The sequence below is a fragment of the Callithrix jacchus genome, chromosome 12 (assembly GCF_049354715.1).
Source record: "Callithrix jacchus isolate 240 chromosome 12, calJac240_pri, whole genome shotgun sequence".
Classification (NCBI taxonomy): domain Eukaryota; kingdom Metazoa; phylum Chordata; class Mammalia; order Primates; family Cebidae; genus Callithrix; species Callithrix jacchus.
Genome location: NC_133513.1, coordinates 4896675 through 5160992, shown reverse-complemented (window position 1 = coordinate 5160992; position 264318 = coordinate 4896675). Strand labels below are relative to the sequence as shown.

At 54.1% G+C, this 264318-nt stretch overlaps 16 protein-coding genes, 1 non-coding gene and 4 pseudogenes across 93 annotated transcripts; 8 read left to right on the top strand and 13 right to left on the bottom strand.

Annotated features, from left to right (window-relative positions):
- The first annotated feature begins 8292 nt into the window (after positions 1-8292).
- Positions 8293-49603, top strand: PKMYT1 (protein kinase, membrane associated tyrosine/threonine 1). 9 transcript variants are annotated; one of them, XM_078344389.1, is made up of 12 exons: positions 9190-9259; positions 9785-9951; positions 32722-32894; positions 36470-36603; positions 37879-38124; positions 45381-45748; positions 46587-47080; positions 47738-47844; positions 47976-48148; positions 48230-48387; positions 49165-49242; positions 49330-49603. In XM_078344389.1, the coding sequence occupies exons 5-12, from the start codon at positions 38115-38117 to the stop codon at positions 49439-49441; spliced, it is 1500 nt and encodes a 499-aa protein (XP_078200515.1). In that variant the 5' UTR covers positions 9190-9259; positions 9785-9951; positions 32722-32894; positions 36470-36603; positions 37879-38114; the 3' UTR covers positions 49442-49603. The 9 variants fall into 9 exon arrangements, with proteins under 9 accessions (XP_054098484.1, XP_078200513.1, XP_078200515.1 ...); XM_054242509.2 differs by lacking the exons at positions 9190-9259; positions 37879-38124 and adding an exon at positions 8293-8594; XM_054242506.2 differs by lacking the exon at positions 37879-38124.
- Positions 12349-27306, bottom strand: GREP1 (glycine rich extracellular protein 1). 24 transcript variants are annotated; one of them, XM_078344383.1, is made up of 31 exons: positions 27234-27306; positions 26950-26982; positions 26078-26107; positions 25295-25327; positions 24947-24976; positions 24831-24863; positions 24717-24752; positions 24270-24323; positions 22911-22946; positions 22387-22545; positions 22072-22104; positions 20949-20978; positions 20838-20870; positions 20232-20273; positions 19971-20006; positions 19063-19098; positions 18889-18921; positions 18515-18655; positions 18183-18212; positions 17785-17817; positions 17365-17445; positions 17231-17263; positions 17086-17121; positions 16624-16755; positions 15736-15777; positions 15571-15603; positions 15352-15414; positions 15239-15268; positions 15092-15151; positions 14278-14361; positions 12349-13794 (listed from the first exon to the last, which is right to left on the bottom strand). In XM_078344383.1, exons 1-31 carry the CDS (start codon positions 27298-27300, stop codon positions 13643-13645), a joined length of 1704 nt encoding a protein of 567 aa, XP_078200509.1. In that variant the 5' UTR covers positions 27301-27306; the 3' UTR covers positions 12349-13642. The 24 variants fall into 24 exon arrangements, with proteins under 24 accessions (XP_078200509.1, XP_078200510.1, XP_078200511.1 ...); XM_078344384.1 differs by lacking the exon at positions 24947-24976; XM_078344385.1 differs by lacking the exon at positions 26078-26107.
- Positions 32740-32902, bottom strand: LOC118146617 (U1 spliceosomal RNA). The gene has a single exon (XR_004732464.1). It is a non-coding gene; the product is annotated as a U1 spliceosomal RNA (small nuclear RNA).
- On the bottom strand, positions 49589-53061 carry PAQR4 (progestin and adipoQ receptor family member 4). Its single transcript, XM_002755818.6, has 3 exons — positions 52592-53061; positions 51030-51251; positions 49589-50892 (listed from the first exon to the last, which is right to left on the bottom strand). The coding sequence occupies exons 1-3, from the start codon at positions 52755-52757 to the stop codon at positions 50459-50461; spliced, it is 822 nt and encodes a 273-aa protein (XP_002755864.1). The 5' UTR covers positions 52758-53061; the 3' UTR covers positions 49589-50458.
- Positions 53062-54049: 988 nt separating this feature from the next.
- On the bottom strand, positions 54050-58164 carry KREMEN2 (kringle containing transmembrane protein 2). The gene is made up of 9 exons (XM_002755813.6): positions 57796-58164; positions 57379-57553; positions 56175-56266; positions 55955-56079; positions 55636-55789; positions 55179-55511; positions 54976-55101; positions 54817-54895; positions 54050-54632 (listed from the first exon to the last, which is right to left on the bottom strand). The coding sequence occupies exons 1-9, from the start codon at positions 57887-57889 to the stop codon at positions 54422-54424; spliced, it is 1389 nt and encodes a 462-aa protein (XP_002755859.3). The 5' UTR covers positions 57890-58164; the 3' UTR covers positions 54050-54421.
- A 16505-nt stretch (positions 58165-74669) lies between these two features.
- On the bottom strand, positions 74670-126356 carry FLYWCH1 (FLYWCH-type zinc finger 1). 6 transcript variants are annotated; one of them, XM_078344363.1, is made up of 11 exons: positions 126205-126356; positions 123907-124020; positions 103610-103742; positions 102492-102920; positions 101618-102091; positions 98894-99358; positions 98497-98760; positions 96604-96867; positions 95627-95899; positions 94037-94122; positions 74670-75684 (listed from the first exon to the last, which is right to left on the bottom strand). In XM_078344363.1, exons 4-10 carry the CDS (start codon positions 102820-102822, stop codon positions 94058-94060), a joined length of 2136 nt encoding a protein of 711 aa, XP_078200489.1. In that variant the 5' UTR covers positions 102823-102920; positions 103610-103742; positions 123907-124020; positions 126205-126356; the 3' UTR covers positions 74670-75684; positions 94037-94057. The 6 variants fall into 6 exon arrangements, with proteins under 6 accessions (XP_078200489.1, XP_078200488.1, XP_035122535.1 ...); XM_078344362.1 differs by having other exon boundaries at positions 94062-94122; XM_078344360.1 differs by lacking the exon at positions 74670-75684 and adding an exon at positions 76495-78460 and having other exon boundaries at positions 94062-94122.
- Positions 96773-98535, bottom strand: LOC118146171 (uncharacterized; annotated as a pseudogene).
- On the top strand, positions 111971-113932 carry LOC100398999 (zinc finger protein 57 homolog). Its single transcript, XM_078344413.1, is given in 3 exon segments — positions 111971-112281; positions 112352-112489; positions 112492-113932. Coding segments are annotated over 3 exon segments (1377 nt in total). The 5' UTR covers positions 111971-112247; the 3' UTR covers positions 113697-113932.
- Positions 117296-118888, top strand: LOC144578553 (zinc finger protein 57 homolog). The gene is given in 3 exon segments (XM_078344410.1): positions 117296-117461; positions 117532-117669; positions 117672-118888. Coding segments are annotated over 3 exon segments (1377 nt in total). The 5' UTR covers positions 117296-117427; the 3' UTR covers positions 118877-118888.
- Positions 123915-157592, bottom strand: FLYWCH2 (FLYWCH family member 2). Of its 12 annotated transcripts, none has more exons than XM_078344447.1 (6): positions 157497-157592; positions 143461-143583; positions 137343-137443; positions 136192-136617; positions 133743-133869; positions 133562-133668 (listed from the first exon to the last, which is right to left on the bottom strand). In XM_078344447.1, the coding sequence occupies exons 4-5, from the start codon at positions 136517-136519 to the stop codon at positions 133769-133771; spliced, it is 429 nt and encodes a 142-aa protein (XP_078200573.1). In that variant the 5' UTR covers positions 136520-136617; positions 137343-137443; positions 143461-143583; positions 157497-157592; the 3' UTR covers positions 133562-133668; positions 133743-133768. The 12 variants fall into 12 exon arrangements, with proteins under 12 accessions (XP_078200571.1, XP_035122568.1, XP_078200573.1 ...); XM_078344446.1 differs by having other exon boundaries at positions 133562-133636; XM_078344448.1 differs by having other exon boundaries at positions 133562-133636; positions 143461-143578.
- Positions 130966-142929, top strand: LOC100398282 (alpha/beta hydrolase domain-containing protein 17B pseudogene; annotated as a pseudogene). Its single transcript, XR_013524530.1, has one exon. The product of XR_013524530.1 is annotated as an alpha/beta hydrolase domain-containing protein 17B pseudogene (transcript).
- Positions 157593-164409: 6817 nt separating the features above from the next.
- LOC103796515 (biorientation of chromosomes in cell division protein 1 pseudogene) lies at positions 164410-165768 on the bottom strand (annotated as a pseudogene).
- LOC103796504 (uncharacterized) lies at positions 164410-190081 on the bottom strand. Its single transcript, XM_078346843.1, has 10 exons — positions 189882-190081; positions 189475-189761; positions 188291-189428; positions 186574-186693; positions 184229-184400; positions 181480-184147; positions 180462-180543; positions 179241-179325; positions 178268-178344; positions 164410-172204 (listed from the first exon to the last, which is right to left on the bottom strand). The coding sequence occupies exons 1-3, from the start codon at positions 190079-190081 to the stop codon at positions 188311-188313; spliced, it is 1605 nt and encodes a 534-aa protein (XP_078202969.1). The 3' UTR covers positions 164410-172204; positions 178268-178344; positions 179241-179325; positions 180462-180543; positions 181480-184147; positions 184229-184400; positions 186574-186693; positions 188291-188310.
- Positions 188948-207832, top strand: SRRM2 (serine/arginine repetitive matrix 2). 14 transcript variants are annotated; one of them, XR_004731642.3, is made up of 15 exons: positions 188948-189157; positions 192815-193093; positions 193963-194070; positions 194253-194417; positions 194931-195008; positions 195442-195501; positions 195591-195623; positions 195857-195907; positions 196074-196166; positions 196810-197002; positions 198054-204754; positions 205478-205765; positions 206104-206940; positions 207041-207154; positions 207293-207832. XR_004731642.3 is itself a non-coding variant. In XM_078344302.1 (15 exons), the coding sequence occupies exons 2-15, from the start codon at positions 192852-192854 to the stop codon at positions 207300-207302; spliced, it is 8250 nt and encodes a 2749-aa protein (XP_078200428.1). In that variant the 5' UTR covers positions 188948-189157; positions 192815-192851; the 3' UTR covers positions 207303-207832. The 14 variants fall into 14 exon arrangements, 6 of the variants coding, with proteins under 6 accessions (XP_078200428.1, XP_035122528.2, XP_035122526.2 ...); XR_013524513.1 differs by having other exon boundaries at positions 195439-195501; positions 206338-206940; positions 207044-207154; XR_004731643.3 differs by having other exon boundaries at positions 195439-195501; positions 206338-206940.
- Positions 207833-208211: 379 nt separating this feature from the next.
- Positions 208212-213202, bottom strand: ELOB (elongin B). Its single transcript, XM_035266673.3, has 4 exons — positions 213104-213202; positions 212860-212994; positions 211404-211509; positions 208212-208373 (listed from the first exon to the last, which is right to left on the bottom strand). The coding sequence occupies exons 1-4, from the start codon at positions 213185-213187 to the stop codon at positions 208261-208263; spliced, it is 438 nt and encodes a 145-aa protein (XP_035122564.1). The 5' UTR covers positions 213188-213202; the 3' UTR covers positions 208212-208260.
- Positions 213203-213258: 56 nt separating this feature from the next.
- Positions 213259-236919, top strand: PRSS41 (serine protease 41). 10 transcript variants are annotated; one of them, XM_078344422.1, is made up of 7 exons: positions 213259-222452; positions 225679-225872; positions 228972-228998; positions 229278-229443; positions 229700-229980; positions 236014-236171; positions 236543-236919. In XM_078344422.1, exons 4-7 carry the CDS (start codon positions 229298-229300, stop codon positions 236759-236761), a joined length of 804 nt encoding a protein of 267 aa, XP_078200548.1. In that variant the 5' UTR covers positions 213259-222452; positions 225679-225872; positions 228972-228998; positions 229278-229297; the 3' UTR covers positions 236762-236919. The 10 variants fall into 10 exon arrangements, 9 of the variants coding, with proteins under 9 accessions (XP_078200548.1, XP_035122548.1, XP_009007241.1 ...); XM_035266657.3 differs by having other exon boundaries at positions 236516-236919; XM_009008993.5 differs by having other exon boundaries at positions 225679-228882.
- On the bottom strand, positions 220395-229445 carry PRSS33 (serine protease 33). 6 transcript variants are annotated; one of them, XM_017978656.5, is made up of 8 exons: positions 223579-223608; positions 223105-223201; positions 222934-222997; positions 222526-222558; positions 222237-222399; positions 221814-222085; positions 221441-221610; positions 220395-221236 (listed from the first exon to the last, which is right to left on the bottom strand). In XM_017978656.5, the coding sequence occupies exons 3-8, from the start codon at positions 222977-222979 to the stop codon at positions 221078-221080; spliced, it is 843 nt and encodes a 280-aa protein (XP_017834145.3). In that variant the 5' UTR covers positions 222980-222997; positions 223105-223201; positions 223579-223608; the 3' UTR covers positions 220395-221077. The 6 variants fall into 6 exon arrangements, with proteins under 6 accessions (XP_017834145.3, XP_017834143.3, XP_035122556.2 ...); XM_017978654.5 differs by lacking the exon at positions 223105-223201 and having other exon boundaries at positions 222934-223036; positions 223536-223608; XM_035266665.3 differs by lacking the exon at positions 223105-223201 and having other exon boundaries at positions 223536-223608.
- Positions 236920-237028: 109 nt separating the features above from the next.
- LOC108594018 (large ribosomal subunit protein eL34 pseudogene) lies at positions 237029-239081 on the top strand (annotated as a pseudogene).
- Positions 239082-243284: 4203 nt separating this feature from the next.
- On the bottom strand, positions 243285-247997 carry PRSS21 (serine protease 21). 2 transcript variants are annotated; one of them, XM_035266660.3, is made up of 5 exons: positions 247815-247997; positions 247342-247507; positions 245956-246248; positions 243859-244013; positions 243285-243650 (listed from the first exon to the last, which is right to left on the bottom strand). In XM_035266660.3, exons 1-5 carry the CDS (start codon positions 247963-247965, stop codon positions 243375-243377), a joined length of 1041 nt encoding a protein of 346 aa, XP_035122551.2. In that variant the 5' UTR covers positions 247966-247997; the 3' UTR covers positions 243285-243374. The 2 variants fall into 2 exon arrangements, with proteins under 2 accessions (XP_035122551.2, XP_035122552.2); XM_035266661.3 differs by having other exon boundaries at positions 243285-243614.
- Positions 247998-254283: 6286 nt separating this feature from the next.
- Positions 254284-256182, top strand: ZG16B (pancreatic adenocarcinoma up-regulated factor). The gene is made up of 4 exons (XM_035266671.3): positions 254284-254315; positions 254401-254479; positions 254645-254744; positions 255723-256182. Exons 2-4 carry the CDS (start codon positions 254410-254412, stop codon positions 256063-256065), a joined length of 513 nt encoding a protein of 170 aa, XP_035122562.3. The 5' UTR covers positions 254284-254315; positions 254401-254409; the 3' UTR covers positions 256066-256182.
- A 5464-nt stretch (positions 256183-261646) lies between these two features.
- On the bottom strand, positions 261647-263559 carry LOC100395004 (pancreatic adenocarcinoma up-regulated factor). The gene is made up of 4 exons (XM_009008982.5): positions 263528-263559; positions 263364-263442; positions 263099-263198; positions 261647-262119 (listed from the first exon to the last, which is right to left on the bottom strand). The coding sequence occupies exons 2-4, from the start codon at positions 263431-263433 to the stop codon at positions 261804-261806; spliced, it is 486 nt and encodes a 161-aa protein (XP_009007230.4). The 5' UTR covers positions 263434-263442; positions 263528-263559; the 3' UTR covers positions 261647-261803.
- Between the last annotated feature and the right edge of the window lie 759 nt (positions 263560-264318).

The window sequence follows — 264318 nt, the reverse complement described above, 5'->3', positions numbered from 1 at the left end:
GAACCAAGGGCAAAGGAAGGGAAGATGGAGGACCAGCTAAAGAAGAAGAAAGGGAATGGGGGTCAAAAAAGTAACAGGCTCACGACAGAAATGCATGCAGGGGGCTTTGGCCTGCCTTCCTGAGCCTTATCCTCCCACAGCCCCTCCCCGGCCGACTCTGCTGTCCCCCCTGCCCAGTTTCATGATGCAAACATGCCCCAGCTCCCCAAGTATCGCCCACCCCCGCCTACCCGGGACTCTCTGGAATCTGATCCATCCTCCGTCTCAGCCCACTGGCCCTGCTAGCTCCCCGGGGAAGGGCCCCGCCCGCACTGTTCCCCGGACGACAGGTGCCTGGCGCCCAGCTCAGGTGGCATCACCCTGGCAACGGCCTAGAAAACTACCCCCACCTTCAGCCTCAGCTCAGGTGTGCTCTTGCCGCCCCTACTGTAAAAACCAGGGTTGAGCTGAGCTGCCCAAGGTCTCTAGAGTCCAGAGTATACTCGGCCTGTTGTGGAGGTTACGGGGGGGGGGGGGGGGGGGGGGGACGACTCCGGAAGGGGGATGGAGTTGGGAGGGGCTGGGGCTGGAACCCAGGGTCCAGCGCAGCCCAGGACCCAGTTGTGGGTGGGTGAGTGGCCAGGTAGGCCTCCCGGGCCAAGACACCCCAGAGTTGGGCATGGGCATTAAACCCAGGGACTCAGGTGTCCCCAAGACCGACCTTCCAGTTTGCAGGAAAGCACTCCAGAGAAACCCCCTCCGAGCCTGTGATTCCACTCATTGGGATAGCCTGGGAGTCCCACTGACCAAACTCAAATCCTGACCGCTACCTGAGACAGACATGGAGGTTCGAGGTCCTTAACCTCCTTTGGTCAAAGGCCCACTTGAGAAACCTCATGGGACTCACAGAATATGTGCCCACAGACACATGCCTCTCATTCTGAGGAGGGGTTCATGGACTCCCTGAAGCCTCTGCCTGGGTGTTAAGAACCTCTGAGGACTGTTGTCTGAAAAAGGGGTGTGATGGCCAGCCTCAGTGGCTCAACCTGTAATCCCAGCTCTTTGGGAGGCTGAGGCAGGCAGATCACCACGTCAGGAGTTAGAGACCATCCAGGCCAACATGGGTGAAAAATGTATCTAAAAATAGAAAAATTAGCTGGGCATGGTGTTGCATACCTGTAGTCCCAGCTACTGGGGAGGCTGAGGCAGGAGAATCATTTGAACCTGGAAGGTACAGGTTGCAGTGAGCCGAGACTGCACCACTGCACTCTATCCTGAAAACAGATCAAGACTCCATCTCAAAAAAACAAACTGGGTGTGGTGGGCACCTGTAATCCCAAGTACTCAGAAGGCTGAGGCGGGAGAATCGCTTGAACCCAGGAGGTGGAGGTTGCATGACCCAAGATGACACCACTGCACTCCAGCCTGGGCAACCTTGGGAGACTCCATATCAAGAGAAAAAAGAAAGAAAGAAAAAAAGTGATGTAAGGAAGATTCTCTCCATTCATACAGCTTCCGGGGGTACAGAGGGTCCTCAGAATGGACCCTCAGCTGGAACAGCCTCTCACCTGCCTGGTGCTGGGATGGCTGGGGTATGCTGGCACCCACTGGCTGGTAGGGGCAGGGCTGGGGGTGCCCACCAGACACCATGCACATCTGGTGGCTGCATCACTTCACGGCACTGCCTTGGGGAAGCCAGTGGCCAGACACACCCTGCTCAGTGTCCCTCATCTATTCAGTGGGACTTTGTTTATAAAGGGCTCTAACCTCAAGGAGTGATCAGGGGTTCAAACCCAGGGTATGAGCATCACTTTTTTTTTGAGACGGAGTTTCGCTTGTTACCCAGGCTGGAGTGCAATGGTGTGATCCCGGCTCACCGCAAACTCCGCCTCCTGGGTTCAGGCGATTCTCCTGCCTCAGCCTCCTGAGTAGCTGGAATTACAGGCACGCACCACCATGCCCAGCTAAGTTTTGTATTTTTAGTAGAGACGGGGTTTCACCATGTTGACCAGGATGGTCTCGATCTCTTGACCTCGTGATCCACCCGCCTCGGCCTCCCAAAGTGCTGGGATTACAGGCTTGAGCCACCGCGCCCAGCCCTTTTCTCTTTTTTTTTAAGACGGAGTCTCACTCTGTCGCCAGGCTGGAGTGCAGTGGCTCAATCTTGGCTCACTGCAACCTCCACCTCCCAGGTTCAAGGGATTCTCCTGCCTCAGCCTCCCCAGTAGCTGAGACTACAGGTGCGTACCACCACGCCCAGCTAATTTTGTATTTTTACTAGAGAGGGGGTTTCACCATGTTAGCCCGAATAGTCTCGATCTCTTGACCTTGTGATCCACCGGCCTTGGCCTCCCAAAGTGCTGGGATTACAGGTGTGAGCCACCATGCCCGGTGGGGGAGCTCACTGACCTGCTGGGCTTGCCTCTGTTTGCCTTTATTCTCTGCTCTTCCCTAAACCCATCCTGTGAAATCCGAGCCCCAGGGGCTGGGCGAGCTGGACAACCCCTCTGCAAGATTCCCTGAGTCCATCGATGGCCATTTTCCAGCCCAAAGTGGCTGCCACCACACTCCAGCCTAGGCGAGACTCTGTCTTTTAAAAGAGCATCACTTCTGGGAAAGGGTTTTAGCATCTTTAGGGTCCAGGCACAGAGGCTCACGCCTGTAATCCCAGCACTTACTTGGGAGGCCAAGGTAGGAGGATTGCTTAAGGCCAGGAGTTTGAGACCATCCCGGGCAACATTTTCTACAAAAAAATTAAAATACAAAATGTTTTTTTCATTTAAATTTTTTATTTTCACAAAATACAAAATTTGATTTTTTATTTTTACAAAATACATTTTCTACAAAAAAATAAAAATACAAAAATTAGTCAAATGAGGTGTTTCCTGTCTGTAGTCCCCGCTACTCAGGAGGCTGAGGTGGGAGGATCTCTTGAGCCCAGGAGTTGGAGGCTGCACTAAGCTATGATTACGCCACCGCCCTCCAACCTAGCTGAGACCCTGTCTCTAAAAAAAGGAAAATGATACTTACAAGAGAGGTTTATACTTTCCTTCAGATTTGCAAAGGGGCCTTGACCCAAAACAGTTAAGATCTTTCTGGAGAATACGGAGACTGAGGCCAGCGCCAATCTGCGGGTCTGGAAGGTAAACAGAAGCCCGGATTCTTCTTTACAATGCCCCAGGCCTCTCCAGTGAGAGGGGCACCTCCTCCTGTACACGGGGCTGACCTGGTGGCCCCCCCAGAGTCTGCAGGATTGGGGGTGATGACAGGGGCTGGAAAATGGCCATCGATGGATTCAGGGAATCTTGCAGAGGGGTTGTCAGCCTCACCCAGCCCCTGGGGCTCGGATTTCACAGGACGGGGGTGGGGAGAGCAGAGAAGAAAGGCAGACAGAGGCCAGCCAGTTCGTGGGCTCCCTCGAAGCTTTCCGGGGCCTCGAGGAATCCAGCCGTACAGGTTTGGGCAGCTGTCAGGAGGCAGCCGGTGAGCCTGACCCTCGGGAAGGCCCCCACCTACAAGCCCCAACCCAGGGACTATTCTATTCCCCTGGCCCAAACAAGTCCTTCTTTGCCTTGGGCCTAAGGTGATCGGCTTATCCCACTTTTTCGAGGGACATTCTCAGTTTGAATATTGAGTCCTGCATCCGAGGGACAGCGGAACGGCTGGTCCACTTGCAGTAGGGCCCTGCCTTGGCGGCCCACCGGTTCCACAGGCAGCTCTAAACCCCTATGTCATAGCCTGGTGGGGGGCTGCACACATCCGGTGGGTGTGGTGCCCGAAAAGGGCATAAGAGAACCCCGGGTTTTGTTGTTTTGTTTGTTTCTTTGAGATGGAGTTTCACTCTTGTTGCCCAGGCTGGAGTGCAACAGCAATCTCAGCTCACTGAAACCTCCATCTCCCAGGTTCAAGTGATTCTGCCTCAGCATCCCAAGTAGTTGAGATTACCGGCACCCACCACCACGCCTGGTTTCTTTTTTTGAGATGAGAGTCTCACTCTGTCGCCTAGGCTGCAGTGCAGTGGTGCGATCTCGGTTCACTGCAACCTCTGCGCCCAGATTCAAGCAATTCTCCTGCCTCATCCTTCGAGTAGCTGAGATTACAGGCACCTACCACCTTTCCCAGCTAATTTTTGTACTATCAGTAGAGATGGGGTTTTACCATCTTGGCCAGGCTGGTCTTGAACTCCTAACCTAGTGATCCACCCTCCTCAGCTTCCCATAGTGCTGGGATTACTGGTGTGCGCCACCTCGCCCAGTGACCCCAGGGTTTTTTTTGTTGTTGTTGTTGTTTTTGAGACGGAGTTTCGCTCTTGTTACCCAGGCTGGAGTGCAATGGCGCAATCTCAGCTCACCGCAACCTCTGCCTCCTGGGTTCAGGCAGTTCTCCTGCCTCAGCATCCCGAGTAGCTGGGATTACAGGCACGCGCCACCATGCCCAGCTAATTTTTTGTATTTTTAGTAGAGATGGGGTTTCACCACGTTGACCAGGATTATCTCGATCTCTTGACCTCGTGATCCACCCGCCTCGGCCTCCCAAAGTGCTGGGATTACAGGCTTGAGCCACCGCACCCAGCCTGACCCCAGGTTTTTATGACCCCAATTCCTCTTTGGCCCAACAGCTCCACACTCGAGCAAAGAGGAAAGAAATCCCATACTCCAGGAACTGGTCAGCTGTGGGAGGTGGCCGCTCAGCGGATGGGCACACCCCCACCCAGGTGACCAACCCACTGGACTTGCCTTCACAGTGGCCCCGGGCGGCTTCAGCCTCCTCCCACCGTAAGTCTCCCACTCCAGATCTCGAAGATAACACAAAGTATTTCCCCAAGCCCGGGGTTGGGTAGGGGGGTGGGCAGAGTAAAAGTACAGATGTGGAAACATCTCGGAGCCTAGGAGAGGCTGGAAGAGCGTGGTCGAGGAGCTGCCTATGTCAGGAGGATTCCCAGGACAAGTGGGCAGCAATTTGCCTGTTGTCCTCAGCCCTCACTAGGCCTAGGCTGGGAGGCCCCACACCCTCTCCTAGGCACACCCGTGCACCTGGATTCAGTTGGATCTTGGGAATGGAAGGGTTAAGGTTAGGGCCTATTCGGGGACTTTGGGCCGGAATGACATTGATATGGATAAGTGAGGGCCCCTAGGTGTAGTTACCACCTCAAAGGCACTTTAACGTGTCCAGCGAAATCCCCTCCCCCATCTGCCATGTCTGGGGAAGGAGGTGGGAGAGGGGAACCTTCCCCACTGTACTACCCTGGGAGGAAAGGAAGCTGGCTCTCCACCAGCCCCTTCCTGGAGCGACAAAATGGACCTCGTTTTTGTTCCATCTAGGAGGGTAGAGGGGAAGGAAGGCTCAGGTGGGCAGAAGAAACCAGAGTTCAGCTTAAATGGGGTGGAAGTGGGTTAACTTGTACCTCTTAGAGGGGAAGTGTGGCCCCTCTAAGGGAGGGAACCAAGTTACCAGGAGCCCCATGCACCAGGAAGAGTTCGGGGGTTGGTGTGGGGGCTGCTCGCTAAGAACTCCAAGGGCAGAGTCACCCATTGCACCCGGAGGAGCTGAGACCCTGATCTTACAGGTAGAGAAGCCAGTCCCCTGGCTCCCAAACCAAAAGGTGCAGCCAGATCGCGGTGGTGCGGCAGTCACCTTCAGGGGCTTGCTGCGCGCCTTCACAGACAGGAAGGAACTCAGGGAGCTCAGCCAACCTGGCCAAGTGCACAGCGGGAAGCAGGAGATGCCTGACTTCAGAGCCAGTCCCCTGGGTGGGCTAGGAGGGCCTCCTGAGCCTCTTTCCCGACAGGCACTGGGGCAGGGCCTCTCCTTCTTCTGGGCCTCCCAAGCACTGCTCCGTTCCTCCTTTTCCCAAATTCTTTGAGTCTCAGTACAGGGAAACCTCCACAGAGAACTGCATCTGGATCTGATTGCTGGGGAGACTCCCCTCCACCTGCTGGCTCACTCTCACAGCCACGTCCCTGACCTGGAAAGTGCCCTTTGCTCCCCACTTGCAGGCGACAGCGGGCTGGACTCCTGGGACCTTGTGGGACTCCCACCCCAGGGCTCCCTGAGCAAGTCACAGCTGCCCAAACCTCAGGTGCCTCCTGGCCGTAAAGCAGAGAGGAGACAGTTCTGCTTCAACCCTGAGACCTCCCGGGGGATTGAGGTAGGCACTGACTCAAGGCAAGCACATTGTGTCAGAGCACATGGGAGGTTTCACTTGTGAACCTGGGCAGACTCCATTGACTGGGTAACAATTAACTTTATTATCAGCTGTAACTGTCAATTTCAACCAGCAGCAGTTACTGCTCCCACCCTGTAAGGGTGGGGGCCCCTGGGGCTGCGCTGTCTTTAAGAGTAGACTCTGTCCCTGTACTTCCTGTTTCTTAGCTGAGAGGAGGTCTGAACTATATAAAGTTCGGGGAGTGGCAAGCCAAAGGGAATGGGCATCGGCCGTAAGTCAGAGAAGGGGAAGGAGAGTCACTCTGTTTTCTTCAGGTGCCAGTAAGAACTTTATTAAGGTACTAGTGCCATCAGCTCCTGCCCAAGGGCACCCAGGGCTCCAAGTCACTGAGACAGGACCTAAGACACATTCTGTTCTGGGAAGGCAGCTGGGAAGGCAGGCCAGCCCCAAAGAAGAGAGGACACTGCCTGTCCGGATTGGATGGGGGCACGCAAAATACCTCCACCACCTAAGCCCTGGACTCTGGGAATGTGACCTTACTTGATAAAAGGGCCTTTGCACATGTAATTAATTGAAGATATCAAAATGAGATTATCCTAGATTTCAGGTGAGACCTACATTCAATGACAATCTGACCTCTTAAAAGATAAAAACAGGGAGATTGGAAACAGACCTGGGGAGAAGGCCATGTGAAGAGGGAGGCAAGAACTGGAGTGATGTGGCCACAAGCCACAGAAGGCCTGGAGCCACCAGGCAGTGAGAGAGGCAGGAGGGACCGTCCCCTAGCACCGGTACAGGGAACATGGTCCTGCCCACACCTTGATTTCTGACTTCTGGCCTCCAGAACTGTAAAGAGTAAGTTTCTGTTGTTCGAAGCCACTCAGCGTGTACACATTTGTTACTGCAGTCACAAGGAACTAGTACACTGCCTTTCTCGGTGGTGGGGCCCGGGCTCTCCGAGGTCCCCCAGGGTCAAGGTTGGCTTCCTGATACCGGTCCTGGGCTGCTGGAGAAGAGCCCACTGAGACAGAACTTCCGCCTGATTACCTGAGCTCAGGCCACGTAGGGAACAAAGAGAACTTTATTGAGTCGCAGAGGCTGCACAGAAACTGGCGGGAGGGGTGCGGGCAAAGCCAGAGAGAACAGGAGCCTCTTCTCAGGGCCCAGCGCGGGAAGGAGGGGTAGGGAAGCTCTCCTGTCCCGTGGGGATGACTTCACAGCGCTTGCATGTGACCTTCGGGTCCAGTATCGATCCACACCATAGCTTCCCTGCTGTGCACGGGCAGCCCAACCCCTGGATCTGTTTCAGCTGAAAGTTAGACTTCTTAAGTCTTTTGAGTCAGGATCAGAATTTTCAACAGCCATAAACTGAGGATGATCTTAGCCGTGGCATCCAGATCCTTTATAAGGGAAATGAAACATCTGGATATAGTTAAAGCACTTTGAGCTTTTGTTTTCATCTCCTTGGACATGGGCCGTGGGCCCCGCCCGCTGCCCTGATCACAAGCCAGGTTATCAGCCCAGGGGATAGGTTACATAGTAACCTAGCAAGAGGACAGGGCACCAGGGGGAAAATGGAAGAAAAACCCGAAGCTTTAGACGAGTCTATTTTCAGACTCGCCCCTTTCTCTACCACACCTGGGCTGCTTCCGATTCCCCTTTCTCTTTTTTTTTTTTTTTTTTTTTTTTTGAGACAGAGTTTCGCTCTTGTTACCCAGGCTGGAGTGCAATGGCCCCATCTCGGCTCACTGCAACCTCCGCCTCCTGGGTTAGGCAATTCTCCTGCCTCAGCCTCCTGAGTAGCTGGGATTACAGGCAGGTGCCACCATGCCCAGCTAATTTTTTGTATTTTTAGTAGAGACGGGGTTTCACCATGTTGACCAGTATGGTCCCGATCTGTTGACCTCATGATCCACCCGCCTCGGCCTCCCAAAGTGCTGGGATTACAGGCTTGAGCCACCGCACCCGGCCCGATTCCCCTTTCTCTCCTCCCCAAACCTGGCTCTGACCCCCCTCCTCTGAATCCATGCCCAGGGAAGGCGGCTAGGGACACTGGCCCTGTGTCCAGGCAGGGGGCTGCTCACTCACCCGCCGCGGGAGGGCCGCGTCAGCAGGGAGGCGACAGGAAGAAATGCGGCGGTGGGGGCGGGGGAAAAGCGGGCAGTGGCCACGGGTCGCGGGTAGCCGGGGGTGCCAGCAGGCTGAAGGGCGAGGGCCGCGCTGGCAGCGGCGGCAGCGGCTGCGGGGGCGGCTCGGAGACCAGGGGCGAGCGGCCGCGCGCGCCCACGGGCTCGGGGGCGGCGGCGACGGCGGCCTCGGGCAGCGGGGGCAGCGGCAGGTGCGCGGGTGGCGGCACGGGCGCGGGCAGGCGCGGCAGATCCTGCAGAGCGAGCGCGGCTGCGGGCGGCGCGGGCGCGCAGGCCTCGGGCGGCAGCTCAGGCAGCGCCAGGTGCGTTCCGGGACCCCACGGCGCCAGCGGCTCGGGCCGCAGCGGGAGCGCGGGCAGCGGCGGCAGTTCGGCCAGGGCGAGCGCAGAGGGCGGCGGCGGCCCGGGGCTCAGGCCCAGCGGCAGGCCGGGCAGCGGCGGGTGCGGCAGGGACGGCGGGGGCAGCGGGGTCGGCGGCAGTGATGAGCGGGCCCGGCCCAGTCGCGAGTGGGCGCGGGCGCGGGCGAGCCGCGGGTGCGAGCTGGAGCGGGGCAGCCGCGCCGCCAGCTTAGTTGCGGCCGCCACCCCAGGGCTCCGGAGCGCGCAGCCAGCGGCTGCCTCGAACCTGCCGAGGTGACCCCGCGCCGCGCTCCGACCGGCCCGGCCAATCGCAGGCGTCCGCCGCCGTGCTCCAGCCAATCAGAGACTAGTGCGCTCGCGGCCTACGGGTCCCTCCCGGCAGCTGGCACGGGCTACTCTTGACAGCCAATCAGAGATAAGAGCGCTCTCCGCCAAGTTCTTCTTCCCGCCCTCTCCTGGTCTCAGCCAATCGCTGTGCCCCAGGTGCCACCTCTGCTCCCTGCCCTCGAATAGCCTGGAGACCAGGCACTGCACACGCGCAGTGGGCGCCCCCACCTGGCCTGAGGATCCGTGGATTCGTTGCGACCCCGAGGCGCTCCTCCCTACCAGTTTGTTTTTTTGTTTTTCTGGTGACTTTTTTAGGGACTGAGTCTCGCTCTGGCGCCCAGGCTACAGTGCAGTATCGCGAGCATAGCTCAGTGAAGCCTCGACCTCTCGGGCTCAAGCAGTTCTCCGGCCTCAGCCTCCCCAAGTGGCTGGGACTACTGGCGTGCGCCAGTAGCCACTTCTGGCTAATTATTATACTTTATTTATTTGTTTATTTGTTTTTGAGTCGGAGTTTCCCCTCTATGCCCTAGGCTGGAGTGCAGTGGTGCGATCTCAGTTCGCTGCAACCTCCGCCTCCCGGGTTCCAGCGATCCTCCTGCCTCATCCTCCTAAGAAGCTGTGATTACAGGCGCCCGCCACCACACCCGGCTAATTTTTGTCTTTTTAGTAGAAATGAGGTTTCATCATGTTGGCTAGGCTAGTCTCAAACTCCTGACCTCAGATGATCCTCCCACCTCGGCCTCCCAAAGCCCTGGGATTACCGGCGTGAGCCGTCGCGCCCGACCTAATTGTTAAATTTTTTGTAGAGGTGGAGCCTCACCATGGTCCCCAAGCTGCTCTCGAACTCCTGGGCTCAAGTGATCTGCCAGCCTCCGACTTCCAAAGTGCTGGGATTCCAGGCATGAGCCACCGCGCCCGCCCACCCCCACCAATTTGGAGTGTGAGATTGTCCTGTTTACCCATAGTAATTCAGGTATGATGATCCTGTGTGGGTGGGTCAGGGTACACAGATTTCCATTCAGTTGTCTTATGAGAAACATAAAACAATATCAGAATTCAAAAGCAAAGTTTGGTGATAACATACTTAGCATTTTTTGTGTTCTTGAGAATGTAAATGACAGATGGGTAAGAATCTGGTAGCTCAGAACAAAAAGGATAAAATGGTCAATCTATTCAAAGTTGGGATATAGAAGCTTTTTTTTGAGTCAGGATCTTGCTCTGTCGCCCACTGCAGCCTCAACCTCCTGGGCTCAAGTGATCCCCTCATCTCAGCCTCCCAAAGAACTGAGACTACAGGTGTGCGCCACCATGCCAGGCTAATTCTTTTATCTGTAGAGAGGGGAGTCTCACTATGGTGTGTAGGCTGGTCTCGGGCTCCTGGGCTCAAGCGATCCTTCTGCCTCAGCCTCCCAAAGTGCTGGGATTACAGGAATGAGTCACTGCACCCAGTGGAAATCTTTATAAGAACAACTAAAACAATATTATAACATTTCTTGGTGTTAAGGGCTATCCTCCACTGCCCTCACTGACAATTGGTCAGTGGCCACTGTGCAGATGTTGGCTCCTAATCCCATTCTCCAGTAAAGAGAAAAACCTTGGAATGTGGTTTACTCCATGCTGTGGTGCAGACGAAGACAAGACCATTTGAATAGTATGTACTATGTATGTATGTATTTTTGAGATGGGGTCTCGATCTCTCGCCCAGGCTGGAATGCAATGGCGGGATCTTGGCTCACTGCAATTTCCGCTTCCCAGGTTCAAGCGATTCTCCTGCCTCAGCCTCCTTAGTAGCTGGGATTAAAGGCATTCACCACCACGCCTGGCTAATTTTTGTATTTTTAGTAGAGATGGGGTTTCACCATGTTGGTCAGGCTGGTCTTGAACTCCTGACCTCATGATCTGCCCGCCTCCACCTCCCAAAGTGCTGGGATTACAGACGTGAGCCACTGTGCCAGGCCTTATTTTTCATTTTTATTTATTTATTTATGAGACGAAGTCTCCCTCTCGCCCAGGCTGGAGTGCAATGGCAAGGTAGGTCACTGCAACCGCCCTGTCACAGGTTCAAGCACTTCTCTTGCCTCAGCCTCTTGAGTAGCTGAAACTACAGGCATATTCCACCATGCCTGGTTAATTTTTGTATTTTTAGTAGAGACAGGGTTTCACTATGTTGGCCAGGCTGGTCTCGAATTCCTAACCTCAGATGATCCGCATGCCTCGGCCTCCCAAAGTGCTGGGATTACAGGCATGAGCCACTGAGCCTGGCTGAATTTTTTTTTTTTTAAAGCCTGACCATGTTGGTCAGGCTGGTCTTGAACTCCCAACCTCAGGTGATCCGCCCGCCTTGGCCTGCAGAGTGCTTGAATTACAGGCGTGAGCCACTGTGCCCAGCCAAGACACTGAATATTTTTAAAGAATCAGTAATTCTGTGAAGAAGCAAAATCCTGCGATTTTGCTTTTTCCAGTAGAGCACATCAGATGAAGTAGGCAAGAGAAATCGGGCTGGAATTTTAGTGATATTTACAGAATCTCCTGAATGTTAGTCAACCCCAAACCCTGTGCATACTGAGGTAAGGTTTTGGTCTACACCCAAATTCCGTGATCATAAATCAGGCTAAAAAAAAAAGGAAGAGGTGGTGCCAGATAGGAATGCCAGATCCCATGAAGGAACTAGCTTGCAAGAAAAGGCTTGGATTTGGAAGGGCTCAGCTCAGAGGGGAAAGGTTCAGCCAGGTGCGGTGGCTCACCCCTGTAATCCCAGCACTTTGGGAGGTCCAGGTGGGAGGATCGCTAGAGCTAGTGTTTGAGACCAGCCTGGGCAACAGTGAGACCTCCTCTCTACTAAAAATTTTAAAAATTAGCTAGGCCTGTTGGCGTGTGTGTATGGTACCAGCAACTCAGGGGTCTGAGGCAGGAGGATCACTTAAGCCTGGAAGATTGGGACTGCAGTGAGCTATGCTCAAGAGACTCTGCCTCAAAAAAAAGCGTCATCTGATATACTAAATGTTTGATTTATTTATTTCCAAGAGCCCTCTAAGTGCTTAGGAACATGTGGATTTTGGATTTGTACCTGGCTCCATTAAGAGAATCAAGTTGGTTACGCTTCTAATTGTTGTTTGAAATATCTAAAGGCATTTTGTTAATTGGGCATTTAAGGCATGCTACATACTTAGGGGAAAGTTGAGCTGTGAAATTCATATTTGTTTTTATTTACTTATTTATTTCTCTTTTTTTTTTTTGAGATGGAGTCTTGCTCTTGCTGCCCAGGCTGGAGTGCAATGGTGAGATCTCAGCTCACCACAACCTCCGCCTCCCAGGTTCAAGTGATTCTCCTGCCTCAGCCTCCCAAGTAGCTGGGATTACAGGAGCCTGCCACCACGCCCAGCTAATTTTTTGTTTTTTTAGTAGAGACGGGTTTCACTATGTGGGTCAGGCTAGTCTCAAACTCCTGACCTCAGGCGATCCACCCACCTCGGCCTCCCAAAGTGCTGGGATTACAGGCCCGGCCACTTATTTATTTCTTTTTTTTTTTGAGACGGAGTTTCACTCTTGTTACCCAGGCTGGAGTGCAATGGCACAATCTCGGCTCACCGCAACCTCCGCCTCCTGGGTTCAGGCAATTCTCCTGCCTCAGCCTCCTGAGTAGCTGGGATTACAGGCACGCGCCACCATGCCCAGCTAATTTTTTGTATCTTTAGTAGAGACGGGGTTTCACCATGTTGACCAGGATGGTCTCGATCTCTTGACCTCGTGATCCACCCGCCTCGGCCTCCCAAAGTGCTGGGATTACAGGCTTGAGCCACCGCGCCCGGCCTATTTATTTCTTTATAGAGATGGGGTCTCACTGTATTGGCCAGGCTAGTCTCAACATCGTGAGCTCAAGCAATCCTGCCTCAGCCTCCCAAAATACTGGGATTACACGTGTGACCTACCATGCCTGGCCAAGCTGTGAAATGTATCATCTGATCATTCTTCAAAGAATGTGAAAGTGAGTTTTACATCCAGACTATTAGTCAGTACAGTTTCTGGAAGGCCCACTGTAAAGGCTAAGGAAAATGAGGTTTTTATCTAGTAACTTTAATAGATCGACGACGAATTAAAACACAGATAATGAAGTGTTCGTTTCCATGCTTCAGTTCCCCAGCTTGGATTTGGTTCCCCCACTTCGTGGTGACCGAGTGATGCCTTCCCTGAGGGCAGGCGTTGAGCGAGTCTGTTTTCTTCTCATGGTTTCTCCCACTGGGAACATGGTCCCTGGCACATGGCCTCATTGATGTTTGTCGAACAAATGAATGAGGTGCTGGGTAGTGGCTGCAGGCCCATGCCAATCCCACCCTGGTCAGCAAGCCCTTTGCATGGCAAGCAGAAGCGAGCAGGAAAGCAGGTTTGCGGTTCTAGGGAGGAGATCCAGGCCAGGCAGTACTGGAGGCCAAGCCTGAGGGTCTGTCTTCCTTGGCGGGCAGGCTAGGGTATGAGGCAGAGGCCCTCGGGACCAGCAGAGGCCCTGCAGTGCTCAGCATTTCCCCAGAGGGCAGCGGCCTGGGAAGAGGTAGAGCTGGGACTAGGGAGGAGCAGGGCCCTGGTGAGGCCTTGCCTCCTCCTCCCCTCCCAAGGACCTGAGCCTCGGGGGCAGTCACTCAGCAGTCACCTACAGGTGGCAGAAGCTGCTATTCCTCCCGAGGGCTGGGCGCCACCCCCCATGGGGTTGGAGGGGTGACCATGGGAGGCCTTTGGTCAGGCGGCTGGGCCACTGCAACTCCCTCACCTCCATAGCCGTTCCCCATCTGGCCGTTGCTGCCTCTCTTCACCTCAGGGCCCCCTACGGCACAGACAGACAGACCAGGGGCATTTGGGTCACCAGAGCGCTTCCATCCACCCCAGCTTCAACCTAGGCTCTGGGAGACCCCCACACCCTGAAGGGCCCAGGGCTCAGCTCTGGCCTCAGCTTCCCAGAGGACCCTGGGGAGAGGGATGGAGTGTGGGGAACTGGGTCCCCAATGGCCCTCATTCCCAGCTTTATCACCTCCACTTTTCAGTCCAGGGTCCAGGCTGGCACTCAGAGTCCCAGGCTCTGCGGCCTCTCCTCCAGCCCCATTCCTTCCTGCTCTTCCCATCCTGTGCTCTCCTGGCCTCCTCCCACTCATTCCATCCCCTCCACCAAGAGGGCTATACCCTCCATCTCTTTGGGGCTGTGGGTGAACCAGGGCCCAGGGCCTCGTTGCCTGAAACCATCTCTGATGGCCCCAGCACACTCAACCAGGCACTCCGTTACCTGGCTACTTCCCGGCCTCAGCATACTCACCTCCAGCCTGATATGCAGGCTTCAAGCCAGTCCCCCAGGCCTGGAGGGTGGGCCAGGAAGAGCCCCACAGCAGCCCAGCCTGTCCTGTAGGAGGAGAGCTGGCATGGACACCCTTGCCCACCGGAGCTAGGTCCCCTGGCCCCTGTTGGCCTTGGCTCTGCTCCCTGAAGGCCCATTTCTTTTTTCTTTTTCTTTTCTTTTTTTTATTTTTTGAGACAGAGTTTCGCTCTTGTTACCCAGGCTGGAGTGCAATGGTGTGATCTCGGCTTACCGCAACCTCTGCCTCCTGGGTTCAGGCAATTCTCCTGCCTCAGCCTCCTGAGTAGCTGGGATTACAGGCACGCGCCACTGTGCCCAGCTAATTTTTTGTATTTTTAGTAGAGACGGGGTTTCACCATGTTGACCAGGGTGGTTTCGATCTCTTGACCTCGTGATCCACCTGTCTCGGCCTCCCAAAGTGCTAGGATTATAGCCATGAGCCACTGCACCCGGCTCTTTTTTCTTTTTCTTTTTCTTTTTTGAGACAAAGTCTCACTCTGTCACCAGGCTGGAGTGCAGTGGCTCCATCTTGGCTCACTGAAACCTCTGCCTCCCGGGTTCAAGTGATTCTCCTGCCTCAGCCTCCTGAGTAGCTGTGACTACAGGTGCCAGCCACCACACCCAGCTAATGTTTGTATTTTTAGTAGAGACAGGGTTTCACCGTGTTGGCCAGGAGGATCTTGATCTCTTGACCTTGTGATCCATCCACCTCAGCCTCCCAAGGTGTTGGGATTACAGGCGTGAGCCACCAAGCCTTGCCTTGCTCATTTCTTACCATTTCCTTCAGGGGCTGGAGCCGAGGCTTTGGGGTTCACCAGAGCTTCCACCCCATCCCCTGTAAGAGACTCCAGTCATTCCCACCTAGCCCCTGGGCTGTTGGCTCCCCGACCCCACTGCACTTTGTCCCCTGCGTCTGACTCACCATTCCTAAAGCCATTGGCCCCAGGGAACCCTGGAGGAGGAAAGAGGGTGTCAGAGGCCGGGCTATGTCCTCTGAGCCCAACGCTCCCACCTCCACCCCCGATCCCCAGGCACCTGGCTGTGGGCGGGCTTCCGGGAAGACCCTGGCTCCCAGGACACCATTCCCATAACCGAAACCTACAGGACAGAGATTGGAGAGGAGCTAGGGACAGGCTAGTGCATCAGGAGGGCCAGGTGACCTGCTCATAGACAGGGGGATGCAGACAGACAGATTGACTCAGGCATGTGGGAGATGCCAGCTTCCACCCAACATAGGGGCCCAGGAGGACTCACCAATTTTCTGTGGCTCGAGGCCACCACTGAAACCTGGGGGAGAGAAAACTGTGACTCAGAGATGGGGGTCAGAGAGAGCCACAGCCTTGGCCTCCCCGCTTCCTGGGATGGCAGAAGGAAGAGGAGGGGAAGGGAGGGGAGGAACTCCAGGAAGGGACTCCTCACCCAGTTTTGTTCCTGGTCCATAGCCATTTGGGGGCTGGTGCCCTGTGAGAAGAATGGAGGTCAGTGTGGAGGACACAGACTTCCCCTGATTCCTTGGGGGCCAAAGATGGACTGTAGAGACTCTGAAGGGGAAGCAGGGACTTTTCCTGTCCACACGGAATGGAACCAGAAGAAACTTAGAGAGCAGCAAGAGGCCAGGCACAGTGGCTCATGCCTGTAACCCCAGCACTTTGGGAGGCTGAGGTGGGCTGATCACTTGAAGTCAGGAGTTCAAGACTAGCCTGGCCAACATGACGAAACCCCATCTCTACAAAAATTACAAAAATGAGCCAGGTATGGTGGTGCATGCCTGTAAGGCCAACTACTTGGGAGGCTGATTTTGCAGTGAGCCAAAATTGCACCACTGCACTCCAGCCTGGGAGACAGAGCAAGACCGTCTCAAAAAAAAAAAAAGCGGCAACTCGGGGAGGGACTTCCTGGCCTCAGGTTGCCTGAGTAGCTGAGGCAGCCTAGGGAACAAGGTTGATGAAGGCGTGCCCCTGATCTGGTGTGGGGGACAGAGGATAGACCTAGTTGAGAGTTTGTGCCTCTGGGATGTGGGGCTGGGGGCAGAAAGACTTACACCTGCTTTCTGAGATTTCAGTCCCCACAGGATGGAGAAAAGTCGGGGCAGGAGTGAGCCAGCTCAGGACTTGGGAGGCCGCAGCTGCCATGGGGCAGGGATGGAAAGGGCTTCCATGCTGGGGACCACATGGGGTCCCAGAGCCAGAGTTCAGGCTTCTCCTCAGCGTATCGCTGTGTGACAAGTCACTGCCCTCTCTGAGCCTCAGCGTCAGAGGACAGGACAGAGCCAGACATGGCAGCCAGGCACTCCCACTCCACACTGACCTTGGAACTTGCCATTCTGCACTGCGGGAGGGGGCTGGGATTTCAGGCCCCAGACACCCTCTCTGTCCAAAGGGATCCCTGGAGTGGGAAGCCTGGGGAGGAACAGTGGAGCGACCCTCAAATTGCAGGGACCTAAGATGGGGAGGAAGGGAGGGGTGGGTGTGTGCTCCAGGCCGGTCTTCACTGATGCTGCCTAGGAGGACTTGGCCTGGCCAGCCCACCAGCCTGTGTGGCTTCTAGGGCAGACCCGGCACCTAAGGGGAACATTAGCCAGGCTGGAGAAAGCCCAGCTCCCTCCGGCCATACCCTGCTGGGGAGACCTGGGGACCCAGGCAGGGGATGGAGGGACATAGGGACCTGGCAGGGATGCAGCTCCTGCTGTTTGTCCTCGAGCCCCTCCATCTTCCAGCAGCCTCCCTCTCCCTCCCTCCTGGGCCCCCACCCCAGTCCCAGTGGCCTCACCTGGCTGGGCCCGCAGCCCATTTCCATGGCTATATCCTGGAGAGGGAAAGCAAAGATGGTAGCACTGGGGGTGGGGGCTGGAGGGCTGAGAGGCAGGAGGAGGTGCTGGGCAGAGCAGTGGGGGGGGGTGTGCTCCCCAACTTGCCTGGCTTACGAGCCTTCAAGCTGTCTGGCAGGCCTGGGGAGAGGCAGAAAGAGGCCAGTTCAGACCCCTGTCTACCCCATGGTGGTAGTGAACCCCTTGCTCCTCTGCTCAGCTCCCTGGCCCTCACTTCTCACCTGACAGGAGCCCCAGCTGGGTCCCTGGTGTGTATCCTGGGGTGGAGAGCAGGGCATAAGGTTGGGCTTGGAGTTGGGGACCTCGGAGGAAGCAGGAAGACGGGCAGAGAGAAACTCGGCTTTGGAGGTTTCAGATCCCTTCCCAGGCCAGAGACCCACGGAAAATGATGGACAGGCTGACCCAACCCTGCCCCTTCCCTCCCTGATACCCAGCTCTGCCCCTTGGAGCCCATCCCCCTTCCCCTCTGCCCCAGATCCCACCCACCTCCCTCGCCTGGCTGGACTCCTTCCCACAGGAAGTCTCCAGCTCCAGCCTGTTCTTGCACCCTAGGGAGACAGGGTGCGGCTTGGGGGGAAAAGGGTGGAGGGGGTAGGCTGTGTCTGCGTGCAGGGAGAGTGAAGAGGGTGGAAGGGGCTTACCTGGCTTCTGAGGTTTCATGCCCTCTCCAATGCCTGGAGAGATGGGAGCAGGTGAGGTACCCATGTCGCACCCCTCACAGGGGGCCTCTTCCAGATTCAGCATCTGCCCCCTCACCTGGTGCCCATGCCAACCTCCCCTACCTGGTCTGTGGCCAGTGGAAACTGTAGGGCTTGTGGAGCGGCATGGGGAGAGGCTGGGGTGCAGAAGGGGGCTGGCGCCTGGCCCCCCCATTCCTCCCAATTTAGGAAGTGGAGCTCTGGGCATCTCTGCCCACCTTGTGCCATCTCTACTCCAGACTCTACCCCCTCTAAGGCTGCAGGAGCCCCCAAGAGAACCCTCAGAGGCCCCCAACTCTCTCCTCCTCTCTGTAACCCCAGCAACCCCAGCCCCCCAGTACCTGTTCTGTAGCCATTCTGGGCTGAGGGGCCTGTGGGGAGGGAGGGGTGAGCAGGGGTTTGGGATTCTAGCCGAGGTTGGGGCGAAGGGCCTGTGGCTCCCCCTTCAGAGCCAAGTCAGAAAGCAGGAGTCCTGGAGCCGCCCTTCCTCCCTCAATTTGGTGCCCACCTGCCCTGGAGGCCTAGAAGGGAGGCAGGGACAGCCGCGTCCATATCCCTTCACTGGCTGGATTCCCAGCTTTCTCCTGAGTCCCGATGGAGCTGAGATGGGGTGTGAATGAGGGAGGGAGCTCAGGGTTTGGGGGAGGCAGAGGGACAGGTCGGGTGGGCTCACCTGGCTTCTGCGGCTTCATGACCCCCACAGAGCCTGGTGGAGAGACAGGGAGCAGGTGAGGAAACCAGGGTCTCTGCCCTGAGCCTCCTGGAAGCCCAGCCCTGCCCCTACCTTGTCCATAGCCATTTGGAGCTGCCAGGCCTGTGGGGCAGAAAGGAGAGCGTGGTAAGGCTGAGCCCGAGGGGGACTGGGAGGCAGGGGCCAGGAAGGGGCCCTTGGTCTCTCCCCCACCTCCTCTCCCTGCAGTCCTTGGTGCTCCTACAGACCTCACTCGTGAAGCAGGGGTCACCCCTCCCCTGGGAGTCCCATGCAGACCCAGCTCGAACACCAGGGGCTAGGGGAGGTGGGGCCACAGACGCCGGCAGTCCCCTCACCTGGCATCAGAGGCTTCATGCCCATTCCTAGACCTGGGAGAGACAGAGAGGCTGATGTCAACTCCAACCAGAGCTGCCGACCTCCAGACCCCGGCCCTTTGTCCCCATGGCCCCGGCTTCTCTCCTCCCACCCTACCTCCTAACTGCTCGGGCGCCAGGGCCAGCTGCCCTCACCTGGCTGGACTCCAAGTCCATTTTTGTGGCCATAACCTGAGGGGGAGGGACAGGGTGGGTGTGAGATGGCAGCATGCAGAGGGGGCATCAGGAGGAAGCAGCTCGGCTATGAGAAGCCCTAGAGACAGGGCAGAGGGGCAAGAGCCCTCCCACACCTGTCTTCTGAGGCTTCACTCCCCTCCCCAGGCCTACAGAGAGAAACGGAGGCGGAACCACACCGGGCTAGCCAGTGGCACCCATTTCCCCAGGATTCAGACCCACACTCTGTCCCCCGCCGGTCCCCTGGCCACTCTCTGCATTCCCCATTCCCTCCAAGAAGCCTGGGTTAGGCTGGGTGCAGTGGCTCACGCTTGTAATCCCAGCACTTTGGGAGGCTGAGATGGGTGGATCATCTGAGGTCAGGAGTTCAAGACCAGCCTGGCCAACATGGTGAAACCCCATCTCTACTAAAAATACAAAAATTAGCTAGACGTGGTGGCGGGTGCCTGTAATCCCAGCTACTCAGGAGGCTGAGGCAGGAGAATCACTTGACCCCAGCAGATGGAGGTTGCAGTGAGCTGAGATTGCACCACTGCACTCCAGCCTCGGTGACAGAGCAAGACTCTGTTTAAAAAAAAAAAAAAAAAAGGCTGGGCTCCTGCCCTAGGTGTCGTCACCTGGCTGGGTTCTGGCCCCAGGGAAGGCCCCTGCTCCCAGCACCTTCCCATATCCTGGAGAAGGAGAGGTAGCATGAGCCCAGTGCTTATGGCTTCAGGGGTGCGTGCATAGAGAGGCAGACTAGGGCGGGGCTCACCTGGCTTCAGAGGCTTTACAACCCCTGCCAAGGCCTGGAGGAGATACGGGGCCAGTGAGAGACTCAGGGGCCCCACCCACAGTTTCCCTGAGTCCTTCCTTACTCCTGCTCTTACCTGCTCCAAATCCAAATCCGTTCTGGGCTGTCAGGACTGTGGGGAGAGGAGGGTGGGGTGGGGATTTGGGGTTTGGTTGAGGTGGAGGTGAGGGAATCCTGGAGGCTTCCTCCCAGCTGGCCTATTATTCAGCAGCTCAGCCCTCCCCCCCACCCCCCCACCCCCCCCACCCCCCACTCCACCCCCCCCCCCCGTGAGACTGGGGAGGAAGGCAGGAAGAGGATGCCCCAGGGGCAGACCCCCAGACCCCACCTCTCTCACCTGGCTGAGCACCCAGCCCATTCCTATTCCCGTTCCTGAATCCTGGGGGACAGATGGAGGTGAGGATGAGAGGGGGAAGAGGGCTCTGAGAGTTGGGGAGACAGAAGCTCAGGGGAGATTCAGGCTCACCTGGCCCCTGTACCTTCACACCCCTTCTAAACCCTTCAGGAAAATGGGGAGCAGATGAGATACCCAGGAGCCCCCAACTCACATCTACCCCAGAATCCCAGCATTGAGACCCTAGCTCCTCCCATCCTCTCAGGACCTGCTCTGTGGCCATTCTGAGCTGGGGGGGCTTGTCGGGGAGGGAGGGCTGAGCTAAGCTGGGGGCACAGTGCCTACAGTTCCCCTCCAGGGCCAAGCCAGAAGCCAGTGATCCTAGAGATGCCCCACCACCCCTCTCCATCATTCACCAATCCCACCCCTGGGAGGAAAAGGCCACCCAGATGTGGACCCTGGAACCCCAAACTCTATCCCCTTCACCTGGCTGGGCTCCCAGCCCAATCCCATACTAGAATCCTGGGGGAATAGATCAAGGAAGGTATGAATGAGGGGAGGGAGCTCAGGGTTTGGGGAGGCAGAGGGACAGGCAGGGGCAAGGCTCACCTGGTTTCTGTGCTTTCACACCCCCCACATAACCTAGTGGAGAGACACAGAGCACATGAGGAACCGGGGGCCCCAGCTCTAGGCCTCCCCAAACGGCAGCCCCGCTCCTACCTGGTCCATAGCCGTTTTGAGTGGCGGGGCCTGTGGAAGGAGAGAAAGGGTTAGGGCCCTCAGGAGCCCTGGATGCCATCTCCAGCCACCTGGGGCAGGGGTGTCACCACCTCTGACTTCAACCAGCCAGAAAGGTGGGTTCCTTGGCTCAAGCTCCGGCTCCTGCCACCCTGGGTCTTGAGCTCTTGCTGGAGTCTGTACCTTCTTTGTTCAGAACTCTTTTTATTTAATTTTTTTTATTTTTTATGACTCTTCCCCCCCTCTTTTTTTTTCTGAGACAGGGTTTCACTCTTGTCACTCAGGCTGGAGTGCAATGGCGTCATCTCGGCTCGTGGCAACGTCTGCCTCCCAGGTTCAAGCAGTTCTCCTGTCTCAGCCTCCCGAGTAGCTGCGATTACAGGCATGACGCCCAGCTAATTGTTTTGTATTTTTAGTAGAGACGGGGTTTCCCCGTGTTGGTCAGGCTGGTCTCGAATTCCTGATCTCAGGTGATCCACCCAATTTGGCCTCCCAAAGTGCTGGGACCACAGGCATGAGCTACCATGCCCGGCCATTCAGAATTCTTTTTGGTCCAGTTTCTCAGAGGATTGGGCCGTTCTCTCCTCCCTGGCCTCCACTGCCTCCTGCCCAGAATGCCCAGGGCCCGGCTCTGGGGCAGCCTCAGCCCACATTTGATGTCCCAGTGTGGCCCTGGTTTGGGGAGGGCCTGTCCCCAGCACCTGGTTGGTTCAGAACAGGCATGGTCCACGGATTAGTTTGTTTTTTGAAGAGGGTCTCCCTCTGTCACCGGGGCTGGAGTACAGCGGCAAGATCTCCACTCACTACTACCGCGACCTCCTGGGCTGGAGTGGTCCTCACCTCTCAGCCTCCAGAGTAGCTGAGATGATGGACATGTACAATCACACCTGGCTAATTTTTGTATTTTTTTTATAAGTGGATATGAGCCCAAGAGTTCAAGACCAGTTTGGGAATGTTGCCCGTGGTGGGCTCAAGTGATCCACCTGCCTCCGCCTCCCAAACTGTTGGGATGACAGGCATCAGCCACTGCTCCAGGCCTGGATTGGTTTGTTGAATGAGGTTTGTTGTGTGAGACCAAGCTGGGGGGCTAGAGGGTGGCGCTCACCTGCTGTCTGAGGCTGTAGTTGTCCTCCCGGGCCTGGGAAGAGAAGAGGAAGGACTTCCTGCGAGTCCACCCAGCGCTCTGAACCAGGACCCGGCCCCCACCCCCATCAGTAACCCCCAACCCCTAAGACCTCCATGCTTCCAGAACTCCAGGGCCCCACCTGCCTGGGTTTCAGCTCCCAGGAAGGCCCCGGCTCCCAACTCATTCCCATTCCCACATCCCAGGGAGACACAGAATGTGGAGATCCAGGGCTCTGGGGAAGCAGCAGCAGATGCACAGGAAATGGGCAGGGAGACGGGACAGGGTGGGGCTCACCTGGCTTCTGGGGTTTTCCACCCCCTCCAAAGCCTGGGGGGACGATGGGAGCATGAGGGATCCTTTCCTCTGGGCCTGCGCCCAGAATCTCAGCCCCAGGCTCCCTGCTTCCGTCCCCACCCTCTTTACCTGGTCCAAAGCCATTTTGAGCGGCAGGACCTGTTTGAGGGGCAGACACAGCAGTGTAGAGGCGCTGCAGTGGGAGTGAGCTGGGGCCTGGAGCCCTGCCCTCTCCCCTTCTGTCTCGCGGCCTCTGCCCTCCTGGTCTGTCTCGTGTGAACTCCCTCCCAGGACTGACCGCAGTCGTGGTTGGATTTGGCTCTTGGCCTGGGATTCCAGACTGTGGCCACACTTGACCAGCTGGAGTGTCCTCCCTGCCCAGCTGAGGCCTGGCTCAGGGTGGGTGGGTGCTCAGGGGAGACTGGGTGAATGAATGAACCCCCAAGAGCCCATCAGGGACCTAGAGTGTGGCCCCGGGCCCCTGACCTCTCCCTCCCAGCCACCCCAACCCCTTTGGCCCCCACCTGGCTGGATTCCTGGGCTGTTTCCATTGCTGTATCCTGGGAGGAAAAGCAGTGTGTGAGGGGTGGATCTGGGGAGGACGTGAGGGTGGGACAAGGCCAGAGATGCAGGGACCACAACCAAGATAGAGGAGGGGAGAGCAGGGGCTCACGGACCCCACCCATTTCCTGTCCTACCCCGCAAGAAATCAACTTTCTGCCCTGTGGATTTCTAACATCCCCTATCTCTTCCCTGTGTCTCCTTCTAGAATCCTGGCTTAGTCCAGGTGCCCTCACCTGGCTGGGCTCCAGCTCCCAGGAAGTCCCCAGCTCCCTTCCCATCCCCATCACCAGATCCTGGGAGACCTAGTGGAAGGAGGAAGTGGAGACTGGGCCGGATGTGTGTGCACGGGGGAGTGGAGGACAGGGACACAGGACAAGGCAGGCACACTTGGCTTCGGAGGCTTCACCGCCCCCCATGCCAGGAAAAGATAGACCAGGAAAGGGAGGCTGCAGCTCCCTCCAGCCCCCAGACCCAAGCCCAGGCCCTTAGCTCCACCCCACCCTCCCTGGCCTGGTTTTGGGCCTGTGGGGTGAGGGAGTCAGAGGCTGGAGCTAGGCCATGTGGGGTGCAGTTCCGTGGTCTAAACACCACCCCAGCACCACTGTGTCCAACACCCTGACAGTTCTCGAAGGGCATGTGCCCTGAGGGCAGCTCAAAGGCCTCCCCAGAAGTCCCCAGTCACAGGCCTGGCATCGGCAGGCCACAAAGGGACCAGTGTCTGGGGAGGGTAATAGACTGAGAGGGAGATAGAGAGGGACGGGACACAGCGAGTGTGGCAGGGAGGCAGCACAGGGGACGGGGTCCTCCCTTCACCCGCTTCTGAGGTTTCCTCTCCCCCAGGCCTGGGGAGAGCTAGAAAGAGGCCAACATTGACCCGAAGAACTCCTCCCCTAAGAATGAGGGCTAGGACCCCGAGCCCTCCTGCCTGTCCCTCCCTGTGGCCCCTACCCAGCCACCCTCGGGTATGAAAGATGGGGAGACAGAACCTGGTGGGGGTCCTGCCCCTGGAAGAGTGCCAGCACCCAAACCACTTCTGCTCTCTAATCCTGGGAGACAGAGGCGAGGGCCATGAGTTGTATGGTGGGCAGGCTTGGGGGACACAGAGGCGCCCGTATAGTACTGGGCAGGGTAGGGCAGGGCTCTACCTCACCTGGCTTCAGAGGTTTCACGCCCACTCCCGGGCCTGGGAAGGGACAGAGTGGCTGAGCCCTCCCCACCCTTCAGAACCCAGCTCTCCCAGCCTCTGGTTCCCTGACTCTGCTATACCCACTCCTCCCTCCCAGAAGCCCAGATTCTGCCCCACCTGTCTGTGTCCTCACCTAGCTGGGCTCCAGCCCCTGGGAAGGCCCCTGCTCCCAGCCCGTTTCCATATCCTGGGGAGACAGAGCCAGAGGGACATGAGGAGGGGAGACAGGGGCGTCAAGCAGAGACGGAGACAGACAGTGGGAAGTGGACATTAGGACAGGTATGGGGCGGGCTCGCCTCTGGCTTCTAGGGTTTCACAGCCCCTCCAAAGCCTGGGAAGAGAGATGGGCAGATGAAGGAGCCAGTGTACCCCTTCACCAACCAGACATCAGAACTCCTTGTGGTCCCCTTCCTGCCCACCTCCCATGAGGGTCCACCTGTTCTGCCTTCTCTGAGGCCTGGGGGAGCCTGGAGAGGACCTCGAAAATGCTGATCTGGCTGCATCCCTTCCTCCACAGCATCAGGCAAGATTAGGTACCTCCATGCCCCTCCCATGTCCGTACCGCTTGCCCCCACCTCACCTGGCTGGGTTGCAGCACCTGGGAAGGTCCTGAACCCTGGAGCGAGAAGGCAGGAGGGAGTCAGGAAGAGTGAGGGCGGGGGGAAGGGTGCAGGCAGGGCTGGGCGAGGCTCACCTAGGTTCTGGGGTTTCATGCCCCCTTCAATGCCTGGAAAAGAGATGAGGATCAGATGAGGGGCTCAGGAATCCCCATGCCAGGGAAACCCATAGAATCCTGGCTTCCACCTCTACCTGCTCCATAGCCGATCTGAGTGGAAGGGCCTGTGAGAGACAGAGACGTGAGCTGAGGAGGTTTGGGGTCCCAGCTGTGGTGGGGGTACAAGACCCTTGGACACCCCCATGGACTAAGCCAGACAGCAGAAAATCTGAGCGGCTCCCTGTGCCCCCCTCCCCATCACTCTCCAATCCTGCCTTTTCCCTCTGTGGCTTGGGAAGGAGACAAGGAGGGGACCCTATGGCTATCACCTGGCTGGATTCCCAGGCCATGCCTGATCCTGAATCCTGGAGAGACAGATGGGGTGAGGTGAGGGGTGTGAGAGAAGGATGAGGAGGCAGAGCTGGGGCTGGGGCAGGGCTTACCTGGCTTCTGTGGTTTCACACCCCCTTCATAGCCTGCAGAGACAGGGAGCAGGTGAGGGACACCCCTCTCCCAGGATCTCCCCAGAACCCCTCACCTGCCCAGAGCCTTTCCAAGCAGCTTGCCTGTGGGAACTCAGTCCCTTCCCATGAGGGTGGAGGGCTGCAGAGCACAGGTGGGTGCTTTCAGCCTGTCTTCCCTCTTTCCCTCTCTCTTTCCTTTCTCCTTCCTTCTCTCCTTTCCTTCCCTCCCTACTCCCTTTCTTCCTGCCTACCTTCCCCTCTCCCCAGCCAGGATGCCTGGGGGACACTCTGGGGCTCAGCTTTGTCCCCACCTATTTCTTTTTCTTTTTTTTTTTTTTGAGACCGAGTCTTGCTCTGATGCCCAGGCTGGAGTGCAATGGCATGATCTTGGCTCATTGCAAACTCCGCCTCCTGGGCTCAAGCGGTTCTCCTGCCTCAGTCTCCCAAGTAGCTGGGACTACAGGCACGTGCCACCATGCCCGGCTAATTTTTGTACTTTTAGTAGAGACAGGGTTTCACCATGTTGGCCAGGCTGGTCTCGAACTCCTGACCTTGTGATCCACCCGCCTCAACGTCTGAAAGTGCTGGGATTACAAGTGTGAGCCACCTCACCTGGCCTGTCCCCCTGTATTTCTGAGATGACTGCTTCCCCCTTTACCTCTTCACCTCCCAACCCAGCTTTCCCTGCTCCTGCCCTCCCTCCACAAACCCCACTCCCGAGCCCTGCCCTCAGACTCCTCCCTTCCCTATGCCAGGCCTCACCTGCTCCCAGACCACTGTGGGGACCATAGGCTGTCGGAGAAGTGAGACGTTGAGCCCAGGGGACTTGAGCAGCTGGGAGCCAGTGTACTACCCTCCCCGAGCACCCCCTGCAAACTTTACCTGATCGGTAGCCATTTGGGCTCTCTAAGCCTGTGGGGTCCAGGAAGAAGTGGGAGAAAGGGGCCCAAATCTGGATGCCACCCACCTCTCTGGGCCTCAGTTTCCCTACTGTCACAGGAGGGTAGAAAGCAGAGCAGTCTGGGGCCAGGGTAGTGGAGGCTGGAGGGCCCCTGGGCCTGGAGGAAGCTATCTGAGCCAGGGCCCTGGGGGGCTGTGGGACAGAGCCCACTCCAGCCTCTTCCTCACCTCTCCCATCCATTCTCTGTACTGGGCTCCCCTCGCTGGAAATCTCCTCTTCTCACCCCCGAGCCCCCCATCATCTTTCTCTCCTGAAGCTCAGATGCATCAGGGCTCAGGGGGAGCCTCTCCTCCTACCCTTAGGACCCCCCACGTCTCTGGAGTAAAGACCCTTCCATGACACTCGGCCTCCTGCCTGGGCTCTCCTTGTTCCCTCCCTCCTGTCTGCCCCTTTGGGCTGCTGCCTTCCCCTCCTGTCACACCTGCGACCCTTCTGAGCCGGCGCAGGCCCCTCCTCAGGGCTGCATGTTCTGCCTGGTGGACTCTTTCCAGAGTGCAGGGTGTCTGTGCCCCCCAACCCTTGAGTGGACACTTGATAAGACTCCCTGCCCGGAAGACAGCAGGGCCCTCAGCTCTCCTGGGCCTGCCATCACGAGTCCCGGAGAGCTCCCACATTCCCAGGGCAGGAGAGATGGGGCCTCTTCCCTAACGCCAGTGCCAGAGGGGCCACCTACCTTTCCGCAGGCCAGGAGGCAGCAGGGGCAGCCCTGGGCAAGTAAGAAGGTGCTGACTCAAGGCTGGGGACCCAGAGGCTGAGATGGGGCAGGGCCCAGGCATCTATCCTCCAGCTCCCCAAAAACCCTCAATGTCTGAATTCTCTGCCCAGACCAGGCCAGGCTTCCCACACCCCAGCCCTCCTTGTCTCCAGGACCCCAGCATCTGGCCAGGGCCTCACCAGCAACCCCAGCCCCGGGCGCAGATGCCTGCCCTTCAACCCCCAGCCTTGAGCTGCCCTCACCGCCTTGCAAGCTCTCGGGAGTCAGGCAGAGAAGGAAAAGAGCAGCGGGGAAGACCCAGGCGCCCATGACTCTGGACAGAGTTCGAAGGCCCACACCCTTTGGGCTTTCAAACACCGCTGGTTGGGTGGGACCCTTGCCCAGGCGCCCCAGCTTTGAGAGGCAGAGGCTCTGCCTGCAGACCCTGGGGGGTCAGCCCCGCACCTCCCCCTGTGGCAGAAGTCTAGCTCTAGCCCCTCATCCATCATGGGCATTGACAGCGGGACAGGCCCCCTGCCTGGCCCCTGAGACTTCTCCACCCCTGTCAGTGACTTAGGCCCTGGCGCCAGGCCCAGAGGGCTCAGATGTCCACCCAGTAATGGGCAGGCACCCTAGGCCCAGCCCAAACACAGCTGGGGAGAGGGCGGGAGCCAGGGCCAGCCAGAAAAGCTGGGGCTGCAGAGTGTTGCAGACAGCAGGGGTGGAGGTGACAGCCTCTCAGACCCTGTCTGACAGGCGGGTGGCGTCCCCAACAAAAGCCAGGCGTCATCCCGTCTAATCCTGAGACCGCACAGACCTCTCCTGCAGGGCCCTTTGTCCTCATGGAGGCTCAGACTGCCAGAGTGGGCCAGAACCCCCAACTCCAGAGCCCCCCCATTCCAGGAGCGATAGGGACACACAGGGACGGGCCAGCTGTCCCCAGCCTCTCTGAGAGTCCTTGGAGGCCCTCCAGCTCCTTCTCATCTCCTGCCTCAGCAGCGACTCTGACTTTGGGTCACAGACTAGCAGACTAGCAGAGCCACCACTCAGGGTGGCAGGGCAGGACTGCAGGAGAGGCTAAGGAGGGACGTGGGGGGCTGGGAGCAGCTCTCCATGCCTGGGGCTGGGTGGATGGACTTGGAGCCGGGGCCCTGTGCTGGGGGCCTGGCAGGAAGGCGCCGGGTGTGGGGGTCTGGGCAACAGGCACCACCCCACCAGGAGCCTGCAAACCCCGCCAGCCTGGCTGGGGATGGCAGTGAGTCAGCCCCCGGCCCCTGCACCCTCATCCAGAAGGCCCCACACCCTGTCTGTCTGCTCGCCTGTCCCCTGCTCCGCCAGCCTCTCCTCGAGCCTCTGGCTAAGGAGTCCAGTCTGCCAAGCCAAGCAGCCCAGCTAGGCTGGGGGTCTGGAGAGGGGCTGCAATGAGGAAGGGGTGGCAGGGGCTTCTCCCAGAGAGGCTGTGGAGCCCACATGTCTGCGGCCAGGTCCAGCCTGCCAGTAGACTGCAGGATTACCACCAGGTACCCTCACTCACAGGCCAGCCCAGCACTGATGTCCCTGTGTCCCTCCCTCCTACATCGCAGGCTGCACCCCACTGCCGCTCTTTCTCCCCACACATGAGCCCCCCGGGGCTCACACCCACAGGCACACTGAGATGCCCATGGAGTCCACCTCCCCACCACAGACCCACCTTTGCATGAGGTCTGTCTGCTCGTGGCAGGCCCCCTCAGCCCAGCACCTCAGAACAGTGCCCTGAACACCTCCCTCCTGCCCTGCCTGGCAACCATGAGTTGGGGTCCCAGAGGCTGGACCTTCAGAGGCTGCTGATGGGTTCAGGGATGCTCCGACCCCATCCATCCCATGAGAGCCCAGGGCAGCAAGGACGGTCCATTCAGACTCCCTGGGAGGGCTTTCCTGCCAGGCCACCTGCTCTGCCCATGGCACAGGCACAAGTCCCCTGTGTATTCCTGGCGGGCAGCCGAGTGCCCCGTGGCTAGCAGCTAGGTTCTGGATTCAGACAGGGTGCAAACGCCCACTCCATCTGTCTCGGGGCCTTCCTGAGCGTGTCCACTCTCCCCCGAAAGGACAATACGAGCACCTTGAGGTTGGGGCTACTGGGAGGAGCTGCCACTTATCTTCACTTACAGATGGGGAAACAGAGGCAGAGGGGAGGGCACTGGGCTGATTGTGCAATTCCTGAGTGGTGGGGCTAAGATCTGAACCCCAGCAGTCTGGCAGTCCCCACGTCTGCTGTCCCTGCTCTCCAGCACCTTACATGCGGGCAGTAGGCCCAGTTATGCCAGACAGCACGAGGTGTCTGCTTCAGACCCGGGACAGCTGAGAGCTCCTACACAGACACATGACTCGCCCCGCAGGGCACTGGGATAGAATGGCCCAGGAAGGACCCTGTGGGAGGTAAAGGATGGGCGCCTGCTTGGCCACTGCCAGAGGAAACACCAGTGCCCGCCACCACTGCCAGGCTGCCTGGTGCTGGCATGGCTTTGGAAAATGCCAACCAGCCCAGGGCGTCAGGCCAGCCTGACAGCCGCTCAGGACCAGGCCAGGCCCAGTCAGTGTCCCAGCCCCTGCAATGTCACCACCCCTACTGCCAGCACAGCCAGTCCCCTCTGCTTACCCGCAGACTCACCCAGGCAGGGTCTGCCTGACAGTGCAGACCATGTGCAGGCCAGGAGAGCCCCTGCTGGAGCCCTGACCTGGGCTACCCCTTGCTTCCAGGCACCCTGGCCTGAGGGGTACACAACACAGCCCCTGAACAGAGGAGCAGCTATGGAGGGCCAGGGCTGGGGTCTGAGGGAAGGGCGACGGCAGGCATGTTGGAAGCGAGGGACGCAGGCCCAGGAAGTGCATGGCCTAAAATGACGAGATTGCCTGCCAGCTGCTTGACACCAGCAGCACCTGTGAGGGCAGGAATGTGGGGAGGACAGTTGGAGCAGTGGTCAGGTGCCTGCCGGGCGGACACCTTCTGCACTCCGCTGTGAGCTGGGAGTCCTGCCGGCCACTCTGCTCGGGCAGTTCTCCAGTCCAAATGCAAATATCAGAGCCTCTGGTACACCTTCCTACGCATCCTAAGGCAACTCGCCAGCAAAGCTGACGTCTACGAGCTCCTCCCACCCATCCACCAGTTTATTAAAATCTTACGCAGTTCTTCTAGTGTAGTGTCAGGAAAAAGAAAAAAAAAAAGCGTTAAGCAAATGTGGCCTGTAATTCCAGTACTTTGGGAGGCCGAGGCAGGAGGATTGTTTGAACCCAGGAGTTTGAGATCAGCCTGGGCAACATAATGAGACCTCCCCTGTCTCTACAAAAGATAAAAAATTACCAGGGTCGGGTGGTGCACCCCGTGGTTCCAGCTACTTGGGAGGCTGAGGTGGGAGGATCACTTGAGCTTGGGAGGTTGAGGCTGCAGTGAGCCGTGGTCATACTATTGCCTGAGTGACAGAGTGAGACTCTGTCTCAAAAATAATCAAAAAAACTAGCCGGGCCCAGTGGCTCACACCTGTAATTCCAGCATTTTTGGAGACCCAGGCAGGTGGATCGCGAGATCAAGAAATTGAGACCATCCTGGCCAATATGGTGAAACCCTGTCTCTACAAAAATACAAAAGTTAGCTGCGCGTCATGGCACACGCCTGTAGTTCCAGCTACTCGGGAGGCTGAGGCAGGAGAATCGCTTGAACCTGGGAGGCAGAGGTTGTGGTGAGCCAAGATCGCACCACAGCATTCCAGCCTGGCAGCAGAGCAACAGTGTGTCTCAAAAAAAAAAAAAAAAAGGCCGACACGGTGGCTCACGCCTCTAATCCCAGTACTTTGGGAGGCCGAGGCGGGCAGATCATGAGGTCAGGAGATCGAGACTATCCTGGCCAATATGGTGAAACCCCGTCTCTACAAAAATTAGCTGGGTGTGGTGGCGCCTGCCTGTAATCTCACCTTCTCTGGAGGCTGAAGCAGGAGAATCGCTTAAACCCAGGAGGCGGAGGTTGCAGTGAGCCGAGAGTGCACCACTGCATTCCAGCCTGTCGACAGAGTGACACACCGTCTCGAAACAAAACAAAAAAACAACCCTTATTCAATTATGAAATTTAGCGTGCAAAGGTAAGCGCACGTGAGATGTGAAGGCGCGGTGTAGCAATTGTACTTAGGAAACAATCCCCTATGCAAGCAGACCCGGGTCAGGAAACAGAGCACGGCCAGTTCTGCAGAAGCACCGGTCCCGGGCCCCTCCCTCCCATTAGGATAGCCACGTTTGCACATGTGGTGCTCATTCCCTCGCCTTTACTTTTTTTTTTTTTTTTTCTTGAGACAGAATTTCGCTGTTGTCGCCCCTGTCTTGTCCTTTTGTGGCCGCTATGGGATGAGTGCGTCTTCCTGGGAGACTCTGGGCGGGGTCGCAGGTGCTGTGGCGGCGATGAGACACACGGGGGCGCGCGCGGGCCGCGCCTGGACGCGTTTGCAGCGGCTGCAGGACGGTGGGGCCGGCTCCGGAACTGCAGGCCTGGGCGGCGCTGGGAAAATTCCTCCCGAAAGGAGACGGGCCAAGCACTTTGGTCCGGAACCCTGTGGGCCCGTTCCTCTGTCCCTGTGACACAGGGTAGTTAGAGGAGTCCTGGCCTCTCTCCTCCTGGGGCCTATTTTTGGTCCAGACTGCAGCGTTGAAAACTGCAACGGATTGTACAATGAGGGGGTCTGTTTTATTATTATTATTGAGACTGAGTCTCTGTCACCCAGGCTGGAGTGCAGTGGCACCATCTCAGCTCACTACAACCTCCACCTCCTGGGCTCAAGCGATCCTCCCACCTCAGCCTCCTGAGCAGGTGGAAGCACAGGTGCACACCACCATGCCCAGCTAAATTTTTTTTTATAGAGATGGGGTTTCGCCATGTTGCCCAGGCTGGTCTCAAACTTCTGTACTAAGTGACCTGCCCGCCTCAGCCTCCCAAAGTGCTTGGGATTACAGGTGTGAGCCACCTTGCCCAGTCTGTTATAATTAAACAATGAGTAAGCCCCTAACTGCATTTTCTCATTAGTGCTCATAATCCCTGAGGAAGGAGGAACTACTATTTGTGTGTGTATGTGTGTGGTGTGTGTGTGTGGGTGGGTGTGTGTTGAGACAGAGTCTTGCTCTGTCGCTCAGGCTGTAGTGCAGTGGCACGATCTCAGCTCACGACATCCTCCCACCACCCAGGTTCAAGTGATTGCCCTTCCTCAGCCTCCTGAGTAGCTGGGACTACAGGCACATGCCACCATGCCCAGCTAATTTTTTTTGTGTGTGTGTTTTAGTAGAGATAGGATTTCACCATGTTGGCCAGGAGATGGTCTTCATTTCCTGACTTTGTGATCCACCCGCCTCGGCCTCCCAAAGTGTTGGGATTACAGGGGATCCACCGCGCCTGGCCTATTTTATATTTTTTACAGGGTCTTACTCTGTTGCCCAAGCTGGAGCATAGTAGTTCAAACATGGCTCACTGCAGCCTTTAACTCTTGGGATCAAGTGATCCTCCTGCTCCAGCCTCCTGAGCAGCTGGGACTTAAGGTGTGTGCCACCACATCCCACTGATTTATTTATTTCTTCTTTATCATTTTCTCTGTTTATTTTCTTTCTTTCCCTCTCTGTCTCCCTTCCCTTCCCTTCTGTTCCCTTCTCTTCCTTCCTTTCTTTTCTCTTTTCTTTCTTGAGACAGGGCCTTGCTATGCTGCCTAGACTAGATAACTTATTATTTATTTATTTATTTTTTAGATTTTAACCACGAAAAGTCAGGGGAAAGTGCGAACACAGTCCCCCACTACCACGAATTATGCAGTCGAGTTTCCTGTGTTTGGGGAAATCGCAGGGGTCAGCACATCCGGAGTGCAATGGATAAGCCTCCCCTGGGAAAACCACCTTTGTGATCATGGTATCTCCCCTGCCAGGTAAGTCTTATTTATTTATTTTAAATTTATTTATTTTTTTGAGATGGAGTCTCGCTCTGTCGCCCAAGGCTGGAGTGCAATGGCGTGATCTTGGCTCACTGCAATCTCTGCCTCCCGGGTGCAAGCGATTCTCCTGCCTCAGCCTCCCAAGTAGCTGGGAATACAGGTGCACTCCACCACGTCCAGTTAATTTTAGTATTTTTAGTAGAGATGGGGTTTCACCATGTTGGGCACTCTTGACCTTGTGATCCGCCCACCTTAGCCTCCCAAAGTTCTGGGATTACAGGCATGAGCCACTGCGCCCGGTCGATAACTATTATTTTTTTCTCCATTTTACACATGCAGAAACTGGGGCCCAGGATCGAAGCCCTAGTTTCCCTCACACCACAGCCCACGCCTTAGCTGCTTCCTGTACTTACTTCCATTTACATATATTTATATTCCAGCCCTTCCTCACACACAGTGAAATATACATCTGAAGCATGTGTTTCTATGCTTTTTAAAAAATTATCATTGTGAATCAGACTTTCAAAAATGGGTGCCTAGATGGGGACCTGTCCTGGGGATGGGGCTGGCAGAGGTAGCCCTAGGCAGCTGGGGAGGGGCCAGTGTGTGCCCCAGGCCTCCTGGCGGCCACTCTGGAGTCATCAACAAGGATCCTGAGTCACTGGGGCACGGCTGCCAGAGATGCGAATGCCAAGGCAGGGTGCAGCCTGGTGGGCCGCGGCCCCTATGTGGGATCCCAGCCTCCCCGCCCCCACACTGCTGCTGTATGCACGGAACATTGCAGAGGGTGCAGGCACTGAATGCGTGGGGAGCTTTGCAGTCCATGACCTTTCAGACTTGTGGGGTGCACGGAGGGACTGGTTCTGAAGATCAGGGCTAGGAGAAGCTGGAAGTCAACAAGTAAACTCACAAATATAAGCTAAAATATCAGACAAGAGATCAGTGCAATAGCAAAAATAAGGCAGGAGGAGAGGTGTGGGTGAGATGGCCGGCCTCTGGGAGAGGGTTGCCCAGAAGTGTGACTCCTCCCACCCTGTTAAAGGGATAAAGAGTCCTTAAGTGAGGGGAGGAACAATCCCCTAGCCAGGCGTGCCCCAAGAGGGCCCCCTGCTAATGACTTTAGGGGATCATCCTAGCGTCCTCAGCTCCGTTTTTTAAAGGCTTACTGCATTCCCAAGGTCGTTCAGCCAGGTGGGAGCTAAAGGGATTTAAGCTGAGAGCCAAGTCTCAAACTCAGAGAAGGGAAGGGCTACCTGGGAAGTGGCTGGGGCTCGAAGGTCGAGGCTGCAGAGAGCTATGATCCCTCGGCCAGTCGAGGTGGCTCACGCCTGTAATCCCAGTCGTCCGGGAGGCCGAGGCGGTGGGATCGTGTGGGTAAACCCCCATATAGGCACCCAGGTATGAGAGCTAAGCAGAACTCTGGCACAGTTAGGGCTCGAGGAGGAATATCTCACTTTATATCGTTACTACTCAGCTATTTCCTTTTATATAATCCTTTATACAATCATATATTAGTTTATAGAATTAGGGCTTGAAGAATCCCTTTATATAAGCCTCTCTATATAATCATATAATAGTTGATAGTATGAGTGCCTAAAGAATATTTCCCTACATATATACCTATCATTATATATTAGCTTATAATCGGAGGAATGCCTAGAGTGGACACAGTGCAGAGCATGATTTAAGGGAAAACAGTTATACCAGGAGAAGAACCCATGGCCCAGGCAGCAGCATTCAGTATTGTAAAGATACCCGCTGTATGGCAGGCCTGGGCGAGAGCCACTCCTCCTGACAAAGGAGTTGTAGGACCTTGCTCCAGTTCTTGGTGAAGGCCGCCCTCAGACCGGCAATCCACCTTAGTGACTGTGAACTTTATCAGCTCTTGCTGCTGTGCTGCTAGAAAAGCATCTTCCCACAGAACCCACTGGAAGCTGCCAGCAGGTGGCGGTAACCCTGACAGCTCTGTCACTGCTGTGTGACCTAAAGCATCCTCCTATAAATCTTCTTAGAAGTAGTTTGCCCATAGATAGAAATATTGCACACTGCAACTTCTTCACTGAGCATGGCCCACCTTCAAGCCTCGGTGACCTAATGGGGGTGGACCCCTTACTGCGCACGGCCCTTGCCTTCATGGGAACGGGCCCCTTGCTGCGCACTGTCCACCTCCTGGCCTAGGTGACCTAATGGGGTGGACCCCATGCTTTCTTGCTCACGACCCTATCACTGTCCTTAAAGATGACTTCACTCACTGCCCTGCCCCCTAACCTATACACAATAAATACTCATGCTTCTGGACATTCGAGGCCTCGCCTGACTCCGCTCATAGGTGGCGTGGCCCCCCGAGCCCAGCTGCGTTTTCCTTGTACTTCTGTGTCCTGTCTTTTTATTTCTCCGATTTCCTGTCTTTTTATTTCTCGATTCTGCGCCTCAGCACAGCATAAGGCACACCCCAGGACCCTGTGGGACCCTCAGCCCTACAGATCGCTTGAGGTCAGAAGTTCGAGACTAGCCTGGCCAACATGGTGAAACTGTCTCTACGGAAAAATACAATAATTAGTCGGGAGTGGTGGCGCGCGCCTGAGGTCCTGAGGTCGCAGCTACTCAGGAAACTGAGGTGGGAGGATCGCTTGAGCCTAGGAGGCGGAGGCTACAGTGAGCCGAGATCGCGCCACTGCACTCCAGCCTGGACGACAGAATGAGACCCTGTCTCAAAATAAGTAAAACGCATGGGCCGAGCGGCGGTTCGCGCCTGCAATCCCACACACTTGGCAGGCTGGGGTGGGAGGACCGCTAGAGCCTGCGGCTGCACCACTGCATTCCAGCCTTGGTGACTGTGAGACCCTGTCTCAAAAAAAAAAAAAAAAAAGCGGCTGAGAGTTGTTGGCAGGGAAGCCGCAGACAGGCGAGGTTAGGCCAAGTAGAGTCCTGCCTATCTGGAATGCTTCCTGGAAGAGGAGGCTTTTTCTGGCTCCCGAAGCCGCGCGCTAGGGGCTGGGGGAGGGGGGCGTGCGTCTAGCCTCCCACGAGACCCTGGTTCAGCACACGGCCGGCGTCAGGAGAGGACCAGCGAGGCCAGGACACTCGACCCCGCCGGGACCCAGGCGGCCTCAGGGACTTCCTGGTTCTGCCCAGAGTGGCCGCCCTCTGGGGCTACGCCTGCTACGAGCACAGGGATCGCCGTCCCTTTTATGTACGCAAACACTACGCCAGCCCAGCGTGGGTGCTGCGTGTCCGCGGTGGGGCCCGGAGGGCAGTGGGCGTCCCCGGGACTCGGCGGGAGGCACTCCAGGGCGGGTGAGGCCCGGCGCAGCCCCTCACTTCCGGGCCGCCGCCCACTCCCCGGACAGGCGCAGAGGACCCTTCGCACCTGCGCAGTGAGCGGCCGGAGGGGACGACTCGGCGGCGCGCACGCACCACGAGGGGCGGAGCCCCGGAGCCTGGACGCCCGTGACGGGCTGCGCTGGGGAAGGGGCGGAGACGAGGCGTTCCTGGGCGGGGCCTCGAGTCCGGTTTGGAATTTTTGGCGCGAGCAGTTCCGCGCGCGTTCACGGGCCGTTCCCCCTCAGGGGAGTCCTCCGCCCGGGCGTCCGGAACTGTCGACGGCAAACCCCGGCCCGCTGGGCCACCCGAGAATTCCCGCGGCCTCCGCCGACCCGGAATCTGGGCTCTCGCGGACCCGCGCCCCGCCCAGCCGCCCCAGGTGAGCCCAGAGCCCGCCCTGAGGGATCTCGGCGCCGCTCCCCTCCCTCTCCGGTCGGCCTCGTCCAGTCGGCTTCACCCCTGCCCTTCAGGCCTCCCCGGCGTCCCGTCCCCACGGACCCCTGCCTCCGGTTCTCCCCGACTCCTGGCCCCTTGCCCCTAAACCCTGCCCAGTGGCGGCCCCGCTCTACGCGTCCCTCCCGGAGACCCCGCCTGCTGTCCATCAACCCCGCGCAACCGCCCTCCCGTGACAGCCCCTCCCCTCCATGACAGCCCCTCCCCTCCGTGACACCCCCTCTTCCCCTAGGACAGCCCCTCTTCCTCTGTGACAGCCCCTCTTCCCCTGTGACAGCCCCTCTTCCCCTAGGACACCCCCTCTTCCCCTAGGACACCCCCTCTTCCCCTAGGACAGCCCCTCTTCCCCTAGGACAGCCCCTCTTCCCCTGTGACAGCCCCTCTTCCCCTAGGACAGCCCCTCTTCCTCTGTGACAGCCCCTCTTCCCCTGTGACAGCCCCTCTTCCCCTAGGACACCCCCTCTTCCCCTAGGACAGCCCCTCTTCCCCTAGGACAGCCCCTCTTCCCCTAGGACAGCCCCTCTTCCCCTAGGACACCCCCTCTTCCCCTGTGACAGCCCCTCTTCCCCTAGGACAGCCCCTCTTCCTCTGTGACAGCCCCTCTTCCCCTGTGACAGCCCCTCTTCCCCTGTGACAGCCCCTCTTCCCCTAGGACAGCCCCTCTTCCCCTAGGACACCCCCTCTTCCCCTAGGACAGCTCCTCTTCCCCTAGGACAGCCCCTCTTCCCCTAGGACAGCCCCTCTTCCCCTGTGACAGCCCCTCTTCCCCTAGGACAGCCCCTCTTCCCCTAGGACAGCCCCTCTTCCCCTAGGACAGCCCCTCTTCCCCTAGGACAGCCCCTCTTCCTCTGTGACAGCCCCTCTTCCTCTGTGACAGCCCCTCTTCCCCTGTGACAGCCCCTCTTCCCCTAGGACACCCCCTCTTACCCTAGGACAGCCCCTCTTCCCCTAGGACAGTTCCCCTTCCCCTGGGACGGCCCCTCTTCCCCTAGGACGGCCCCTCTTCCCCTAAGACAGCCCCTCTTCCCCCCTGTGACAGCCCCTCTTCCCCTAGGACAGCCCTTCTTCCCCTGTGACACCCCCTCTTCCCCTAGGACAGCTCCTCTTCCCCTGCCACAGCCTGTTTTCCTGTGATAGCCCCTGCCCCTGTGACAGCGCCTCTTCCCTGGTGACAGCCCCTCTTCCGTGCTCTGTTCGCCAGGGTTTCCCTCCACCCACATAGGTGAACTCAGCCCTGCCTGGGAGGAACTCACAGTCTATTGGAGAGGTGGCCAGCAGATGTTTCAGGCCCAGTGAGAGGGTCCAATCGCCCAGGTCTCTGGAAGCTGTGGAGGTCACCCCCGCCTGGCCTTAGGGCAGGGACACCCTGGACTCACGTGGGAGCCCCTGCTCCTACTTCCCCCATCCCACCACTGAGGCTCTTGGGCCGGGCCAGTCATGCTAGAACGTAAGTTGTGGGGCCCATGGGAGAATTGGGTTAAGAGGCTCCAGTCCCTGAATGTGCCAGGGTTGGGCCTGGAGGCTGTGCCTGTGACCCGTGACCTCGAAGATTTCAACACTGGCTCCTCACTTTGAGAAACCCTGGGATGGGTCTCTGAGGTAATTAGAGTCTGAGGAAGAGTCCACAGATGGAGGGCAGCCTCCCAGCCAGGCCCAGGTAGCCTCGCTCCCCTTACCACTCCACTCCTTCAGGGACAGGAGGCTGCTCCTTTTAGATTTTTACTTATTCATTATATATTATTTTGTGACAAAGTCTCGCTCTGTCCCCCAGGCTGGAGTGGAGTGGCGCCATCTTGGCTCACTGAAACCTCTACCTCCCAGGTTCAAGCCATTCTCCTGCCTCAGCCTCCCGAGTAGCTGGGATTACAGGCGCATACCACCACACCTGGCTAAGTTTTGTATTTTTAGTAGAGATGGGGTTTCACCATGGTGGCCATCCTGGTCTCAAACTTTTTTTTTTTTTGAGACAGAGTCTTGCTCTGTTGTCCAGGCTGGAGTGCAATGGTGCCGTCTCAGTTCACTACAACTTCCACCTCCCGGGTTCAAGTGATTCTCATGCCTCAGCCTGCCAAGTACTTGGGATTACAGACGCCCACCACCACGCCTGGCTAATTTTTGTATTTTTAGTAAAGACGGGGTTTCACCTTGTTGGCCAGGCTGGTCTCAAACTCCTGACCTGTGATCCACCTGCCTTGGCCTCCCAAAGTGCTAGGATTACAGGTGTGAGCCACTGAGCCTGGCCTGCTTTCGAGTCTTTGTTAAATCTGACATTTGGAGGCTGGATGTGGTGGCTCACACCTGTAATCCCAGCATTTTGGGAGGCTGGGGTGGGCAGATTACTCAAGCCCAGGAGTTTGAGACCAGCCTGGGCAACATGTTGAACCTGTGTCTCTATATTAGGTATGATGGTGCAAGCCTGTAGTCCCGGCTACTCAGGAGGCAAAAGTCGGAGGATCCCTTGAGCTTGGGAGGCAGAGGTTGCAGTGAGCTGAGGTCGTGCCACTGCACTGCAGTCTCAGTAATACAGTGTGACCTTGTCTCAAGAAAAAAATCTGACATTTGAGCAGTTTTTGTTGCCTGTTTTGTTTCTTCATGTGTACGGGTCATACTTTCTTGTGTCTTTGTGTATCTTGTAGTTTTTTGGTGAAAACTGGACATTTTTGGCATGAACTGCATGCTGGTTCCGCACCTTCCTCCAGGGCCTATGATTGCTGTTTATTTGTTGGTGGCTGGCTGGACTACTGTATTGCAGTCCTTTGCCCCTGCACATGAAACCTCTCATGTCACTCCCCTGAGGGTGCAACCTTGGGCATGTGCATAGCCACCCTGGGGCAAGTGTGATTTTAGGAGGGCTCACTCTAGTTTTGCCCCCAATCACACCCAGCTATTAGGCTGCACCAGTGACCAGTTTATTGCTCTATTGTTTTTTATAATAGGTTGGGGCATGAGCCTTACCTACATGGTGAAACCCCATTTCTACTAAAAATATAAACATTAGCCAGGTGTGTTGTCACACGCTTGTAATCCGAACTACTTGGGAGGCTGAGGAAAGAGAATTGCTTGAACCTAGGAGGCAGAGGCCGCAGTGAACTGAGATCATACCAATGCACTCCAGCCTGGGAGACAGAGTGAGACCTTGCCTCAAAAACAAACAATGCCTTGGGCCATAAATTGTTCCATAGGTTGATCCAATTAATTTTTTTTTTTTTTTTTTTTGAGACAGAGTCTCACTCTGTTGCCCAGGCTGGAGTGTAGTGGCCCAATCTCAGTTCACTGCAACCTCTGCCTCCGAGGTTGGAGCAATTCTCCTGCCTCAGCCTCCTGAGTAGCTGGGATTACAGGCATGCACCACCATGCCTGGCTTATTTTTGTATTTTTAGCAGAGGTGGGATTTCACCGTGTTGGCCAGGCTGGTCTTGAACTCCTGACCTCAGGTGAAACACTCACCTCAGCCTCCCAAAGTATGGGGTTGCAGGCATTAGCCACTGTGCCAGGCCAAATCCAATTAGTTCTGAGCTCCTTTAACAGAGTAGCTTTTGAGGTCAGTTTGAGGTTTGCTCTGACTGCAGGCAGGCTCTCCCTGGCTAGCTCTTTCCCCACTTCTGTAGTGGTCTAGCACATGAAGCCTCTCATGTCAGTCCCCTGAGGGTGCAGTCTTGGGCATGTCGCTGACCTGTGGTTTAGCTGGTTGCCCTAATGCAGGTACCAGTCTCTTAACGGCTCATCACCAAAACCTCCACTGATTTTGACAGCCCCTTTAAACCGGAACTCCCGAACACTGTTTCAAATCAAGCCAATTTTCAGGGAGATGGTGGGTGGGAGAGCTCTGTTTATGACTTGTGTCTACCCCAGGCTGAATCTCTGAGTCCTGCTGTAGAACTGGGGGCAGTATAGCAGTGCACCGGGTGCCACTGCTGTAGAACTGGGGGCGGTATAGCCCGTGCACCAGGTGCCGCTGCTGTAGAACTGGGGGCGGTATAGCAGTGCACCGGGTGCCGCTGCTGTAGAACTGGGGGCGGTATAGCAGTGCACCGGGTGCCGCTGCTGTAGAACTGGGGGCGGTATAGCAGTGCACCGGGTGCCGCTGCTGTAGAACTGGGGGCGGTATAGCAGTGCACCGGGTGCCACTGCTGTAGAACTGGGGGCGGTATAGCCCGTGCACCAGGTGCCGCTGCTGTAGAACTGGGGGCGGTATAGCAGTGCACCGGGTGCCGCTGCTGTAGAACTGGGGGCGGTATAGCAGTGCACCGGGTGCCGCTGCTGTAGAACTGGGGGCGGTATAGCCCGTGCACCAGGTGCCGCTGCTGTAGAACTGGGGGCGGTATAGCCCGTGCACCAGGTGCCGCTGCTGTAGAACTGGGGGCGGTATAGCAGTGCACCGGGTGCCGCTGCTGTAGAACTGGGGGCGGTATAGCCCGTGCACCAGGTGCCGCTGCTGTAGAACTGGGGGCGGTATAGCAGTGCACCAGGTGCCGCTGCTGTAGAACTGGGGGCGGTATAGCAGTGCACCGGGTGCCGCTGCTGTAGAACTGGGGGCGGTATAGCAGTGCACCGGGTGCCGCTGCTGTAGAACTGGGGGCGGTATAGCCCGTGCACCAGGTGCCGCTGCTGTAGAACTGGGGGCGGTATAGCAGTGCACCGGGTGCCGCTGCTGTAGAACTGGGGGCGGTATAGCCCGTGCACCGGGTGCCGCTGCTGTAGAACTGGGGGCGGTATAGCAGTGCACCGGGTGCCGCTGCTGTAGAACTGGGGGCGGTATAGCCCGTGCACCGGGTGCCGCTGCTGTAGAACTGGGGGCGGTATAGCCCGTGCACCGGGTGCCGCTGCTGTAGAACTGGGGGCGGTATAGCAGTGCACCGGGTGCCGCCTCTGTAGAACTGGGGGCGGTATAGCAGTGCACCGGGTGCCGCTGCTGTAGAACTGGGGGCGGTATAGCAGTGCACCGGGTGCCGCTGCTGTAGAACTGGGGGCGGTATAGCCCGTGCACCGGGTGCCGCTGCTGTAGAACTGGGGGCGGTATAGCCCGTGCACCGGGTGCCGCTGCTGTAGAACTGGGGGCGGTATAGCCCGTGCACCGGGTGCCGCTGCTGTAGAACTGGGGGCGGTATAGCAGTGCACCGGGTGCCGCTGCTGTAGAACTGGGGGCGGTATAGCAGTGCACCGGGTGCCACTCCTGTAGAACTGGGGGCGGTATAGCAGTGCACCGGGTGCCGCTGCTGTAGAACTGGGGGCGGTATAGCCCGTGCACCGGGTGCCGCTGCTGTAGAACTGGGGGCAGTATAGCAGTGCACCGGGTGCCGCTGCTGTAGAACTGGGGGCGGTATAGCCCGTGCACCAGGTGCCGCTGCTGTAGAACTGGGGGCGGTATAGCAGTGCACCAGGTGCCGCTGCTGTAGAACTGGGGGCGGTATAGCAGTGCACCGGGTGCCGCTGCTGTAGAACTGGGGGCGGTATAGCAGTGCACCGGGTGCCGCTGCTGTAGAACTGGGGGCGGTATAGCCCGTGCACCGGGTGCCGCTGCTGTAGAACTGGGGGCGGTATAGCAGTGCACCGGGTGCCGCTGCTGTAGAACTGGGGGCGGTATAGCAGTGCACCGGGTGCCGCTGCTGTAGAACTGGGGGCAGTATAGCAGTGCACCGGGTGCCACTCCTGTAGAACTGGGGGCGGTATAGCCCGTGCACCGGGTGCCGCTGCTGTAGAACTGGGGGCGGTATAGCAGTGCACCGGGTGCCGCTGCTGTAGAACTGGGGGCGGTATAGCCCGTGCACCAGGTGCCGCTGCTGTAGAACTGGGGGCGGTATAGCCCGTGCACCAGGTGCCGCTGCTGTAGAACTGGGGGCGGTATAGCAGTGCACCAGGTGCCGCTGCTGTAGAACTGGGGGCGGTATAGCAGTGCACCGGGTGCCGCTGCTGTAGAACTGGGGGCGGTATAGCAGTGCACCGGGTGCCGCTGCTGTAGAACTGGGGGCGGTATAGCAGTGCACCGGGTGCCGCTGCTGTAGAACTGGGGGCGGTATAGCAGTGCACCAGGTGCCGCTGCTGTAGAACTGGGGGCGGTATAGCAGTGCACCGGGTGCCGCCTCTGTAGAACTGGGGGCGGTATAGCAGTGCACCGGGTGCCGCCTCTGTAGAACTGGGGGCGGTATAGCAGTGCACCAGGTGCCGCTGCTGTAGAACTGGGGGCGGTATAGCAGTGCACCGGGTGCCGCCTCTGTAGAACTGGGGGCGGTATAGCAGTGCACCGGGTGCCGCCTCTGTAGAACTGGGGGCGGTATAGCAGTGCACCGGGTGCCGCTGCTGTAGAACTGGGGGCGGTATAGCCCGTGCACCGGGTGCCGCTGCTGTAGAACTGGGGGCGGTATAGCAGTGCACCGGGTGCCGCCTCTGTAGAACTGGGGGCGGTATAGCAGTGCACCGGGTGCCGCCTCTGTAGAACTGGGGGCGGTATAGCAGTGCACCGGGTGCCGCTGCTGTAGAACTGGGGGCGGTATAGCCCGTGCACCGGGTGCCGCTGCTGTAGAACTGGGGGCGGTATAGCAGTGCACCGGGTGCCGCTGCTGTAGAACTGGGGGCGGTATAGCAGTGCACCGGGTGCCGCTGCTGTAGAACTGGGGGCGGTATAGCAGTGCACCGGGTGCCGCTGCTGTAGAACTGGGGGCGGTATAGCAGTGCACCGGGTGCCGCTGCTGTAGAACTGGGGGCGGTATAGCCCGTGCACTGGGTGCCGCTGCTGTAGAACTGGGGGCGGTATAGCCCGTGCACTGGGTGCCGCTGCTGTAGAACTGGGGGCGGTATAGCCCGTGCACTGGGTGCCGCTGCTGTAGAACTGGGGGCGGTATAGCCCGTGCACTGGGTGCCGCTGCTGTAGAACTGGGGGCGGTATAGCAGTGCACCGGGTGCCGCTGCTGTAGAACTGGGGGCGGTATAGCCCGTGCACCGGGTGCCGCTGCTGTAGAACTGGGGGCGGTATAGCAGTGCACCGGGTGCCGCTGCTGTAGAACTGGGGGCGGTATAGCCCGTGCACCAGGTGCCGCTGCTGTAGAACTGGGGGCGGTATAGCAGTGCACCGGGTGCCGCTGCTGTAGAACTGGGGGCGGTATAGCCCGTGCACCAGGTGCCGCTGCTGTAGAACTGGGGGCGGTATAGCAGTGCACCGGGTGCCGCCTCTGTAGAACTGGGGGCGGTATAGCAGTGCACCGGGTGCCGCCTCTGTAGAACTGGGGGCGGTATAGCCCGTGCACTGGGTGCCGCTGCTGCTGCTTTAGGAGCAGGTTGCTGGGTCCAGAAGGAGCCTCTGGCTTCACTGTTTCCCTTTTCCAGTGTGGAACTTCCTTCCTACAAATGAGCCGGGGCTCCTTGTTCCCAGCCTGTGGGGCCTGAGGCACAGTCTCTTCTCTGTGCACGGGAGCAGGTGGAAGAAGGGAGCCCTGGCCTGTCTGTCACACTCAGCTGGAATTTAGCTTCTGCCATGTGGAGCTAGGAGGGTTGAGAAGTGCTGAGAACCTGGTTCTCTTGGCTCTTGACTGGAAGCTGGGGGAGAGGGAGCCCTTGTTGGCCACACCTGCCCCCAGTGCTAGGCTAGGGGAGTGGGGTGCTGGGGGTAGGAGGGCAGGAGTGTCATGGCTCAGGTGCCAACAGGCTTGCTGTTATTCCGAAGCTTTGGCAGGTTTTCTAGTGTAAACCTTTGTTTGCATGTGCCCTGGGCACCAGGCCCAGAGGCTTTCAGTGCCTGTGCTTAAATAACTGTCACCAGTTGTGCCTGTTTCACTGGGGGAGGTGTCCGTGGGCTTTGCCCACTGCCGTTCCAGAACTGGGGGAGGTGTCCATGGGCTCTGCCCACTGCCGTTCAGGAACTGGGGGAGGTGTCCGTGGGCTTTGCCCACTGCCGTTCCGGAACTGGGGGAGGTGTCCGTGGGCTTTGCCCACTGCCGTTCCGGAACTGGGGGAGGTGTCCGTGGGCTTTGCCCACTGCCGTTCCGGAACTGGGGGAGGTGTCCGTGGGCTTTGCCCACTGCCGTTCTGGAACTGGACACCACTAAATGTGCTATGAAAAGAAAGAAACTTGAGGGATTCTGTTTTGTTTTTTTCCTTTGGAATTGGAGATAAGGGATGGTGGGCCCCTGTGGTCTTGGAAGAGGCTGTGTGGTTAGGGTCAGCGGGCCGTGATGAGGACAGGGAGGCAGGCGGGCAGGCCGTGATGAGGACAGGGAGGCAGGCGGGCGGGCCGTGATGAGGACAGGGAGGCAGGCGGCCGGGCCGTGATGAGGACAGGGAGGCAGGCGGGCGGGCCGTGATGAGGACAGGGAGGCAGGCGGGCGGGCTGTGATGAGGACAGGGAGGCAGGCAGGCGGGCCGTGATGAGGACAGGGAGGCAGGCAGGCGGGCCGTGATGAGGACAGGGAGGCAGGCGGAGCCTCTGACTGCAGAACCTCTACTGACTGCAAGGCCCTCAAGAACATGGGCCCCGTGCGTTTCTTCTTATGTTTCTATCATCTCTAAAATATAACAGCCTGGCGGGCAGGTGAGTATGAATCTGTCCTCTGCCTTTTCCTGGTAGGTGCTTGTTGCTCCCATGGCTGTTTAAAGCAGAATACAGGGGTGGTATAGATGTGGCTCTCTTCTGTGGCCTCTTTGGCGCCACAGGGTCATGTGGTGTCGGAGTTGACACACTGCCCTGTCCTCAGTCTCTGTCTCTGCCCGTAGGGCCTCCTGTGCTGGCCATGCCCGTGCCCACGGAGGGCACCCCGCCGCCCCTGAGTGGCACTCCTGTCCCAGTCCCAGCTTACTTCCGCCACGCAGAACCTGGCTTCTCCCGCAAGAGGCCCAGGGGGCTCAGCCGGAGCCTCCCACCTCCACCCCCTGCCAAGGGCAGCATCCCCATCAGCCGCCTCTTCCCTCCTCGGACCCCACGCTGGCACCAGCTGCGTCCCCGGCGGGTGTCATTCCGAGGCGAAGCCTCAGAGACCCTGCAGAGCCCTGGGTATGACCCAAGCCGGCCAGAGTCCTTCTTCCAGCAGAGCTTTCAGAGGCTCAGCCGCCTGGGCCATGGCTCCTACGGAGAGGTTTTCAAGGTGAGCGAGGGGACGGCTTCCAGGCCCATCTACGGTGACCTCCTTTGTGTCCCTGCCACTCCCCTGGTGGGACAGGGTCCTGGTCAGCCTGTTCCCCTTCTGTTCCCTACAGCCTCCCCCCCCACCCCGTGCTTACAGGCCCCCTCTACATTTGACTTGGCTGCTCCCATCACCTGCAATGCAGGCCCCTCCAGGGGCTGCTCTGTGCACACTGGCCCCTTGTCCAGAGTCTGGCACACCCTTTGGCAGCCCCGTGCCATCTCCTCTGGCCCTGGCACCAGCCGTGCAAGGTCCTTGGCGAGTCTGCCCAGTCCCTGGAGCCAACCCTGAGTGCAGCCCATACCCTGCCCTCCCCAGGCTGGCAGGCTCCGAGCTACCCTGTGCCTGCCACCTTGTTTTTCTTAAACACAGTTTCCAGTCATTTATGTATTTTTTTTAAAGAGTACTTTTCTCTTGTATGAGTTCTATGTGAAGACAATTTTGTTAAAAAGTACAAACAACATTGCCCCCAGGTCAGCTTTCTCACAGGGGAACCCACTATTCATACAACAGCCTGTGCTGCCTGTGTTGCTCTGCAGCTGCTTTTTCCACCTCACGGAGGTCCCGTCGCCGGCTCAGGTCGGCCTGGCTCCTCCATCGCTGGGCCTCCATGGACCCAGCCCCGGGGGTGGAGGTTTGTCCAGTTTTGCTGTTGCCCTGGGCAGGGGTCTGAGACTTGGCAGCTACACCACTGTCCTGTGTGTGAGCCCTTAATGAAGTCTGCTAGGTTGTCCCCCAACATGGTTGCGCCACTTGTGGCTCTCCCCCACCCTGCCTGTGGGTGCCACCTCATTTCCAGGTGCGCTCCAAGGAGGATGGTCAGCTCTATGCAGTAAAGCGTTCCATGTCACCATTCCGGGGTCCCAAGGACCGGGCCCGCAAGCTGGCCGAGGTGGGCGGCCATGAGAAGGTGGGGCAGCACCCACGCTGCGTGCGGCTGGAGCAGGCCTGGGAGGAGGGAGGCATCCTGTACCTGCAGACGGAGCTGTGTGGGCCCAGCCTGCAGCAGCACTGTGAGGCCTGGGGCGCCAGCCTGCCCGAGGCCCAGGTCTGGGGCTACCTGCGGGACACGCTGCTTGCTCTGGCCCACCTGCATGGCCAGGGCCTGGTGCACCTTGATGTGAAGCCTGCCAACATCTTCCTGGGGCCTCGGGGCCGCTGCAAGCTGGGTGACTTCGGACTGCTAGTGGAGCTGGGTACAGCAGGAGCTGGCGAGGTTCAGGAGGGAGATCCCCGCTACATGGCCCCCGAGCTGCTGCAGGGCTCCTATGGGACAGCAGCGGACGTGTTCAGGTGAGGACCAGAGGATGCCAGGTGTTTGGCAGGCTGTGGGAAGCCCTTCCTGGGACAGAAGCTTTATTTCCCAGGATGGAAGCTCCATCCTAGTCCAGGACACCCAGCCTCAGAGCTTATAGCTGAGACATCGTCCCTACCCTGTGGAAAGGCTCTGTCTGGTTAGGCTGCCTGTGATCCTCGAGCCCTCCAGAGCCACTTTGTGTAACCTGCCTCCTCCTCACAGCTCCACATGAGAAACAATTGTCACTCCATTCACAGCCAGGTGAAGGGCCTGCCGGAGCCCATTGCTAGCAGGTGGCACAGCTGGAACTGGCTCCAGGTGCTGGGTTCCAGGGTTCACACTGGTAACCACGGCCCTGATCATCAGGATAGTAATACCTGTCACCATGGCACCTGTCCAGCAGGGCACTGGGAGGACCCACCACTGGCACGTAGGCTCCCTGAGCACGGGGCCTATATTTTATGATGTCCCCATCCTGCCCGGGGTTCATGATCAGCCCTGGTGGGGCTCCCTTCCCTCTGCTTCTGCCCTTCCCTGACTGATCAAGAAAGACAGCAGCCCTCTCCCACCCACCTCCAAGAGGCAGCCCAGGACTGTGTCTTGTGTTCCAAGGCCAACCCTGCTCTCTTCTGTCCCCATCCTGTCCCTGCCAGTCTGGGCCTCACCATCTTGGAAGTAGCATGCAACATGGAGCTGCCTCATGGTGGGGAGGGCTGGCAGCAGCTGCGCCAGGGCTACCTGCCCCCCGAGTTCACTGCCGGTGAGTGGGTGAGGGCGGGAGGGGGTGCTGCCATGGGCTCCTGGGGAGACAGCAGCTGGGCATGGAGACACTGCTGGGCTCGGTGCAGTTGCCGTTCCAGGACCCCTGATGTGGCCCTTCTTCATGGGCAGGTCTGTCTTCTGAGCTGCGTTCTGTCCTTGTCATGATGCTGGAGCCGGACCCCAAGCTTCGGGCCACAGCTGAGGCCCTGCTGGCGCTGCCTGTGTTGAGGCAGCAGAGGGCCTGGGGTGCACTGTGGTATATGACAGCGGAGGCCCTGAGCCGAGGGTGGGCCCTGTGGCAGGTAAGCTCCTGACAGTGGTGGCTGCCTGCCTAGCTCCCCAGCCCTGGGGCCTGCCCACATTCTGAGCTCCTTTCCCCACAGGCCCTGCTTGCCCTGCTGTGTTGGCTCTGGCATGGGCTGGCTCACCCTGCTAGCTGGCTGCAGTCCCCGGGCCCGCCGGCCACCCCACCTGGCTCACCACCCTGTAGCCTGCTCCTGGACAGCAGCCTCTCCAGCAACTGGGACGACGACAGCCTAGGGTGAGTGTGAGTGCAGGGTATGGGGCGCTGGGGGAAGCTGGGGGGACATCACTGGGGCTCCATGGAAATTCATGGTGAATGGGGACCATTCCCACAAACCTTGCCCCCATCATACCGTGGGGAAGAGAACCAAGGCTGGTAGGGTACTGCCCAGCCAGACTGAATGCAGCTTGGTGTGTACTGGCTGCTCAGGGCAGGGCTTCACACTTAAGGCACCTCCACACCAGGGAGTGACCAGCTGCACAGCCCTGACCCCAGTGGAGACTGCCAGTGCCCAGGGACAAGAAATTGTCCCTTCTCTGGGAAGAAAAAGCCTCTGGAGTCTGGAGAGTCCTGCCCTGGGAGGAAGTCCTCAGTCCCTGGGGGCTGCTGGCCACCTGCGAGGCTGTAATTAGGAGATGCTCAAAGGAAAAGCACATGCTCCGGGCACACAGTTCTCGAGGACTCTGCTGTTAGGCCCTTCCTTATAAAAACGTCACCTCCTCCCTTGGGGGCACTTTATAGTAGACAAGTTCCAGAAAGGCTTACATTTACTAAATGTTTACTAAATCCGCCTCTGTCAAGTCTGTGTCTTCTGAAAAGGACAGAGGGGCCTTTGAGTGCAGCCAGAGGAAGGTCTTTGAAGGCTCTCCAAGTGCTGCTTTCAGAGTGCACTAAGTTTTTATTGTATCTGACCATGGCTCCCTGCCTGTTGGTCAAGTGGGAGCCTAGAGCCTGCATAGGGACAGAGCTGGCCCAGCCCCAGACACCTTGCTTGTCTCACCCGCCCTCCTGCAGGCCCTCACTCTCCCCTGAGGCTGTCCTGGCCCGGGCTTCGGGGAGCACTTCCACCCCCCGGAGCAGGTGCATGCCCAGGTAAGCAGGCCCAGGGGTTGGGGTGGGCAGGGCAGGGCTGGCTTTTGGACCTGGATCCTGAGTGTCACTCCTCTCCCCTCCTCCCAGGGATGCCCTGGACCTAAGTGACATTGACTCAGAGCCTCCTCGGGGGTCCTTCCCCTCCTTTGAGCCTCGGAATCTCCTCAGCCTGTTTGAGGACACCCTAGACCCAACCTGAGCCCCAGGCTCCGCCTCTGCACTTGTAATGTTTTACCCAGTGTCCCTCCCATCGCTTTTGAAAGCTGGGGCCCCTCGGGAACTCCCACGGTCTTTTCTGCCTGGCCATGTCTAATAAAAGGTACTTGAACCTTGGGAGCATCCAAGCTCGCTCGTGTGGCAACATGGCCCTTCTTGTCCCTTTATTGATGTCATCCAGCATCTTAGGCCCCTGAGGCTGAACCCTGCTGCAGAGCCCAGTTTTCCTGGCCTTGGGCTAGCAGCTGGAGCCCATGCTCTGTGGCAAAGAGCTTTCCTGAGCAGGCGCATCCCCGGTGGGCAGCTGGAGCTGTTGGAGCATGGTACTCAAAGTGGAGGGCAGGCACGGCCCAGGGGTCCCAGGATCCGAGGCCACTGAATTCCATGTGCCAGTTGCCTGGAAGAAGCAGCGGCAGCCCTTGTGCCTGTGGCCAGCTGGTATAAGAAGGGTCCATGTCCCCTTGGCCTTGGTCCTTTTGCCCAGAATGCCTTCCACCATGTCTCAGCAGAGGAATCCAGGGCAGGCAAGCTCGTGGCTGCTGGGAAAGCATGTATGCAGGGCAGAAAGATGGAGGTCAAAAAGCCTGGGCCCAAGGGCCTGGCCAGAGGCCTGGTGGGAATAGCAAGACGGGGTGAGGGCTCTGGGTTGGCAGCCTGGAAAGCTGGCAGAACTTGAACTCTCAGAGTAAGACACGGCTCCAGAGTCCCTCTGGTCCAAACCCACAGGTCACAGGGCAAACAGGTCCCAAGGGGGAAAGGTTTCCTTCCAGCTGATGCAGTAGAACAAGAGCTTGGAGGGAGAAGGCAGGGAGGTAAGTTGGAGCGCCCTGGCGTGGCTGGAAGAGGTCAGTCCACAGGGAAGAATGGGTGAGCAGGGCTCCTGGCTAGATGTCTCCTGAGCTGAAAGCATCCAGGGAGCCAGCCCCTTGCAGACCAGGAGGGAGGAACACCTGGTGTTGCTAACTCTGGGAGGCTGCTGTGGGCAGGCTGTCTTGGCAGCTCAGTCCTGGGGACAGGCGTGGTGGGCAGCCCAGAGCAGGTCGGGCACGACACCAGCGTGCAGCTGTAGGATGGAGCCCACGCTCAGCAGGTGCATGATCTGGTGAGAGTTGCCCCAGTAGTCAAAGCGGCCGGGTCCCCAACGCTCGGGCAGGCGGGCCACGTTCACCAGCCCCCCAAGCAGCGCCAGTGCGTCCATGCGTAGGTAGCAGGGCAGGGAGCCTGGAGCCCCTGAGCCCAGCCCCACTCCCCGGGCCCCAAACACCAACAGCCGGGCCGCAGCCTGCCACCCAAATGCCCGGAGCCGAGCACTGGTGGAGGGGGCAGTGAGGGCACGCCAGCCAGCCACACCTGACAGCAAGGTGTAGCCCACCAGGGCAGCTGGGCGCAGCCAGGGCCTGCAGGCCAGGGTGCAGTGGATGATGGGCAGGGCCCCTGCACAGCGGAGAGAGCAGAAGAGGGCACGTCAGTCTGAGGGTCCACCTGCCCTTCCCTACCCAGGGCTTGTATGAGTGTCCCATGCCTCCCCGCACCAGTGGCCCCAGATGCCATCCCTTGGGGCCCTGACTCACCAAGTGTGTTGACAAGGCAGACCCCACACATGTCCAGAGCGAGGAGCCGGGCATACACAGCGCTGCCCCCTTGATGGCACATAAAGAGGTGATAGAGCACGGAGCCTGCAGGAGGTGCCAGGCAGGCCACGCAGTGTGTGCCCCCTAGCCAGCCATCCTTGCCCAGCTGACCCCAGGGCATAGTCATCGGCACCAGCACCAGGAAACCCAGCAGGGCCAGCCCTAGGGAGGGAGACAGTCATCTACCAGACAGCTTCAGTCACGTCCTCAAGGGGACCCCAATCTAGACACCACAAGACAGAGCAAGGCAGGTCCAGGTAATGGTGTCATCCAGCTGGCAGCCTGGCTTTGGCCAGAGGCAGGCCCTGGGCGAAAGGCTTTTGGCACTGGTTACTTAGGCTCAGGATGGTCTGGGAAGTGGAGACCATGATCTCCACTTTGCAGGTGAGGAAACAGACTTGGAGGGGCTGAATGACCGGCCCCAAATGAGCCCAGTGGGTAAGCAGTGGCAGAGGACAGGCCTGGGCCATCCCACTCTCACATTGCTTTCCCCCAGCAAGGCCACAGGCCCCTGGCCTAGGTCAGCTGAAGCCTAAGGTGGCGAGACTTCAAGCTGAGTTGTGAACAGGACACATGGGCAGTGATGCCAGCCCATAGGCCACTGGGCTTGCTTTTTCCAACCCAAATCCTCCCCTCTCCGTAAGTGTCCATGCAAATGGAGGCATTGGGCCTTTTTATCTTCCATAAAGGGGTGAGGCCTGGCAGGGGAAGGCAAGTCCAGAATGAAGGGAAGGGGAGTCCGAGGGGCTTGTGTCATCTCCCCAGACCCCTCCCCTGGAGTTTCATTCCTCCCTGCCTAGGCCTTTCTGGGAAGTCCCCACCCCTTCCCACCAGCCTCTAGCATTGGCCTCCCAAGGGCCAAACTGAGCTCCGCAAACTGCCCACCCTCGTGGGATCTGGCCTGGCAGAAACTCGGAGAAGGCACCGAGGCTGGGCCGGGCCGCTCAGGGCCCCTCGCCCAGCTGGGGCAGCTCAAGGACGGGCACGGCTGTGTCAGCAGAGCTCCGCGGGGTGCAGAGGAGGGGCCGGGCGCCTGTAGGGGGAGGAAGGAGCCGCCACCAGGTGGAGCCCCAAGACTGAGCTGCCTGGGGCGGGGGCGTCAGGACGGCTGAGTTGGGAGGGGCGCGGCGGCTCCTCCATGGTCCTCCTAATGGCAGTCAACACCATCTCCCGCCTGGGTGCTGGCGGGAGAGGCTGCCCTGGGCGCTGGGATTACAGAGGCCAAACACCAAGCCACCAAGCTCCCTATCCCTGGGACTCAGAGGGATTAAGCAGGCTCAGCACCCCCACTCTGCTTCCCTCTCCTGACCCGGCCCCCCCACCCGCCGGGAAAGCTGAAGCTGGCAGCGCGGGCCGTCCGGGACAATGGCAGCTTTGTCACCAAGGCTTCTGGCTGTGCCAGCCCAGGTCTTGGGCGCTGGGACGCTCCTCGGCCTCAGCCCCCGGCCCAGCACGCGTAGGGCGGCCGGAGGTGTGGGAAGTGCGTTACGGGCGGGGCTCACCGTGCGTGTAGATGTTGCCCAGTTCGTTGTGCAGGTAGAAGAGGCTGCGCAGGCAGCCCGAGCCGCTGCTGGCGGGCCGGTATCCGGTCAGCACGAACTTATTGAACTGCAGGTGCGGCGGCGAGCTGGCCCAGTCCAGCAGGCGCGGCCCAGCCAGGAATGCCATGGTCCGCACCGCGCAGGCGGCCCGCGCTCCTCTTGTCCTCGAGCCTCCTCCTCAGTGAGGTCGCAGCACGGGGAGACCCATCACGGCCCGGCGCCCACTTGCCGCCCTGCGATCGACTGGCGCACGCGCTGGCTCGGGGGTCCCAGCCCGCGCCCCTCCTGCGCTGCGCACGCGCGAGTTCAACGCCCCCGCGCCGGGGCGGAGGCTGGGGACGCGCCGGACGACTGGGCGCACTGCGGTCCGCTCCGCCAAGACAAGCGCGCTGTAGGGACAGCTCACGGCGGCGGCAGCCGGTCGTCTCTCCGCAGCCGGGAGGACGGGTGCGGCCGGACACGGGAGGGGACGCCAGGCTCCGCCCCAGCTCCTAGTCCCCGCCGGCTGGCCCGCGTTTCGCGCGCTGGGCTCCTGACGTCGGCGCAGCGAGAGCCAATGGGCACGGCCGGCGGGGAGGCTCCGCCCCGAGGCCGCCCAGGCCTCGCCTGCCAGCACCGTGTGCGCGATCCCAGCCTTATTTGCATGGGGTAGCTGGGGGCTTGCGACCCGACCTTCTGGGTCCTGCGGACTCCGCTAGAGTGACCCGGGCACCTCGCGTCCCTCAGCACTGTGCACCTGGGCTTTCCTCGTGACTCCCAGGTCTCCGCACCTTTGGGCACCCCCCCCCCGAGGGCACGGTCCCGCCACCCAGCCCCACCCTGCAGACCGGGCTCTGTCCAAGGTGCTGCCGGACCGGTCCGCCCTAGATCCTGTGAGCCCCCACTCCAGAGTGATCTTTCCGCCGGCTAGACGCCTCCTGAGTGCAGCTGGGCACTCCGGGGTGCCCAGACCTCTGAAATTGTGCCTCACGAGCCGGCAGCCGCCGGGCGAGGCCCTGCCCTTCGCGCCAGGCTTCTTGGAGCGTGGGCTCAGCACAACTTGCTCCCTGTTATCACCCACAAAGGCGCACTCTTGCGGTGTCCCGACCAGGACAGACAGGAAACAGTGAAGATAGAAAGTTGGCGGCCAGGGGACCAAAGTCGGCCTCTGTCCCGCCCACCTTGAGCAGGTACCGGAAAGGCACCCCTTCTTCACCATAATGTTGTCCACTATCCTCCTCCCTTTCAATCCCTGCCTTCTACAGGATCCCACCCACCCACCCATATGTCTGCGTTCTGGGTCCTTCTCTGCATTCCAGGCAGCTCCGCCGAAGTCTGCGTGCAACGCCCTTCATTTGCATGGACACAGACAATCCTCGGCGCCTGTACGCTCATTAACACGCTCCTCTTCCCACCACGGAAGAACTTTGGAGATCCGTACCAAAATAGACCCTTTATTCAAAGTTTGTGGGGGTCTTTTTGACCGTTTTGTTGACCTGTGACCTCTCACTAAGGACGGCAGTCCAGGACCACCCCAAGAGGGGTTCAAATATCTCTAAAACCAGAGACCACCCGCACATAAAGGTCCATGGAGAAGGGCTGGATTCCTCTTGCCCTTTGGCCTGGAGCAAGAGGAAGGTCAGGCCAAGTCCCGGATAATAGCAGGATGTTTCCTGTCCGAATTCTGGTCTCCCCAAGGCAACCAGAGGTCGAACTGCCCCTAAACAGTCACAAGGCCGAGGTAGGGCATGCACAGCATCTCAGTTGTCTGTCTCGCTGATGGCGGGTCCAGCGGACCCTGGGGGCCTGGAGTCAGAGAGCAGAGATGAGGGAACGCAGGGAGCTCTGGCTGGAGGCACTCAGAGGCCGGTAGCCTGCGGCAGGACCCTCAGCCTGGGGGTCCCCCGGGGGGCAGGGCAGGGCCACCCCTCGGGGCCGTCGGTACCACACGGCCCAGCTTCTTCTGGGGCCCCGGGAAGGCCCCAGCGCCGGGGGCCCTTTTCCTGGAGCCGGCAGACAGCTCCTAGAGAGGGAGCAGACGTCAGCCGAGCCAGTCCAATCCCTGCGATCCTGCGCGCTATTCTGTGTATGGACCCAAAGGTGCGCTCCCTTAAGAACCCAGGAGTTCCTTCCTGGCTCTTTTCCCCTCTGGCGCCCCAGCTCCCCACCACCCGTCCACCCTCAAGCCCTGCCCCAGCGCCTCGCACCGTCGGCGCAGCGGACGCAGCAGCCCTAGGAGCAGCAGCAGCAACACCGAGACAGCCGTCACCGTCGAGAAGACCCGGGCTGCGGGCACACAGCTGCGGTGAGGATGGGCGCGAGGGGGCGGCTCCCTGACTCCCTCCCGTCCCGCGAGCCCGCCTCACCCCCCATCGCGGCCTGCGAAGCCCCAGGCCTGGGGCTGCAGCTCACGTTGGCCCCGTTGAGGGGCGCTGCGGGGGTCTGGGCCGAGCCCTCGGGGGGCCCGGGGCCCTCGGCGGCGTCCAGCAGCCCTGCGGAGAGGGGCGTGAGGCCGGGTAGGGAGATGGGGGTGGGAACAGCGGGCAGGGCGCGCCGGGCCGGGGCTCACCGCGGTAGGTGAGGGCGAAGCCCTGCGCGTGGCCGCGCGCATCGCTGCGGAAGGTGAGCAGAAGGGCGGCGGGGCCCAGGCGAAGTGGTCCAGGCGGCGGCGGGCGGGCGCCGTCGAAGGCGCGGAGCAGGCTGCCCGAAGCCGCGTCGCGCAGCTCTAGCCGGTCGCGCGAGTCCGCCAGCTCGAAGAGACGGAAGGTGAGTTCCACCGCGGCGCCTGGCGGGCCCAGGGCCCAGCTGCAGTTCCGGTCCGGCCCGTACTCGTCCGGGAAGTCCGGGGAGTAGATGACGCCCTGAGGCGCCGTCCAGTTCCCCTGGCAGGAGCCCACAGACACTGCGGGCGAGGCCGGCAGTCAGGACCCTGAGGCCCGCTGGGCGCTTCCTGCATCGCGCAGACCCGACGAGACACCGCGGCTCCCCGGGCTTGGCCGGGTCCCTGGTCCCCACTCACTCCTCACCTTCATAGACGCCCAGCCGCCCATCACCGCCGCACAGCTGTCCGGGGTGGCCGAAGCAGATCTGGTCACAGTCGGTGGCGGGGGCCAGGCGTCCCCGGGCCAGGTCGCTTTCAGAGCCACAGAAGCAGGCGTAACCAGCCTCCACGCCCGCCAGCTGGGAGCACAGACTGGGTGACCCCAGGGCAGGGGCTGGGGTAGGGGTGGGAATCGGACTGGAGGTTCAGAAATAGGTGTCTGGGTTTGGCAATGGAGTGCTGGGAGTTGAGTGGGATCCTTAGGTCCAGGTCAGGGGTCACTGGTCTGGGCCCGTGAGCAGTACCTGGTAGCCCTTCATGCGGCAGAAGCGAAGGCACACCTGGACCGTGAGCTTCGTGGAGGTGCCGCTGGGGCCGCTGAGGGCTGGGGGCGCCCCGGAGTCCATGAAGCAGCCCAGGTAGCCAGGCACTGAGGGGGCAGAGAGTCAGACTTCCGTGCCTCCAAAATTGACCCTCCTCCCAGACACGGCAGCGTTCCCACCTCTGTGCAGCCGTGCCACTCACTGTGACATGTGGGGATGTCGCAGTAGCGCCAGTAGATTCCCTCCTCTGTCTCGGCAACGTAGCACCACGGCTGCACATCGCCGTCTGGGTTACTGGGGGTGGGAGGGAGGTGGTCGGGGTCCTGCCACCCCAAGAACAGCAAACCCAGTCTGCTCAAAGCGGCCGTCACGGCTCCCTGCCTGTGAGCAGTGTGCTCCCCGCGTCCACCCACAAATTCCAGTTTTGTCTCCACAGAGCTCTGCCCGATGAAGGCACTGGATGGGGACTTCTGAGTGGACAGCGAGAAGTCACTAAGAGGGCCATGAGAGCTGTTTTTAGGCTTCAGCTGTTACCAGACTTGACTCCATACATGAGGACTTTGAGCTTTCAGGCCATCTGTAGTCTTCACCCCCACCCGGCATGACTCTCAGCCACTTCCATCCCTGCAACCCCACTTGTGTGTGGGTTTTTTTTTTTTTTTTTTGACAGAGTTTCCCTCTTGTTGCCCAAGCTGGAGTGCAGTGGTATGATCTCGGCTCACCAATCTCCACTGTCATGGGTCAAGCGATTCTCCTGCCTCAGCCTCCCGAGTAGCTGGGATTGCAGGAGCTTGTCACCATGGCCGGCTAATGTTTGTATTTTTAGTAGAAACGGGGTTTCACCATGGTAGCCAGGCTGGCCTGGAACTCCTGACCTCAGATGATCCGCCCATCGCATCTCGGCCTCCCAAAGTGCTGGGATTACAGGTGTGAGCCACCATGCCCGGCCCCAATCTCACTTTAAAGCAGACATGATGAGCTTCCCAGATTTGAGGCTCTCCTCCTGCTGGGTCCGTCCAGCCTCAGGCCGCAGCTGTGGCTCTGATCCCCAATGCTCCAACGCCCCTCAAATAAGTTGTGTGACAAGAGCTGGTCCCCTCACTCCAGGGCCCTCCTCTGACCAGGCCCACCCATACGGGTCCTTTGAGTACCCAGGTCCGTTTCTCTCCTGGCCCTGAACCGAGGCTCTGCAGAAATTGTGCACCTGAGGAGGACCCCTTTTGCACCAGGATTCCGCGCGTCCCGCCCCGTTCCGCCCGTCGTTCTGGCTCCGCCCTCGGGTTCTCTGAGCGGCCGGGCTGCCAGTCCACCGCCGACCTCCACCCCGCGCTCACTGAGGCCCCGCCTCAGGCGGTCCCCACTACGGTGCGCCCAGCCTCGCCCCCAGCGCAGGCCCGGCCCCTCACCGGCAGAAGTTGTGTGCGCCCAGCCCCCAGCGGCCCTGGGGGTCGCTGGCGCTGCTGTAGCTGTGCTGCTGCGTCTGATCCCAGAAGAGGCACGGGCGGCCCGCCCCACGCGGGCCAGTGCGGTTCTGGTGGCCGCGGTAGTCAGCCCCATTCACCTGGAAGCACTCCGACAGGCCTGCATGGCAAAGGCGGGGCCTGGGAAGGTCCGGACCCACGCTGGGCATCCTTGCGCCCTTGCGCCACCTCCGCCTGGGTCCCAGCCAGCACCCCCTCACACCCGCTCCCGCTGGCGCCCTCCGGCTGCTCAGCTGCTCCAGCCACCTGCTCTGTCCTCCTCCCCAGCCTGGGGGGCCTGGCCCTGGGGACCGAGGCCGAGGGGGGTGGTGAACAAGGCTCGGCAACCGTGCCCCGACGTACCTGGACTGTGCAGGCTCCCAGCCGAGGCCCCACGCGGCTGTAGCAGTGGGAGGAAGAGTAGAAGGAGGAAGCCCTTTGCGGCCTGTGTCCCCATCGCACCCAACCAAGATAGGTCACCCTGGCCCGGACACGGCCCGGGCTGCCCCCGGGGTCGCTCCGGGGTGTCCCAGGCGACTTGGGGGGCGTTGTCCTCTGACCCTCTGCCCTCGTCCGACTCTGAGCCACGCTCTCCGTCTGGGGTGGGTTCAGGGAGGTCTTTGCCTCCCAGGGCCTGTGCCCCTGGAGGTGTCTCTCTGCCCCTGTCCCTACCCGGGTCTCTGCGGGGGGATCTGGCCGGGGGCGTTCTCAATTTCTGTCTCTGCGAGCTCTGGGCGGTGCCTCGGCCTCCACACCCGCCCCCTCCCACTGCGCCTCGCTCTCGGCGTCTCCCTCGCCCAGGTCTCCAATGCGCTGGTTCCTGCCCCCCTCGCATCCTCCGTGGGTCCCTCCCCCCCGGGTCTCTCCCTTGCCCCAAGGGAGGCCGGGAAGCCCCGCCCAGGACTGGAGCGGAGGCAGCAGGTCCAGACACCTCCCACGCCCGCCCCGCGGACCCCAGGCGTCCCGCGCCTCCCCGCCCTCTCCCCCTCAGGTCGGTGCCGGTTCTAGCGAGAGGGTGTGGAGGGGGACAGGCCGGGCAAGCGGACGGAAGACCCTTAAAGTGGGAGATACTGTAGGGGCCGCACGCGCCCCGGGACACCCTGAATCTCCGAGTTACAAGCGCCCTCCTTCCAGTGCACGCACGCGCTCGCACTGCCGCCCATTCATTGACAGGCGCTCACTCGCACTTTCTCCGGATCCAGATCCACACGCCCCTCCCGCCCTGGTCCAGACGCCGCCCGCCTGAAGGAGGGAGCGCCATTCCCTGCCCCCACGCCCACGAGACAAGCGGGAGTCGTGGAAGCTCAGTCCGGGACAGGCAGGGCCAGCTGGTGTCTGGGGAGAAAGGCAGCTGCGCCTCAGGTCCCAGTCTGCCCCCTCCCCCCGTCCCTCCTCCTCCCCTCCCTGGGACCCCTGGCTCAGAAGGCTCCCTCCCGAGCCTTCGCGCTGCGGTGGAATTCCCCCAGCAGTACCCCCCACCTGGCGGGGGAGGGGGAGGGGAGCAGGCCCAGGCAGGCGTGGGGGGAAATTCCCCGCCCCCTCCCCCTGGGCCCAACTCCTCCGAGTCCTCTGATCTCCCAGCGCCACCCGCCTGCTGCCCCCAGGGCTTGGGGGGAGGCCAGCGCAGGTGCGTGGGAGGGCGGAGGCGGGGCCAGGGGAAGGAGCTGGTGGGGACCAGGCGCCCAGAGCGGCCCCGCTCCACCCAGACCCCTTTGCCCCTGCGTCCAGCCTGCCCAGCCGGCACCAGGCCCTCGCCAAGCTGTCGAGCCCAGGCAGTCCTCACCCTGCAGCCTCCACACCCTCTCTGCCCCGGGGCCGATGGAGAAGCAAGATGGGGTCCCGGGGGGTTCTGCCAGGCCCAGGTGCCCACTGCAGTGCTGGTACCCGCGGGGATCTTCCAGCTAGTGCCTCACGCGAGTGTTCTGGAGGTGGGGCGTGGGGTCGAGGTGGGGGCATTTGAAGGAGATGGACTCACTGAGACTCTAGACCAGGGTCCCGGTCTTCTCCGGGAGCTCCCTCAGCGGCCAGGCTGGCCCACTGAGCCCTGAGCTGGGGTCTCCAGCATCCACTGGCTCCCTGGAACCCAACTGTGCTTCCTGAGGAGGGAACAGGCGTGTGCCCCCTGTCCAGCCTGTCTTTCTTGGTGGAGCACAGTGAAGTCGTCCCAGGCTCCAGCCCACAGAGAATGACCTAGGGGCAGGCCTGCGAGATGGTGGTGCATGGGAAGCTTCACCCCCACGGCCACAGTCCTCTGAGGATGGGGCGAGGTGGGGACAGGGACAATTAAGGACTCCATGTGCAGAAAGGAGGCCGGATTGGCACACTAGTGGAGAAATCGGCCCCTTCCCTGGAGGAAGCCAGGCCAGAAAGAGCCTTCCTTCTGTCCTTGGCACTGTGACACCCGGATCGGTCCTCCCAGGCCTGTCTCCTGCAGAGGGCACAGTGGACGAGAGGAGGGGGTACTCAGTGCTCAGGCTGCGGCACTGAGATGGAGTGGGGTGGAGTATTCACACTGCATACTCACTCAGGTCACTCATGGAACCTTCCAGAACTAAGAAGCCTCCGCCCCACCGCATTTCCGGAGCAATTGGCACTCAGTGCTCTGCAACCAGCGACATGTCTGCCCTCCTGACACCCTGCGAGGGAAGACATCCTCATCTCCTCATTCTGCAGATCCACCAGGTATTGTTGGAACTGGGCTTCAAACTCAAGTTGGCCTGACCCAAGTGCTGGGCGCATCCAGGATCTCTGATTCTTCTGGGACCTCTGGGTACACAGAGATACCCTCTCGCCTGCCCTGGGGAGGCCCCTCACCCTTTGCACGTCCTTGTTGCCAGCTGACACCTCCGAAGCAGGATCTCCAGCAACCCATTTCACAGACGGGGAGACTGAGGCCAGACCGGAGTCCCTAGGGCCTGACAGGCTGGGTTTGTCACCTCTGAGGGAAGCAGGTTCGCAGGTGCAGATTGGCCACATGGGGGCGGCAGAGAGAAAGAAGCCAAAGAGATACGTGCAGAAGCAACGCAGGGGCCAGGCTCGCCTTCCTTTCCTTTGGAACATGGGACGTGGCATTTGCTCTGTCCAAGTGGCAAGAAGGTGAGAAGCTGGGGGACCTGGACAAGAGGAGGGACCAGGCCACTTTGTCCCAGTCAGCCACCCAGGAAGGGGAGGAGCAGGCTCAGCCCTGCCCCTCTGACAGCAATGTGGGGTGGGCTCTGGGTCAGGGTTGCACCCAGGGCAGTCAGGATGCCTGGGTTCCTCCTCCGCCTACACAGCTGCCCTTGCTCTTCTTCCCCATTTTTTTTTTTTTTTTTGACAGAGTCTTGCTCTGTCACCCAGTCTGGAGAGCAGTGGTGGGATCTTGGCTCACTGCAACCTCTGCCTCCTGGGTTCAAGTGATTCTCCTGCCTCAGCCTGCGAAGTAGCTGGGATTACAGGCAGGTGCCACCACACCGGGCTAATTTTTGTATTTTTAGTGAGACGGGTTTTGTTTGTTTGAGACGGAGTCTCTCTCGTCACCCAGGCTGGACTGCAATGGCGCGATCTTGGCTCACTGCAACTTCGAGACGGGGTTTTGCCATGTTGGCCAGGCTGGTCTCGAACTCCTGACCTCAGGTGATCCGCCCCCGCTTAGCCTCCTAAAGTGCTGAGATTACAGGCGTGAGCCACCTTGCCCTGCCTGTCCTTCCTTTGGGGACAGTGTTCCATCTGGGGTCCACTAGTGCCTCATGGCAGGGCACATGAGGGCCACCAAGGCAAAAGGAGGCCCCTGAAATCTGTGGGCAGGGGTTCTCCACAGATTTCTCCAGGGCTGAGGAGGCCCTGGGAGAGATGAACCAGGCCAGACCTCACCTCCACGCTCCGTATTCAGGAGAGTCAGTGGGCCACCTCTCCTGGGAGATAGCTAGGTGTGTAATGGGTGGGATAGAGGTTTGTGGGCCCCTCTGAGCCCCTAAGAGCAGCCCTGTGGGCTCTTTTGGGGCCTTCCCAGGTGTTCAGAAAGACGCCCCTGCTGAGGGGCCGCAAGTCCCAGTGGTGACCTCACCCACTCTCAGCAGCAATGACACTTTGCCCTGTCCCCCTTCCTGGGACAGCCATGTTCCTCCTGCCTGCTTCCTAGCTGCACCCCTCCCTGTGTTTACTGACCCCGATTCTTCCAGCTCCTGCACAAACGCTGGGCTTCATTTCCCCACCTCCCCTACGTGAGGTGCGCCTAGCAGGGCAATGGTGGGCGTGGCACCTCTCAATACTCAAAAGTTGGGTCCCTGGACCCGCACCATCATCACTAGGGAGCTTGTTAGAAATGTGGTGCTGGCCGGATGTGGTGGCTCATGCCTGTAATCCCAGTGCTTTGGGAGGCCAAGGTGGGCCGAGGCAGTGGATCACTTGAGGTCAGGAGTTCGAGACCAGCCTCCTCAACATGGTGACACTCCCTCTCTACTGAAAAAAAAAAGAAAAGTTAGCCAGGTGTGGTAGTGGGCACCTGTAATCCCAGCTACTCGGGAGGCTGAGGCAGGAGAATCACTTGCACCCAGAGGCATCATAGTGAGCTGAGATCTCACCGTTGCACTCCAGCCTGGGTGACAAGAGCAAGACTCCATCTCAAAAAATAAAACTAAATAAACAAATAAATAGAGACAGAGTCTACTTATGTTGTCCAGGCTGGTCTCAAACTCCTGGGCTCAAGTGACCCACCACCTGGGCCTCCCAAAGTGCTGGGATGACAGACATGAGCCACCACACTGGGCTAGAAATTTTCACAAGATCCCTGGAAAGCCCCTGCCAGGTCTGGCCTGCCACGGCCTCAGTTTCTCTCCTCTCCATCCACCGACTGAACGGAGGGGATGCCTAGGGGAGGGTGGAAGGAGCTGGATCCCTGAGTGATCTTGTGGAAGGTGTCTCTGAACGACTGAAAAATAAAGGTCTGTGGGTTAAGCCACCAAGACTGGGGACTTGCCGGGCTCCGAGCTGACCCAGGCCGTCCTCCGTTGTCCATCCCACACCTTTCCTGTGTGCTGGTGTCCTTGCTGGTAGACACCTCACCCCAACTGCTTTCATCTTCACACAGTGTTCCTCCTGCGTGCAGGTCTGTGTCCAGATTCCACCCCTGCCCCGTCACCTTACTTATTTATTTATTTACGAGATGGGGTCTTGCTCTGTCGCCCAGGCTGGAGTGCAGTGGTGCCATCACGGCTCACTGAAACCTCAATCTCTTGGGCTCAAGTGATTCTCCCACCTCAATCTCCCAAGTAGCCGGGACCACAGGGACGTGCTGCCACACTCAGCTAATTTATTTTTATTTTTCATTTTTGAAATGGAGATTTGCTCTTGTTGCCCAAGCTGGAGTACAATGGCACGATCTTGGCTCACCGCAACCTCCACCTCCCAGGCTCAAGATTCTCCTGCCTCAGCCTCCCGAGTAGCTGGAATTACAGGCGTGCACCAACATGCCTGGCTAATTTTTTGTATATTAGTAGAGACGGGATTTCACCATGTTGGCCGGACTGGTCTCAAGCTCCTGACCTCACGATCGGCCTGCCTTGGCCTCCCAAAGCTCTGGGATTATAGGCGTGAGCCACTGTGCCCAGCCTCAACATGTGAATTTTATTTATTTATTTATTTTTCAGACAGAGTCCTGCTCTGTCACCCGGGCTGGAGTGCAATGGCGGCATCCTGGCTCACTGCAACCTCTGCCTGCCAGGTTTAAGCAATTCTTCCTGCCTCAGCCTCCTGAGTAGCTGGGATTACAGACGCCTACCACCACACATGGCTGGCTAATTTTTGTGTTTTTAGTAGATACAGGGTTTTGTCATTTTGGCCAGGCTGGTCTTCTGACCTCAGGTGATCTGCCCGCCTCGGCCTCCCAAAGTGCTGGGATTACAAGCATGAGCCACCACCGGCCTTAACATGTGAATTTTAGAGGATGCAACTCAACATGTAACATCTCTTGAAAATCTCCCTTTTCCGCTCTGGCTGGCACCTCCAGCTCTTGCCTGGACAATGGCTCACCCAGCTGAGGTCTAACTCCTCACTCTTACCCTCTACCATCCTCGCCAGCAGCCAGTCCTTTATCTGGTAATTAAACACTGAACTATCAGATACATGACTAGAGAGTCATTAAACATTAAGTCAGATCGAGTGGCTGGTCTGATAAGAATCCTTTGGAAGCTCGCCAGGCCCAGTGGCTCACGCCTGTAACCCCAGCACTTTGGGACGCTGAGATGGGCAGATCACTTGAGGTCAGGAGTTTGAGACCAACCTGAACAACATGGAGAAACCCCGTCTCTACTAAAAATACAAAAAGTAGCTGGGCGTGGTGATACGCGCCTGTAATCCCAGCTATTTGGGAGGCTGAGGCAGGAGAATCGCTTGACCCCGGCAGGCAGAGGTTGCAGCCAGCCGAGATCACGACACTGCACTCCGGTCTGGGTGAGGGAGCAATTAGAAAAAAAAAAAGAACCTCTCGAAGTTCTCAGAACGCTTGAAGGCACTGCCTGGGCTGACCCGTGCCTTCCTCCGTGGCCTCAGCCCCACCACATCCCCGCACCCCAGCTGATCTCCTGGTCCCCAGGCCCGTCCTTTCTTCCCTCTGGGCCACCGTACTATGGCTCCCTCGGCCTGATGTGCTTTTTCCTTCCATCTTCACTTGGTAAATTCCTGCTGCAGAGCTCAGAGCTGCCTCCTCCGAGAATCCTTCCTTGATCCCCGCCCCTCCATCCTGCTGTCTGCCCTTCGCCACAGTGCCTCCTGAGCTGCCTGGTTCCTATGCGCCTCCCCCTCCACCTGGGGAACAGGTGAGGGTGGGACAAGCGGGGTTGAGATGCCCAAATCCAGGCTTGTTTCGGTGGGAGGGGGTCACCTGCTGCCGGCTTGTCCTAGATGCTCTGGTCACCAGTCCAGGCAGAGCCAGGGATGCACCCTGATTTGGAAACTCAGACTTGAACTCAGCTCTTGAACTCCTGGGTGGATGACGAGGGGTTTTCCCATGGGGATGCTGGATGACTGGCCGTTACCCCCGAGGCTTGGTCTGCAGGACCTGCCCCTCTCAGATGAGGACACTGAGGCTGGCAGGGCCGGGAGTGCCCAGGGCTGGCTGGCTTCATTTGGGCCCCAGGCCAGCCAGCTCAGAATGGCTCCTGGGCACCTGTGGCCTCAACCTCCAAAAAGTCTGCATGATTTGCTGAAAGCTGCCTTGCCCTAGCTGGGCTGGGGTTCTGCCTGTCTGTCTGTCCGAACAGCCCACAGTGTTCTTGTGCAGGGCAGGGAGGGGCCCACCCAGGCAGCTCCAGGGGCCAGGGGCGGGTGAGCCAAGCTCTTTCTTCTTGTTCCTCCCTGTGAGATTGAGGCTTCACTTTCCATCGAGAGAGTCCCTGTCCTGCACCCTGAGGAAGGAGGCTGTCCACAGGTAGGCCAGGCCTGGTCAGTGGTGCCTGGCCTGAGTAGGGCGTAGGGGATGGGGAACCCTGGAAGGAGACCAAGAGCTTTAGTTAGTCTGGGGGCTGGTGTGGGGATGAGCAGGCCAGTTCGGTCCCTGGAAGGGGGGACAGGGAGGGGGACCTGCATCCACCCCGCACGCCCATTCCTCCAAAGGCTCCTCCCCCAGCACCACGGTGGGTGGGGGGCTGCCCATGTCCCGGGGACCCCCTTTGCCCTCGGAGTCCTGCCCATCCTCACCCTCCAGACTTCGACATGCCTCGGTGCACACCACCCGCCCCCCCCCGACTTTCAGTGGCTCCTTCTACTCCCAGTTCTCCTCCCCTGGTTCCCCTTGCCCCAGGCCTGCAGGTCCGGTGAGGGCTGGCTGGCAGGGCTGGGGGCGCCTTGGCCCCAGGAATGCCGAAGCTGGTCTCCAGCCCAAATGCCGGCTCCTTGGTGGGCCCCCATCCCTCCCAGCTGCCTACCCTGCCATCCCCACCCTGAGGGCTTGGGGGGCACTAGAATGGCCCTCAGCGTTGGATATAAGGAGGGCCCCCACCCCACATTGCTTCATAGAAGGGAGGAGTATTTCCCTCGAACATAAACGAGTTCTCAGAACAAGGGCCCCTGTCCCCGGAGTGACAGCAAATCTAGGAGGGGAAGGTGGAGTAGACCCACTTGGGCTCCTGCCCCTCCTGTCTCTGTCTCACAGGTGTCAGGCGTGGAGGAGGGAGGGACTGTGCAGAAGCCTCCCCTCCCTGGCCTGGGGCTTGGGATTTTTGGAGAGGTAGCAGAGGCCGCTCCTCCCACCAGGCGGCACCCTTCCCTGCAGGCAAAGCCCAAAAGGCCATCCCAGGGGCTGGTGGGGGCCACAGCAGGTGAGGAGTCTGGGTGGCATGGAGCAGGTGGGGGTCCCAGCTCCTGGCACACCATGCGGTCCTCATATCTCCCAGTGGGCACGGCTTGGTCCCTGGCCTACCCCCCAGGGAGCCTTCCCATGACCCGGCCTCCCCAGCAGACTTCTGAGGCCCAAGCAGGCCTCTTCCCAGGACCCCCGGAGGGGTCCTGCTCTGTCACCCAGGCTGGAGTGCAATGGCGGCATCTTGGCTCATTGCAACCTCTGCCTGCCAGGTTCAAGCAATTCTTCCTGCCTCAGCCTCCTGAGTAGCTGGGATTACAGACGCATGCCACCATGCCTGGCTGGCTAATTTTTGTGTTTTTAGTAGAAACGGGGTTTTGTCATTTTGGCCAGGCTAGTCTTGAACTTCCGACCTCAGGTGATCTGCCCGCCTCGGCCTCCCAAAGTGCTGGGATTACAGGCGTGACCCACAGGAGGGGCCACGTGGGCACCCCACACAGCCCCCAAGGCTTCCTGCCTTAGACTGGGCAATACAGAGAAGGGGAACCCACAGGGTCTTTTCTGGAACCACACGGCTGGCAGGGGCACAGCCCAGCCGGGTCCTTCCAAGCCAGGGCACTTCCGAAGGCAGGCCCTCACGCCCCCCTTCCCTGTGTGGCGCCCCTGCTGGGTCAGGGAAGGAGACTGGTGATGAGTAAGGGGGTGGGCTGGGTTCTGAGGTGCCCCCAGGATTCTGCTCTCAGTGTCTCCACACCCTGGAGTATGGGCCACCCCTCCTTCGATGGGGTTGTTCTGTGGCACCAGCTAAGGGACTCTTCTTTTTTATTTTATTTTATTATTTTATTATTATTTTTTTGAGACGGAGTTTCGCTCTTGTTACCCAGGCTGGAGTGCAATGGTGCGATCTCAGCTCACCTCAACCTCCGCCCCCTGGGTTCAGGCAATTCTCCTGCCTCAGCTTCCTGAGTTGCTGGGATTACAGGCACGCGCCACCGTGCCCAGCTAATTTTTGTATTTTTAGTAGAGACGGGGTTTCATCATGTTGACCAGGATGGTCTCGATCTCTTGACCTCGTGATCCACCCGCCTCGGCCTCCCAAAGTGCTGGGATTACAGGCGTGAGCCACCGCACCTGGCCTGATTTTTGTTTTTTACCTCTCCTGTGGTGCTTCGGGAAGGGGGCTTTGCAGGTGTGCCTGGGGTTTCTCAGCACGTGACTTGGAGTTAATCAGAAGGGAGATTGGCCTGGGCTGGCCTGGCTTGCTCAGGTGTGGCTTTGAGAGGCTGGTAGCCCAGAGCCGCCCCCTCCTAATGCTAAAGGAGCAAACGGCCATGGGCTCCACAGCTGCAAGAAATGGATTCTGCCCGCAATCACGTGCGCTCGGGAGAGGACTGCAGGCCTCGGGTGAGAGCTCAGCCCCAGCTGACACCTTGAGTGCAGCCTGTGAGAGCCTGAGCGGAGGACCCGTTTCAGCAGTCCCTCCCCAGCCTCCTGCGACAGCCGCAGCCCTGAGATGGTGAGTGTGCTTTCCAGACGTTGTGTGTTTAGTGGTTTGTTCTGCTGAATTGTGCTCCGGAGTGTAGACGGGCTGGCAGGGTTGGGGGTGGTGAGGGGTGAGGCTCATTAGGCAGGGTGTGGACCCCCAAAGGCAGCAAGGACAGCCCTAGCAGGTCAAATACCCTCCCCGTCAGCGGGGGGCCTAGTCAGCCCTGGGCACAAAGGGACGCCGGCTCTGGTTAAGTGGCCCCAGCTGGGCCTGTTCCTCTGGGGCTTCAAAATGGGGATGGGGTGACTGGTCTCCTTCCTGGGGAGCTGGTTGTCTCCTGTTGGCCGTGCAGGAGGGGAGCAGAGCAGGTAGCTGGAGGCAGGAGGAGGGCCGGTGGAGCCGGTAGCTGGAGGCAGCTGTGGCTGGCGCTGGCAGCCTGAGGCCGGGGACCGTGGTGCCCTTGGTCTCCAGAGAACCCCCCTTGGGTATGTCTGGCTTCTGGTCCTTGAAACAGGTAGTTGTACCTGATGTGAAAATCGGGGAGAGGACACCTGGGGCAGGCACTGTGTGCTTCGGTTTGCATTTTTAGGATTGAGCGAGGTGGCTCACACCTGTAATCCCACCACTCTGGGAGGCTGAGGCAGGTGGATCTCTTGAGCGCAGGACTTTGGAACCAACCTGGGCAACAGAGACCGTCTCCACAAACCTGCCCCATTCCCAAAACCCTGCGGATCCTGCCTCTCCCCCGCTCCCCGCAAAAAAACTGTCTTCACAAAAAATAAAAAAATTAGGCAGAGACTCATGCCTGTAATCTCAGCACTTTGGGAGGCTGAGGCGGGTGGATCACCTGAGGTCAGGAGTTTGAGACCAGCCCAACATGGTGAAACCCCGTCTCTACAAACAAAAAAGCAAAATGAGCCAGGCATGGTGGCACATACCTGTAATCTCATATACTTGGGAGGCTGAGGCAGGAGAACTGCTTGAACCTGGGAGCTGCGATTCTGCCACTGCACTCCAGGTTGGGTTACAGAGGGAAACTCCATCTCAAAAAAAAAATTAGACTGGCGTGGTGGTGCACACCTGTGGACCCAGCTCCTTGGGAGGCTCAGGTGGGAGGATCACTTGAGCCCAGGAGTTTGAGGCTGCAGTGAGTCAAGGTCGCATCACTGTACTACAGCCTGGGTGACAGATGGCAGTGTTTCAGAAAGGAGGCCAGGCCCCAGCGGGTGAGCCACACGTGGGCAGGTGTGTGTGCTGGGATGTGGCTGAGGAAGCATCCTGTGCTCACTGAGCTGTGGTGGGGCTGGGTTTTGCAGAGGGACAAAGCAGCAGAGACGGGATTGGAGACCGCGGTGGTCACACCCACCAGCGGCTGGCCCGGCGTGGCTCAGGCGCTGTGGGATGGAATGTTTGAGCACAGGGACCATGGAGGGGTTTCCTTTGCTGTCCCAGCTCCTTCCCTGGATCCTGCAGATCCTCCCAGCATTACACTCCAGAGGAAGGGGCCCCATCAGCCCCTTAGCACTCGGGGTAAGGAAATAAGCAGAGGGGCCGGGCGCAGTGGCTCACACCTGTCATCCCAGCAGTTTGGGAAGTCGAGGCAGGTGAATTGCTTGAGCCCAGGAGTTCGAGACCAGCCTAGCCAATGTTTTGAAACCCCACCTCTACTAAAAGTACAAAAATTAGCTGGGCGTGGCAGTGCACACCTGTAATCTCAGCTATTCAGGAGGTTGAGGCAAGAGTAGTGCTTGAATCCGGGAGGCAGAGGTTACAGTGAGCTGAGATTGCATCACTGGACAATATCCTGGGCAGCGGAGTGAGTCTGTCTCTTACAAAAAAGAAATGGCAGAGGGAGGGACGGCACAACCCTGTGGCTTTACACATATCAAAAGCCGTTGATATGAACACTTTGCACAGATGAATTGTATGGTGTGTGAATTACATTGCAACAGAGCTGTTTTTTTTGAGATAGGGTCTTACTCTGTCAGCAGTCTGGAGAGCAATGGCGCAATCTCTGCTCACTGCAACCTCCGCCTCCTGGGTTCAAGCAATTCTCCTGCCTCAGTCTCCTGAGTAGCTGGGATTACAGGCATGCGCCACCACACCTGGCTAATTTTTGTATTTTTAGTAGAGACAGGGTTTCACCATGTTGGTCAGGCTGGTCTTGAACTCCTGCCCTCAGGTGATCTGCCCGCCTCAGCCTCCCAAAGTGTCAAGATTACAGCCGTGAGCCACCACACCTGGCCACAAAGCTATTCTTCATTTTTTATTTATTTATTTATTGCATTTTAGGTTTTGGGGTACATGTGCAGAACGTGCAAGACAGTTGCATAGGTACACACATGGCAGTGTGTTTTGCTTCCTTTCTCCCCTTCACCCACATTTGTCATTTTTCCCCAGGCTATCCCTCCCCAGCTCCCCACCCCCGCTGGCCCTCCCCTTTCCCCCCCAATAGACCCCAGTGTTCAGTACTCCCCTCCCTGTGTCCATGTGTTCTCATTTTTCATCACCCTCCTATGAGTGAGAATATGCGGTGTTTCATTTTCTGTTCTTGTGTCAGTTTGCTGAGAATGATGTTCTCCAGATTCATCCATGTCCCTACAAACGACATGAACTCATTATTTCTGATTGCTGCATAATATTCCATGGTGTATATGTGCCACATTTTTCCAATCCAGTCTATTATCAATGGGCATCTGGGTTGATTCCAGGTCTTTGCTATTGTAAACAGTGCTGCAATGAACATTCGTGTACATGTGTCCTTATAGTAGAACGATTTATAGTCTTTTGGATATATACCCAGTAATGGGATTGCTGGGTCAAATGGAATTTCTATTTCTAAGCCCTTGAGGAATCGCCACACTGTCTTCCACAATGGTTGAACTAATTTACACTCCCACCAACAGTGTAAAAGTGTTCCTTTTTCTCCATATCCTCTCCAGCATCTGTTGTCTCCAGATTTTTTTTTTTGAGGGAAAAAGAGAAAAAGAAGGGGAAAAAAAGAAAAAGAGAGAAAAAGGAATATTACTTCATTCCTAAAATGGGTTTCAATAATGGCCGATCAATATTTTGAGTGTTTAAAGTGGTTAATGCATATTTTATGTGTTTAAAATGGAGACCTCTATTGTGTTTATTTGTTCTGGCTCTGAGTTCAAGTCCTGGATATCGTTATCAATTTGTTGTCTCGTTGAATCTAAATCTCATTATGTGTCTTATGTATCTGGGTGTTAAGATCTCTTATTATTACATTAATCCTTTTACCCTTGTATCCTTGTAGCTTTGAAATCTATTTTGTCAAATGTGAAAATTGCAACTCCTGCTTTTTATTTATTTATTTTTGCTCTCCATTTTGTTGGTACGTTTTTTTTTCCAACCCTTTATTTTGAGTCTATGTATATCTTTGGATATACCGTTGGATTTTGTCTGTATCTTTTGATTGGGAGATTTGGTGGATTTAAATTTAGGGTTGCTGCCATTTGATATTAACTGGCTATTTTGTCCTTTCGTTGATGTAAATTCTTCTTTATGTTAATGCTCTTTACTTTTTGGTGTATTTTTAGAAAGGGTCATACTGATTGTTTCTTTCTGTGTATAATGCTTCTTTTACAAGTTCTTGTAAAGCAGGCCTGGTGGTAATAAAATCTCTGAGTACTTGCTTGTTCCTAAAAGATTTTATTTTTCCTTCAAATGTAAAGCTTAAATTGGCAGGATATGAAATTCTGGGCTGAAAGTTCTGTTGATTAAGTATATTGAATATTGGCCCCCACTCTCTTCTAGCTTGTAGGGTTTCCGTTGAGAGATCTGCTGTAAGCCTAATAGGCTTACCTTTATGGGTAACTTGATCTTTCTCTCTGGCTGCCCTTAATATTTTCTCCTTCGTTTCGATCTTGGTGAATCTAACGATTATGTGCCTTGGGGTTGATCTTCTTGAGGAATATCTTTGTGGTGTTCTCTGTATTGCCTGGGGTTGAATAGTGTCCTGCTTTGCTAAATTAGGAAAATTTTCCTGGATAATGTCCTGGAGAGTATTTTCCAGCTTGAATTCATTCTCTCCGTCACATTCAGGTACACCAATCAAGCGTATATTAGGTCTTTTCACATAGTCCCATATTGCTTGGAGACTTTGCTCATTCCTTTTTATCCTTTTTTCTCTATTCTTGTCTTGTCGTTTTGTTTCATTAAGTTGGTCTTCGACCTCTGATACCCTTTCTTCTGCTTGATCCATTCGGCTGTTTAAGCTTGTACATATTTCACTAAGTTCTCATGTTGTATTTTTCAACTCCATAAGTTCATTTGTATTCCTCTCTATATTGTCTATTCTTTTCAACATTTCATCGAACCTTTTTTCCAAGTTCTTAGTTTCTTTACATTGGGTTAGAACAAGTTCCTTTAACTCCCAGAAGTTTCTTATCATCCACCTTTTAAAGCCTACTTCAGATAATGGAACACAGTCCTTTTCCATCAGGGCTTGTTCCGTTACTGATGAGTCCTCTTCCATCAGGGCTTGTTCCATTACTGATGGGTTCTGATTTTGAGTATACTCGGCCTTCTTAGGCTGTTTTTTTCCCTTCATTGTAGATGAACCGCCTTTCTAATTAGGTTTCTGAGTCGACGTCCGACTTATTGATTCCCAGTGCTGGGATCCGAGCAACCCACTGTGGCAGCCTAAATAGCAGCGATAAGACTGATGGTGCTCTTCTGCCCGGGAATCTCTGGTCTGGCTTCCCTCTTGAGTCCGCAACAAGCGGCTCTGACTTCCTGGAGCTCCAAACTCCGGTCAGTAGGGGAAGCAGTCCCGTTGGCTCTGCATGAAGAGCTGCTGCGCCGAGGCGCCGGCAAAACCGCTGCGGCGGCCACAAGAGTCGCGCTGGTGACCCGTGGGGCTCCTCCACTGGGAATCGGCTAGTCTCCACATTTTTTAATGATTGCCATTCTAACTGGCGTGAGATGGTATCTCAATGTGGTTTTGATTTGCATCTCTCTAATGACCAGTGATGATGAGCTAAGCTATTCTTAAAAGGCAAACCAGGCCAGGTGCGGTGGCTCACGCCTGTAATCCTGGCACTTTGCAATACAGAGGCGGGTGGGTCATATGAGGGCAGGAGTTTGAGACCAGCCTGGCCAACATGGTGAAACTCTGTCTCTACTAATAATACAAAAATTAGCCAGGTGTGATGGCACATGCCTATAATTCCAGCTACTGAGGAAGCTGAGGCAGGAGAATCGCTTGAACCTGGGAGGTGGAGGTTTCAGTGAGCCGAGATCACACCATTGCACTCCAGCCTGGGCAACAGAGAGAGACTCCTTCTTAAAAAAAAAAAAAAAAAAAAAGACCAACCAGGCAGGTGGCAGGCCCTGATGACTGATGGGACGCAGGGTGTCAAGGATGACTGGCTGTCTCACTCATTATTGGTCTCCTCCCTCAGATGAGAGGACGGGGGACAATCCCGTCTGCCACCTGCACTGCTGGTGCTCATGGGAGATGCTGGGCAGGGCCCAGGAGGCAGCTGGACACAGTGCCCAGGTCTCCATTGCAGAAGTGAGGGCGACTGACAAACTGTGAGCCCCAAAGTGGCCAAGTAGAAGAGTGCTGAAGTCCAGCCCCCAAATCACCAACCCCCACTCCGAGGGTGGGCTGGGCCAAGGTGCGCATTATGGAGGCTGGGGGGGAAGCCAGAGGAGCCGGCACTGGGAGGGTCCTGGGGAAAGTGGCCAGTGCCCTTGGCCAGCTCAGAGACACACCTGCTGGCCTTAGCAACAGGGGTCCTATGCTACCCTGTCTTGGCAGAGGTGGGACAGGAGGCTAGGCTGGGACCACTGGGGATGGGGCCTGCCTTACAGCTGTGGTCAGGGCCTGAAGGGTCAGGGACTCCCAGAACCGGCCACTGTCCTCACCCCTGTTTTCAAAAGTAGAGTTCCTTGTTGATACCTTTCTGATGGCTTGCAAATTTATTTTAAATTTCATGAGATGTCTGGCCAGGCGCGGTGGTTCACGCCTGTAATCCCAGCACTTTGGGAGGGGGAGGCGGGTGCATCACGAGGTCAGGAAATCGAGACCATGCTGGCCAACATAGTGAAACCCTGTCTCTATTAAAAATCCAAAAATTAGCCGAGTGTGGTGGCGCGTGCCTGTAATCCCAGCTACTCAGGAGGCTGAGGCAGGAGAATCGCTTGAACCCGGGAGGTGGAGGTTGCAGTGAGCTGAGATTGCGCCACTGCACTCCAGCCTGGTAACAGAGTGAGACTCCATCTAAAAAAAAAAAATTTCATGAGACATCACTCATGCTGTTGTGCCTGAGGGCAGACACGCTATGTGGTGTAGATGTCATAAAACGGGGTTTGTGGGGGTAGCAGCAGCTGAGCCAGGGCCCTGCTGAGCCGATGCGGGGCTGCACACTCCACAGCTGGCATTCACCCACACGCTTCAGTTCTGACAGTGACCGGGCAGGGGACATCTGGTGGCCCTGGAACTTTCCAAGGGGAAGGCTCTGAAGCTTATTCAGTGGCTGATGTCAGGCCCTTGTCGTGGCTGAGTGGCCACCAGGGTGGGGATGGGTGGCCGTGAAGCCACCCAAAGCAATGGCAGCATCCAAATTCAAGTCCACTGGGGAGTCTCAGCCCAGCGACGTGGGCTGTCATCTGTCCTCTAAGGTCAAAGCAGGCGAGAGCCAGAGAAAGAGTGGGCCAGCCTCAATGACGCAGTGTCCAAAGGGAAGAGAAGCTGACGCCCTTCCTGTCACTCGCCTCACACCTGCTTAGAGGTGCCCAGAGCCCAGCCAAGGTGACAGGGCATGATCTCGTGTGACTCGAGGCAGGAAGGTGCTGGCCATGGAGGCCCCATCACAGAGGCAAGGAGCCCCCAGGGGCAAAGGGCGCAGGCTTGGCAGGTAGCAGAGGCTGCGGTGACTCAAGCTGCTGTGACCTGGGCATGTGTGGAGCTTCCCCCTCTGCAGGGAGCCTGACTGGAGGTCCAGCTGGTGGTGGCACAAACCGGGCCATCTTTCAGCAGGTGCCTTCTCGGGCATGGCTGCCTCCTGTGGGTGTGCACGTTTGTAACGTGCAGTGCGAGTCGGGATGGGAGGGCTGGGTCTGCAGCCTTGGCCGTGAGTCCAGCTGGGGGCAGTCAGCCTCGGGGAAGGAGGCCCCAGGGCCGAGAGCACTGCTCGAAATGGAGCCACTGTGCCATGTCCCAGCAAAGGATGGACGGGTGGGCAAGTCTGCCCGGGCTTATGCAAATGAGTTCAGGGGAACTCAGGCTAATGGCCAGAGCAGGGCATCTACCTCTTTCAGCCACGTGACCTGCCACATCAGGGCCCCCATCCACTCTTGGTCCAAGGTACATGCGGGCCAGGTGACTGCAATTGCCCAGGCGTGGGGGGGTCTCCCAGGCGTTGGCATGGAGACATGATGGGGTGTGGCTTCACAGTGGCCAACTGTGCCTGCAGGGGGACGGGAACATGCAGCAGCTACACACAGTGAGATGCAAAACAGGATTTATTGGGGGAACCACACAAGCAGAGAAGCATGGGCGCCCGGGCTGTCCCAGCCTTGCAGTGGACGGCGGGAATGCGCCTGCTGCCGGCACCGCCCCCCCCACAATTACAGGGTGGGACAGAGGGACCTCTCGGGGCTGAGGACAGGTCCTTGTTGGTAAGCAGGAAGCTCTGCAGTCCTGGTGGGGTCATCTTGCCCCCCCTGGACTGTTCCCTCTGACTGGCACCTGTCTAAGCTTCAGGCTTTAGCTGGACATGGGCCACCCAGGACCCCGCTGGCCTCAGCCAGGGCGTGTGTACCCGGCACTGGCCCCTGCCGACCTCTGGGCTGGCTCCAATCTTGGGGGACACCTGCTGTGGGTATTGTGGAGAGGTTTAAGTTGGGAGGAGCACAGAGGGCAAAGTCTGGAGCGTGGAGCATGGCATCTGCTTTGGCCGGCTCTGGTTGCTGGGGACGGCCGTACCCTGGCAGTGGGCAGCCAGAGACCAGGAAAACCTACCCAGCACCTGTCCAGAAAAGACCAGTGTGGCCTGACCCAGACTCCGTTTGAAGCAGGAATTTCCCCAAGTGTGCCCAGGCTCCAAGACGGTGGCATTCACTTTGCACCGTGCAGGGCAGGACCTCGCCAGGCGGAAAGCCCGGGGAAGGCGGCGTGCTCTGCAAAGCCGGGGCCCTGGTAGCCGGAGAGGAGTGTCCATGTCCAGGCAGCTTCCTCATGCCTTCCAAAGCTCGGGAAGGCGCCACTGCACTGCCCCACGGCACCCGAATCTGCAAGCACCAGCTCTGAGCACCGTTCGCTGCCGACGCAAGGGCACCATCCAAGAATTCCTCCTGGGAGACCTCCTGAGGAAATGTGAAGGCCATCGATGCTTTGGAGGAATGAAGTTTCTGCCAAGCAAAACCTAAGTGGACGGGAAGCCTGCGTGGGAGGCACAGGGCTCCTCTGCGTGTGTCGCCTCACTGGGACTCGCCGTTCAGTCTGACGTCTTTGATGCCCCTGATTACAGACAGACATGTTCAGCACACACATCACAACACGGTGGAGACACATAACACAAAGTTCAGGATTCCTGGAATACTTTTGCCTGGAGATACCACAGGCTAGATAATGTATTCTTGAGACGGAGTCTTGCTCTGTTGCCCAGGCTGGAGTGCAGTGGTGCTATCTAAGCTCACTGCAACCTGGGCCTCCCAGTTCAAGCCATTCTCCCACCTCAGCCTCCCTAGTAGCTGGGATTACAGGCACCCACCACCAGGCCCAGCTAATTTTTTGTCCTGCCAGCTAGAACTTTTTTTTTGAGACACAGTCTCGCTCTCTTGCCCAGGCTGGAGTGCAGTGGCATGATCTCAGCTCACTGCAACCTCTGCCTCCTGGGTTCAAGGGATTCTCTTGCCTCAGCCTTCTAAGTAGCTGGAATTAAAGACACGTGTCACCATGCCCAGCTAATTTTTGTATTTTTAGTAGAGATGGGGTTTCACCATGTTGGCCAGGCTAGTCTCGAACTCCTGACCTCAGGTGATCCACCCACCTCAGCCTCCCAAAGTGCTGGGATTACAGGTGTGAGCCACCACGCCTGGGCAGCTAGATTATATTTACACACACATCCATCCGTATCCATTCCGCTATAACACGAGGTTGCTCCGTGACACACACTTGGGGAATTCCCTGCTTCCTACACCAGCGTGATAGGGGAGAAACACCTAACACTTGCACAGAGCTTCAATTCCTGCCCTGGAAGTCACAGGGGCATCACAGCTGAGCTTTTCAAGGTTCTTCATCAAGAAACACAAAGCTGTCCTTCAATTATTTTCTTTTCTGAGATGTGGTCTCACTCTGTCCCCCATGCTTGAGTGCAGTGGGGCCATCACCGCCCACTGCAGCCTTGACCTCCTTGGCTCAAGTGATCCTTCCACCCCAGCCTCCCAAGTAGCTGGGAGCGCAGGTGCACGCCACCACGCCTGGCTAATTTTCTTCCTCGGTCACCGCCGCTGGCCTGCGCGCCGTGTTCTTGCGCCACTCCGCTGCCCAACTCCTCCTCTGGTCAGAACGGAAGAAGAAATCACCACGCTCATCATCAACAATGGCTCCAGCATGTGCAAGCCGGCTTTGCTGGGGATGATCCCCCTCCCCCGACCCGAGCCGTGCTTCCCTCCATCATTAGGCGCCCCAGTGCCAGGGCGGGGTGGTTGGCATGGGCCAGAGGACTCCTATGTGGGAGACAAGGCCCGGAGCAAGCGCGGCATCCTGACCCTGAAGCACCCCATTGGGCACAGCACCGTCACCAACCGGGATGACACAGAGAAGATCTGGCACCACACCTTCTACAACGAGCTGCGTGTGGCCCCACAGCAGCACCCCATGCTGCTGACCAAGGTCCCCCTGAACCCCAAGGCCAACGGAGGAGATAACCCAGATCGTGTCTGAGACCCTCAACACCCCAGCCGTGTACATGGCTGTCCAGATCATGCTGTCCCTGTATGCCTCTGGGTGCACCACTGGCATTCTCATAGACTCTGGAAACCGGGTCACCCACATGGTGCCCATCTACGAGGGCTACGCCATCCTGCATCTGGACCTGACTGGCTGCCTCACAAAGATCCTCAGGAGTGGGGCTACAGCTTCACCACCACGGCGGAGCAGGAGCTGGTGGGCAACATCAAGAAGCTGTGCTACTTCGCCCTGGACCTTGAGCAGGAGATGGCCGTGGCTGTGTCCTCCTCCTCCCTGGAGACGAGCTGCAAGCTGTCCAGTGGCCAGGTCCTCACCATCGGCAACAATGGCCCCGGTGTCAGGAGGCGCTGCTCCAGCCTTCCCTCCCGGGCATGGAATCCTGTGGCATCCATGAGACCACCTTCAACTCCATCGTGAAGTGTGATGTGGGCATCCACTAAGACCCGTATGCCAACACGATGCTGTCTGGTGGCTTCACCGACGGGACGCAGGACATCGCTGCCTGGCGCCCAGCACCAGGAAGATCAGGATCATCGCGCATCCCCCCAGAGCACAAGGACTCAGTGTGGATCGGCGGCTCCATCCTGGCCCCACTGTCCACCTTGCAGATGTGGATCGGCAAGCAGGAGTACGGGTCGGGCCCCTCCACCGTCCACCGCAAATGCTTCCAAATGGACTGCAGGCAGATGTGTGGCATTTGCTGCATGGTTTAACTCCGAAGCATAGATCTGCCCCTGGCAAATGCATACACCTCATGCCAGCCTCACGAAACTGGAAGCTTTCGAAAAGAAAGTGTCCTCGAAGCTTGTGTCTGGTATCAGCTCTGGATTGCAGAACGTGTTGCTGATTTTTGACCTCGTGTTCAAGTTAACTGTTCCCCTTGGAATTTGTTTAATACAAATCTTTAATTTGAACCCGTAGTCCACGTGGCTTGGTCGCTTCGTGGCTGAGGTAAGAGCGTGCTTGTGGTAGACAAGCCTGGCTTGGTGACTCTGCGTGGCCAGCAGTCTTCCATGTGTCAGGGCTGAGTGTTCTGGGATTGCTCTAGAGGCCAACAGGGGCTCCCAGTCTGTCAGGTTGGAAAATCCAAGCCCTAAGACCCGGTTTTCCTTTCTTGGCTGAATGTTTTCCTGCCTAAGCACCATGGGCTGCTACTTGCCTTGAGTTGGAAGCTGTTTGCATTTACGATTGTAAATGTGTTCATCCTTTTAAGGTTTTTCTGTAAGCAGCTCAGTTCTTTAAAGAGGTGACAACACGTTTTGGTTTTCCACCGTGAGTGGGGCGGTAGGCGTCATTGTGTAAAGAAAAAGTGCTGCTGGAACTGGAAAGAGAAAAATTTTTTTTGGATAGAGATGGGGGGTCTCCCTATGTTGTCAAAGGTGGTCTCAGACTCCTGAACTCGTGATCAGGTTCTCCTTTAGCACCATCAGGGATTTCTCTCTTTTTGAGACAGAGTTTCACTCTTGCTGTCCAGGCTGCACTGCAAGGGTGCGCCGCAACCTCGGCTCCAGGTTCAAGCGATTCTCCTGCCTCAGCCTCCCGAGTAGCTGGGATTATAGGTGCGTGCCACAAAGCCCAGCTAATCTTTTGTATTTTTAGTAGGGACGTGGTTCCACCATGTTAGCCAGGCTGGTCTTGAACTCCTGACCTCAGGTGATCTACCCGCCTTGGCCTCCCGAAGTGCTGGGATTACAGGCATGAGCCACAACGCCCAGCCAGGACCTTTGTTTTAAGAGCTCTGCTGAGCTATAATTCACAGACCATCAAGTCCACTGTAAAATGTACAATTCTGGGATTTTTAGTATAGCCAGAGTTGTGCAACCATCATGGTAGAACATTTCACCCCTCCCAAAAGAAACCTCAGATCCTTAGTATCACTCCCCAGCCAATGTGCTTTTTGTCTCTGTAAATGTCTCTATTCTGGGCATTTCATATGGACAGAATTACATGTGTGGTTTGTGACTGGCTTTTTTCACTTAAGATGGTGTGTTCAAGATTCATCCTCATTGTGGCATCAGTATTCATTCCGTTTTTTTGTTTTTTGTTTTTTTCTGAGACGGAATTTCGCTCGTTACCCAGGCTGGAGTGCAATGGCGCGATCTCGGCTCACCGCAACCTCCGCCTCCTGGGATCAGGCAATTCTCCTGCCTCAGCCTCCTGAGTAGCTGGGATTACAGGCACGCGCCACCATGCCCAGCTAATTTTTTGTATTTTTAGTAGAGATGGGGTTTCACCGTGTTGACCAGGATGGTCTCGATCTCTTGACCTCCTGATCCACCCACCTTGGCCTCCCAAAGTGCTGGGATTACAGGCTTGAGCCAGCGTGCCCGGCCTACTTCCTTCCATTTTATGGACAAATATCTCATTGTGTGAATAGACTACGTTTCATTCATTGATGGACATTGTGGGTTTTCCGTTTTTGCCTATGGGAATAATGACAGGCACATCTGTGTGTATTTTTGTGTGGACCTGTTTCTGGTTCTCCTGGGTAGATACCTGGAAGAGGAACTGCTGGGTCACAGGGTAACTCTATGTTGAAAATTAAGGACTGCCAGAGTGTTTTCCAAAGTGGCTGCAGCATTTTGCATTGTCACCAAGAGTATGAGGGTTTGTTTCTCCACGTTCTCACCAACGCTTGTTACGTCTTGTTAAATGCCATCCTAGTGGGTGTGAAGTGGGTCTCACAGTGGCCTTGATTTGTATCTCCCTGAAACTAACGATGTTGAGAGTCTTCAGTTATCCCTATTGGCCCTTTTTTATCTTTCAATTAATTGCAGAAATTAAATCTTCTTTGGAAAACTGTTTGTTCAGGTCCTCTGCCGATTTGTTAATTGGGTTGTCTTTTCATTGTTATAAGAATTCCGGGCGAGGCATGGTGGCTCACTCCTGTAATCCCAGCACTTTGGGAGGCCAGGGCAGGTGGATCACCTGAGGTCAGGAGTTGAAGGCCAGCCTGGCAAACATGGAGAAACCCCGTCTCTACTAAAAATACAAAAAATTAGCTGGGCATGGTGGTACATGCCTGTAATCCCAGCTACTCAGGAGGCTGAGGCAGGAGAACTGTTTGAACCTGGGAGGCGAAGGTTGCAGCGAGACTCCATCTCAAAAAAAAAGAAAACCAAAACCAAAAAAAACAGCATGTTCTGAACACAAGTTCCTTATCAGGTAAATGATTTGCAGAGTTTCTTTATTCTGTGGGTTGTCTTTTTATCTTTTTTATCCCTCTTTTTATTTTAGTTATTTTCATCTGTTTGCTTTTTTTTTTTTTTTTAAGATGGAGTCTAACTCAGCTGCCCAGGCTGGGATGTGATGGTTCGAGCTTAGCTCACTGCAACCTCTGCCTCCCCGGCTCAAGCGATTGTCCCTGTCTCAGCCTCCCGAGTAGCCGGGATTACAGGCACTCCCCGCCCCACACCCAGCTAATTTTTATATTTTTATCAGAGATGAGGCTTTGCCTTTTGGCCAGGCTGGTCTTGAACTCCTGACCTCAGGCGATTGATCCACCTCAGCCACCCAAAGTACTGGATTACAGGCGAGAGCCACCGAGCCTGGCCTGTTTACTTTCTTGATAGTGTTATTTGAGGCACAAAGTTTTTAATTTCGATAAAGTCCAGTTTATTCTTCGATTGTGTATGGTTTTGGCATGCCATCTAAAAACCTTTGTCGGCTGGGCGAGGTGGCTCACACCTGTAATTCCAGCACTGCAGGAGGCTGAGGTGGGTGGATCACCTGAGGTCAGGAGTTGAGACCAGCGTGGCCAACATGGTGAAACTCTGTCTCTACTAAAAATACAAAACAATTAGTCAGGTGTGGTGGCACATGCCTGCCTGTAATCCCAGCTACTTGAGACACTGAGGCAGGAGAATTGCTTGAACTGAGGCAGAGGTTGAAGTGAGCTGATGTTACGCCAAGCTCTCTAGCCTGGGTAAGAGCAAGACTCTCAAAAAAAGAAAGCTGGCCAGGCACTGTAGCTCACGCCTGTAATGAGGCAAAGGTGGGTGGATCACCTGTCAGTTCTAGACCAGCCGGGCCAATATGGCCAAACGGCATCTCTACTAAAAATACAAAAATTAGCCGGGTGTGGTGGCGCACTCCTGTAGTCCCAGCTACTCGGGAGGCTGAGGCAGGAGAATCACTTGAACCCAGGAGGTGGAGGTCGCAGTGAGCCAAGATTGCGTCGCTGCACTCCAGCCTGGGCGACAGAGCGAGACTCTGCCTCAGAAAAAAAAAAGAAAAAGAAAAAAAGCTGTGTCTAATTCAAGGGTACAAAGATTTACCTTTTCTGTTTGTTTTGTTTTTGAGACGGGGTTTTGGGAGTGCAATGTCGCCATCTCTGCAACTTCCGCCTCCTGGGTTCAAGTGATTCTCCTGCCTCAGCCTCCCAAGTAGCTGGGGTTATTATCCCAAATAGCTGGGATTATAGGCGTGCACTATCATGCAGCTAATTTTTTTGAATTTTTGTGGAGACGGAGTTTTACCATTTGGCCAGGCTGGTCTTCAACTCCTGACCTCAAGTGGTCCAGCTGCCACGGCTTCCCAAAGCGCTGGGATTACAGGCATGAGCCACCGTGCCTGGCCTCCTTTTTGTGTTTTTAAAAAGTAGCTGTTATTTAGGTCTATGACCCAGTTAGAGTTTAGTTTTTGTGTATAGCGTGATGAAGGGATTCCGTTTATCTTTTCATGTGACGAAATGTAGTTGTCCCAGCTCTGTTTAGTGAAATTCCCCCTTACACTGTCTTGGTATCTTGTTGAAAACAAACTGACCCTGTGGGTTTATTTCTGGACTCAGTTCTGAACTGGTATTTCCCCTTCTGCCAGTACTACACTGTGTTGACGACTCTAGCTTTGTACTGAGTTTTGAAATTTAAAAGTGCGAGTCCTCCAACTTTCCTTTTTTCCAGACAGTCTCTCCCTCTGTCGCCAGGCTGGAGTGCAATGGCGCGATCTAGGCTCACTGCAACTTCCACCTTCCAGGTTCAAGCGATCCTCTCGCCTCAGCGTCCCCAGTAGCTGGGATTTCTGGTGAACGCCACCACACTTGGCTAATTTTTTGTCTTTTTTAGTAGAGATGGGGTTTCACCATGTAGGCCAGGATGGTCTCGATCTCTCGACCTCATGATCCTCCCGCCTCGGCCTCCCAAAGTGTTGGGATTGCAGGTGTGAGCCACCGCGCCTGGCCAAGTCCTCCAGTTTTGCTCTTTTTCAGAATTGTTTTGGCTACTCTCGGTTACTTGAGTTTTCATATAAGTTTCAGGTCTTCCAATCAATCCATGAACATGGACTGTATTTCCATTGACAGTCATGTGTCACTTAAAGACAGGAAAACATTCTGAGAAATGTCCTCAGACAATTGTGTCGTGTGGGCAGCACATTACCCACACACATACATAACATGCTGTGTGGTTTGCAGCCTTTGCTCCTGGGCTAGGCTCGTACCGCATGTTACTGTCTGCATACGGCAGGCAACTGGAACGCAGTGGTATTTGTGCATGTAAATATCTAAACATACTAAGCACAGTGAGTTTGGTATAAACCGTGAAAAATGGTACACCCCTACAGGGCATGTCACATGAATCCAGCTTGCAGGGTGGGAAGTTGCTGTGGGTGAGTGGATGGGGAGGCGTAGAGCATGACTGTACAGTACTATAAACTTGGCACACACACTGAATACTCAGCTACACCACACTTATTTTTTGAGATGGAGTTTCACTCTAGTCGCCCAGGCTGGAGGGCAGTGGCGCCATCTTGGCTCACTACAGCCTCTGCCTCCTGAGTTCAAGCATTTCTCCTGCCTCAGCCTCCCAAGTTCCTAGAATAATAGGTGCCCACCACCACACCCAGCTAATTTTTGTTATTTTTAGTAGAAATGGGTTTCACCATTTTGGTCAGGCTGGTCTCAAACTCCTGACCTCAGGTGATCCACATGCCTCAGCCTCCCAAAGTGCTGGACTGCATGCCGCCTAAATTAATTTTTTTTTTAAACAGAGTCTTGCTCTGTCGCCAGGCTGGAATACAGTGGCACGATCTCGGCTCACTGCGACCTCCAATTCCCAGCCAGGTTCAGGCCATTCTCATGCCTCAGCCTCCCCAGTAGCTGGGGCTACAGAGGCGTGCCACTACGCCCAGCTAATTTTTGTATTTTTTCATCGAGATGGGGTTTCACCGTGTTGGCCAAGACGGTCTCCCTCTCTCGACCACATGGTCTTCCTGCCTCAGCCTCCCAAAGTGCTGGGATTACAGGCTTGAGCCGCCGCGCCCGGCAGCTTTCTCTGGTAATAAATTAATCTCAGCTTACTGGAACTTAATTCTTAAACCTCTGGCTTCTTTTGTTGTAACACTTGGTTTAAAATACAAATACACTGTCGAGCTGTACACAAATATTTTTAGAACCTTATTCTCTAACCTATTTTTAAGGATTTAAAAATCTTTAGTTGGACTTTTTTTGGATAGTCTCCGTCTCAGGCTGGAGTGCAATGGCATGATCTCGGTGTACTGCAGCCTCAGCCTCCTGAGTAGCCAGGATTACGGGCACATGCCATCATGCCTGGCTAATTTTTGTATTTTTAGTAGTAGACATGGGGTTTCACCATGTGGGCCAGGCTGGTCTCGAACTCGTGACCTTAAGTGATACGCCCAACTCAGCCTTCCAAAGTGCTGGGATTACAGGTGTGAGCCACTGTGCCTGGCCAGGACTTTATTTTTAATTTTTTTGTTTAAAAACTCAGACACACAGACACACACACACATACATACACGCCTAGGCCTGCAAAGGGTCAGGGTCATCCATGTCATTGTCTTGCGCCTCCACACCCTGTCCTGCTGAAGGTCTTCAGAGGCAGTAATGCACTTGGAGCTGTCATCTCCTATGATGACAATGCTTTCTGCCGGGTACCTCCAAAAGGTCCTGAAGGACCTGTCTGAGGCCATTTTACAATTAACATTTTTTTTTTTTTGAGACAGTCTCGCTCTGTTGCCCAGACCAGAGTGCAACGCTGTCACCTGGGCTCACTGCAACCTCCACCTCCTGGGTTCAAGTGATTCTCGTGCCACAGCCTCCCAAGTAGCTGGAATTATAGGCACCTACTACCATGGCCGGCTAAATTTTGTATATTTAGTAGAGGGGGGTTTCACCACATTTCCCAAGCTGATCTGGAACTCCTGACCTCTAGTGATCAGACTGCCTCAGCCTCCCAAAGGGCTGGGATTACAGGTTCGAGCCACTGCGCCTGGTCTACAGTTGACTTTTTAAGGATGTGTAGAGTATATTCTAAAGTAACGATAAAAAGCATAGTAAATACGTAAACCAGGAACACAGCTCTTTAATCTCACCGTCAATATTACGTACTATGTATAATTAGATGTGCTGCTTTTGAGACGGGTTCTGTGTCCGGACTGATCACAGCTCACTGCAGCCGCAGCCTCCCAGGCTCAGGTGACCCTCCCATATCAGCCTCCCAAGTAGCTGGGACGATAGGATGCACCAGCACGCACAGCTAATTTTTAAATTGTTTGTTTTTTTGTTGTTTTGTTTATATTTTTTAATTTTTATATTATTTATAGAGATGGGATCTCACTATGTTGCCACAGCTAATCTTTTTTTTTTTGAGGGGGAGTCTCTCTTTCCTGCCCAGGCTGGAGTGCAGTGGCATGATCTCAGCTCACTGCAACCTCCGCCTCCAGGGTTCAAGCAGTCCTGCCTCAGCCTCCCGAGTAGCTGGGATTACAGGTGTGTGCCACCATGCCCATCTAACTTTGTATTTGTAGAGACGGGGTTTCATTCCACCCACCTCGGCATTCCAAAAGTGCTGGGATTACGGGCGTGAGCCGCTGCACCTGGCGCCCAGGCTAGTCTTGAACTCCTGTCTTTGACCTCCAGTCTTGCCCTCCCAGTGTACTGGGATTACAGGCGTGAGCTACCATGCCTGGCCTGTGCTTTTTTTTCTTTTGCTTGAGATGGGAGTCTTGCTCTGTCACCAGGCTGGAGTACAGTGGCGTGATGTTGGCTCACTACTTCTGACTCGCTGGTTCAAGTGATTCTCCTGCCTCAGCCTCCTGAGTAGCTGAGATTATAGGTACATGCTACCATGCTCAGCTAATTTTGATATTTTTAGTAGAGATGGGGTTTCACTATGTTGGCCAGGATGGTCTTGATCTCATGACTACGTGATCTGCCCTCCTTGGCCTCCCAAAGTACTGGGATTACAGGTGTGAACCACTGCACCTGGCCTTATTTTTTATTTTCTGAGATGGAGTCTCACTCTGTTGCCCAGGCTGGAGTGCAGTGGTGAGATCTTGCTCACTGCAACCTCTCCCTCCTGGGTTCAAGCGGTTCTCCTGAGGAGACACTGAGGCAGGAGAATTGCTTGAACTGAGGCAGAGGTTGAAGTGAGCTGACGTTACGCCAAGCTCTCTAGCCTGGGTAAGAGCAAGACTCTCAAAAAAAGAAAGCTGGCCAGGCACTGTAGCTCACGCCTGTAATGAGGCAAAGGTGGGTGGATCACCTGTCGGTTCTAGACCAGCCGGGCCAATATGGCCAAACGGCATCTCTACTAAAAATACAAAAATTAGCCGGATGTGGTGCCGTGCTCCTGTGATCCCAGCTACTCGGGAGGCTGAGGCAGGAGAATCACTTGAACCCAGGAGGTGGAGGTCGCAGTGAGCGGAGATTGCGTCGCTGCACTCCAGCCTGGGCGACAGAGCGAGACTCTGCCTCAGAAAAAAAAAAAAAAAAAAAAAAAGAAAAAGCTGTGTCTAATTCAAGGTTACAAAGATTTACCTTTTCTGTTTGTTTTGTTTTTGAGACGGGGTTTTGGGAGTGCAATGTCGCCATCTCTGCAACTTCCGCCTCCTGGGTTCCAGTGATTCTCCTGCCTCAGCCTCCCAAGTAGCTGGGGTTATTATCCCAAATAGCTGGGATTATAGGCGTGCACTATCATGCAGCTAATTTTTTTGAATTTTTGTGGAGACGGAGTTTTACCATTTGGCCAGGCTGGTCTTCAACTCCTGACCTCAAGTGGTCCAGCTGCCACGGCTTCCCAAAGCGCTGGGATTACAGGTATGAGCCACCGTGCCTGGCCTCCTTTTTGTGTTTTGAGTTTTAAAAGTAGCTGTTTAGGTCTATGACCCAGTTAGAGTTTAGTTTTTGTGTAGTGTGATGAAGGGATTCCGTTTATCTTTTCATGTGACGAAATGTAGTTGTCCCAGCTCCGTTTAGTGAAACTCCCCCTTACACTGTCTTGGTATCTTGTTGAAAACAAACTGACCCTGTGGGTTTATTTCTGGACTCAGTTCTGAACTGGTATTTCCCCTTCTGCCAGTACTACACTGTGTTGACGACTCTAGCTTTGTACTGAGTTTTGAAATTTAAAAGTGCGAGTCCTCCAACTTTCCTTTTTTCCAGACAGTCTCTCCCTCCGTCGCCAGGCTGGAGTGCAATGGCGCGATCTCGGCTCACTGCAACCTCCACCTTCCAGGTTCAAGCGATCCTCTCGCCTCAGCGTCCCCAGTAGCTGGGATTTCTGGTGAACGCCACCACACTTGGCTAATTTTTTGTCTTTTTTAGTAGAGATGGGGTTTCACCATGTAGGCCAGGATGGTCTCGATCTCTCGACCTCATGATCCTCCCGCCTCGGCCTCCCAAAGTGTTGGGATTGCAGGTGTGAGCCACCGCGCCTGGCCAAGTCCTCCAGTTTTGCTCTTTTTCAGAATTGTTTTGGCTACTCTCGGTTACTTGAGTTTTCATATAAGTTTCAGGTCTTCCAATCAATCCATGAACATGGACTGTATTTCCATTGACAGTCATGTGTCACTTAAAGACAGGAAAACATTCTGAGAAACGTCCTCAGACAATTGTGTCGTGTGGGCAGCACATTACCCACACACATACATAACATGCTGTGTGGTTTGCAGCCTTTGCTCCTGGGCTAGGCTCGTACCGCATGTTACTGTCTGCATACGGCAGGCAACTGGAACGCAGTGGTATTTGTGCATGTAAATATCTAAACATACTAAGCACAGTGAGTTTGGTATAAACCGTGAAAAATGGTACACCCCTACAGGGCATGTCACATGAATCCAGCTTGCAGGGTGGGAAGTTGCTGTGGGTGAGTGGATGGGGAGGCGTAGAGCATGACTGTACAGTACTATAAACTTGGCACACACACTGAATACTCAGCTACACCACACTTATTTTTTGAGATGGAGTTTCACTCTAGTCGCCCAGGCTGGAGGGCAGTGGCGCCATCTTGGCTCACTACAGCCTCTGCCTCCTGAGTTCAAGCATTTCTCCTGCCTCAGCCTCCCAAGTTCCTAGAATAATAGGTGCCCACCACCACACCCAGCTAATTTTTGTTATTTTTAGTAGAAATGGGTTTCACCATTTTGGTCAGGCTGGCCTCAAACTCCTGACCTCAGGTGATCCACATGCCTCAGCCTCCCAAAGTGCTGGACTGCATGCCGCCTAAATTAATTTTTTTTTTAAACAGAGTCTTGCTCTGTCGCCAGGCTGGAATACAGTGGCACGATCTCGGCTCACTGCGACCTCCAATTCCCAGCCAGGTTCAGGCCATTCTCATGCCTCAGCCTCCCCAGTAGCTGGGGCTACAGAGGCGTGCCACTACGCCCAGCTAATTTTTGTATTTTTTCATCGAGATGGGGTTTCACCGTGTTGGCCAAGACGGTCTCCCTCTCTCGACCACATGGTCTTCCTGCCTCAGCCTCCCAAAGTGCTGGGATTACAGGCTTGAGCCGCCGCGCCCGGCAGCTTTCTCTGGTAATAAATTAATCTCAGCTTACTGGAACTTAATTCTTAAACCTCTGGCTTCCTTTGTAGTAACACTTGGTTTAAAATACAACAAATACACTGTCGAGCTGTACACAAATATTTTTAGAACCTTATTCTCTAACCTATTTTTAAGGATTTAAAAATCTTTAGTTGGACTTTTTTTGGATAGTCTCCGTCTCAGGCTGGAGTGCAATGGCATGATCTCGGTGTACTGCAGCCTCAGCCTCCTGAGTAGCTAGGATTACGGGCACATGCCATCATGCCTGGCTGATTTTTGTATTTTTAGTAGTAGACATGGGGTTTCGCCATGTGGGCCAGGCTGGTCTCGAACTCGTGACCTTAAGTGATACGCCCACCTCAGCCTTCCAAAGTGCTGGGATTACAGGTGTGAGCCACTGTGCCTGGCCAGGACTTTATTTTTAATTTTTTTTGTTTAAAAACTCAGACACACAGACACACACACACATACATACATACACGCCTAGGCCTGCAAAGGGTCAGGGTCATCCATGTCATTGTCTTGCGCCTCCACACCCTGTCCTGCTGAAGGTCTTCAGAGGCAGTAATGCACTTGGAGCTGTCATCTCCTATGATGACAATGCTTTCTGCCGGGTACCTCCAAAAGGTCCTGAAGGACCTGTCTGAGGCCATTTTACAATTAACATTTTTTTTTTTTTGAGACAGTCTCGCTCTGTTGCCCAGACCAGAGTGCAACGCTGTCACCTGGGCTCACTGCAACCTCCACCTCCTGGGTTCAAGTGATTCTCGTGCCACAGCCTCCCAAGTAGCTGGAATTATAGGCACCTACTACCATGGCCGGCTAAATTTTGTATATTTAGTAGAGGGGGGTTTCACCACATTTCCCAAGCTGATCTGGAACTCCTGACCTCTAGTGATCAGACTGCCTCAGCCTCCCAAAGGGCTGGGATTACAGGTTCGAGCCACTGCGCCTGGTCTACAGTTGACTTTTTAAGGATGTAGAGTATATTCTAAAGTAACGATAAAAAGCATAGTAAATACGTAAACCAGGAACACAGCTCTTTAATCTCACCGTCAATATTACGTACTATGTATAATTAGATGTGCTGCTTTTGAGACGGGTTCTGTGTCCGGACTGATCACAGCTCACTGCAGCCGCAGCCTCCCAGGCTCAGGTGACCCTCCCATATCAGCCTCCCAAGTAGCTGGGACGATAGGATGCACCAGCACGCACAGCTAATTTTTAAATTGTTTGTTTTTTTGTTGTTTTGTTTATATTTTTTAATTTTTATATTATTTATAGAGATGGGATCTCACTATGTTGCCACAGCTAATCTTTTTTTTTTTGAGGGGGAGTCTCTCTTTCCTGCCCAGGCTGGAGTGCAGTGGCATGATCTCAGCTCACTGCAACCTCCGCCTCCAGGGTTCAAGCAGTCCTGCCTCAGCCTCCCGAGTAGCTGGGATTACGGGTGTGTGCCACCATGCCCATCTAACTTTGTATTTGTAGAGACGGGGTTTCATTCCACCCACCTCGGCATTCCAAAAGTGCTGGGATTACGGGCGTGAGCCGCTGCACCTGGCGCCCAGGCTAGTCTTGAACTCCTGTCTTTGACCTCCAGTCTTGCCCTCCCAGTGTACTGGGATTACAGGCGTGAGCTACCATGCCTGGCCTGTGCTTTTTTTTCTTTTGCTTGAGATGGGAGTCTTGCTCTGTCACCAGGCTGGAGTACAGTGGCGTGATGTTGGCTCACTACTTCTGACTCGCTGGTTCAAGTGATTCTCCTGCCTCAGCCTCCTGAGTAGCTGAGATTATAGGTACATGCTACCATGCTCAGCTAATTTTGATATTTTTAGTAGAGATGGGGTTTCACTATGTTGGCCAGGATGGTCTTGATCTCATGACTATGTGATCTGCCCTCCTTGGCCTCCCAAAGTACTGGGATTACAGGTGTGAACCACTGCACCTGGCCTTATTTTTTATTTTCTGAGATGGAGTCTCTCTGTTGCCCAGGCTGGAGTGCAGTTGTGAGATCTTGCTCACTGCAACCTCTCCGTCCTGGGTTCAAGCGGTTCTCCTGCCTCAGCCTCCCGAGTAGCTGAGATTACAGGCATGCGCCACCATGCCCAGCTAATTCTGGTATTTTTAGTAGAGACGGGGTTTCACCATTTTGGCCAGGATGGTCTCGATCTCCTGACCTCGGCCTCCCAATGTGCTGGGATTACAGGCGTGAGCCTCCACGCCCGGCCCTGTGCTCTTTTATACGACTGGCGGCACGATAGGTTTGTCGACGTCAGCCTCACCACAGCCTCAGGATGCACTGTGCTAGGATGGCGATTAGCAGCTGTGGTCACTTGGTGACATTTTTCAGCCCTGGACAATCTTACCGAGGGTCACTGCACACGCGTTACACGGCTGACTGAAATGACATTTTGGAACCTGTGACTGTGTTTAGGTGTCCTTCAGTTTTTTAGACTGTTTTCTAGTACACCGAGTATGTTTTACATCTTTGTTAAATTTATTCCTTTTTATTTTGATGGTATTGGAAATCAATTTTAAAAGGAAAAATTCTATTTTTTCTGAGGTGGAGTCTCACTCTTGTCCCCCAGGCTGGAGTGCTGGGACAAGATCTTAGCTCACTGCGACCTCCGCCTCCCAGGTTCAAGTGCCTCATCGTCCTGAGTAGCTGGATTACAGGCATGCGCCACCACGCCCTGATAATTTTTTTTTTTTTTTAGTAGAGACAGGGTTTCACCATGTTGGTCAGGCTGGTCTTGAACTCCTGAGCTCAGGTGATCCACCCACCTCAGCCTCCCAAAGTGCTGGGATTACAGGCCTGAGCCACCACACCCAGCCTGGATGTCTTTAATTCCTTTTTGGTTTTTTTTTTTTGCCACCTAATTGCCCTGACTGGAAGCTCCACGAGACATTGAACAGAAGTGGAGACTGGACGTCCTTGTCCCATTCCTGATCTCAGAGGGAAAAATCTCGTCTTTCACTATTATGTTACCTGTGGGGTTTTCTCTCTTTTTTTGTAATTTTTGTTTTAGTGGAGATGGGAGTTTTGCCATGTTGGCCAGGCTGGTCTTGAACTCCTGACCTCACTCAATCTGCCCTACTTGGCCTCCCAAACTGCTTGGGATTACAGGCCTGAGCCACCATGTCCGGCCACTTGTGGGGGTTTCACAATTATTACTTTTTAGACAGTTTCGCTGCTCTTGCCCAAGCTGGAGTGCTCACTGCAACCTACGCCTCCTGGGTTTGAGCAGTTCTCCTGCCTCAGCCTCCAAATAAGGAAGATTACAGGCACCTGCCGCCTGCCGCCACGCCCAGCTAATTTTTTTAATTTTTGGTAGAAAGGGGGTTTCATCATGTTAGCCAGGCTGGTTGGTTGTTTTTATCAGGAAAGGGTGTTGGATTTTGCCAAATGTTTTGTGTCTGTTCAGTGATCACATGGCTTCTGTCCTTCTCTCTACTGATGTGGTCTGCAGACATCCCCAGATCAGCCCTAGGTTTGGTGATTTCACCAGGAGTCACAGGACTTAGGACTATAATGACAGGCTAAGATTTACTGCGGCGAAAAGATGCGACAGGAAGGAGCAGGTAGGGTGAAGTCTCAGGAAAGCTGGCACAAGCTCCTGGAGTCACACAGGACACGCTTAATCCTCCAGCCACAAGCAGTGACATGTGCAGGGGTTTTACTGGGGTTGGTCATGTAGGTACATTGTGCCTGGGTGACTGAATATGGTCACCAAAATTCCAGACTCAGAAGAAAAGCAAATGTTCAGCGAATCTCACACGATTTGTACAGAAAATAGTGAGCAGTGGTTACTTAGGGATACCACTGTATCCACGGGGGCGCGCTCTACCAGTCAAGTCACAGATGCCGGCTGTGTGCGGTGGCTCTTCTCTGTAATCCCAGCACTTGAGGAGTCCGAGGTGGATGGATCACCTGAGGTCAGGAGTTTGTAAACAGCCTGGCCAACATGGTGAAACCCCGTCTCTACTAAAAATACAAAGTCAGCTGCGTGTGGTGGTGGGCACCTGTAATCCCAGCTACGTGGGAGGCTGAGGTTGCAGTGAGCCAAGATCATGCCATTGCACTCCAGCCTGGCCGACAGTGAGACTCCATCTCAAAGGTAAGGGTGAAGCTTGCACACAGGCTGCTCGCAGGGCAGCAGTCTCAGGCCTGCTGTGTTAGCTCTGATCTGTACACGTGGTGTATTACATGAATTGGTTTTGGTGTCAGGGTGATACTGTCTTACAGAATGGGCTGGGTCCAGGCATCGTGGCTCATGCCTGTAATTGTAGCACTTTGGGAGGCCAAGGCAGGTGGATTGCTTGAGACCAGTCTGGGCAACATGGCAAAACCCTCTCTACTAAAAACAGAACAATTAGCCAGGCGTGGTGGTGCGTGCCTGTGGTCCCAGCTTCTCAGGAGGCTGAGGTTGCAGTGAGCTGAGATGACACCACCATACTCCAGCCCGAGTGAGAGGGGGACCCCGTCAGAATGTCTGTAGCAGTGTCCACCTTTCATTCCTGCTTTTAGTGTTTTCAGTCCTCTTTCAGTTTTTATCTTTGTCAGTTTTCTTGATCCTTTTACATTTCTTTCTTCTGCTTTAGTTCTTTTTCTAATTTTTGCTTTTATTGTGGAGATGGGGTCTCACCCTGTTGCCCAGGCTAGTATGGAACTCCTGGGCTCAAGTGATCCTCCCGTCTTGGCCACCCGAAGTGCTAGGATTACAGGTGCAAGCCCCCGTGCCCAGCCCTGTTTGTTCAGAGATGTGATATTGCTCTGTCACCCGGCTGGCAGGCAGTGGTGTAATCATGCCTCACTGAGCCTCGACCTCCGGGTTCAAGCACTACTACCGGCACATGCTACCGTGTCTGGCTGAAAGTTTTTAGTGCTTTTAGATACAGATTTTTCTCTAAGCGTGGCTTTCAGTGAAGCCCATAAGTTGTGTCTCCGTTTTCATTTATTTCAAAGTATTTTATAATTATCTTCTTTGGCTCATATTACAGACAGGGTCACGCTCTGTTGCCACAGCTGGTTTCAAACTCCTGAACTCCAGTGATCCTCCTGCCTCTGCCTCCCGGGGTGCTGAGATCATAGGCGTGAGCCACTGTGCCCAGCCTGACTCACTGGGTTCTTATAAATATGTTCAAATTAACACTCTTGAGTTTCCCACATTTCTTTTTGATTTTTTGGGGGGCATTCAGGCTGGAGTGCAGTGACAAGATCTTAGCTCACGGCAACCTCTGCCTCCTTAGTAGCTGGGATTAGGCATGTGCCATCACACCTGGCTAATTTTTGTATTTTTAGTAGAGACAGGGTTTCGCTATGTTGGCCAGGCTGGTCTTGAACTGCCAATCTCAAATGATTTGCCAGCCTTGGCCTCCCCAAGTCCTGGGATTATAGGTATGAGCCGCTGCACCCAGCCCTAAAAGGACTGAAATCATACAAAGCATGTTCTTTGAACACAATGGGATATTACAAATCAACCACAAGGCCGGGCAAGGTGGCTCACGCCTGTAATCCCAGCACTTTGGGAGGCTGAGGCGGGTGGATCATTTGAAGTCAGGAGTTTGAGACCAGCCTGGCCAACATGATGAAACCCCGTCACCACTAAGAATATAAAAATTAGCTGGGTGTGGTGGCACATGCCTGTATTCCAGCTACTCAGGAGGCTGTGGCAGGAGAATCACTTGAACCTGGGAGATGGAGGTTGCAGTGAGCTTAGACTGAGCCAGCCTTAGCGACAGAGACTCCATGACCAAAAAAAAAGGCATCTTGCTTTATGGCCTGGCTATGGTTGACCCTGGAGAGTATTCCACATATCTAAAGAACTTGAATTCCGCTGCTGGCAGCTGCCCTCTTGTTCTCTCTCTGGGTTACTCACTTTGGGGGATGATGGCTGCCGTGTAAAGTACACTCAAGCTGCCCCAGGAGGGGTCCCCTAGGAGGGGTCCCTGTGGTGAGAAGCAGCTCTACCAGCCCACAGCCACGAGGCAGCAGATACTCCAGGCGGCTGCCGCCCTGGCTCACACATTCTATTCATCCCCGCCTAGCCACTCCTAGCATGCTGACCCACAAAAGCTGAGACAGCACATACTTGTTACTGTAACCAGTGACGCACCGTCAGAGATAAGCAGTACAATTACCCAGAAAGCGGCTGGCCTTCCGGAGAACACGTCTCAAAGCACAGTTGAACTTGGATCTTTTCTGAGAAAAAAAAAAAAAATGCAAACATGAATTAAGGCCATGAAGACAGAGACAACCGGGTGGAGGGTGCTGGGAATTCAACATGTCAAGTTCCCTGTCCCTGCACACGGAAGCTACTTGAGACCTTCAGAGTCGGTCTTCAGCTGTTGTCATAGAAAACACTGGGAGTCAACTAGACATCACAGACAGGAGGCCAGGCCCCCAGTTCTTGTTTAAACCCAGTAGTGGCTTTCTCGGCCAGGCACGGTGGCTCACGCCTGTAATCCCAGCACTTTGGGAGGCTGAGGTGGGGAGATCACCCGAGGTCAGGAGTTCAAGACCAGCCTGACCAACATGGAGAAACCCCATCTCTACTAAAAATACAAAATTAGCTGGCTGTGGCGGCGCATGCCTGTAACCCCAGCTATTTGGGAGGCTGAGGCCAGAGGATCCCTTGAGCCTGGGACTTGGAGGTTGCAGTGAGCCGAGATCATGCCATTGTTCCCCAGCCTGGGCAAGAAGAGGGAAACTCTGTCTCAAAAAAAATAAAAATAGAAAATAGTGGCTTTCTCAAATCCTTTTTTCAAAAAAATGTTTTGTACAGATAGGGTCTTGTTCTGTCACCCAGGCTGGATGGGTCGTACAACCATGGCTCACTGCAGCCTCTACCTCCTGGGCTCAAGTGATCCTCCCCACTCAGCCTCCTGAGGAGCTGCAGCCACGAGCATTTGCCACCACACCCAGCTGATTTTTAAAATTTTAAAAAATTGTGGCCGGGCGCGGTGGCTCAAGCCTGTAATCCCAGCACTTTGGGAGGCCGAGGCGGGTGGATCACGAGGTCAACAGATTGAGACCATCCTGGTCAACAAGTGAAACCCCGTCTCTACTAAAAATTACAAAAAAAATAGCTGGGCATGGTGGTGCATGCCTGTAATCCCAGCTACTCAGGAGGCTGAGGCAGGAGAATTGCCTGAACCCAGGGGGCGGAGGTTGCGGTGAGCCGAGATCGCGCCATTGCACTCCAGCCTGAGTAACAAGAGCGAAACTCCGTCTCAAAAAAAAAAAAAAAATTGAAATTTTAGAGACAAGGTTTTAGAGACAAGGTTTCACCATGTTGGCCAGGGTGGCCTCAAACTCCTGGGCTTAAGCGGTCCTTATGCCTTGGCCTCCCCCAGTGCTGGGCTACAGGGGTGAGCCACCGTGCCTGGCCAGCTGAATTTGAGACAGTCTTGCTCTGTCGTCAGGCTGCAGTGCAGTGGGGCCATGTCAGTCACTGCAGCCTCCACCTCTGCCTCCCGAGCAGCTGGGATTACAGGTGTGAGCCACCACACCTGGCCGACACAGTGCTTTCTAAAGACTGGTTTTATATTCTGTTCATGTGAAGGGAACCCATTTTTGACAAAATTCTTATAAATGTGTAATTTGTATGTGCACACAAGCACAGTCTCCTCCATGGGTGCCGGGCCTGGGGCATCAGTTCTGAGGGGTCGGAGATGAAGATGCCCCCACCCCCAACCCTCGGTACCTGGGTCCTCCCGCTGCGCCGTGCTGGGGAGCTGTTCCCGCCGCCTCAAGGCCTCCAGGCCCACCAGGTCGGGCTGGTGGCAGTGGCTGCGCATGACCATGACCCGGTGGCCCTGGGTGATGGCGCGGCTGCGGCAGCCAAGCCGAGCCTGGTCCCGGCACATCCAGTACACCTTCTCCCCGGCCGCCTTCTCCTTCCTGTAGAGGAAGGACTCGTGCACCAGGAACCTGCCCCCGAGAGAAGTCCTCAGGAACTCCAGGGGCTGCAGGGGCTCTGAAAGGGAAAGTGAGGCTGTGAGTGGGGCCTGGGTATCAGGGTTTTGGGTCTACTTCATCCCCCGCCGCCGGCCCCCCAGTGATCCCTGCCCTCCTCCCCTCTGCCTGCTCCTCCAGCCCCAACTCCCACCCTGGCTATCTCTTTCCAGGGTCTCGGGGGATGCCCGAGCATCTGCCAGGCAGATGGCCTGGCAGCCGCTGGACTCTGAATGCTCCTGGAGACCTATCCTGACCCCTCAGACCCATCCCCCAGGGCAGGGACTGGGCACCAAGGCCTCCTGGCTCCCTGTCCACCTACCCCTCAGCCAGTGGGCAGCCCTTTGGACTCTGACTTTTAACAAGCTGAATTGAAAGGTCACATAATGTGGTGGCCAGAGAGAACCCCGTGAGGCTGGAAGCTGGGGGGGTGGCGCCGGGGTAGACGAAGGGTGTCCAGGTCCACCCTGTGGCCCTCAGCAGATGCCATCCCGGCTGCCACCCCCAGCTGCCACCCCCTTCCTCTAGAGAGCTGAGTGGGTTTCTACCCCAACAGCGAGTCGCAGCAGAAGACCAGTGGCAGGAGCGTGGAGCCTGCAGATGCAGTTCACGGCCCAGGCTGCTGGACCACCACGTACAACACACACGCCATGGCCCACAGGCAGCCTCCAGCCAGCGTGTGAGGCACAGGTTCCTGGAGACCGGGGTCACCGAGCCTGCCCGCACCTGGGCCGTCCCAGTGTGCCAGATTGGGGAAGTGCTCCCGCTGCCGCAGGGCCTCCAGGCCGCCCAGGTCCGGCGGGTGGCAGTGCCTGCGCATGACCATGACCCGCCGGCCCTGGGTGATGGCGCGGCTGCGGCAGCCCATGCGGGCCTGGTCCCGGCAGGTCCAGTACACCTTCTCCCCGGCCGCCTTCTCCCGCCGGTAGAGGAAGGACTCGTACACCAGGAAGCTGCCCCCCAGTGGCGTCTTTAGGAACTCAGGGCCTCCTGTTGAGAAATGGGAGAGGCAGTCAGGGCAGGGGAGGGAGGAGCAGAGGACACCAGCTCTCAGAGCCGAGATCAGCAGGGCAAGTGGTGACCTCCCCCAACGACCACACCACCTCCTCACAGTGAGGTGGCCCCGCAGCCCAAGCCACAGATTCCACCATCCCCCCAACTCTGCTGGGGTCCCCCTCCAGAGGCTGGGGACTGGTCGGGTGAGGCCTGCAGGGAGACAGTGTGTGCTGCGCCACTCGTCTTTCCTGGCGCCCGCCCTGGTGAGCACGCAGGTGTGCTGTGCCTGGTTGCTCAGAGGAAGACCCAGGGCCTTCGTGGACAAAGCAGTTCAGGAGCTGGATAGGGCTGACAGGGGTCACCCCTGAGAGCTGGGCAGGTGGAGATGTGACCCCAGGGCTGTGGGCAGGAAGCAAGGGAGCAGCGCCTACTGTCCTGGATGTGGTGAGGGCAGGACTCTGGGGGGTGGCTGTGCCTTGCCCAGAGGATGCCCTTCCCTCTCTGCAGGCACAGGGGCCACAGAGGTGGGGAGGCAGGCTGGGGTGTCTGGGGAACAGCAGGTAGCAGTGGAAGCAGGGGACGGGGTGGGGAGCAAGCCCTAGAAGAGGAGGGGACAGAGGGTGGGAGGCGTCTGGCTGTGGAACCACCTTCAAGAGGGACGGAGAGGGCTGGGCAGGGGCGACACAGAGCAGGGAGACTTGGAGGTGGGAGGACCCTGCAGGGCACAGCAGCATAGAAGTCTGCGTACAGAGCCGGCCAGAAGGAAGGTGGGGACCCCAGACCACAGGCACACTTCACTCCCTTCCACGTATGAGGAAAACATCTAGCAGGGGGCTGGGTGTGTTGGCGCACGCCTGTAATCCCAGCACTTTGGGAGGCCAAGGCGGGTGGATCACCTGAGGTCAGGAGTTTGAGACCAGCCTGACCAATATGGTGAAACCCCATCTCTACTAAAAATACAAAATTAGCCAGGTGTGGTGGCGCGTGCCTGTAATCCCAGCCACAGAGGCTGAGACAGGAGAATCACTTGAATCTGGGAGGCTGGGGGTGAAGTGAGTTGTGCCACTGCACTCCAGCCTGAGCGAGGAGTGAAACTCCATCTCAAAAAAAAAAAAAAAAACACACACACACACCAGACACTTGGGGTTGGGGCTGACTGCATGGATGAAAAGGGAGACAGTCACGATTCTCATGGGCCAGCCTTTCTGGACATTATGTGTGTCTGTGGAAATGCTGGCCCAGAGGAGAAGCTGCGTGCGTGTAAATATCGCCTCCTCTCCTAGGACAGGCTCACACTGTAGCAACACGAGACTGACCGTGTGCAGTCACTGGCCTCTATCAACACCATCAACTCTTAAACGGGGCGGGGGGCAGGGAGGGCTAGCCCTGCTGCGGCTACTGTGGGGCAGGTTGGCCAGAAGGGTGAGGCTGGGCAGGAAGGTGGGAACCCCACCATTGAAAGCAGAACCAGGGGGGGCAAGGAAGAGGCCAGGGCCACAGGTCCTTCTAGGATGTTCACAGAAGGGAACAGGACGTTTGCCGGCAGGACAGGCAGGGTTGAGGGGGGAAGGCAGGATGGGCTCCTGCTTCCGGAGGCCCAGCTCCCCGACCATCCCCAGGTACCTGGGCTCCCCCGCTGAGCTGGGTTGGGATGTTTCTCCCGCTGCCTCAGGGCCTCCAGGCCTCCCAGGTCGGGCGGGTGGCAGTGGCCGCGCATCACAGTCACCCGCCGGCCCTGGGTGATGGCGCGGCTGCGGCAGCCCATGCGGGCCTGGTCCCGGCAGGTCCAGTATACCTTCTCCCCGGCCGCCTTCTCCCGCCGGTAGAGGAAGGACTCGTACACCAGGAAGCTGCCCCCCAGGGGTGTCTTCAGGAACTCGGGGCCTCCTGGGGAGATTGGGGAGGCTGTCAGGGGAGGAGGCAGGGGCTGGGCAGGCCCGATTCCACCCCCTTCCCTCCCTGGACCTCTGGAAGCAAGAGTCAAGGCAGGGCTGATGAGCCCCAAAGGCAGGCAGCTCACCAGGGTCTGCGTCCATGCCCTGGTCCTCATCTGGGGATACTTTGGGGGCTTGGGGCTGGGTTGGCAGCTCCTGGTCCTCAAGCTTTGCTCGCTTTCTAGGCTGGGGCCTGGTGAGAGTCAGGGAGCCCGGGCCCCTGCGGTAGAGCAGACTGTCCACGCCTTGAAGCAGTGTGTCCACTTGGCTCCCAGGGCCGTCCTGCCCAGCCTCACGGGTCTCCATGGCCTTCTCCTGCTGCCGCCGGGCCTCCAGGCCCTCCACGTCGGGCGGGTGGCAGTGGCCACGCATCACGGTCACCCGCTGTCCCTGGGTGATGGCGCGGCTCCGGCAGCTGTACAGCGCGTGGTCCCGGCAGGTCCAGTACACCTTGTCCCCAATGGCCTTCTCCCGCTTGTAGAGGAATGACTCATGCACCAGGAAGCTGCCCCCGTAGCACGTCTTCAGGAACTCGAGGGGCCGGGCCTGTCCTAGAGGAGGGATGCAGGCGATCATAGCTCCTGGGGGTGGGGAGGAGCCCAGGACGGGCAGCCGCTGCAGACTCTGGGGGCTCACAGCCTTTGTCCTTCATGGCTGAAATTTACTCTGGCCTCCCGAGCCAGATGTGCCGGGACCCCCAAGCGCACTCCCGCTGAAACCCCACCACCCAGCAACCCAGAAGGGGTCTCGTTCCTTTCCTAGTGGCCAGCGAGGCCGTTCCAGCGCACGGCTGTTACATGCTGCCTCAAGGTCACACCTGGACTCGGACTCGGGGCCTCTGCTCTGTCACTATTTTTTTAGGATTTAAAAAATTTATTTTTTGCTCTGGCTGGGTGTGGTGGCGCACAGCTGTAATCCCAGCACTTTGGGAGGCCAAGGCAGGTGGATCATGAGGTCAGGAGTTTGAGACCAGTTTGGCCAATATAGTGAAACCCCATCCCTACTAAAAATACAAAAATTAGCTGGGCATGGTGGCAGGACCCTGTAGTTCCAGCTACTTGGGAGGCTGAGGCAGGAGAATTGCTTGAACACCGGAGGTGGAGGCTGTGGTGAGCTGAAATCGTGCCACTGCACTCCAGCCTGGGCAACAGAGCAAGACTCCATCTCAAAAAGAAAAAAGTATCCATGTTTGAATAACACACACGTTATGATACACTCAAACGGCTCCAAAAGATCACAGTGAAAAGTAAGTCTCCCTCTTCCTCGCCTCTCCCTTCCCGCCTCAGCAAATCCTTAAAGCCGTGTCACGAAGTGCCTGGCCTCCTCGAACTCAAGCCCACCTCCTAGTTACTGGTAATAAAACACCCAGAACGCCCATCTGCCACTTGCCAAGCCCCAAATGCGCAATTTAAGCAACCCAGGGTATCACAGCAGGCTTAAGATAAAGCACCTGAAAGTCGGAAAAACGAAGGCAATTTTGTCAGGCGACTGCACTGCCATCAGGCCAGGCTGGGGTTTGAATCCAGGGCCCAAAACCCAAGACTGTCCCACTAGGCATCTTTTCCTGAACTTAATGGACAACAGAATCGCCCGGGGAACCAGATACAATTCTGATCTGAGACGTGGTCTCTCTCTTGGCTGGATCCCCGCTCACTGCAGCTCAATCTCCGTGCCTGAAGTGATCCGCCCACCTCAGTCTCCTGCGTGGCTGGCTGGGACCACAACGCCTGACTGAATTTTTGTAAATGTCACATCTCACTATGTTGGCCAGGCTGGTCTTCAACTCCTGGGCTCAACTGGTCCTCCTGCCCCAACCTCCCAAAGTGCTAGGATTATAGGCATGAGCCACTGTGCCCAGTCCACATTTACATATACGTACTTTTTTCTGTGAGACCAAGTCTTGCTCTGTCACCCAGACTGGAGTGCAGTGGTGCGATCTCGGCTCACCGCAACCTCTACCTCCCGAGTTCTAGCAATTCTCCAGCCTCAGCCTCCCGAGTAGCTGGGATTACAGGCACGAGGCACCACTTTTGGCTAATTTTTACACTTTCAGTGGAGATAAGGTTTCGCCATGTTGGCCAGGCTGGTTTGTTGGTGGTTTTGTGTGTGTGACAGAATATCACCCAGGCTGGAGTGCAGTGGCACAATCTTGGCACATGGCAACCTCTACGTCCCGGGTCCAAGGGATCCTCCTGCCTCGGCCTCCAGAGTACCTAGGATTACAGGCATCTGCCACCACACCTGGCTATTATTTATATCTTTAGTAGAGACAGGGTTCTACCATGTTGCTCAGGCAGGTCTTGAACTCCTGACCTCAGGTGATCCACCCACTTTGGCCTCCCAAAGTACTGGGAGTACAGGTGTGAGCCACCACACCCAGCCACATTTATAGTTTTAAAAGTTATTTTAGCTTTGAGTACTGTTTTTTTTTTTTTTTGAGCTGAAGCCTCGTTCTGTCACCCAGACCTGAATGCAGCAGTGCAATCTCGGCTCACTGCAACCTCCGCCTCCCTGGTTGAAGCAATTCTCCTGCCTCAGCCTCCTGAGTAGCTGGGACTACAGGTGTATGCCACCCTACCCAGCTAATTCTTATATTTTTAGTAGAGAGGGGGTTTGACCATGTTGCCCAGATGGTCCCAATCTCTTGACCTCATGATCCACCCATCTCTGCCTTCCAAAGTGCTGGGATTACAGGCATCAGCCACCGAGTCTGGCCAGGACCCTATATTCACACATTTCTATTTGGGCTCAGGGTGGGCCCCTGGGGCCCCTGCCCTAGTGAAGGTGGCAGTGAGGTGGAATGCACTCACCCAGCCCCAGGATGGAGCGCTTCTTGGGCGGCAGGCTCAGCAGCGACAAGGTGCGCGGTCCCTCGTCCTCCTCTCGGGATGGCTTGCTCAGCACCAGCCCAGGACTGGGCTCCGGCTCTAGCTCCTTGGGGCACTGCCACGGGCCCACCCCCTCCAGTGGCTCCTCCACTCTGCCTCCAGGGCCCCCAGGACCCTGGGGATCTCCCAAGCCCTCTGGCAGGGCCAGGCTGGGCAGCTTCTCCCTCTGGCGCCGGGCCTCCAGGCCTTGCTCATCGGGCACGTGGCAGTGGCCCCGCATCACTGTGGCCCGAAGGCCCCGGGTGATAGCCCGGCCCTGGCAGCCCAGCTCAGCGTGCTGGTGGCACTTCCAGTCCACTGTGTCCCCCACGGCCTTCTCCTGCTTGTACACGAAGGATTCCAGCACCAGGAGGCGGCCCCCGAATGGTGTCTTCAGGAACTCCAGGGACTGGGGGGCTGCCAGGGGAAGGGAGGGCTGGGTTAGCTGACCTAGAGCAAAGCTCAAGGCCACAGGCGTGGACAGAACCAGGGAGGGCATGGGAGTCCAGAGCGTGGCAGGTGCTGCCTCCTCCTCCTGCTCCCAAGCAGAAGCCTGACTCTCAGCGCTGGTTATTTTGGGGGGCGTGGTGGATGTTTTTAGGGAGCTGAAGGAATTCTGCACATCACTGCAACTCCCATTGGGCCAGGCAGGGCCTGTACCTGAGTGGATTGGCGCAGCAGCCTGGGACAGGCTGAGGGTCAGAGAGCAGGAGGCTCAGCTGGGAGAAGGGCAGGACGCTATGATAGAAGGGGCGTGTGCAGGGCTGAGCACGGGACCCACAGGGTGGCTGGGCAGGGGCAGCAGGCCTCGCCTCACCTGGGTCCAGCTTGCTGCACTTCTGTTCAGGCATCTGGGGAGCTGGCTGGACCACCCCTCCCTGCTCCTCAGCTGGAAGGATCTGCAAGGTTCTGGCGAGGGTTGTGGGGTGAGCCATCTCCAGGGAGAGGACGCAGTGCACCTCCTGGGGGTTGCAGCCCACCGCGTCCTCATCTTGGGTGGAGGCCGTGAGCAGGACCAGTTTGGAGAACTTTCTGGGCTTCCTCGGGGCTGCTGCTGCAGGGACGACTTCTGTGCCTGGCTTGGGAGATGGCTCCTGGCCAGCCTTCACGCTCTCGCCCTCCTGCTCGGTGGACTCGGGCAGGGGCATCCCGGGACCCAGGGCCTGTCCTTCAAGCTGCACTCAGCCCCCAGCAGGTGGATTTCTCCTGCTCCCAGGTAAGGAACCTGGAGTCCAGTGGCTCTGTCCTGAGGAAGGAAGCAAAATCCCATCAGTGGAGGAAGCCTTTGGGCCAGGGCTCTAGATACAGAGCTGGGAAGGAGGTGGGGCAGATGAGGCTGCCTCACTGCTCAGTAGGGCCAAGGCTGGCATGGGGCCTAATGGAAATAGGGACCCTGGCTGGTCCTTCTGCTCCGCCAGTTCCTCTCCTGGCACCCCTGGGTATGTCACCCCCATCCAACCCCATTTCCCCATCTGGAAAATGTGCATAATAAACACCCCTCACAAGGGGCCATCAGAGTGAGTAATGACTAAGAGCTGAGCCACTACCCATGGGCCTTCCCACGTGCTGAGCACAGACAAAGGGTCTCCACCTGCGTTTCCAGTCCCGGTCTAGCCCCTATGTTTTGACAGCAGGCTGTTCTTATGGACCCAGTCATAGATGAGGACAGTGAGGCACAGATACCCATGATATACCTGAGGTTAAAAAGGGGGGACGCTGAGCCCCATTTCTGCTCAGATGCCTGGGGACTTGGCAGGACCTTTTCAGAAACTGCGATTCACCAGGATGCTGGGCACCTAGCTCAGGAGTGTGGGCCCGGCACACTGGGCCCTTTCCAGAGGACAGCACCACATCCTGGCTTAGGGGACAGAAACCCCTTTTTGGGCTCAGGCAGACCCAGCCCCCGTCCTAGCCTGCAAGCCACAGGCCACCCACCTCGGGAGATGCCAGGGCCCCACCGTGGCAGACACCTCGTGCCCGAGCAGTTGCTATTGCTGCCTCGGCTGGTCAGGGACGGGGCTGAGGCAGCGTCTGGAGAATCACGAGGTCACCGTGGGTTCCCTGGGTTCTAGCAAAGAGAAGCAGAGAGGGCAGACAATGCGGAACCTGCGCAGGGCTGTGCGGGGGCCTCGGGGCAGTCAGCGGCAGTCACGGTGTTGGGGGGACACTGAGTGTGAGCAGATGGTGGGGTCTTTGCCACCTCTCAGCCTGCAATCCAGACTGCACTCCCTGACATTTTTAGCACCTTCGCCCCCACCCCACCTGTTGCAGCTCCAGTGCCCACTCGTCCCCCACTTTGCTCCAAAGTTCCCTGGCCTGGGAGCCTGGGCAGCTGCGAAGGCCCCATCCCCAGGAAGTCACAGGTACCGAGAGGGCTGGCCCCACCACATCTCTCCCAGCCCCAGCCCATTCCTCCATGCTGTCCTTCCGAGCCTGCTCATCTCACCCCAGAGGGTGACACGAAGTGCAGGGGACAGAGGGCCAACCGGGATCAGCTGCAGCAAAGACCCCGCCAGCGCCTCCCGAGCAAAGCCGCTCCAGGAAGGAAAGAGTTACAGTGGGAATCCCCGCTCCCAGTGCTGACTGGCCCTGGCACAAGTCCCTCTGCCAACAGCCCGCACCTACGGCTGGCACGCTCTGGCTCTGCGCTCCGGGGATGAATGGGACTGGATGCGGCTGGACAGGGAAGGAAGAGGATAAGGGCAGGATGGGGCAGGCCCGGATGAATGGGGATGAATGGGAAGAAACGCTGTTGGATGGACCCTGCACCCTCCCGGCTCCCGCGAGGCCCCGCCCTCTGGAAACTGCCTGTAGTTCCGGGCTGGCCAGGCCCCTACAAGCTGCCGCGCTTACCACGCGCCCTCCCGCGGCCTCCCTCCCAGCCAGGCCGCTTCTTACAGAGGCCTTCCAGACGACGCAGGCCGGCACAGCGACTCCACATTGTCCACCCCGCCATCGGTCCTGCAGGACGCGGGAGTGCAGGCGGGCAGGGGCCTCGTCCCAGCAGTCAGAGCGGAAGTGGGGACTGAAGTGAGCTTGGCCTGACACTCCCAGGGAGCTGTACCCAAGTCACGGGAGGTGACAGAGAACCCGGTCCTCCTGGTGAACACTTCCCACTTCCAAGACACATGCGCTTCAACAGATCTAGAAAAACTTCCAATACAACCTGGCCACCGGCTTGTGGAAGGTTGATGACCTGTTCCCACTCTTGCCCACTGAGGCTCTCGGGTGGCAGATGTTGACCCGCCACCACTCCACCCATTAAAGTCTCTACCTGCCTGAATCTGGACTGGTGGCTGGGGCGTTTTCGTGACCAACAGTGTGGAGGGAGGGTAGGGTACACATCCCCATGCCTCACCGGCCAGAGCCCCAGACCTGCAGGGAAGGCAGCTGTAGAAGAGGCTACCTGCAGGGCACTCCCAGATTCGAGGGAGACCACCTATACCCTCCAGCCCAGCAGCCTCTTAGCTGTATGCAGATGTGAAGGAACCCGGGGACCCCACAGAACCCTGATCACCAGCGAATTCCTATTATTTTAAACCAGTAAAATCGTGGGTTGTATGCTACACAACAGTAGCTGACACATTTGGCCAATAAGTGACTCTGCTTTCCGGCTTTTTACTTTGGAGATAGGGTCTTATTCTGTCACCCAGGCTAAAGGCAGGATCTCGGCTCACTGCAACCTCCAACTCCTGGTTTCAAGTGATTCTCCCGCCTCAGATTCCTGAGTAGCAGCAATTACAGGTACCCACCAACATCCCTGGCTAATTTTTGTATTTTATGGTAGAGACAGGGTTTCTCCATGTTGGCCAGACTGATCTCAAGCTCGTGACCTCAGGTGATCCACCTGCTTTGGCCTCCCCAAGTGCTGGGATTACAGGCGTGGGCCACTTCTCCCAGCCGGTTCTGGCTTTTTGACAAATGGAATACTATAAACAGTTAGGAAATATCTGACATACGAGCATTTGTGAGCTCCAGAGGACCAGGCCACACAAACACCACATCCCCCGACGGGCGCACACAGAGGGCCTGTATCAATGAGGGAAACAAAAACATGAAGTACAAGGGACAGCAAAGGAGAATTACGCATTTTAAAACCTCTGCACTGGCCGGGTGCGGTGACTCACACCTGTAATCCCAGCACTTTGGGAGCCGAGGCGGGATGATCACCTGAGGTCCGGAGCTTGAGACCAGCCTGACCAACATGGTGAGACCCCGTCTCTACTAAAAATACAAAAATTAGCTGGGCGTAGTGGTGCGTGCCTGTAATCCAAGCTACTTAGGAGGCTGAGGCAGGAGAATCACTTGAACCCTGGAGGTGGAGGTTGCAGTGAGCAGAGATTGCACCACTGAACTCCAGCCTGGTGACAGAGCGAGACTCCATCTCAAAAATAAAAATGAAGAAAACAAACGTGCAACATGTGATGTGCCAGGCACAAGGGGACAAACTGCCTGATTCACTTGTACGAGGTCCCCAGGGCAGTCAAACCATGGGGACAGAAAGTAGAATGAAGGTGCCAGAAGCAGAATGGATAGAACGTGAGGAGTGTCTCCTGGGGACAGAGTTGCAGTTGGGGGAGATGAAAAGGTTCTGGAGATGAACCGTGAGGTGTCTGTAAACAACCGGGAGACTTCAACACTGAGCTCGGTGAGAGCAGCTGCTCACAAAGACCAAGGGTTGAATGGTGCAGTTTACATGCAATTGACCAGTATGGTAAATTTCAGGTCGGGTATATTTAACCACACACAGGCAGGCACAGACACACATGCCATCTGTAACAAACTACACAAAACACTCCATTTCCCTAATGTCGGTGAAAGGTTCCCTATGCAAGGTACATTTCCTAGTAACTAGTTACCCCCCCATGAATCAGAGGCCTATGATTTTTATCTGATTCAAAATGTACCCATTTAGGATGGAGGGTTTTTTTTTTGGGGGGGGGGACAGAGTCTCACTCAGTCGCCAGGCTGGAGTACAATGGTGTGATCTCAGCTCACTGCAACCTCTGCCTCCCGGGTTCAAGCAATTCTCCTGCCTCAGCCTCCTGAGTAACTGGGACTACAGGTGCACCCCACCACGCCTGGCTAATTTTTGTATTTTTTAGTAGAGACAGGGTTTCACCATATTGGCCAGGCTGGTCTCGAACTGCTGACCTCATTATCTGCCCGCCTTGGCCTCCCAAAGTGCTGGGATTACAGGCGTGAGCCACTGTGCCCAGTCAGGATGGGATCTTTTAATTTTATTTTAGTGGCAGGATCTCATTATGGCCCAAACTGGAGTGTGGTGGTGCGATCTCGGCTCTCTTCCTCCCAGGCTCAAGCCATCCTCCCACCTCAGCCTCCAGAGTAGCTGGAACCACAGGCGCACACTACCACACCTGGCTAACTTTTGCATTCTTTGTAGAGATGGGGTTTCACCATGTCCCTCAGCAGTGTTCTTTAATTAAATTTTTAAATAATGTTTGGTGGAGACAGGATCTTGCTGTGTTTCCAGGCTGGTCTTGAGCGCCTGAGCTCAAGCAATCTTCCCACTTCAGCCTCCCAAGCACAGGCTGGATGTCTCTGTAAGTTCCTCTCACCGTCTTCCCATCTGGGGAATGTGAGCACCTGCCCTTCCTCCGGCTTTAGAAAGGCCAAGTGTGGTGGCTCAGACTTGTAATCCTACCACTTTGGAAGGCTGAGGTCAGGAGTTCAAATTCAAGATCACCATGGCCAACATCGTGAAAGCCCTTCTCAAGCCTTCATGTGGGGCCATGGCGGGGGGGGCGGGGGGGGGGAGCAGCATCTCCAGCAGCGCCCATAGCAACACTCCCTCAGAGCTCTGGCACCTCTGCTGTTTTACTTCCAATGGGCTCGTCAAGGTACTCAGGTTTTTTTAAGGACACAGGAGATGTGACACAAACTCCTCCTTCCCTCAACCACAACTTTGCCTGAGCAGCGCCCCACTCCCCTGTCACCTCAGCCATCTGCAGGCTGCCCCCCACCTTCCTCTGAGGACACTGTGCGGGTGGATCCAGCTTGGTTGTCCCACCGCCAGGGTCTGCCTTGCACACACCTGCTCCGACCTGGGCCTGGCCTTCAGGGAAGGGAGTTCTCCACGTGAAGGGACACAGCACAAGATGTGGTCTATTCAGGCAGTGGGAGTTACTCAGCAGAGTGGAAGAAATGAGCTTCTGATCCACATTACACATCTGATACCATGACTCTTCACAGGAAGTGTCCAGAATGGGCCAATCTATGGACACAGAAAGCTGACTGACGGTTGTCCAGGGCTGGGAGGGACCGAGGGGTTGGAAGTGATGGCGGGGGTGGGTGGGGTTCCTTTCTGGGATAATGAAAATGTTCCAAAACGGATGGTGGTGACGTTTGTACTGCTTTCTGAATCTATTAAAAGCACTGAACTGTAGACCTCAGATGGGGAAGTTGTATGGAATGTTAATTATCTCTCAGCAAAGACACTGAAAGACGATCCCTGGCCGGACGCGGTGGCTACGCCTGTAATCCCAGCACTTTGGGAGGCTGAGGTGGGAGGATCACAAGGTCAGGAGTTTGAGACCAGCCTGGCCAATAAGGTGAAATTCCATATCTACTAAAAATACAAAAATCAGATGGGCGTGGTGGCACGTGCTTGTAGTCCCAGGTACTGCAGAGGCTGAGGCAGAAGAATTGCTTGGACCTGGGAGGTGGAGGTTGCAAGAAAAACAATCCCTGTCCGAATGACTCACATCCCAGAGGTTTTTGTGAAAAGCAGCTTTTTCGTTTTTGTTTTGAGAAAGAGTCTCACTGTCACCCAGGCTGGAGTACAGTGGTGTGATCTCGGCTCACTGCAACCTCTGCCTCCCAGATTCAAGTGATTCTCAGGCCTCAGCCTCCTGAGTATCTGGGATTACGGGTGCCCACGACCACACCCAACTAATTTTTTTGTATTTTTAGTAGAGATGGGGTTTCACCATGTTGGCCAGGCTGGTCTCAAACTCCTGACCTCTAGTTACCTACCCACCTCCCAAACTGCTGGGATTACAGGCGCTCTACTAAACAGCAGAAGCTTCTCATTCCTGGGTTTGGTTTACTCATGACAGGAGAGGGGCGGCATGCATTATGTTGTGACATCTTCCAAGTTCTAATATCATATTCTAAAAATGTATAGAAACGATTTCAGAATGTTAAGATTATACTAGTAAATCACCCCAATCTTGTCACTCAAACGCACAACGACATCGCATTAATGCCTTTAAGACACTTTCTTTTCTTTTTGAGACAGAGTTTCGCTCTTGTCACCCAGGCTGGAGTGCAGTGGTGCAATCTCGGCTCACCACAACCTCCTCCTCCTGGGTTCAGGCAATTCTCCTGCCTCAGCCTCCTGAGTAGCTGGGATTACAGGCACGCGCCACCATGCCCAGCTAATTTTTTGTATTTTTAGTAGAGACGGGGTTTCAACATGTTGACCAGGATGGTCTCGATCTCTTGACCTCGTGATCCACATGCTTCGGCCTCCCAAAGTGCTGGGAATACAGGCGTGCGCCACCGCGCCTGGCCAAGACACTATCTTTTCTACAGCACACACTACGTTCAGTCAGGTCTGCTACCACATCCCTCTTGAGCAGGAAGCCCCCGCCCGAGGCCACCTGGAGTCTTTCTGGAGGGCCATCACGTGATGCAGGACCACCGGTGTGGGAAAGCGCAAATTTAAATCCTCAGCAGCAATACTCGAGAGGGCCACAGGATGGCAGTGTTGCTCCTGAAACGTTTCCATCTCCTTGGTAAAATTACACGGGTGGCAATGTTTTCAAACAGGAATTTGGAAATGTTTCCATGTTGGAAAAAACAATTCAAGAAGATTTCCAAAACGTTGTATTTACAAAAAGTATCAATTAGAGCTGGGCATGGCGGTGCGTGTCTGTAGTCTTAGCTACTTGGGAAGCAGAAGCAGGAAGATGGCCTGAGCCTCCAGTCTGAGGCCGTCCTAGGCAACATCAAGGGACCCCCATCTCAATGAACGAAAAGCAAAAGCAAATGGACAAATGGATACACATATGTAAGAGTTGGAAAGCAAAACCCGAGTCACAAATTCAGTAAAGACTATCTTTTCTAAACAGGTTTTTTTTTGTTTTTTTTTTTTTCAAAAAAGACCAAAATACTGCTTGGACAAGACACTGCCATCTGGCCCTCAATCCACTGGCCTTTCCTCCCATTCCCTTTTTTTTTTTTTTTGAGACGGAGTTTCGCTCTTGTTACCCAGGCTGGAGTGCAATGGTGCAATCTCCGCTCACTGCAACCTCCTCCTCCTCCTGGGTTCAGGCAATTCTCCTGCCTCAGCCTCCTGAGTAGCTGGGATTACAGGCATGCGCCTCCATGCCCAGCTAATTTTTTGTATTTTTAGTGGAGACGGGGTTTCACCATGTTGACCAGGATGGTCTCGATCTCTTGACCTCGTGATCCACCCGCCTCGGCCTCCCAAAGTGCTGGGATTACAGGCGTGAGCCACCGCGCCCGGACCCCATTCCCTTTCTATTCTGGTCGTCTTTGTTATTTGTTGGCGAATTATATTTTACGTGTTTATATCTTAAAACACTTAGATAACTAGAAAGTGATACAGCAAAATGTTGAAAGTAGTAAGAATACTGATTTTTTTCTCCTTGAATTTCTTGTTCTCAAAATGGTTTATCACGTGCATAAACCCTTTCCCACTGGGAAAAACCAAACACGTTCAAGACAGGCTGCAAGTCCTTTGTGGTGATTTAATGCTGCACAGGAGAACGAAGAGTCATATCAAGCAGAACAACAGAATTTGTAGGACATTACAATCCCCAGTGTGGGGGCTGGGCGTGATGGCGCAAGCCTGTGATCCCAGCACTTTGGCAGGCTGAGGCAGGAGGATCTCTTGAGGCCAGGAGTTTGAGACCAACCTGGGCAACATCGTAAGATCCCCGTCTCTACAAAACGTCTGCCGTGGTAGCAGGTGCCTGTGGTCCAGCTACTCAGGAGGCCAAAGTGGGAGGATTACTTGAGCCAGGGAGGCTGAGGCTGCAGTGAGCCATGACGGTGCTGCTGCAATACAGCCTGGGTGATAGCAAGACCCTGTCTCAAAAAACAAAAATGTATATATGAAGAAATCAAATAGAAAAGCATGTATCTGTATGAGGTTAAACATAGTTTTCATGAAACTTTTTTTTTTTTGAGATGGAGTCTCGCTCTGTTGCCCAGTTTGGAGTGCCGTGGCATGATCTCGGCTCACTGCAACTTCTGCCTCCCAGGTTCAAGCAATTCTCCTGCCTCAGCCTCTTGAGTAGCTAGGACTACAGGCACGAGCCACCACGCCCAGCTAATTTTTGTATTTTTAGTAGAGATGGGGCTTGACCATGTTGGCCAGGCTGGTCTCGAAACTCCTGACCTCTCGTAATCCACCCACCTCCGCCTCCCAAAGTGCTGGGATTACAAGTGTGAGCCACCGCACCCGACCCATGAAGCTTTTATTTCAGTTATTTCTATGTATAATTCTAGTCTATATAAGAATTACCTGGGGCTTCTGATAAAAATGTAGATTCTTGGATTTTACATCTAAAATTCTAGCTGAGGTTCTAGAAAGGGATTCAAGAAGAATCCAAGGCCAAGTGTAGTGGCTCAGGCCTGTAATCCCAGCATTTTGGGAGGCCGAGGTGGGTGGATCACCTGAGGTCAGGAGTTCCAGCCTGTCCAATGTAGTGAAACCCCATCTCTACTAACAAAAGTACACAAATTAGCTGGGCATCGTGGCAGGGACCTGTAATCCCAGCTACTCTGGAGTCTGAGGCAGGAGAATGATTGAAGAACCCGGAGGTGGAGGGTGCGGTGAGCAAGATCGAGCCATTGCACTCCAGCCTGGGCAACAGAGTGAGATTCCAACTCGGGGGAAAAAAAAAAGGAGACTCCAGATTTTGGTGGCGGGGAGGGGAGATGATCGGGGGAGGAGGCGGCCAAAGCGGGGGGGACAGAAATCTAGAATTTTAACAAATGCTCCTGATACCGGGACTATGAAGTAGACTGTGAGAAACACTAGAATAGATGCCCTTGAGAAACAGAAGCCTGCAGCTGGGTGACAACCCAAGAACCACCTGAGGGGTGCTTTGTGCTGGGCACTAAAACACCTCGAGGACTTTATCTACATCATTTCCTTTCATCTTTGCTATCACACAGGTTTCCTCGTTAATCATTAAAGCCGAGCTTGGAGGCTCACACCTGTAATCCCAACACTTTGGGAGACTGAGGTGGGTGGATCACCTGAGGTCAGGCATTTGAGACCAGCCTGGCCAACACGGAGAAACCCATCTCTACTAAAAACACAAAAATACGGGAGGCTGAGGCAGGAGAATTGCCTGAACCTAGGAGGTGGAGGTCGCGGTGAGCCGAGATTGTGCCATTGCACTCCAGCCTGGGTAACGAGCGAAACGCTGGTCCCCTGGAAACCCTGCGCCCCCAAATCGCGGTTCGCGGCGCGCGTCAGAAGCCAGTCACCTTTGAGGATGTGGCAGTGAATTTCACCCAGGAAGAGTGGGACTGTCTAGATGCCAGCCAGAGGGTCCTTTACCAGGATGTTATGTCGGAAACCTTTAAGAACCTAGCATCTGTGGGTAAGAGGCTGGGCTTCCCTCAGCAAGCTCCCTGTTCCTAACGGCCCCGGAACATGTTTTCCCTGGACAGCCAGAATGTTTCTGCATAAGCCAGAGCTAATCACCAAGCTTGAGCACCAAGAGAAACAGTGGAGAGTGTTTCTCCAGCTCCCAAACACAGAAGGCCTTTCAGAAGGCAAGAAGAAAGAGCTTCGAGAACAAGATCAGTCTGAGATGAAGGAACTAGTGAGGACAAGGTCTTCCTCGCCTGCAGAGGGGCCCTCTCTGCCCCAGCTGGGTGTATGGACAGGACCCGGGTGCTTCAAGCATCACGGGGTGGGCCACCTTTTTTTGCCACACCTGCGGCAAGTGGCAGTAGGCGCTCCTACCTCTGCAGCCACCAGTTTGTTCACAATTCCAAGCGGACTAATAGCTGCAGCCAGTGTGGGAAGCTGTTTCGGAGTCCCAGGTCCCTCAGCTATCACAGACACATGCATCTTGGGGAGAGGCCCTTCTGTTGCACGCTCTGTGACAAGACCTACTGTGATGCTTCTGGTCTAAGTCGTCACCGCCGCGTCCATCTGGGTTACCGTCCCCATTCATGTTCCATGTGTGGGAAGAGCTTCCGCGACCAGTCTGAGCTCAAACGCCACCAGAGGACACACCAAAACCAGGAGCCAGTGGATGGAAACCAAGAGTATACTTTGAGGACTCCAGGCACCCCTGCTGAATTCCGGACACCCATCACCAGAAGCCAGAGGTCCACCCAGGGGCTTGTGGACATGGACCATGCACCAGGGGCCAGGTCCCAGGAATCCATATTTAGAACTGAGGGTCCTATGGTCCAGAACCAGCCATCTGTACTTAAGAACCAAGTGCCTGTGACCAGGACCCAGGCATCAATCCCTGGAACCCCTTGTCAGGATGACAGATCCAATTCTTATCCAGTGAAGCCCTCAAGACTCAATGTCTTCTCTTGCCCCCATTGTCCTTTGACTTTTAGCAAGAAATCCTATCTCTCCAGCCACCAGAAGACCCACCTCACAGAGCCACCCAACTACTGCTTCCATTGCAGCAAGTCTTTCAGCTCATTTTCCAAGCTGGTCAGACACCAGCAGCAGACCCACTGGAAGCAGAAGAGCTACCGTTGCCCTATCTGCGACCTCTGCTTTAGGGAGAAAGAGGGCCTTATGGGTCACTGGAGGGGCTCTAAAGGCAAGGAACTGTGCCCAGACAGCCACGGTAAATGCCGGGTGATCCTGGGCCAGTGGCTTGGCTTCTCTCATGATGCCCTCACTGTGGCTGGGGAAGAACGGAAGCATGGAGGTGATGGGTCTCCCCCCAGGATCCACACCCCCAGGAGAAGAGGCCTAACGGAGAAGGCATGCAAAGGAGACAAAACAAAGGAGGCAGTGAGCATTTTGAAACATAAATAAACGGCCTTTCCGACTGAGAAAAAAAAACAAAAAACAAGAGCGAAACTCCGTCTCAAAAAAAAAAAAAAAACCACACAAAAATAGCTGGGCATGGTGGCGGGTGCCTGTAATCCCCGCTACTCAAGAATCTGAGGCAAGAGAATCACTTGAACCCGGAAAGCAGAGGTTGCAAGTGAGCTGAGATCGCACCACTGCACTCCAGGCAACAAGAATTCCATCTCCCAAAAAAAAAAAAAAAAAAAGCCAGGGGCAGTGGCTTATGCCTGTAATCCCAGCACTTTGTGAGGCTGAGGCAGGTGGATCACTGGAGGCCAGGAGTTTGAGACCAGTCTGGCCAACATGGCAAAACCCTGTCTCTACTAAAAATACAAAAGTTAGTCGGGGGTGGTGGCGCATGCCTGTAGTCCCAGCTACTGCGGAGGCTTAGGCAGGAGACTCACTTGAACCTGGGAGGCCGAGGTTGCCATGAGCCCAGATCAAGCCACTGCACTGCAGCCTGGGCCACACAGCAAGATCCCAAAGTTTCCTTGATTATGAGATCAAAAGAAAAATGTGCGCTTCAATCACACACTGTTTAGAACACATCCTTCCAGATTATCTTATTCTCCTCTCCCACCGCCTTTGGGCTGTTTGTGCAGCGCTTTACACTGTGCACAGCTGATAAACATGGAAAGCAATCTAGCATATAGGAGGCAGGGCCAGGCTCTGTTGCCCAGGCTGGAGTGCGGTGGTGCAGTCATGTCTCACTACAGCCTGAAACTCCAAGGACCAAGGGATCCTCCTGCCTTGGCCTCCCAAAGTGCTCAGACTACCAGTGTGAGTCCCAGGCCTGGCTTCTCTTTTTCCATTTAAATAAATACAGACATGTAAATAAATTCCCCCACTGTGCAAGAGGCCAGTTTTGCCTCCATTTGCACATTCATTTCAATATTCCTGACCTATAATCTTCCAGAATCTTCTTTGGATTCTCTTTTTTTTCACCCCAAGACAGAGTCTCCATCTGTCTCCCAGGCGGGAGTGCAATGGCATGATCTCTGCTCACTGCAACCTCCACCTCCCGGGCTCAAGCCATTCTCTTGCCTCTGCCTCCCAAGTAGCTGGGATTACAGGCATGTGCCACCACGCCCAGCTAATTTTTGTATGTTTAGTAGAAATAAGGTTTCACCATGTTGGCCAGGCTGGTCTCAAACTCCTGAGCTCCAGTGATCCACCTGCCTCCTGAAGTGCTGGGATTACAGGTGTGAGCCGCCGTGCCCGGCCTTCTTTGCATTTGCTTGCAAACTAGTTGTAAAGTCTTACTGGCCCCCTAAGGATAAGCAAAACCTTTTTATTTATTTATTTATTATTATTATTATTATTTTTTGAGACAGAGTTTCGCTCTTGTCACCCAGGCTGGAGTGTAATGGTGCGATCTCGGCTCACCGCAACCTCTGCCTCCTGGGTTCAGGCAATTCTCCTGCCTCAGCCTCCTGAGTAGCTGGGATTACAGGCACGTGCCACCATGCCCAGCTAATTTTTTGTATTTTTAGTGGAGACGAGGTTTCACCATGTTGACCAGGATGGTCTCGATCTCTTGACCTCGTGATCCACCCGCCTCGCCTCCCAAAGTGCTGGGATTACAGGCTTGAGTCACCGCGCCCGGCCCCCATTCCCTTTCTATTCTGGTCGTCTTTGTTATTTGTTGGTGAATTATATTTTACGTGTTTATCTCTTAAAACACTTAAATAACTAGAAAGTGATACAGCAAAATGTTGAAAGTAGTAAGAATACTGATTTTTTTCTCCTTGAATTTCTTGTTCTCAAAATGGTTTATCACGTGCATAAACCCTTTCCCACTGGGAAAAACCAAACACGTTCAAGACAGGCTGCAAGTCCTTTGTGGTGATTTAATGCTGCACAGGAGAACAAAGAGTCATATCAAGCAGAACAACAGAATCTGTCGGACATTACAATCCCCAGTGTGGGGGCTGGGGGCTGGGGGCTGGGCGCGATGGCGCACGCCTGTGATCCCAGCACTTTGGCAGGCTGAGGCAGGAGGATCTCGAGGCCAGGAGTTTGAGACCAACCTGGGCAACATCGTAAGATCCCCGTCTCTACAAAACGTCTGCCGTGGTAGCAGGTGCCTGTGGTCCAGCTACTCAGGAGGCCAAAGTGGGAGGATTACTTGAGCCAGGGAGGCTGAGGCTGCAGTGAGCCATGACGGTGCTGCTGCAATACAGCCTGGGTGATAGCAAGACCCTGTCTCAAAAAACAAAAATGTATATATGAAGAAATCAAATAGAAAAGCATGTATCTGTATGAGGTTAAACATAGTTTTCATGAAACTTTTTTTTTTTTGAGATGGAGTCTCGCTCTGTTGCCCAGTTTGGAGTGCCGTGGCATGATCTCGGCTCACTGCAACTTCTGCCTCCCAGGTTCAAGCAATTCTCCTGCCTCAGCCTCTTGAGTAGCTAGGACTACAGGCACGAGCCACCACGCCCAGCTAATTTTTGTATTTTTAGTAGAGATGGGGCTTGACCATGTTGGCCAGGCTGGTCTCGAAACTCCTGACCTCTCGTAATCCACCCACCTCGGCCTCCCAAAGTGCTGGGATTACAGGTGTGAGCCACCGCACCCGACCCATGAAGCTTTTATTTCAGTTATTTCTATGTATAATTCTAGTCTATATAAGAATTACCTGGGGCTTCTGATAAAAATGTAGATTCTTGGATTTTACATCTAAAATTCTAGCCGAGGTTCTAGAGAGGGATTCAAGAAGAATCCAAGGCCAAGTGTAGTGGCTCAGGCCTGTAATCCCAGCATTTTGGGAGGCCAAAGTGGGTGGATCACCTGAGGTCAGGAGTTCCAGCCTGTCCAACGTAGTGAAACCCCATCTCTACTAACAAAAGTACACAAATTAGCTGGGCATCGTGGCAGGGACCTGTAATCCCAGCTACTCTGGAGTCTGAGGCAGGAGAATGATTGAAGAACCCGGAGGTGGAGGGTGCGGTGAGCAAGATCGAGCCATTGCACTCCAGCCTGGGCAACAGAGTGAGATTCCAACTCGGGGGGAAAAAAAAAAAGGAGACTCCAGATTTTGGTGGCAGGGAGGGGAGATGATCAGGGGAGGAGGCGGCCAAAGAGGGAGGGACAGAAATCTAGAATTTTAACAAATGCTGCTGATACCGAGACTATGAAGTAGACTGTGAGAAACACTAGAATAGATGCCCTTGAGAAACAGAAGCCTGCAGCTGGGTGACAACCCAAGAACCACCTGAGGGGTGCTTTGTGCTTGGGCACTAAAACACCTCGAGGATTTTATCTACATCATTTCATCTTTGCTATCACACAGGTTTCCTCGTTAATCATTAAAGCCGGGCTTGGAGGCTCACACCTGTAATACCAGCACTTTGGGAGACTGAGGTGGGTGGATCACCTGAGGTCAGGCATTTGAGACCAGCCTGGCCAACACGGAGAAACCCATCTTTACTAAAAACACAAAAATACGGGAGGCTGAGGCAGGAGAATTGCCTGAACCTAGGAGGTGGAGGTCGCGGTGAGCCGAGATTGTGCCATTGCACTCCAGCCTGGGTAACGAGCGAAACGCTGGTCCCCTGGAAACCCTGCGCCCCCAAATCGCGGTTCGCGGCGCGCGTCAGAAGCCAGTCACCTTTGAGGATGTGGCAGTGAATTTCACCCAGGAAGAGTGGGACTGTCTAGATGCCAGCCAGAGGGTCCTTTACCAGGATGTTATGTCGGAAACCTTTAAGAACCTAGCATCTGTGGGTAAGAGGCTGGGCTTCCCTCAGCAAGCTCCCTGTTCCTAACGGCCCCGGAACATGTTTTCCCTGGACAGCCAGAATGTTTCTGCATAAGCCAGAGCTAATCACCAAGCTTGAGCACCAAGAGAAACAGTGGAGAGTGTTTCTCCAGCTCCCAAACACAGAAGGCCTTTCAGAAGGCAAGAAGAAAGAGCTTCGAGAACAAGATCAGTCTGAGATGAAGGAACTAGTGAGGACAAGGTCTTCCTCACATGCAGAGGGGCCCTCTCTGCCCCAGCTGGGTGTATGGACAGGACCCGGGTGCTTCAAGCATCACGGGGTGGGCCACCTTTTTTTGCCACACCTGTGGCAAGTGGCAGTAGGCGCTCCTACCTCTGCAGCCACCAGTTTGTTCACAATTCCAAGCGGACTAATAGCTGCAGCCAGTGTGGGAAGCTGTTTCGGAGTCCCAGGTCCCTCAGCTATCACAGACACATGCATCTTGGGGAGAGGCCCTTCTGTTGCACGCTCTGTGACAAGACCTACTGTGATGCTTCTGGTCTAAGTCGTCACCGCCGCGTCCATCTGGGTTACCGTCCCCATTCATGTTCCATGTGTGGGAAGAGCTTCCGCGACCAGTCTGAGCTCAAACGCCACCAGAGGACACACCAAAACCAGGAGCCAGTGGATGGAAACCAAGAGTATACTTTGAGGACTCCAGGCACCCCTGCTGAATTCCGGACACCCATCACCAGAAGCCAGAGGTCCACCCAGGGGCTTGTGGACATGGACCATGCACCAGGGGCCAGGTCCCAGGAATCCATATTTAGAACTGAGGGTCCTATGGTCCAGAACCAGCCATCTGTACTTAAGAACCAAGTGCCTGTGACCAGGACCCAGGCATCAATCCCTGGAACCCCTTGTCAGGATGACAGATCCAATTCTTATCCAGTGAAGCCCTCAAGACTCAATGTCTTCTCTTGCCCCCATTGTCCTTTGACTTTTAGCAAGAAATCCTATCTCTCCAGCCACCAGAAGACCCACCTCACAGAGCCACCCAACTACTGCTTCCATTGCAGCAAGTCTTTCAGCTCATTTTCCAAGCTGGTCAGACACCAGCAGCAGACCCACTGGAAGCAGAAGAGCTACCGTTGCCCTATCTGCGACCTCTGCTTTAGGGAGAAAGAGGGCCTTATGGGTCACTGGAGGGACTCTAAAGGCAAGGAACTGTGCCCAGACAGCCACGGTAAATGCCGGGTGATCCTGGGCCAGTGGCTTCGCTTCTCTCATGATGCCCTCACTGTGGCTGGGGAAGAACGGAAGCATGGAGGTGATGGGTCTCCCCCCAGGATCCACACCCCCAGGAGAAGAGGCCTAACGGAGAAGGCATGCAAAGGAGACAAAACAAAGGAGGCAGTGAGCATTTTGAAACATAAATAAACGGCCTTTCCGACTGAGAAAAAAAAACAAAAAACAAGAGCGAAACTCCGTCTCAAAAAAAAAAAAAACCACACAAAAATAGCTGGGCATGGTGGCGGGTGCCTGTAATCCCCGCTACTCAAGAATCTGAGGCAAGAGAATCACTTGAACCCGGGAAGCAGAGGTTGCAAGTGAGCTGAGATCGCACCACTGCACTCCAGGCAACAAGAATTCCATCTCCAAAAAAAAAAAAAAAAGCCAGGGGCAGTGCTTATGCCTGTAATCCCAGCACTTTGTGAGGCTGAGGCAGGTGGATCACTGGAGGCCAGGAGTTTGAGACCAGTCTGGCCAACATGGCAAAACCCTGTCTCTACTAAAAATACAAAAGTTAGTCGGGGGTGGTGGCGCATGCCTGTAGTCCCAGCTACTGGGGAGGCTTAGGCAGGAGACTCACTTGAACCTGGGAGGCCGAGGTTGCCATGAGCCCAGATCAAGCCACTGCACTGCAGCCTGGGCCATACAGCAAGATCCCAAAGTTTCCTTGATTATGAGATCAAAAGAAAAATGTGCGCTTCAATGGAAAATCACACACTGTTTAGAACACATCCTTCCAGATTATCTTATTCTCCTCTCCCACTGCCTTTGGGCTGTTTGTGCAGCGCTTTACACTGTGCACAGCTGAGAAACATGGAAAGCAATCTAGCATATAGGAGGCAGGGCCAGGCTCTGTTGCCCAGGCTGGAGTGCGGTGGTGCAGTCATGTCTCACTACAGCCTGAAACTCCAAGGACCAAGGGATCCTCCTGCCTCGGCCTCCCAAAGTGCTCAGACTACCAGTGTGAGTCCCAGGCCTGGCTTCTCTTTTTCCATTTAAATAAATACAGACATGTAAATAAATTCCCCCACTGTGCAAGAGGCCAGTTTTGCCTCCATTTGCACATTCATTTCAATATTCCTGACCTATAATCTTCCAGAATCTTCTTTGGATTCTTTTTTTTTTTCACCCCAAGACAGAGTCTCCATCTGTCTCCCAGGCGGGAGTGCAATGGCATGATCTCTGCTCACTGCAACCTCCACCTCCCGGGCTCAAGCCATTCTCTTGTCTCTGCCTCCCAAGTAGCTGGGATTACAGGCATGTGCCACCACGCCCAGCTAATTTTTGTATGTTTAGTAGAAATAAGGTTTCACCATGTTGGCCAGGCTGGTCTCAAACTCCTGAGCTCCAGTGATCCACCTGCCTCCTGAAGTGCTGGGATTACAGGTGTGAGCCGCCGTGCCCGGCCTTCTTTGCATTTGCTTGCAAACTAGTTGTAAAGTCTTACTGGCCCCCTAAGGATAAGCAAAACCTTTTTATTTATTTATTATTATTATTATTTTTTGAGACAGAGTTTCGCTCTTGTCACCCAGGCTGGAGTGTAATGGCGCGATCTCGGCTCACTGCAACCTCTGCCTCCTGGGTTCAGGCAATTCTCCTGCCTCAGCCTCCTGAGTAGCTGGGATTACAGGCATGCACCACCACGCCCAGCTAACTTTTTGTATTTTTAATAGAGACGGGGGGAGGGGGGGGCCGGGGGAGGGTGTTCACCACGTTGACCAGGATGGTCTCGATCTCTTGACCTCGTGATCCACCCACCTCGGCCACCCAAAGTGCTGGGATTACAGGAGTGAGCCACCGCGCCCGGTGGATAAGTAAATCTTTAACATGCATTTGTTTTATAGGAGTATAAGAGTTTTATTTCCTTTGTTTTGGTCTAAGGCACTATTTTTCAAACTGCTTAGTCATTGGTCCTAAAATCATGAGGTTTCGGTCAGCAATTCTTACAATTACACAGAAAACATCAATTTGCAGGTGGGCATGGTGGCTCATACCTGTAATCCCAGCACTTTGGGAGGCCAGTGTGAGCAGATTACAAGGTCAGGAGTTTGAGACCAGACTAACACGGTGAAACCCCATCTCCACTAAAAATGCAAAAGTTAACTGGGCGTGGCAGTGCGCACCTGTAATCCTAGCTACTCAGGAGGCTGAGGCAGGAGAATCTCTTGAAGGAGGCGGGGGTTGCAGTGAGCTTAGATTGCACCACTGCACTCCAGCCTGGGCGACAGAGGGAGACTCCATCTCAAAAATGAATAAATAAGGAGGAGAACGATCCAAGATGGCCGATCGCTAACATCCCGGGATTGCAGCTCTCAGGGAAGGCGCGGAGAACTAGAGGACGCCACACTTTCAAAGTCTGGTCGCTCACGGGGCAGAAGATCCCCCAGTGGTGGAAACAAACGAGTCGCCAGTGCGACTCTCGTGGTCGGCGCAGCGGTTCCCCCGGCACCTCGACGCGGCAGCGCTCGGCGCAGAGTAAACGGGACCGGCTCCCCTTCTGACCAGGTTTGGAGCCCCGGGGAGGCAGAGTCACCTACTACGGACACAAGAAGGAAGCCAGACAGGAGAATCCTGGGCAGAAAAGCACCATCAGTTTTAACGCCGCTGTTCTGGCCCTGGGAACTAACAACCTGGACGTCCACTCAAGAGACCTAATCTGAAAGTTGGTAATTTCAAAGACGACAGGAGGATACATTTACAATGACGGGAAGAAACCAGAGTAAAAAAGCTGAGAATACTCAAAGTCAGAACAACTCTCCCTCTAAAGATGATCACAGTTCCACATCAACAATGGAACAAGGCTTGATGGAGAACGAGCGCCTCCTGATGACAGAATCACTCTTCAAGGAATGGATAATAACAAACTTCGGTGAGTTAAAAGAACATCTTGTAGCCCAACGTAAAGAAACTAGGAACTTTGAAAAAAGGGTTGATGAAATCCTATTGAGAATAGACAACTTAGAGAGGAGTATGAGTGAATTAATGGAACTGAAGAATACAATACAGGAACTCCGAGAAGTATGCACAGGTTTAAACACTCGAATTGTTCAAGCAGAAGGGATATCAGAGGTCAAAGTCCAACTTAATGAAATAAAACGTGAAGAAAAGATTAGAGAAAAAAGGATAAAAAGGAATGAGCAAAGTCTCCAAGAAATGTGGGACTATGTGAAAAGACCAAATTTACGTTTGATAGGTTTACCTGAATGCGACGGAGTGAATGAATCCAAGCTGGAAAATACCCTTCAGGATATTATCCAGGAAAATTTTCCTAAACTAGCAAAGCAGGTCAACATTCAACCCCAGGTAATACAGAGAACACCACAAAGATATTCCTTAAGAAGAGCAACCCCAAGGCACATAATCGTTAGATTCACCAGGGTTGAAACCAAGGAGAGGATACTAAGGGCAGCCAGAGAGAAAGGTCGGATTACCCACAAAGGCAAGCCTATCAGACTTACAGCAGATCTCTCAGCAGAAACTCTACAAGCCAGAAGAGAGTGGGGGCCAATATTCAACATCCTCAAAGAACAGAACCTTCAGCCCAGAATTTCATATCCAGCCAAACTAAGCTTCACAACTGAAGGAAAAATAAAATCTTTTATGAACAAGCAAGAACTCAGAGATTTTATTACCACCAGGCCTGCTTTACAAGAGCTTCTGAAAGAAGCATTACACACAGAAAGAAACAACCAGTATTAGCCTTTCTAAAAATACACCAAAAAGTAAAGAGCACCAACATAAAGAAGAATTTTCATCAACGAATGGATCAAACAGCCAGTCAACATCAAATGGCAGTAACCCTAAATTTAAATTGACTAAATTCCCAATCAAAAGACACAGCCAAAACCCAACGGCATGTTACATCCAGACCTGTTTCACATGCAAGGATACACACAGACTCAAAACAAAGGGATGGAGAAAGATTTACCAACCAAATGGAGAGCAAAAATAAATAATAAATAAATAAAAAGCAGGAGTTGCAATTCTTGTATCGGATAAAATAGATTTTAAAGCAACAAAGATATAGTGGTAAAAGGATCAATGCAACAAGAGCTAACGATCCTAACACCCAGATACATAGAGACTTAGACTCAATGAGACAGAAAATTAATAAGGATATCAAGGACTCGAACTCAGATCCGGAACAAGTAAACTTAATAAATATTTATAGAGCTCCCCACTTCAAATACACAAAATATACATTCTTGTCAATACCACATCACACCTACCCATAAGTTTAAATGAAACATTGATTGGCCATTATTAATACCCAATTTTTTTCAAAATAAAGCAATATTTCCATTTACTCTCCCTCTTTCTCTTCCTCTTTGTTCCTCTCCTTTATTTATTTTTTCTTTCCTTCTCTCAAAAAAAAAGAAATCAACTTGTAAACCTCTAGATCCAGGTCGGCAATGTCTCTTTCATTGCTTGATTTCCTTTCTTCCCTTCCCTCCCTCCCTCCCCGCTTCCTCCCTACCGTCCTTATTCCCTTCCTTCCTGCCTTCCTCCCCTCCCCCCCCCCAAAAAAAAAAAAAAAAGAATAAATTAGCCAGGCATGGTGGCACATGCCTGTAATCCGTTACTCAGGAGGCTGAGACAGAATTGACTGAACCTATCTGGAAGGTGGAGGTTGCAGTGAGCCAAGATTGCGCCACTGCACTCCAACCTAGGCAACAAAATGAGACTCTGTCTCAAAAAATACAAATAAATTTAAAAAAATTTTACAGTGCATGTTATAAAAGTGAGCATATTCTATCTTATGAAACTTCTGTCACTCGAGTTAGAGTTTTTTTTACAGTGGATACCCATTGCTTCGTGGTAAATACAGGGGCCCTAATGCGTTTCTTTTGCAATGTTCAATCTTCACTCAGTATGGGTTTTTAAGTGAACGGCGCCAAGGCCAGCAGATGGACATGGAAAGCTCAGGCGTCTCAGTTTATGGTGCTTCACTCTTATCCCCTCCCCGCTTCTCCCAGAATTGAGGGTGGGGAGCAATTCAAGTGCGATACTGGATGGCCAGCTGGAACACTGCGGTCCTGCTGGTGGCCACAAGGGCTCAGTGTAGACCCAAGGGTCACACCTCAGAACTGTCAGGTTTCTCTCAGGCACCAAGGGGTCCAAACTCTAATCAGTGAGGCTCGAAAGCCGGGAGGCTCTGATAGTGGAAGAGCAGTTACCTTCACACGTGAGTGAGAGCCGCCACCATCATCGCCCGCACCTGGGTCATGGCGCTGGTTTGCCGGGCAGGAGGCCCGGGGGGAAGTCTGGTAAACTCTCTGGGCTGGTTTCACCTGTAAAGAAAGAAAAATGGCAAATGAAATACTGCAAGTGAAATTATTCCATGAGCTGTGGATCGTTACCCAAAACAAGCTGTTCATTGTGCAGGTGCAGTGGGGGCCCAGAGTGATCAGAGGGGAGAAGGGAAGGCCCTGCTGTTTTAAAAGCTTCTGAACGGGCCCGGTGCGGTGGCTCACACCTGTCATCTCAGCACTTTGGGAGGCCGAGGCAGGTGGATCACGGAGCTCAAGAGATTGAGACCCTATCTGTCTCTACTAAAAATACAAAAATTAGCTGGGCATGGTGATGCTTGCCTGTAATCCCAGCTACTAGAGAGGCTGAGGCAGGAGAATTGCTTGAACCCAGCACGCGGAGGTTGCAGTGAGCCAAGATCGTGCCACCGCACTCCAGCCTGGCAACAGAGCAAGACTTCTGAAAAGCTTCTAAATAGGCGGGCGGCATGGTGGCTCTCTCTCAGTAGCTCTCAGCTCTTTGGGAGGCTCAGGTGAGAGGATTGTTTGAGCCCAAGAGTTCAAGACCAGCCTGCGCCACATAGTGAGACCCCCATTTCTACACAACCTACCCGCAACTGAGCCGTGCGGATGGGGGTGCACTTGCCTCCAGCATGAACACCTGTGGTGACGTCACGTGCTCAGCGCGTGCACACAGACATTCCTCCTTGAGAGGCTGAAGGTGGCAAACACCCAGGTGATTAGAATTTACTCCAGAACAGAGCTTCACAATCTAAACGCCATTTTGGACCCGATGATTCTGCTGGGGGCCCCGTCCCGTTCGGCTTGTTCAGCAGCCTCCCTGGACTCTACCTGCCAGATGCCAGCGTCATGCCCCTGCCACACACTGTGACCACCAACATTGCAGAATGTCCCCTGGGGTGCAAAATTGCCAGAGAACCACAGCTCCAAAGCAACTTAGAAATCAGAGGTCAAAGAAAGGGAGAGCTCAGCCAGTGAGACCCCCAGCCCCATATTCCCCAATCATCCTCCACCAAAATCTTAGCTAAGTTTACTCCTTCCCATAGCCTAAATCTCACTCTTTATGCCTGATCACATCTGCCTTCCCTCTTTCCATTCCCACCGCCTCAGGCCATACCGCCTCCTCTTTCGCCCAAGCCAAAACCTCTGAATGATCTTGCCGGCTTTGGCAAGCAGCCACTCCAGTCTCCATATCGGGTACTGACAGGTCGCTCTTCCTAAAGCTTAACCGTCAGCACATCTCTCCCCAATTAAATCATTTCCATCTCCAGCCTTCCTGCATCATCATCTGGGCGTCATAAACGCTCCGCAATCTGGCCCCAGCCTCAGGCTCCTTCCTTCCACTCATCCCACCAGTAGCATTTAGGAGAGGAACGAGATAAACGTGATCAAATCACACAAGAAAATCTAGATCAAGCCCTGGAAATCATATTGGCCCTGGAAAGCAGAAATAATACAAATATACCGCTCATCTGGAATGGGAAGTGTGCACATGATTATCTGACTGTGGGAGTTGAGAGTCCTCCCAGTACAAGCAATAAAGGGAACAGCAGCAAGGTTTAGAGCAGCGTTTCGACTACGTCAGACCCGTTCTGTGCAGGCTCAGTGGGTCAGCAGCGGCCTTTTGGAACTGGGTGGAAGAGAATGGAACGCAATTGAATCCGAACAGATCCAGCTGCGTCATGTGCGCTTGGACAAGCGTCTCCCTTTAAACTCGTGCTTCGGTCACCCAGACCCACAGGCGCAGAGTACACGCGTGAAAGACATTTCTCAGGCCTGCTGGGCCAACGAAGTTCAAAGCCGATACCCGAAATCTGTAGGGTCAGAAGCGGGAGGGGGCGCCTGCCGACCCGCAAAAGTGCAAGGTCACTGGGACCGCCCGAGCTCCAACCGTGGGACTGGGCTGGGGCTGCGGGTCCAGGAAGGCAGCGCTGGGCGGAGAGGACACCGCCAGGGGCCGGCGGGCGAGTGCGGGGCTTCCCGATATGGGGGTGTCGAACTCAGTCCAGGGGCAGGTGGGTGGGGAAGGAGGGGACAGAAGCAAGGAGGGAATCGAGAGAGTCGCCCCTGGAGGCGGCCTGAGCGCAGGGACGCGGACACCCCCCTCCCAGCACCCGCAGCCCTGGGACCCCCGGAAAGCCGGGCCGGGGGCGCGTCCACGCCGGGGACACGGGACCCTCCCCGCCCGCGGGGGCCCGTCCTCACCGACGGCAGCGGGGCCCTCACTCTCAGGAGACAGTGCCACGGCGGGTCCCTCAGCCTCTGCCGCTGCAGCAGCGGGCGTCGACCTCGCCGCCCAGGCCGCCGCCGCCACCCGGACCTGAGCGTCTGCTCCCAGCCAGGACCTGCCTTTCGGCGGCGAGCCTCGTGCCCGCACGCGCGACCCCGCTGGGGAGCCCGCCTCGCGGAACGCCCAAGCGGGCTCCTTTTGAGCATGCGCAGCAGGACCGCTAGGCCCATTCCTTAGGAAAATCCGCTCCTCCGGGTCGTCCCTGAGCGGCGCCGAGCCGGAGGCGTGGCCTATCAGCGCGTGGGGGCGGGGAAGTAACGCACGGAGGAGGGGGGACATCCCGGGATTCGACGAAGGCGTCCAGGGGGCGGAGCTAGCACGGGGTGCTGGGCGGGGCGCTCTTGCGGTAAACGGACTGGAGTAGGGGGCGCTTAATTGAGACCCCAGGACAGTCTCCAGAATCCGAGTTCGCCTACGGGAAGGGAGCGTTTGCTGACATACACCCTTGGGCATATCAGTTTCCTGAGCCCGTGGGAGAGCGATTCTTATGCATCTCATTGATTCCTCCAGCGACCCTACCCCAGAGCGGGTCCAGTGTGAGGTTCAAATAAACGATAGCCACGGATGATAATCTTGACTAAGATACGAGCCCATGAGTCGAAACTGAAGGAAATACTTAAATGGAGGAGAAAAGGCAGCTCTTTATTACAGTGGAAAGCCAACAACAAAAAAATACCTGGGCTGGGCACGGTGGCTCACGCCTATAACTCCAGCACTTTGGGAGGCTGAGGCGGGCGGATCACCTGAGGTCAGGAGTTCGAGACCAGCCTGACCAACATGGAGAAACCCTGTCTCTACTAAAAATACAAAAATTAGTCGGGCGTGGTGGCGGGCACTTGTAATCCCAGCTGCTCGAGAGAAGAATCATTTGAACCTGGGAGGTGGAGGTTCCAGTGAGCGGAGATGGAGCCACTGCACTCCAGCCTGGGCGACAGAGAGAGCGAGAGACAGTCTCAAAAAAAAAAGCAGAAATGTTGCATAGTATTACAAAGGCTGCATGACTTGTGATGTAACACATTAAATGGAGAAGCAGCTGTGAGAGCCAGTGGTCTTCTGTGAAGCCAGCAATAAAGATATTTGCAAAAATGTAAAACTATGTCACTCTTCTCACTAAATTTATTTGGGAAAATATTGTAAATTTTCTCTTTCTTTTTCTTTTTTTCGAGATGGAGGTTTCACTTTTGTTGCCCAGGCTGGAGTGTGGTGGTGCAATCCTGGCTCACTGCAACCTTCGCCTCCCGGGTTCAAGCGATTCTCCGATCTCAGCCTCCTGAGTAGCTGGGTGTGGGTTCTGGCACCTGCAATCCCAGCTGGTCTGGAGGCTGAGGCAGGAGAATTACTTGAACCCAGGAAGCAGAGGTTGCAGTGAGCTGAGATCACACCAGCAGTGCACTCCAGTCTGGGCAACAAGAGCGAAACTCCATCTCAAAAAATAAAAAAAATTACCTGGGTGTAGTGATGGGCTGTAGTCCTAGATACTCAGGAGGCTAAGGGGAAGAATCAGTTGAGCTTGCAAGCTTGAGGCTGCAGTGAGCTGCACTCATGCCACTGCACGCTAGCCTGGGTGACAGAGCAAGGCCACGTCTCAAAAAGAAAAAGTTCATCCATGTTGTAGCATGTAGCAGAACTTACTTTTGAGACAGAGTGTTGCTCTGTCACACAGGCTGGAGTGCAGTGGCATGATCTCAGCTCACTGCAACCTCCACCTCCCAGGTTCAAGAGATTCTTCTGCCTCAGCCTCACAAGTAACTGGGATTACAGGGGCCTGCCACCACGTCTGGCTAATTTTTGCATTTTTAGTAGAGACTGGGTTTCTCCATGCCGACCCTGTTGGTCTCAAAACTCCTGAACTCAGCTGATTAGCCTGCCTCGGCCTCCCAAAGTGCTGGGATGACAGGTGTGAGCCACTGGGCCCAGCTTAATTGCTCTTTATGGCCAAATAATGTCCTCATGTCTGGTTAGAAAACAATTTGTGTATCCCTTTGTTGACAGACATGGGTTATTTTCACTTTTTGGCTACTGTGAATAATAGTACTATGAACGTTTACATACAACTCTCTGTGTTGACATACCAAGATTAAAGGCATGAGCCACTGTGCCCCACCGAAATGCTGTTTTTGTTTTGCTTTTGAGACAGAGTATCCCAGGTTGGAGTGCAGTGGTGAGATCACAGTTCACTGCACCCTCAAACTCCTTGGTCCACAGTCCACTGCACCTTCAATCAAACTCCTGGGTCCACAGCGTGGGTAACCCTCCATCTGGGCACCGAGGAAGGAGAGCTAAGCAGATCCCGGCACAATTAGTGCCTGAAGAATATCTCAGTTTATAGTGTTATTACTCAGTTATTTCCTTCATATGATCCTTTATATATAATCATATATTAGTTTATAGAATTAGGTCTGAAGCATATCATACTACTTCCGCTATTTCCATATATACATATATATACACACACACACACATATATACAATTATATCTTAGTTCATAGTTGGAGGAGAGCCTAGAGCAGACACAGTACAGAGCATGAATTAAGGGATAAACAGCTGGCTGGGTGCAGTGGCTCACGCCTGTAATCCCAGCACTTTGGGAGGCTGAGGCGGGTGGATCACGAGGTCAAGAGATCGAGACCATCCTGGTCAACAAGGTGAAACCCCGTCTCTACTAAAGATACAAAAAATTAGCTGGGCATGGTGGCACATGCCTGTAGTCCCAGCTACTCAGGAGGCTGAGGCAGGAGAATTGCTTGAACCCAGGAGGTGGAGGTTTCGGTGAGCCGAGATCGCACCATTGCACTCCAGTCTGGGTAACAAGAGTGAAACTCCATCTCAAAAAATAAATAAGTAAATAATAAAAAAGGGTATAAACAGCTATACATATATATCTTGCTTATAGTAGGAGGAATGTCTAGAGCAGACATGGTGCAGAGCAAGATTTAAGGGAAAAACGGTTACACCAGGACAAGAACATGGCCCAGGCAGCAGCATTCAGTACTGTAAAGATACCCGCTGCATGGCAGGCTTGGAGCAAGAGCCACTCATCCTGAAAAAGGAGTTGTAGGACCTTGCATCCAGTTCTTGTGGAAGGCTGCCCTCAGACCAGCAATCCCACGAGCCTCCAAGGGCTTAAAACCCCTCCGGTATAATCACACCTTGGCAACTGTGAACTTTATCAGCTCTTGTTACTGTGCTGGCTCAAAAGCACCCTCCTATAGAAATCATTGGAAGCTGCCAGCAGGTGGTTTTAGACCTGGTCGGCTCTGCTACTATGCTGACTCAAGAGCATCCTCCTATAGAATTCCTTAGAAATAGCCTGCCCCTAGACAAGAGGTATTGCACACTGCACTCTTCACAGCACACAACCCACCTCCTAGCGTCGGTGACCTAATGGGGGTGGACCCCTTGCTGCACACTGCCCACCTCCTAGCCTAGGTGACTTAATGGGGGTGGACCCCTTGTTTATTGCGCACGTGATTGTCTTAACCCTATCACTGTCCTGAAAATGACCTCAATCACTACCCTTCCCCCTGTCTTGTACCCAATAAATACAGACGCTTCTGGACGTTTGGGGCCTCGCCTGTCTCTGCTTGTAAGTGGTGTGCCCCCCCCCCCGAGCCCAGCTATTTTTTCCAGTCCTTCTTTATCTCCTCTCTTTACTTCTCGGATCCAGCGCCCCAGCACAGCGATAGGGAACACCCCACGACCCTGCGGGGCTCTGGCCCTACACACAGTTCACTGCACCCTCAATCAAACTCTGTGTGAACATGCTGGGATTACAGGCGTGAGCCACTGTGCCCCACCGAGATGCTGTGTTTGTTTTGTTTTTGAGAATCTCCCTCTGTCACCCAGGTTGGAATGCAATGGTGAGATCACAGTTCACTGCACACTCAATCAAACTCCTGGGATCCTCTTGCCTCAGCTTCCCAAGTAGCTGGCACTACAGGTACAAACCACCGCGCCCAACCTATTTATTATTATCACTATTATTATTGAGACAGAGTCCCGCGGCCACCCGGGCGGGAGTGCAGTGGTAAGATCTCGGCTTCCTGCAAACTCTGCCTACGGGTTCAAGCGATTCTTCCGCCCCAGGCTCCCAAGTAGCTGGGATTACAGGTGCGCAACACCACGCATCTGTAATTTTTATTTTTTATAGAGACATGGCCTCTCTATTTCCCCAGACTGGTCTCAAGCTCCTGTGCTCAAGCGATCCTCTCCTCTTGGTCTTCCAAAGCACTGGGATTACAGACGTGAGCCACCCAGTCAGGCTCTTTTGGGGATCCTTGCAGCTTTTCTGTAGGTGCAAAGTCACGTCAAATCAGAAGTTGGACAAAGGAAATACTCCCTTGATCCTCTGAGCATTCCACAAGGTAAAAGCCTTTTTCCATTGGTCCAGCCCTCGCCCATTGATTCCGCCCTCTTTCCTTGGCTCCGCCCACCGCCCAGCCCCGCCCGTTGGTCCGGCCCCCTTCCATTGGCTCAGTACCTGCCCATTGGTTCAGCCCTCGTTAGTTGGGATTCAGCACTCGCCCACTGGTTCAGGCCTTGCCCATTGGTTTGGCCCTCGACCATTGGCTTACTCCTCGCTGATTGATTCGGTCTCCGCCCGTTGGTCACTCCCCTGCCCACAGGCCCCGCCCTCCCCGCTGTCCCTCCGGGCCCCCCGCGGGCAGGGTACACTCGCCATTCTCCAGCTGCGCTGTGCGGTAGGGATGGGTTGGCTTCCAGCGCGGAGAGCTGCGGGGCCTTGGGCGCTGTTTTCCTGTGAAACACGACAGCGGCGGCCAGAGCGGCCTCAGCACTGCGACCGGGGCTCAATGGCGGCTCTCCTGTCCCCATGGGGTTGCCTCTGTCAGCCCGCCCCTTTCTTCCCGCTGGAGCCCCGCTCTGGCTGCGCGTCCTCAGCTGGCTCGGGGAGGGCTCCGCTCCTCCCTGGGCAACCCCGCGTCCCCGCCTCACGGCCTGCCCACCTTTTCTCGCTCTAAAGCAGCCGCTGGAGGAGCCCCCAGCTCCGGTGGGTCCAGGTCGAGGTCCCCTGGGCTCCCGTATGTCCCACACCCACCCGCGTCCTCTCTGGGCGCCCTTCCTTCCATGAGTCCGTCCACATGCCCTGCGCTTCGCCTTAAATCTGCACCACCCAACCCCGGAAACTTCCGCGCGCTTCTAGTCCTCGCATCCCCGACCTCCAGGTGTCCTCCGCGTCCTGTCCCCGCTGCACCCCACCGCTCCTTCTCTCCCTGCCCTCCGCATGGAACCCTCGGGGACCAAAGTGGTCCAATAACCCTTCCCTGGCGTCGAGTTTATGTTAAGGAGTGGGGTGGGGAGGCCTAGAAGCAGTGAACGCGGTTAACAACTGGGACGCCATGTGTCCGAGGCGGGAGAAGGGGCTGCGGCTTGCGCCCTGGGCAGCAGTGCGAACCCCACTGCAATTCCCCACGGCTGCCACCTGCAGGGTCAACACACTGGCCCTCACCACCCGGCCCAGTCGCCCACCTCCCTCCCCTGCAGAAAGCAACTTGGAACCGGTGTCCGGGCCTTAAGGAGCCCAGGTGGGCGGAGCGAGACGGGGGCTGCGGGACGGAACCGCACTCCAGGTTGCGCGCCCTGCTTGCGTCCTGGGGAGACTGCTGGGCGGCCGCTGGGTCCGCGAGCGCCCTCTCCCGGCCGCCAGGAACATCGTCTCCAGTTTCCGGCCCTGAACCCGGATGAGGCCCTGCCGAGGGCTTGGTGCTGTCCAGGGAAAATGAGACCTCGGGGTGAAAAGCGAAGTCTGCACGCAAGGGCCAAGCGGAGGATGCGTTATTACCGTTTTCTTCTTAACGGTAAAAGTGGGTGTGGACAAATGCTGAAGAGTTGGCATTCGCAGGCCGTGGGTTGAACGTAACTTGTGTCCTTCCAGGCGGCAATCTCACTGCTAGAACTATGTCCCAGGAACATACAAGGCTATTTCAGCATTGCTTACGACCTGGAAGCAACGGGGATGTGTCTGGCCATTGGCGCTGGTGTTTTCACTCATCCGTGCAGTGGGCATCAAGCAGCAGAAATGATGCTGTGAGGGCAGACATTTGTAATACGCTATGAAAACACATGTGTGGCCCGGGCGCGGTGGCTCACGCCTGTAATCCCAGCACTCTGGGAGGCCGAGGTGGGCAGATCACTTGAGGTCAGGAGTTCTAGGCCAGCCTGGTCAACATGGCGAAACCCGTCTCCACTAAAAATACAAAAATTAGCCAGGCATGGTGGCGGGCACCTATAATCCCAGCTACTCAGAAGGCTGAGGCAGGAGAGTCACTTGAACCCTGGAGGCAGAGGTTGCAGTGAGCCAAGATCATATCACTGCACTCCAGCCTGGGCAACAAGAGTGAAACTCCGTCAGCTGGGCGCGGTGGCTCACGCCTATGATCCCAGCACTTTGGGAGGCCGAGGCAGGTGGATCACGAGGTCAAGAGATCGAGACCATCCTGGTCAACGTGGTGAAACCCCGTCTATACTAAAAATACAAAAAATTAGCTGGGCACGGTGGCGCGTGCCTGTAATCCCAGCTACTCAGGAGGCTGAGGCAGGAGAATTGCCTGAACCCAGGAGGCGGAGGTTGCAGTGAGCCGAGATCACGCCATTGCACTCCAGTCTGGGTAACAACAGCGAAACTCCGTCTCAAAAAAAAAAAAAGAGTGAAACTCTGGAGGCAGGAGAATCACGTGAAACCAGGAGGTGGTAGTTGGGTGGCTGCAGAGTCCAGATTGCACCACTGCACTCCAGCCTGGGTCACAAGAGTAAAATTCCATCTCAAAACAAAACCGTAAGGTTTCCTTGAGCTCAGAGGTAGTTTTCAAAGAATGAGGATCGTATGGGAAGCCTCTTGGAGGCTCGCTGACCTGTCAGCTCATGTAGGGTAGCTGTGTTTGCTTCATCTCCCCTCCAGCAGGGGTGGCACCCAGGGGTCTGGGGCAGGGACTCAGGTTCCCTCACCGCCACCTCCTCTGGAAAGAACACCACATGCACTTTTGTCAGGTTCCTCCCTGAACCCACCCATGAGTTGCAGGCCCACCTCTCCCTCAGCAGAGTCTTGGAACTACCATTCTTAGCAAGGCTGAGCTCCCTTCGTGCAGGAGAACCATCAGTCTGAGAGGCTTTACGGAGAAAGCAAGACTTGGGTCAGTAACTAAGGGGCGCTATGGGAAGGCCTGGTAAAGATGGGTGGGGAGATCCAGAGGTGGTGGCATCTGAGCTGAGCCTCAAAGGACCCAGAACCCTGGAATGTTTACAACATGCCCATGATGGGGTCTAGCAAACAGCTTCTTTTATTCTTGTTTGAAATTATTTTTCTGCTTACAAAAGTAACTTATACTTGATCTAAAAAAGAAAAAGAAAGAAATTACACAATGCTGAAAGCAAAAATTCACCAGCTGGGCCCCAGAAGCCCTGTGTACAGAGAAGAGCCTGTGGCCCGGTAGCTGACCTGGGAGAATGCACCTGTTGTCAAGGTTACGAGGATGTGCCTGGCACCACGGGGCAGAGGACAGAGTTCTCTCCGGCAGCCTCGGGAGGTCCCACTGCTAATCCACTGTCTTCTGTTCCGCCTGCGCCTGCAAGAGAAGCAGGTGGATCAGACTGGTGTCGAAGGAGAAGGGAGAGCTGAGCTTCACTGTGAGGAGTCTATTGGGCCTTGCTGTCACCCCAGCCAGCAGATATTCCAGGGCCAGAAGCCTCTGCCTAACTGAGAAGTGACTGCCACTCAGGGACACTGCGTCCAAGGCCACCAGTCCAGGGCCACAAAAGAAAGAGAAATCACAAAATGCTGAAAGCAAAAATTCACCAGCTGGGTCCTAGAAGCCCTGTGGACAGAGAAGAGCCTGTGGCCCGGCTGCTAAAATCATTTCCAGGAAACTTGAGGCCAAGTTTGGGCTGAGCACTTGGAAGCTGCAGCCATTGCCTCTGCCGGACCTGGGGTAGGGATGGCGGGGTTGGCAGGGAGGAGGTGGTAGATGCCCGAGGGTGCCTGTCTGCAGAAGCCTTACTCTGACTTTCATCTGGAGAAGATGGCCATGCTCCAATTCTCACAAAAGCACCATGGCCCCCGGCCTGGATGGATCCCAGCAGTGAGCGGCAGTCTCAGAGGGGCGGAGAGGACTGTGAGATGGCCTTATTTCACAGAACTCGGGGAACAGACCCTGAGCCAGACTCCAACCCCCTCTGCCCTCTGCAGGGACCTTCTGGTGGCCTCAGGGTGGTGACTTCACTCCTCTGAGCTCTGCTTCCCACAGGCCGAGAGGACTGCACCCTCTGCCTCAGTTTGGCAGGAGAAGCCAGGGGGACATGCAGAGGCTCTCAGAGCAGGACTGGGTGGTAGGGGCTTCACAGTGAGAGCCAGGCACTCTCACCAGCTCTGGGAGGACAGGGTCCCTCTGAGTCCCTGAGCACTGCTTGTACCAGGCCTGAGATTCCAGCAGGGGGATGAAGGCCGAGGGGTCCACTAGGTTCCCTAAGAGCTCCAGGCTTGTGGCTGAGGACACTACTCTCTCAGGCATTCTAGGGTCTCAGCCCCAGGGAAGCTTTGGGGCTGTGACCCTCTTTGACCTCAGGCCACTCACCCCTCAATTTCCATCAGTGAGGCAGGGTCCCTGCACTGCCAGCAAACTGAAGGCACCCTAAGAGCCCCTTTTCTTATAATGGGCTGCTAGGCTGAGTACCCTTGCTGACCCCAGGGGCCACGTGTTCAGAGGTCACAATCCAAAGAGGCTGTTTTTCCTCTCAGGGCATGGCAGAGCCCACTGCCAGTCGGGAAGAAACCCCAGCTCATCTTCCCACCCAATGTGCAGCCCCTTGCCCCATCTCTCTGGAACTTCCAACTCAAAAGGTGTACCCAGCCCATTTCCTCTGCTACCCAGGGTCCTGACCCCACCGCTCCCTGCTCTAGTAGAGCCCAGAGGCAGACCTCTGGTCCTGAGGACCTGCTGTGGGACCAGGAAGAGGCCTGTTCTCCTGCAGGGGACAGCAGGACAGGACCTGGGCCACCCCAGGGAGAGCTGGGTGCAGGGAAAGGGGCAGCCCTGTTCTCACCCTGTCTGCTACCATGCCCTACCTGGCTGTATCCCCTAAGTCTAGCTGAGAGAAAGGCCTAGTACATACCAGGGGCAGAGCCAAGGGCCCCAGGGAGTGGGAGTTGGGGGTAAAGACATTCAGTCCATCCATCCCATCACTCCCACAGTAAAGCAGAGGGAATGATCCTGCCCCAGCACCTCCAGCCAGCCCCCAGCAGCTAAGGCTATACCCCCAGCCCTACTCCCCCACAGGACCGAGCTGTATCTCCCTGGAGACATAGCTTGCGGGGGGTGACTGCTTGGGCAGAGGAGGCAGGTAGGGTAGCGGCAGTCCCGGGGAGCCAGGCTGAGGTTACAGCCTTGGTCTGCTGGGGATCTCATCCTGCGTGCCTTAAGTCTCCAGAGCCCAGCCTGCACAGAGCTGCTGTTTGGTGGATGTTACTAAGTGACTGAATGAACAGCGAGCGAGACAAAAGGAGCTTTCCAGAACATATGGAAAGGTGACCCATCAAACCCCTGGCCTTGGAGATGCTCATCAAGCAGCTGTGAGCCAAGACCTTGAAGCTGACAGCAGCCACCTGTGGGCTCTCTGGCACCCTAAGATGCTCCCTTGTGAAGAAGCCAGTGGGCAGCACATTCTAGAGTGGGGAACAGATGCAGAGACAAGGCTGCTCAGAGGCAGGGTTGGAGGTCGGAGGATGCCCAGGCCTGTGTCCTAACCCTGTGCTACTGCTCCTCACACAAGGTCAAAGCCAGGGAACAAGGAACTCACAGGACAGGGAGAAGGGCCTGATGGAGCCAGCGCAGCTATGCAGGCCACCCTGGGAGTTGCTGAGCTGTCCTGGCAAGGGTGTTGTGGAGCCTCACCTGGGTCCTGCCTGCTGCGTTTCTGCTCAGGCTCCTGTGGGGGTGCCTCAATGGCCCTCTGGGCCTCAGGGTGGGTCTGGAGGAGGGCCTTGGCAAGAGTGGCGGGGCCAGGCACCCCCAGGGACATGACACAGTGCACGCCCTTGCGTTTGGCCCCCTCCACCTTGGCGCTGTCTTTGGAGGCCGTGAGCAGGACCAGTTTGGAGAACTTTCTGGGCTTCCTCGGGGCTGCTGCTGCAGGGACGACTTCTGTGCCTGGCTTGGGAGATGGCTCCTGGCCAGCCTTCACGCTCTCGCCCTCCTGCTCGGTGGACTCGGGCAGGGGCATCCCGGGACCCAGGGCCTGTCCTTCAAGCTGCACTCAGCCCCCAGCAGGTGGATTTCTCCTACTCCCAGGTAAGGAACCTGGAGTCCAGTGGCTCTGTCCTGAGGAAGGAAGCAAAATCCCATCAGTGGAGGAAGCCTTTGGGCCAGGGCTCTAGATACAGAGCTGGGAAGGAGGTGGGGCAGGTGAGGCTGCCTCACTGCTCACTAGGACCAAGGCTGGCGTGGGGCCTAATGGAAATAGGGACCCTGGCTGGTCCTTCTGCTCTGCCAGTTCCTCTCCTGGCAGCCCTGGGTATGTCACCCCCATCCAACCCCATTTCCCCATCTGGAAAATGTGCATAATAAACACCCCTCACAAGGGGCCATCAGAGTGAGTAATGACTAAGAGCTGAGCCACTACCCATGGGCCTTCCCACGTGCTAAGCATGGACAAAATGTTTCTACCCTGTGGACTGTTTCCAGTCCCTCCTCCCACCCGTTATGACAGCAGGCCATTCTTATGGACCCAGTCACAGTTGAGGACATTGAGGTATGTCAGGGTGATCCACACATCCATGGAGCAGCAGAGCTGGGGTGGACCCAGAGCCCATGACCACACAGCATCTGGTGTACTTCCTCCATGTTAATAGACACTAGTGTCCGTGAGCACCAAGCATCAGAGCTAATCACTTTGGGGACATGAGTTCAGTTTGTGTCATCACAGGGAGCATGGGCCAAGCACCTGCCACAGCACTGCAGCTGGTCCTGGAAGGTGGGACAACCAGATCCAGCTGCCCCCATCTGCAGGCCCACAGGCTCACCAACCCGCTGGTTTTCACACCAACCTTGAGTCTGAGCTGGTGCTGATGCTACCCTGGCTGTGTAGGGACAGTGAAGTGGAGGTGTCGTGGATCCCACGGTCACTGAGGGCTCCTTGGCTTTTGGCCTGGAGAAGCAGAAAGGATGGGTTATAACCCTGTCGGGTCAAGTACCAGGCTCTGGCTGGCCTGGAGACTCGCTCCTGAGGTGTTGCAGCACCAATGTAGGTTAGCCTTTCTGTCCTGTGGGGGATGACTGGGTCGTAGGTGGATGACGGGGTCTTTCTCAGCCTACAGCATTAGCCTAGACACAAGAGTGCAGCCTGGGCAGCCATCTGGACCCCTGTCCAGGATCCAAGCAGGACAAGGCCCAGAGACACCCACTTTTCCCACAGGGCCCATCCCCAACCAGGGCTTGAGGTTCTTACGGCTTCCTTGGACCCCTCCGAATTTGTCTGGCCTGAGGGGTCCATGCCCAGTACCCTGGCATTTTCTTTCTTTTTTTTTTTTTTTGGAGACAGAGTTTTGATTTTGTTGCCCAGGCTAGAGTGCAAGAGTGCAATGGCATGATCTCAGCTCACCACAACCTCCACCTCCCAGATTCAAGCCATTCTCCTGCCTCAACCTCCCAAGTAGCTGGGATTATAGGTGCCTGAAACCATGCCCAGCTAATTTGGTATTTTTAGTAGAGATGGGTTTCACCATGTTGGTAGGCTGGTCTCGAACTCCTGACCTCATGATCTGCCCACCTCGGCCTCCCAAAGTGCTGGGAGTACAGGCGAGAGCCACCGTGCCTGGCCCTCCATGGCATTTTCTAAGACCCTGTTGTCCATGAGCGGGGCCTGAAGATGCAGGGCTGGGATGGGGGTTGGGGGCCTTGTCCTGCGGGCTCCCCTCTGCAGTCCCCTGACCACTAAATAAAAGGAGTTTGAAGCCCCACCCCAGGGCTACCTTCTCAAGGGAGTGGGTACTCGAAGAAATGTGCCAGGCAGTGAGTCACATGACCGCAGAATACCGCAGGGATCGGGGTCACGTTATCCGCCCACCTCCGGACTAGCTAACCCCTGTTCTTCCTGTGCGGCCCTTCCAGCTCTGCTCATCTGCCTCACGGGGCGATGTGTGTACGCCGAGGACCTGGAGAGACCTGGGAACTTGTGGAGGCAAAGACCCCGCCGGCCACTCTGAGGTGGAAAAGGGTTACTGGAGGCCCAACCAAATAGCGCCCCACTTCACGTGCTGATTGGCTCTGGTGCACGTCCCTCGGGCTGCCGCTCTCCCCTGGGCTCCCATGCTCCGCAGCATGAATGGGCGGTCCGGCATGAATAAATACCAGGTTCCCTGACCCCGAGTCCGAGTCCACCCTGGGTCCTCTAGCGCCTCCCACTGTGTCGATTCTGCCACCGCAGTGCCCCCAGACTCCAAAAATGATGCAGCCTCTTGCATACTCAGCGTGCAAATTCCTGCAAGATAGAGCGATCCCTCCCAACGAGGCTGGCAGGGACCCAGACTCACCAGCCTCCTCCAGGCCGGCAGCACTTCGCCGAAAACTCCACACTGACGCGGACCCCCAGACTGCGTGCCTGCTTATATTATGTTAGTGCAAAAGCAATTGTGGTTTTGCCGCTGCAATGACAAAACCGCAATTAATTTTGTACCAACCTAATATGTGGCACCTGATGCACCTGCTTGCCATTCCATAGTCCTGGCTCTGCTGCCTGGCCAACTCTGAGCTGTAGGAAAGGGCCCCAAAGTGACATCAGCTCCATCTCAAATTTAAACCCCAGAGTAAAGGAACAAGACGGTCTTAACTACTGTCCAATGAGAAACGTCAGGAAAATAAAAAAATCTTAATCTGTAACAAGAATCCTGGGATCCTGAAATATGTAAATTGGGCTCTTTCATATTGTGAAATATATGTTTGGTCTTTGGCCCTCCCAGTATATAATTCCTAAAATTCCTGGAATCTCCGAAGTGACGTCTTTTTGTATGCTCAGGCACTGACTGACGGCGAGCAGCCCCCGAGGGGTCACCAGAAACACCAAGGGAGGGTTAAAGGGTTGGGACTTTCAGCCCCACCTCCATCCTCCAGGAAGGGGAGAAGGGCTGAAGGTTAAATTGATCACCAGTGGCCTATGGTTTAATCAATCATGCCTATGTAATGAAGCCTCCATAAAAACCCAGATGGAGAGGGTTCCAAGAGCTTCCAGGAACACATGGAGTCCCTGGAGGGGTGGGTGGGGGTTGGGAGTCGGGTGGAAATGGAAACTAAGTCCCTCCCGCACGTGCTGCTGCATTTATATTTTTTTTTTTTTTTTGAGACAGAGTTTCGCTCTTGTTACCCAGGCTGGAGTGCAATGGGGCGATCCCGGCTCACCACAACCTCTGCCTCCCGGGTTCAGGCAATTCTCCTGCCTCAGCCTCTTGAGTAGCTGGGATTACAGGCACGCGCCACCATGCCCAGCTAATTTTTGTATTTTTAGTAGAGATGGGGTTTCACCATGTTGACCAGGATGGTCTCTATCTCTTGACCTCGTGATCCACCCACCTCGGCCTCCCAAAGTGCTGGGATTACAGGCGTGAGCCGCCGCGCCAGGCCTGCATTTATATTTTCATCTGCATCCTTTATAACCAAATGGTACATGTAAATAAGTTTTTGTTTTTGTTTTTTTGAGACAGAGTCTTGCTCTGTCTCCCAGGCTGAAGTGTAGTGGTGTGATCTCGGCTCATTGCAACCTCCACCTCCTGGGTACAAGCAATTCCCCTGCCTCAGCCTCCCAAGTAGCTGGGATTACAGGTACACACCACCATGCCCAGCTAATTTTTGTATTTTTAGTAGAGATGGGGATTCATCAAGTTGGTCAGGCTGGTCTTGAACTCCTAACCTCAAGGATCCACCTGCTTCAGCCTCCCAAAGTGTTGGGATTACAGGCGTGAACCACCACACCTGGCATTGTTTGAGTTCTTTGAGCCACTCTAGCAAATAATGTAATCCAAGGAACAGGTCATAAGAATCTGAGATAAGTCAGCGGCCAACTCCTGGCTCAGCGAGGATTCTGCTAGTGCCCTCAGTTCCCCTCTACTCTCCCTTCTGCTACCGGAATGAGCCCCGCAGCTGGCAGGCTGAGGAGGAGCAAAGAAAGCAGACAGGGCCTCTCTAATGTTGCCCAGGCTGGTCTGAACTTCTGGCCTCAAGAGATCCTCCTGCCTTAGCCTCCCGAAGTGCTCGGATTACAGGCGTGAGCCAGTGTGCCCGGCCCAGGAAACTGATACTGTAAGTGTTTTGGATGCTTCATCTTCTTTCAAGAGCATGAATAATCTTTCATTTAGTGAGCTATGTTGCCTCTTCTGCTGTCCTCCTTGTCCAGGGAAAATTGCTTCAAAATTAGCGTTTTTGCCACCTGATCCAACTTATACACTGTGTGATGAAAGTGGAAGCTGCTGGACGAGCAGACTGGCAGTATTCTTCTAGAGAAAAAGATGCTATTGTTTCAGGACTAGAACCAGTAAAGGCAACAGAATTGCCTGTATGTTTGCACGCTGCTCACCCAATGCAAAATACACTTTACTCTTCTCACATGAAAATGCTGTTGATCTTGGTCAAACGAGCAGCTTTTACGTAGGTCTAGGATCACGGATTAATTGTAATATATTCTCATATGATTATTCTAGACATGGTGCAAATTCTGGGAAAAACCACAGAGAAGAACCTCTATGCAGACACGGAAGCTGCGTGGCTTGCTCTTAGGACCAGTACAGGGACAGTACCATCTGAGGATCGTGCAGCTCGATAGAAGAGTGCTGCTGTTATTCTTCATTCTCCTCTGACCTCAGGAATGCGCGCTGCCTTTCCTGATACCAAGAAGACCTATTGTTTTGATGCATTCCCAAACACTGACAAAATCTCTAAGATAACCTCTCCAGCATTCAGTATTAATAATTCATGGGACTGAAGATGAAGTCACTGACTTTTCACATGGCCTGGCATTGTCTGAACGTTGCCAAAGACCTGTGGAGCCTCTCTGGGTTGAAGGAGCAGGTCACAGTGATGTGGAACTTCACGGACAGTATCTTGAAAGGCTGACACAGTTTGTGTCACAGGAACTGGTAAATCTGTAACATACTCTGTAAATTTGCTGCTGGGCTTTCCTTTCCTGCTGAACTGCACTCTTTGGTAAATAACATAAAACCTGAAGGTTTTGTTTGCAAATCATGTCAGTTGCCTTCATAAATGTACAGGTAATGATTTGTTAACAGACTTAATGAAGGTTTTAATTACCAGAACTAAAAACTGGAAATAACAGTATCATGCAGTCAGGCTGTGTAATTTATATTTTTTCTGTGAATTATTTTTTAACATCAAGATGAGTACTCTATGAATTTTAATTAATTCTATAAGATCGAATGCTGTAAAAGTATTGCCAAATGCTTCTGCATACTAGAAACAAATTTATAAATATTTTAAAAGTATCTCAATGTACTAAGTCTTATCCTGGTATACAACTGTAACATTCTTTTGAAAAAACCTGTGTATCTGAAGCAATGTAAGTACTCATAATAGAATGAACTGTAAAAGAGATTAAAATCATGCAAGTTCACTAGAATTAACCTAAACCCTGTTGTACAGGGATAGAGGTTTCAAGTTATTTTACTGTACAACACATTGAATTCTCGGTATACTCTAATTACATACATTTATCCTTTAAAAATGATGTCAATCTGAATTTTTATGCCATCTGTTAATTTACCGATGAGTTACCTGTAAATGAGAAGCCACGATAGCACTGCATTGTAATGAGCTTTGACCTCTAAGTTTGGTACTGTGAGGCAACTAACTTAAAATCTTCATGCTGGTCATTTAAAAGGCATTTAGAGATTTCAAGAATGATTTTGTATGCAATGTTTTAAATTCTGACTGAGCTCATAGAATTGCAGTAGTCTTCATTGTATGAAATCCTGAAAGTCCGTCCATTAGTTGTTCTTAAAGAACACAAACAGACTGGCTATCTGATCCCTTTTATTTTTTTTTAGGCGGAGTCTTGCTCTGTCACCCAGGTTGGAGTGCAGGGGCTCACTGCAGCCTCCATCTCCTGGGTTCAAGCAATTCTCCTACTTCAGCCTCCTGAGTAGCTGAGGTTACAAATGCCCACCACCAGGCCTGGACCATTTTTGTATTTTTTGTAGGGACGGGGTTTCAACATGTTGTTCAGGCTGGTCTCAAACTTCTGACCTCATGATCTGCCCGCCTTGACCTCCCAAAGTGCTGGAATTACAGGCGTGAGCCACCGTGCTTGGCCCACATTGGCTATTTTTAAAAATAGTACCTATTGTTTTGGATTACTATCTGAGGATTTCATGGATTCACTCCTGTCTATAGGAGATAAGAATAAACTTTTATATTAACCAATATAGTAAAAAAATAAAACTCACACACACAAAAACTAAGTTGCCTTTCCTTGAATGAAGGCTGCCTGAATAAAACAAAGAAAAATACAAATAAAATTAATGGTATGTAGTCTAATGTGTAAATGAGTAGGGAAGTAATACACACTGTGGATATATTTTAAGGCCTTATGTAGTTGTTTGTTTGTTTGTTTGTTTGTTTTTAAGACAGAGTTTCGCTCCTGTTACCCAGGCTGGAGTGCAATGGCGCAATCTCGGCTCACCACAACCTCCGCCTCCTGGGTTTAAGCAATTCTCCTGCCTCAGCCTCCCAAGTAGCTGGGACTACAGGCACGCGCCACCATGCCCAGCTAATTTTTGTATTTTTAGTAGAGACGGGGTTTAACCTTGTTGACCAGGATGGTCTCAATCTTTTGACCTCGTGATCCACCCGCCTCGACCTCCCAAAGTGCTGGGATTATAGGCGTGCCACCGCGCCCGGCTGCCTTATGTATTTTTAATTGTTCTGCTTGTTCTGTGGTTATGTCTAATACTATAGTATATGATTCTCTTCAGAGTATATCAAATATTGTGAATGCTTTGGTTCAGATGTGTCAAATTAACAGTAAAACAAGAAATATACCACCGGGAAAAAAAAAAAAAGAATCTGAGATCGTAGCTGGTGGGTCAGAAGAATGAGCAAGACAACCTGGGGCTTGCAATTACCATCTGAACGGAGGGAGGTCTGCATGGTTTGCGGCCTTACCTGCAAGATCTGACGCTATCTCTAGGTGGATGGCATCGGCACTGGGTTTGTATGCTGCATAACTGGCTGCTTGCTCAATAGTGGGGAAGAAACCCCCACGTTTGGTTGCAGAAGCCTTCTGTGCTGGGTGACAAAATTGAAAAAGTACTTTGAGTTTCTGTGTCTTACTGGCTGGCTCCAAAAAACTGTAAATAACGACTACCCAAACCTCAGAACAAAAAGAGCAACTGTCAATGACATGATACCTGTGACACAGGTCCGCAGAGGTCTAAGTGACACACAGTACAGCGCGGCTACTTCTGAGCGGCTTGGTAAAGGGGCAGGTGCAGGTCTGGAAGCTTCCTGCTCCTGCCTCCACCTGCCTCTGCTCTGCCCTCTGTCCTCTGAGCTCCAGTAACAAGTGGCTTCCTTCAATAAAGGACCTTAGAGGCTGGTGGCTCACGCCTGTGGTTAGACCACTTGGAGTCAGGAGTTCAGGACCAACCTGGCCAATGTGATGAAACCTCATCTCTACCAAAAACGCAAAAATTAGCCAGGTGTGATGGCACACACCTATAGTCCCAGCTACTCAGGAGCCTGAGGAATGAGAACTGCTTGAACCCAGGAGGTGGAGGCTACAGTTAGCCGAGGTCACGCTACTGCACTCCAGCCTGGGTGACAGAGTAAGACTCTGTCTCGCAAAAATAAATTAAAAAAAAAAACCACCAATCATATTGGATTAGGGCTTACCCATATAACTTTGTTTTCCCTTAACACTCCTTTATTTTTCTTTTCTTTCTTTATTTATTTTTATAGAGATGAGGTCTCGCTATGTTGCTTAGGCTTGTCCCAAACTCCTGGGTTCAAGCAATCCTCCTGCCTGGGACTCCCAAAGTGCTGGTTATTTATCTGAGACAGGGTACTACTCTGTTGTCCAGCCTGGAGCGCAGTGCCGTGATCACTGCTCACTGCTGCCTCGATCTCCCAGGTTCAAGTGATCCTCCTGCCTCAGCCTCTTGAGTAGCTGGGACTACAGGTGCACATCACCATGCCTAGCTAATTTTAAATATATATATATATATTTTTTTTTAGAGACAGGTCTCACTATGTTGCCCAGGCCAGTCTCAAACTCCTGGCTTCAAGCAATCCTCCTACTTTGGTCTCCTAAAGTGCTGGAATTAGAGGCATGAACCACCACATCCAGCCCCTTAGTACCCTTTTAAAGATCCAATATTCAAACACCATCATATTCTGAGACCCTGGGGGCTAGGAATATAATATATAAATTTTGGGGGACACAACACAGCTCTTAACAGCTTAGAACACAGAAAGAGTGGTGAATTACAGCATTATAGCCTGTAGGTCTCTAAATCTTGATTCAGGTACCCATGTACACCTATACCTCAAGCATGCTCCAGGAGGGCAGGAACACCCAGGGCTGCACACAGGTGCAGTGCAGGGAGCATCTGCTTTGGGAGGGGCCAGCAGGATCTCAGCACAAATGTCCGCACAGGTATAAAAGCCCCAGAGGATGAAGAATATGATTATCTTGATGTATTCTTTAGGATTACCATCCAAATAATACTTTTTAAAACCCCCAATTTGGAGGTTTCTTGCAGCCTGGGTGTGGTGTCTCACACCTGTGATCTCAGCATTTGGGGAGGCTTAGGTGAGAGGATCACTTGAGCCCAGGAGTTTGAAACCAGCTTGGGCAACCTACGGAGACCCTGTCTCTACAATTTTTTTTTTTAATTAGCTGGCCACAGTGGTCCATGCCTGTAGTCTCAGTCACTCAGGAGCCTGAGAGGCAGGAGGACAGCTTGAGCCCAGGAGTTCAAGGTTACAGTGAGCTATGATCGCACCACTGCATTCCAGGCTGGGTGATGGAGCAAGACCTGCCTCAAAAACAAAACAAGACCAAAAAACCCCCAAATTCTTGTAAAAGTTACTTTCACCCAAAGGTTATGAGTTTGAAAACATAGTCTTGAACAATACATAGCTCCTGTGTATTGCTAGGGCAAAGTTATGAAATGGAGCAATAAGGTTATTTAAAAATAATTGAAAGAAAATAATATAGAATAAACAATAATAGCAAATCTGCAGGATCCCAACCATCCCTTGACAAACTGCTTTTATTTCTGTATAACTGTTTCTTATGTACACTTTCTCATAGCTATGAGTAAAGCTTTCAAATAATTGTATTTCCTGTTTTCTTTCCACTTTTAGGATAGAAACCGCCAGCTTAGAAACCTTAAAGACCCTTAGAAACTTCCAAAGCACGATTAATCCACACCAGTAGGTGCAGAAAACACAATTTAAATCTTAAGCTACAGGCTGGGCATGGTGGCTCATGCCTGTAATCCCAGCACTTTGGGAGGCCAAGTTGAGTGGATCACCTGAGGTCAGGAGTTCCAGACCAGCCTGGCCAAGGTGGCAAAACCCCATCTCTACTGAAAAAACAAAAATTAGCCAGGCATGATGGTGCACACCTGTAATCCTGGCTACTTGGGAGGCTGAGGCAGGAGAATTGCTTGAACCCGGGAGGTGGAGGTTGTAGTGAGCCAAGATTGTGCCACTGCACTCCAGCCTGGCGACAGAGCGAGACTGTCTCAAAAGAAATAAAGAAGAATTCTTAAGCTACAATAATTCTAGTTGGGCATAAGATGGAGGTGTTGTTACTAAATGAACCACTTTTCAAGAAAATAAAATGATTACCATCTTTTTTCCAAAGCAAGAAAAAAATGTAAGCAAAAAAAGATGTAAGACCTTGAAATGTTTATGTTTGGTTCACAAAAAAGAATTAAGTTAGAAAGTCATTTGAACAAATTTAGCAAAAACGATCTTTTCCAGGCTAAACAACTATGCATTTTTCTAAAACAGAACGCCGGTCCTGGCTGTCCCCCTCTCACTCAGCCCGTCTGTCTCCTTCTGTGTGTTCTCCACTGAGGTCATGTATTTACTGACTTTATTTGACCCGTTCTTAATGTAAAAGCAACTGTTTTCAAAAATTCATATCAAAATGCCCGAAGGTCAACCAGGAAATACATTATCAAATGTTAACAGTAGTGTGACTGAGGGATTTCATTTTTCACAAATTTTCTATTATTTTCTCAAAATTGTAATATGCATGAACTCAATTTTTTTGCATAAGCTAATTTTACAGTGGGAACATATTTAACATTAAAACAAAGATGTTTACAAGGTTTCCTTTCTTTCTCCCTCGCTCCCCCTCTCTCTCCCCCAGGCACTCAATTCAGCCTCAACCTCCAGGGCTCAAGCAATCTTTCCACCTCAGCCTCTCAAGGAGCTAGGACCACTGGTATGTACCACTATACCTGGCTAAAGTTTTTTTTTTTTTTTTTTTTTTTAGAGACAATGTCTTGCTATGTTGCCCAGGCTGGTTTCAAACTCCTGGCCTCAAGCAATCCTCCTGCCTCAGCCTCCCAAAGTGCTGGGATTATAGACATGAGCTGCCGCTACACCTGGCACAAGGTAATTTTTTTTTTTTTAGATGGAGTTTCGCTCTTACTGCCCAGGCTGGAGTGCAGTGGCACAATCTCGGCTCATCACAACCCCCACCTCCCGGGTTCAGGTGACTCTCCTGCCTCAGCCTCCCAAGTAGCTGGGTTTACAGGCGCCTGCCACCACACCCGGCTAATTTTTGAACTTTTAGTAGAGACAGGATTTTGCAATGTTGGCCAGGCTGGTCTCAAACTCCTGACCTCATGATCCACCCACCTTGGTCTCCCAAAGTGCTAGGATTACAGGCGTGAGCCACTGCGCCCAGCCAGTGACTCATTTCCAAAGATGAGAATCACACCTGTAATCCCACCACTTTGGGAGGCCGAGGTGGGCAGATCATGAGGTCAGGAGATCAAGACCATCCTGGCTAACACAGTGAAACCCCATCTCTACTAAAAATACAAAAAAATTAGCTGGGCATGGTGGTACATGCCTGTAGTCCCAGCTAGTTGGGAGTCTGAGGCAGGAGAATCGCTTGAACCTGGGAGGCGGAGGCTGCAGTGAGCCAAGATCACGCCACTACACTCCAGCCTGGGTGACAAAGCAAGACTCTGTCTCAAAAAAAAAAAAAATCAGCACCTGTAATCCCAGCTGCTACAGAGGCTGACGCAGAATTGCCTGAACCTGGGAGGCAGAGGTTGCAGTGAACCAAGATCTCACTGCACTCCGGCCTGGGCAAGAGCAAGACTCCATCTCAAAACAAAACAAAAACACACACACACACAAAATGAATGCGGGATTAGATCCCAGATGAGATCCTGGAACAGGAAAGGGCATTAGTGACAACACTGATAAAATCCAGAGAAAGTCTATACGGGTGAGTTTTCTTTTTTCTTTGAGAGGTGGGGGCTTGGTGTGTTGCTTGGAGTACAATGACACAATCTCGGTTCACTGTAACCTCAAACTCATCGGCTCAAGTGACCCTCCCACCTCAGCTTCCCGAGTTGCTGGGACTACAGGCATGCACCACCATCCCTGGCTAACTTTTGTATCTGTAGTAGAGACAGGGTTTCATTATATTGGCCAGGCTGGTCTCAAACTCCTGACCTCAAGTGATCTGCCCTCCTCGGCCTCCCAAAGTGCTAGATTACAGGTGTGAGCCACCACACCTGCTCTGTAGTTTTGTACCAACAATAATTTATTATATGAGATGTTAACATGAGGAGAAGCTGGGGGTGGAGAGGATCTATGGGGACTCTGTGTTGCCTCTGGGACTTTCCTGTAAAGTTAAAGTCATTCCCAAATAAAAAACTTTTTTTTCGAGGTCATGCGTTAACATGACCCAACACATTAACTCTGTTATCACAGAAAACCCAGCATTAGCACCTTAACACGTTTTCAGTTTTTTTTTTTAACCTAGTCTTTTGAAGTACTTTTTGCTTAAAAGTCAGGACAGACTGAAAAATGACTTATGCACACACATACACACATACAGAAACACCAAAGTTAGAGCGAAATGGCCCTGAAAATGCTTGCCTGGTGGGAACTGTGTTGTATGAATAATTTTCATGTGTTCTGGAAAAAACCAAGCGATACTTTTCTGAATATCAAATTTCAGATAATCATACTGTTTAATACCTCATTTTCCAAAACGATAAATACTTCTTTTCTACAATTAGTCCTGTGCACACCTCCTAAGTAGTATAATAGTACATTTGCTCCAATGACTTTTTAAAGTTACTCTGATCTTAAAAACCGTGATATTTGCTCTATCTCCTGAGCAGTAGAGAAATACAACTCCATATAATCTCAGACAAGCGAAAGTTATGAGGATCTCCTCCTCCTCTCCATTTGGAAGGCAAGGTAGCTAAGAAGGAGCAACCCTGGACTTCTTCCAGGACAAAAGGCTTAGCTGGTAGAGCTGGTCAGTCCACAGGACTGGAACATCCACTGGGCTTCAGGTTCCCCAAGAAGATCATGACATTGTTGGAAGAAATTAAAGAAGCCCTAAACAAATGGAAAGACATCCCATGTTCATGGATTGGAAGACCTGATATTGTTAAGATGACAATACTTCTGGCATTGATGTATAGATTCTTAATTCCGGCTGGCTTTTTTTTTTTTTGGAGAAACTGACAATGGAAACTGGTCCTAAAATTCATATGAAAATCCAAGGAAACCAGAATAGCAAAAACAATCATTAAAAAGAAAAAAGCTGAAGGACTGACACTTCTCTATTTCAAAATTTATTATCACAAAGCTATAGTAACCAATACACTGTGGTATTGGCATAAAGATAGAGAGACCAGCAGAATAGAACTGAGAGTCCAGAAATATACTCTTACGTATATGGTGAACTGATGTTCAACAAAGGTAACCAAACAATTTTGTGGAGGGAAAACAGTCTTATTGACAAATGTTGGGCCAGGTGTGGTGGCTGATGTCTGTAATTCCAGGACTTTGGGAGGCTGATGTAGGGGCATCACTTGACCCAGGAGTTCCAGACCAGCCTAGGCAACATAGTGAGATCCTCTCTCTACAAAAAATAATAAACATCAGGCCGGGCATGGTGGCTCATGCCTGTAATCCTAGCCCTTTGGGAGGCGGAGGTGGGTGGATCACCTGAGGTCAGGAGTTCAAGACCACCCTGGCCATCATGGTGAAACCCCATCTTATATTAAAAAAAAAAAAAATTAGCCAGGCATGGTGGGACATGTATATAGTTCCAGCAACTTGGGAAGCTGAGGTGGGAGGATTGCTTGAGGCTGGGAGGTCAAGGCTGCAGTGAGCTGTGACTGTGCCACTGGACTCCTGCCTAGGTAACACAGCAAGACCCTATCTCAAAATAAAAATAAAAATAAAAACAAACATTAAATGCTAGGAACACTGAATATCCAATACAAAAGAATGAAGTTGTATGACTTCCTCACAGCATATACCAAAATCAACTTTAAATAAATTATATGACTGGGCATGATGGCTCATGCCTATAATCCTAGCACTTTGGGAGGCTGAAGTGGGCAAATCACTTGAGCTCAGGAGTTCAAGTCTAGCCTAGGCAACATGGTGAGACCTCATCTCTACTAAAAATACCAAATAATAATAATAATAATAATAGCCGGGCATGGTGGTGTGCACCTGTGGTCCCAGCTACTCAGGACTTTCCAGCTGAGGTGGAAGGATTGCTTGAGACTGTGGGGTAGAGGTTGCAGTGATAGGAGACTGTGCCACTGCACTCAAGCTTAGGTGACAGAGGAAGACCCTGTCTCAAAACAACAACAAAATTATAGTTTATTATAAGAGCTACAGTAATAAAACTTTTTTTGTTGTTTGTTGTTTTTTTTTTGTTTTTTGAGACAGTTTCACTCCGCCACCAGGCACCAGACTGGAGTGCAATGGTGCAATCGCGGCTCACTGCAACCTCCGCCTCCCCAGTTCAAGCAATTCTCCTGCCTCAGCCTCCTGAGTAGCTGGGATTACAGGCACGCGCCACCACGCCCGGCTAATTTTTGTATTTTTAGTAGAGATGGGGTTTCACCATGTTGACCACGATGGTCTCGATCTGCTGACCTTGTGATCCGCCCGCCTAGGCCTCCCAAAGTGCTGGGATTACAGGCGTGAGCCACCGCGCCAGCAATAAAACTTTTTTAAAAAAGAAAAACTAAATCCTCATAACCTTGGATTAGGCAAAGCTTTCTTCAATACAACCAAAGGCACAAACAACAAATGAAGAAATAAACTGGACTTCAACAAAGTTCAAAAGTTTTGTGTTTTAGCTATAAAAGTTTTGAAAGTTAAAAGATAACCCAAAGAATGGGAGGAAATGTTTGCAAATCATGTATCTGATAAGGAACTTGTATCCAGAATTTACGAAGAGCTCTTACAACTCAGTAATAAGCAAGCAAGCAAACAATTTTAAAATGGGTGGCCAGGTGTGGTGGCTCAGGCCTGTAATCCCAGCACTTTGGGAGGCAGGCAGATCACCTGAGGTTGGTAGTTCAAGACCAGCCTGACCAACATGGAGAAACCCTTTCTCTACTAAAAAGACAAAATCAAAAAAATATATATATATATACAAAATTAGCCAGGCATGGTGGTGCATGCCTGTAATCCCAGCTACTCAGGAGGCTGAGGCAGAAGAACTGCTTGAACTCGGGAGATGGAGGTTGCAGTAAGCTGAGATCGAGCTATTGCACTCCAGCCTGGGCAAGAATAGTGAAACTCCCCGGACCAGACGTGGTAGCTCACGCCTGTAATTCCAGCACTTTGAAAGGATGAGGTGGGCGTATCACCTGAGGTTGAGAGTTCGAGACCAGCCTGACCAACATGGAGAAACCCTGTCTGTACTAAAATACAAAATTTAAAAAAATACAAAATTAGCCGGGCGTGGTGGTGCATGCCTGTAATCCCAGCTACTCAGGAGGCTGAGGCAGAAGAACTGCTTGAACTCGGGAGATGGAGGTTGCAGTAAGCTGAGATCGAGCTATTGCACTCCAGTCTGGGCAAGAAGAGTGAAACTCCTTGGGCCAGACGTGGTGGCTCAAGCCTGTAATCCCAGCACTTTGAAAGGCTGAAGTGGGTGTATCATCTGAGGTTGAGAGTTCGAGACCAGCATGACCAACATGGAGAAACCCTGTCTCTACTAATAATACAAAATTAGGGTGGGCATGGTGGCACCTGCCTGTGATCCCAGCTACTTGGGAGGCTGAGGCAGAAGAATCGCTTGAACCTGTGAGGCAGAGGTTGCAAGTTAGCCAGGATCGCGCCATTGCACTCCATTCTGGGCAACAAGAGCAAAACTCCATCTCAAAAGAAAAAAAAATTAAAAGCAGGACGTGGGGTCATGCCTGTAATTCCCAGCACTTAGTGGGGCTGAGGCGGGAAGATCACCTGAGGTCAGGAGTTTGAGATCAGCCTGGCCAACATGGTGAAACCCTGTCTGTACTAAAAATACAAAAATTAGCTGGGCAAGGTGGCACATACCTGTAATCCCAGATACTAGGGAGTCTGACACATGAGAATCGCTTGAACCCGGGACAGGGAGGTTTCAATGAGCCAAGATCGTGCCACTGTACTACACTGCAGTGCCCTGTAGCCTGGGCCACAAAGCGAGACTCCATCTCAAAAATAAAAATAATAATAGTAATAATAATCATAATAATAATTGTAATGGGCAAAGGTTCCAAATAGGCCTTTCTCTAAAGAAAATATACAAATGACTAATACATGAGAAGATGCTCAATGACATTCGTCATCAGCGAAATGCAAATCAAAACCACAATGAGATACCACTTCACACTACTAGGATGGACATGATAAAAAAACGGACAACAGCAAGCATTGGTAAGGGTGGGGAGAAACTGGAACCCTCATACCCTGCTGAGGGGAATGTAAAACGCTACAGCCATTTTTGGAAACCAGCCTGGCAGTTCTCAAAAGGTTGAATGCGGAGTTACCCTATGACCCAGCAATTCTACTACTAGGTATATACCCAAAAGAAATGAAAACTACCACATCCACACAAAAATGTACATGTTCATAGCTGCATTATTCATGAAAGCCAAAAGTGGAAACAGCCAAAATGTCCATCAATGGATGAATGGATAAATACAATGTGGTACCTGGTATAAAATGGATTATTTGGCAGTAAAAAAAAAAAAAATGCTACAACATGAATGAACCTTGAAGAAATAATGCTCAGTTAAGACACCAGACCCGAAAGACCAAGTATTATATGATTCAATTTACATGAAATTAGTTAGAGTCTAGAGAATCTACAGCGTAGGAAAATCTATGGAGACAGAACGTAGATTTGTGGTTGTCTCGGAGTTGGTGTGGGGAATGGGAGAACCAGGAGTGAGTGCTAGTGGCCATGAGCTTTCTGGGGTGATGAAAATGTTCTAAAACGATTTTTTGTGAGGCTTGCACTTTATGGTCACTCTAAAGCCAATGAATTGTAGACCTTAAATGGATAAATTGCATGGTATGTGAATTACCTCAATAAAGTTGTCAAATATGCAGAAAAAGGTAAATTGAGTCTATGAACAGTGGTTCTCCAACTTCACTAACCCTAAGAATCACCTGGAGTTCTTTTAAAAATGCACCGTCCTGGGCCATTCCACCCGACTTCTGACTCAGAGGATCTGGAGAGAGACCCAAGAGTCTACACTTCTAACCAGTAGCCCCAGTTGATTCTGATGCACCGGGAACACTGATAAATGCTCTGTGCTCTATCCAGGGAGTCTGTGATTTCTAGTTTACAGGGTGAATTCTTCATCAGCCACTCCAGGAACAGGGATGGACATGTCTTAGGTAGTTCCTGGCTGGATCAGTCTATCTTCTGGATTCTTCCCTAAACTTTTAGCAATTTATGTTCCAAGAGTAAAGGTTTTAGAGGCTTTTTTTGTTGTTTTTTTGAGACAGAGTTTCCCTCTTATTGCCCAGTCTAGAGTGCAATGGCATGATCTCGGCTTACCACAACCTCCACCTCCTGGGTTCAAGTGATTCTCTTGCCTCAGCCTCCCGAGTAGCTGGGGTTACAGTCACGCGCCACCACGCCTGGCTAATTTAGGATATTTCATACAGACAGGGTTTCTCCATGTTGGTGAGGCTGGTCTCAAACTCCTGCCCTCAGATGATCCGCCCACCTCAGCCTCCCAAAGTACTGGGATTACAGGTGTGAGCCACCTCACCTGGCCTACAGGCAGTTATTTTTCCACCCAATCAATGTTCACTGGATAAACTGACTTTGAAAAAATGAAGTAGAGGCTGGGCACAAAGTGGCTGAAGCCTGTAATCCCAGCACTTTGGGAGGTTGAGGCAGGCAGACCGCCTGAGGTCAGGAGTTCCAGACCAGCCTGGCCAATACGGTGAAACCCCATCTCTACTAAAAATACAAAAATTAGCCAGTGTAGTGGCGCGGATCTGTAGTCCCGGCTACTCGAGAGGCTGAGGTAGGAGAACTGCTTGAACCCAGGAGGTGGAAGTTGCAGTGAGCCGAGATCACGCCACTGCACTCCATTCTGGGCAACAGAGCCAGACTCCATCTCAAAAAATAAAAAATAAAGTAGAAATGAATGTAAAAGATCAAAAGTCTTAACAGTTACCTTACCATACTCATATTATATACTCCCCCAACTCGGTAATCTGGTGGTTGAATATATTTTTTAATTAAAAAATTAAAAAAAAATTTTTTTGAAACATGGTCTCACTTTGTCACCCAGGCCAGAGTGCATGATCTCGACTCACTGCAGCCTCGACCTCCTGGGTTCAAGAGATCTTCCTGCCTCAGGTCCCCCAAGTAGCCTGGACTACAGGCGCTAGCCAACATGCCTGGCCAATTTTTGTATTTTTAGTAGAGATGGGGTTTCACCATGTTGGCCAGGCTAGTCTTGAAACCCTGAGCCCAGGTAATCTGCCTGCCTCGGCCTCCCAAGGTGCTGCGATTACAGGCATGAGCCACTGCACCTGGCCTGGCGATTGGATATTACTTTGGGTCGCCAGTCAACATTCATCCTAACCAGCTGCCATGATGTTGGTAACAAAGGAGACCCAGCAGCATAAAGATGGCTCGGCGTAAACCCAAGACCAATGATCACGCATGTCAGGAACCGGCCGGAGTCTCCCGTACCAGCAGGTCTGTGGGAAGCAAGCTAACAGCCTCCCAGGGATGTCCAGGTCCTGATCCCTGGAACCTGTGAGTATGTTAACCTATTCGGCAAATGGAAACGAAGGTTGCAGAAGAATTAAAGCTGTTCACCAGGTTATCCTGGTGGGTCCAATGTAATCACTGGGGTCCTTAAAAGTGATTATATGTTTACGATCACTTTCAAAAATGAAGAGGGAACAGATACGAGTGAGGGAGAAATGTAAGAATGGAGGCAGGTCCAAGAGGTAAGATGCTGTCTGCTTTGCAGATAGAGGAAGGGGTCACAGGCCAAAGAATGCGCGTGGCCTCTAGAAGCCGGGAAAGGCAAGAAAATTGATTCTCTCCCAGAACCCTGAGCAAGGAATGCAACTCTGACTCCACTTTGATTTTAACTCAGTGAGACCCATGTCAGACTTCCGATTGCTAGATCTGGAAGACAAATTTGTGTCATTTTAAGCCACCATATTTGTTAGGACAGCAACAGGAAACTAATACAGGAACCTAGTGACGAGGCTCTGAAGCCAGGAACCCTGCCTGGTGCCTACAGTGGACCCCCAGAATCATCTTCAGATGCACGGGAGGGAAGCACCATCAGTGTCCGCCAGCACCGGCGTCCTCAGCCACGAGGACCATTCCCTCGCCCTCCCCGGCAGGTTTCATCTGCGTCATGGAAATAGCGGTGAATTTCGCAGGGGTTGTTAACAGCTGAGAGAAAAGGGTGAAGTCATTGCCAGAGTTCCCAGGCCATACGGACAGCTGCTCCCCGATAATCACTGCTCCACGCAGTCCAAGGGGGGCTGCGATTGACCCCCCGACAGGAGGAGGGGACACTCAGGTGCGCAGTACACACCCTTAAAGGTAGATTTAAAAAACCGGCAGTGACCCCTGCCCCAAGAAGGCTGGGAACTGCTACGCTGCGGTGTGACGCGCTCCGCTTCCCCACCCCGGGAGCCGCAGGCACGGCAGCTCCTTCCCCCGTCCCCAAGGCTCAGAATCTTTCACTCCTCCCAGTGCAACTGCATCAAACGCGGCCTGGCTGCACCCACAGGGCTCCAGCTCCTTCCCCCGTCCCCAAGGCTCAGAATCTTTCACTCCTCCCAGTGCAACTGCATCAAAAGCGGCCTGGCTGCACCCACAGGGCTCCAGCTCCTTCCCCCGTCCCCAAGGCTCAGAATCTTTCACTCCTCCCTCACCCAGTGCAACTGCATCAAAAGCGGCCTGGCTGCACCCACAGGGCTCCAGCTCCTTCCCCCGTCCCCAAGGCTCAGAATCTTTCACTCCTCCCTCACCCAGTGCAACTGCATCAAACGCGGCCTGGCTGCACCCACAGGGCTCCAGCTCCTTCCCCCGTCCCCAAGGCTCAGAATCTTTCACTCCTCCCAGTGCAACTGCATCAAACGCGGCCTGACTGCACCCACAGGGCTCCAGCTCCTTCCCCCGTCCCCAAGGCTCAGAATCTTTCACTCCTCCCAGTGCAACTGCATCAAACGCGGCCTGGCTGCACCCACAGGGCTCCAGCTCCTTCCCCCATCCCCAAGGCTCAGAATCTTTCACTCCTCCCAGTGCAACTGCATCAAACGCGGCCTGGCTGCACCCACAGGGCTCCAGCTCCTTCCCCCGTCCCCAAGGCTCAGAATCTTTCACTCCTCCCAGTGCAACTGCATCAAACGCGGCCTGGCTGCACCCACAGGGCTCCAGCTCCTTCCCCCGTCCCCAAGGCTCAGAATCTTTCACTCCTCCCAGTGCAACTGCATCAAACGCGGCCTGACTGCACCCACAGGGCTCCAGCTCCTTCCCCCGTCCCCAAGGCTCAGAATCTTTCACTCCTCCCAGTGCAACTGCATCAAACGCGGCCTGACTGCACCCACAGGGCTCCAGCTCCTTCCCCCGTCCCCAAGGCTCAGAATCTTTCACTCCACCCAGTGCAACTGCATCAAACGCGGCCTGGCTGCACCCACAGGGCTCCAGCTCCTTCCCCCGTCCCCAAGGCTCAGAATCTTTCACTCCTCCCAGTGCAACTGCATCAAACGCGGCCTGACTGCACCCACAGGGCTCCAGCTCCTTCCCCCGTCCCCAAGGCTCAGAATCTTTCACTCCTCCCAGTGCAACTGCATCAAACGCGGCCTGACTGCACCCACAGGGCTCCAGCTCCTTCCCCCGTCCCCAAGGCTCAGAATCTTTCACTCCACCCAGTGCAACTGCATCAAACGCGGCCTGGCTGCACCCACAGGGCTCCAGCTCCTTCCCCCGTCCCCAAGGCTCAGAATCTTTCACTCCTCCCAGTGCAACTGCATCAAACGCGGCCTGACTGCACCCACAGGGCTCCAGCTCCTTCCCCCGTCCCCAAGGCTCAGAATCTTTCACTCCTCCCAGTGCAACTGCATCAAACGCGGCCTGACTGCACCCACAGGGCTCCAGCTCCTTCCCCCGTCCCCAAGGCTCAGAATCTTTCACTCCACCCAGTGCAACTGCATCAAACGCGGCCTGGCTGCACCCACAGGGCTCCAGCTCCCCGGCCCTCCTCTCCCAGGAATCCTCCCGCAACCCGAGGCTCCGAGGGTCTCCCTCGCCCCAGCATCTCACAGCTCCAACTCGCTGCCGTCCCTGCAGGGCCCGCCCGAGCTGCAACCGTGGGACAGGGCCGGTGGGGGTGGGCGCATCGGGAAAGCAGCACTGGGTGGGGCGCGCGCCGCCAAGGGCCGGCGGGCGAGTGCCGGGCTCCTCGGTGGGGTGATGTTGGGGCTCTGGCCAGGGGAGGCAGGGAGGGGCGAGGATCAGGGAGGAAATCGCGGCAGACGCCACGGGAGGCGGCCTGAGCGCCAGGACGCGGACCCCTCTTCAGCACCCGCAGCCCTCGGGACCCCCGGGACCCCCGGGAGAGCCTGGCCAGGGACCTGTCCACGCCGGGGACGTGAGACCCTCCCCGCCCGCTGGGGCCCGTCCTCACCGACGGCAGCGGGCCCTCCCTCTCCAGCGACAGCGCCACGACGGGTCCCTTCGCCTCTGTGCCGGGGGCCCCCGCCTCGGCTGGCGCCGTCACCTCAAGCCGGGGTCACGGCGTGAGCATGCGCAGCAAGGCTGCGGGGGCCGCGCTTGTGGCTGGGGCAGCTCCTCAGGGTTTGGCCGCGCGGCGTAGAGCGGGGCGTCCGGCCAATCGGAGGGCGGAGGCGGGGCCAGGATTCCATAAGTGGGCGGGAACACCAGGGATTGGGTGTCGCCATCCGGGGACGGACCCTCGGAGGATCTGCGGCCTGGGTAGGTTCTGGTCGAGGTTCTCCCAGCATCAGCGGGGTGGGCTTCAGTGCGACCCCGGTCTTCCTCACGGATTTGACTCCGGCTCCCTACAGGGGAAACTGGAGCATTTGTTTAAAGGTTTTGTTCGCCCCCGTCGGGATACTGAGCGTGCGGAGGGAAGGTCTTTAGGCTCATGGAAGTTGCTGCCTTGTGTTCAGCTGTGCATCCTTGAAGACGCAACAGACTCATCCGCGCCATTGGTGCAACCCTCGCCCATTAGTTCAGCTCCTACTCAATCATTTCTCTCTCGTTATTGGTCCAGCCTTGGCCTGCAGGCCCCGCCCCTACCTACAGGCCCCGCCCTCTTTGCGTCCCATCCACCTACACCCGACCCTCGGTGCTCCGGGGACACTCATCCTCCAACCACCCAGTGCTGTGGGACCGGGTTGGCCCCGGACATAGGGAGCTTCGGGGCGCTGCTTTACTGGGACACTGAATGCAGCTGCCAGAGCGGTCCCAGCGCGGCACCCTGGGCTCAACGCGGCTCTCCCAGCCCCGCGGCGTCACCCCCCTCTGCCCGCCCCTTGGCCCCCCAGGCGCTGTTCCGTGCCCACCCCCACCAAAACAGCCACTGGAGGTGCCCCCGCCCCAGGGCTCCAGGATCCAGGTGGTGGTACTCGGAGGCCTCTGCACCCTCCGCCTGCCCTCGTCCGAGTGCCAGCTGCGCTGCACTCGCTCCCTCTACCCTGCCGCCCCCTCACACAAAGTATGTAGCAGGTCTCGAGTGCAGATTTAAAAGTTTGCTTGCCTTCGGGAGGCCAAGTTTGGCCCCCACAGGTAAATACTTAGAAAAGGGAGGAATATTTTAATAGCCTTTTCAGATAATTGTGGCTATTCTTCTTTGATACTACAACAAACCTCAAGTGGTGGGGGTTTTTCTGATTGCTGTTTGTTTTGTTTTGAGACAGGGATTTTTTTCTCGAATTCCTGATCTCGTGATCCACCCGCCTCGGCCTCCCAAAGTGCTGGAATGTGAGCCACCTCGCCTGGCCAAGTGGTGGTTCTTTTTTTATTTTTGAAACAGAGTCTCGCTCTGTCTTCCGAGAAAAGACATCTAAGGACGTCGCACAATGGCAGGTTTGAGTCTATGTCAATTATGTTTCAAGACAGTTGATTTTGTAAAAAGTGAGGGTTATGGGGAAAAAAGGGAAACAGAGAAAGGGGGCACAATGGAGGCCTACAATTAATGTTGCAATTTATGTTGGAATTAGGGATGGAGTGGGGAATTTAGTCTCAATCTCCCTGTGGCTGCCATCTGCAGGGTCAACACCGAGAAGCCCTCCCTGCCCAGTCGTCCACCTCCCACCCCTGCAGAAGGCTCTTTAGAGCCAGCATCTGGGCCTTAAGGAACCCAGGTGGGCGTCAGGCGAGTGGGCAACACGGTACTGAGGCTGCGGGTCGCAACCGCACTCCTGGTGGCCCGCGCAGCCTGGGCGCTGGGGAGGCGGCCGGGCGTCTGCTGAGTCCGCGAGCGCTCTCTTCCGGCCTCCAGGAGCATCCGCCAGAATGTCCCCAGGTTTCAGCCCTGACTCAGACGAGGCCCTGCCCGGTGCTGGGTGCTGCCCAAGGAAAAGTGCACAGATTGCCTGCACGAGAGAGCAGCGTTTAGTTCGTCTGTATACCCCTCTCCTTTTTTTTCCCCCCAAGATGGAGTCTCCCCCTCTGTCGCCCAGGCTGGAGTGCAGTGGCAAGATCTCGGTTCACTGTAACCTCCACCTCCTGGGTTCAAGCAGTTCTCCTGCCTCAGCTTCTCGAGTAGCTGGGATTACTGGTGTGCACCACCATGCCCCACTAATTTTTTGTATTCTTAGTAGAGACGAGGTTTCAGCATGTTGGCCAGGCTGTTTTTGAACGCCTGACCTCAAGTGCCACCTGCTTCAGCCTCCCGAAGTGCTGGGATGACAGATGTGAGCCACTGCGCCCGATCCCTCCCCCATTTCTTAATCCGAAGACCTCAGCTTTGCAGGGATGCAGGCTGCTGGAGGCCGCCACGCGGTGGGTGGGTTCCCGTTCATCTCTTCAACCTGCTGGTTTCATGCAATTTGACCGCTTTGGACTGCCCGCTAGTGACAGGGATTTGGCCACACGGATATTTGAATTATTTACAATAGCGAAACAAATATGAAGTGAAGCAAATGTCCATCAAATGATGAACAGTTACATGAAATGTGGTCTATCCCTTTAATGGAAATACAATACATACTACAACGTGCATGAACCTGGAAACATGAGGCCTAGTGAGAAGCCACACACGAGAGGCTACATGAGTCCATTTATGTGAAACGTCTGGGACAGGCAAAATCAGAGGCAGAAAGTGGACCCGTGGTTGCCAGGGCCTGGGGGGAGTGACTGCTGCTGGTTACTGGTTTTCTTTTCAGAGGTGATGAAAAAATTGTTGGAAATAATGATTATCAATGTACAACCTTGTGAATAGACCAAAAGTCACAGAATTCTACACTTTAAAATGGTCAATTTTCTGGCCAGGCTTGGTGGCTCATGCCTGTAATCCCAACACTTTGAAAGGCTTGAGACAGGAGGATCACTTGAGATCGGGAGTTCGAGACTATCCTGGGCAACATAGCGATACCTCATCTCTACTAAAAATAGAGTAGGTGTGGTGGTATTCGCTTGTGGTCCCAGGTACTCCGGACGCTGAGAGGACGAGGCTGCAGTGAGCTGAGATCGCACCACTGCACCCCAGCCTGGGTGACAGAATGAGAACTTGTCTCAAAAGAAAATAAAATGGGCCGGGTGTGGTGGCTCATGCCTGCACTGCCAGTACTTTGGGAGGCTGAGGCAGGTGGATCAGAAGGTTAGAAGATCAAGACCATCCTGGCCAACATGGTGAAAGCCTGTCTCTAATATCAAAACAAGTAAATAAAATGGTCAGTTTAATGGCATGTGAATGAAATCTCAGTTTAAAAAGAAGAAATGAACGGTCAAGAAAGTGACAGATATATTAAAATCGCCCCTCAAAAATGGTTTGAACGTCAGTAATTTCACTTTTTCCGTATAATTAATCTTAAATACCAGAAAGTAAAACTAAAATGTCTTTTTTTTTTTTTTTTTTTGAGATGGAGTGTCACTCTGTTGCCCAGGCTGGAGTGCAGTGGTGTGATCTTGGCTCACTGCAACCTCTGCCTCCCAGAAATCAAGTGATTCTCCTGCCTCAGCCTCCTGAGTAGCTGGGATTACAGTCATGCACCACCACACCCAGCTAATTTTTGTATTTTTAGTAGAGACAGCGTTTCACCATGTTGGCCGGGATGGTCTCAAACTCCTGACCTCAAGTGATCCACCTGCCTCAGTCTCCCAAAGTGCTGGGATTACAAACCTGAGTCACCACGCCCGTCCCTCAAATATCTTTTGCTTCTTGACTCTAGACGTGTATTTTCTGCACATTTTCATAACCTTCTTACACTAAAATCACTACTTGTTTAAACTGCTTGTCAATTGTTAAGCTAATTGTTAAATTGTTGAAAACATTCGCTGATATATTTTATATCGATACTTAGCTCATTCTGTGGCTCCATTGTTATGTATTTTTCAATCAGATGTTTTAAGTGTTGAAAAGTAATCCCAGCACTTTGGGAGGCCGAGGCAGGTGGATCATGAGGTCAAGAGATCGAGACCATCCTGGTCAACATGGTGAAACCCCATCTCTACTAAAAATACAAAAAATTAGCTGGGCACGGTGGTGCATGCCTGTAGTCCCAGCTACTCGGGAGGCTGAGGCAGGAGAATTGCCTGAACCCAGGAGGCGGAGGTTGCGGTGAGCCGAGATCGCGCCATTGCACTCCAGCCTGGGTAACAAGAGCAAAACTCTTGTCTCAAAAAAAAAAAAAGAAAAGTTCTGGCCTTTATGGGTGAGGAGGGAATATTTATTTCAGTGAATGTGAGCTCACAACCAAATTACCAATGCACAAAGCCCAGGCACACACATCCACACTCATTCCTAAAGTATTTGTTTTCAATCCTGGGATAAATATAGCTTGAACTTAACTTTTCCTTTTCCTTGCCCTCCAGGGTCCAGCCCCAAAAGGTCTAGCGGGTGCTCTTTTGTGTGCGGAGATGACAGATTGAAAGAAAGAAAGACACAAGGATGCAGAGATAAGAGAAGAATTCAGCTGGGCCCAGGGAACCTCTACTACCAAGGTACAGAGTCCAGTAGTGGCTCCGAATGCCTGGACACGCTGATCTTTATTGTTTACAAGGCAGGAGGGCAGGGCCAGGAGAGCGATTCATCTGACATGATTGGTAGGGTCAAGCAAATCACATACTGACAACACTGGGGCCACGTGGGTACAGTACACGGCCCCCTACCTGCAGGGAGGGGAGGCACATACGTCAGTACGTCAGTATTTTTCTATGCACTTATCAGAAAGATCAAAGGCTTGTAGGATTCCTCTATTCTTTCTTCTAACGACTTCCAGGAACTTAAAAGAAGCACTGGGTGGAAAAGTGGAACATGAAAGTGGACAAGGAGGGTGACAATCGGAGCACAGCCCCACGAAGAGGCATTCTGCTCAGGAATCCAGAGCAGAGTGTTCTCTGAACTCCCCCAGTGAAAGGGAAACTCCCCTCCATGGCCTGCTAAGTAAATGGCACCTTCCCAGGTGCTGGCGCTACCACGAGACTCTCACCCTTGCCTCCTCATCGCTTCTCACAATGTCCCTTTAGTTCTTAATTATATTACACCCGATTGTCTATACTATAAGACTAAAATGTCTCTACACCGTAATACTAAAGCAAAGATTAGTAATAGAGAATAATGATTTATTAAGATTGATTATATAATTGATCATGTGGTTGTTTCTAAATATATTTGGTGTCATTGCTATAACTAATCAGTAAAGGTAGTTGCTATCATTGCTACATAAGTAAGCAGTTATTATACTGGGCCACATCGTGCCTTCAGTCTCTTGCTGTGGCACCTGGGCAACTTTCTTCTCACATTTCCCTTTCCTTTCCTTTCTGTCCTTCCTTCTTTTTTATTGAGATAGAGTCTTGCTGTCATGCAGGCTGGAATGCAGTGGTGCTATCATGGCTCACTGCAGCCTCAACCTCCCAGGCTCAAGCAGTCCCCCCACCTCGGTCTCTGGAGTGCTGGGACTACAGGCAGGCACCACCAAGTGTGGCTAATTTTTAAATTTTTTGTAGAGACAGCATCTCCCTATGTTGCCCAGGCTGGTCTCGAACTCCTAAGCTCAAAGAATTTTTCCACCTTGGCCTTCCAAAGTGCAGAGGTTACAGGCGAAAGCAACCATGCCTGGCCATGTTTCTCCTCTTCAGGCTTTCAGCTGATTGCTGCTGAAGAGTCAAGTGTTCTAGAAAGCCAGGCCGCCTTGGCTGTTGGGGCCGATGAGTTAGCAGCCATTTCCCCTTGGGGGTTATCTGGCTCCTCCTTTACCCACCAGTCCAGTGAGTCCTGCCATGTGCCTGGGCCTGTCCCGGCTGCTGGACAGACAGCAGCAGGCAAGGGAAGGGGCTTGGACGCCAAGATACCGTGTTTCACATCCACTATTATGACTGGATGGGAGGGAAGGTGAGGGAACAAGGAGGGCGCCTTGCCTGGAAGAGACCAAATCAGCAAACAGATAGTGATCAGACCATCGGAATTTTTTTTTTTTTCCCTAAGAGACAGTCTTCTAGCCTGGGCAACATGGTGAAACTGTGTCTCCACTAAAAATACAAAAAATTGGCCAGGCATGGTGGTGCACGCCTGTAGTCTCAGCTGCTCAGGAGGTTGAGGTGGGAACGTCACTTGAGCCCAGGCAGCTGGGGCTGCAGCAAGCCTTGATCATGCCACTGCACTCCAACCTGGGTGAAGGGAGTGAGACTCAATCTAAAAAAAGGAGAGAGAGCAACAGTCTCACTATTTTATCCAGTCTGGTCTCCAAGTCCTGGGCTCAAGTGGTCCTTCCCCATTAACTTCCCAAAATGTTGGGATTACAGGTATGAGGCACTGTGCCCGGACTGCAAAAAAACTCTGACATAATCTCGGGGACAGTCAGCCTGGGCAGCCAAACCCCAGCCTCTGCAGTTACTGGCTCAGAACAGTCAGGAAGTCAGGAGTCGATGGCTGACTGCAGGGTCCCTATTTTTCTTTTCATTCTTTTTTTAATGAGATGTGGTCTCACTCTGTCACCCAGGTTGGAGTGCAGTGACACCATCTCAGCTCACTGCAGCCTCTGCCTCCCTGGGCTCAAACGATCCTCCTACCTCGGCCTCCCGAGTAACTGGGACCACAGGCATGCACCACCAGGCCCGGCTAATTTTTTGTATTTTTGGTAGAGATGGGGTTTCATAAAAAACGAGTGGGGACCAGGCAGATAATGGTGCCTTTTCACAGCTGTCTCTGTCCACTCTTGCATTGCTATCAAGGAACATCTGAGGCTGGGTAATTCATAAAGAGCTTTAGCTTGGCCAGTGGTTCTGCAGGGTGTACAGGAAGCCTGGCGCCAGCATCTGCTCCTGGTGAGACCTCAGGAAGCATCCAGTCATGGTGGGAGGTGAAGGAGGAGCCGGCCTCTCACATGCCAAAAGCAGGAACAAGAGAGAGCGGGGAAAGTGCCACACTCTTTTATTTATTTACGAAAGATGAGCCATTTATTGACCACTTTTCTAAAATACACAAATGTGAGAATAAACATACATAAGACTCACTAGCCCCTGCAGGACAGGAAACAGCCCGGACAGAGAGCCTGCAAATGGCTTTCCTTATACCTCACGTCTGAAGTTTTCACACATTCTAGGATTGCATGTTTTGTTACCTATTGCAAAGGAAAGGAAACTGGCTAGAAGATTCACATACAAGAAGGTCACAACTTTAAAGCTAATGACTTGTACAATCTAGTTTGGAACTCTGAGAGGATATCAAATAAGCACTGTCAAGTACTACCCCAGGTAACCTTTACTGTCACTGTTCTGTGAAGTTGTCTTCGGGATTGGTTGTGTTCTCCCACTGTAGCTTTCGTTTATCCCAGAGCACAAACCCTGAAATCCACGTGCAGTCTCCACGTTGGAGTATAAAAGTCTGTTTCAGGACAACCCTGGGTTGCTGCAGTGTTTCTCTCTCTCTAGTGTCTACTTGGTGTCATGCCCTTGGACAGGGGACCAAATGGCAGCACAAGACAGGGAGTGACGCGGTCAGCTTTCCCGCTGCCGAACTTGCTCCCCTTTCCATCTGTTCACTGCCCACAGTAAGGCTGAAGTCTTTAGACCAGTGATGACCTTGGCCTATCTTCAGTCTGAAGTTGCCCTCTTAGGTAACCAAATCCATTTCTTCACCAAAAATTGAGCTTTCAAAAGGTGTCAGGCATATTCTTAGGAAATGTCCTGAGATGGAGCTGGAGGGTCCTGGCCTTCGGGCTCTGGAGGGGGTGCTGGCACAGATGCTTTTTTCTGGACCTCCAGGAACTCATGAATTGCTCATTCTATTTGTGGCCTGAAGATGTGGCCTAGTTTTGGACCCACCACCTGAGAAACAGCCCTGTCTACTCCAGCCTCCAGCATCCCTGACTGAACCACACTCTGCCTCAGACCATTTCGCAATTGGTTTTTGTTCATTGTAGGGTTCCATTCCTGCTTGTCCAGATGTGTTGACACAAAATTATCCACTTTCTGCCCCAGGTGTTGGTAAGCTGGCTCGGTGTCCACATCAGTCGGGCAGTCCCGGAGGAAGCTGTCACAGAGGCCCCGGCTCTTGAGCTGCACCACGATGAGAGCGAGGAGCTTCGGGTTGCCGGGAGGCAGCGAGGCGGGGTTGATGGGGCGCCACCCCTGCTTGCCCCAGTAGCGCCCGTCACTGCCCAAGCAGAGGCCTGCCCTGCTCTGCCACCGCCCACCGCGCCCGTTCCCCTGCTGCCACCGCCTGCCACGGCTGCGCCCTGGGCCCACAAGGTAGACGGACTATAGCTTCTTCTTCAGGACAGAAGGCCTAGAATGTGTAGAGGTGGCAAAGGGGGTGGTGAAGGAGAAGGGCCACAAGGACGCAGCGGCGGAGGTGGGGGCGGTGGTGGGGGCTGCAGTGGCGGCCAGCTCGGAGGCCATGTATTTGTTTCTTTGTTTATTTTGAGACGTAGTCTTACTCTGTCACCCAGGCTGGAGTGCGGAGGCATGGTCTTGGCTCACTGCAACATCGGCCTCCCAGGATCAAGCGATTCTCCTGCCTCAGCCTCCCAAGTAGCTGGGATTACAGGCACGTGCCACCATGCCCAGCTAACTTTTGTATTTTGAGTAGAGACAAGGTTTCACCACGTTGGCCAGGCCGGTCTCAAACTCCTGACCTCAGGTGATCTACCCACCTCAGCCTCCCGTAGTGCTGGGTATTCAGGCGTGAGCCACTGGGCCCCCAGTCCACACTCTATTAAACAACCAAATCTCACATGAACTCAAGAACTCACTCCTTACTGCCAGGAGGGCATCAAGCCAGCCATTCATGAGGGACCTGCCCCCCATGAGGTAGCCTCCCCACACCTCCCACAGAGGTTCTCATTTAAACATGGATTTGGTATCAACAGGCCAGGGGAGCTCAGCTGTGCAGCTGTGGTGTGGGGGAGTGAGCTCACCCTTGATGCCGGAGCTGGACGGCTCAGGTGATCCACCTGCCTTAGCCTCCCAAAGTGCTGGGATTACAGACATAAGCCACTGTGCCCAGGCTCTTTATCTGTATTTTATTTTAATTTTTTTTTTTTTGAGACAGAGTTTCGCTCTTGTTACCCAGAGTGCAATGGCGCGATCTCGGCTCACCGCAACCTCCGCCTCCTGGGTTCAGGCAATTCTCTCACCTCAGCCTCCTGAATAGCTGGGATTACAGGCAGGCGCCACCATGCCCAGCTAATTTTTTGTATTTTTAGTAGAGACGGGGTTTCACCATGTTGACCTGGATGGTCTCGATCTCTTGACCTCATGATCCACCCGCCTCGGCCTCCCAAAGTGCTGGGATTATAGGCGTGAGCCACTTTATTTTAAATTTGAGACAGAGTTTCACTCATCGCCCAAGCTGGAGTGAAATGGCTTCATCTCAGCTCACAGCAACCTAAGCCTCCCAAGTAGCTGGAATTACAGGTGCCTACCACCAAGCCCAGCTAACCTTTGTAGTTTTAGTAGAGATGGGGTTTCACCATGTAGGCTGGGCTGGTCTCAAACTCCTGACCTCAGGTGATCTCCTCGACTTGGCCTCCCAAAGTGCTGGGATTACAGGCATGAGCCACTGCAGCTGGCTAAGACTATGTTTTAACCACATTTTTTTTTTTTTAGTATTAAGCAACATTGACTCCCTCTGAAAAAATCAGAGCATGATCAGGACATTTCAGCATTTCTTGTGTTAATTTTTTTTTTTTCAGATGGAGTCTCATTCTGTCACCCAGGGTGGAGTGCAGTGTCACAATCGCGGCTCACTGCAACCTCAGCCTCCCAGGTTCAAGTGATTCTCCTGCCTCAGCCTTCCGAGTAGCTGGAATTACAGGTGCCTGCCACCATGCCTAGCTAATTTTTGTATTTTTTAGTAGAGGCAGGACTTCACTATCTTGACCAGGCTCGTCTTGAACTCCTGACCTTAAGTGATCTGCCTACCTCGGCCTCCCAAAGTGCTAGGATTATAGGCATGAGCCACCTCACCTGGACTCTTGTATTAATTTCTCTGTTTAAAGTTATTTCTATGGTCAGGCGCGGTGGCTCACGCCTGTAATCCCAGCACTTTGGGAGGCCGAGGCAGGTGGATCATGAGGTCAAGAGATCGAGACCATCCTGGTCAACATGGTGAAACCCCGTCTCTACTAAAAAAATAAAAAAAAATTAGCTGGGCGTGGTGGCACGCGCCTGTAGTCCCAGCTACTCAGGAGGCTGAGGCAGAATTGCCTGAACCCAGGAGGCAGAGGTCGCAGTGAGCCAAGGTCGTGCCACTGCACTCCAGCCTGGTGCCTGGTAACAGAGTGAGACCCTGTCTCAAAAAAATTAAAAATACAATAATTTCTAGGCCAGTGCAGTGGCTCATGTCTATAAACCCAGCACTTTGGGAGGCCGAGGATTGCTTGAGCTCAGGAGTTCAAGATCAGCCTGGGCAACATGGCAAGACCCCCTTGTTTTCTAAATTAAAAAATTTAAAATTTTTAAAAAATACAATTATGTCTACATTATTATTATAAATAGCATTTATATAATGATCTCCCACCAAAATGTCAGAGGTCGTCTAGCGTAAGCGGTGTATTTCTAGAGGGTCCATGCTCTGCAGTGCACACTCCATGCTGAGGTAGTTCAGTTGCCATCTTGCGGCTATATTGTATCCTGCACTGTTTCTGAGAAGGGCTGGGTTGCTGCAGTCTGTTCTCCCCTCCTCTCTTCTTGCCTCTTTCCCACGTGGTGGGCAGCTGCATAGCTGGCAGAAACTCTCCATGACACCTTCCTGCCCTCGGAGGTCTGGGGCCAAGCCTTTTGCCTTCAGGAATAAAAGTTGGTCTGGAGGGGGTCTGAAGGCAGGTTGATCTCCCTCCTGGCAGAGGAACTGATTCCTCTTTTCTCAGGGAGGGTTGGCCTATGCTATGGTTTGAATGCTTGCTCCATGTCCCGAAACTCATATTGAAATTGAATCCCCAATGTGGTAGTGTTGAGGTGGGGGTGCCTTTAAGAGGTGACTGAGTGATAAAAGCTCTGCTCTTAAGAATGAATCCATTTGGGGCTGGGCAGGTCAGATCACCTGAGGTCAGGAGTTCAAGGGAAGCCTGGCCAATACAGTAAACCTTTGTCTGTACTAAAAATACAAAAAATTAGACAGGTGGGGTAGTGCATGCCTGTAATCCCAGCTACTCAGGAGGCTAAGGCAGGAAAATCACTTGAACCTGGGAGGTGGAGGTTGCAATGAGCTGACATTTCACTACTGCACCCCAGCCTGGACGACTGGGTTTGGAAATCATGACATAAACGAGACTGTGTCCTGTAGAGAGGTCTCACGTGTCTGACTGGGGTATACAGAAACTGAACAGGGTTTAGTAAAAGAACTTTGGTTAAAAAGTTTCCAGGAGGCTGGGGCATGGTGGCTCACGCCTATAATCCCAGCACTTTGGGAGGCCGAGGTGAGCAGATCATTTAAGGTCAGGAGTTTGAGACCAGCCTGGCCAACATGGTGAAACCCCGTCTCTACTAAAAATACAAAAATTAGCCAGGTGTGGTGGTGCATGACTGTAGCCCCAGCTACTCGGGAGGATGAGGCATGAGAATCATTTGAACCCAGGAGGTGAAGTTTGCAGTGAGCTGAGATTGTGCCACTGCACTCCACCCTGGGTGACAGAGCAAGACTCTGTCTCGAAAAAAAAAAAAATTTCCAGGAAGAAAGAAAATAATGGGCTTATTGAACAGACCAGCTTGGGCAATGTGGTGAAACCCTGTCTCTGAAAAATACAGAAAAAGGCCAGGAGTAGTGGCTCATGTCTGTAATCCCAACACTTTGGGAGGCAAGGTAAGCAGATAACCTGAGGTCAGGAGTTTGAGACCAGCCTGGCCAACATGGTGAAACTCTGTCTCTACTAAAAACACAAAGATTAGCTGGGCATGGTGGTGGGTACCTGTAATCCCAGCTACTTGGGAGGTTGAGGCAGGAGAATTGCTTGAACCTGGGAGGCTGAGGTTGCAGTGAGCTGAGATGGCACCATTTCACTTCAGCCTGGGTAACCAGTGAAACTCTGTCTTAATTTTTTAATTAACTAATTAATTATTTAAAAGATGGGGTTTCACCATGTTGGCCAGGCTGGCCTTGAACTCCTGACCTCTGGTGATCCACCCACCTTGGCCTCCCAAGGTGCTAGGATTACAGACGTGAGCCACCATGCCTGGCCAACTGTGTCTTAAATTAATAATAAAAAAGAAAAGAAAAGAAAAAGAGGCTGGGCATGGTGGTTCATGCCTGTAATCCCCGCACTTTGGGAGGCTGAGGCAGGTGGATCACCCGAGGTCAGAGGTTCAAGACCAGCCTGACCAACATGGCAAAACCCCATCTCTACTAAAAATGCAAAATTAGCCAGGTGTGGTGGCACATCCCAGCTACTCAGGAGGCTGAGGCAGGAGAATCACTTGCACACAGGAGGTGAAGGTTGCTGTGAGCAGAGGTCACACCATTGCACTCCAGCCTGGGCAACAAGAGCAAAACTCCATCTCAAAAAATAAAAAATAAAGAAAAAACAGAAAAAAGTTAGTTGGGTATGGTGGTGTGCATCTATAGTCCCAGCAACCCAGGAGGCTGAGGTGGGCGAATTACTTGAGCCTGGGGAGGGTGAGGTTGCAGTGAGCTGTGACTGCACCACTGCACTCCAGCCTGGGTGACAGAGTGAGACTCTGTCTCAAAAATATCAGTCAACTAATCAATCAATCCAGAGTCTGCGTCTGGTCTCCATCTTGGAAACTGAGTCTTTCTAGTGGAATGAGTAAATCTTACCAGAAATAATTTAAATTCTTGGTGACCATAATGGGGATGTTTTAACCCAAACGGAATTGCTCAGTGATGGGGCACATACACAAACAGTGATCCCAGACACTCAGAAACAAAGGGGTATAGTTTTGACTGGCAGCTAGGGGCTTCTAATCCATCTGTTTTCTTTTCTTCTCTGCTGACGCTGAATCTCCTGACATTTCTGCTTTCTCAACTGCCCACACTGAAGGGAAGAGTAAAGAGGTGGGGTTTCACTTTGTTGCCCATGCTGGAGTGCAGCCACCCGATCATAGCTCACTGCAGCCTCAAATTCCTGGGTTCAAGAGATTCTTTTGCCTCAGCTTCCCAAGTAGCTGGGACTATAGACATCTGCCATCATGCCTGGATAATTTTTAAATTTTTTATAGAGATGGTCTTCCTATGCTGCCCATGATCTTGAACTCCTGGGCTCAAGTGATTCTCCTGTCGGCCTCTCAAAGTGCTGAAATTACAAACATGAGCCATAGCACCTGCTCTTAGATAAGCTTTTATAAAAGTTAGGCCTTCTAATCAATCAGGTCTGCTATTGATTGATTGATCGAGACAGTGTCTTGCTTTGTCACCCAGGCTCGAGTGTAGTAGCACAATCATGGCTCACTGCAGCCTCAATCTCCCAGCCTCAAGTGATCCTCCTGCCTCAGCCTCCTCAGTAGCTGAGAATACAGGCATGCATCACCACATCCAGCTAATTTTTAAATTTTTTTTTGTAGAGGTGAGATCTCACTCTGTTGTCCAGGGTGGTCTTGAACTCCTAAGCTCAAGCGATCCTCCTGCCTTGGCCTCCCAAAGTGCTGGGATTAACAGCATGAGCCATGACACCTGGCCAAGTGGGCTTTTTTTTTTTTTTTTTTTTTTTTTTTGAGATGGAGTTTCACTGTTGTTACCCAGACTGGAGGGCAATGGCATGATCTCGGCTCACCGCAACCTCCGCCTCCTGGGTTCAAGCAATTCTCCTGCCTCAGCCTCCCCAGTAGCTGGGACTACAGATGCGCGCCACCATGCCCAGCTAATTTTTGTATTTTTAGTAGAGACAGGGTTTCACCTTGTTGACCAAGATGGTCTCGATCTCTTGACCTCGAGATCCACCCACCTCAGCCTCCCAAAGTGCTGGGATTACAGGTGTGAGCCACCGTGCCCGGCGAAAGTGGGCTTTTTAAACAGGCTGTGCCTTGGTAAAAATCATGAGGTCACAGCCATAATGAAAGGTCTCCTGTGTGGCATAGGAAATGCTTCATCTGCACTGTTTGTTAATGGGTTCCATCCTGAGTTTAGTAATGTAGTTAAACACATGTTGATAGAATCTGGAGACGCTCCAAGATGGATGCAAGAGGCAGAACAGTATCACTTTTGAGGACATATCCGTAGTCATGAGATGCCAGATGGTCAATTTATAGACCAGAAAAAAGCCCCCAAATGGCAAACTTCTTCTTCTTTTTTTTTGAGACAGAGTCTCGCTCTGTTGCCCAGCTGGAGTGCAATGGCCTAACCTGGGCTCACTGCAACCTCCACCTCCTATGTTCAAGCAATTCTCCTGCCTTAGCCTCCCAAGTAGCTGGGATTACTGGTGCAGGCCACCATACCCGGCTAATTTTGTATTTTTAGTAGAGATGGGGTTTCACCACGTCAGTCAGGCTGGTCTGGAACTCCTCACCTCAGGTGATCTGCCCGCCTCAGCCTCCCAAAGTGCTGGGATTACACTGCACTCAGCTAAAAAATGGCAAACTTTTGGAAGTCATTTCTACTGTTCCCTACCTGTGCCGACTGGTCAGAAAACCAGACCTGCAGACAAAAGAAAGATGAACCTGTAACTGACGTCAAAGCCCCCTTAGAGGTTTTGTTTTTCTTCAGCATTCGGGTCAATTCAGTCAGCCCTCGATGCTCTCTTTGCAAATGAAGTCTCCCTGCACATTAGTAGACACATAAAAGAAAAAGAAAAGATAGAGAGGGAAGCTAGAGGATCACCTGTGTCACCTGAACCTTTTCAAAGGACCTTGGCATAAGATACAAAACAAGATGCTTCTAAATGAACAGACGTACAGAGACAGCAATGTCAGGGCAACCCACAGAATAGAATGACCTTTGGATCTCTCCTAATAAGTAACTCTTAAATCAGTGTTTATCAGCTTCCGTCTGCATTTCTGGGCATGTCTTTCTGTGAATGTATGTAAGTCTACATGTTAATTTATATGGTATTTTTGGATACCATTACAAAACCAATTTATACAATCCTTTAAGGGACTTGTATTCAAATTGGCTTGGGGATAAATGAGCACTCTTAGAAATTACTCTGAAATGCACAAAAATGTTGAAACTGATCTGAAATGCGGGTTCTTTTCTCTTTTTTTTGGATGAAGTTTCGCTCTTGTTGCCCAGGCTGGAGCGCAATGGCGCGATCTCAGCTCACTGCAACCTCTGCCTCCCAGGTTCCAGCGATTCTCCTGCCTCAGTCTCCCAAATAGCTGGGATTACGGGCATGCGCCACCACACCCAGCCAATTTTTTGTATTTTTAGTAGAGATGGGGTTTCTCCATGTTGGTCAGGCTGGTCTTGAACTCCTGATCTCAGGGGATCCGCCTGCCTCAGCCTCCCAAAGTGCTGGGATTACAGGTGTGAGCCACCATGCCCAGCCAAATGTAGGTTGTTTTCTAAGTTCACATGAAGGAAAACTCTGGTAAATACAGTTTTTAAATTGTTGGTGAAATAAAAATACGAGTGTTTTCTGAATTACTAGTTTTTCCTGGTTTGGGGTGAGCCAGGTTTGTGGTGTCTCTGCTAGATGTTTATGACTATTCAACCATGAATCCAACCTAAGAGTAAAAAAATGAGCAATAAAAGCAATCGTTTGATGCAGGACTCATGGGAGGTAAACCAAAAACACCAAGGGGAAGAATCCTGCGTAACTTTTACGACTTTGCTCCTGTGATATTTTTGAAACTTGCCTGATGTATCAACAAAAATAAAATAATGTTAGATGATGGTGTAGGGCAGGGGACTAATGACAGCTGAGCTCATATACAGGATGTGTTTTAGGCAGAGAAAGCCTCTCCCTTCATTTGTTATTTTTCAAGTGCTTTTAGCAAGAAATAATCAGCGTACCAAAGCATCCTATGTTGGGGTGGCATTTCCTGAAATCCATCAACGGCTACCTTTGGTTAATGTCTCATGAAATTTCTCATGGGCAATCCATGCATAATTATGAACAACAAGTAAATTAGGCAAATGAAAATGAAATAAATGTTTATAAATAGGGCCAGCTGTGGTGGTTCATGACTGTAATCCCATCACTTTGGGAGGCTTAGGCAGGAGGATCACCTGAGTCCAGGAGTTCAAGACCAGCCTGGAGAACATAGTAAGATCCAGTCTCTGCAAATAATAAAAAAAAATTAGGTGGGTATGGTAGTGTGCATCCATGTCTCAGCTACTTGGGAGGCTGAGGTGTGAGGATTGCTTGAGCCCAGGAGGTTGAAGTGGCAGTGAGCCATGACTGTGCCACTGCACTCCAGGCTGGGTGACAGAGTAAGATGGGATCTCAAAAATAAACTTTATAAATACAATTTTCAAAATAGTTCTATTTTATAAAATACATCTACATAAAAGTAGTTCAAAAACATTTTTGCCAGGCACCGTGGCTCATGCCTGTAATCCCAAAACTTTGGAAGGCCGAGACAAGCGGATCATTTGAGGTCAGGAGTTTGAGACCAGCCTGGCCAACATGGTGAAACCCCGTCTCTACTAAAAATACAAAAATTAGCCAGGTGGGGTGGTGGCACGCGCCTGTGGTCCCAGCTACTCGGGAGGCTGAGACAGGAGAATTGCTTGAACCCAGGAGGCGGAGGTTTTGGTGAACCAAGATTGCGCCATTGGACTCCAGCCTGGGCGACAGAGCGAGACTCCATCTCAAAATAAATAAAATAAATAAAAATAAAAACAAAACAGTTTTTGGTAAATTCAAATCTTAAAAGCGTATTACATTAAATTAAATAATAGGTATTCATTAAATGTGTGAGTCATTTCACATTAAGTCAAGTTACTGAAGCACTAATTGCTGAACATAAGTTTAAAGCACATATACTTTGGTGTCTTATTTTTATAGAGTTTAGCAAAGCTAAATATATTTGGCTCTGCTAATGAAAGAGATTAAAAATTCTATTATGAGTTGGACTTAATCTGCAAAAAGCTAAAATGAAACTCTTCATGGCTGGGCACAATGGCTCACACCTGTAATCCCAGCACTTTGGGAGGCTGAGGCAGGTGGATCCCCTGAGATCAGGAGTTCAAGACCAGCCTGGCCGACATGGTGAAACCCCATCTCTACTAAAAATATAAAAATTAGCCCAGCATCATGGCGTGTGCCTGTAATCCCAGCTACTGGGGAGGCTAAGGCAGGAGAATTGCTTGAACCCAGAAGGCGGAGGTGAAGTTAGCTGAGACTGTGCAACTGTACTCCAGACTGGGCGACAGAGCAAGACTGTCTCCAAAAACAAAAAAACGGGAGCCGCGGTGGCTCTGGCCAGTTGTCCTGGCACTTGAGGAGGCGAGGCTATGAGTTCAAAAACAAACCCACTTCACAATGCTTGCTAGTGTTCACTAGGAATTAAGGTTACTGCTGGGCACAGTGGCTCACGCCTGCAATCCCAGTGCTTTGGGAGGCAAAGGTGGGCGGATCACGAGGTCAGGAGACGGAGACCATCCTGGCCAACATGGTGAAACTCTGTCTCCACTAAAAATACAAAAATCAGCTGGGCATGATGGCAGGCGCCTGTAATCGCAGCTACTTGGGAGGCTAAGGCAGAAGAATCGCTTGAATCTGGGAGGTGGAGGTTGCAGTGAGCCACAATTGTGCCACTGCACTGCAGCCTGGGTGACAACAGCAAAACTACATCTAAAAAAAAAAAAAGAAAGGAACATTACTAAGAGTAAAAACTTCTAATCAGTATGTGTCATTAAAACATTTAAAACATCTAGAAATAATAGGGAAAGCAACTCTGCATGCACGGGAAGGCATGTGTTATAAGGGAAGCTGTAAGTATGTTGATGAATTTTGATTAAAGAAAGTTTTCATCCTAACATAGAGAGACTATTTCGCACTGTGGATTGGGAGAGAAGAAAAAGTATAGGACAAATTAAATGGATACGAGAAAGCTGGCTGGCCATGGTTATGCGTATCTATAATCCCAACACTTTGGGAGGCAGAGGTAGGAGTATCACTTGAAGCCAGGATTTTGAGACCAGCCTGGGCAAAATAGTGAGACCCCATCTCTACAAAAATTAAAAAATGAAGAAACGGCCAGGTGTGGTGGCATGTTATAGTCTCAGCTAGTCTAGAGGCTGTAGTGGGAGGATAGCTTGAGGCGGGGAGTTCCGTATCATAAGGTAGTGAGCTCTAATTGCATCACTGCAATCCAGCCTGGGTGGCAGAATGAGACCCTGTCTCTTAATAAAAAATAAGTTGTAGAAGGTTGTGAAAGAGAAAATTTAAAGGAGTTTCATGTTTTGTCCAACTAGCTACAATTGAATGAATTTATTAAAAGGGTTTTTTTCAAAAGAGCCCTAATATCAAAAGTCCGTTGGTATAAAACTAGAAGATGGTTTTCTCCCATTTATTTACTTACCTACTTTTTTTTCCTTTTCTTTTTTTTTTTTTTTGAGACAGAGTTTTGCTCTTGTTCCCCAGGCTGGAGTACCATGGCACGATCTTGGCTCACTGCAACCTCCGCCTCCCAGGTTCAAGTGATTCTCCTGCCTCAGCCTCCCATAGCTGGGATTACAGGCATGGGCCACCAGGCCCGGTTAATTTTGTATTTTTAGTAGCAGCAGGGTTTCTCCATGTTGGTCGGGCTGGTCTCAAACTCCTGACCTTAGGTGATCCGCCCACCTTGGCCTCACAAAGTGCTGGGATTATAGGCGTGAGCTACTTTGCCTCTATCTACTTATTTATGTATTTATTTATTTACTTGGGCAAAATCTCATTCTATTACCCAGGCTGGAATGCAGAATCTCGACTCACTGAAACCTCTGCCTCTCGGGTTTAAGCGATTTTCCTGCCTCATCCTCTTAAGTAGCTGGGATTACAGGTGTGTGCCACACCACACCCGGCTAATTTTTGTATTTTTAGTAGAGACGGTTTTGTCATGTCCGCCAGGCTGGTCTTGAACTCCTGACCTCAGGTGATCTGCTCTCCTTGGCCTCCAAAGTGCTGGGATTACAGGCATGAGCCACCACACTGTATTTTATGACAATATAGTTATTTGCATAACTTCAATATGCAATATATTGTCTTGGCCGGGTGAAGTGTCTCACGTCTGTACTTTGGGAGGCTGAGGCCAGTGGATTAGCTGAGGTCAGGAGTTCGAGACCAGCCTGGCCAACGTGGCGAAACCATATTTAGTAGAAACACGTGGTTTCTAAAACTAAAAACAGAAAAATTAAAACTAAAAACACAAAATTTAATTTTACTAAAAACACAAAAATTAGCTGGGTGTGGTGGTACATGCCTATAGTCCCAGCTACTCGGGAGTCTAGGGCAGGAGAATTGCTAGAACCCAGGAGGCAGAAGTTGCAGTGAGCCAAGATCGCTCCACTGCACTCCAGCCTGGGCAACAGAGCCAGACTCTGTCTCAAAAAAAAAAAAAAAAGAAAAAGAAAAAGCAGAAACTCTGATACTGACCCTTTTATTTCTGGTTGGCTGTGATATTTTCTCTGGGGTCTTCAGTGTGTGTTTGCAGCCTGATAGTCTCCGTGTGATTAGAGACACAATGAGATGGACAACAAAAGAAATCTCTCCTCAAAGAACCTCACACTGTGACCTCAAGTCCCTGACTGAGACGATCATCAGTCACCCATGATGGTGACAGAGAGCGGTGCTCATGCCTACGTTTTGGCCAATCCGTCATCACGGACAGGCTGACTGGAAGGACAATATTGTTTGTAAAAATTTTCTTTGGGAAGCCATTGGGCTGCGGTGGCTCTGGTCCTTCAATTCCTCCATGAATAAACCATGCCGTGGGAAGGGAACCGCACATTTTATCTAGAAGCAGAGCCAGCCTGAAACTCCCAGCCCAAACTAGAGACTTTCTACTCTAGCTGTTAAGTTGTTTTCCTGGTTTTGCTTCTGCAAATGCTTGGTAAATGTCCCCCTGGCTCTCCCTGGAAGTGCTAGCTACCCACGGTCTCGTGTTAGGAGGGTTCATTAAGCAATAAATGCTCAAATAAACTTTTTTTTCTTTTGAGACAGAGTCTCCTGTTGGTCAGGCTGGAGTGCAATGGTGCAATCTCTGCTCACTGCAACCTCTGCCTCCTGGGTTCAAGTGATTCTCCTGCCTCAGCCTCCTGAGTAGCTGGGACTACAGGTGTGTACCACCAGGCCTGGCTAATTTTTAATTTTTAGTAGAGATGTAGTTTCACCATGTTGGCAAGGGTGGTCTCAATCTCTTGACCTCCTGATCCGCCCGCCTTGGCCTCCCAAAGTGCTGGGATTACAGGCGTGAGCCACCGCGCCCGGCCTTGTTTTCTAACTTTTTTTTTTTTTCAGAGTCTCGCTCTGTCGTCAGGCTAGAGTGCCTGCGATGGCTCAATCTAGGCTCAGTGCAACCTCCACCTCCAGGCCTCAAATAAACTTTTTTATTTTTATTTTTTCACATAAACTTTTTTTGTTTTTTCCGAGACAAGAGTCTTGCTCTGCTGCCCAGGCTGGAGTGCAATGGCGTGATCTTGGCTTACTGCAAACTCCACTGCCCAGGCTTAAGTGATCCTCCTGCCTCAGGCTCCTGAGTAGCTGGGATTACAGGCACATGCCACCACGCCCAGCTAATTTTTTGTATATTTAGTAGAGACGGGGTTTCACCATGTTGACCTGGATGGTCTCGATCTCTTGACCTCGTGATCCACCTGCCTCGGCTTCCCAAAGTGCTGGGATTATAGGCTTGAGCCACTGCACCCGGCCCAGAAATCCCTCCTGAACCCACCTGGCCAATGGCTGAGGTCCTCAAGCACCAGCTCCTCTCACCCCTTCAGCTTCAGCCCTGCCAGGACTCCTCTGGACCTGTGGGATGGCAACCAAATCCCCTGGAGTCAGGCCTTGGGCTCCCTGTTCCCTGTCTGACCTTGGAAATAGTCTGTCCTCTTTGCCTACTGTGGCCACCAGACCCTAGGCCCTCCTCACTGTCCCTGCTCTTTCCCTCACCCCCTGCAGCTGCCCCCACATTGAGCCATAAGCCTTGGCCCCTTGCCTCTCCTCATACAAGGTGACCAGGGGTCACCATCCTTGTCCCCCAGCCCATTTCCTCTGTGGCCCAGGGTCCTGACCCCACCACTCTCTGCTTCTGCAGAGCCCAAGGCAGGACTTGTGGGTGGCAAGGATCTGCTGTGGGACAAGACTGAGGCGCCTGTCCTCCTACAGGGGACAGCAGAGCAGGACCGGGGCCACCCCAGAAGAGAGCCAGGTGCAGAAAAAAGGGCAGCCAGGCCCTTACCCCGCTCTTGGCCACTGCCTCCCCAGGATCCCTTCCTAGGTCTCTTCCATCCCCACCTTCCTCACCTGCCTCTTCCAGGGGCTGTCCCTGCCCTCTCCCTTTGGTCCCTGTGGCCCTTTCTAGAAGGAAAGCTTGATTTCCTCCCTCCATACAGTTCCCTGCTGTACCTAGTTCTGCCCTTCCTGAGAATCCCAAGCCTGAGCCTCCATCCCCAGAGACCCCTCATCCTTGCCAACTAACCCCGCTGCCCAGCCCTGACCTGTGCTGTCCCTGCTGGGACAGCTTGCCCAGCTGGGGCCCCTAGTAGTCTCCCTAAGCTCGCCTTGAGCAGGAGGCTTGCTCTGCACCACGGCCAGCCCCCGCACACTCTGGCTTGAATCAGCCTGGAGGGGCTGGATAGTGGCTGTTTCCCGGCCCCACCCTTACCCTATGCCGGGAATGGATTAATAGAGAAGCTGTGGCTTACCTGGAAACATGTGGCATGGGTCCATTCCAAACTTTCTTCTCAGCTGATCACGATATTTCATTTTATTGTATGTATTTGTTACCTGCTGTGACATAGAAATGGTGAGAATGTCTCAGACATAACAACAGTTTCTGAGACTGTCTGAGGCTGAGGGAGAGCGCGCTGACACCTGGGCAGGCTTCCTCGTGGCTGGGGGAGAAGGGATCTGGTGGAGTCCCAGGTGGCAGGGGCAGTGCCAGGGACAGTTAGGAGTGGGCATCCAGGACCCCATAATGTCACCACCCAGGAGCGTTAAGAAGAGCCCAGGCCTGCCATGTGAACCCAGCTTCAGGTCCGGACCCCGCACCAATCCCGGCCCCAGGGTTTGCAACCCTCTCCAAGTTCATCATCATCCCTGCAGCTATGACTGTTGGTGAAGACCTTTCCCTTGGGAGGTCTGTAGTCCTGGGGCCAGCAGTCCTGGGAGGCTTTCTGGAGAAGGGGAGAGTTGGACCTGGGAGGGTACTGAGACTGAGGGAGAGAGCGCTGACATCTGGGCAGGCTTTCCTCGTCACTACCACAGGGCAGCCTAGCAAGAGTCCCTTGAGGGACCGTTGGGGTCAGGCTTCTTAGAGCTCAGGACCAGGTCCCTCTGCCCTTTTACAGGCCAGAGGCAGCAAGAGAAGGAAAACTCAAGGACCTAGGTGAGCTTTGTCCCCAGGGATGGGGACCACACCGTGAGAGAAAAGCACAGGAAGCTGCCAGCCAATGCCCTGGAGCTCAAAGCCACCACCTCCTTAACCTGACCCTGATGCCAGCCCCTAGCAGGTGGGTCCAGGGTGGATCCTCTTGGAACAGTGACACCACAGCAGTGGACCCAATGGCCACCCCTCATACCACAAGCCAAGCCACGTGCCCAGGGCTGTCCTGTCAAGAGAAGCTTCAGCTGCCTGAGAACGCTGTGCGGCCCATGACCTTCACTGTCCTGGCCCTAGGCACAAATTGAAGCTGCAGAATTCTCAGACCCTCCTGGCCAACGTGGTGAAACCCCATCTCTACTAAAAACACAAAAATCAGGCCGGGCGCAGAGGCTCATGCCTGTAATCCCAGCACTTTGGTAGGCCGAGGCGAGCAGTCAAGAGATTGAGAACGTATTGGCCAACACGGTGAAACAAACCCTGTCTCTACTAAAAATACAAAAAGTAGCCAGGTGTGGTGATGTGCACCTGCAGTCCCACCTACTTGGAAGGCTGAAGCAGAAGAATCGCTTGAACCCGGGAGGCGGAGTTCACGATGAGCTGAGGTTGCGCCATTGCACTCCAGCCTGGTGATAGAGTGAGACTCCGTCTCAAAAACAAACTAACCAAAATAAAACAAATTAACTGGGTTGGTGGTGCACCTATAGTTCCAGCTACCCGGGAGGCTGAGGCAGGAGAATCGCTTGAACCTGGGAGGCGGAGGTTGCGTAAGCTAAAATCACACCATTGCAATCTAACCTGGGCGACTGAGTGAGACTCCACCTCAAAAAAAAAGAAAGAATCCTCAGACCCAGGAGGCGGACACCAGTGGGGGAGGGGGAGTCCATCCCACGGAGCTGCTGGCTTGAGCCTAGCAGGTGCCATTTCCAGACCAGACTCTAAAGGGCTCGGTTATGTTCCTTGGCCGAGGGCTGGGACACCCAGGGTGGGGGGGACGGCACCATATACTAATCCTCACAAAGATGCCATTGGTGTGGGGCACAGGACAGACTGGAGCAGTGAGCAGAGGTCTCAGACAGGCTGGCCTGGACCCTCACAATGGCCCTGTCCCACTAAGTACAGGCTCCACACCAGACACTGCCCACTCTGCCCTTTGCAGGCACCTGCTGGTAGCCTCAGGGCAGGGACTTTGCCTCTCTGAGCTGTCTCCCAGAGGCCTTGGAAACCCCACCCTACCCCTGGACTGGTAGGAGGAGCTGGAGGACACACAGTCTCAGAGCAGAAGTGGCCGGTGTAGGCCTCACAATGAGAGCCGGGCACACCACAGAGGGGCTCCAGGCTCTGGGGTACGAGGTCCCATAGACTCCCCCCAGCACTGCTCCTACTGGGTCTGTGGACCCGCTCCCATGGGAAAGTGGTCCACAGAGGCCTTTCCCACGAGAGTGGAAAGGAGGCTTTGCATTGTCTGTGATGAAGACGATCCCTCATTCTAGAGCTGTGCCTCGGCCAGTACTGGGGCATGGGGTGGCTGTGTTAGGAGGGAGGAGACGATTTCACCGTACCTGTGCAGCTTATTTGGGAAAAGCATAAAATGTTCTTGAAAACTTGCTGGTCAGCTGGACGCTGGGGGAGGCTCTGCTTCTCCAGGCAAGGCTGTGGCAATGGCCGACAGGACCGCGGGCCCTCTCCTGGGGTGCCTGGTTCTGCCACCAGCATATCTGCAGGCCTGTGCGGAATGGAGGCCCACAGTGCCCTGAGCAGGGAAAGTGCTGCTGGCCACACCCCCTTGGCCAGGGTACCCCCACCCCAGCACTCTGTGGGTGTCCAGACTAGGATCTGCCCCTCAGAGGACCCCCACTGGACTCCCACCCTGATGGTCTGGTATCTGCTCCCTCCTGGTTTTCAGATGGGGAGAGTGACCAATGTGCAAGATGAGGCAGGAGCCTCAGAGAACAGAGAGGCAATGGGGGAAGCCACGTCCGCCACTGCTGGCTTTGGGGATGGAGGCAGCTGAGAGATAAGGGTCTCAAGCAGCATTTGAAGCCGAAGGCAAGGAGATGGATTCTCACCAAGAGCCTCCAGGAAGCAATGCAGTTCTGGGGCACAGGTGTTCCAGCCAGTGAGACCCCTGTTAGACTTCCAGCCCCGGAATTGTCAGGGCTGAAGCTGGAGTTGTTTATAGCCACTCGGTTTGTGGGAATTGGTTGTGGCAGCTGCAGGAACCTCACTCGGGGTCTGTACACAGTTCACAGGAAATGAAACTAAAACAACTTCTTACGTATGGAGAATGCTCAGCCTCACTTACAACAGGAAAATGCAAACTTCTTGGGGAGATAGGCAAAAAGCAACACACCCTGGGCTGAGCACAGTGGCTCACACTTGTAATCCCAGCACTTTGGGAGGCTGAGGTGGGCAGATCACTTCAGGTCAGGAGTTCAGGACCAGCCTGGCCAACACGGTGAAACTCCATCTCTATTAAAGATACAAAAATTGGCCAGGCGTGGTGGCTCATGCCTGTAATCCCAGCACTTTGTGAGGCTGAGGCGGGCAGATCATGAGGTCAGGAGATCAAGACCATCCTGGCCAACATGGTGCAATCCCGTCTCTACTAAAAATACAAAAAAAAAAAAAAATTTAGCTGGGCGTGGTGGCATGCGCCTGTAGTCCCAGCTACTTCGGAGGGTGAGGCAGGAGAATTGCTTGAACCCAGGAGGTAGAGGCTGCAGTAAGCCGAGATTGTGCCACTGCACTCCTGCCTGGGTGATGGAGTAAGAATCTGTCTCAAAAATAAGATACAAAAATTTGGCCCAGCTCGGTGGCTCACACCTGTAATCCCATCACTTTGGGAAGCTGAGGTAGGTAGATCACAAGGTCAGGAGTTGAGACCAGCCTGACCAAAATGGAGAAACCCCATCTCTACTAAAAATACAAAAATTAGCTGGGCATGGTGGCGCACACCTGTAATCCCAGCTACTCGATAGGCTGAGGCAGGAGAATTGCTTGAATCCAGGAGGCAGAAGTTGCAGTGAGCTGAGATAGTGCCACTGCACTCCAGCCTGGGTGACAGAGCAGACTCCGTCTCAAAAAACAAAACAAAAATTCCCTCCTGGCAAACATGGTGAAATTTGGTCTCCACTAAAAATACAAAAATTAGCTGGGTGTGGTGGCATGTGCCTATAATCCCAGATACTTGGGAGGCTAAGGCATGAGAATCACTTGAACCCAGGAGGCGGAGGTTGTAGTGAGCCGAGATTTCGCCACTGCACTCCAGCCTGGTGACTGAGCGAGATTGTCTTAAAAAAAAAAAAAAACGAAAACAAACAAACAACAAAACAACCAAAAATTAGCCAGGCATGGTAGCATGAGCCTGTAATCCCATCCCACCTACTCAGGAGGCTGAGGCATGAGAATTGCTTGAATTCAGGAGGCAGAGGTTGCAGTGAGCCAAGATCATGCCACCGCACTCCAGCCGGGGTGACAGAGCAAGACTCACTCTCAAAAAAAAAAAAAGAAAGGCAACACACTCTGGCAGCAAAGTTGTGTTGAACAGGCATTTGGGTGCTGCAGAGGGGCAAGAGTTAGTACCTGGCCGTGGAGGACAGAGTGGCTCCACTGAGCAGATCACAGATGCATTTAAGTGATGGAGACATCCTTCTCGGCCAGACAGCACAGCATGGTCCCCATACAGCCTTGGCCTGTGCCTTGAGGCACAAGCCCCAAGGGGGGTTTGTCAAAAGACACAAGGCATGGGAGAAAACAACCCCAGGCTGACCTATTAGGGTGGGACAGGTAAGAGGGGAGGGCACGCAAGCCAGACTCCTCCCCACATGCTTTGTATTTTTGAACTACTTGGAGTCACGCCCTATTGGAACATTTTCCACTCAAAACACAGGGTGATGGTACTGGGGCCAACCGTCCTGGGGGGCAGCAGTTAGGGCCACTCAGGAGTTCACAAGCCCTTCTCAGCCCTGCAGGCTCCTGCCTGGAGTGGGCCTCTGCACAGGGTATTCCTGGGTGGGCAAAATCAGTCACACTGGGGCTGAGGGAAGCTGTGTATCCTGGAGGAGGACATGACCACCGACCACTGGGGCTAACGTGGAAGGTGCATGGGGCTCTGGGATAGGCCTGGCCCTGGCACACAGGGCTTCAGGCACTGGAGACCTCACCTAGCAGACACAGCACAGCAGAGACGGAGAGGGAGTCTTCAGCGTACAGGGGTCACTGAGAACCCTGCAAGAGAGGAAATGCATCTTGGCCTGCTTTGTGTCTCAGCCCTCTATTCCCTTCCCCTGCCCGGCTGTGTAAGCTCACCTCTCCCCATGCCTGCCTCCCGCGGCTCCCAAACTCCAGGTATGGAAAGGTCTCCTCTCCAGGGCCTGTGAAGACCAGAGCCCACATTTGCACCTATGGCCTTGAGCGGTGCTGGGTGTGCGGCTCACTGGGCCATCTTCCTCCCGGGACTGTGCATCTCGGGCACCAAACCCTGCAGAGAGCAACATGCTGAGATCGGGCAGTGAGGACTCCTCTGAGGCTGTGGGAGCTTGTCACTTGCACAAGGGCACCTGGAGGGATGGGCGTGGGCCCTGTGCCTCCTTGACAGGCCTGTAGGTGGGGATTTGTGTTTTGGGACCATTAGCTCTGACTGCAGACAAACAGAATTTTAAAAACCCTGCCCACAGAGAGCTAAGCTGACAGCTTCCTAGCTCCTAGAAAGAAAAGCTGAGCTGTATGAAGGCTGCAGGCACTGCACGGAGCGCTGTCCCTGCTGAGAGCAAGTGCAGGGTATCTTGGCCTATGAGTGAAACCTGGGTCACAAAGATTTCCACAGGCCCGGTGCAGCCCTGAGGGAAGGGGCGTCAGGCTGTGGCCACCAAGCTGGAGCAGGGAAGCCATGAAGGCTCCTGGGTGCTGCCTGGATTTGTCTGCCACCCACCTACCAGCCTGATGACAACATAGCCTGACATGGTGCCTTGGGCACTGGGAGAATGCAGAGCTCCTTTTTTTTTTTTGAGACGGAGTTTTGCTCCTGTTACCCAGGCTGGAGTGCAATGGCGTGATCTCGGCTCACTGCAACCTCCACCTCCTGGGTTCAGGCAGTTCTCCTGCCTCAGCCTCCTGAGTAGCTGGGATTACAGGTGTGCACCACCATGCCCAGCTAATTTTTTGTATTTTTAGTAGAGACAGGATTTCACCATGTTCACCAGGATGGTCTTGATTTGTTGACCTCGTGATCCGCCCACCTCGGCCTCCCAAAGTGCTGGGATTACAGGCGTGAGCCACCGCGCCCAGCCGCTCCTCTTTTTTTTTTTTTTTTGAGACAGTCTCCCTTTGCCACCTAGGCTGGAGTGCAGTGGCACAATCTCAGCTCATTGCATCCTCCACCTCCCAGGTTCAAGCAATTCTCCTGCCTTAGCCTCCGGAGTAGCTGGGATTACAGGCACCCACCACCATGCCCAGATGACTTTTGTATTTTTAGTAGAGACAGGATTTCACCATGTTCACCAGGATGGTCTTGATTTGTTGACCTCGTGATCCGCCCACCTCGGCCTCCCAAAGTGCTGGGATTACAGGCGTGAGCCACCGCGCCCAGCCGCTCCTCTTTTTTTTTTTTTTTTGAGACAGTCTCCCTTTGCCACCTAGGCTGGAGTGCAGTGGCACAATCTCAGCTCATTGCATCCTCCACCTCCCAGGTTCAAGCAATTCTCCTGCCTTAGCCTCCGGAGTAGCTGGGATTACAGGCACCCACCACCATGCCCAGATGACTTTTGTATTTTTTAGTAGAGACAGGATTTCACCATGTTCACCAGGATGGTCTTGATTTGTTGACCTCGTGATCCGCCCACCTCGGCCTCCCAAAGTGCTGGGATTACAGGCGTGAGCCACCACGCCTGGCCGCAGAGTTCCTCTTTATTCTGTAACTCAAGAGTTAAATTAATCATGTCATCATCCAGATGGGCCTAATTTCATAATTAATGAATTTCAAATGAATTTAACTCATTTCCTGTAAATGGGTATTTAGGCTCCTTTTTTGGGGGGGTGGGGGGACAGAGTCACACTCTGTCACCCAAGCTGGTGTAGTGGCACAATTCTGGCTCACTGGTCTCAACCTTCCAAGCCTCAGGTAATCCTCCTGCCTCAGCCTCCCAAGTAGCTGGGACTACAGGTGTATACCCCCATGCTCAGCTGATTTTTGTATTTTTAGTAGAGATGGGGTTTCGCCATATTGCCCAGACTCCACGTTTTAAATATGACGAAGTTGTGCCGCTAGTGCACTAACATAGATGTGTCTGAGTGGCTCCAGCGCTGCAGGGACGCTCTGAGGAGGCTGCACTGGAGGGGCTCCTGCTATGGCTCTGGGCACTCTGCAGAGTGGGTTGAGGCATCAGGCAGCTAAAGAAGCATCTCTTCATGCTTTAGATATTCATTACTTTATCTTTCCTTTTTTTGAGATATTCATTACTTTATAATTTTTAGGTGATGGGTTTGTCTGATGGATCTTTTATGTAGGTGTGTGCTTTTTTAATTTTACTTTTTTTCTTTTTTGTTCTCTGAGGTGAATGAATTGAACCAAAGTTTTTTTAAAAGAAATAGTTTTATATTAAAAAGTGCCAGGCTTGGCAGTCATAATTCAGTTGGATTTTCACACATTTACTTACTTTCAGTGATGGGTTTTGCTATGTTACCCAGGCTTGTCTCCAATGCGTTGGCTCAATCAAGTGATTCTCCCTCCTCAGTCTCCCAAGCAGCTGGGATCACAGCTGGGCCACTGTGCTAGGCTTTGAAATATTGTAAATTTATGACTGTTAACCTCTTTCAAAGAGACTAGGAATCCTAAAAAAATAAAACGAGTGATTATCTGTTTTCTTGTTTTTTTAAGAGATGGGGGGAGTCTCACTACGTTGCCCAGGCTGGTCTTGAACTCCCAGGCCTCAAGCACCCCAAAGTGTGAGCCACCACGCCTGGACCCAATTAGTACTTTAAAACCCTGACATCACAGAGGGTTCTCCCCCTCACCCCGAGAAGAAAGGGGTGGCTGGACAGTGCCGACCTCACCAGCTGTGCTACACCAAGGCCAGAAAGAGCCGCTGAAGGAGGCGGTGCCCACAGGGCTTGGACATGGGACGTCATGGCCGCACGTGGAAGGCGGTTCCTTGCTGCACTCACTTCCAGAGTTTCACATCTGTTTGTCCTGAGCACAGGAACCAGGGCATGTCTCAGGGGCTGAGCTAAGGACTTTGGGGTCTGAGTACCACAGAGAGGGCCCAGGCACTTGTTATGCTTGCTGTGTGCACCATGCCTGCGCTGAGGACCATCCTCAGTCCATCCTACCCACTGGACTGGTAACACACAGGGCCTGGAAGCCAGAAGGCCTGAGACCCTGCTTCCAGCCCGGCAGGACGGGCTGGGTGGGGACTGGGGTCTCCAGATAAGAAGGTAATTCGAGAAACACTTCTAGGCAGCTGGGAGGTTACTTCCTGGACATCTGGTCTCCCCCTGGAGGGCGGGATGCTTTTGCAGACATTGTCCTTACCCCATACCCTGTTCCCACCCTCCCTGGCACCTGTTCTGTCTGGTAGTTGCCTAGTTATTTGTAATGTAAGCTCCAGGAAGCCAGGGAGCTTAGGTTACAAGCGAAAAACAAAACTTAGAGCTGAATACTAGCTGGGCGCGGTGGCTCACGCCTGTAATCCCAGCACTTTCGGAGGCTGAGGCGGGCAGATCACCTGAGGTCAGGAGATCGAGACCAGCCTGGCCAACATGGTGAAACCCCGCCTCTACTAAAAATACAAAAACTAGCTGGGCGCGGTGGCGCTCACCTGTAATCCCAGCTACTTGGGAGAATCACTTGAACCCGGGGAGAGACGGAGGTTTCAGTGAACTGAGATTGCGCCACTGCCCTCCAGCCCGGGTGACAAGAGTGAAACCGTTTAAAAAGCCAGATGTGGTGGTACGCACAGGTAGTCCCAGCTACTTGGGAGCCTGAGGTGGGAGAATCACTTGAACCCGAATTCCAGACCAGCCTGGGGAACACCCCGTCTCTTAAAAACAAGCAAAAAACCACCTCCAAACCCTAATGTCAGATATAAAGGAACTGCGTCCCGTTTCGGGTGCAAGGACAGCTAAGGGCGCGTCCAGGGGCGGGGTGAGATTCGAACCTGCGCCCGAGCAGCCCAGCGTCTAATGCCTCTGCCGTGAGGGAGACGCGCTGACGACCGGGCCCAGAACCACCGACTTAGAAAAGTTAACAGCAAGTACGGACCAAAGGGCGCAAACTTTTAAGGCGCCCGTTTCCCTCCTGCCCTGCTCCTGCACGTGCCCCTTCACGGGTGCCACGTTCCCGATTCTGGGGGGACCCCAGCCTGGCTGCCGTACCCGAGGCTAGAACTCCACCCTCAGGGGCAGCCGTCGGGCCTCAGCTCAGTGCACAGCGGCAGAGCGCAGCCTACGCCACGGGCAGCTGGTTGGGCCCCTAGCGCAGGTCCAGGGCCTGCAGCCAGGCTCAAGGACTCCGGGGATGGCCGCTGGCTGGGGCCCGAGGCGGCTTCTCTCGGGTGCGGAAGTCGGAGTGCTATCCAGCCGCGGGCTCGATCGGGAAGCCCACAGTCACATGACAACAGCTGCACCGCCGTGCCACGGCCATCGCCTCCCAACATGGGGAGACAAAATGGCCGCCGCGCCCAGAGCCAAATTTGCATCCGGGCTCCGCGACACGCCCGAACCACAACTCCCAGAATGCTCTGCGTGGACGGCGGGCGGTGGGACGCTCCCGGGCGCCGCTTAGGTGGCGCTAGGCCCTGTGCTCCTCCCCGCACCGGAAGGCCTTTGAATACGCGGTGTCTTAGGTCGCCTTCTCCGTTCTTCGTCGCACTGGCCGACGGGACGCTTAGTCCTTCGGCAAAGAAGTGAAATCGTCCGTGCGCCTTAAGAAACGATACTTCTCGGTGTGGGTTCGGCGCCTGAGCAAAAGCCTGCTCCAGTTCCCGGCGGGCCCCGCGACGCGCGTTTGCGTGGTGACGCACGCAGTTAGTCGTGCTGACGTGCAGCGCGGCCCAGGCGGGGTGCGAGTGGCGCAGTCGGAGCCCGCTGCGGCCCCTGAGGAAGCGAGGAGGCGTCGGCGTCGGCTGAGGCGGGCGGACCGGCGAGGCGAGGCGGCAGCTCCAGGCCCTGAGGGACTCGGGAGCTCGAGCAGCGGCGGCGGCAAGACCTCTCCCCCTCGGAGGCGGCGGGCGGAGGCGGCGGGTGAGAGAGCCAGCGAGCCGGGTGGGGGAGGGGCGGCGGCCCCGGCGCGAGGCCAAAGCGCGCGGAGAACGGCTCAGGTCGCCGCGCTCCTCCGCGCGCACGCGCGCTCCCCGCCCTTCGCTGGCGCGGACGCCCTGGCCTCCCTTCCCCCTTCCCGCTGTTCCTGTCGCTGGCGGGCTTCGACTCCCCGCCCCTCCCCCACGACCGCGGCGCTCGTCGCCGCCTTTCCTCGGGTTCGCGAGCGCCTGGGCTGAGGGGGGAGCGCGCGCGCCTGGGCTTCACCCTTCCCCCCCCCCCGCACGTGCGGCCGAGGCGGCCTTTCCGCAGCCGCCGCTTTCGGCCCTTCGGTGGCGGGGATAGGGGCGGCCGCGAGGGCCCTGCCCCCGGACTCTGGTCCCCGGCCCGATCCCAGTCCTCGGGCTTCGCTCCGGCGCTCGGCCCGACTGCGGGGTCGCGCGGCTCCCTCCCCCATTCCGCGAGGCCGGCGCTGCGGGGAGGGCCTTGGACCCCCGGCCCGGGTTTAAGCGGCTCGGACTCCCGGCGACGGCCAGTTCCGGGGAGGGAGCCCCGGATGTTACCCGCGGCGAGCGCGAACGGACTCCGTCTGCATCTCTAAGGCGGACGGTGCGTCCCCTGCTTTCACTTTCTCGTGGTCTCCCGACAGTCGTTAAAACGAAGGAGACCTTGAGCCTTCCGGGGCCGTTGCGGGCGTTATTTGGGGCACGGTCTTCCGCGGCGCGGTTCCGGGTGAGGACCGAGGCTTCCGCGCGTTTCCTCCCGAGTGCGTGGGCCGCGGTCTCGGAGCTGCCGCTCAGCCGTCGGGCTTCTTTGTCCGCTCAGCTGCGCCCGAGTGCGCCGGGGCCGGGCTGGCTCTGCCCCACGGCCGTTTTCTGGGACGGCCCTTTTCTCTCCTTTTGGTCCCATTTTCTTTTTTTTGCACATTTTAATGTTGGATTTCGAGATACCTTCCTACTTCCTTGTTAGCGCCCTGGTGATTTCCCGACGGAAACAAGGGTCTTTTTGTCTTCCTTTTACTCTGTGCTTGTACCTGGGGTGACTTTTCCTGACCCACCCTGGTGGGCCCCACTTCGAGAATTTGATAATATCGTTCGCTTTGGTGATTGGCGTGTGGTGTTGATGTTCCTGCTCTCCTTGTCTTCGCACCCTCTTAGATGCTGTGGGGTCCGTGTCTTACTGTGTGTCTGGGGGGGCGGGTAGCGGTGGCTCATTCCCTAGAAGTTCTCGGAAACATTGTGACTTAAAATATCCTTTGCTTAGCGCCACTGCTTTTCTTTTTTTTTTTTTCCTGCAGTGGTGCGATGTGGGCTCACTGTAACCCTCCGCCTCCTGGGTTTAAGCGATTCTCCTGCCTCAGTCTCCCTAGTAGCGGGGACTGCAGGCACGCGCCACCATGCCCAGCTAACTTTTGTATTTTTAGGAGAGACGGGTTTTCACCCTGTTGGCCAGGACGGTCTCTAATCTTCTGATCTCCTGATCAGCCCACCTTGGCCTCCCAAAGTGCTGGGATTACGGGTTTTCTCAGGGAGTGGGAGGATTTTTGTGTGAGGTGGTGTGGAAGTGTGGGCGAATGGTAAAGCTGAAGAATTATTGCAGGTCAAAAACATTCTGCAAGGGAAGCAGAAATGAGGTGGGGAAGGCAGAGGCAGAGAAGGACCTACTTTTAATCTGTGGGGAGGATTGGTGCTAGAACAGGAAAATGAGGATTGGGATGTAGAGAAATTTATTTTTTGAGCCATAAAGTTTTTCGTTTTTTTTTCCTGAATTTCTGCTTAGCCTCTTCTGTCTTTTTTTTTTTTTCTTTTTTTTCTGTTTTAGTGCGTCTTGCTCTGTCCCCGGGCTGGAGTGCAGTGGCGTGATTTTGGCTCGCTGCAACCTTCGCCTCCCGGGTTCAAACTCTTCTTCTGCCGTAGCCTCCTGAGTAACTGGGACTATAGGCGTGCACCTCCACACCTGGCTAATTTTTGTGTTTTTAGTAGAGACGGGGGTTTCCCTGTGTTGGCAAGGATAATCTCGATCTCCTGACCTCGTGATCTGCCCGTCTCGGCTCCCAAAGTGCTGGGATTACAGGTGTGAGCCACCGCGCCAAGCCTCTTCTGACACTTTGTTTTTCGTATTGGGTCTGCTGCTGGGATTGGGTAGGGAACCCATCCTTAGATTAGGGTGAGGACTTACGGAAGAGAAAACTGTTCTGGACCTTGGCTAGCTCTCTTCCATTCAGCATTTCACCATACTATGTGTGTGTGTGCCCGCTAGGATATTTTCCCAGACATTTGTATGATGCGTCTTTCTAGAAGTTTTCTAAATACATCCTTCCCTTCTATCCAGTTATTATTTCCATCTTTGATTAATCTCTCCACTTTGCCTATTCCTTAGGAGTTTTTCTGAGTAGTTTTTCCTCACACATGTATGTTTTGGGAAACTATCTTGGAGAGGATAAGGATGAGAAAGAAAGAGAATAGAGTATGTGTAAGGAATAGAGTATTTCTTAAGCTAGGAATCTAACCAGAGAAGCTGGGACTTGAGAATTTTTCAGAGTCACGTTAGGGTTGGGACAAGTTGAAAGGCTAGAATCTGGGAGGAAGCATGGGGTTAACACAGGAGAGAAAGGAGAGGCAGGGCTGGGAGACAAAAACTAGGAAGTGCTATCCAGGGGATTGTTAGGGAAAGCCAACAGTTGGACATTAATGAAAGTGGAATATAGAGAGGGTTTCTAGACTTAGGGCAAGGTATGTGGAGAAGGTATGGGAACGGGTGGAACAGAGAAGAGTGGTTTGATGTGTTTGCTAGAGCGTAGAGTTGAAAACGGGTAATATTTGGCAGGAGCTGGCAAGACTTGGAGGAGATGTAAATTGTGGTAACTCCTATTTAGAGGAAGGAAATTGAAGGAATAAAATACCAGGATAGTTGATGGGATCTTCAGATATTTGGAATCAAGGAAATAGCCCTTACCTGGGAGGTGAAGTTTATGAAGATTATCCAAGGTTCATGTGTGTTTCTTATGTGCATGCTGGTGTTTGTTTAGTTGGGGTGAGGCTGCACATTCTGAAACAACTGGTCCATGTTCCGATACTGAGGGGCTGTGTAGTTTATTTTGTATTCAAGTAGGATGGTCTAAAATCCTTAGGTAAGTTCTTCGGAGTCTCTGGACATGAACTAGAGGTCCTTGGGTGCCACAGATCTATGTCTGTTGTTTGTCGTGCCCAGGAGGCCTTAGTTGGTTATCAGAGGTTAGGAATTAGAGTAGTTGGTAAAGACATCACTTGTGCATTTTGGGGCCAAAGTAGAATAAAAAGGGACAGTGTGGAGAAATTTGAGAGAAACAGATCCTTGTTTGTGTAGGGTGGAAAAAGAAGAAAATCTAGGTGCAGGGAGGGATTATTTAGAATTCTGTGTCAAGGGCATTGAGAGAAAGGTTGTAAGAACTGGGCTGTGATTTGGTAGAAAGAAAGTTGGGAAGGACGAAGAAGTGGTTTTTTGGGAGACCAGGAGGATGATGGAGCATTATACAGCTGAAGACTTAGTGTGAAGATAAATGTTGAAGTAGTGATGAAGAAGAGCAGGAACTTGGGTGTGTGGGGGGATAAGTGGTTAGTTTGGGGCCAGGGGCCTGACCCGTGTCTCCCCGCTCCCCCTCAGGAGCGGTGGTATCCCCCCCCACCCCGGGCACGGGGCCATGTACAACGGGATCGGGCTGCCGACGCCCCGGGGCAGCGGCACCAACGGCTACGTCCAGCGCAACCTGTCCCTGGTGCGGGGCCGCCGGGGTGAGCGGCCTGACTACAAGGGAGAGGAGGAACTGCGGCGCCTGGAGGCTGCCCTGGTGAAGCGGCCTAATCCTGACATCCTGGACCACGAGCGCAAGCGGCGCGTCGAGCTGCGATGCCTCGAGCTGGAGGAGATGATGGAAGAGCAGGGGTGAGGGAGGGCTGGGGGAGAGTCAAGCACTGAATGAGTACAGAGCTGGGGGTGTTAGGTGGGATGTATGGAACTTAGGGCTGGCTGGTTGAAAGAGGCCTGGCAAGGAGTTGTGGTAGGGGAGGAGGTAAATGAGCTCTACAGTATTGAAAAACAGTTAAGGGACAGTGCAGAGTGGGAAATGAGAAGGCTGTGTGTCAGGGACATAGATGGGAGCCTGAGGGACTGAAGGAGGCACATGGGGGAAGGGAGGGGCTGTTGAAGAACAAAAATGTGTTTTAAGGGAGAGAAAGGAAAGCACATACAAGGTAGAGGAGCTAGGTAAGCTGATAGGTGTTGTCATTGGTAGAAAAGAAGATAAATGGATGTAAGGATTGAGGCCTTGGAAAGTAGCATAGGCAGGAAAAGAGCAGTTGGAAGAATACTTGAGTAAGAGGGAATCTGGGCTGGAAAGGGCAATTTTGGAAAAGGAACACATTAAGGCAGAAAACTCTCAGAGCAGTGGTTTTCAAACTTCAGCAATGGTGACCCTTTTTACAGTATCCTTCACTTTGGAATCCCGGGAAATAAAAGGCCTATTCCTGTTGAAGTTGGGGAGGAGCATTTGGAACCCTGCTTGCTTAATTTTTTTCTTTTGGCCCCTGTAGCATGTTTAAAATCCACTGTTCTAGAGGGTGTAGTCAGCAGAGGGAAGAAAGATGATGGGAAAAGATCAGGACTGGAGAGAAGGGAGATTTGGGTGAGAGCAAACAAAAAGTTCTGTGTGTGCATGGAGAGGGAAGGAACCCTTTTGGGAGTGAGGGAAGTGGAGACCTGGGACTGGGGAAAGTATCCTGTTAAGCTTAACCTTGAAGGGATTTGTTCTTCAGGTACGAGGAACAGCAAATTCAGGAAAAAGTGGCGACCTTTCGACTCATGTTGCTGGAGAAGGATGTGAACCCTGGGGGCAAGGAGGAGACCCCAGGGCAGAGGCCAGCGTGAGTGTTGAACTCTCCCTTGATGACTCTGGATTCTGGCTGCTACTGCTGTCCTTTTCCTCATGTGGGACTTCCTCCCTGCTTTTGTCTGCCTTTCCCATGCCTTATTTGGCTCCTGCTTATACTTACATGGCTCTGTCCTTTATATTTCATTCAGACTTTCTCTCGCTTTTTTTCTCTAGGGTCACGGAGACTCACCAGTTGGCAGAATTGAATGAGAAGAAGAATGAAAGACTCCGTGCTGCCTTTGGCATCAGTGATTCTTATGTAGATGGCAGCTCTTTTGATCCTCAGCGACGTGCCCGAGAAGCTAAACAGCCAGCTCCTGAGCCTCCCAAACCTTACAGGTATACAAGGCCAAGAAACCACTGATAGCTTCTTTCCTTGTTTGTAAGCTCCTTGTTCCGTTGTTTTTCCTTTCACGGGCTGGTTTCTTCCCATACTCTTCAGATTTTGTTCTTCTGAAGTTGAGGTGTCCAAGAAAACGTGGGCAGGGGCTAGCCACAGTGGCTCATGTCTGTAATCCTAGAATTTTGGGAAGCTCAGGCAGGAGATCACTTGAGTCCAGGAATTTGAAACCAGCGCGATCAATATCATGAGACCCTGTCTCTACAAAAACTGGGAAAAAAGCCGGGTGGTGGCGCATGCCTGTAGCCTAAGCTACTTGGAGAGGCAGAGGCAGGAGGATCTCTTGAGCCCCCAAATTGGAGGTTACAGTGTGAGCTGTGATGCTGCCACTGCACCCTAGCCAAGGCAACAGAGCGAGACACTTTTGTATTTTTATTTTTGAGGCTCTGTCTTTTAAAGAAAAGGAACATTTGTCCTAACACCCATCGCTGCTGTTTTCCATCTTTCCCCAGCCTTGTTCGGGAGTCCAGCAGTTCTCGCTCACCAACCCCAAAGCAGAAGAAGAAGAAAAAGAAGAAAGATAGAGGACGGTAAGTTAGTTGGAAACTTGCTCTGATAGCTAGAGGACCAGTCCTGTGGGTACTTCTCTCTGGAAGTGGAGAGTTCTGGCTTCCAAAAAGCAGGAAATAGTTGTCAGGGAGGAGGGAGTTACCACTGAGGCCTCAGCTAGGAGAAATGTATGAGTTTCTCATTGGGAAGTATTGAGTTTGCAGTTCTGCTAATTAGGATTGGCCAGCAGAATTTTGGATTCTGGAATTTTCTTCATTTTGAGGTTTGTTGACTTAAGGAGTTTCATATACTTGTTGGAGAAGGAAGAAATAAGTCCTGGGCGTAGGTCTGCAGCATTGGTGATATTAGGATATTCAAGTGTTTTAGAAACCTTTTTAGGGAAGGGATTGTAAGTGGGAGGGCCAGGAAAGAAGCCAAGCAGAATGATCTTGCTTCTGAATCCATCTTTAGCAGGTCAGAGAGTAGCTCTCCTCGACGGGAGAGAAAGAAGAGCTCGAAGAAGAAAAAGCACAGGTACGAGGTGGGAATACTTGAGTGATCGGAGGAGGTTTCCTGAATTCAGGCAGAGGTGTTGGTTTATGTTTTTTCTTCTCTTCCAACAGGTCAGAATCTGAGTCCAAGAAACGTAAGCATAGGTAAGAAGAGTTCTTTAACTCGTAGCGGGGCGCGGTGGCATATGGGAGTAGTGAGTCACTGCCTGATGGCCCTCTCGTTCTTAGCCTCTGGGAGATTTCTTTTTCTTGGAGTAAAGCTCAATTCCTTGATCTTATTCCTGGCAACATTCCTTAATCCTTTTCATTTCACTCTTGGTTTTATTTCCTTTCTTTTTTAAAAGAATTACTTCTAACAACCTTGCCTTATTTCCCAGGTCTCCCACTCCAAAGAGCAAACGTAAATCTAAGGACAAAAAGCGAAAGCGGTGAGTGAATTTGTGGAGACTTTGCTTGGGTAGTAAGGGAATGCCACCTTAGCAGGAGAGGGTTGTATCAGTTATGTCCCTGACTGGTAAAAGGTTGAGGGATAGGCGAGGAGAATCTAGGAGAGGTACAGCAGTACCCTGAGCTGTGGTGGTGGTCTTCTTTTAGGTCTCGAAGTACAACACCAGCCCCTAAGAGCCGCCGGGCCCACCGTTCAACTTCTGCTGACTCCGCTTCCTCCTCCGATACTTCCCGCAGTCGGTAAGGGGTAGTCCAGGAGGAAGGGAGGGAGAGGGAATGATGGGTTAATTAATTTAATATTTATTGAGCGCCCACGGTGTGCTAGGCGCTGCACAGACCATTCGGAAGACACGGTCCCTGCCCTCTAGGAGCTGACAGGCTAAAGCAACAGGATGGACAGACATATACATTTCCCCTTCTCTTTTTTTTGTTTTTGTTCATTTGTTATTTTTTGTTTCGTTCTGATGTATATGGACTGCCAGAATAGGGGGGGTGGTGGTTTGTTCGTGGTGTCTGGGGGAGGAAGGAATCCTTACCCTGGCTTCCTTAATCGGGGAAGGCTTCCTGAAGGAGGTGGGCTCAGAGGTGAGTTGTGAATGAAGCGGGTAGGGAGTGGGCTGGGCGGATGGTTTGGGGATGTTTGGGGGAGGTGAGTAAAGGGGTAGAGGAGGGAGAGCATTCTTTGGGAATGTGTTGGGAAGAGAAGAACCAAAGTGGACTGTACTTGCACTTCAGTGAATGGTTTGAGTCATGTGACTAAGAAGGCGTTTTGGAAGAGGGTTGTACAGTTAGGAAAGGTGGATGGGAGTTGGGGAGGGGGTTTCCTGTTCTCCCTTTGGGCTGATTTTCCTCTTCTCCCCCCATCCTCAATTAACTCCCACAGGTCTCGAAGTGCTGCAGCTAAAACTCACACAACTGCTTTGACTGGAAGAAGTCCTTCCCCTGCTTCAGGGCGACGCGGGGAGGGAGATGCGCCTTCCAGCGAACCAGGTACTACCAATACACAACGGCCTAGTAGCCCAGAGCCTGCTACGAAACAGCCTGGCAGCCCTTATGAAGACAAAGACAAGAAGGAGGTATGTTCCTGAGTTGTTGATCACTGGATTGCAAGTGTATCGATTTAGGATAGACCTGTGATGTGAAACGGAGAGGAGGTAATAACTTAGAAGAAATGAATTCAGTATTTTGTCTGTATTCCTCTCCTAATTAGTTCTTTTACTTCGTTTGCAGTACTTTTAGGATTGTGACCTGACTGGATTGTGAATTCTTTAGAATCAAATTTCATTAGATATTAATGGGTCTTATATTGTGTCTTGTTTATACGTAGAACTGGAGCAAAAGTTGTATCTGTGTACTCTTTATGATACCTCTAGTTTCTTCTGTGTTTCATTAAATGCTGGTCTTGTCTCAGTAAAGCTTTAAGTCTCTTGGGTTGCCACCAATAGTTTGACTGAAACACTAGAAGTTTTCAGTGGTTCATGGTGTCTTGTGCCTTCTGTTCTAATGTAGCCTTCATTACTCTTCTTGCTTCAGTGATTACAGTTTTAATACTTGCCTCTATTGTCAATTTTCCATGTCATCCAGGGTTACCTTTTGAAATTTCAAGTTGGTTGACCTCAGGAACTTAACTACTTTGCCATTGCTTTTGAATTATGTTTAAGGCTTTTATAATTTGGTGTTTTTCTCATTTCCTTTATGCATCCTGGTCTACTTTTTTACTTTTCACACAAATCATGTTCTCACATTTCTATTCATGCTCTTTCTTTTCCTTAACGTGGTTAATTTTTCAAAGGTGGAGTTACATTCCCTTTGGGAACCTGCTTATCTTTCCATTTAAAGATACCTTTTTTCCATCTTTGTAACATTTTGTAGTGGCATTTGTTGTTAAATGAAGTGCATTAATTATTTGTATTTTGTATTTCTCTCAGTTGTAAGATTCTCAGACTATCCATATCTTCATATGTTTCCCCTACTGTGCTTTAACGATTCCTTGTTATTGAATGAAAATGATTGCTTGTGGTCATGGGTTGTGTAAAAGAAAAGTTTTCGTTGGAAAGGGTGTTGGGATCTCAGAGGTGATGTGACATTTTGACGTTTATGAATCCCTGATCTCTCTTCCGCTCTTAGAAATCTGCAGCTCGACCTAGCCCCTCTCCGGAAAGGAGCAGCACAGGCCCAGAACCACCTGCTCCCACTCCGCTCCTTGCTGAGCGACATGGCGGCTCCCCACAACCCCTTGCAACGACCCCCTTAAGTCAGGAGCCAGTGAACCCCCCATCTGAGGCCTCTCCAACTCGGGACCATTCACCACCTAAGTCTCCTGAGAAACTTCCCCAGTCTTCTTCCTCAGAGAGTAGCCCACCATCCCCTCAACCTACCAAAGTTTCTCGGCATGCCAGCTCTTCCCCTGAAAGTCCTAAACCTGCTCCAGCTCTGGGGTCCCACCGAGAGATTTCTACTTCTCCCACATCCAAGAATCGCTCACATGGCCGAGCAAAACGGGATAAATCACATTCTCACACCCCTTCCCGTAGGATAGGGAGGTCCCGAAGCCCCGCCACTACTAAGAGAGGGAGATCTCGGTCTCGAACCCCTACAAAGAGAGGTCATTCTCGATCCCGATCTCCCCAGTGGCGTAGGTCCAGGTCTGCACAGAGGTGGGGAAGATCTAGAAGCCCCCAGCGACGTGGCCGCTCTAGGTCTCCTCAGCGACCCGGCTGGTCCAGGAGCAGAAATACCCAGAGAAGAGGCAGGTCTAGGTCAGCAAGACGAGGGAGGTCTCACTCTAGATCCTCAGCCACTAGGGGCAGATCTCGTTCTAGAACACCAGCCCGGCGGGGCAGGTCCCGCTCTAGAACACCTGCCAGGAGGAGATCACGATCCAGAACACCCACCAGGCGTAGGTCTCGGTCTAGAACACCAGCCCGGAGGGGCAGGTCTCGGTCTAGAACACCTGCTAGGCGCAGATCTAGGACCCGATCACCAGTAAGACGGAGGTCTCGTAGTAGATCACCAGCCAGGAGAAGTGGCAGATCACGCTCTAGAACCCCAGCCAGACGTGGCCGCTCACGCTCCAGAACCCCAGCCAGACGTGGCCGCTCACGCTCCAGAACCCCAGCCAGACGTAGTGGTCGCTCACGCTCCAGAACACCAGCCAGGAGAGGGAGGTCTCGGTCTAGGACACCAAGACGAGGAAGATCCCGCAGTAGAAGCTTAGTTAGACGTGGAAGATCTCACTCTAGAACACCTCAAAGAAGAGGCAGGTCTGGCTCATCTTCAGAGCGGAAGAACAAATCCAGAACATCTCAGAGAAGAAGCAGGTCCAATTCAAGCCCAGAGATGAAGAAATCTCGCATTTCTTCAAGGCGGAGCAGGTCTCTCTCTTCACCACGGTCCAAAGCAAAATCTCGCTTGTCTTTGAGGCGTAGCCTTTCAGGGTCTTCTCCATGCCCTAAACAAAAGTCACAGACACCACCCAGGCGCAGTCGCTCTGGATCCTCCCAACCTAAAGCTAAATCTAGAACACCACCCAGACACAGTCGCTCCAGTTCTCCGCCACCTAAACAGAGGTCTAAAACACCATCTAGACAAAGTCATTCCAGTTCATCTCCTCATCCTAAAGTGAAATCTGGAACACCACCAAGGCAGCAGGGGTCCATAGCAAGTCCCCAGGCCAATGAGCAATCTGTAACACCACAAAGACAGGGCTGTTTTGAATCATCACCTGACCCTGAGTTGAAATCTAGGACCCCTTCTAGACATAGTTGCTCAGGGTCCTCTCCTCCTCGAGTGAAATCTGGCACACCTCCCAGGCAGAGCCCATCTAGGTCATCATCTCCACAACCCAAAGTGAAGGCAATATCACCGAGACAAAGAAGCCATTCTGGCTCCTCTTCTCCAAGTCCCGGTAGGGTGACAGCTAGAACACCTCCAAGGCAAAGCAGATCAGTGTCTCCCTGCTCCAATGTGGAATCCAGATTGTTGCCAAGATACAGCCATTCTGGGTCCTCCTCACCAGATACCAAAGTGAAACCTGAAACACCGCCAAGACAAAGTCACTCAGGGTCTACTTCACCACACCCCAAAGTAAAGCCCCAAACTCCACCAGGGCCAAATCTTTCTGGATCAAAGTCACCATGTCCCCAAGAGAAGTCTAAAGACTCAATAGTTCAAAGTTGCCCTGGATCCTTCTCTGTTTGTGCAGGAGTAAAATCTGATATACCACCAGGTGAGAGCTATTTTGGCCTCTCACCTCTGCAACTGAAAGGACAATCCCAAAGTTCACCAGACCATAGGTCTGACACTTCAAGTCCAGAAGTGAGACAGAGTTGCTCAGAATCACCATCTCTGCAGAGCAAATCTCAAACATCACCTAAGGGAGGTCGGTCCAGGTCTTCATCTCCAGTCACTGACCTGGCATCCAGATCTCCAATAAGACAAGATAGAAGTGAGTTGTTAGCAAGTCCTACCTTTAAAACGGGAATGTCTCCTGAGCAGAGCAGGTCTCAGTCTGACTCTTACTCACATCCTACAGTGGACTCAAATTCTCTTCTGGGGCAGAGTAGATCAGAGACTTCTGAATCAAAAGACAAAATGGCCTCACCCCCCCAGGAGGTTGCCACTGCATCACCTCCTAGTCAGAGACACAAATTTAGTCCTTTTCCAGTACAGGATAGGCCTGAGTCTTCACTGGTATTCAAGGACACACCCACAACCCCGTCAAGGGAAAGAAGTGGTGATGGGTCATCTCCAGAAACAAAAGAGCAAAATAGTGCATTGCCTACGTCAAGCCAAGATGAGGAGTTAATGGAGGTGGTAGAGAAGTCTGAAGAGCCCACAGGCCAAGTTCTGCCTCATTTGTCTTCAGAACTTAAAGAAATAGCTGAAAGTAACTTCGAATCATCTCCTGAAGTAGAAGAAAGGCCTGCTGTGTCTTTGACTCTTGATCAAAGCCAGTCACAGGCTTCTTTGGAAGCAGTGGATGTCCCTGCAATGGCCTCATCTTGGGGTGGGCCACATTTTTCTCCAGAACATAAAGAACTGTCTAACTCCCCACTCAGGGAGAACAGCTTTGGATCACCTTTAGAATTTAGAAGCTCAGGCCCACTTGGTACAGAAATGAATACTGGATTTTCTTCTGAGGTTAAAGATGATTTGAATGGACCTTTTCTGAATCAGCTGGAAACAGATCCATCTCTAGACATGAAAGAACAATCAACACGATCCTCTAGACGCAGTAGTTCTGAGTTATCCCCAGATGCCGTGGAAAAGGCAGGGATGTCTTCAAATCAGAGCATCTCTTCATCTGTGCTTGATGCTGTACCCAGAACACCCTCAAGAGAAAGAAGTAGTTCTGCATCTTCTCCTGAAATGAAAGATGGATTACCCAGAACTCCATCAAGGAGAAGCAGGTCTGGGTCTTCTCCAGGACTTAGAGATGGGTCTGGGACTCCCTCGAGACACAGCCTGTCTGGGTCTTCTCCTGGAATGAAAGATATACCTAGAACACCCTCCAGAGGGAGAAGCGAATGTGATTCTTCCCCAGAACCAAAAGCTTTGCCTCAGACTCCTAGGCCAAGGAGTCGTTCTCCATCATCCCCAGAGCTCAACAACAAGTGTCTTACTCCCCAGAGAGAAAGAAGTGGGTCAGAATCATCAGTTGATCAGAAAACTGTGGCTCGGACTCCCCTGGGGCAGAGAAGTCGTTCGGGGTCTTCTCAAGAACTTGATGTGAAACCCAGTGCATCCCCTCAGGAAAGAAGTGAGTCAGACTCTTCTCCGGATTCTAAGGCCAAGACACGAACCCCACTTAGGCAGAGGAGTCGCTCTGGGTCGTCTCCAGAGGTTGACAGCAAATCTCGACCTTCTCCTCGGCGCAGTAGGTCTGGTTCCTCCCCTGAAGTGAAAGATAAGCCAAGAACAGCACCCAGGGCGCAGAGTGGTTCTGATTCTTCTCCTGAACCTAAAGCTCCAGCCCCTCGGGCCCTTCCCAGACGGAGCAGATCAGGTTCATCAAGCAAAGGCAGGGGCCCTTCTCCTGAAGGAAGCAGTAGTACTGAGTCCTCTCCTGAACATCCGCCCAAATCCAGAACTGCGCGCAGAGGCTCCAGGTCATCACCAGAGCCCAAGACCAAGTCTCGTACACCACCTCGACGTCGTAGCTCTCGATCATCTCCTGAGCTAACAAGGAAGGCCAGACTCTCCCGTAGAAGCCGTTCTGCCTCATCTTCACCAGAAACTCGCTCGAGAACACCCCCAAGGCGCCGGAGAAGTCCCTCAGTGTCTTCCCCAGAGCCAGTAGAAAAGTCAAGGTCTTCACGCCGACGCCGCTCAGCTTCATCTCCACGTGCTAAGACGACCTCAAGGAGAGGCCGCTCTCCTTCACCAAAGCCTCGTGGACTCCAGCGGTCCCGTTCCCGCTCAAGGAGAGAGAAAACCAGAACAACTCGACGTCGAGATAGGTCTGGATCTTCTCAGTCAACCTCTCGGCGAAGACAGCGGAGCCGGTCAAGGTCACGGGTTACTCGGCGGCGGAGGGGAGGCTCTGGTTATCACTCCAGGTCACCTGCCCGGCAGGAAAGTTCCCGGACCTCCTCTCGACGCCGAAGAGGCCGCTCTCGGACACCTCCAACCAGTCGGAAGCGCTCTCGCTCACGCACGTCGCCAGCCCCGTGGAAGCGTTCTAGATCTCGAGCCTCTCCAGCCACTCACCGGCGATCCAGGTCCAGAACCCCCCTGATAAGCCGACGTCGGTCCAGGTCTCGAACCTCACCAGTTAGCCGGAGACGGTCAAGGTCCAGGACTTCGGTGACTCGACGAAGATCTCGGTCAAGAGCATCCCCAGTGAGCCGAAGGCGGTCCAGATCCAGAACACCACCAGTAACCCGCCGTCGCTCAAGGTCCAGAACGCCAACAACACGCCGGCGCTCCCGTTCTAGAACTCCACCAGTGACTCGCAGAAGGTCCAGATCTAGGACTCCACCAGTAACCAGGAGGCGATCTCGAAGCAGAACTTCGCCTATCACTCGAAGAAGATCAAGATCTAGAACATCTCCAGTCACCCGAAGGAGATCTCGATCTCGCACATCTCCAGTAACTCGAAGAAGGTCCCGCTCTCGAACCTCACCAGTGACACGCCGCCGCTCTAGGTCCCGGACACCTCCAGCTATTCGGCGCCGCTCTAGGTCTCGAACGCCCCTGTTGCCACGCAAACGTTCTCGAAGTCGCTCACCACTTGCTATCCGCCGCCGCTCTAGATCCCGTTCTCCGCGAACAGCTCGGGGCAAACGGTCCTTAACAAGATCTCCTCCAGCTATCCGCAGGCGTTCTGCATCTGGAAGTAGTTCTGATCGTTCACGTTCTGCTACTCCTCCAGCAACAAGAAATCATTCCGGCTCACGGACACCTCCAGTAGCCCTCAATAGCTCCAGAATGAGCTGCTTCAGTCGTCCTAGCATGTCCCCAACACCTCTTGACCGCTGTAGATCACCTGGAATGCTTGAACCCCTTGGCAGCTCTAGAACACCCATGTCCGTTCTGCAGCAAGCCAGTGGCTCCATGATGGATGGTCCAGGTCCCCGAATACCTGACCATCAGAGAACATCCGTGCCGGAAAACCATGCTCAGTCTAGGATTGCACTTGCCCTGACAGCTATTAGTCTTGGCACCGCTCGGCCTCCTCCGTCCATGTCTGCTGCCGGCCTTGCTGCAAGAATGTCCCAGGTTCCGGCCCCGGTGCCTCTCATGAGTCTCAGAACCGCCCCAGCAGCCAACCTTGCCAGCAGGATTCCTGCAGCCTCTGCAGCAGCCATGAATCTAGCCAGCGCCAGGACACCTGCCATGCCAACGGCAGTGAACCTGGCCGACTCTCGAACACCAGCTGCAGCAGCAGCAATGAACTTGGCCAGCCCCAGAACAGCGGTGGCACCTTCAGCTGTGAACCTGGCTGACCCTCGCACCCCCACAGCCCCAGCTGTGAACCTAGCAGGGGCCAGAACCCCAGCTGCCTTGGCAGCTCTGAGTCTCTCAGGCTCTGGCACCCCACCAGCTGCAGCAAACTATCCCTCCAGCTCCAGAACACCGCAGGCTCCAGCCTCTGCAAACCTGGTGGGTCCTCGGTCTGCACATGCCACAGCTCCTGTGAATATTGCCGGCTCCAGAACACCTGCAGCCTTGGCCCCTGCAAGCCTCACCAGTGCTAGGATGGCTCCAGCATTGTCTGGTGCAAATCTCACCAGCCCCAGGGTGCCCCTCTCCGCCTATGAGCGTGTCAGTGGTAGAACCTCTCCACCGCTCCTTGACCGAGCCAGGTCCAGAACACCACCGTCTGCACCAAGCCAGTCTAGAATGATCTCTGAGCGGGCTCCTTCCCCTTCCTCTAGAATGGGCCAGGCGCCTTCACAGTCTCTTCTTCCTCCAGCACAGGATCAGCCGAGGTCTCCTGTGCCTTCTGCTTTTTCAGACCAATCCCGTTCTTTGATTGCCCAGACCACCCCCATAGCAGGGTCTCAGTCCCTTTCCTCTGGGGCAGTGGCAATGACCACATCCTCTGTTGGTGACCACAATGGCATGCTCTCTGTCCCTGCCCCTGGGGTGTCCCACTCTGATGGTGGGGAGCCACCTGCCTCTACTGGGGCCCAGCAGCCTTCTGCATTAGCCGCCCTGCAGCCAGCAAAGGAGCGGCGGAGTTCCTCCTCCTCCTCGTCCTCGTCCTCTAGTTCCTCCTCCTCCTCCTCCTCATCATCGTCATCCTCCTCCTCCTCTGGCTCCAGTTCTAGTGACTCGGAAGGCTCTAGCCTTCCTGTGCAACCTGAGGTGGCACTGAAGAGGTGAGGCAGCTTGACTTAAAAAGAAACCTTTGGGGGGAGGTATTGGGGGGTGGGTTGGGGAGTGGGGAGGGAGAAACCATGTTACAGGTGCTTGGCTCTTGGAGGCGGTATGGGGACCTTGACCCTCAAGCTGGGGGTAGAAGAGAATGCGGGGGCGGGAGTGGAGGGGGGAGGAATGGGACAGATAAAAGTCTCCGAAGGTTCATTCTCTAGAGGATAATGATAAGTTTTCCGTCTCTACAGAGGACAGAACTAGAGGAATGGACTTAATTTTACAGCAGGAGGGATGGCAGTTAGACCTCAAGAGGAACTCCCTGGGCTGGAAGGATCTTCAGAGGTCATCCCATCCCTCTCCCTGCCTCCAGGCAGGACGGCCCCTTCCCCAGCCAACCTGCACTCACAGGGGCCTCCCAAGCTGCGGCTCTCCGAGGAAGGAGACTACCCAGCTTCAGCTTCCACACCTGAGCCCAGAGGCCTTATTCCTCCATCAGGGACATTCTTGAGGTTTAACCTTGATCCCTTATGCTGCGGGCCCCAGCCTGTTGCTTCTGTTAGCAGAGGTTGGGTCAGCTCGTACCACTGCTCTCCAGAGAATCGCTGGCTCACATGGCTCCCAGCGCCTTTCTCAGGCACCCCTCCCCCACTGCCGTTCCTCCAGGCCAAGGAAGGTAGGGTTGGGGCTGGGGCAGCTTGTCTCCTTGTGACACTCCTCTCCTCCCACAGGGTCCCCAGCCCTACCCCAGCCCCAAAGGAGGCTGTTCGAGAGGGACGTCCTCCAGAGCCAACCCCAGCCAAACGGAAGAGGCGCTCTAGCAGTTCCAGTTCCAGCTCCTCCTCTTCATCCTCCTCCTCCTCCTCCTCTTCCTCCTCTTCTTCTTCCTCTTCCTCTTCCTCCTCTTCTTCCTCCTCCTCCTCCTCTTCCTCCTCATCTTCCCCTTCCCCTGCTAAGCCTGGTCCTCAGGCCTTGCCCAAACCTGCAAGCCCCAAGAAGCCACCCCTTGGCGAACGGAGGTGAGTGCTGCCTTGCCTGAGATGGAAGGAGGGTGGGGGAGTGACTTTTCCAGAGAAGGGGCCCTGGGGTGTGAGCCTCCCCGCTGGGTGTCTCACGTGGCCTTGGGCATCTGGTTGTGGGGGAGGAGGCGCTTGCTCTCCTCTCCTGTTCGTTGCACCCTGTTCTGGCGAAGGGCTGCTCCATCCACAGGGTCGCTCAGGCCAGGACTGGGGGCTCCTTGGTTTCTTCCACTCCCTCCGTCAACACACAGCCTAGTCCCAGGGTTCTAGTGTCTCCCCATTACTACTGCCAGGGCTCTGGTCTGGCCACCGTCATCTTCTCCCGACTCTGTCCACAGCATCCTCCCTGTCTCCCTGCTTCCACGCCTTCCTCTTCCACATGTAGCCAGAGGGACCTTTCTAAAACGCACATCTGGCTACTTCCCTCCACTCCACAAATCCTTCGGGACGCCCTGTGGCCTGCAGGACAAAGCCCCACCTCTGCGGGAGTGGCGTGTGAGGCTCTTCACCAACGGGCCTCGCCCGCCCTGTGTTCTCCTCCTGCCCGCCCCCACACATGCCCTGTGCTCCAGCCACACCCAGCGCCTTGCAGTCTAAGGAGAGCCCATGCCTTTGGACATGCTGTTCCTTCTGCCTGGAATTTCCTTGTCCGCCTGGTGAACTCCTCGTTCTGCAAGACTCCGCTCAAACAGCACCTTCGAGAAGACTCCCCTGCCCCTTCCTTGCCCTGCCCCATGTCCCTCTCCCTTGGGTCCCCAGAGCCACGCACATCCAGCCCTGCTTCCCACACATGGGGCCGTGCGTGCCTTCCTTCACCACTGAGCTCCTTCAAGGGCAGGGACTGTCTTTATCTTTGCATCCCCCGCTGCACCCTGTGCCTGCCCACTTGGCACTCGGTGGATGGTGTGCGGGCGGATGGGTGAGTGAGCGGACAAAGGTGGGTCTGAGGCTGGCCCTGTGTGGTGTGAGGTTTGGTGGTCAGGACCTGGGCGGGTGGTCCTGAGTGCTGGCCAGTGGGCTTGAAAGGGTGTGGTGCTATTGGGTCCTACTGTGTTCCCCAGGTCCCGCAGCCCCCGGAAGCCAATAGACTCTCTTAGGGACTCTCGGTCCCTCAGCTATTCACCTGTGGAGCGTCGCCGTCCCTCGCCCCAGCCCTCACCACGGGACCAGCAGAGGTAGGGCCACCGCTGCTTTCTACAAAGAAGAAAGCTTTGGGGTTAAGTGGTTCCTGAGGTTGGTGCTACCCTATGACCTGATGTCTGTCCTGTGTTGCAGCAGCAGCAGTGAGCGGGGTTCCCGGAGAGGCCAGCGTGGGGACAGCCGCTCCCCCAGCCACAAGCGCAGGAGGGAGACACCTAGCCCTCGCCCCCCTCGACACCGCTCCTCCAGGTGCGCATTCTCCTAGAAGGCTGAGGCCTACTTCGGGAGCCGGTGGTGGTGGTGGTGGGTGGCAGCCCTGTTCTAAGTGGCATAGAAGCAGGAGCGCTGGGGTGGGGCCTTCCTGTTGACCTCCATCTCCTTTTGCAGGTCTCCATAAATCGTCTCTGGGGGAATTCCACCACACCCCATGCTCTGGAGCCACAGGGAGTGTCCCTTCGTCCCCAGCAGAGCCGTGGGAGGGTCCTTGTCTTCCCCCCTTTGAGCCTTGGCAGCCCTTGGATGGTGGGCTTCCTTTCCCTTCCCTTTTTTTTCTTTGTTCCTGTGAAATGTTAATCTCCGTGAGTTTTTCCTGGTTCACGTGTTCTGGGGGGTTTGGGTGGGAGGGAATGCAGATGGGAGTTGGGGGAGGGGAGGATAACACTTCAGTACACCCCAGCCTGGAGTCAGGGCCAGGGAGGCATGGCCCTGTTTATATCCAAAAGTACCTGGGGTGATGGTGGTTTGGGACTGGCGGTTGTGTGAGGTGTTCTTGGAAGGAAAGGGCAGGAATTGGAATTGGTTCCTACTGCCCCTCATGAGGTTGTGTACCCCTCCCCCCAACTTTTCACCTTTCTTAAAGGCATTTTGGTTTTTTAAAATCTGTACAGCAAGAGCAACTTTTTCTGTCAAATAAAAATGAGAAATGCAGGAACTGAGTCTGTTGACTATATATTAGGTGTGACAGGAAAGCCACCTCCTTCCCTGGTTGCAGCTCCATTGTGGGTGGACCTGTGTGAGTCCACCTTGGAACATGCGGTCAAACCAGGACACTGGAAAAGAGGCCCCCGGGAGTAGACATGCAGGGTATGGGATAGAGGACATCTGGAAGGCAAAAGGCCTAGAACTGGAATCTCTATCGCGGAGGCTGGCTCAGGGCTGACTGGTGTGGCTGCTAAGAATGGCTTGGGTCTCAGGGCAACCCAGGGTCCCAGAGTCTGGCACAGGCAGCACAGGGGCAAGCAAAAGGAGCCCCTGAGGAGTGATACCCGTCCCAGGGAGGATTGGGAAAAAAGAGGCAGCAACCAGGCAGACTCCCAAGTCTCCTTTATTGAAGGGAATGGGCCTCTTCGGGGTCCTCACTGCACGGCTTGTTCATTGGCACTGCTTCCCGAGTCCTGGGGCTTCATCACGTCAGGCAGCTCGGGCGGGCTGGAAAATGGCTCGATGCACAGGGCCTCAAAGGTGTCCTCTGAGGGAAGGAGCAGAGTTGGAGGGCGGATCCTGACCTGGCTCAGCTGGGGCTTTGGTGTTCCTGTGTGATCATCTGCAGCTTTGGGGATCTCCATGTGAACACTTGTCCACACAGCTGGTCTCCACAGCCCTGACCCTGTTGCAGCTGCCTCAGTGGTCCCATGTCAATGTCTCCCACCCCTATGGGCCCAACCTGAGCATGGTCCCCTTCCCCCCAGCCCCTCCCACTGACCATGCTGGGGCCCCTTTCCTCATCTTCCATGTCCACTAGTAAGCCTGAGGGCTGACCATCTGCAGCCAGCATCACTCTTCACTCAAAATACCTCTGTCTCCTTGTTCCCTTCCCACCGTTTCCTTAATTTAAAATCAAACTAGACTATTCCTTTGCTGCATAAAACCTTCAGTGACTTCCCATCATGCCCCGAATTACCATCGTGTCCTTGCCTTTGGTCTCTCCTCTACCTCCCACGCTCTCAGGCTCTGGCTCTCTCTGTTCCCACGCTAAGTTCTTTCCTAACTCGGGCCTTTGCACTTGCTGGTCCCAGCACTCAGAATGGCTGGCTGCTTCTGGACTTTCAGGGTCCAACTCGGGTCACTGCCTCAGATGAACCTCCAGTCCACCCACCCCCAACAGTTAAGACATCCTGACACCCTGGGCATGGGGGCACTTACCACTGGACAAATTGCCCTTTCTTTTGACTGGCTCCAGGAAGGCCAAGGTCTTCCCTATGTTGTCCCTACTGTCACCCCAACACATAGCAAACAAACCCCACTTCACAGCTTTTTTCCTGTGCTTTCTTCCAGCAAGGAGACCCATCGATACCTGGCTCAGAGTTCGAAACTGATGAGGCATCCCACGGAAAGCTAGCATGCCTGGTGACAGTTCTGGCTGTCACAACTGGGGAGGTGGGGTGCTCCAGTGCTATCTAGTGGGTAGAGGCCAGGGATACAGCTCCACGTGCTATGGTGCACAAAGCAACCCACACAGCAACCCATCCAATGAGCCCACTGTGCTGAGGTTCAGAAACTGACAGTCTAATGCATCTTCCAGGCCACAAACCTGTGACAATTTGTGCCTTCACTACCTCCCTCGTTCTTTGGCAATGAGCCTGGACAATGCCCTTTAACATTTAATTTGACAGTTACCTCCTTGAGTGGTAAACTTGGGGTAGGGGGGAGGCCTGTGTCTCATCCTTGTGCATAAACACTGGGAGGCAGAGGATAGGGCACCCAGTCAAGGCCTGGGAACAATATGATGGGTTGAGCTGCACCCAGAAGTGTGTTTCTGCAAGCAGTCCACCCTGTGGCCCCCATCAAGACAGCCATCATCTGCAAGAGGGGTGATGTGACCTGGGCTCCAGAGCCACCACCACATTCCATGCCATACGAAGGGTTGGGGGGGAAAAACAAGTCACCTTCCTTAGCCTTGATTTTCTCATCTGCAAAACGGGTCTATCAGTATCTTCCAAGTCACAGCAAACTTCTAGGGTACCACTGTTCAGACTTTACGGTACACTTCTGGGAGAATGCAGCGCAGCTTCGTTTCAGGAAGCAGACCTCACAGAAAGGCTCCCTGGGCCAGGCACCAGGGCTCAAGCTTGTAATCCCGGCACTTTGGGAGACTGGGGTAGGCAGATAAGCTGAGGTCAGGAGTTTTGAGACCAGCCTAATGTGGCGAAACCCCATCTCTACTAAAAATACAAAATTAGCTGGGCGTGGTGGTGCATACCTGTAATTCCAGCCTCTCAGGATGCTGAGGCAGGAGAATCACTTGAACCCCAGAGGTGGAGGCTGCAGTGAGCTGAGATCATGCCACTGCACTCCAGCCTGGGCAACAGAGTGAGACTGTCTCAAACAACAAAACAAAAAAGTGCACCCCTGTACAGAGTACCACCTGTATGTCTCTGCCAGCCCTGCACCTGACTCCTAACATCAACATCTGGGCAGAAGGAGCCCACAGAAAGGCTCTGAAGCTTCCCATCTGTTGGGCACTGGCAGCAGACCACACCTGGGGTGCCTGAGGACTCACCTCCTTGCCACGAAGCTAGTCTCATCACACCCCTTTAAGGACAAGGGAACACTGGGGCCAGGAGGGGTGGGAGGGCAAGGTAGCTGGCCAGAGGATACTGCTGCTGCGGCTGAGACCTAGCCTGAATTTATGGAACTGAAAGGTGGAGCTAGGACTGTACTCTTCCTCATCAGCTCTTGCTATGTTTTCTTACAAGGCAGAAAAACACTAATAATTTCTAACTTTATCCAAGTTTTCTCAGCCATCCACATAGCAGTTAGGTCCACAGCCATGAAAACACAGCTCTTTAATAATCTCTGTTCAAATTCCCAGAGAGAAAACATTTTAAATCTCCCCTCCCTTTCTCTTAGGTGGAAGAAACCCTGGTGAGCAGTAAACCACTGCTAATCCCCAGGTTTCAAAGCTTGGGCAGGGGTGGGGTATGGCAGATGGAAGCGCAGGCTCTGGATGTGAATCCTAGATGTGACACTCCCAGCGGGTGGCCTAACCTTGCCAGGCTCACTTTACTGAACTTTAAAACTGGCAAAATCCAACTCTCAGCCACACAGATGCAGAGGGATTCAGGGATCACAACACAGAGCCTGGCATGCTGACTCCAGCAAGGGCTGGGCAGCCAGTATCTTAATTATGGCTCCCCACGTGACTGCCGGCAGGCCTGCGTCCTCATCTGCAAAACAGGGATGATGGTGTGCAGACCCCTGAGGGCGACTGAGAGGAGGAGATGGGACAGTGGAAGCAACACACAGTGACTCACAGAGCCAGGTACTCAGTGTGAGCCGCCTTTGGGAAATAAGCTTCGCTTTCCATAAGCATCTCATTTGCTTGCCTTTTTCTTTTTTTTTTTTCAAATGAGGAAACAAACACACTATGAAAGAATACTGCCAGCCCTTCAGGCATGGGTAAGACACTGTCCTGAAGGCTTCAACTCCAAGCTCCCTGATGACTGTCTTTGGCTGTTCCCAACCTGCTTGGCTGCCACCCAGCCCAGACCCCTCTCACCTGCCCGGAAGGCCAGCCCCACTGTGGCTGGGGCCTGTGGCCGTGCTGTTTGACTGGTGAAGCCACACTCGCCCAGTGTCTTGCCATCATCCAAGAGTTGGTCATCCTGAGAAGAGAAGCAGGATCTTGGGAGAGGCCCCACGTGGGGCAAGTCCCAAAGACCTCTGACCAGCAACTACAGGAAGTCACAGGAGGGCCCTCAGTGTGGCCCAGGACCACCACGATGCCTATCAAATACAAAGATTCCAGGGTTATATCCAAGAACTTCTAAATCAGAACCTCCTGGGGTGGGGCTTTAGTATATGCTTTTATCCAAATTCTCCAGGCAAAGCTGAGGAACCACTGAGCTAATCTGAAAATAGGCAGACCTGGGTTTCAATCTCAGCTCTGCCACCTTGGACAAGAAATTTGAACATTTTTTCTTTTTTTTGTATTTTAGAGACAGGGTCTCGCTATGCTGCCCCGGCGTGCAGTGGCACAGACCCTACATCAGCGCTATCATAGCCCCTTCTAGCTTAGAGCTCGGGGGGGCTCCAGCGACTCTCTCGCCTCATGTTTCAGAGCGTCTGGACTGCAAGAGCCACCACACCCAGCCGGTAGCTGAGCCTTCTGATGCCGTTTCATCATCTGTAAACTAGGAATCGCCAGAGTTCTCAAATCGGAGGGCCGCCAGAAGCTTGGAATGAAGAACATAGAGCACATGGGACATGCACGGGCAGAGTCGCTTAATACTAGCTAAGTCCCCGCAGGTATCACGGAGGAAGGGCCGTCAGGGACTGTGGGAGCTCGGGCTCTGAGTTTGGAGCTAAAAGTCAGTTCTCCAGCTTCCAGCTCTAGAATTTGATCAGTGCACGGACGCGACAACCTCCCAACGCTGGGAGACGCGAATCAGAGGCCGACGCATCTGACGCCCCAATGCAGACCCCCAAAGCCCAAGCCCTTCCGACTGAACAATCGCAGCTGGTGTGCGAGGGGCAAGGGGGGCTTCTAGAACACGAGCAGGAGCCGGGAGGGGGTAAGGAAGAACGAGCGGGACCTGACACCCTTCACCCCAGGAGCGTCGGGGGGGCAGCGTGACTCCGACGGGCCCGCGGAGAAAGCTGGGGATCAAGGGCTCGCGCGCGGTTCAGACCCCGGCGCTGCCAATGACCTTCGGCTGCTTAAACGACCAAGCTGAACCTCAGTTCCGTCGACTGCATGGCGCGGGCGGCACCGCTGCAGGGGGTGGGTGCCACGGTGCCCTCGGTGCCCTCGGCGCCCAAGACCCCGGCACGAGGTCTCGACTTGCGCCCCTGGACCGGAGATCCCCGCGGCGAGCACCCGCACAACGGATGTCCCAGCCCCGCGGCCCCGGCGCCCGCAGGCGTCGCCGGCCGCCACTGTTTACACCGCGAACAGCGTCGCCGCCGGCCCCGCGCCGGGCACCCTCTCCCGTGTGCGCGCCCGCGGCACCCACCTTGTACAGCCGCTGCTCGTCGGGCGGCCGCTTGAGGATGCCCTCGACGATGCGCTTCAGCTCGAACACCGTGCTGGACTCCTTGGCGTCCGTGAAGATGGTGGTCTTGTGGCGCCGGATCATGAGGAACACGTCCTGGGGGCGGCGGGCCGGCGTGAGGGCAAAGCCCCGGCCCCTGACGCGGCCCAGCCGCCCCCCGCCGCCCCCGGCCCGGCCCGGCCGCCCCTCCCCCACGCCCGCTCACCATCGCGGCGGCTGCCTCTCCCCTCGACGCGCCGGCGCGGCCGCGCTCCGCCCCGTTCCCGGCAGCCCGCGCGCGGCCCGGCATGCCCCGCGCCGCCCCGCCTCCCCTGGCCCCGCCCCGCCATGTGCTGCCCCGCCTTGTGCCGCCGCCATTTTAAGTGATCCGGAAGCGGGCCGTGCAGAGGAGCGTGCGGCAGCCATCTCGATGCTGAGCGTGGTTGTGGGAGGAGGCGGTGGCGCCGTCTCGGGAGTGGCGGAGGCGAGGTTTCCTCTGTGGTGTGGTGCCGTCCGGTGGGCCCCAGGCGTGGTCACAGCGAGCCCAGGGCCGCCTTGTCGCGGGGCATTCGTGGGACCCATGTTGGGCAGGCTCTCCATTTTGGGCCCTCTCTGCCGCCGTGCTGGGGACAGTCGCCCCCTTCCGTGCATCGGGGTGGATGCTAGAAATGTCGCGGGTCATTCGTGGGACCCATGTTGGGCAGGCTCTCCATTTTGGGCCCTCTCTGCCGCCGTGCTGGGGACAGTCGCCCCCTTCCGTGCACCGGGGTGGATGCTAGAAATGTCGCGGCCCGGAGAGGCTTATGACCTGTGAGGAGCCCTTGGGGTTGCTGTTGGGCTTAGGGGCGAACTCCTTGGGCTAAAAGAGGAGGCACGGGCAGGGGTGGTGCCCGCGGTCCTCAGGAGGGAAGGGGCAGCCTGGCACCGGGAGCCCCGGGCGCCTGTCGGCCTTGCCGCCTGGCTGCATTTCGTCTCTGGAAATGCAGGAGGCCTGGAGACTCGATTTCCTGGCTGGCCGCTGCTTCCACCGACGCGCCCTTGCCTGGATGCTGGATACGGTCCTGCATCTCCCCAAGTTGCATTTACGCGAGAGCGAGCGCCCGCCCCCCAGTTGACCCCTCCACTGCAGAGAGACACCAGAAGCTGGGTCGTCGCTGGGCGGGTGTCGGAGGTGGCGTTCGAGAGATGAGCCAGAGGGTGGCCTTAGACCCCCCCCCCCCCCCGCGCTGCAGTCCTCGGAGCTGCGCTTTGAGGGGTGTTGAGAATGGGCAGAACGTGGAAGGGCGGCTGACGCCTGGGCTAAGGAGCAGCCTCATCAAAGCCCAGTTCCCTCCTCTTCTAGAGAAGAGAGGAACAGTTCGTGAACTGTGTATAACTTCGGCAAGTATTGCGCTGCATGGATGTTTTCTTTCTTCTTTTTTTTTGAGACGGAGTCTCGCTCTTGTTACCCAGGCTGGAGTGCAATGGTGCAATTTCGGCTCACGGCAACCTCCGCCTCGTGGGTTCAGGCAGTTCTCCTGCCCCAGCCTCCTGAGTAGCTGGGATTACAGGCACGCGCCACCATGCCCAGCTAATTTTTTGTATTTTTAGTAGAGACAGGATTTCACCATGTTGACGAGGATGGTCTCGATCTCTTGACCTCGCGATCCACCCGCCTCAGCCTCCCAAAGTGCTGGGATTACAGGCGTGAGCCACCGCGCCCAGCCGATTTCTAAACGAATTCTAGTTATTGTTACTTTTGTGGCTCCTCCCTCGGGAGTCATCCGAAGTCCCTTCCCTAGTGTGACTGCCCTCACTGCGTTTCACGGCAGCCCCTACTCCTGCTCCAGGGTCCTCAGCATTCCCAGACCCTGCAGAACCTGCCTCTGCTCCATGACTTGAGTCATGAGGCATTGGACAGGTAATTGTTAGTAAGAGCTCTAGGCTAGGCTGAAAAGATTTCCTTCTTAAGCTCAGTGTCTGGCTGGGGGAGGTGGCTCACATCTGTAATCCCAGCACTTTGGGAGGCTGAGGTGGCTGGATCACTTTAGTCCAGAGGTTGAAGACCAGCTTGGCCAACAAGGTGAAACCCTATCTCCACTAAAAATACAAAACAAAAGATAGCTGGGTGTGGTGATGCATGCCTGTGCTCCCAGTTACTTGGGAGGCTGAGGCAGGAGGATTGCTTGAACCTGGAGGTGCAGGTTGCAGTGAGCTGAGATCTTGGCGCTATACGCCAGCCTGGGCAACAGAGTGAGACTCTGTCTCCAATTAAATAATCCCAGCGTCTTTATGTACATAGATTTGGCAACTTGAAATCCTGTGCTTGTGAGGAGGGGGAGCGAAGGGAAGGTATGGACGGTGGGGCCAGGAAGTTCTTGGCAGCCTAGCAGCCCACCCAGAAGTCAAGGGGTGTAGGTACAAGAGTGGCCATCTCCACAGGGAGGCGCCTGGATCCTTATTCCGTCCAGGCTTCATTGGCACAGACCAGGGCATGGACACCTTGCCTGTGGTGGCAGTCACAGCTGATGCCCCACCTCAGGATGTCCACCAGGAACCATAGGGCCAGTACCCCAGGGAGCAGATCACCTGAGTTCAAACCCCAGCTCCTACCGGCAAGGCTTGGGGGGATACACAGTGTGGAGCCCTTGGGGCATTAGGGAGCATGCCTGCACATCAGCTCATGCGTACAGCAACAGTTGCAGTCGTATGCTGATGCTGGGTGAGCAGTCACATTTCCCCAGCTGCTGCGGTGAATGGTGCCTGTCTGCTGTCAGAGGTCACCTGGACCCAGCACAACACAAATCCTTGCCTCCAGAGGTGGTCTCCACACCCCACAGCGCTGTCCCCACCGTGGGTTAACTGCAGGAGGAGATGACAGGCCATCAAGTCATTCAGTGCAGTGGTACCTCCTGCGGTAGAAGTGGGGTCAGGAGGGATTTTTGGGGAGCAGGGCCAATTTCTGGCCTAGCCTGGGGTCTCCAGTTACTTTTGGAAATGTGGTCTTCTGAGGTGCAGGTCCTCCTTAAGGGCCTTAACAAGAAATGGGAGTGTCCAGTGGTGGGGAGGAACTGGCGGCTGCACCTGTTTCTCTGCACGGGAAGATCCTCCTGGGATCCTTTCCTCAACTAGCCTTCACCTCCCCACCTCAGACTTCAGGCGGAGACTGCCTTGCAGTCTGTCTTCTGCTCTCTCCCGTCTACCTTTTATGCCCCTCACACCCCATCCCAGACTGGTTGGTGTTATGATGGAGAAGGCCCTAGTGTCTTTAGGGTGTGTTAGACCTTGGGGAATGGTCTCTCTCTTGCCCTCCTTTCACATGCCCAAGGCAGGACTCTGATCTTCTGTGGGCCTTTCTGATTGGAGGTCTTAAGACCCTCCCCAGAAAGGGTCCCGCCCTCTTCCTGGAAAAAGGAATGCTGTCGTCCTGAAGCTTACATCAAAACTATGGGACAGGGTTTAGAGAGTTTCTCCATAGCTCCACTCCTGTGGGTTCCTGGAGGGTGACACCGCAGGGAGGAGTGGGGGCTCCGTTCCCCTCCCCAACACCTCGCCCTACACATCCCTTCATCCATATCCTTTGTAACGTCCTTTATGATAAACCAGTGAACGTGTTTCCTTGAGTTCACACCTCGCCCTACACATCCCTTCATCCATATCCTTTGTAACATCCTTTATGATAAACCAGTGAACGTGTTTCCCTGAGTTCTGTGAGTCAGTCCAGCAAATTAATTGAACCCTAAGAGGAGAGTCAAGGGAATGCCAACCTGAAGCCAGTTGGTTAGAAGTTCCAGAGCCCAAATTTGTGACTAGGGGATGGGGAGGCAGTCGTCTGAGCCCCGCCTGTGGGACCTGATGCTGGCTCTGGGCAGATTCGGAATTGAATCGGAGGACACCCCACTGGTGTCCAGTGTTGAGTGTGTGTGGGAAAAACCACCACCACAGTTGGTCACAGGAGTCTTCTGTGTTGATGATTGGGATTTTGGTGTGAGAGTGTTAGGAACCTCTGCTTACCAGGCCTCTGGTTTAGTAAAACAACCAGAGGGACTCCATCTTAAAATGTGTAGCTAGGCACTCACATGGCACCTGTAAGGTTCATGCTGTTTGAAAATAGCCACATTCTTGTTTTTTTTTTTGGAGACGGAGTTTCGCTCTTATTACCCAGGCTGGAGTGCAATGGCGTGATCTCGGTTCACTGCAATCTCCGCCCCCTGGGTTCAGGCAATTCTCCTGCCTCAGCCTCCCGAGCAGCTGGGATTACAGGCACGCGCCACCGTGCCCAGCTAATTTTTTGTAATTTTAGTAGAGACGGGGTTTCACCATGTTGACCAGGATGGTCTCGATCTGTTGACCTTGTGATCCACCCGCCTCAGCCTCCCAAAGTGCTGGGATTACAGGCTTGAGCCACCACGCCCGGCCGACATTCTTGTTTTTAGACAGCATCTCTCTCTCACCCAGATTGGAGTGCAGCCTCCGCCTCCCGGGCTCAAATAATCCCCCCTCAGTCCAGTGAGAAGCTGGGACTATAGGCATGCATCACCACATCTGGCTAATTTTTATAGTTTTTGTAGAGATGGGCTTTCCCCATGTTGCCCAAGCTGGTCTTGAACTGAGCTCACTCAATCCTCCTGCCTCAGCCTACCAAAGTAGCCACCACACCTGGCCTAAAATAGCCACATCCTAAGGTGACCTCCAATTACAAAACGTTTATGGCCATACAGGACATCCCCCAGCAGGCCGGAAAGATGTCCAGACGTCCTGAGAACGCAGCCCACTTTACTAAGATAGCATCGGCAAGCGGGCCGAGCGGAAGGTTAACGGGCACCGATGGCACCAGCAGCCCTGGCCTTTAGTGAGCACATCGGCACATTGCAGGTTTACTTCCCACTTCTTGTAGTTTCTCTTTTTTTTATTTTTAGTTTTAAGTGAAGCCTCACTTGGTTGCCCAGGATGGAATGCACAGGCGCCATCTCAGCTCACTGCAACCTCCGCCTCCTGAATAGCTGGGGTTACAGGTGTGTGCCACCGCGCCCAGCTAATTTTTGTATTTTTAGTAGAGATGGGGTTTTATCTCTACTAAAAATGGAGATATTGGTCAGGCTGGTCTGGAACTCCTGACCTCAGGTGATCTGCCCTCCTCAGCCTCGCAAACTGCTGGGATTGCAGGCATGAGCCACCTCGCCTGGCCTGCAGTTTGTTATAAGCAGAGACAATAACAAAAGACAGTGAGTTCTTCCTTCTGTTCTCAGAGCTTGCCCACTGTGTAACTGAGTTCTTTTTTTTTTTTTTGAGACAGAGTCTCACTCTCTAGCCAGGCTGGAGTGCAGTGGTTCGGTCTCGGCTCACTGCAACCTCTGCCTCCCAGGTACAAGGGATTCTCCTGCCTCAGCCTCCCAAGTAGCTGGGGCTACAGGCATGTACCACCACACCCAGCTAATTTTTGTATTTTGTAGTAGAGATGGGGTTTCAGCATGTTGGCCAGGATGGTTTCAATCTCTTGACCTTGTGATCTGCCCGCCTTGGCCTCCCAAAGTGTTGGGATTACAGGCGTGAGCCACCGCACCTGGACAACGGAGTCTTTTCTAATAAACTTGCTTCTCTCACTGTGCTCTGTGGCTCACCTAGAATTCCTTCCTATGTGAGATCCAAGAACCCTCTCTCGCGGTCTGGATCGGGACCCTCTTTTCTAGCAACAAGAGTAGACAGGCGATTTGAGAGAGGTTTTCCTGCACACAGATGTTGCTTTGTCATCCAGGCTGGAGTGCAGTGGCGTGACAACTCACTGCAGCCTTGAAATCTAGTGGGGTCGCCTGAGCCTCCTGAGTAAGTGGCACCACAGGCTCGGCCACAATGCCTGGCTGACAGTGCTTTTTGTAGAGATGGGGTTTCAGTATTTGTGCCCAGGCTGGTCTCAAGCAGTCCTCCTGCCTCGGCTTCCCAAGACATGGAGGTTACAAGCACGAGCCCCGGTGCCTGGCCTACTTTGTTTTTGTGTTAATACATAGTAGTTATTCATGACCACTAGTTAGCAGTGTGCCTTGTTTGTAGAGTGTTTTATAGCTCCTTTTGTCTCCATAAGGGATGTGCCATAACCCTTAGGAGTGTGGGGTAGGTATGTTCAAATCTGACTCCGCTGCTTACCAGCTGTGGGCCTGTGGCCATGTCCCCTAACCTCTGGGCCTGTTTCCCCTTCTGTGGGATGGGAGAGTATCTCACTGAGGGGCTCTGAAGTCTGCTGAGAGCAGGTACATGCCTGGCACAGTGCACGTGCTCAGTGGCAGTATGAGGACCACCTTGGCTGACATCTGGACCCCCTAGCAGCCAGGGAGAGCAGGTGTTATCAGTTCAGATTACAGAGAGGGAAACAGGCCCCATCCTATGGGGTCAATTGCGTGGGGCTGACAAGAGCTGCCACTCGCCTGGCTCAGCAGGTTACCATGCCAGGAACAGGCGAGTGGAGAGGTGCAGGGAGACTGCCCTGTTGGCGTGGGAGGAAGTGGAGAGAGCGGAGCACCTCTGCGTCTCCCAGAATCAGATGCCTGGACTGGAATCCCAGTCTTCCAAGCTTGCCGGCAGTGTGACTTTTGGGACTCGGTTTTCTCATCTGACAAATGGGGCAAACCACCTCACAGAGCCTCTTGTGGGAATGTAATGAGCTGATGCGATGAAGCCCTCCCTCTGCACGTGTCTGGTGAGGGCTTGATGAAGGGTCATGATTTCTTCTCGTTGATGACCCTCCTCCCTGCCTCCTTAGCTGGACCTGCAGTCTTTTGTGGGCTGGCCTGCCATGGCCATACCCTGTTGTCCTGGGCCCCTGGTCCCTGATGACCCCAACAGTGGCCAGGCCCTACTGCAGCATAGTCTGTTCTCCACCGAGGGGGCCAAGCAGCCTTCAGCACCCTCCCTGCCCCACCTGGCCTGGCCCAGCCTTGCTATCTAGTATAACCCACTTCTCTGGCTCTCCAGGAGAAAAGGGGAGGGAGGCGAGGCTCAGGCCTGTGCCTAGGCCTCAATGGGCTGCACCTTTGAAGTTGGCCTTCCCTTGTCTTCCCTTCTGCCGACTGTCCCTGTCAGCTCCAGAGTAGGCTTGGAATTTTCCAGGTTTTGTTCCGTTTTTTTTCCTTCTGTAGCTGTGGAAACTGACCTCTGTCAATTGAAATGGGTGTTCCTGGCTCTGGGGACAAGGACATGGCAGAGAGGACAGGATGCCGGGTACCAGGCTGGAAGGGGACCCCAAGGGTCAGCAAGGACCTGCATTTGAGTACCTGTTGGTGTTCAGGTATAGGTGTGTGGGTCAGCCAGGGCCCCATGCCCGCCCTGGGAGTGAATGGTGGCCAGACACAATGAGAACAGAATCTGGCCCTGCCTGGGGGCCCCTGACCCCTCCTGGGCTGAGGGTGTGATGCCAAGTGCCCAGCGTCTTGGAGTACATGGGGAGGTGACCACACTGGCCAGCCCACCTTTCCACTGGGACACCTCCATCACAGTGAGGCAAAATCTCTGTTTTTATTGCTGTGTAACAAATCAGCACAAATGGAGCAGCTTAAAACACATCTTTATTAGGTCACAACTCTGTACGTCAGGAGTCCAGGTGGCTCAGCTAGGTTCTCTGCCAAGGGTCTCATTAGGTTGAAATGAAGGGATTGGCCGGCGGGGCTCTTATCTGGAGGCTGGGGAAGAACTCACTTCCCAACTCCTTCAGGGTGCTGCCAGAATCTGGTGCCTTGCGGCTGTGGGTCTGAGGGTTCCGATTCCCTGCCGGCTGTTGGCAGAGGCTGCTCTCAGCTCCTAGAGGCTGCTCACAGGCTGTGGTCCCCCGTCTTCAAAGCCAGCTGTAAAGAATCTCCCTGGTGTCAAATCTCTGTCATGCTGTCAATCAGACTTTCTCCAGAAAAAGATGGGCGCACAGGCCAGATGGGTAGGAATTGGTTTGCCCACTGCTGCATGCCTTGTGCCCAGCCTTGGCCAGGGCTAAGAAAACTAAATGCAAGCCAGGAAGGGAGCGAGAAGTGTGACCCCCAGGACGCATGGCAGATCCCTTGATGAGGGTTGGTGTAATCAGATCTGATGGGCCCCAAAAAGAAGAGGAGGCAGGAGGTGGTGGGCAGGGGGGCGGGGCGGCCTTAGCTTTATTAGGGATCTGTGGTATGGGAGGGTCCCGAATGAACCAGGAGGCTGAGGGACCCCAGGAGCTGGCTCCAGGTCAGCCTCATGAGCCGCATTAGATGCTTATGTGAGCCTGAATCCAGGGGCTATATGTGGCCACGTTGGTGTAGACACCTGGACGGTTGGGCAGGGCACAACCCTTGCCCCAGCTCACCACGCCTACCAGAACCCAGCTCCCAGACTGCAGGCAGGTCAGGGGTCCTCCAGAATCACCCTGCAGGAGAAAGAGGGACTTAGATCCCAGTCCCCCCGTGACTTCAGAGCTGTTCTCCGGGCTCCAGACCCCTGGGGTGGTGCCTCTGGGTTGGGGGCCAGAACCCTGAGCCTGAGTTGGTATGTTGTGGGTCCTGGATTTTAGGGAGGCAGGGTGCTGGGCACAGGGATGGGAGACTGGAGGCTGGGGAGGCAGGGTGCACACCTGGCAGGCGTCCTTGTGGCCCTGGGAGTAGCCGGCACACAGGCTCCCGGGCGGCACAATGCGCTTGGCCTGGGACATGTCAGTGCCCACGTGGTAGAGGCGGTCGCAGGTTCGAGAGTCCAGCAGCGGCACCCTTACTTTCTGCAGTGGTCGCCACTCTGGGAGGGGCACTGGAGAAAGAGGAGGAACCTCTGAGAGGAAGGCGTGGAGTAGGGGTCAGCAGGAGAAGCTGAGCTGTGAGTGAGAGGAGGGTTGGGTCCCTAGAGCCGCGCCGGGTCCTGGATTGGGGCAGCGAGGGGCTGGGATTTCCAGTCAGTTGGAGGAGGAGGTGGGGGCTCCTTGATGCCCTCTGTGCCCCACCCTCCTGCCTTACCTCCTGGGTGGAGGCTGCCCCAGCCAGTGACCCAGCACATTGTGCCAGGCCGCAGGGGGGCGCTGGGCACGGGAAGGCAGACGGGCTGGACGCGGGCACTCAGGGGCACCAGGCGACACAGCTGCAGCAGTGCCAGGTCGCCGCGGGCCCCATCCTCGGAGTAGTCTGGGGGCAGCAGCACCCGTCGAATGGGCACTGAGAGCGTGTGGGGAGAGGTGGGGCCCAGATGCAGCGCCCCTAGGCGCACGCGATACTCAGCTGGCAGTGCCCTCCTGCAGGACAGGAGTGGGGGCTACTTCCAGCACTGGGTCCTCGACCTCTACCAGCCCACCTCGAGCCCAAGGCTTCTGCCAGGCCACGCCCTGTCCTCCGAGGGCCTTGCCTTCCTTGCACACCCCGCCTGGGCTGTCGGTGACCGCTGACCTGGGGAAGCAGTGTGCTGCCGTCAGCACCCACTGGGGGGCGATGAGCGACCCCCCGCACACGTGTGCCCCACGGTGCTGGATGCTCGCCTGCCACGGCCATTCTCCGTCCTGGGCATCCCGGCCCCCCACGATCCGACTGGACACGCGGGGCTGCCCACAGGCTGCAAAAGGACCAGGGGTGGCGAGAGTTGGCGGAGGACCAGGGGCCTGGGAGGTAAGTGTGGGCAGGGAAGCACGGGCAGAGGTCCAGGAGGGGCTGACTAAGGTGGACTCCGAGGCTCCCTCACCTGCTGACTTCTTTCCCCGAGTCCCAGCAAATCCTGGAGGAAGAAGCAGGGAAGGGACCAGGTTATAGATTTGGTGTCAAATAATGGGATTGGAGGGGAGGCCAGAGATTAGGAAGGGGGGTGAAACATTTACGTTGCCCTGACCTTGTGCCCGGCTTTCATGACATCTGTTAGCTTATTTAACCCTCCCCAAAGCACTGTGAAGGTGTAGGACGTACGACCAAGACACCAACAAGCACTTAGAGGTGTGGGGAGGCCAAGGTCAGTGGCAGAGAGGACTGAGCCCTTGGAATCAAGATTAGAAAGCCCAAGAGTGCTTCAGGGAGCCCAGCCCAGAGAGCAGTGAGAAGGGAGGCCTGGGAACCAAGGTGTATGCAGCCCTCATCCCCAGTCCCTGTCCCCACTCACCCAGCACCAAAAGGAGCGGGACTTGGAGACAGGAAGCCACCCTCATTTTGTCTTCAGAGCTGGGCTAGGTAAGGGTGGCACTGCTCAGGACATGGACGCTGGTCTGGAGCCAGCAGGGAGAAGAGAGGAGGGTCCTGGCCCAGGGCACCAATCCCCACCCCACCTCCTCACCCACTCTGTGGTCCTTCAGTTCCTGGTGGGTCTTGGACTGATCCCCGTGGTCCAGGCATTATACCCTTCTTTCTGCCCAGGCCCCAGGTGACCACGTCTGGCCAAGCGTGCAACACTCACCACCCAGAAATTTGGGCCTCCTTGGCCTCCACTGAAGCCCTAGAGCCTAACCCTCTCCCTCATCCTCACCCCTCCCCCATCTTCCTCCTCCTTTATCCTCACCCCCTCCTTCATCCTCACAACTTCCCCCATCCTCACCCCTTCCATCCTCACCCCCTCCCATCCCCCATCCTCACCCCCTTCCCCATCCTCACCTCCTCCCTCATCCTCACCCCCTCCCCCATCCTCACCCCCCTCTAACCCTCATCCCTCCCTCATTCTCCCCCCTCCCCCATCTTCACCCTCTCCCATCCTCCCCTATCATTACCCACCTGCTGCCCCTGCCTGCCCCCACAGCCCCTGGCCTGCTCTCACCCTCACAGCCTGGTGCCCTCTCTGCTGACTGGGATTGGGGGAGGGGCCCAGGGTCTTAAAGGTCCAGGAGAGAGCAAGGCTTAGCCAGGGAGTGATTAACAGGGCCAAGGCGGGGCTGTGGCTTTACAGGACCAGCCTCAAACAAAGATGCTTTGAGCAGAGATTTAGAGGTGGCAGGAAGGGGCCACTGGGTTTCTCAAAGGAAGCCTGACTTGGGCCAAGGTGCTGGAACTGGGGGCTGGAGGAGAGCAGTGGTGGGGCGGGTGCTGCAGGATCCCTGGCAGCGACTCTCCAAACCTGACCTGGGCTCCCTGCAGAGCACAACTATGCCCAGAAATCCCATCTCAGACCCCAGGCCTGCCCCAGATGGCCCCACCCAGAGACCCCAGTGTGGCCAGCCCCCTTCCAGATCTGGGGTCTGTAGCAGCTGGAGCTGGAAAGGAACAGGCTCAAAGCTGGCAGAACTCCTTACTTGACCAGAGGCAGGGGGAGACTTCACCTTGGGGACCAGTGTAGTCTTTGGTTTGGGGTGGCCATGGCAGAACAAGATGCCATGGGGTCAGCTGACAGGGACTCCCCTTCTTTCGAGGCCAGTGGAGGACCGGGGTCTGGGTGGTCCAGAGCCCTCTAGTTCCCTCTTGGTCTCACACACAGTGCTCGATGCCCAGAAGGCTCTCAAGTCCCTCTCTGCATGGCAGCTCCTCTTGTCCCTCGGTCTCTGCTCTGTCACCTCCTCCTGCCTCCTCTGCAGCCCTACCATAGTTGTGCTTTTTTCTTTTTTTTCTTAAGACAGGGTCTTGGCCAGGTGTGGTGACTCATGCCTGTAATCCCCGAACTTTGGTAGGGCGAGGTGGGTGGATCATTTTGAGGTCAGGAGTTCAAGACCAGCCTGGCCAACATGATGAAACCCCATCTACTAAAAATACAAAAATTAGCCAGGCATAATGGTGGGTGCCTGTAATCCTGGCTACTCAGGAGGCTGAGGTACGAGCATTGCTTGAACCCAGGAGGTGGAAGTTGCAGTGAGCCAAGATCGCGCTCAAAGGGAGACCCCTTGCCTCCTTCCATTTCACCTCCTCCCTCCCCCACTTCCAGATCGGAAGGAGGGGAGGAAGGAAAAAATAAAATACCAAGGAGTTGGGAAAATGACTCCCTTTTTGGTTCCCAGAGTCTCTGCTATCTGTTAGCCTTGAAAGAGTTGCAAATGAATGCTATCTCTGCCGGCTGGAGCCCCGCACTGGGTCACACCCCACGTCTCCATGGGCCAGGCTCCCTCGTGGATACACCTCTGCCAACAAACAGCTTGTTGTTTTTATCCTGTCTCTGTAAGTCCCCTCCCCTGCCGGTCCCAATCATGCTGCATATAAATTAGCAAATCAGTAAAGCCAAAAAATTGTAAGGTCGGATGTCCAGCAAAGGAACAGTAACATAGTTCCACCTCAGTTTCCCCTTTAGTGTTGTAAGCCTATGAAAGGGGAGAGAAGCTGCAGCTGGGGGAGCTCGGTGAATGAGGTTGTAGCCCCCCATAGCTCCTGGCCAAAAAAAAAAGCCACTTCCTTCCTCCATTCAGTGTTCGAGAGATTTGTTCCCCTCTGCTCCTGCTTCAGTGCCACTGCATTCTAGCCTGGGAAACGGTGAGATTCTGTCTCAAAAAAATGAAGACACAGGGTCTCACTCTGTCAACTAGGCTGGTGTACAGTGTTGCGATCACTACTCGCTGCAGCCTTAACCTCTGGGATCCAGTGATCCTCCCACCTCAGCTTTCCAAGTAGCTGGGACCACAGCTGCATGCCACAGCACCTTGCAATTTTTTTTTCTGCAGACGGGGTCTTGCAATGATGCCCAACTTGGCCTCCACTCCTGGGCTCAAGAGATCCTCCTGCCTTAGCCTCCCAAAGTGCTGGGGATGACAGGCACGTGCCACCATGCCCAGCTAATTTTTTTGTATTTTTAGCAGAGACGGGGTTTCACCATGTTGACCAGGATGGTCTCGATCTCTTGACCTCGTGATCCACACGCCTCGGTCTCCCAAAATGCTGGGATTACAGGCGTGAGCCACCGCGCCCGGCCTTAAATGAGTCTTAATGTCTTTGAATACAGGTCGGGAGCTGTGTCTCATGAAAGCAATTTATTTTGATTGTCATCATCTCTGGGGTCTGAAGACGAGGCTTTGGCTAACTTGAGTTTGATGTCGACTACGGGCATCGTTGTCTGAAATTCAGCAGGACTTGGGGTCTTTTCGAGATGAGATACTCGTGCTCAGGAGTGAACTCCCTGTGACTTAGCAGCACCTGGTAAGGAACTTACTTCAAATGGAGCTGGAGGGAGTCCTTTAACCGATACCTCTGTTAGAATATGTGATCATTAGGCTGGAGGTGGTGGTACTAGAACTTATGATCTGATTGGAAGCTGTAAACAGATTTTATAATCTCATGGTCATTAATTTTTATAGCTTTTATAAGCCTTCAGCAGTAAGTCTAAGTCAGCGGCCTAATTTAGGATTTGATTTGGGGACAAAAAAAACAAAAAACAAAAAAAAACCAGGGAGCTTAAAAACTAAATACAGGCCTGTAATCCCAGCACTCTGGGAGGCCAAGGCAGGTGGACCACTTGAGATCAGGAGACGGAGACCAGCCTAGCCAACATGGCGAAACCCTACTAAAACACGAAAATTAGCTGGACGTGGTGGCAGGTGCCTTTAATCCCAGCTACTTGGGAGGCTGAGGCAGGAGAATCGCTTGAACCGGAGGTTGCAGTGAGGCGGGATTGCACCATTGCACTCCAGCCTGGGCAACAAGAATGAAATGCCATCTCAAAAAAAAAAGAATTTGTTAAGTTAAGGAGGAAGTAAAGACCCTGAGAGATCTCTTCAGGTCATCAGATCTGTTGAGAAGGGTGAGCAGATGTCACTATAATCTCAGTGATTTGTTCTATGATGAAACTGAATTGTACCGGGACCATATTGCAGTGTAATGTCACACTGGCATTGCTGGGAAAAATTCAACTACCTCGTATAAATGTGTCATGTGATAATAGTGATATTATCAAATGTACTGAGTGGCAGGGTTAAGGCCCCCTTAGGATGTGATACTGATGGAAAATGAACAGCCTGAGAACTGGATAGTCAACCACAGGTAATCTGGACCCTAAATATTTCTGTACAAGCTAATCATGAGATATAAATAGCTGTCCGGGCCCGGTGGCATACGCCTGTAATCTCAGCACTTTGGAAGGTCGAGGCAGGCAGATGTGAGGTCAGGAGTTTGAGACCAGCCTGATCAACAAGGTGAAACCCCATCTCTACTAAAAACACAAAAATTAGCCAAGCAAGGTGGCCAGCACCTGTAATCCCAGCTACTCGGGAGGCTGAGGCAGGATAATCACTTGAACCTGGGAGGCGGAGATTGCACTCCAGCCTGGGCGACAGAGAGACTCCATCTCAAAGAAAAGAGGGATAGAAATAGCTGTAGACCATGGAGGGTGCAGGTCATGAAACTACTGCAATTACATGGCGCTGTGTGTAATGCTTTAGAGGGAAAATCCGTTACTTAAATCTCCCCGCCCCGCACTGGCTGCTCCACATGTGAGGCATGTTCCTACTGACAACCAGTGTGTGATTGTGCAGGCCCAGCTATATTTAATTATGAGGCTGTACATGGCAGGGCTTGCGGGGTCGAAGCTGCCCTCCCTGCACCAGGCTAAGCACACAGCCAATGCATTGAAGTCTCTAGGGAGCTGGGGTCAAGGATTCAGGTCCTTTCCTGATGGGCCATGCTATTGTTATTACTATTATTATTCTGAGACCAAGTGTTGCTCTCGTCGCCCAGGCTGGAGTGCAGTGGCGTGGTCTTGGCTCACAGCAGCCTCTGCCTCCTGGGTTCAAGCGATTCTCCTGCCTAAGCCTCCCAAGTAGCTGGGATTACGGGTGCCTGCCACCACATCTGGCTACTTTTTGTATTTTTAGTAGAGACAGGGTTTCACTATGTTGGCCAGGCTGGTCTTGAACTTCTGACCTCTGGTGATCCACCCACCTCAGCTTCCCAAAGTGCTGGGATCACAGTTGTCAGCCACCTCACCCGGCCCACCCATGCTGTTACTTGTATTCCAAGTCATGGATGCTTCGAAAAATACTATCCTTTTGCTGTGGGGCCACGGGGTAGCCTTACAGCAGACAGTTAACTCAACAGGCTTGGGATGTTCAGATGCTACACATCCAAACTCTAAGGGAAACTCTAAGATCTTGAAGGTCTTGCCTAATAAGAATGCCTCTGCATACCTGGCTCCCTGGGTCCCGGCAGACAGCTGGTGCCCACGTGACTGACGGTGGGGCCACGGGCCATGTAGTATCACGGGACCTCTGGAGGAGCTGCATGGCTGACGTTAGTCAGTCAGCCTCAAGCTCCTCCAGGCCAACACCGCCAACCTCCAGTAAAACTGTGCCGCCAAGGCTTAGGCCATTGTCCCTGGTTGTCACACTTCCGTGCTGGGAGGGTGACGGGTGTGCACAGGCCTCTCCTGGAGCGCTCACCATGGCCTTCCTCCTGGTGTCTCCTGCACTCTGCCCTGTGCGCCTTTTCGTCTGCCGACTTTAACCTGAGTCCGTTCACTCTCTAAACCCTAAACCCTAACCAAGAGTGTGACGGTTTTCCTGAGTAGCGGGAGCCCTGCAGGTGTTGTGGACCTGGACTCAGAGGTTACCTTGGCTCACTGAAACATCTCCCACAAGGCGGGAGACCCCGCGGTGGGCTCCAGGTAGCTGTATGGGGCCCCCTGTGGGGCAGGGGGCAGGGAGTAGGGCTGAGAGCCCCGGGCTGTGACATTCTGTGGATCTGTACAGGATGGGCACTTCCACGCTGCCAGGCCCCACGCAGCCCTCAGGAAGTCCTTACCTGCCTGCTTTAAGGGGGCTCCCGGCTCAGGGCTAGGCCCTTGGTGCTGGAGGAGGTCATGGGTGGAGGACAGGGGGCACCAAGTGGCAGTCAGGACCCCACAGCCTACAGACAAGAAAGGGACTGTGGGGTCCACGGGGTCTGGGCCACATCAAGGAGTGTGGTTGAGGACCCACCCCGAGGAGCTGAAAGTCAGGGCGCTGCCAGGCATGAGGGTCCTCAACAGCCCTTGGGGCCCAGGGCCGGTGAAGCTAGAGGGAGGGGGCAGAGCTCCGCCCCCGCCCCCAGGGGGCGCCCCGGGCCCAGCGCGGGAGGAGGCAGAGGGGGCGCCAGGCAGCGGGAGAGGAGGCCATGGGCGCGCGCGGGGCGTTGTTGCTGACGCTGCTGCTGGCGCTGGGCGGACTCGGGAAGCCCGGTGAGCTCGGGGCGCTGCCTGCAGGACTGGGGGCGGTGGGGAGGACGGGAGGTGGAGGCCGCGAGGAGCTCACTTCTTGTACCCTGCAGAGTCGCAGCAGGCGAAGCTGTTGTCAGGTAGGGCGCCAGGAAGCGCGATACCTGCCAGGGCCGCTGGGCTGGGGTGCATGGGACCCATGTCTGTTCCAGGTCCCGAGAACGTAAAGCTCTCAAGTAACTTATGGGCCCTGGGGGTGGGACTGGCAACTTCCCACCGCGTGGGAGGGTCCCTAGCGTCACCTTCTCGGCGCGCAGTTCCCTGGGGCGCCCCTCCCTGTGTCCACCCCGGGGTCGAGACCGGGATGAGGGGGCGGGCCTGCCCCCTGCAGCTCAGCCGCATCCATCTGTCCATCCCAGAGCCCTGCGGCCACCGGGAAATGCACTCGCTGGTAGCGGGTGGAGTGGAATCCGCGCGCGGGCGCTGGCCGTGGCAGGCCAGCCTGCGCCTGCGGAGGCGCCACCGCTGTGGAGGGAGCCTGCTCAGCCGCCGCTGGGTGCTCTCGGCGGCGCACTGCTTCCGAAAGTGAGTCGGGGCGGGCGAGCGGGGCGGGGCCCCCTGGGCGGGGCTCCCTGGCTGGGGCGGGGCTCCCTGGGCGGGGCGGGGCTCCCTGGGTGGGGCGGGGCTCCCTGAGTGGGGCGGGGCTCCCGGGGCGGGGCGGGGCAGGCCGAGCAGGCAGTAGCCACCCCGCAGCTTCGCCTCAGGGACAGATCCTCCCGCGTGCTCAGGCGCCCCCCGCGCCTCATTCCAGGGCTCCCCACCCTCTTTCCTTTTCTGGCAGCCACTATTATCCCTCCGAGTGGACGGTCCAGTTGGGCGAGCTGACTTCCAGGCCGCCTTTCTGGAACCTGCGGACTCGCAGAAATCGTTACAAAGTGCGGGACATCGTTGTGAACCCTGGCGCCTTTGGGGTCATACACAATGACATCGCCCTGCTGAGACTGGCCTCCTCTGTCGCCTACAATGCGCACGTCCAGCCCGTTTGCGTCGAGTCCTCCACCTTCATGTTCCTGCACCGGCGGGACTGCTGGGTGACCGGCTGGGGCTTCATCGGCTCCAACGGTAGTGAGGCTGGGAGTAGACCGGCGGGGCATGGGGTGCGGGGTGGGCATTGCCCTCTACCCTGTCCCCGATACACAGACACAGCACGCTTCCTGCTTGGTCTGGGCGTGCAGCCTGAGCCTCTCCTGCTCGCGTTGTCTCCTCACTTCTCTGCTCTCACTGCCACCTGCCAGCGCAGGGACCAGACACTCAGTTCTCGCCCTTCCAGGGATTTTGGGGGCCAGGAGGACGGTGTGAGAGGTAGGCCAGCTTGGCCCAGGGCCTGCAGGAGTGACGGGGAGTGAGGGAGGCCCTGGCGACAGAAGCCTCAGGTGATGATTTTTTAAAATGAGACAACTCACAAACCATAAAATTTTCAAGTGTTCAGCGTTAAAGGACACGATTCAGTGATTTTTTAGCCTACAGTCCTGTGTCACTTCACAACCGGGATGTATTCTGAGACACACGTCATGAGACATTTTCATCATTGTGTCAACGTCAGAGTAGAGTACAGTCACACAGCCCAGGACGGCAGAGTCCACTCTGCGAAGTCTGGTGCAGCCCAGTACTCCTGGGCTACACGCCTGTGCAGCTCGTGACTGCCCTGAGTACCAGAAGCAGTTGTAACACACTGGTAAGCATTTATGTACTTCAGCATGTCTATAGATACAAGAGACACAGTAAAAATATAGCATAAGAGATAGAAAAAAACCAAAAAACAGGTTGGGCGCCTGAGCCTGTAATCCCAGCACTTTGGGAGGCTGAGGCAGGTGAATCACCTGAGGTCAGGAATTCAAGACCAGCCTGACCAACATGGTGAAATCCTGTCTCTATTAAAAATACAAAAATTAAGCCTGGCGCGGTGGCTCACGCCTATAATCCCAGCACTTTGGGAGGCCGAGGCGGGTGGATCACGAGGTCAAGAGATTGAGACCATCCTGGTCAACAAGGTGAAACCCCGTCTCTACTAAAAACACAAAAATTAGGTGGGCATGGTGGTGCACGCCTGCAGTCCCAGCTACTCGGGAGGCTGAGGCAGGAGAATTGCTTGAACCCAGGAGGGTTGTGGTGAGCCGAGATCGCGCCATTGCACTCCAGCCTGGATACCAAGAGTGAAACTCCGTCTCAAAAAAAAAAAAAAAAAAAAATACAAAAATTAGCCAGGCATGGTGGCAGGCGCCTTCAGTCCCAGCTACTTGGGAGGCTGAGGCAGGAGAATTGCTTGAATCCAGGAGGCAGAGGTTACATTGAGCGTAGACGGCATTGCAGCCTGGGAGACAGACAGAGATTCCATCTCAAAAAAAAAAAAAAAAAAGATAAAAAATAGTTATACCTGTGCCCTAGGCACTTACCGTAAGGGGAGTTTGCTGAGCTCGAAGTGGCTGTAGGTGAGTGAGTGAACGCTGAGTCTATGTGAAGGGCTAGGAGATGACTCTACACTGCTGGAGACCTTAGAAGCACCGTATACTGAGGCTGCACTGAATTCAGCAAAAACCTTTTCTTTCTTTCTTTCTTTAATAGCAGGTAGAACTCAGCTTACTGTAAACTTATTACTTTATAAAAATTATTACTATTTCAACTTTTTGTACTGTTTTGTAATAGCGGTCTTTTTTTTTTTTTTTTTTTTTTTTTGAGACGGAGTTTCGCTCTTGTTACCCAGGCTGGAGTGCAATCGCTCGATCTCGGCTCACCGAAACCTCCGCCTCCTGGGTTCAAGCAATTCACCCGCCTCAGCCTCCTGAGTAGCTGGGATTACAGGCGCGCACCACCATGCCCAGCTAATTTTTGTATTTTTAGTAGAGACGGGGTTTCACCTTGTTGACCAGGATGGTCTCGATCTCTTGACCTCATCATCCACCCGCCTCGGCCTCCCAAAGTGCTGGGATTACAGGCTTGAGCCACCGCACCCGGCCAATAGCAGTTATCTTAAGACAATCACATGGCATAGCTATATGAAAATATTTTCTTTTTCTTTTCTTTTCTTTTCTTTTTTTTTTTGAGACAGTCTTGCTCTGTTGACAGGCTGGAGTGTAGTGGGGCAGTCTCAACTCACCGAAACCTCCGCCTCCTGGGTTGAAGCAATTCTCCTGCCTCAGCCTCCCTCCATCGCCAGTGGGACTACAGGTGCACACCAGCACGGCCAGCTAATTTTTGTATTTTTGGTAGAGACAGAGTTTCACCGTGTTGGCCAGTCTGGTCTCTCCTGACCTTGTGACCTGCCCACCTCCACCTCCCAAAATGCTGGGATTACAGGCATGAGCCACCACGCCCGGCCTCTTTATTTCCTTTTTCTATGAGCTTTTTCTTCTATTCCATACACATGGAACGTACAGCATACGATTTGGGGGGGTCCAGCTTCTTTCACATAACATGGTGTCTCCAGGGTTGATTCTGTGGGATGTATCAATACTGAATTTCTCTCTGTCTTTTTTGAGATCTAATTCACCTAACATGAAATCAATCATTTGAAGTATGTAATTCAGTGTCATTTAGTGCATTCCCAATATCGTATAACTGTCAACTCTGTGGAGTTACAAAACAGCTCCCTAAAGGAGAGCCACATCCCTCTAAACGGTCACTCCTCAGTGGCCCCTCTTTCCAGTCCCTGAAAAACCGCTAAGCAGCTTTCTGTCTCTCTTTTTCCTATTCTGGATATTTTCTTTTCTTTTCTTTCTTTCTTTTTTTTTTTGAGACAGAGTCTTGCTCTGTCACCCAGGCTGGAGTGCAATGGCACAATCTCAGCTCACCGCAACCTCCACCTCCTGGATTCAAGCAATTCTGCCTCAGCCTCTCAAGTAGCTGGGACTATAGGCTCCCACCACCAGACCTCACTAATTTTTTTTTTAATTTTTATTTTTGGTAGAGATGGGGGTTTCACCATATTGGCCAGGCTGGTCTTGAACTCCTGACCTCAGGTGAGCCACCCACCTTGGCCTCCCAACGTGCTGGGATTACAGGTGTGAGCCACTGTGCCTGGCCGTATTCTGGATATTTTCTATAAATGGAATCATGCAATACACGGCCTCTCCTGTCTGGCTTATTTCCTGTAACATAGGGTCTTAAAGGTTTATCCATGCTGTAGCATGTAGAAAATCTCCTTCCTTTTTGTGGCTAAGTATTCCGCTGTATAGATATACCACAGTTTGTTTATCCATTCTTCCATTGATGGACAGTTGGGGTGTTCCTGCCTTTTGAGGATTGTAAATAGAGCTGCTGTGAACATCGGTATACAAGTTTATGTTGGAACACCTCTTTTCAAGCATTTTAGGTCTATCTTTAGGAGTACAGTTGCTGGATCATGTGGTAAATCTATGTTTAACTTTCCGAGGAATCTCTAAACACGGTTCCAAAGCTATTGCACCATTTTACATTCCTGCCGACAGTGAGGGTAATTATTTCTCCCTATTCTCATCAGCACATTTATTTTGCAATTTTTAAATTGTAGCCATCCTAGTGGGTGTGAAGTGGCATCTCGTGGTTTTATTTGCATTTCCCTAATAACAGGATTTTTCACATTTTAAATGTGATTGTAGGGACACAGTGGCGCACGCCTATAATCCCAGCACTTTGGGAGGCTGAGGCGGGCGGATCACTTGAGGTCAGGAGTTCAACACCAGCCTGGCCAAAATGGTGAGACCCCATCTCTACTAAAAATATAAAAATTAGCTGGGCGTGGTGGCTTGTGCCTGTAATCCCAGCTACTCGGGAGGCTGAGGCAGGAGAATTGCTTGAACCCGGGAGGTGGAAGTTGCAGTGAACCAAGATGGTGCCACTGCACTCCAGCCTGGGCAACGGAGTGAGACTCCATCTCAAAAAAGTAAATGTGAGTACAAGTCTTGTAATTCCTCAATTAAATTAATCTCTGTTTTACTCTCTTTGATGCTATTACAAATGTAATGTTTTCTTAAGCTCTCAAAGAACCAACTTTTGATTTTATTAATTTCCTCCGTTGTTTTTCTAACCTCTAGTTCATCTTTCTCCATTCTCCTCTTTATTCCCTTCTTTTTCTTCTTCTTCTTTTTTTTCCGATGGAGTTTCACTCTTGTCACCAGACTGGAGTGCAGTGGCACTACCTCGGCTCACTGCAACTCTGCTTCCTGGGTTCAAGTGATTCTCCTGCCTCAGCCTCCCTAGAAGATGGGATTACAGACGCCTGCCACCATGCCTGGCTAATTTGTATATTTTCCGTAGAGACAGGGTTTCACGATGTCGGCCAGGCCGGTCTTGAACTCCTGACCTCAGGTGATCTGCCTGCCTCGTCCTCCCAAAGTGCTGGGATTACCAGTGTGAGTCACTGCTCCCGGCCTGTTCCCTTCTTTCTGCTAGCTCTGTATTTAGTTTCTTCTTTTGCTGGTTTCTTAAAATGTAAAGTTACTGATTTGAGATGTTCCTTCTTTATTAATGTGGGCATTTATAGCTCATATTTCCTTCTGAGAACGGCTGCTGCTGCTGCCCGTAAGTGTTTATCTTTTGTGTTTTCATTTTCATTCATCTCAAAGTGTTTTCTGATTTTCCTTGTGATTTCTGCTTTGGCCTGTCATTCAAACGTGTGTTGCTTCATTTCTGTAAGTTTGTGAATGTTTCCTTCTTCATTCTGTTATTGACTTAGTTTCATTGTGGTCAGTGAAGATGTTTTGTGATTTCAGCTGCAACTTATTTTGTGACCTGACCTATTGTTTATCCTGGAGAATGTTCTGCTTACACTTTGGAAGATTCCACATTCCACTATTGTTCTCTGCGTGTCAGGAATGGCTGATTCATGGTGTTGTTCTAGCGCTCATTTTTTTTTTTTTTTTTTTTTTTTTTGAGGCGGAGTTTCGCTCTTGTTACCCAGGCTGGAGTGCAATGGCGCGATCCCGGCTCACCGCAACCTCCGCCTCCTGGGTTCAGGCAATTCTCCCGCCTCAGCCTCCTGAGTAGCTGGGATTACAGGCACACGCCACGACGCCCAGCTAATTTTTGTATTTTTAGTAGAGACGGGGTTTCACCATGTTGACCAGGATGGTCTTGATCTCTTGACCTCGTGATCCACCCGCCTCGGCCTCCCAAAGTGCTGGGATTAAGATGCGCCCGGCCCATCTTTTAAATTACATAGGAAAAAGAGGAGTTGCACACAAAAACTACAGTAATACTGACTTTTGCATTTACCTGTGTAGTTACCTTAACCAGGGCTCGTGTGTATGACTTTGAGTTACTCTCTAGTGTGCTTTCATTTCAACTGGACGGATTCCTCTGTACACTTCTTGTGGGATAGTTTGACTAAATGGCATATCTTCTCAGCTTTTGGTTATCTGAGAATGTCTTAATTTCTTTATTTTTTTCCTCCCAAATAAAATTCTTTGTGTTTCTATTAATCTTGCTAAAGATTCCTTGTCCTTGATGAATCACTTCTCTCTTCCTGCTCATAAGATTCTCTCTTAGGCCGGGCACGGTGGCTCACACCTGTAATCGCAGCACTTTGGGAGGGCAAGGCGGGCGGATCATGAGGTCAAGAGATCGAGACCATCCTGGCCAACATGGTGAAACCCCGTCTCTGAAAAAAAATGTTAAAGAAAAATTCTCTCTTTATCATTTGTTAGTTTGATTGTAATGTGTCTCTGTGTAAATCTTTTTACGTTTATCCTACGTGGAGTGTGCTCAGCTTCTTCAATCTGTGGGTTCATGTCATTCATCAAATATGGCAAGTTTTGACCTGGATCCCACAGCTGCAGTGTGTTATTCATAAACATTCTCATCTACTGTTACCCGTCCTCCTGCCATGCTTTGGCTGAGAAATCTCTCCACTGACTCAGGCAGGGGCTATCATCTCCATTCTACAGTTAGAGAAACTGAGTTCCAGGAAGCTCTGCAACAACCTGGCCATCTGTTGGGTGATTCTATGATACTGTTGATTGCTCTTGATGTATTAGGTGCTGGGGAGTCGAGAGCAATGCCAGGCACTGTGGGTGTGTCAGGGACCCCTCACCACCACTATAACACATGCCCTTTCTCCTCTCCCTGCTCCAGATGGCAGAGGAGAGGTAAAGGGTGCTGTCTTTTCTGTCCTATCTCCAGCACGTCTGCCACCACCTTACAGACTCCGGGAAGCACAAGTCACCATCTTAAACAACACCAGGTGTAATTACCTGTTTGAACAGCCCTCTAGCCGTGGTATGATCCAGGATTCCATGTTTTGTGCTGGTGCTGAAGATGGCAGTGTAGACACCTGCAAAGTGAGTGCCTCTACCCCACCAGGGAATCCCACCATCCCCAGCTCCAGGCCTGAGAGCAGCTACCATCTCCTCCCCCACAACCACTCCCAGCCTATTGTTTGAATTTCTTATCAGAAAACCAGTGCAGTCTTAGTTACTGAGCCTACAAACCATGCTTCTCATTTTGCATAAATTCTGTCTGATTAACTCGTCAACCCCTGGAGGCCGTTGCCCCACTTTGAAGGTATAGAAACTAAGACTTGGTAGATTCCACGGGAAGGAGTGAGATTTGCATTCAGTCTGCCCAGCCCCGCAGACCCTTCTGCTCTCATGGCCTCTCTGCTGCCCTGTCCACTCTGCCCCAGGCTGGGCTCACCCATGCTGCTCCCCAGGGTGACTCCGGTGGACCCTTGGTCTGTGACAAAGATGGACTGTGGTATCAGGTTGGAATCGTGAGCTGGGGAATGGACTGTGGTCAACCCAATCGGCCTGGTGTCTACACAAACATCAGTGAGTACTTCCACTGGATCCGGAGGGTGATGTCCCACAGTGCGCCCAGGCCAAGCCCCTCCCAGCTGCTGCTGCTCCTAGCTCTGCTGTGGGCTCCCTGACTCCTGCAGCCATCTTGAATGCACCAGAGACTGTGAGGTTACAGTGGGGACCACAGTATTGGTTCGCTTCCCCGGGCTGTGGCACTTCAAGGACAGGGTTGGGATCAGATTCCAGCCCCTTTTGTCCCATTTGCTAATAAATACGTGTGCATGTTAAAGCTGATGCTTTGCATAACTTTCTGTGGACCTAAGGGGCTTCCTGGACGACTCCCTCCTCTTCTCTCATGTCCGATCCAGGCCAAGACCCTACCTGAACTCCTAAATTGTTATCCAGGTTCTTGTTGCAAACAGCAGGACCCTCTGGTTATTTCAATCAGAAAGATAACTGATGGAAGAGCGGTAGTGGTTGAGTGTGTCAGAGAGGTGGGAAGACATGGATTGGGGGCGCCATGGAGGAAGTGCTCCCGCTGCCCCCATCCCGGGGTTCCCAATCACACACATGCCAGATGTTTCTGATCTTGTTTTGGTCACGCCAGTGGTTGACTTGAAACCAAGACATGGGCACGGGCAGTTTATCCCAGGAAGCAAAGGTGAGAAAATGGAGAAACCAAGACATGGAAGGCACAAATGCCAATGAATTTGCTCAAACTGGGAGACATTGAGCCACAATCCTGTGGGGGCTTCAGCATTGGCCCATTGAGGCCAAGGACACCAGGAGTGAGTGTTTCTCTCTTGCCCCCCGACCCCACACGTTGAGGGAGGTCCTTTTTTTAAGATGGGGTTTCACTCTTGTTGCCCAGGCTGGGTGGCACGATCTCGGCTCACCGCAACCTCCACCTCCCGGGTTCAAGCAATTCTCCTGCCTCGGCCTCCCGAGTAGCTGAGATTACAGGCACGCGCCACCACATCAGGCTAATTCTGTATTTTTAGTAAAGACAGGGTTTCTCCATGTTGGTCAGGCTGGTCTCGAACTCCCGACCTCAGGTGATCCACCCGCCTCGGCCTCCCAACGTGCTGGGATTACAGGCATGAGCCACTGTGCCCGGCCTCCTTTAGTTTTCCTAAGACCATCATTTTGAATTTATTTCTGGCAATTCACTGATTTCCTCCTCCATTGGCGTCTGTTACTAGACACTTAAGTCCCTTGAGTGTGTCAGATTTCCCTGCTGCTTCGTGTTTCTGGTGTCCTGGCACTGATGTCTGTACATCTGGCGGAACGATCGCCTCTTCCAAAGTTTCTAGAGTGGCTTTCATAGGGATAGACCTTCTCCTGCAGTTGGGTCCTTAGCATGCTGGTTGGAAAGGGTGGGGCAGCTGTTTCCAGATGGGTGCAGTGACATGGTCTCCGTGCAGCTCTTCAGCTGTGTTGAGTGTTGAGAAATGTCACGTTTATGAATATTGAGAAATGCTGAGTGTGTGATAGAATATATTGTTCGCTAGGAAGAACGATGGCAAGGAAAACCTAAACACTCCCCCCAAGTCGGAAACTACCTGGGGCATTCTAAAGTGGCAGGACAATATATAAATATCATACACCGGTTACAACAATTCTTTAAGCTCGGAACATCTGACGCTGCCCCCGTGGCTCCCTCGTGGAGAATACTTTTCAGTTTGTCTGTGATCAGTGGTAAGCGGGCACCAGCTGCCTACTTGGCATATTTTGTGTTATGAGAAAATGCCAAACAGCTGTCTGTTAACAATCATCACCTGTTCAGAGAGAATAAACTCGCGAGTCAGCGTCTGCTCGAGGCTCTTAGAACAGAACGCTGTCAGCACCTGAGGCTCTCGGCCTAGCAGGTTGCTGACCCCGTGGATAGTCGCACTTTGCTGTTTGAGTGTCTGCCTCTCAGTTCCTTCAGCGCCGCCTGGGTGGGGGTCTCTATGGCCGAGCATCAGCAATCACTGCGGGCCTCGAGGCCCAGGCTATAGAGATTTGTGGCCGTGGCTGTTAATGTCCTTGATGTCAAGAGGTTTTGGGGCTCTCCCGGGGACGCTGTGTGCAGGCACTCAGAATGGTCCAGCATTTGACATACCGGCGTAGGCTTTCCTACAATACGGTCTCTAACGAAACTAGGCTGTCCCGGACCCCTGGTAATAGAATTGTTTACCTTTATACCAAGAAGGTTGGGAAAGCACCAAAATCTGCATGTGGCGTGTGCCCAGTCAGGCTTCGAGGGGTTCGTGCTGTGAGACCTAAAGTTCTTATAAGAGTGTCCGAAACAAAGAAACATGCCAGCCCGGCCTGTGGTGGTTCCACGTGCGCTGAATGTGTTCGTGACGGGATCGAGCCTGTTTCCTGATCGAGGAGCAGAAACTCGTTGTGAAAGTGTTGAAGCCGCAGGCACAGAGTCAGAAAGCTGAATTAAAAGGGAAACTTTGAGTAATAAAAATGAAAAGACGGGCGGGGCGCGGTGGCTCAAGCCTGTAATCCCAGCACTTTGGGAGGCCGAGGTGGGTGGATCACGAGGTCGAGAGATCGAGACCATCCTGGTCAACATGGTGAAACCCCGTCTCTACTAAAAATACAAAAAATTAGCTGGGCACGGTGGTGCGCGCCTGTAATCCCAGCTACTCAGGAGGCTGAGGCAGGAGAATTGCCTGAACCCAGGAGACGGAGGTTGCGGTGAGCAGAGATCGCGCCATTGCACTCCAGCCTGGGTAACAAGAGCGAAACTCTGTCTAAAAATAAAAAAAAATGAAAACACTTGCTGTAAAAAAAGAAAAAAAAAAGGTTTTGGGATCCTCCTATTCTTATTTTCCCCACAATGGGGGTGTGCAGCCAAAGGGGACCTTTTGGTGTCAAGTCCAATGTGGCCTACATGAAGGTGCAGTGGCGCTGGCTTCGTGGGTGCCGCCCAGCTGTGGGGCTGGGGTCCTAGGCCCAGGGCCTGGCATACAAACCGAGGCCAGGCCTGGGCCGTTGGGTGCAGGTTTATTCTCTAGCAGGTTGAATGTGCATTGCCCACAGAGCCAGGATATGTAATTCTTTTTTTAATTACACTTAAGTTCTGGGGTACATGCGCAGAACGTGCAGGTTTGTTACTTCTGCACCTGTCATGGTGGTTTCTGCATCTCTCACCCCCTCGTCTACATTAGGTATTTCTCCTAATGCCATCCCTCCCCCATCCCCCACCCCCACAGGATCTGTAATTCTGAGGCACCCACCAGCAGGTCAGGCCCAGGGGACTGGGTTGTAGCTGTGATTCTCCCCTGGGGGACAGGGCAGAGCAACGGCCCAACTCTGGGGAAGATGTGGTGCTTCAGGTTTAAACCTGGGGATCAGGACACGGCTGCAGTTCCGGGACCTGAGCCGATCGGGCTCAGCGTAACTCAGGGTTTGGGGCTGAGGCTCTGGACCCCGAGACGGTGGGGCTTGGCAGTCTGCCGGACTCTGTGAGGTCAGATACAGTGGCAGAGTGGCAGAGCACAGCTGTCATTTGGTGGCTCCCCGCTGTGGGGGAGCGAGGCGTCCGGGAACAGCACGTTGCAGAGGAAGGCAGGGAGCAGCCCAGGGAGACCCACTTTCCAGGGAGAGGGCTGTCTCTGAAGCTGATCCGGCCCACAGGGCGGTGTCTCAGCTCAGCCACTGCCCTGTTTGCCCGGGATCCGCAGCAGCTCAGCTCAGCCAGGGCGCCGAACTCCTGGGGAAAGCAGGCTGCTTGCGCTCGGGCCTGGGGATGAGTGTTCTGGGCGGCCAGGCACCGTTTCCTGGAACGCAGCAGCTTCTCCGGCTTCACCTCTGAGCAGCCAAGGAGGCAGGTTGTGACTTCAGCTCTGGCTCGGGAAAGGGGGACGGTTCCTAGAGCACCTCCACCTCCACTTGGCCCCGAGGGCAAGGGTGTGACCGCTGCTCACAGCTCAGTTCAGGGGTGTGAAGCCACCAGGCTGACAGGTTCGGTGGTGGCTTCATCTCAGGGTTCAAGGGCAGCTGTGGCTACTCAATCCCAGGGCAAGACGTGCTGTGGCCCCAGTTCCAATTCGGCGACGGCGCAGTGCGGGAGCCACACGACTGCAGGAAAGGGCTGGCTGTGGGGTCCTCCGTGGGAGCCCAGCTGTGCCGCTCAGGCCGCCCCCTCGCCTGGCGTAGTGCCCATGAAGACAGAGGGCGCTGGCGGTGAGGGCTGCAGGTGTCCCAGGTGCTGGTGGGGCTCCTGCCATCCCTTGCTTACCTCCTCGCCTTGTTCCCAGATGACCCTGGTTGGGGACTGGGGCGCAGTGCGGTCCCAGTGTTTCCTTATTCTTCATGCGGCCATCCCGACCTTCTCCGCTCACCCAGCCTTCTGTTACTCCTCTAAAGCACCCTGGCGCTCTTCCTCAGTTATTTTCATTGAAAATTAATTGTTTATTCATTGTTCTGGCTGTCTTAATGAAGGGAAAGAGGACAAGAGAATTGGAGGGGGCCGGGTGCGGTGGCCCGCACTTGTAATCCCAACACTTTGCGAGGCTGGGGCAGGAGGATCACTGGAGGTCAGGAGTTTGAGACCAGCCTGGACAACAATTTTCTCTATAAAAAATTCAAAATAAAAACTTAGCGGGGTGTGATGGCCCTCACCTGTGCTCCCAGCTACTCAGGAGGATGAGGGGAGCCGATTGGGTGGAGCCTGGGTGGTGGAGGCTGCTGTGAGTCAAGATCTCACCACTGCACTCCAGCCTGGGCCATAGAGGGAGACCCTGTCAAAAGAAAGAAGGAAGAAAAGAGAGGGAGAAAGAGAAAAAGAAGGAAAAATAAAAGGAAGGAAGGAAAGAAAGAAAAGAGAGGGAGGGAAGGAAGGAAAGAAAGGAAGACAGGGAGGGAGGGAGGGAGGGAGGATATCCTGACACACACCGTGCCACGGATGAGCCATGAAGACACTGAGCTCAGTGAAATAAGCCAGTCACAAAAGACCAGCACTGTATGATTTCACACACATGAAGGACTTAGAGGAGTAAAAAGCTAGAGACAGAAAGTAAAACTGAAGTTGCCAGAGGCTGACGGGGCACAAGCAGAGCCTCACTCTAGTCTTGGCACCTGCTCTGGTTCTGATGCTGTCTGGTTCCGTCTCCCTGGAGGGGCCGGTCAGGGCTGGGCTCCCAGCGACTGGTGTGTCAAGGGAGGCCCCAATTGCGCCTCTGCTGCCACCCTTCTGCACCCCCCAAGGCTCCTCTGACTTCTGGGGACAGCAGGGACCAGGCCTGGGAAGGGTCAGTGGAGCCCCACTCAGGAGGAGCCTCCTCCAGGGAGGTGGAGGTGGAAGAGGCCAAGTCCTTGGCCAGCACAGCTCTCGGAGGCAGGAGCTCGGAGGCGGCACAAAGCGGGGTGTGTTCTCCACCCAGCCTAGCCTGAGGGCGCCTTCCCAAGTTTGCTGGCAGTTCAGGGGCCTTGTTTCTGACTGCAGGCCGGCAGGGTTTGGCGCCCAGAAGGTGAGTCGTCTGGGCCAGGATTCCAGAAGCAGCAGCTGGGGTTGGGGGGACTTGGAGGAAGAGCCTGGCCGGAGGGGTGCCGGGACTCACCCAAATGCCCACTGGAGGGCTGTTCAGACGGCACAAGCACGGGGTTCACACACACTCACTCACGCACGTGCGACTGGAGACGCAAGCACACACATGCCCAGACACACGCGCCCGCCCAGCCTCTCCTGCACTCGGGGGGTGTGTGCACACGAGGACACTCCTCCTCACCTGCGTGTCCCGACCTGGGGAGGAAGCCCACCTGGTGGGAGGCACCACCCCACCCCCCTGCCCCCTCCATCTGCCCTGGCCCAGGTGCTGGCCCTGAGCCCATCCTCGGGGAGACTCAACACAGGTCCTTTGTCCCTCAGGATCAGGGCTCCTCAGGAGGGGGATTTACTGAGCATTTATTTCCTGCCCCAGGCACGCCCCAGCCCTCACTCTGCCAGGAGAGGGAACAATGAGGCCTTCTCCTGCCCACAGAGGTGGCCCCTGGCCCGCTGGCCCTTCTGTGTCAGGAGTTGGGTTAAGGCCACAAGCCCCTGGCCTCCCTGCCCTCCAGGTTTGGGGCTTGGGAAGACCCCTCTGTGGCTCTGAAGACTGAGGCACGGCAGAAAAGAGGGTCTCCATCTATACCCACTCAGTGGGCAGGAACCCCTGCAGCCTGGGGTCGAGGCTGGACCTCCTTGTTTGTGCAAGCTCATTGGTGTTCCTCCCTTCCCTGCCTTGGTTTCCCCACCTCCTGCAGTCACCTCCTGGTGCTAGGTCAGCCTTGGGGGTCCATGGTAAGATCAGGATGTCTGGCGTTTGTGCTGGATCCTTGGTGGGTGAGGGGTGTCAGGATCATTTCCTCCAATGCACACACTCCCACTCCTGGCCTCCCAGCTCCTGGCACCCTGGAACTACTCCCATTCCATTGCTGGGCATGATGTTCGTCTATAACTTCAGCTACTCAGGAGGGTGAGGCGGGAAGATCGGGACTAGCCTAGGAGTTCAAGACCAGCCTGGGCAACGCACAGTTCTGATTGAAATAACCAGATGGTTCTATTGTGCAGCACAGATGTGGGTGTGAGCCAGGGGCATGGACAGGCTGGCTGCACAAGGGAGGATGAGCTGTCCATGAAGCTCCCGAGTTTGAGAAATGCTCTGTAAAGCGTCAACTCAAATGTGTTTATTACTGAACAAAACAGAAGAGAACCAGGGCCTGACTTAGCAGTGGCCCCAGCCTGCATGGGCTCGGGTGGGCTCAGGCCGGCTGCAGGAGTCGGGGAGCCCAGAAAAGAGGGAGAAAGAGCAGCAGGCAGGAGGGGTCTGGCCGTGCCATGCCACTCTGGGTCATCAGCTTCTGGATCCACCCGAAGTGCTGGCTGATATTGGTGTAGACACCGGGCCGATTGGGCCGACCACAGCCCACTCCCCAGCTCACAACTCCAACCTGATACCACATTCCATTCTTGTCACAGGCCAACGGTCCACCTGAGTCACCCTGGAGAGCCGGAGGGCCATGGGGGGTGAGGTCAGCCTGGGGTGGAGCGAGTGGGGCAGGGAGAGGCTGAGAGTGAGAGGGGCTGTGGGGCTGGGTGGGCTGGGTGAACGTCCTCCTCCTCCCCCCGGCAGCAGCCAAGCCTCCGTTTCTGGGTCTGCAGAGTGGGGCAGCAGTCTCCACCTCCTGGGGTTAACCTGAGGGTCAAATAAGGCCCCGGGCTGGGGATGGTGGCAGGAACACTCACGAAGCAGGAATCCTTCCCGCCTTGGGCATCGCCGGCACAAATCATGTCTCCAAAGATGTTGGTGCGGAAATCAGGCTTTAGGAAGAGGTGGTAGCACATAGTGTTGTTGATGATGGCGACCTGCACCTCCTGGAGGGTGTGGGGATGCGGCAGTTCTGTGGAGACGACGCGGGGAAGGAGAGAGACAGCAACCTGAGGCCCCTCTAGGGAGGGATGGAATAGGCTGCGGGGGTGGGGCCCTGGGGCACCCACAGCACCCGGCACGTTCATCCCCATCAGCCCCAGCACAGCAGAGGCCCTCAGCATCTTCATCACAGAAGGCCTGGGGCGGGGGGGATGGACAGGCTGTCAGAGCTCTCCCCAGCCTCACTTTCCCTATCTGTAGAATGGCGACAGTGGCCCTGCCTGCGCCCATGGAAAGACTCCTTAGCCAAAAGGAGCAGGGGGAGAGGAGAAGACAGCTGAGATGATGTTAAGATGAGCACCCAAGGCCAGACCCAGCGGCGGGGCAGGGGGTGGTGTCAGCCTGGCTGCAGCCGTGGCCTCAGTAGCAGCTGGGCGCATTCAGGGCCTCGGCACAAGCTTGTCACGGCGCTCTTAGGGCTCCCCCAGCACCCCTGGGAGGCAGCAGTCATCAGGACTCACTCCCACATAAGGAGAGTAGGGGGGATATCGCCCCGCTGACCCCCGGCAAGGCGCTGGGGAAGTCCCGGAGCCTGACAGGAACCCACACCTATTGAGTTCCTGCCTCTGAGTCCCAGCCAGCACCTTGTCCTGCAGAGGATGACAAAGGCGTCAAGACCAGCCTGCAGGCAGGGCTTCCCATGGGCGGAGCCTCTCCTAAGCCCTCCGGATTAACGAGCTGGGAACTAGCCTGTGATGTGAAACTATTATTACCCAATTTCACAGGGGAGGAAACTGAGGCACCATGAGATGAACAGCTTTGCCCAAGGCCTCACAGCCAGCCCAGGGCAGAGCAAAGGCACACACCAGGCAGAGGGCTCCAGAAATGCCTGCCTCCCACCTCCCATGCACTATGACTTGAGGCACAGCCTGGGGTTAGTGTGACTTGTCCACCCTGGGCCTGGGAGAGAGGGTGGCAGAGGAAGCCCGGCCATGCCCCTGGCTCACACCCACCCATCTTTGCAGCAGGGGCCCTTCTCAAGGAAGGGAAAGGACCCCTCCTCTAGAGGGAGGCGGCTCCAGTGCTGAGTTCTCTACTGCTTCCAACTGCCAGGGTGTGACTTGGGGACAACCCTTACCCTCTAAGGCAAGGGGCCCTGACTTCATCATTTACTAGCTCTTGGCAATTTCCATAACCCTCTCAGTTTTCTCATCTGTAAAATGGGTATAAAACCGTTGCCAACTTCATTCCTAGGTGAGCTCCAGGAGGAAGAGAGGCCTCGTCTGGCTCACTGCTGGGTCCCCAAGCCTAGAACAGTGCCAGGCACACAGTGTGTGCTCAAGGAACCTCGTGTTATTGTTACTATTGTTATGGGCCAGACCGGGGAGCAGAGGGAAGGGAATTCCTGATATAGGGAACATGTCCAGTCTGGGGCTGCCGGCCCTGGGGCTCCTCCAGATGCTGGGCCCAGTTCTTTCAGGGCATGCATGTTGGGAGACACGCAGGGGCCAGGGCAGGCCCACCGGAGGACCCCCAGAGGGGTTTCCGTGGGAGCTGCCGTTGAACATGGCTTGGAAGTTTCCGGAGAGAGGAATGGGCTCAGTGCTCCCGGAGTCAGCCAGCGCTAGGGTGGATGCAGGAGGCTTGGAGAGGCAGCCAGGGAGCCTGATGCCTGGGGCACTGGTGGGCACTGGGGGAGGTGAAACGATCCAGGAACAAATCCAAGTCTGAGGTTTATGTCACCAACCCTCCAGAACCCCTCCACCATGCGCAGGCCTGCGCCAAGCTGGCCCCCACGGCCCCTAGAAGGGAGAGAAATGGGTGTTTGGTCCCTACCCTGGCAGATGAGGGGAGAATGTGAGCAGGAGGGGTGTAGGCTGCACCCCCAGCCCAAGCATGGGGCTGTTGTACCTATGTAGGGGAACAGGTGAACAAAGATAGCTCCTCCCTAACCCACCTGTCCCCAGCCTCACCCTCTTCCTCTTGGATGTTTCCCCAGCCGGTCACCCAGCAGTCCGTCCGGTTCTCAAACTCAAATGTGGAGGCCAGGAGACAGATGGGCTGGATATGGCTAGTGTAGGTGACAGGTGTAGACAGCTTCACCAAGGCAATGTCATAGGGTGAATTCCCCAGGTATCGAGGGCTCAAATAGATATTTGACACGAAGTAACGGGTGTAGTAGGCCTGCAGGCTCCAGAAGGGTGGTGCAGAAGTCAGCTGGCCAAACTGGACCGTCCACCTGGAGTAATCAGCATGGTCACCGTAGCTGATAGACGAGAAGAGAGCAGTCAGAGACCCGGGATGGAGGGCTGACCGCCTGAGCACACCTGGGGCCTGGAGACCCCGGATGGAGGGCTGGCCGCCTGAGCACACCTGGGGCCTGGAGACCCCCGGATGGAGGGCTGGCCGCCTGAGCGCACCTGGGGCCTGGAGACCCGGGATGGAGGGCTGGCCGCCTGAGCGCACCTGGGGCCTGGAGACCCCGGATGGAGGGCTGGCCGCCTGAGTGCACCTGGGGCCTGGAGACCCGGGATGGAGGGCTGGCCGCCTGAGCGCACCTGGGGCCTGGAGACCCGGGATGGAGGGCTGGCCGCCTGAGCGCACCTGGGGCCTGGAGACCCCCGGATGGAGGGCTGGCCGCCTGAGCGCACCTGGGACCTGGAGACCCCGGATGGAGGGCTGGCCGCCTGAGCGCACCTGGGGCCCAGGAGGGGAGACTGTGGGGTTGCTACTCCTTGCTCATCCTGGGCGCCACTAGCAAGTCCTCATGGCCCAGGGTCCACTGGAGAAATGAAAGAGCCCAGAGAGGCCACACACAAAGTCCTAGGACCTGCTCCTACAGCAAAAGGGTGGGGTCTTGTCACTTCCCAGAGCTGTCCCAAGGACACTTGCATTGAGCCAGGGGCCTCCAGGGGCACCCCCATGCAGCCCAAGGAGAAACGGGCAGATGCACCCGTGGCAATGAGGCTTGGTGGGATGAAGTCCACACAGCTTCCCCAGGGAGCTGGCCTTGGCTCAGGGCTTACACCTGCGCTGCGCATCCACCAGGAGCAGGGATGAGGGGGGGATGGAAGGTGGTGAACTTTTGGTTGAAAAATAAAGTGCATACCAAAAATGGCGTGGAAATGTTCTGGAAGAACATTCTGGAAGAACCTGAACAGGGTTTCCTCCAGGGGAATCAAAGGGAGCTGGAGTGGGTGTATCCGACTGCAGCAGAGCCTGGGGCTCAGAACAGCAGGTCTCATCCACGAACTTTCACGCCCAAGTGTGGTATCAGAGCGTTGGTAACGTTAGGTGGTACTCCCCACCCCCAACCCTGCTGCCCGCCCCTGCACCCCTCCATTCGTTCCCCCACTCACGAGTCAAAGCAGTGCGCCGCCGTGAGCACCCAGCGGCGGCTGAGCAGGCTCGCTCCGCACACGTGGGAATCCCACAGGCGGAGGCTCCCCTGCCATGGCCAACGCCCGAGCTCGGCGTCGCCTCCACCCACGATGCGCGCCTGGATGATCCGTTGGCCGCATGGTCCTCGGATGGTCAGAGGAACTGCTGAGCTGCGGGAGGCGGCCCCCCAAGCCCAGCCTCTCCCTTTCTCTCCTTCAGCCCAGTCCGGGAGACCACGTTTTGCCCACCCAGGGCCCCTTGCACGTGTGCAGCAGGAAGCAGAGGACACGGGGACCCTCCCACGTGGCCCATGGGGCCCGCCCTTCCCCCCGCCAGCGCCAACGGAGTTCTCAATCCTGGGGGCGGGGGCCGGAGAGCCGTAGACGGGCCCCCACCCCCAAGCACCCGGCCCAGCGGCCCCGACAGGCATCGCGGGACCCGGGGGGCCTACCTGACAACAGCCCCCCTTCCGGCGGCTCTGTAGGAGACAAGAAGTGAGCTCCCCACGGCCTCCAGCTCCCCAACGCCCCGAGCTCACCCGGCTTCCCGAGTCCCGCCCGCGCCAGCAGCAGCGCCAGCAGCAGCGCCCCTCGAGCGCCCATGGCCTCCTCTCCCGCGGCCTGGCGCCCCCTCTGCCTCCTCCCGCGTCGCGCCTGGGGCGCCCCCTAGGGGCGGGGCGGTGGAGCTCTGCCCCCTCCCCCCAGCTTCACCCGCCCTGGGCCCAAGGGCGGTTTAGGGACCCTCAGGCCTGGCAGCGCCCTGGCTTTCAGCTCCTAGGGGCGGGTCCTCAATCACATTGGTTGATGTGGCCCAGACCTGGGGGACCCCCACAATCCCTTTCTTGTCTGCAGCCCTGGGGTCCTGGCTGCCCGCTTGGTGCCCCCTATCCTCCACCCATGACCTCCTCCAGCACCAAGGGCCTGGCTCTAAGCCAGGAGTCCCCTTAATGCCTGGAGGCCCCAGGGCGGGGTGCGGCGGGGCAGCATTGCTGGTCCTTCACAGGACTTTCTTGGGAAAACAATGGTCCTGGGCCCCTTCCTCCCAGAACAGGGATGGCCAGTCCCCACCTGCCCAGGCCGTCCCCATTGAGGGCTCCAGCTGGGCTCTCCTCACTCCTCCAAAACGAATCTTTTTTTTCCTTTCTTTTTTTTTTTTTTTTTTTTAAATTCAGACACAGTGTCACTCTTGTCACCCAGGCTAGGGAACCCAGAACCCGGGAATCCCGCCTCCCTCAACTTGAAACTTGGGTATAGTTTATTCTATTTTCAATACTTGCACTCGTGGAATGTTAGTTACATGAAAGACTGAGCAAAATGTGTGGTTAAGTGTCCTGGTTTTCCAACAAAATATTAGGTTTCTTTGGGGAAAGTGCAGATAAAATGCTTTGGCTGAACATGGCACCAACAGGAGCTCAGTGAGTGTGGTGGGCTGTGGGAGCTGTGGGTTTCCGAAGCTCAGGGCTGCGGTGCCTGCCCTTGGGGCCTCATCCCCAGCAGCAGCCTCTCAAGGGTAAGTCACATGCACAGCCCGGCCTCAGCCTGCTGGGGTCAGGGCAAAGACCCCTGGGCTTCTGTTGCTGCCCCTCCCCCATCCAGCAGGACCTTCCCTCTGGTTTCTGAGCCCCAGGGAATCCCTGGGGCCCCTGGGAGAAGTCAGCTCCTGGCTTAGCTGAGTCTCAGCTGACCTTAGCCAGGCCAGGTCTACCTGGAGATCCTACCAGAGATGCCTCCAGTGAGGCTAGGAGATTCCCTCAGAGGCCCAGCCTTGACCCCAGGCTGTAGAGGGTCCACCCACTGAGTGGGTGTACATGGAGACCCTCCTGTCCGCTGTGGCTCAGGCTGCAGAGCCACAGAGGGGACTGTGTTAGGGAGACCCCATAAGTGCAGAGTCAGGAGTTAGAAGCCTATTTCCATGTAAATAATGAAGAAGGAAAATAACCAGCGATATAACCATACTAGTTATTCACAGATGATCTTAGTTATTCATACGTGATCTTAGCTATTCATACGTGATCTTTATTCATAGCTGATCTTAGTTATTCATACATGATCTTAATGATTCATATGTGATCTTAATTATTCATACATGATCTTAGTTATTCATACGTGATCTTAGCTATTCATACGTGATCTTTATTCATAGCTGATCTTAGTTATTCATACATGATCTTAATTATTCATATGTGATCTTAATTATTCATACGTGATCTTAGCTATTCATATGTGATCTTATTCATAGGTGATCTTATTCACAGGTGATCTTAGTTATTCATACGTGATCTTAATGACTCATATGTAATCTTAGTTATCCATACGTGATCTTAATTATTCATACATGATCTTAGTTATTTATATGTGCTTAATGATTCATAGGTGATCTTAATTATTCATACATGATCTTAGTTATTCATACGTGATCTTAGCTATTCATACGTGATCTTTATTCATAGCTGATCTTAGTTATTCATACATGATCTTAATTATTCATATGTGATCTTAATTATTCATACGTGATCTTAGCTATTCATATGTGATCTTATTCATAGGTGATCTTATTCACAGGTGATCTTAGTTATTCATACGTGATCTTAATGACTCATGTGATCTTAGTTATCCATACGTGATCTTAATTATTCATACATGATCTTAGTTATTTATATGTGCTTAATTATTCATAGGTGATCTTAATTATTCATACATGATCTTAGTTATTCATAGGTGATCTTAGTTATTCATACGTGATCTTATTCATACATGATCTTAGCTATTCATATGTGATCTTTATTCATAGGTGATCTTAGTTATTCATACGTGATCTTAATTATTCATATGTGATCTTAGTTATTCACAGGTGATCTTAGTTATTCATACGTGATCTTAGGTATTCACAGGTGATCTTAGTTATTCATACATGATTTTAGTTATTCATACATGATCTTAATTATTCATAGGTGATCTTATTCATACGTGATCTTAGTTATTCACAGGTGATCTTAGTTATTCATACGTGATCTTAGTTATTCATATGTGATCTTAATTATTCATACGTGATCTTAGTTATTCATACATGATCTTAGTTATTCATGCGTGATCTTAGTTCTTTTACTAATGCCTTTCAGGTCACAAAGTGTGAACCTGGGGTGACATTGTGAAAGGAATGACCCTAAGACAAGACACTTTAAGCCCTCTGTCACACCGTGTAAGGGCTGCTGGAGGGCGCCTCAGCTTCTGCTGCAGGGCCAGAACTGGGAAAGTGCCTGCTATTTAGCCAGTTAGGGAAGGAGACATCCAAGATGGCTGAGATGTCTCCTTCCTCAAGGGAGTTAGAAAACTCTGCTCCTCCAACCTCTTGCTGTGGGCCTGACGGCTGTCAGGAAGCCTGCGGACATCCGGGGGCTCAACTGTCTCTATGTGGTGCTGGGCTTCAGTGGTCACGTTCCAGGTTCACTCTCATGCTCTGCTTCTGCACCTGGTTTCTTTTTTCTTAGAAGAGATAATCAGGAAAAGTAATAGAAACCTTAATGTCTTTGTTCTTTCTTGACAAGTATGGAAAAGTGCTGACGCATTATGCTTCTTACCTCGTCTTGGCTACTAGAAAGCCTTGGGCCCCTACCTATATGACACGTGATGTGCTTGACCCTATCACCGACCACCAGTGCCATGAGCTACCCGTCCCTGCCCCAGCTTTGTACTCAACAAAAGTCAGAGCATCCAGGCACTTGGGGTCACTGCCAGATTCCGCGAGTTGGTTGGCAGCGGACCCCTGGGCTGACCCCAAACTGTTTTCTCTGTCTTTGTGTCTTGTGTCTTTTATTTCTACAGTTTCTCGTCTCCACACCAGCAAAGAGGGGCTCACAGGACCCTGTAGGGCTGGACCTTACAGGGATCTTCCCAAGCCCCACACCTGGAGGGCAGGGAGGCCAGGGGCTTGTGGCCCTAATCCAACTCCTGATGCGCACAGGCCAGCGGGCCAGGGGCCACCTCTGTGGGCAGGAGAAGGCCTCATTGTTCCCTTTCCTGGCAGAGTGAGGGCTGGGGCGTGCCTGGGGCAGGAAATAAATGCTCAGTAAATCCCCCTCCTGAAGAGCCCTGATCCTGAGGGACAAAGGACCTGTGTTGAGTCTCCCCGAGGACTGGCTCAGGGCCAGCACCTGGGCCAGGGCAGATGGAGGGGGCAGGGGGGTGGGGTGGTGCCTCCCACCAGGTGGGCTTCCTCCCCAGGTCGGGACACGCAGGTGAGGAGGAGTGTCCTCGTGTGCACACACCCCCCGAGTGCAGGAGAGGCTGGGCGGGCACGTGTGTCTGGGGCATGTGTGTGCTTGCGTCTCCAGTGCGTGAGTGAGTGTGTGTGAACCCCGTGCTTGTGCTGTCTGAACAGCCCTCCAGTGGGCATTTGGGTGAGTCCCCGCACCCCTCCGGCCAGGCTCTTCCTCCAAGTCCCCCCAACCCCAGCTGCTGCTTCTGGAATCCTGGCCCAGACGACTCACCTTCTGGGCGCCAAACCCTGCCGGCCTGCAGTCAGAAACAAGGCCCCTGAACTGCCAGCAAACTTGGGAAGGCGCCCTCAGGCTAGGCTGGGTGGAGAACACACCCCGCTTTGTGCCGCCTCCGAGCTCCTGCCTCCAAGAGCTGTGCTGGCCAAGGACTTGGCCTCTTCCACCTCCACCTCCCTGGAGGAGGCTCCTCCTGAGTGGGGCTCCACTGACCCTTCCCAGGCCTGGTCCCTGCTGTCCCCAGAAGTCAGAGGAGCCTTGGGGGGTGCAGAAGGGTGGCAGCAGAGGCGCAATTGGGGCCTCACCTTGACACGCCAGTCGCTGGGAGCCCAGCCCTGACCAGCCCCTCCAGGGAGATGGAACCAGACAGCATCAGAACCAGAGCAGTGCCAAGATTAATGTGCTGCTGCGCTTCCGCCCCCATCAGGGCTGGGAGTCCCGGGAGCCCCCCTTCCTTACTCTGCCGTCCAGCACCATGGACAGGGCTTCCGTGGTTCTTTAGGAATAGGTATCCACCAGGGTGGGTGGACTTTTTGTGTGAGGGGCCAGATAGTACAATTTTAGGTTCAGAGGCTGCGGGTCTCAGTCACAGTCATGTTATGCTTCTGTGCAAGCACGAAAACAGCCCCAGGCCACATGCAAGTGATCACCCGCGGCTGTGAGCCAATCGTGCTTGACTTATGAACCGGTGGCATGGGGATTTCCAGAATGTTCATGGACCACAAGACACCGTTCTTCTGAATGTTTCCTAGCACTGTTGACATGTAGGAGGCTCTCCTTGCTTGTGGGCTGGGCAGAAACACGTGGTGGTTGGCTGGGCCATCCATAGTTGGCCACCCCTGGCGCAGGCACCTGGTTCAAGTCATGAAAGGCCCGCCCCTCCTGCAGCCCCTGCCCACCCTCATCCCATTGAGACCAGTATCCCCATTCCCGGTGAGCCAGCGCTTCCAGAGCCAGTCAGTGCATGCCCAAAGCCCTTCCCCCACGACTCCTCCTGGGAAGCACTCGGGGTCCAGATACACTGGTCTCCCACCCCACTTCCCTGAGGAATGCGTCTGCGGCGGGAGCAATCTCCAGGTAGATGCCCCCCGTGACTTCTCAGCTTTGTCTCTTTCCAAAAATTAACACTGTTCACTCTCCCCCAAGGCATAAAGTCTAAGGCTCAAGGCAATCGGCCCTGTGGGGAGGATCTCAGCTCCTCGCAGCACTCTCAGCGGGAGATTCTGTCGTTAACCACACAGAACAGAGACCAGAGAGGTGAAGCAAGTTCCCAGCCCTGCTCCATCGTCTGGCTCCGGGGTCCTGTGCTGGTGATCACTGCCCCGTGGCCATTCCCAGCAGTCACAGGCCCTGCAGAGCTTCAGCCCCCGTACACACGTGAGAGGTGTCCTGAGGACAAGTGTGGAACTCCACTTGAGCTGCAGTCTGTCCCCTGGTGCCTGCCTCACTTGGGCATCGAATGGCCTTTATCTCTTCTCCCCTAATCTTATCCGACACCCACCTCTTCTGCAGACCCCAGTTCCCTCCCCATAGGGTGGCCCTGGGTCCCTCAGGATCCTTGGGATGAGACGTCTCCAAACATGAGCCCTTTTCAGCCGGCGTCTGAGGGTGATAGTGCGCTGCACACAGCATCTGTCCGCACTGGCCTCCCAACCAGGAGGGGCCAAGGGGGAAAGGAGTGAGACAATCAGCAGCACCCCAGGAACAAGCCCTGGAGAGGTGCCAGTTCCTGCCCAGATACGGACAAAAGCCTCAGAAGGTTGGGTCTGCAGGGTTATCCACCCCAGGCCCTCTGCCTCCTGTCCTGGCCGGGATTGCACCTTTTGTGGCCTTCCCTCCCATGGCCTGTGAGCCCCAGAACACCGGCTCATCCCCAGGCAGCCTGCAAAGGCCGCACCTGGAGGGCCAGCGTCTGGCATGCCTGTTGCAGGGAACACAGAGGGCTGGGTGGTCCACTTGGGCTCTCTCAGGGCCCATGGTGAGCTCAGCCTGGGTCCCGGGAACTCTGCCAGGCACCAGACACTGCCTGAGCCTGAAGAAGGCCCTAACTCTAGGTCACCCATGGCGGGATTGGGCCCCATGGAGCTTCTGTGGACCCCTGACCCGCCCCCCTCGGGTAGAAGCTGTGAGGCTGAGCTGGAGAAGGCCCTGAGCCAGCGTCTCCCCACCTCTGCCATCCAGCACTGCTGCCAGGGCTGACTGGAGACAGCCCAGATGTGACTGTGAAATGCCTGTCACGGTCCCCAGCCCTGTTTGTGTAGGCTGAAGAGCCAAGACAGCAAATGCCACACATCCGGGAGCCGTCCCCCAGGAAGAGCCCCACTACCAGCTCCTTCCTGTCCCCATGGTGTCCCCTCACTCCTTCCTTCTGGATGGGGGCCCAGAGGGCACAGGAGGGTATAAAGGCGACCTGGAGGGCGCCGGGCACAAGCAGACGCCAGCGAAGACTCTCCCCGCCAGGTAAGGTGCTTGGCTCCGTGGAGGGGCCCGGCGAGGTCAGGCTGGCCCTTGCTTTGGAGTCAGAAGCCCTCTCTTCTTCTCCCAGATCCCTGGGATGCGCCAGCCAGAGGCCATGCTGCTGCTGCTCACCCTCGCCCTCCTGGTGGGCCCCACCTGGGCAGGGAGTAAGTCGGCGGGGTCTGTGCCCGATCTCCCCTCCCTCCCTCCAGAATAACTGGTCACAGAACCACCCTGTCTGGCTAGAGGGGTGGGTCCCCTGTTCTGGCAGAGGTCGCCCCCATATCATGGCGTGGGGATTTCCCCCCTGCTTGGTTTTCTCTTCCCTGCAGAGATGTATGGCCCTGGAGGAGGGAAATATTTCAGCACCACGGAAGACTATGACCATGAAATCACAGGACTGCGGGTATCTTTGGCTCTTTTGGTGAAAAGGTGAGTAGGGCCGTGGTCATGGGCCCCACGTCATGTCCCAACCCCTCCCACAGTTTCAGGAACTCAGGGCAGGGGTGGGCGCCTGTAGGCACTTTTCCCACTTCCTGCCCGGCTCCTGCCAATGCTTCCTGCCTTGAGCAGAGAAGGTCAGATGACCGTCCCCCCACCTTCTCCGTTCAACCCAAACTCAACTCAACCAAAAATGGCCCCTCCATCCCCATGCCTGATAGGAAGGTCAGGGGAAAGTCTGTCCACTTACTGTCAGAGACAGGAGGTGAGGGTCAGAGTGGACCACCGACTGAACATGAGTCACAGAAGTGTTAGAGGCAGAAATCCAGGCCATTTCCCTAACATCAAGGTGTCTCTGCTCAAGGTTGGGATGGATTTCTGCCTTGCACTTAGGAGCTCTGGGGTCCTGGAGGAGGGCGTGGAGAGAGAAGCCCAAGAGCAGAGGAGACAGCGTGTGGGCAGGGCGAGCCGGAGGGCTGCGTCCTGGGAGGGCACCAGGGTGAGGGAGAGACACAGATGAGCCCCCGGGGGAAGCGCTGCTGAGTGTGGGAAGTCACCTGCCCCTCGGCCGGTAAGCTGCTCTGCTCAGAGTGACTCAGGCTCCTTGGGTCCGGGCTCAGCCAGAGGCAGCTCCTGTGTGGGCCACCATGACAGCAACCAGTGCCTTCTGGGGTCTCGGGGACCCGGGCACTGCACGGAGCTCTCCTTGTCACCACCTCGGTGACTGCTGCCAACATCACACCCACTTTGCAGATGGGGAAACTGAGCCCAGAGAGGCTGGGTAACCAGTTCAACATTACAGAGCCAGAAAGTGGTAGAACCAGGGTTGGTGACCAGTGAGTCTGTGTCAGGGACCCAAAGTCGGATGGTGCTGGTCTCTGCATCCCAGGAAGGAGGGTGGGGGCGCTGAGGACCTGGATGTGCGGGGCCACCCCAGATCTGGATATCCAAAGCTTTGCCTCTCTCCAGTGTCCAGGTGAGACTTGGAGACTCCTGGGATGTTAAACAGGGCGCGTCAGGTGGGCAGACCCAGGAAGTCATCCTGCAGCCAGGCGAATACATCATAAATGTCGTTGGCGCCTTCAAAGCTTTCCTCCAGGGTATAGTCCTGTGCACCAACAGAGACCGCTGTTTCTATTTTGGGAAGCTTGATGGGAATTACTTCTCTGCCTACCCCAGCCAAGAGGGGCAGGTGCTGGTGGGCATCTATGGCGAGTATGGACTCCTTGGCATCAAGAGCATTGGGTTTCAATGGAACTATCCACTGGAGGAGCCAACCACTGAGCCACCAGTTACTCCCACCTGTGTATGAAAGGTCACGAGGGTGGGGTACAGGGCCATCTGGAAGGTGGTGGCTGATGGTACTGGAGTAACTGAGTCAGGATGCTGAATCTGAATCCTCCAATAAATAAAGCTTCTGCAGAATCAATGCATCCAGGTTTGGTCCTTGGATCTGGGGTACAACCAAAGCCTTCCCTGCTTCTTGGGGACAAAGGCCCCAGTGCTGGAGCCTAGTGAACGGAGGTGAAGGGTAGGGCACAGGTGACTGCTGAGGACAGAAAGAGCGCAGCAGCACCCCTCAGGGATGCCGTGGGACCCTGTGTCAGTCCCACAATCTTTGAGGAGTCAGGCTTCAAGGCCACCACTCCCCACCGTCCCTCACCCCAGGCCCATCCAGCGGGCCTCTGTTGGCCACTCAGTCCCGGGCTTCTCTCAGTGTTCACGGAGCCTCAGGGAAGCCACCCACCCATCCATTCACTCAGCAAACATTTGCCAAGGCCTTGTCCTCACCAGGCTCCCATGGCACTGGGGGTATAAAGAAAAGGCCAAGTCCTGTGCATGGTCAGGGATGGTGCAGAGGCAGATAGTGGCAGTTCACTTTGCCATCCGTATGCATGGGGACGCATGCAGGTCATGGTGCATAGGCACTTTCCCAAGGGTGAGGTGAGGGGGATGTGCTTCAGGGAAGTCTTCCTGGAGGAGGCAATGTCTGAGCTAAGTCTTAAAGGATGAGGGAGAATTAGCCAAGTGGAGACAAGGGGAGGAGGACATTACAGGTTGAGGGCTCAAGCATGAGCAAAGGCAGGAGATGCAGATGGCTGGGGACAGCAGGCCTCACACTGTGGTAATTTGTCACAGCAGAATCGGGAAATCAGTACAGGCCCTGGACCCAGCCCATTCTTCATGTCCCCTTCCCAAGTCTCCAAACCCACATTGGCACTTGCCAAGATCAGAGCCCCAGGGGCCTCCAGGCACAGGGTTTTCAGCCCTTTGGGACCATGATCCACAGAGAGAAATTGATCCTACTTGAGACACAAGAAGCAACACATGTAATGGAACAGCCAAACACCCAGTGGTTATCTAATGCATCAGGCAAACACTCAGTGATTATCTAATGCAACAGGCAAACACTCAGTGATTATCTAATGCAACAGGCAAACACCTAGTGATTATCTAACGCAACAGCCAAACACTCAGTGATTATCTAATGTAACAGCCAAACACTCAGTGATGATCTAATGTAACAGCCAAACACTCAGTGATCATCTAATGCAACAGCCAAACACCCAGTGATCATCTAATGCAACAGCCAAACACTCAGTGATCATCTAATGTAACAAACACTCAGTGATTATCTAATGTAACAGCCAAACACTCAGTGATTATCTAATGCAACAGCCAAACACTCAGTGATCATCTAATGTAACAGTCAAACACTCAGTGATCATCTAACGTAACAGCCAAACACCCAGTGATCATCTAATGCAACAGCCAAACACTCAGTGATTATCTAATGCAACAGCTCAGTGATTATCTAATGCAACAGCTCAGTGATTGATTATCTAATGCAACAGCCAAACACTCAGTGATTATCTAATGCAACAGCTCAGTGATTATCTAATACAAACCCTCAGTGATCATCTAATGCAATAGGCAAACATCCAGTGATCATCTAATGTAACAGCCAAACACTCAGAGATCATCTAATGCTACAGCCAAACACTCAGTGATCAGGGGAAGGGTCAGGTCCTGTTCCAGGGGCTCCACCCAAAGTCTCCACCCACAACAATGGAAGGACAGGACTTCAATTATCCTCATTTGCAAAATGAAGAAACTGATGCACTGAGGGCAAAGTGACTTGTCCTACACAGCAGTTAGAGGCAGGGTTGGAGGTTCCCCTGAGGTGGCCAACCTGAAAAGTCTGGCCCCTGGACCCCAGACCTAGGCAAGGATTTTACAACCCAGCTTCATCTTTCTGCATGAGACACACACTGACATTTTTTCTCTTCTCTACTTTTATTTTTATTTAATTCTAAATACTGGTTCAGAGCCACTTCTTAACCTGGGGTCTGTGGACAAAAATCAGAAATCATAAAAGCAGAGAATTCATGAACTGGGATGGAGGAAACATTTACCTCTTTGTTTTTATTATCCTTGACCGAAAATTTTATGTTTCCTTCAGGTATGAATGTGACTTCATATGCAACGCCCATGAAATGACCACATCGATTACTGTGGTCACAAACACCTTGAAACTTACACCCATCGCCACTTCAAAATTAAGACAATCAGATTTGCCATTCAATGTGTTGGTAATCAAAGCCCTGGCTCACGCCTGTAATCCCAGCACTTTGGGAGGCCGAGGCAGGTGGATCACGAGGTCAAGAGATCGAGACCATCCTGGTCAACGTGGTGAAACCCCGTCTATACTAAAAATACAAAAAATTAGCTGGGCACGGTGGCGCGTGCCTGTAATCCCAGCTACTCAGGAGGCTGAGGCAGGAGAATTGCCTGAACCCAGGAGGCGGAGGTTGCGGTGAGCCGAGATCGCGCCATTGCACTCCAGCCTGGGGAACAAGAGGGAAACTCCGTCTCAAAAAAAAAAAAAAAAATTTTTGTGTTTTAGTTTCTTTCACTTGTGTTTATTGTTTCTTTTATCTATCTATCTATTTATTTATTTATTTCTGCCCAGGCTGGAATGCACTGGTATGATCACGGCTCACTGGGTCTCTATGTGATGCTGGACTTCAGCGGTCACATTCGATGTCCACTCTCACGCTCCACTTCTGCACCTGGCCCCTCTTTTTCTCAGAAGGTAAGAATTAATGTCCTTGATATTTCAGACAAACATGGAAAGAGCGCTGATGCAGTAGGTTTTCTCCCCACCTCAGCTACTTGAAAGTCCTGGGCCCCCTGTCTCCAAGACATGTGATTTACCTGACCCTGTCACCAACCACCATTACCTCACCCTACCTTTCCTGCCTGCTGCTTTACATAATCACATATAATTCTATAATGCATTAGATGCTTTGTACTCCAAGTCAGAGTGTCCAGGCGCTCTGGGCTACTGCAGGTCTCCGCAATTTGGTTGGCAGTGGACCCCCGAGCCCAAACTCTCTTTTCTCTGTCTCTGTCTCTTTTATTTCTACAGTTTCTCATTTCCACACCAGCAGGGAGGGGCTCACAGAACCCTATAGAGCTGGACCCTATAGGGGTCCAGGGGCCAGACTTTGCAGGTTGGCCACCTCAAGGCGAACCTCCAACCCTGCCTCTAACTGCTGTGTAGGACAAGTCACTTTGCCCTCAGTGCCTCGGTTTCTTCGTTTTGCAAATGATGATAATTGAAGTCCTGTCCTTCCATTGTTGTGGGTGGAGACTTTGGGTGGAGGCCCTAGAACAGGACCTGATCCTTCCCCTAATTACTGAGTGTTTCGCTGTAGCATTAGATGATCTCTGAGTGTTTGGCTGTTACATTAGATGATCACTGAGTGTTTGGCTGTTACATTAGATGATCACTGGGTGTTTGGCTGTTGCATTAGATGATCACTGAGTGTTTGGCTGTTACATTAGATGATCACTGGGTGTTTGGCTGTTACATTAGATGATCACTGAGTGTTTGGCTGTTACATTAGATGATCACTGGGTGTTTGGCTGTTGCATTAGATGATCACTGGGTGTTTGGCTGTTGCATTAGATGATCACTGGGTGTTTGGCTGTTGCATTAGATGATCACTGGGTGTTTGGCTGTTGCATTAGATGATCACTGGGTGTTTGGCTGTTGCATTAGATGATCACTGGGTGTTTGGCTGTTACATTAGATGATCACTGAGTGTTTGGCTGTTACATTAGATGATCACTGAGTGTTTGGCTGTTGCATTAGATGATCACTGGGTGTTTGCCTGTTGCATTAGATGATCACTGAGTGTTTGGCTGTTGCATTAGATGATCACTGGGTGTTTGGCTGTTACATTAGATGATCACTCGGTGTTTGGCTGTTACATTAGATGATCACTGGGTGTTTGGCTGTTGCATTAGATGATCACTGAGTGTTTGGCTGTTGCATTAGATGATCACTGGGTGTTTGGCTGTTACATTAGATGATCACTGAGTGTTTGGCTGTTACATTAGATGATCACTGAGTGTTTGGCTGTTGCATTAGATGATCACTGGGTGTTTGGCTGTTGCATTAGATGATCACTGAGTGTTTGGCTGTTACATTAGATGATCACTGAGTGTTTGACTGTTGCATTAGATGATCACTGGGTGTTTGGCTGTTACATTAGATGATCACTGGGTGTTTGGCTGTTACATTAGATGATCACTGGGTGTTTGGCTGTTACATTAGATGATCACTGGGTGTTTGGCTGTTACATTAGATGATCACTGAGTGTTTGGCTGTTGCATTAGATGATCACTGAGTGTTTGGCTGTTGCATTAGATGATCACTGGGTGTTTGGCTGTAGCATTAGGATAATCACTGAGTGTTTGGCTGTAGTATTAGATGATCACTGGGTGTTTGGCTGTTGCATTAGATGATCACTGGGTGTTTGGCTGTTGCATTAGATAATCACTGAGTGTTTGGCTGTTGCATTAGATGATCACTGAGTGTTTGACTGTTGCATTAGATAATCACTGGGTGTTTGGCTGTTCCATTACATGTGTTGCTTCTTGTGTCTCAAGTAGGATCAATTTATCTCTGTGGATCATGGTCCCAAAGGGCTGAAAACCCTGTCCCTGGAGGTCCCTGGGGCTCTGATCTTGGCAAGTGCCAATGTGGGCTTGGAGACTTGGGAAGGGGACATGAAGAATGGGCTGGGTCCAGGCCCTGTACTGATTTCCCGTTTCTGCTGTGACAAATTACCACAGTGTGAGGCCTGCTGTCCCCAGCCATCTGCATCTCCTGCCTTTGCTCATGCTGAGCCCTCAACCTGTAATGTCCTCCTCTTCTTGTCTCCACTTGGCTAATTCTCCCTCATCCTTTAAGACTTAGCTCAGACATTGCCTCCTCCAGGAAGACTTCCCTGAAGCACATCCCCCTCAACTCACCCTTGGGGAAGTGCCTATGCACCATGACCTGCGTGTGTCCCCATGCATGCGGATGGCAAAGTGAACTGCCACTATCTGCCGCTGCACCAACCCCGACCATGCACAGGGCACCTGCCCTCAGCTGGAAACTTGGCCTTTTCTTTATACCCCCAGTGCACCAGTATTGTTGGTGCACAGGGCCATACCCAGTGCCATGGGAGCCTGGTGAGGACAAGGCCTTGGCAAATGTTTGCTGAATGAATGGATGGGTGGGTGGCTTCCCTGAGGCTCCTTGAACACTGAGAGAAGCCCGGGACTGAGTGGCCAACAGAGGCCCGCTGGATGGGCCTGGGGTGAGGGACGGTAGGGAGTGGTGACCTTGAAGCCTGACTCCTCAAAGATTGTGGGACTGACACAGGGTCCCACGGCATCCCTGACAGGTGCTGCTGCACTCTTTCTGTCCTCGGCAGTCATCTGTGTCCTACCCTTCACCTCCGTTCACTGGGCTCCAGCACTGGGACCTTTGTCCCCAAGGAGCAGGGAAGGCTTTGGTTGTACCCCAGATCCAAGGACCAAACCTGGATGCATTGATTCTGCAGAAGCTTTATTTATTGGTGGATTCAGATTCAGCGTCCTGACTCAGTTACTCCAGTACCATCAGCCACCACCTCCCAGTAGGCCTCAGCTTGGGTGGCCACATAACTCAACCTAGTGACCCATGGACGCCTTTGATGGTCATTTGAGTCACTCAATGGTTGGCTCCGCTGGATAGTTCCATTCAAACCCAATGCTCTTGATGCCAAGGAGTCCATACTCGCCATAGATGCCCACCAGCACCTGCCCCTCTTGGCTGGGGTAGGCAGAGAAGTAGTTCCCATCAAGATTCCCAAAATAGAAGCAGCGGCCATTGTTGGTGCACAGGGCCATACCCTGGAGGAAAGCTTTGAAGGCGCCAACGACATTTATGATGTATTCGCCTGGCTGCAGGATGACTTCCTGGGTCTGCCCACCTGACGCGCCTTGTTCAACATCCCAGGAGTCTCCAAGTCTCACCTGGACACTGGAGAGAGGCAAAGCTTTGGATATCCAGATCTGGGGTGGCCCCGCACATCCAGGTCCTCAGCGCCCCCACCCTCCTTCCTGGGATGCAGAGACCAGCACCATCCGACTTTGGGTCCCTGACACAGACTCACTGGTCACCATCCCTGGTTCTACCACTTTCTGGCTCTGTAATGTTGAACTGGTTACCCAGCCTCTCTGGGCTCAGTTTCCCCATCTGCAAAGTGGGTGTGATTGTTGGCAGCAGTCACCGAGGTGGTGACAAGGAGAGCTCCGTGCAGTGCCCGGGTCCCCGAGACCCCAGAAGGCACTGGTTGCTGTCATGGTGGCCCACACAGGAGCTGTCTCTGGCTGAGCCCGGACCCAAGGAGCCTGAGTCACTCTGAGCAGAGCAGCTTACCGGCCGAGGGGCAGGTGACTTCCCACACTCAGCAGCGCTTCCCCCGGGGGCTCATCTGTGTCTCTCCCTCACCCTGGTGCCCTCCCAGGACGCAGCCCTCCGGCTCGCCCTGCCCACACGCTGTCTCCTCTGCTCTTGGGCTTCTCTCTCCATGCCCTCCTCCAGGACCCCAGAGCTCCTAAGTGCAAGGCAGAAATCCATCCCAACCTTGAGCAGAGACACCTTGATGTTAGGGAAATGGCCTGGATTTCTGCCTCTAACACTTCTGTGACTCATGTTCAGTCGGTGGTCCACTCTGACCCTCACCTCCTGTCTCTGACAGTAAGTGGACAGACTTTCCCCTGACCTTCCTATCAGGCATGGGGATGGAGGGGCCATTTTTGGTTGAGTTGAGTTTGGGTTGAACGGAGAAGGTGGGGGGACGGTCATCTGACCTTCTCTGCTCAAGGCAGGAAGCATCGGCAGGAGCCGGGCAGGAAGTGGGAAAAGTGCCTACAGGCGCCCACCCCTGCCCTGAGTTCCTGAAACTGTGGGAGGGGTTGGGACATGACGTGGGGCCCATGACCACGGCCCTACTCACCTTTTCACCATAAGAGCCACAGATACCCGTAGTCCTGTGATTTCATGGTCATAGTCTTCCGTGGTGCTGAAATATTTCCCTCCTCCAGGGCCATACATCTCTGCAGGGAAGAGAAAACCAAGCGGGGGGGAAATCCCCACGCCATGATATGGGGGCGACCTCTGCCAGAACAGGGGACCCACCCCTCTAGCCAGACAGGGTGGTTCTGTGACCAGTTATTCTGGAGGGAGGCAGGGGAGATCGGGCACAGACCCCGCCGACTTACTCCCTGCCCAGGTGGGGCCCACCAGGAGGGCGAGGGTGAGCAGCAGCAGCATGGCCTCTGGCTGGCGCATCCCAGGGATCTGGGAGAAGAAGAGAGGGCTTCTGACTCCAAAGCAAGGGCCAGCCTGACCTTGCCGGGCCTCTCCATGGAGCCAAGCACCTTACCTGGCGGGGAGAGTCTTCGCTGGCGTCTGCTTGTGCCCGGCGCCCTCCAGGTCGCCTTTATACCCTCCTGTGCCCTCTGGCCCCCATCCAGAAAGGAGAAATGAAGGTACACCTGGGCACAGTAAGGAGCTGGTGGTGGGGCTCTTCCTGGGGGACGGCTCCCGGATGTGTGGTATTTGCTATCTTGGCTCTGCAGCCTACACAAACAGGGCTGGGCACAGTGACAGGCTTTTCATGGTCACCTCTGGGCTCTCTCCCGTCAGCACTGGCAGCAGCACTGGATGGCACAGGTGGGGAGAGGCTGCCTCAGAGCCTTCTCCAGCTCAGCCTGATGGCTTCCACTCGAGGTTGGCGGGTAAATGTTCCACGGAAGCTCCATATGGCCCACTTCCGCCATGGGTGACCTTGAACTGGGGCTTTCTTCAGGCTCAGGCAGCTCCTGGTGCCTGGCAGCATTCCTGGGACCCAGGCTGAACTCACCTCAGGCCCTAAGGGAGCCCAAGTGGACCACCCAGCCCTTTGTGCCCTGTGCAACAGGCACACCAGACGCTGGGCCTCCAGGTGTGGCCCTTGGAGGCTGCCTGTGTCTCTCCTCTGTGCCACATCTGGGTGGAGTGGGGATGAACCTGTGTTCAGAGGCTCACAGGCCATGGGAGGGAAGGACACCAAAGGTGCAGTCCCAGCCAGGACAGGAAGCAGAGGGTCCGGGGAGGGCAACCCTGCAGACCCATCCTTCCAGGCTGTTGGTCCTCATCAGGGCAGGAACTGGAACTGAGGCTTGGGGCGAGATG

Excerpts from the sequence above, each read along its gene's own strand:
- ELOB (XM_035266673.3), bottom strand. The coding sequence starts at position 213,187 with ATGCCGGGCCGCGCGCGGGCTGCCGGGAACGGGGCGGAGCGCGGCCGC. Across the intron at positions 211,510-212,859 it reads ACGAGCAGCGGCTGTACAAG|GATGACCAACTCTTGGATGA; the intron begins GTGGGTGCCGCG and ends TTCTCTTCTCAG. Across the intron at positions 208,374-211,403 it reads GGGGCTGGCCTTCCGGGCAG|AGGACACCTTTGAGGCCCTG; the intron begins GTGAGAGGGGTC and ends TCCTTCCCTCAG.
- PRSS33 (XM_078344439.1), bottom strand. The coding sequence starts at position 227,918 with ATGGCCCGTGGCCCCACCGTCAGTCACGTGGGCACCAGCTGTCTGCCG. Across the intron at positions 222,086-222,236 it reads GCAGCACACTGCTTCCCCAG|GAGGGCACTGCCAGCTGAGT; the intron begins GTCAGCGGTCAC and ends CCTGTCCTGCAG. Across the intron at positions 221,237-221,440 it reads GCCACAAGGACGCCTGCCAG|GGTGATTCTGGAGGACCCCT; the intron begins GTGTGCACCCTG and ends TTTCTCCTGCAG.
- PRSS21 (XM_035266660.3), bottom strand. The coding sequence starts at position 247,965 with ATGGGCGCTCGAGGGGCGCTGCTGCTGGCGCTGCTGCTGGCGCGGGCG. Across the intron at positions 247,508-247,814 it reads GGAAGGGGGGCTGTTGTCAG|GACCATGCGGCCAACGGATC; the intron begins GTAGGCCCCCCG and ends TGACCATCCGAG. Across the intron at positions 243,651-243,858 it reads GCGGGAAGGATTCCTGCTTC|GCTGACCTCACCCCCCATGG; the intron begins GTGAGTGTTCCT and ends GCTCCACCCCAG.
- FLYWCH2 (XM_078344445.1), bottom strand. The coding sequence starts at position 136,519 with ATGCCCCTGCCCGAGTCCACCGAGCAGGAGGGCGAGAGCGTGAAGGCT. Across the intron at positions 133,870-136,191 it reads ACGCAGCAGGCAGGACCCAG|GCGCAGGCGGAACAGAAGAC; the intron begins GTGAGGCTCCAC and ends CTTCTCTTGCAG.
- SRRM2 (XM_035266635.3), top strand. The coding sequence starts at position 192,852 with ATGTACAACGGGATCGGGCTGCCGACGCCCCGGGGCAGCGGCACCAAC. Across the intron at positions 195,009-195,438 it reads AAGAAGAAAGATAGAGGACG|CAGGTCAGAGAGTAGCTCTC; the intron begins GTAAGTTAGTTG and ends ATCCATCTTTAG. Across the intron at positions 197,003-198,053 it reads AAGACAAAGACAAGAAGGAG|AAATCTGCAGCTCGACCTAG; the intron begins GTATGTTCCTGA and ends TTCCGCTCTTAG.
- ZG16B (XM_035266671.3), top strand. The coding sequence starts at position 254,410 with ATGCGCCAGCCAGAGGCCATGCTGCTGCTGCTCACCCTCGCCCTCCTG. Across the intron at positions 254,480-254,644 it reads GGGCCCCACCTGGGCAGGGA|AGATGTATGGCCCTGGAGGA; the intron begins GTAAGTCGGCGG and ends TCTTCCCTGCAG. Across the intron at positions 254,745-255,722 it reads TTGGCTCTTTTGGTGAAAAG|TGTCCAGGTGAGACTTGGAG; the intron begins GTGAGTAGGGCC and ends GCCTCTCTCCAG.
- PAQR4 (XM_002755818.6), bottom strand. The coding sequence starts at position 52,757 with ATGGCATTCCTGGCTGGGCCGCGCCTGCTGGACTGGGCCAGCTCGCCG. Across the intron at positions 51,252-52,591 it reads GGGCAACATCTACACGCACG|GGCTGGCCCTGCTGGGTTTC; the intron begins GTGAGCCCCGCC and ends CTCCCTCCCTAG. Across the intron at positions 50,893-51,029 it reads CTGCCTTGTCAACACACTTG|GGGCCCTGCCCATCATCCAC; the intron begins GTGAGTCAGGGC and ends TCCGCTGTGCAG.
- PRSS41 (XM_035266651.3), top strand. The coding sequence starts at position 229,049 with ATGGGACCCATGTCTGTTCCAGGTCCCGAGAACGTAAAGCTCTCAAGT. Across the intron at positions 229,981-236,013 it reads GGGCTTCATCGGCTCCAACG|CACGTCTGCCACCACCTTAC; the intron begins GTAGTGAGGCTG and ends TCCTATCTCCAG. Across the intron at positions 236,172-236,515 it reads GCAGTGTAGACACCTGCAAA|GCTGGGCTCACCCATGCTGC; the intron begins GTGAGTGCCTCT and ends ACTCTGCCCCAG.
- KREMEN2 (XM_002755813.6), bottom strand. The coding sequence starts at position 57,889 with ATGGGGACACAGGCCGCAAAGGGCTTCCTCCTTCTACTCTTCCTCCCA. Across the intron at positions 55,790-55,954 it reads GCCGCATGAAGGGCTACCAG|CTGGCGGGCGTGGAGGCTGG; the intron begins GTACTGCTCACG and ends CTGTGCTCCCAG. Across the intron at positions 54,633-54,816 it reads CTGCGTCCGCTGCGCCGACG|GAGCTGTCTGCCGGCTCCAG; the intron begins GTGCGAGGCGCT and ends CTCCCTCTCTAG.
- PKMYT1 (XM_054242509.2), top strand. The coding sequence starts at position 9,880 with ATGAGCCACCGCGCCCGCCCACCCCCACCAATTTGGAGTGTGAGATTG. Across the intron at positions 48,388-49,164 it reads TGGGACGACGACAGCCTAGG|GCCCTCACTCTCCCCTGAGG; the intron begins GTGAGTGTGAGT and ends GCCCTCCTGCAG. Across the intron at positions 49,243-49,329 it reads CGGAGCAGGTGCATGCCCAG|GGATGCCCTGGACCTAAGTG; the intron begins GTAAGCAGGCCC and ends CCCTCCTCCCAG.
- FLYWCH1 (XM_078344360.1), bottom strand. The coding sequence starts at position 102,822 with ATGCCCCTGCCCGAGTCCACCGAGCAGGAGGGCGAGAGCGTGAAGGCT. Across the intron at positions 98,761-98,893 it reads GGGCATGGACGCAGACCCTG|GAGGCCCCGAGTTCCTGAAG; the intron begins GTGAGCTGCCTG and ends CAATCTCCCCAG. Across the intron at positions 95,900-96,603 it reads GGCACACTGGGACGGCCCAG|AGCCCCTGCAGCCCCTGGAG; the intron begins GTGCGGGCAGGC and ends TTTCCCTTTCAG.
- GREP1 (XM_054242477.2), bottom strand. The coding sequence starts at position 26,456 with ATGGATGGGAGAGGTGAGGAAGAGGCTGGAGTGGGCTCTGTCCCACAG. Across the intron at positions 25,328-26,077 it reads CCACAGTGGTCTGGGAGCAG|GCTATGAAGGGGGTGTGAAA; the intron begins GTGAGGCCTGGC and ends CTGTCTCTGCAG. Across the intron at positions 22,105-22,386 it reads TGGAAAACCCCAGAAGCCAG|GCCCGGGAGGACAACTACAG; the intron begins GTGAGCCCCACC and ends TTCTCTTCCCAG.
- LOC103796504 (XM_078346843.1), bottom strand. The coding sequence starts at position 190,081 with ATGGGACCAAAAGGAGAGAAAAGGGCCGTCCCAGAAAACGGCCGTGGG. Across the intron at positions 189,762-189,881 it reads GAACCGCGCCGCGGAAGACC|ACGGAGTCCGTTCGCGCTCG; the intron begins GTGCCCCAAATA and ends TTAGAGATGCAG. Across the intron at positions 189,429-189,474 it reads AAAGCGGCGGCTGCGGAAAG|GCGCGCGCGCTCCCCCCTCA; the intron begins GCCGCCTCGGCC and ends GGTGAAGCCCAG.
- LOC100395004 (XM_009008982.5), bottom strand. The coding sequence starts at position 263,433 with ATGCGCCAGCCAGAGGCCATGCTGCTGCTGCTCACCCTCGCCCTCCTG. Across the intron at positions 263,199-263,363 it reads GGGCCCCACCTGGGCAGGGA|AGATGTATGGCCCTGGAGGA; the intron begins GTAAGTCGGCGG and ends TCTTCCCTGCAG. Across the intron at positions 262,120-263,098 it reads GTGGCTCTTATGGTGAAAAG|TGTCCAGGTGAGACTTGGAG; the intron begins GTGAGTAGGGCC and ends GCCTCTCTCCAG.